Source organism: Schistocerca cancellata, chromosome 3 (genome assembly GCF_023864275.1).
Source record: "Schistocerca cancellata isolate TAMUIC-IGC-003103 chromosome 3, iqSchCanc2.1, whole genome shotgun sequence".
NCBI classification, from domain to species: Eukaryota; Metazoa; Arthropoda; class Insecta; order Orthoptera; family Acrididae; genus Schistocerca; species Schistocerca cancellata.
Genome location: NC_064628.1, coordinates 747,345,638 through 747,633,995, shown reverse-complemented (window position 1 = coordinate 747,633,995; position 288,358 = coordinate 747,345,638). Strand labels below are relative to the sequence as shown.

The 288,358-nt window shown below is 44.0% G+C and overlaps 1 protein-coding gene across 1 annotated transcript; it reads right to left on the bottom strand.

Annotated features, from left to right (window-relative positions):
* Positions 1 to 82,448: 82,448 nt before the first annotated feature.
* On the bottom strand, positions 82,449 to 234,390 carry LOC126175764 (serine/threonine-protein kinase meng-po). The gene is made up of 5 exons (XM_049922734.1): positions 234,337 to 234,390; positions 120,618 to 120,945; positions 110,723 to 110,902; positions 99,440 to 99,756; positions 82,449 to 86,913 (listed from the first exon to the last, which is right to left on the bottom strand). Exons 2-5 carry the CDS (start codon positions 120,942 to 120,944, stop codon positions 86,583 to 86,585), a joined length of 1,155 nt encoding a protein of 384 aa, XP_049778691.1. The 5' UTR covers position 120,945; positions 234,337 to 234,390; the 3' UTR covers positions 82,449 to 86,582.
* Positions 234,391 to 288,358: the final 53,968 nt, after the last annotated feature.

Sequence of the window (288,358 nt, the reverse complement as noted above, 5' to 3'; positions counted from 1 at the left end):
TAGATTCTTGTGCCTCTATGGGTTAACAGTGCTGCCAACGACAATTTTCAAGTTACGTTAGCCTTTCTGGAAGCTTCTGTCATGAATCCGCTGGATCACTACGCTGCAATGGAGATGACACTCCGAAGCAGCAATGCTTCATGAACATTGACGATCATGTTCACATGTGCTACTCATCTGTAGCAAAGAACATAAAATGAAATTCTTTTAGTCACGGACAGCACGAGGTCAAACAATAAGCAGCCCTCACAGATAATTTACTCTCCCAGTTTCTCTTTTCAATAATACTTTATTGACAATAGAAGGTATGCATTTTCAACAAAATATTATTAAAAAGTGACTGGTTGCGGATGTTATTTATAATTTTTATACACTGTCGCGGTACCTAAATACACTCCTGGAAATGGAAAAAAAAGAACACATTGACACCGGTGTGTCAGACCCACCATACTTGCTCCGGACACTGCGAGAGGGCTGTACAAGCAATGATCACACGCACGGCACAGCGGACACTCCAGGAACCGCGGTGTTGGCCGTCGAATGGCGCTAGCTGCGCAGCATTTGTGCACCGCCGCCGTCAGTGTCAGACAGTTTGCCGTGGCATACGGAGCTCCATCGCAGTCTTTAACACTGGTAGCATGCCGCGACAGCGTGGACGTGAACCGTATGTGCAGTTGACGGACTTTGAGCGAGGGCGTATAGTGGGCATGCGGGAGGCCGGTTGGACGTACCGCCGAATTGCTCAACACGTGGGGCGTGAGGTCTCCACAGTACATCGATGTTGTCGCCAGTGGTCGGCGGAAGGTGCACGTGCCCGTCGACCTGGGACCGGACCGCAGCGACGCACGGATGCACGCCAAGACCGTAGGATCCTACGCAGTGCCGTAGGGGACCGCACCGCCACTTCCCAGCAAATTAGGGACACTGTTGCTCCTGGGGTATCGGCGAGAACCATTCGCAACCGTCTCCATGAAGCTGGGCTACGGTCCCGCACACCGTTAGGCCGTCTTCCGCTCACGCCCCAACATCGTGCAGCCCGCCTCCAGTGGTGTCGCGACAGGCGTGAATGGAGGGACGAATGGAGACGTGTCGTCTTCAGCGATGAGAGTCGCTTCTGCCTTGGTGCCAATGATGGTCGTATGCGTGTTTGGCGCCGTGCAGGTGAGCGCCACAATCAGGACTGCATACGACCGAGGCACATAGGGCCAACACCCGGCATCATGGTGTGGGGAGCCATCTCCTACACTGGCCGTACACCACTGGTGATCGTCGAGGGGACACTGAATAGTGCACGGTACATCCAAACCGTCATCGAACCCATCGTTCTACCATTCCTAGACCGGCAAGGGAACTTGCTGTTCCAACAGGACAATGCACGTCCGCATGTATCCCGTGCCACCCAACGTGCTCTGGAAGGTGTAAGTCAACTACCCTGGCCAGCAAGATCTCCGGATCTGTCCCCCATTGAGCATGTTTGGGACTGGATGAAGCGTCGTCTCACGCGGTCTGCACGTCCAGCACGAACGCTGGTCCAACTGAGGCGCCAGGTGGAAATGGCATGGCAAGCCGTTCCACAGGACTACATCCAGCATCTCTACGATCGTCTCCATGGGAGAATAGCAGCCTGCATTGCTGCGAAAGGTGGATATACACTGTACTAGTGCCGACATTGTGCATGCTCTGATGCCTGTGTCTATGTGCCTGTGGTTCTGTCAGTGTGATCATGTGATGTATCTGACCCCAGAATGTGTCAATAAAGTTTCCCCTTCTTGGGACAATGAATTCACGGTGTTCTTATTTCAATTTCCAGGAGTGTAGATCATAATGGCCAATAATACACCACTGGCCATTAAAATTGCTACACCACGAAGATGACGTGCTACAGACGCGAAATTTAACCGACAGGAAGAAGATGCTGTGATACGCAAATGATTAGCTTTTCAGAGCATTCACGCAAGGTTGGCGCCGTTGGCGACACTTACAACGTGCTGCCAAGAGGAAAGTTTCGAACCGATTTCTCATACACAAACAGCAGGTCACCGGCGCTGCCTGGTGAAACGTTGTTGTGATGCCTCGTGTAAGGAAGAGAAATGCGTACCATCACTTTTCCGACTTTGATAAAGGTCGGATTGTAGCCTATCGCGATTGCGGTTTATCGTACCACGACATTGCTGCTCGCGTTAGTCGAGATACAATGACTGTTAGCAGATTATGGAATCGGTGGGTTCAGGAGGGTAATACGAAACGCCGTGCTGGATCCCAACGGCCTCGTATCACTAGCAGTCGATATGAGAGGCATCTTATCTGCATAGCTTAACGGATCGTGCAGCCCTAAGTCAGCAGATGGTGACGTTGGCACGACAACAACAATGTGCTCGAACAGTTCGACGACGTTTGCAGCAGCATGGACTATCAGCTCGGAGACCATGGCTGCGGTTACCCTTGACGCTGCATCACAGACAGGAGCGCCTGAGATGAAGTACTCAACGACGAACCTGGGTGCACGAATGGCAAAACTTCATTTTTGTCGGATGAATCCAGGTTCTGTTTACAGCATCATGATGGTCGCATCCGTGTTGGCGACATCGCGGTGAACGCATATTGGAATCGTGTAATCGTTATCGGCATACTGGCGTATCACCCGGCGTGATGGTATGGGGTGCCATTGGTTACACGTCTCGGTCACCTCTTGTTCGCATTGACGGTACCTTGAACAGTGGACGTTACATTTCAGACGTGTTACGATCCGTGGCTCTACCCTTCATTCGATCCCTGCGAAACCCTACATTTCAGCAGGATAATGCACTACCGCATGTTGCATGTCCTGTACGGGCCTTTCTGGATACAGAAAATGTTCGACTGCTGCCCTTGCCAGCACATTCTCCAGATCCCTCACCAATTGTAAACGTCTGGTCAATGGTGGCCGAGCAACTGGCTCGTCACAATAGGCCAGTCACTACTCTTGATGAACTGTGGTATCGTGTTGAAGCTGCATGGGCAGCTGTACCTGTACACGCCATCCAAGCTCTGTTTGACTCAATGCCCAGGAGTATCAAGGCCGTTATTACGGCCAGAGGTGGTTGTTCTGGGTACTGATTTCTCAGGATCTATGCACCCAAATTGCGTGAAAATGTAATTACATGTCAGTTCCAGTATAATACATTTTTCCAATGAATACCCGTTTATCATCTGCATTTCTTCTCGGTGTAGCAATTTTAATGACCAGTAGTGTAATAATATACAATACACTTCCTGCGCGCTGCTGCAGTGCCACTCATAGTTAGGTGGTACAGGTTCTCAATCATTGGGAACGACACGAAACCTTCCGAATCCTATGGACAAGTTGAGATCACGTGCTTAGCGCACATGGCTCAATTTCAGGATGGCTACCATCATAAAAGAAAAACGTCCAGAGGCAAATCAACTGCGAAACAAAAGCACGTCATGATCAGATAATATCCGTAAGAGTTTCCGTCGGAAAAATCCGTCGGTCGTCAAATTTTTTTTACTGTTTTCTCCGGATTCTGAACGTTTGGATCTGACCAGAAATCCATTAACGCTTGACAACACTGTGGATAAACTCAATGTTTATTTACGAACTTATTTAAAAACTACGGAAAGAAGGCACGGAACGAGGCGTACGAAAATAATTTGCACTGCACCTACAGGGCGAAGGGTGGTGAGAGAGGGGGGGGGGATGGTTAGGGAAATATCACGACCAGTGCTAGTCATCCAGAGATGCCTGTGCACATGGTGTCGACCAGCGACTAAGATAGTTAAATTTTATTCACGACAGTAAAAAGGGTTCACTAATAGCACATTATTTCTATCAAAAATTGTGAAATCAAGGCAAGGCTGTTGTAATGCAGTTCTAGTGCAAGGAGTTGAAGAAAATGGCATTTGAGGCATTTATTAATTATGAATGACCACGAAGCATTATGTTGTAAGTAACTTTCCGTCAATTACTGCGAACTGTGACCTCTCTGACAGGAAATCACAAATCCAGTCACATAACTGAGACGATATTCCATAGGCACGCAATTTCACTACAAGCCGCTTGTGTGATACAGTGTCAAAAGCCTTCCGGAAATCAAGAAATACTGAATCGATCTGAAATACCTTGTCAATAGCACTCAACACTTCGTGTGAATAAAGAGCTAGTTGTGTTTCACAGGGACGATGTTTTGTAAACCCACGTTGACTGTGTGTCAATAGACAGTTTTCTTCGAGGTAATTCATAATGTTTGAACACAGTATATGGTTCCAACATCCTGCTGCATATCGACGTTAACGATATGGGCCTGTAATTTAGTGGATTACTCTTGAATATTGGTGTGACCTGTGCAACTTTCCAGTCTTTGCGTACGGATCTTTCGTCGAGCGAACGGTTGTATATGATTGTTAGTATGGAGCTAATGCATCAGCATATTCCGAAAGGATCCTAATTGCTATAGAGTCTGGACCAGAAGACGCTTTTATTAAGTGATTTAAGTTGCTTCACTACTCCGAGGATATTTACTTCCACGTTACTCATGTTAGCAGCTGTTGTTGATTCGAATTCTGGAATATTTACTTCGTCTTCTTTTGTGAAGGCATTTCGGAAGGCTGTGTTTAGTAACTCTGCTTTGGCAGCACTGTCTTCGACAGTATCTCCATTGCTATCGCATAGAGAAGGCATTGACTGTTTCTTGCCGCTAAGATACTTCACATACGATCAGAATCTCAAGACTCTAACTTAAATCGTCTTCTTCTTTTTCTTCTTCTTCTTCTTCTGTATCTTTCATGTCCTCCAAATGATACTTAGTGATCTTTCAGGTGCTTAGAGATGATTGCAGTACAGTACGCGTTAATTACTATTAGTTTGGAGGTTCTCTCTAAAGAATGTCTTACACTATTACCGAAGATCGGAAATAGTTTCTTCAAGTAACCAAAGGCTCTCTCCACTATTGCTCTTTCCCTGGTACGGATCAAATTGATCGACGCTGATCAGTATTACTGGCTCCAGTGGAATCACTAACTGTAGAGATATTCCATACCCTGAATCACCAAATTAGCAAGCATCCCCGTTGTACCCTGAAATTAAATTTCTATTTTAGCACTTGCCCATTCTGCACTTATACTAGTAAACTTCTCACGATCATCTACGGTAATCTGCGTATTAATAGAGGTATAACATTTTCGATTGATGTGTTCATCATCATGCAGTGCTAGTTTTCTAATCTCTACTTATGTTCAGTCCAAAGCTCCTATAACAGTTGGTAGGCGGAATGGTTATTGCCGTAATAGCTTAGCTGTATTAGTTTCCTACATTTTAGACGGAAATCTAACTCAGTCGTGAGTTTTTAAAACTAATTGATCAAGAACGTCGTTCACTGTTTTACGTACTGTCGTCTGGTCTACTCCAACATCTCCCGTCACATCAGCCTGGAATCCACAATCGCCGTCGCAACGAAGAAGTATCACCATCCATTTTCGGGAAGTAAGAGTTCCTCCATGTGTGTATAATCACGTACTGGCATAAATTCCACAGTTAAAAGGTACACATTTTCTGTTTCAAATCGTCAAATCGTAACAGCTTTACCTCTACTAACATCCCTCCGAATCTAGTGAGTTCTGTAACAAGTTTCAGCTAGTTATAGCGAATACTCTGTTCAAGAATCACAAGAGGAAGAGGTATACTTGGAGAAGGCCGGGTGATACGGGAAGATTTCAGTTAGATTACATCATGGTCAGACAGAAATTCCGAAATCAGATACTGTATTGTAAGGCATACCCAGGAGCAGATATAGACTAAGATCACAATATAATAGTGATGAAGAATAGGCTGAAGTTTAAGACTTAAGTCAGGAAGAATCAATACGCAAAGAAGTGGGATACAGAAGTACTAAGGAATGACGAGGTACGCTTGAAGTTCTCTAAGGATATAGATACAGCAATAAGGAATATAAGGAATGGCTCAGTAGGCAGTACAGTTGAAGAGGAATGGACATCTCTAAAAAAGGCCATCTGAGAAGTATGGAAGGAAAATGTAGATACAAAAAAGGTAACTGCGAAGAAACCATGGGTAACAGAAGAAATACGTCATTTGATCGATGAAAGGAGGAAGTACAAAAATGTTCCGGGAAACTCAGGAATAGAGAAATACAAGTCGCTGACGAATGAAATAAATAGGAAATGCAGGGAAGCTAAGAAGAAATTGTTGCATGAAAAATGTGAAGAAATCGAAAAAGAAATGACAGCCGGAAGGGCAGTTTCAGTATGCAGAAAACTCAAAACAACATTCGGTGACATTAAAGGCAAGTGTGGTAAGATTAAGAGTGCGACGGGATCGCCGTCGCAACGAAGAAGTATCACCATCCATTTTCGGGAAGTCAGAATTCCTCCATGTGTGTATAATCAGGTACTTGCATAAATTCCACAGTTAAAAGGTACACATTTTCTGTTTCAAATCGTAACAGCTCTTTACCTCACCTTACATCGCAAGCTGAAGATGAAGAGATAGAGAAAGTGTATGAGGACATTGAAAGGTAATAGAGTTTGTAAAGGGAGACGAAAACCTAATAGTCATGGGAGACACGAATGCAGTTGTAGGGGAGTGGAAAAGAAGATTGTAGGAGAATATGGGAATGGTGTAAGGGAAGGAGTAGAAGAGAAGATTACAGGAGAATATGGGCTTGGGACAAGGAATGAGAGAATAAAAAGACTAATTGAGTTCTGTAACAAGTTTCAGCTAGTTACAGCGAATATTCTGTTCAAGAATCACAAGAGGAATGTCACCGAAGGTTGTTTTGAGTTTTGTGCATGCTGAATCTGTCCTTCCGACAATCATTTCTTTTTCGATTTCTTCACATTTTTCATGCAACAATTTCTTCTTAGCTTCACTGCAGTGTAGAAAACGCTGATGAGGAGAAGGGACAGGATGATAGGACACCTGTTAAGACATGAGAGAGAGCGGATAGGTGGAAAGATTACATTGAAAGTCTCTATGAGGGGGAAGATTTGAATGATGTGATAGAAAACAGGAGTCGATCTAGAAGCGATAGGGGACCCAGTATTAGAATCAGAGTTTAAAAGACCTTTGAAGGACTAAAGATCAAATAAGGCCGAAGGGATAGACAACATTCCATCAGAATTTCTAAAATCATTGGGGGAAGTGGCAATAAAACGACTATTCACGTTGGTGTGCAGAATGTATGAGTCTGGAGACATACCATCTGACTTTCGGAAAAATATCATCCACACAATTCCGAAAACGGCAGAGCTGACAAGTGCGAGAATTATTGCACAACCAACTTAACAGCTCATGCATCCAAGTTGCTGACAAGAATAATATACAGAAGAATGGAAAAGAAAATTGAGGATGCGCTGGATGACGATCAGTTTGGGTTTTGAAAAGGTAAAGGCACGAGAGAGGCAATTCTGACGTTCGGTTGATAATGGAAGCAAAACTAAAGAAAAATCAAGAAACGTTGATAGGATTTTTCGAGCTGGAAAATGTATTCGACAAAGTAAAATGGTGCAAGATGCTCGAAGTTCTGAGAAAAATTAGGGGTAAGCTATAGGGTAAGACGGGTAGTATACCATATGTACAAGAGGTAAGAGGGAATAATAAGAGTGGACGACCAAGAACGAAGTGCTCGGATTAAAAACGGTGTAAGACAGGGATGTAGTCTTTCCCCCCTACTGTTCTATCTGTACATTGAAGAAGCAATGATGGAAATAAAGGAAAGGTTCAGGAGTGCAATTAAAATTCAAGGTGAAAAGATATTAATGATAGCATTCGCCGATGACACTGCTATCCTGAGTGAAAGTGAAGAAGAATTACATGATCTGCTGAACGGAATGAACAATCTAACGAGCACTGAATATGAACTGAGAGTAAATCGAAGAGAAACGAAAGTAACGAGATGCAGCAGAAATGAGAACAGCGAGGAACTTAACATCAGGATTGATGGTCACGAAGTAGATGAAGTTAAGGAATTCATCTACCTAGGCAGTAAAATAACCAATGACGGACGGAGCAAGGAGGACACCAAAAGCAGACTAGTAATAGCAAAAAGGGCATTCCTGGCCAAGAGAAGTCTACTAGCATCAAACATAGATCTTAATTTGAGGAAGAAATTTCTAAGATCGTACGTCTGGAGTACAGCACTGTATGGTACTAAAACATGGACTGTGGGAAAATCAGAACAGAAGAGAATCGAAGCATTTGAGTTGTGGTGCTACAGACGAATGTTGAAAATTAGGTGGACCGATAAGGGAAGGAATGTGGAGGTTATGTGCAGAATCGGAGAGGAAAGGAATATGTGGAAAACACTGATAAGGAGAAGAGACAGGATGATAGGACATTTGTTAAGACATGAGGGAATGACTTCCATGGTACTAGAGGGAACTGTAGAGGACAAAAACTGTAGACAGAGATTGGAATACATTCACCAAATAATTGTGGACCTGGGTTGCAAGTGTTACTCTGAGATGAAGAGGTTGGCACAGGAGAGGAATTCGTGGCGGTCTCAGTTTAAATCTAGCCCGTCCAAAAAGTTAAGTACATATTGGCCTATTAGAATCTACAACGTTTATTCACATATAGCTTAGATAGAATAATAAAGCCGTGCAGCATTTAGCTGAATCTCACTTTTATTCATATCACTCAGTGTGACGCCATTCCCCAACAGTTCATGCTCACCAGTCTCGGCACCTCTCGAAACGCAACCGTTTGTGTTGTAGGTGTTAACGGCAGGCTGCACACTGCACATGGGACGGTAATCCCCTCGCCCGACTGCTGCTAGTCTCAGACCGATGGTGCGGGATGAGTCAGGATGTTGCAGGGAGTCCATTACGTGTTCTCAGAAGGCAGACACAGATGTGAAGCACACACAGTGCGCTTGGTGCACAATACGGCAACGCTCCCTTGTGGTGTTCGGACGTGGTCGACCGGAACCTTGAAGAGCATACTTGCCCTCACGTTTCCAAGCAGTCTAACATCGCGCCATTGTCACAGCCTAATTACCCACAAATTTGGATACACAGCGTCTCGACCAGGCGGCCGCATGGAGACCTACAATGAAGCCCCTTTCAAACACCGTCTGGTGCTTATAACGCTGTCTCTCGTGTGTACATGTCCATTATACACCGTACTATTCTTGGTAACAACACTAAATATGAACAACACCAATGTATTCCGATGTACAATGTGACACTGACATCCGACAGCGTATTCTGGCTGCTTCACTTTTTTGTCAGGTGGTGTATTTTCTTCACGTACATCCCCTACTTTCCCAGTTCTCCTTTACATCCATGCAATGCTACATTCCAAAAGAATTTTTCCACTGTTATTTACGTCTATAAGTAACATACGTCTTTTGTATAACTGAACCTCCTCTCCTACAGAGTCCGGCCCGATAGCTGACGGATTGCCGTCCTACGAGCCCGGATTCGATTCCCGGCTGGGTCGGAGATTTTCTCCGCTCAGGGACAGGATGTTGTGTTGTCTTCATCATCATTTCATCCCCAACCGGCCCGCAGATCGCCCAATGTGGCGTCGAATGTAGTAAGACCTGCACTAAGGCGGCCGGACTTGCCCCGTAAGAGGCCTCCCGGCCAATGACCTAAAACGCTCATCTCATTTCATTCTCCCACAGAAGGCACATCTGTAATTTTCATTGATTCAGTCGTATTTAATATTTTTTCTGCATCATCAATATTGCTTTGTTATCTTTTAGCGGCGTCTTGATTTTCATCTCTTTCCATACGATATTTTTACTGTCCAAAGGAGTCTGTATATAGCGTTTAATAATTTCCAGAAGCCTCCTTTCTGTCCGCTGTAATGATGAAATCATCAGGATTTCCTTTCAAATGTTTACTCCTACCTCTGTATGATACGTGGTACTTACTGGAATTAAGTAAAACGTGGAAGGGAGGACCCACCAATGTAACTTTCTTTTCACACAATCTGTTTATTTAACAGTATATAAACTGTGTTTTACAGATAATCGAAGCATTTAACCACAAAATTTTCTTTAACGAAATGAACAAATTTGCAAAATTCTTTTGACCTTCAACCTTAAGTTGAATAAGCTTTTAATCTTTTCAAAAGAAATCTGAAGTGCTGCAGTGCAAAACAGCAAACAATATGACAATGATTACAAGACGGCCGGAACTACAGCCAGCTCGTTATCGGTTGAAACAGCGGTGTTTACCACAGCGCTGGGAACAGTCTGTCTAATTATATGCCCTTTTGCAACTCATGAAAACTATATAAACACCATTGATGACAAGAGTGATTCAATTACTCAGAACAGAGGACTTAACTTTTAATTTGAAAGCTGTATGTCGAAAGGTTCGGGGTTAAGATGCGCACCTGTGCTTAAAGGTTAAACAGATTAGCAAACAATATGACTATGATAAGGCTTATTTCAAAGCAACCAAACTCTTAATCTGAATCGGCAACCAAGGTACGACTGGGTCCCAACCCGTCCCTTCCGACAGCCTTATTTTGACCAAATCCCTGGTGACAGTTGGCTGTTAATATTTCAAAATTAAACTGATTGTCAGTTATTAAGATCGCTCTGAAGGAACGTCTTAAAACTTTACTTGTGAACACTTATTACAAGAGAACTCACTCGGTGGCACCACAAGATCCAGCTAAAATACACCAATAATGACCCGGTCTTTCAAACACAGAATCGAACAGCTTACGAGGGAACCTCCCCATCGCACCCCCCTCAGATTTAGTTATAAGTTAGCACAGTGGATGGTCCTTGAAACACTGAACACAGATCACTCAAGAAAACAGGAAGAAGTTGTATGGAACTATGAAAAAAATAAGCAAAATATACAAACTGACTAGTCCATCCGCAAGATATGCAACATCAAGGAGAAGTGAGCCCAAAATCGCCGTGGTCCCGTGGTTAGCGTGGGCAGCTGCCGAACAAAAGGTTATTGGTTCAAGTCTTCCCTCGAGGGGAAATTTTATTTTCGCAAAGTTATGATCTGTCCGTTCGTTCATTGACGTCTCTGTTAACTATAATAAGTTTAGTGTCTGTGTTTTGCGACCGCACCGCAAAACCGTGCGATTAGTAGACGAAAGGACGTGCCCCTCCAATGGGAACCGAAAACATTTGATCGCAGGGTCATAGGTCAACCGATTCCTCCACAGGAAATCACGTCTGATATATTCTATACGACACTGGTGACGGCATGTGCGTCACATGACAAGAATATGTTGTCGACCCACCTAGCTTGTACACTTGACGAATGGGTAAAAAGATTCTTCTACCTTGCCCGATTTAGGTTTTCTTGTGGATGTGATAATCACTCCCAAAAAAGTGGTGAAAACATAAGAGTTTGTCACATAAACTGCAACAAATGAATGCAACAGTTTCACAGTCGCTCAGTTTTTCCTGTGCTCTGTCAAAACATATGTTTTTAACGTTTTCAAATTTTTCCGTGTGTAGACCGTCAAATCCTGCATATGTCCAAGCAAATCTGAACATGTCCTGGAATTTTGGAGAGTGACGTTGATTTTGTGTGAGTGCCTGCACTTTGATAATTGTCTGAAAATAAAAAATTAAAATTTTTACTCTAAGGAAGACTTGAATCAAGGACCTCTCGTTCCGCAGCTGCTCACGCTAACCACGGGACCATGGCGCTCCTGAGCTCAAATTAACCTCTATGCTGCCTATCTTGCGCATGGACTACTCAACTTGTATATTATGCTTATTTTTTTCCTAGTTCCACACAACTTCTTCCTGTTTCCTCCACTGATCTGTGTTCAGTTTTTCAAGGCCTATCCACTGTGCCAACTTATAACTAAATCTGAGGGGGGTGCGATGGGGAGATTCCCTTGTTAGTACAACAGGTTGTTCAGAATGTAACTAATGACTGAGAAATGCAATTGCAGTCAAAGAATTGAACCGGTTAACAGCTAAATCTAACCACAAGGTCCCTCTTTTGTTTAACGGCAACTTGTGCCTTGGTATAATTGTTCCGGCTGTATTTACGACCAAGAGCTGACTAATTAGAACATTAATGATCGGGTACAAACCAGAAAGGAAAGGCAATATAATAGCGGGACAAATTTTCAAACGACAACTAGTATCTTAGTACAACAATTACTGCCTATATTTACGACCGAACAGCCGACCGAGTAAAACTCTGAGGGTCGGGTACAAACCAGAAAATAATAAGGAGGGCAGGTAGACAATTAAACAAATCACCACGAGGATTAGAGAGTGTTACTTCCAAGCAGTTCCATGGACCCACGGTGCGTCCCAGCGGTTACTGAGTGGTGTTGATGAAATACAGGTAGAAGAGGGCAGCCAGGCCACGAGCTGTGGTCCGACACGAATGTTGCCAACCAATCGACGGAATGTCGACCTGCTGCTTATAGTCGACGCTGATTCCGGTGAAGTACTCCGGTATCTTCGGTCTGCACAGGCCTTCCTTGCGCAGCTTGTGGCTTCAGCCGCTCGGACCTCGTGAACACCTCTTGTTGCGACTAGAGTCCTGCATGACCGAGTAAGCGAGCACAAAATACGAGATGAGGCGAGCACACCCTAATTGGATAGGCTGCCCGCACTAGTTCTAGCGACCGAGCATAGATGCCGTGACCGAATACGTAGCACGTAACTTCAAACACATTACACGTGTCATTTATCCGTGTGAGACTGTAGCCAGTACGGTCTTCTCATTTGTGGTTTGTCTCTCTCTGTAATCATGCAGCGCGAGGAAGCCAGTGCAGTTAAGACGTAAGATTGAAACCAATGTTTACACATTGAAGAAAGGGAGGGTCTAAAAAGCCAAGTATGGAGTACATTTCTGTTAGTTGTAGACGAAAACAGTGCGTCTAATGGGTACGTATCGTGCATAAACTGCTCAACATTAGTGTGTTTCCAGTCGGAAACCACTCATTTAAAGAAACATAGTTGCAAGAAACCTGACAAAGATACAGCTCCTTCAGGGATACCGGCAGTAATAAAAAATAGTATTACAGTAAAGTGTGTTGCAATCTGTGCTAACGACGTGAGACCTTTTAATGCTGATTCCAGTGAAGGTTTCAGAGAACTAGGCAAAGAATTAATACAGCTAGGTGCGCATTATGGAGAAGTTAACGTGGCAGATGTCAGCCAGTTAAATCCGGAACGCGTTAGTGATTTACTGATCAACAATAACTATAATTTTGTTTCTGTTGCAAACAAGTGAAAAGTATGACAAGTTACGTCTGTAAATATTGGATGTTCTTTGTATGCTCTCTTTGTGAAGATGGTTGTCTTTTAGATTACAGGTACAGCACTTATTCAATGTTTCCTGTTAATGAAAGGAAAAATAGATCTTCTGTTTGGAAATGACGCTCGTCTTCTATCCGCGATTGTATTGAAATAGCATTTTATTTTCCAAATGCTTTATGAATTTAGCTGTGTCACGTACCCGTCCTTGGAAACATTACTTTTGTCTTAAAAGAGAGAGAGAGAGACAGAAGGAGATAAATACATTGTGTGTGTGTGTGTGTGTGTGTGAGAGAGAGAGAGAGAGAGAGAGAGAGAGAGAGAGATGGTTCAAATGGCTCTGAGCACTATGGCACTTAACAGCTGTGGTCATCAGTCCCCTAGAACTACTTAAACCTAACTAACCTAAGGACATCACACACATCCATGCCCGAGGCAGGATTCGAACCTGCGACCGTAGCAGTCGCACGGTTCCGGACTGCGCGCCTAGAACCGCGAGACCACCGCGGCCGGCCGAGAGAGAGAGAGAGAGAGAGAGAGAGAGGCGTTGGATTTGGACAGTAAAGTACAGAGCAGCGAGCCGGGGCGCGGCGAGGTGAGACGTCAGCGGTGACCGGTCATGCTCGGTTATCCGCGTGTCCGGAATCCGGACAACAGACATGGGGCGAGTACGTGACCGAGCCGAGTCATATGGGGCCGGACACGAGCGCCTCGGTCCCCCCGTCAACAGGCGAGCCGTGACCGGTCAAACATTGAGCGTTGCAGCACTCTAGTTCCGAACGCTGCCGCCATCCCCAATCTTCGTACCCTGTTCTCGGGGCAGCGTTTGTTGCATTGTAAAATGTTAATTACATCCGGAGATATTGTAACCTAAAGTTGACGCTTGAGTACCACTCCTACGCTGTTCGATCGTGTGTATCGGAGAGCACTGCAACATACATCGCGTTTCTACAGAATGATCTGCCAACGTTGCTCGAAAATGTCCCACTGGAAACGCGTTGACGTATGTGGTATCAGCATGATGGTGCACCTGCACATCCCGCAATTAACACTAGGCTGACCCTTGACAGGATGTTCGACGGGCGTTTCATAGGACGTGGAGGACGCATAAATTGGCCAGCCCGTTCTCCTGGTCTTACTCCTCTGGACTTCTTTCTGTGGGGTACGTTAAAGGAGAATGTGTACCGTGATGTGCCTACAACCCCAGAGGATATGAAACAACGTATTGTGGCAGCCTGCGGCGACATTACACCAGATGTACTGCGGCGTGTACGACATTCATTACGCCAGAGATTGCAATTGTGTGCAGCAAATGATGGCCACCACATTGAACATCTATTGGCCTGACATGTCGGGACACACTCTATTCCACTCCGTAATTGAAAACGGAAATCACGTGAGTACGTGTACCTCACCCCTCATGGTAACGTACATGTGCGCCAGTGAAAAAGACCAATAAAAAGGTGTTAGCATGTGGACGTAATGTGCTGTTCCAGTCTCTTCTGTACGTAAGGCCCATCACCGTTCCCTTTGGATCCCTACGTAATTCGGTGCTCTCCGATACACACGATCGAACAGCGGAGGAGTGGTACTCAAGCGTCAACTTTAGGTTACAATATCTCCGGATGTATCAACATTTTACAATGCAACAAACGGCACTGATTACGTATTTGTTTATATGTTCAGATGTGTTAACAAAACTAACGGGGTTCCATTTAAAAAAACGTAGGTTTGTGTTAAAAAACATACTTCCGTGCATTTTTGTACGGTTTGTATTAACCAATTACACTAGCCCCTCTCCTCACGTTCGGTCTGTGGAATCGGTTCGTCAGTATTTGATGTGTTTTACGAAATATATCCTGCGGTAACGTTAGGTGACTCACCCTGAATATCTCGGCAAAAAAGACTTTCTAAGGACACAACCCACAGATACCAACTTCTCCTCATAGATATTGGCAATGGAGCCACAATAGGGATAGTCGATACTACGCCTAAGCCGGTGGCGCCAGACAGAGCAGTCTACTAACTTAATGGCGCCACGGCTCACTGCAGAATCAGAAGAAAGTTCTCCAACACTGACGTCACCGCTTCAGAGTGCTTAATGTAGAAAATCACAACTTCATATCGCCCATCTTAATCAGCAGTTCAAGCTTCCCAGTCACGACACCACTCCAAACACAATCGTTTGCGTTGTGGTGTTAATGGTAGCCTACACATGGGGCGGTAATCCCCTAGCCCGACTGCTGTACACACATTTTAGACGGGAATCGAAACCAGTTGTGAGCTTTTAAAACTATCTGATACATATCCACGTTCACTGTTTTTTAAAATAAAAAAACTAAATTTAAAGATAAAAGTAGATATTTAAAATATACAGAGAAAGGATGGTGATGCTTATTAAACTGGAGCGCTGCTCTTTCACTAAAAAGTTTACCGTCCTGCACTGGTGAAAAATGGTTTTGGCGAGAGGAAACTTTAGGTGTTCTGTAGCTTTGAAGGGCCTGAGCATAAATATAGGTGCAGTTTAGCGGCTTCTGTGTTAATGATGGTAGGCATTGGGATTTTAATGGGAATACTTAAAGGGAGGAGTTTGGAGTTGGGTAGGACCTAATATGAAAAAGAGAAGGGACAGGGAAAGATGGAGAGGAAAGAGTTAAGGGGGCCACCTGATCTGGACTGGGACAGGTGGGAAGGAATTATAGTCGATAAGATGTATAAATATCTACTCAGATATCAATGTCTGGGAGAGAGAGGGTGATAAGAGAGGAAACAGTGGGGTTGTTAGAATCTAGTTTGCGGATGGCTTAGGATATATGGAAAGATTCAATGTGGGTGAGGTAGGGTGGGACCTTGATGGGATGGTAAAGGATCCATGTGGATAGATGTGGTGAGTAAGGCAGCGCACAAGGCACGTTAGGACTAGGAATGATAGAACTTGAGTGGAACAGAAAACCTATCAACGCTAGCAAGCGCATGGATATGGCGGACTAACGTTTTGTTGTTGAGAGTACGGTGGAGAGTTGCAGTCTTCATGTTCAGCACATTAGTACTTGTAGTCTGTTGTGGGCTTCCTGTTGGATTGTTGGTAGGTGAAGTTTCCATGTTAACTGCTGGCCGATTGTTAGTCCAAGATCTTTTAGTGTCTTAATTAAGTGTAAAATAAACAAAGATGGTTAGGTAAAAGTAATAGGTAATGTAGTTAAGTGTGGTTCGACCTACAATTATTGCCTGTGTTAGAGTGATGTGTCTCTAGGAAAACTAAGATGGGGCAGGAGGAACTGTTGGGAATCCAAAGTATTGTAATCCCTGTTCACGTCTTAGAGGATGGAGTAAAGAACCTACGAGCCTTCGATCAGCTTGAAAAGAAGAAAGTAATATTCAGATAAAACAAGGAAGTAAATTAAATGTCTTTCTTTCTTTCTTGAGGCCTTATTCCCGTGGCAGTGCGGAGTCGGCCTTGTTATTACGGATTTGGCAGTGTTAGTTGGATAGGGTGGCCGGGTGCCCTTCCTGCCGCCACCCCGAAACCCCTGGGACGGAATTAGTGTACGCCTGCTGTCTGCGTCTAGTGTAAGCTGTGGAATAGTGCGAACGTGTTTCAAATGTCTGTGAGTTGTGTGACTGAGGCGGAACGTGAGGACCAGCCCGGTATTCACCTAGAGTGATGTGGAAAACCGCCTAAAAACCACATCCAGGCTGGCTGGCATACCGGCCCTCGTCGTTAATTCGCCGGGTGGATTCGATCCGGGGCCGGCGCGCCTGCCCGAGTCCAGGAGGCAGCGCCTTAGCGCTCTCGGCTACCCTGGCGGGTCAAATGGGAATTACATGTCTATACAATAAAATTAGTCGTGTTGCACTGACTGTAACTGCGATGACGGGAATAAATTACAGTGAGAAGATCCGTCGTGGGTGAAGTACCAACAGATGTCGATAGATCTCGGGACGAGCGACAGCTCGGGAACTTGGCTGAATCGTGATTTCCCGCTTTTATTTTTACATGAAGAAAAGAAAGGAAGTTTTTTATTGAACTACAACTGCTTTCACGCCAATTTAGACTTATTCTCAGGTGACCTTAACAGGGAGTAGAAAGGAAGCATTTTACACTTTTTTTCTTTTTACAATGGCTTAGTAAATGTTGTTATATGGAGTCGAATAGTCCTGTACATTAGATACTTACATAAAATGTGTCTACAACATTATTTTACGCTTTCCTGAAGCCACTCATCATTCTTCACGTCACTGATAAATTAAAACTCGCTAGAAGCGGCTGTCAAATTGATAAAAGATTGTCTGTAAAACAAAATAGCACGCGTGTTTGGTGCTGAGGGAATAAAATAAGCCCTGAAAAGCGTACGAAAATGTACTTACGCACCAACAGAAATATTCCATATTATCAGCTGGAGTCAATACAGGCACTACCGTGAGGAACATTGAACTAAATGGCTCTGAGCACTATGGGACTTAACTTCTGAGGTCATCAGTCTCCTACAACTACTTGAACCTAACAAACCTAAGGACATCACACACATCCATGCCCGTGGCAGGATTCGAACCTGCGACCGTAGCGGTCGCGCGGTTCCAGACTGTAGCGCCTAGAACCGCTCGGCCAATCCGGCCGGCGAACATTGAACTAGACAGAGTTCTATGGAAGGTACAATGGGAAAAACTGCATTGGCTGCGGAATCAGAAAAACCAGCGAAATGGCGCTAGAGGAAAGGAGGGTAAGGGGGCTAGTGCGCCGAACGGCGAAGCGTGAAAGAGGGGGAAGTGCTGTATATAAAAATAAATTAAAATTTAAATAAGCGAGTAATATAAAAACATGGACCATGAGTGGACAGAAAATTCATATGCTAAATCCCGTATGATGCGGACTTCTAGTATTTGTAATGTATATTATTCCACACAATTTGAAAACCAATGGAGAATTTATAAACAGTGTAAGTTTTTACATGGAGCAAAATACGTCGTCGAAAAATAAGAGCAATGGGCTATCGGCTACACAGTCAAAATTTCCTAATATCTTCCTATATCTTAGTTCTGCTGGGTGTTTAAGTTGAGCTCAGGAATTTTTTATGACTCAGAAAATCGCTACCTCTTCTAAAAAGTCAAGGTTGTACCTCTTGTTCTCCAAATTTGTGATTTGCATACGCTCGTGCATGTCCGTGTCGCGTAAATTTCCACCTAACATTTCGTCTCTAGTACACCGGCTACAGTAGCCGGACGACCTCAGAAGATGTCTCCCGCAGATGGAGACGAAACGTTAGGTGGAAATTTAATACATCGACCACGGCCTCTCAGGCCGGAAGTTTCAACTGAAGAGAGGGATGTTTACTTCGCAGTTCACACTGAGTAAAAAAGTCTATCTTTAATGTAGTTTTTTGTATTTGTCTTACATTAAAAGACGGGAAGTTATAGATGCCTATTCGAGACTGTAGGGTTCCTTTCTTACAAGCAGGAGGAAAAATTCAGCAAGTTATCGATGTGAGACAGTTGGATGGGTCTTACGAAGTAGCAGATTCTGAAGCTATTTTATCATTCTCTAAGTTTTTAAATTTCAGTTCTTCCCTAATATTTGCTGGAACATCCTCTGCATCAGTATTTTGCACTTGTTTTCCAATCTTTAATTTATTTTTGTATGGTACAATTTTATGTACCTTCCTTTCCACAATTTAGCCCTTTTTTTTACTTCAACTAGTTTGAATCTGAGTAATTGTATCTCCCATATAACTTGAACTGGCCTTTTCATTTTCCACACTTGCTTCTAACAGGGGCACAGAGTCTTTATGAACGCTATTTTCATCTATTAATTCATTGTGTATGAAACGTTCTTCAGGTATTTGACATCATTTACTAAGTGCAAACTCAAATGGTTCAAATGGTTCCGAGCACTATGGGACTTAACATCTTAGGTCATCAGTCCCCTAGAACTTAGAAATACTTAAACCTAACTAACCTAAGGACAACACACATCCATGCCCGAGGCAGGATTTGAACCTGCGACCGTAGCAGTCCCGCGGTTCCGGACTGCAGCGCCTAGAACCGCGCGGCCACCGCGGCCGGCAAGTGCAAACTCACAGTTACCCTGTAATTGGCGGCTTCAACATGGGAATCCCACAATAGCGCCTATGATCGACCTAGTTGTTTTAGTGTGTGTGTGGGGCAGACTAAAAAAATGAGTATAAGCCAAGATTTCTCGAACTGCATCAGCCGTTCGTGTCACACTGAAATACAACACCACTATCTTTCGTTTGTATCGAGGTCAAATATTAATTTTCAGTATGTAATCGTCTAGCTACAATTCCACTTACTTTTCGAATCTGTTCATCAAAAATTTCAACAACGAAGTTCATACTTTTGCGTGCATTTTCCACATTAAAAATTGAACTAGAAATAGCAACTTTAAATTTATGTTGAGGTCAGGCCTGCAAAGTATATTTTGGAAGGGTACCTAATTAATATCGAACTTGATTTTCTATTTTATTGTCCATAAACGAAAAAAGTATCCTCATCTGTAATGGAACAATACTGATTCTACCCCAAAGTACCGTTATCCAAGATGGCGGCGATGACGTCATCCAAAAGGGCGCCCGTGACGTCATTCAAGATGGCGGATTTTCGCGGGAAGTTTGAATTTTAGCAGGAAAGTGCCACGCCCCCTCCCCCAGAAAAATGGCTGGAAGTTCAAATTCCAACAAGATAATGTGTCACACCTAGGAAAAATGGCGGAAAAAATGGACATGTCTTTATGATGTAACCACTTTCCAGCATGTGTGTTCTCCACGAGCTCTAGAGCGCAACTGGCTTAGTTGATATTGTTGCCACCAGAGAGCGCGCCTTGACATCATCCAAGATGGCACATTTTGGCGGGAAGTTTGAATTTTGTTGGGAAGAAGGTCAATTGGGCTACCTCCACTAATCTAACCCTCGCCCCTACCCCCGCCACCCCCCAGGAAATGGCGGGAAGTTCAAAATTCCAACATGATAATTCGTCACCCCTATGAAAATGGCGCCAAAATGCACTTTCCTTGATTATTTAACCAGTTTCAACCATGTGTGTTCGCCACTGGGTCTGGACTGCAACTGACTTAGTTCATATCCGTGCCATCAGAGGTCGCCACAGTGACGCGGCGCTAGAGAGAAAGCTGACGATCTTGAGTCATCTCCTGAGCGGCCGAGCGCTCCCTCCATACACGCTCTGGACATAGTGCAGGGTGATTCAAAAAGAATACCACAACTTTAAAAATGTGTATTTAATGAAAGAAACATAATATAACCTTCTGTTATACATCATCACAAAGAGTATTTAAAAAGGTTTTTTTTCACTCAAAAACAAGTTCAGAGATGTTCAATATGGCCCCCTCCAGGCACTCGAGCAATATCAACCCGATACTCCAACTCGTTCCACACTCTCTGTAACATATCAGGCGTAACAGTTTGGATAGCTGCTGTTATTTCTCGTTTCAAATCATCAATGGTGGCTGGGAGAGGTGGCCGAAACACCATATCCTTAACATACCCCCATAAGAAAAAATCGCAGGGGGTAAGATCAGGGCTTCTTGGAGGCCAGTGATGAAGTGCTCTGTCACGGGCTGCCTGGCGGCCGATCCATCGCCTCGGGTAGTTGACGTTCAGGTTTCATAACTAACCTTTCTCGTAGGACTCTCCATACAGTTGATTGTGGAATTTGCAGCTCTCTGCTAGCTCTGCGAGTCGATTTTCCTGGGCTGCGAACAAATGCTTGCTGGATGCGTGCTACATTTTCATCACTCGTTCTCGGCCGTCCAGAACTTTTCCCTTTGCACAAACACCCATTCTCTGTAAACTGTTTATACCAACGTTTAACACACCACCTATCAGGAGGTTTAACACCATACTTCGTTCGAAATGCACGCTGAACAACTGTCGTCGATTCACTTCTGCCATACTCAATAACACAAAAAGCTTTCTGTTGAGCGGTCGCCATCTTAGCATCAACTGACGCTGACGCCTAGTCAACAGCGCCTCAAGCGAACAAATGTACAACTAAATGAAACTTTATAGCTCCCTTAATTCGCCGACAGATAGTGCTTAGCTCTGCCTTTTGTCGTTGCAGAGCTTTAAATTCCTAAAGTTGTGGTATTCTTTTTGAATCACCCTGTATTTCGTAAATATTCTAACACTCACATCCCGCATCTAACGTATGAATTACCCAAATACTTAATCCCATTTCAATTTTAATGTACCACTTCGATATTCAATGAACAACTGACAAGTTTCACATTTTCCCACTTGAGGCACTGTGGTCCTTCATGACGTACCACCGCCACCCCTAGAATGCTGCTCTCCTATTCACTGCTGCACTAGTCAGTTGACTCTACGTCACAGACCCTATATAAACCAGACCACAACCCAACTAGCCCTCACTATGCTCCTATACTTTGTTCGATACGCGTGTTGACGTGCTTTTGCATTCATTCATTATTAAGCGATCAGGTAGCGCCAGTGGCAGCAGCAGCAGCAAACGATCCCGCTTAGAGGAAGTTCCATTACCTGGTAAGTAAATTTTCAGTGTTCCGATATCTGTACCCTTTAACTCTGTGTATGAGTGCTACATCTGTTTTAGACCACTCTATAAAAATTGTCCGTCCACGTCTTGCGTGCCTCTATGTTTAGTGTCTCTATGTTCGGTGTTATATCCGTTTTTGAACGCTGTCTATAAAGATTGCTGCGTATCTTAAAGGATTCTATGTTTGCGTGTCAATATGTTCAATGTCAGTGTGTTATATCTGTTTTGGACCGCAATATATACAGAATGCAGTGTCATTTAACAGATTCCATGTTTTATATCCGTTTTTAACCGCTCTCGATAAAGATTGTTCGGTATTTTAACGGATTGTGTGTGTTCTGCGTTATGCGTTATATACGTTTTTAGCGCTCTCTATAAAGATTGCTGGGTGTTTTAACGGATTGTGTGTTCTGTGTTGTGTGTTATATCCGTTTTTGACCGCTCTCTTATAAAGACTACTGGGTATTTTAACGGATTGTGTGTTCTGTGTTGTGTGTTGTATCCGTTTTTGACCGCTCTCAATAAAGATTGCTGTGTCATTTAACAGATTCTATGTTTGTGTGTCTCTGTGTTCTGTGTTGTATCTGTTTTGGACCGATTTCTGTACAAAACACTGTGTCATTTAACAGATTCTATGTTTGTGGTATGTGTTATATCTGTTTTGGACCGAATTCTATACCGAATGCCGTGTCGTTTAACAGATTCTATGTTTGTGTGTCTCTATGTTCTATGTTATATCTGTTTTGGACCGCAATCTATACAGAATGCTGTGTCATTTAACAGATTCTATGTTTGTGTGTCTCTATCTTATATCTGTTTTGTAGCGCATTCTACCCAGATTGATTTATCATTTAACAAATTTTTATCTTACCCGTTATATTTATTTTTTAGTGCTCCCTATAAATCTTTCATTTCTTTCGTTTTTTGCCTATATGTTCTGGTCTGCTGATTTCTGTTTTACGTCACTGCACATTTTCCTTTCCATACTCGATATTATACTCAGTCTTTTCCATCTTTCTAGATTTCATCCCTCAAATGCTTGCTGCTCTAGACCAGCAGCTCGAGATGGAGAGGGCGCAAGTGCAGGTCGAATGTAAGCACATTTCTAATAAAAACGTAGTTCTAGATCAAAATAATTTTATCTAATATATACGGGGTGAGTCACCAAACGTTACCGCTGGATATATTTCGTAAACCACATCAAATACTGACGAATCGATTCCACAGACCGAACGTGAGGAGAGGGGCTAGTGTAATTGGTTAATACAAACCATAAAAAAATGCACGAAAATGTGTTCTTTAACACAAACCTACGTTTTTTTAAAATGGAACCACGTTAGTTTTGTTAGCACATCTGAACATATAAACAAATACGTAATCAGTGCCGTTTGTTGCATTGTAAAATGTTAATTACATCCGGAGATATTGTAACCTATAGTTGACGCTTGAGTACCACTCCTCCGCTGTTCGATCGTGTGTATCGGAGAGCACCGAATTACGTAGGGATCCAAAGGGAACGGTGATGGACCTTAGGTACAGAAGAGACTGGAACAGCACATTACGTCCACATGCTAACACCTTTTTATTGGTCTTTTTCACATTTTTAATGGTTTTTATTAACGAATTACACTAGCCCCTCTCCTCACTTTCGGTCTGTGGAATCGGTTCGTCAGTATTTGATGTGGTTTACGAAATATATCCAGCGGTAATGTTAGGTGACTCACTCTGTATATCCGTTTTCCGTGTCTATACATACACTCTTCATATTCTTTTCTTTGTAGATGTTCCTAATTCCGCGCACAGGGAGAGGTGTACCGGCCAAAGCGTACAAGGCGACGGCGGTCAAACGACGTCCAGTCCAGGGGGCACCCAGTTTTTAGACGAGGAGGAAGAGGAGCTCGACGTGCCTGACTGGTTTGGCGGCCTAGTTGAATGGGGCAATGAGCTGCTCAAACCATGGAGCCAGAGCGGAGAAGGTGAATAGTTTTGAACATTAAAATTACTGCAAATAACTACCATTATACACTCTTATTACTATTTACCGCTTTTTAAAATCTATATCATTAAACTAATTTTTTTCTTATTTATGTTACAGGCATATCACGCGGCGTAGTCCGTGTACTTAGAGCAGCGGTTGCGGTGGTGGGAATCCAGGGCGAGCAGCCGCAAAGACACGCGATGGCTTGTATAGCCCCGATCAGGGCTGCGCGAGAAGCGGCGAAAGGCGTGCGAGCTCCGCCCCCAGCACCGCCGCAGCCCCTCTGGCGACAGTGGGCAACTCAACCGGTTGGCCGCGACCGAGAAGAAGATGAAGAAGCAGCAACGCACCCCGCTGGCCGTCACCGGATCCAGGCCCTTCAATTCGGCTGTCACCGCCTCCCCCCTCCCCCCGCCCGGAACAAGCTCGCCGCCGTCGTCAGCGCTAGGTACACGCTCCTAAACGTATACCGCTCCCTGCAAATGATGACGTCGCACCATCGCCGGCCCCTTCGTCTACCGGGTGGACCCCTAGCTGTAGTAGTAGCAGTAATAGTAATTATCCTGTGGCTAGCGGTAGTTCTCTACACCGTCCTATCGATAATGAATTCGATCAGATTAACGGCCTGATGACCCCCTTACAATTCTCAGCAGTAGCTATGGCTTTTGAGGGGCGAATCTCATTCACCAGAATTGAGAATTCTGGCGGGAGGTATCGGACCCTGTCGGGTTTTTACAAGCGTGCCTCCTCAAAGTCCTACAAGATCGGGGTTTTAACGCCATTAAATGCAGCGCAGTGTTATGCTGCGAATTGAGTCACCCACCTAAGCATCAAGGTGAGGCGGAGACAACGACTCTGCACTATACAGGGTGAGTCACCTAACGTTACCGCTGGATATATTTCGTAAACCACATCAAATACTGACGAACCGATTCCACAGACCGAACGTGAGGAGAGGGGCTAGTGCAATTGTTCAATACAAACCATACAAAAATTCACGGAAGTATGTTTTTTAACACAAACCTACGTTTTTTAAAATGGAACCACGTTAGTTTTGTTAGCACATCTGAACATGTAAACAAATACGTAATCAGTGTCGTTTGTTGCATTGTACAATGTTAATTACATCCGGAGATATTGTAACCTAAAGTTGACGCTTGAAACCTCCGACGTTCAGTTGCGTGTTGTAACAAACACGGGCCACGGGCGTTTCATAGGACGTGGAGGACGCATAAATTGGCCAGCCCGTTCTCCTGATCTTACACCTCTGGACTTCTTTCTGTGGGGTACGTTAAAGGAGAATGTGTACCGTGATGTGCCTACAACCCCAGAGGATATGAAACAACGTATTGTGGCAGCCTGCGGCGACATTACACCAGATGTACTGCGGCGTGTACGACATTCATTACGCCAGAGATTGCAGTTGTGTGCAGCAAATGATGGCCACCACATTGAACATCTATTGGCCTGACATGTCGGGACGCACTCTATTCCACTCCGTAATTGAAAACGGAAACCACGTGTGTACGTGTACCTCACCCCTCATGGTAATGTACATGTCCGTCAGTGAAAAAGACCAATAAAAAGGTATTAGCATGTGGACGTAAGGTGCTGTTCCAGTCTCTTCTGTATCTAAGGTCCATCACCGTTCCCTTTGGATCCCTACGTAATTCGGTGCTCTCCGATACACACGATCGAACAGCGGAGGAGTGGTACTCAAGCGTCAACTTTAGGTTACAATATCTCCGGATGTAATTAACATTTTACAATGCAACAAACGGCACTGATTACGTATTTGTTTATATGTTCAGATGTGCTAACAAAACTAACGGGGTTTCATTTAAAAAAAACGTAGATTTGTGTTAAAAAACATACTTCCCTGCATTTTTTTTATGGTTTGTATTAACCAGTTACACTAGCCCGTCTCCTCACGTTCGGTCTGTGGAATCGGTTCGTCAGTATTTGATGTGGTTTACGAAATATATCCAGCGGTAATGTTAGGTGACTCACCCTGTATATGGGATGATAATGGCGTTATTTCTCGGAGCACATCGATTGCTGAGTGGTACCGAGAATCCACCTTGAGCACTATTATGGCCCGATTTTCCGAGATGGAAGTACGTGGGTCCGCTAAAGCGCTCAGCAGTATACCACACCTCGACATCCATACACATGTCTATGATCCAATGAATGGAGGGTCCAGTTATATTAAACTCCCTCAGGATATTAAGAACAAACACGCATGTGTTAATGTTGAAAATAAGTATCATAATGCTTGTTTTGCATGGTCAGTCCTGGCTTGCGAGAGAAAGTGTGATTATAGAGATCATCCCGAGCGTCCCGTCAGCTACAAAGTCAAAGATATTAATAGACAGTATAACTTTGATGGAATAGAGATCCCTGTAAAGATCCAGGACATAAATAAGTTTGAGGCTCAGAATACCGGAATACCGGTTCACGTTTATGGCCTGGAGAAGAAAAGCAAGTCAGATGAGCAGGACAAGCATACAGTAGTAGGCCCCCTCCATTTCTCAAAGTCTGCAGGTGAGTGAGAGTTGCATGTAAACATGCTGCTCTTCTCTGAAGGTGATAATTACCACTACGTATGGATCAAAGACATGTCCCGACTCCTTTCCTCCCAACTAAATAAATATGGCCATAAACAGCATATTTGTTTAAGGGGTTTGAATTATTTTTCTTCTGAAGAGTTAGCGACACATCTATTAGATTGTGCTTCCAAGGACCCGGTACGTGTGATTGTGCCAAGTGAGAAAAATAATTTTATTAAATTTCAAAATGCTCACCACCAGTAGCGTTGTCCTTTTGTTGTGTACGCCGATTTTGAATGCTTTCTGGATCCTATTACTCCTTGTGAAGGGAACCCCCTAGCCTCACACACAAATTTCACACAAAAACACGTACCATATGCGGCAGCGTTCCAAGTTGTATGTGGATATGATTCTAAACCTAACCGCTGTCAGTCTTATGTAGGGAACGATCCAGCGGTTTGGCTTCTCACTGAGCTTGAAAAACTTTAATGGGAAGTTGACAGGCTCTACAGCACCACCATTCCCATGACCAAATCAAAGGAACATGATGAAATGTATGAAAAGGCGGTTAATTGTCATATTTGTGGGCTGGCCTGAGATAGAAAAGCGGAAACTCCTCGTAGAGACCACTGTCATCTTACGGGTAAGTTCCGCGGTGCAGCCCACAACGCATGCAACTTTAAGTACCAGTTACCTAAACACATACCCGTCTTTTTTTCATAATTTGAGCGAGTATGACGCCCACTTTCTCGTTGAGCACTTGGCTAAATTCGATAAGAAGAATGATCAGGTCAGTGTCCTCCCTGAAAGTGTTGAGAAGTACATTTCTTTTTCAAAACGAATGACTCCAAAAATTACGCTTCGCTTCCTTGACTCTTTACGCTGTATGCAGACTTCACTCCAGAAACTGGTTGAGACTTTACCTCGGAATGATATGCATATCACTCGATCTGCATTTCCTGATGAGGAAAAGTGTCAACTTGCTACTAGGAAAGGAATTTTCCCATACGAATATGTTGATAGTATGGCAAAACTGAGTGAAACCAGGCTTCCCGACGTATCTGCTTTTACCTCTCACAGGCGATGTCATAACCACTGCAGATTATGAGCATGCCGTAAATGTCTGGCGGGAATTCAACATCCCCAATTTGGAAGAATATGCAAGGTTATACATGGACACGGACGTACGTTTGCCTGCAGATGTTTTCGAAAAGTTCCGGAGTGTATGTATGACCACGTACTCTGTGGACCCCGCCTTTTATTACACGGCACCTGGGTTACCCTGGGACGCTATGCTCAAAAAAACAAGCCGCAGCAGAACTTTTAACTGATCCAGCAGTGCTTCTATTTTTTGAGTTAGGGATCCGTGGGGGACTTTGTCAATGTGTTCATAGGCACGCCACGGCAAATAACCCTCGGATGGGTGTCGAGTACAACGCATCCCTTGATTCTAGTTACATTTTGTACTTACAAGGGAACCTCCCCATCGCACCCCCCTCAGATTTAGTTATAAGTTGGCACAGGGATAGGCCTTGAAAAACTGAACACAGATCAATCGAGAAAACAGGAAGAAGTTGTGTGGAACTATGAAAAAAATAAGCAAAATATGCAAACTGAGTAGTCTATGCGCAAGGTACGCAACATCAAGGAGTATGTGAGCTAACGAGCACCGTGGTCCCGTGGTTAGCGTGAGCAGCTGCGGAACGAGAGGTCCGTGGTTCAAGTCTTTTCTCGAGTGAAAAGTTTAATTTTTTATTTTCAGGCAATTATCAAAGTTCAGGCACTCACGCATAATCAACGTCGCTCACCAAAATTCCAGGACATGTTCAGATTTGCTTGGACATATGCAGGATTTGACGGTCTACACACGAAAACATTTGAAAACAAAAAAAAAACAAAAAAAAAACGTATATTTTGACAGAGCACAGGGAAAACTGTGCGTCTGTGAAACTGTTGCATTCATTTGTTGCAATTTATGTGACAAACTCTTGCGCTTTCATCACTTTTTTGGGAATGATTATCACATCCACAAGAAAAACCTAAATCGGGCAAGGTTGAAGAATCTTTTTACCCGTTCGCCAGGTGTGCAAGTTAGGTGGTTCGACAACATATTCCTGTCATATGACGCACATGCCGTCACCAGTGTCGTATAGAATATATCAGACGTGATTTCCTGTGGAGGAATCGGTTGACCTATGATCTTGCGATGAAATGTTTTCGGTTCCTATTGGAGAGGCACGTCCTTTCGTCTACTAATGGCACGGTTTTGCGGTGCGGTCGCAAAACACTGACACTAAACTTATTACAGTGAACAGAGACGTCAATGAATGAACGGACAGATGGTAACTTTGCGAAAATAAAGAAAGTAAAACTTTCACTCGAGGGAAGACTCGAACTAAGGACCTCTCGTTTCGTAGCTGCTCACTCTAACCACGGGACCAAGGCGCTCCTCAGTTCGCATTGTCCTTGATGTTGCCTATGTTCGACATGGACTACTCAGTTTGTATATTTTGCTTATTTTTTCATAGTTCCACACAACTTCTTCCGGTTTTCTCGATTGATCTGTGTTCAGTTTTTCAAGGCCTATCCACTGTGTCAATTTATAACTAAATCTGAGGGGAATGCGATGGGGAGGTTCCCTTGTTAGATGTTAACAACTTATATGGGCACGCCATGCAGCAAACACTGCCGATTGGGGGGGTTTGCTGGCTGTCAGAAGACGAATTGAAGGGATTAGGTGGACAAATAATGGCTGATTCTGATGTAGGGTACGTGCTTGAGGCAGACATCGCATACCCTAATAATTTGCATGGGGAGGTAAGCGACTTGCCGTTATGTCTAGAGCAACAAATTCCGCGAGGAAGCACCATCCCTAAACTGCTATCTACTGTTGGGGATAAGCAGAGGTACATCATGTTAGAGTCACCCGGGCAATCTCCCTCAAGAAATCCCCATGGTTGAAGGAGTAGATTGAACTAAAAACCGAAAAGAGGGCGGTCGCGAGTAATGATTTGAAAAAGATTTTTATAAATTAATGAATAATTCCATTTTCGCGAAAACTATGCAGAATGTGCGAAATGAACGCGATATTGTGATTAGAACCGCATCTTCAGTGAAAACTTTGGTGCTGTGGAGGTGTCGAAGACTGTAGTAAAGTTTATGAAGCCCCATCTATTTGGGGATGTGCATACTGGATATCTCCAAATTCCACATGTACCGATTCCGCTATGAGTTTGCGAAACCTCATTTCGTAGAACCAAAGTTATTTTATATGGATACTGACAGCTTTATCTACTGGGTCAAGAACTGCGATTCATATGAAGTTATTAGGTGCAATGGTAAAGAATTCGATATGTCTTCTTATGAGGCCAATAATCCTTATAGTATTGTTCGACAGAACAAGAAGGTTATAGGTCTCATGAAAGATGAGACGAATGGTTTACCAATTGTAGAGTTTGTGGGATTGAGGTCCAAAATGTATCCATATCGCACAATAGACGGGGCACTCAGAGCAGGGCAAAGAGTGTTAGGCCGGCCGGAGTGGCCGTGCGGTTCTGGGCGCTACAGTCTGGAGCCGAGCGACCACTACGGTCGCAGGTTCGAATCCTGCCTCGGGCATGGATGTGTGTGATGTCCTTAGGTTAGTTAGGTTTAATTAGTTCTAAGTTCTAGGCGACTGGTGCCATCAGAAGTTAAGTCGCATAGTGCTCAGAGCCATTTTGAAAGAGTGTTAGACGCATGGCATCTCGTGTTCTTACGGTCGAGGACTATTTGCAACGCCTGTATGGTCGCACCATTGAAGGGCTCGTCCACATATGGTTCAACAAACTGAGCATTCGATCACGAGGTCACGAGGTGTACAATGTGCTACAGTCTAAAGTCGGATTGTCTCCTCATGATCATAAAAGAGTCATTTGTGAGGATGGGATAGAAACCCTCCCATACTCGCACTATTTACTTGAAACGAAAGTAGGGGTGGGGGACTCTGGTTGGTTGATAGAGAGGCAATGAGCGTGTGAATGCGGTGAATAGGGGTTATGCGTGGAAATAGTATGGCTCTTTTATCATAGTGTAAATATTGGATGAGAGTGTTGTGTGGTGTGTATCACTTTGCGTGCTTCTGTGTATGTCTGAGTGTGCGAATGAGTGTGGGAGCCTGTGTTATGTTTATGTGTGTGTGTGTGTGTGTGTGTGTGTGTGTGTGTGTGTGTGTGTGTGTGTGTGTGTGCGTGCGTGTAAATATATTAATTCTTTTTTGAAAGAAAGTGATAAAAATGAAAAAATTTAAAAACTCAAAAAAATTATATTTACGTAAATATTTTTTGAGCATTGTTAGTACGTAATATATGAAGAAAAGATAAATTTTACCGCTTGACTTGTACTTTCTATAAGAAGAAAAAAAATCTTTTCTCACTTAATGTGTGCTTCCAAAATGGTTCAAATGGCTCTGAGCACTATGCGACTTAACTTCTGAGGTCATCAGTCGCCTAGAACTTAGAACTAATTAAACCTAAATAACCTAAGTACATCACACACATCCATGCCCGAGGCAGGATTCGAACCTGCGACCGTAGCGGTTGCTCGGTTCCAGACTGTAGCGCCTAGAACCGCACGACCACTCCGGCCTGCTGTGTGCTTCCATGTGAGTGGTTATAGAGATTAGATTTTATTTTGTAAGTTTCAACTACCGCTAGCCATCCAGTCAGAACTAGTTTTAAGTATGTGAGTTGCACCAATTAAATTTTTTATATATCTTCACTTGCTTGTTGTAGTGGAAAAATGTTATATATATATATATATATATATATATATGTCTTTACCTCGTTCTTCTAGTGGAAAATGTGTAGAGCCACTTACTTCAGCGAAATATATTTTCAATTGTTTGTGGTAGTGGAAAATGTTTCAGAGCCACCCACTTAAAGTAATTACGTTCGACTATAGTTAAAAGTGTTTTCTTTTTTTTTGGGTGGAACTTCACTAACGATAGTATTTACCTAGTAAGATAGTGTAATTAGTTTGTACTACTTCTGCATTATTTGTAAAATTATATATATATATATATATATATATATATATATATATATATATATATATATATGTGAGGAGAATGCTTATATTTTTTCAATAATGTAAAATGTTAAATACTTATCATCAAAGAGCATAAGGTTGATATTTTTCGTCAAAAATAAATCATATATCTGTAAACTCATACATTAATGTGTAAAGTGAATGATGTTACTGTAAACTGATATTTGTCAAACACTGTTAAAAAAAATTCTGAATTCAATAATAAATTCACTTATTTTATCGTAAAAATGTGGAATTTTGTTATTATTTCACCCTTCAGTCATCATCATTCTTTTCCTTTAAAAAAATATTATAATTGTATTTTTCTGTGTCTACAAGACGTAGATACAGCCACATTGTACTGTACTGACCTATAAGGTTTGCTGCTTTAAAAACAAATCATTTCTGAATAATACGTGCTTGACTTCATCCGCCAATCATGAACAAGCAGCGCACCTCAGCACTTTCTTTCAGCCCCAGTCGCCGTCAGCTGCGCGGCTGGCATCTGACGCATCGCCACGCAGGTGAGCTGAAAGCTGGTCTGTTGTTGACTCAGGTAATGTTACTCAGCACATCAAGGCTGTGGTATGTATCTCAGACAGTTCCATTGGATTTCGCTTCATATACAATATCCCCCAATAAATTTACATTCTACGGACGTTGGGTGTCACGGAAAGAAAGAAAAAGAGCAAATTTTATAAATGGTTATTTATTTGTAATCTAAGTTAAAAGTAATTTTATATTCTCATATGCAGATACAAAAGCACTTTTTTTGTAAATGTTCTTGAGTCGATGGATAAATGGACATCCATGCAATTCCAGGTCTTGAATAGAAGCAATTTTAAATATTCGATGCAGCCAGGTAATCTTCGCATTACCTTTAACACAGATGATTGTCTCCTTGTGATCAAATACTAGGAGCACTCGCACCAAATCTTTATAAGAGACGCAAGGGTCATCCCAGTGAATTCCATGATATAAGTGTGTTAACCACATTCCACTTCTACATGTTTTAATGCACTTCACTTCCTTGAATGGTTTCGGCGATGCAACTCTTGATGCAAATGTTCCTATTATTCCATCACTTTGTGTGAATGCTATTAATGGACAGTCTTTAATTATGAATCGCCTGCTTACATCATAGTAAAACCCTTGTACGTCAGCTACGATCCTCACGCTTTGGGGTAACATCGTGATCTGCCTTAGAGCTAGCAGAGCGCCTATTAATTTATACAACTCGTTGCACTACACCAGTGAGCGGTCAGTAGTTAACAACACGATCATGCAGAACTAGAGAATACGCTGCAGTGTGATCTGGGAAGTTTGTTGAAGATTCAGATTCAATCTGTACATCTACAGGCCCTGTTTTAAGTATCTCATTCTGTTTTGAACAGCCAATCACTATTATTGGTGCTAGCTTCTTGAAAATCTGTGGACTCAGTAGGCATCTTTCATTTTCAATGCCTTCGTAATAAGATTCTCGGAATCTCGCATACATGTCAAATGCAAAACTGTATACATTGCTGTCCCACTGTAGATGTAGATGCTTGTATGGGTAGTATCCGGAATTCAGGTAGATTCTGGCGTTAGTTAACTTGCAGTGGTCAAATTCAATTGAGTCCTTTGATACATTCCCACGCCTTTGAGTTTGAAATGCGATTATGGTGAATCGAGGTGCTTCCAACTGCACTGTTTTAATAGCCCAAGTATGTGTGGATGCTGTAGTTAGGACTGGGTATTCAAAAAGCTCGCATGATTGGAAGGTTAGTGCTAGATAGGTGCTGACATTCAGAACTTTAAAGAGTTTCAAGCGTTCCTCGTCAGCAACAGTGATGTGAGGAATTTTCCATACTATACTACGCTCCTGGAAATTGAAATAAGAACACCGTGAAATCATTGTCCCAGGAAGGGGAAACTTTATTGACACATTCCTGGGGTCAGATACATCACATGATCACACTGACAGAACCACAGGCACATAGACACAGGCAACAGAGCATGCACAATGTCGGCACTAGTACAGTGTATATCCACCTTTCGCAGCAATGCAGGCTGCTATTCTCCCATGGAGACGATCGTAGAGATGCTGGATGTAGTCCTGTGGAACGGCTTGCCATGCCATTTCCACCTGGCGCCTCAGTTGGACCAGCGTTCGTGCTGGATGTGCAGACCGCGTGAGACGACGCTTCATCCAGTCCCAAACATGCTCAATGGGGGACAGATCCGGAGATCTTGCTGGCCAGGGTAGTTGACTTACACCTTCTAGAGCACGTTGGGTGGCACGGGATACATGCGGACGTGCATTGTCCTGTTGGAACAGCAAGTTCCCTTGCCGGTCTAGGAATGGTAGAACGATGGGTTCGATGACGGTTTGGATGTACCGTGCACTATTCAGTGTCCCCTCGACGATCACCAGTGGTGTACGGCCAGTGTAGAAGATCGCTCCCCACACCATGATGCTGGGTGTTGGCCCTGTGTGCCTCGGTCGTATGCAGTCCTGATTGTGGCGCTCACCTGCACGGCGCCAAACACGCATACGACCATCATTGGCACCAAGGCAGAAGCGACTCTCATCGCTGAAGACGACACGTCTCCATTCGTCCCTCCATTCACGCCTGTCGCGACACCACTGGAGGCGGGCTGCACGATGTTGTGGCGTGAGCGGAAGACGGCCTAACGGTGTGCGGGACCGTAGCCCAGCTTCATGGAGACGGTTGCGAATGGTCCTCGCCGATACCCCAGGAGCAACAGTGTCCCTAATTTGCTGGGAAGTGGCGGTGCGGTCCCCTACGGCACTGCGTAGGATCCTACGGTCTTGGCGTGCATCCGTGCGTCGCTGCGGTCCGGTCCCAGGTCGACGGGCACGTGCACCTTCCGCCGACCACTGGCGACAACATCGATGTACTGTGGAGACCTCACGCCCCACGTGTTGAGCAATTCGGCGATACGTCCACCCGGCCTCCCGCATGCCCACTATACGCCCTCGCTCAAAGTCCGTCAACTGCACATACGGTTCACGTCCACGCTGTCGCGGCATGCTACCAGTGTTAAAGACTGCGATGGAGCTCCGTATGCCACGGCAAACTGGCTGACACTGACGGCGGCGGTGCACAAATGCTGCGCAGCTAGCGCCATTCGACGGCCAACACCGCGGTTCCTGGTGTATCCGCTGTGCCGTGCGTGTGATCATTGCTTGTACAGCCCTCTCGCAGTGTCCGGAGCAAGTATGGTGGGTCTGACACACCGGTGTCAATGTGTTCTTTTTTCCATTTCCAGGAGTGTATTAATCTTTACTTGAACATTCTCTGCAGCTGTTTGAAAGTATGAATTCGCGTCACTTGCACTCTGCACCAAAATAAGTCCCTGTTTAGCGTTCATAATAATTCGCTGCATGTCCTCAAAATAACTCATAAGCATTTATAGTGGCATGCCCACGGTAAATCGGCTGTATCCCCCCTCACAATCAGGCGCATCTATGAACCATCCTGCATTTTCCAAACTTTTTGAATCAGAGGCTGAGGCTGAAACGTATGTCTTAAGGGTTGACGTTATACCAACATGGCGTGCGCGATCTATGTCAATACCGTTAAGTTCAGAACGTATCTCTTGAAACAGGAATTCTAGAGCATTTCGCGTGAGCTTCGATAGCGTTACCACAGTGCTGTCAGCTTTCTTAGATGTACAGTCCAGATACAGGAAGCTCTTGCAAGGCAATGTTACGGCGTCCTGATGCTGAATAACAATCCTAATTTCATCATTTTTGTTAAATGTAATTGAAGCGTAGGGTTTGTGTGAGTGGTATTCATGACGTATAATTCGATTATCATACTCTACTGACTGAGTTACGTTGAGCGACGTCATTTTGCGGTTTGAAACCTGCTTAAATAAAGAATTCGTAATTAAGGCGTGTTATCACCTTGTGCTTCCGCGATACATTGACGGATTGTGAGCTCGGTGTGCTAGCTTTATACCTTACTCCCATCTCGCCTTAGATGCAAGCGTACTATGATCTATTCTTCTCGAAAGTTAACAAGCTGATTATTCTGGTCCACAATACGCAGTTCTAGGTAGTCCAATGTCTGAACTGTCACCTGGAGATACATAGCGTTTGTGGGGGCTTGAACTATTTTATACCTAGTACCGACTGTAGGGAAGAATCCGTAAATTGAGTGAGGTATGAGTTTGTGGCAATATTGCACTCAACGTGGATTGCGCTGACTGGCAGTATATCTACACCTTCATCCGATGCGTAAAATTTACTCGCGTCTTTCACCAAAACACTTAGCAGTGGATCTATTGAATCTCTCTGTCTAAAGTCGATCGTAGCACTTTCTGTCCGTATTTCTGATTTAAGGGTATTAATGTTTGCGTGTAGTTCAATACCTTTTCCTGACTGTTTTAAGACTTCGTTTAAATCATCAATATCGTATGCATCAAGTTGTATTTGTAGAATCTCCTTCCGACCGTCAATTTCCAGGTACAGTTTATTGTTGCTCTTTGTGACATTTGGAATGCTGTTGCACGGCTCCAGACCAATCAGCGCAATACTCCAATCCCCTGCACTTAAGCCGGCCGGAGTGGCCGAGCGGTTCTAAGCGCTACAGTCTGGAACCGCGCGACCGCTACGGTCGCAGGTTCGAATCCTGCCTCGGGCATGGGTGTGTGTGATGTCCTTAGGTTAGTTAGGTTTAAGTAGTTCTAAGTTCTAGGGGACTGATGATCTGCCGGCCGCGGTGGTCTAGCGGTTCTGGCGCTGCAGTCCGGAACCGCGGGACTGCTACGGTCGCAGGTTCGAATCCTGCCTCGGGCATGGGTGTGTGTGATGTCCTTAGGTTAGTTAGGTTTAAGTAGTTCTAAGTCCTAGGGGACTTATGACCTAAGATGTTGAGTCCCATAGTGCTCAGAGCCATTTGAACCATTTTGAACTGATGATCTCAGATGTTAGGTCCCACAGTGCTCAGAGCCATTTGAGTCATTGTGAGCCCCTGCACTTAAATCAATCGGCGGAAAGTAATTTGCACGTAATACTGATCCTCGCTCTTTTAAAGTCAGAGTGTACGACATTGCATTTAAACCTCACATGATGGGTGTGCGTTCAGTGATGACTCTTTTATATGTGTGGATGTTCTCACAACGGCTCTGACGAGGAGAGGTGAAAGCGCCCTTTCCAGACTTCCCACCACTCGGTCTAAATATAGCGTGCCTGATGCAGGCGAAGGCTAATTTGTCATGGCTGTGATGAGGAACATAACACAGAGATGCCGGCACAGGTAAGTGTTAAACTCCTGATATCGCCGGAAATTGTAGAAAACACGTCTTTTGCTGGTGAAGTAGCGTTGTAATTCTTCAGGCGGCTGTAAGTCCCCAAATGAATCGAAATATTGTACTGTATTTGCACTTTTCTTAACATACGCCACCCAGTGGGTCCCTGGACTCCCAGTAACATCTAAATTTACAATTCCACACTCATTAGTCCGCCACATGGTCTTCGGTAATGTATCCCGCATAAAGACGCCACGGAATCCAGGAATGTGAAGTTTTTCTTTAACAATATTAACGAGATCTTTATTCGTGAGCGCTCGATCAGGTACGATAACTAACGGACTTTTTTTTATTTATGAAGAGACCTAGTCCTTTCCTGTATGGTTTCAAGTAGAGACCGTTTCCGATAGTTGCTGCTTCCATGGCCCGATTATGTCTTCTGGCTTCCTCTAGTTGCGCATGTGCACTCCGTGCGTTTTTGACCGTTTTGGCTACGGCTGCAGCCCCACCTGTAAGTGAACCTACCGCCGACAGAGCTGCAAGGGCTGGACGAGGAACGGAATAATTCCACCTGATGTGTTTGGTTGTGGTGAAAGGGTCCTGTAGCCACCTTTCATTAGTCCGGTAGCCCATTTTCACTATCATTTCTCTTTCTTTTCCTTGTTTCTCTTTTCTCTTTACTCTCATAGTGGTGTGATTGAATGAATGTGGTTGTGTGTCACTTTGCTAGACGGCGGCGTAGTCTGCTGCAGAAAGTGTGCGACAGTCATACAGATTCAGCAGCAGTTGTACAGAATAGCCAACTCTCGTAGCGGTCAAGTAGGCAAAGAGGTTTGCGCTACTTGTGAGAAATCCACCTGCGTTAGGTTGGTGGCGGAAATGGCATCTTTGGGTTTTCCGGGCCACGAGGAGCGTGGAAGAGGCTGGAGAAGAAAAAGGGGGCAGTATGCCGCCGGTACGGGAAGCGTCCACAGCTGTGCTCCAGTCGAAGAAGGGTGAGTTGGACTGACCGCGTGGCGCGTTGTTACTTGGCGAGAGGAAAGCTGTTAGCTTTTGGTCTCGCTTTTCAACTCTGAAAGATTGCTTTGCCTTGTCGCAGCAAGGAATGCAAAACTTTGGCAGATTTTTCTTTTAGTAAATTTCTGTAGCAGACTTGGATCCGCCGGAAGAGCGCCACACAAAGGTGTCGATAAGAAGTGAGCACTCGCTTCTGTATGAATGTCTGTTTGCCTTCAGTTGTGCCTGTATACGCTTTTATTTTTCTAAATATTAATAGCTTTGCCTTCTCGTAAATTTTCCTTGCTTTATGTGTCTTTCGTCAGTGGGGAGCCAACCACGTGGTAGACCATTAGAGTTTGTTGGGCTACCGTCATCACTAACCGTCCGATCTCATGTTTGTTTTAAAGAATGTTAACTGTTCATGATTGCGTGATGTGATATTGTTGCAATTTGGCCACAATATCTAGAAATTGCGTCTCCACTAACCACGTGGTCACGCGGGTGTACTGCAAAACGTGTACCGTTTCACGAGTTATTGCGATCAGTTGTCAGGTAACAGCAGTTGTATGAATGATTCACACCAGTGCTTTTAGGTGTAGATTATAACGGTGAATGTATCGATGATTTTCTTTAATGTTTTAGGAATTAATGTTATCCGGAATTGTGTGCATGCCTCACATCCATATCTTAGGAATAAATGATTTTAAGTACAATTTTCTCTTGTATTCCGAGGTTACGTTTTTGCACCTAAGACACTCACCTCGTAGCCTTCCCGTTAGCACATCCAACGCATTTCCTTACGCACAGGTCCAGTGATTAGTTTCCCCTTTTACTTTAAAACAAATGCTATAGATTAAGTCTTATTTTCAGGTGTGTTGCTGGGAGCAGATCTTATGCACAGTGTTCATGCATTTCCTATTTTATTTGAAATGTTTGATTCTCGTGAACAGTGCACGAGTAATACTATTAATTACATCGCATCCCCTATGAGCGATATCACGACGTATGCATTTTTATGAGATTTGGTCTGTGATCAGATTAATTTATTTTCCGACTCGGCCAAACCTTTGATTAGTTGTGTGGTTAGAGTCGATGGCGACCCGAATCTTAACGTAATAACCCGTAGAAACAGGTTAGATACAGTGGTAGGACCCTAGGTGGTTTACTTGCAGTCTTCTTCTTCTTGTTCTTCTTCCCCCCCCCCCCCCCCCTTTCAACACACGTTTCGCTGCTGCACACATCGAAGTGAGAATACAGTTTTTCATACAACCGGGTTTGTTCTTCTTCGCCCCCAAAGCTGTTTACGCTGCTTTCATAATTCGTTTGAAATTCATCACCCCCCAAGTCCAACTTAATTTTTCCATGCAGCGTTTTATCAACTACGAATGCAGCAACGCGCTGACCTATTCCGAGGTCTTTTCTTCGTCTTATATGCTTAGCTTTATCGGCTAATATTCGATCAGCAACGTGACGTGCTGGGAGTTCCTTATTTGCAGCGTATGCGAGGTCGTGCTCAAGGCAGGCTTCGTCTAGTAGGTTAATACCTTTATCACCGCGTGCCAGGTGTTTCTGAAGCTTTGTTCCATGCCCACAGAAGTTATATCCCGGAATGTGTAATTCAACAGGCAATTTGTCGAGAATACCGCCTCCGCCTCTTATTATGATGTGCCTCCTATCATGCATGGTACGCTAGTGATGAGGTAAAGGTCTTCGCTCCCTGTTATATACTAACTCGTCAGCGTCAATCTACCTGTTTTGTGATGATGGAAATCCTAACCATGTAACTAGCGCTCTATTCCCGCGACGTCTTATCACGCGCTCGATGAGAAATACATCTGGCTAAGAACACTTCTGCAATTCCTCCGTGTAAAAGCATCCTGCAATTTCTTCACCCTTGCCATCCTTTATGTCCTAGGGTCCGTTCTCTGCACTTTGTATACTGTGAATATCTCCGCCGACCAGTTTGGTAAGTACGATTTCTCGAACGCTCTCTTGTGTTTTGAAATACCTACTAAGTCGCCTACATTGAACCTCTGTTTGCGCGGGTCCAGCATTTTAATGCGGAAATAATACTGTGTCCATGAGTGAATTATCGCGAACATCGATCGGTCTCATTTTTATCGTACTGTGTTTGGTCCGATTATACTCCGCAATTATCTGTGGGATGATATCTAGCCACTTCTACGAATCGCGAAGATTAAAACGCATCCACACTTGAGCTATGACTATTCTGTTCAAACGCTCCACGATTTCAAGTGGGTAAACGTGGAGTAGTGGTGTACCCCGTACCGCTTACCGCTCCATTACAGTCTTGAAATGTTCATTGTAAAACTCACCACCATGATCGGTTTGAAGGTTGTCCGGGCATCGATTCGTTCCTGTCTGCAGCAAACGCTCAAACACTACAGCAACATCTCTACCGCTTTTAGTTTTGACAGGTAACGCCCATGCGAATTTAGAGTATGTATCAATAACCATTAAAATGTATTTGAATCCATTATTCTCATGTGAATATTGTCTCTTATCTACAAGATCGGCCTGCCCCAAGTCATCCAGCCCTTTAATCACAACATGCCTGCGAGGGTATGTTTTGCGTGCTGGCTTGTGCAATTCTCGAACTACCGTCTTCATACTTATTCGATGATACCTTGAAAGGTGGCTACACTGAGCCACAGCGCCAGAAATCGCGCCAGAGAGTATTGTTCCGCCGCCTCCACTGGCAGTGATTATTGAGACGTAGTGGTAAGCAGTTCTTGCCGAGAAGTTGTGGTGGACACTGCTTGTATCTGAAGTTAGAGTGAGATGTGGTAGTGGAGAGTGTTGTTCCATGTTTTATGCAGTGGTTTGATGGGAGAGATAGCAGATGTTGTTCTAATGGAGATATTGTAATGGTCAGAGTGCATTTCGTCAATATATATGGAGGTAATGAAAACTATTTTCTTTTATTCTTTTAGTGTCCTGAAAAGTGTGTCATGACAGGTTCAGTCAACAAAGCATCTGGCGTGTGTTCTTGTATTAGAGTGTAATTCTGGGTTTCTTGAGCAATTATTTTTTTTTCTATCACGTCAGTATAAATGGTATTTGAAATTTCTTGTCTTGTTGAAGAAGAACCGTGCCAGATATGTACGTTGAGTCACACTCCCACACACAGAACAGTTATACTTGTGCTTTGGTTTCGTAGGTTTTATAGTTGCTGGGGACTTAATTAATTAATTGTATTAACTGAAATTTTCTTTTCATTCTTTGTTGTCATTCTAAGCAGTCAGATTGCGTACTAATACTAGTCAGGGCCAGCCGTTTACGAGACTTGCGTAATCGGACTTACAGCTACTAAAATTATTTGCATTTGCATTTTATTATTTAAATAAGCCCCCATGCACGTGGCGACCCTGCCAGGATCGTCCCTTGGAATCTTCTGATTGTAAAAATAGTAGACAGTACTATTGTTGTAGTAAATTGTAGTTTAGTAATTGTAGTCTATATTGCATGTGTAGATTTGGTAATTGTCATTCTTCTAATGGTATTTTTCAAAATTTATTTTTTTTGTTGTCTTGTATACGCGTTTGACAATTTAGTGCAATTATTTCAATTGTTCGTCAATCGTGTTTGAGGGAAACATTTCGTGTGAATGATATTGTTGATGATAAAGTGTCATTGTGTGTAATTTTCATATAGTGAAGAGTTTTGTATATTTTGTAAATGATACGCGATCAATGAAAAAGGCAAAAATGATGAATAGTGAGAATGACGAAATTGTTGATATGGCGAACTCGCCAACACAGGAGAACAGTGTGATGAATAATGAAGTTGAAAACAATTTAATAAGTCGGGAAAATAGTCCGGAACCATTTCAAAATTTTTCTCATTCAGAAAATTCACAGAATACGAGATTGACGATAGAAGATTCTGGAATAGTATCGAACACAGATAGCTTTACAGCTATGCAGAAGGAAGTTAGTTTTGTGGGAAATGTTAGGGGCGAAAAGAATTTCGAACCGACTGATATGGAGCAGTTGATGAGTGCAATATTAAATTTGGGATCACAGTTACGATCTGAATTAAAAACAAATAGGGAAACAATGGAAACACGGTTAGACTCACTGGGATCTGAATTAAGAGCAATGATAAGAGGGTTAGGCTCACAAATAGGAACAAGTAAAACCGAGATGGAAACAATGGAAACACAGTTAGGCTCACGAACAGGGACATGTTTCAAAAACATGAAAGAGGAATTAAAGAAAGAAATCAGAGAAGAAGTACAACCGATTTTGAATTCTCACAATAATAGATTATTTGCAGTAGAGATTAGACAAGAGGAAGAGGATCGAGAACAGGAAGAAAAAGATCGCGTGATAGTATAGAAATTTTCAGAATCAAATTTACAACGTGCACACGATAAGGAAGAAATAATTGAAGGAATCGAGGAATCCGTACCAAATGACAGAATAAATAACTTAACGCAACAGTGTGAACTGTTAACTACTAAATGTAACAATACCGAAACGCGAGTCGCGACACTTACGGAAGACGTAAATAAACAGAAAGAACAAATAGGTGATTTATCGGAAAGAGTTGAGGAGATTTCAGACAAATTGACAAATCTTAGTCTAAATGGGGACAGAGATTCAGATGATACAACACCATTGCCATTTGCGGAAACCGAAGAGTACCAGAGCATAAATAAACATGTTGAAAATTACGGAAAATTTAATGAACGCGTTAAAAAGGAACCTGAGGCATTAGAAAAGCAAGTCAAACAAATTGAAAGCAAAATCGTAGGAAAGGACGGTAGAAGAAATTTGGAATCACCGATAGCAGCGGGTTTTGAAGAAAATAATTTGTTTCATTTACGGGATGCAACAAGAGAGCGCCAGGCGCGCGAACTTGACAATAATCGGCATTGGGACTGGGACAGACGCGGTAGGTCTTTGTCGCCACGAGGCGAAAACTTTGACTATAAACACTTTTTGACTGTTCGGAAATTTAAGATCTTCCGCAATTCTAAGAATGACATACATCCATGTTCATGGTTAGATCAATTTACGTACGCACTTCCACCAAATTTGCCACTAAGTCACAAACTGAAATTTATGTGCAGCTATTAAAGTCCTCAGGGGATTCACTACTCTTAAGTGAATATGTGCCGTAGCGAGCATAGGGCCCCGAGCTGTAGTGGTGCTATTTCTGTTTTAGTTTTCTGTACCGCTGCCTACTCTTTTACTATTCTTTGCATCTATCAAAACAACTCTTCGACTATCAATCTATCTAGAGAGACGCTAAAAAATAACCGGATATGACTATTTTACCCAAAAGTGACTTTGGAAATTACTGTTTGGACTTACTGTATTTTCAGCAGCATTCATTCGTAGTTTAAATGAAATTTTACCTGTTTATCTTCGTGACAATATTACTTCTTATGTCGACGACATTCTTATTGCTAAAAATTCTTGGAGTGAGCACAACAAAATTTTGGATTCATTGTTACGTATCTTTGCAAGAGTTGGCATTACAGTGAACTTAGAAAAATCTGAATTTGGTCGTTCTCAGGTGAGATTTCTCGGTCACATTATTTCTACAGAAGGTATTCTTCCTGATCCAGAAAAATTAGACGCTATTCGTAATTATGCTGTTCCTACCACAAAACGTGATGTTCGTAGTTTCCTTGGTGTCTGTAATTTTCTTAGACGCTTTGTTAGATTGGACAATTTGGCCACACCTCGTTTTTGCGATCTATCTGGAAAGTTCTTTTTAAACGAAAATCGGTCGACAACTCTGTTTGGTTAGTTTGTATTCCTGATGAGTGGGTTAATAAGCTGATTTGGTATACGCATTTCAGTTATGCACACTTTGGTCCCAGAAAATGCTTTCATAAATTGCGAGAGTATTGTTACTTCAGTAATATGGAAAAACGTATTCGATTTGTTCTTGCCAAATGCAAATTATGTCAAAAGGCTAAGCCGCCGACAGTTTCTCACAGAGCACCGTTGTTTCCTATCATTCCAGTAAAATTAAAGGACATGGCTGCAGTTGATTTGTTCGGTCCAGTGGTTCGATCTACTAATGGTTTTGCGTACATTTTCGTAGCAGTGGAGTTGACATCAAAATATGTGTGTTTTACACCGTTACGCAAAGCAACAGCTCGTTCAGTATCTAATGCTTTCATTAACCATTTTCTTAAAGAAGTGGGTCATGTTGATAAGGTTATATCAGATAATGGATCACAGTTTCGTTCTAAAATTTGGCTTCGTACTCTACGGCGTCGTAAAATTAAACCAATTTTCATTTCACTTTTTCACCCTTAATCTAACGCTTCAGAGAGATGGATGAAGGAACTCAAAAAATTGTGTCGTCTTTATTGTCATCAGAATCACAGAACGTGGGATCAGTATCTTCATATTTTTCAAAACATTCTGAATGAACTTCCTAACGACTCAACTTCTTTACCGCCTATACTGATATTAAAAAACAAAGCACCGACAAATCGCATTTCTGAAATCGTTCCTTTTCCGCCTTCACGGAAACTGCGGCATTCTGAAGTTGTCAACCTGGCTCTACAAAATATTGCATCTGCGGCTGCTAGAAGAGAGAAATCAGCTAAGCGTCCTGGTCGTTTAAAAATCTTGTCAGTTGGTCAGAAGGTGTTAATTAAGGCTCATCGTTTGTCTCACAAAGGAAAAGGCTTGTGTTGGAAATTTTTTCTGCTTTATAACGGTCCATATAGAATTCGCAAAATTATTCATGATAACACTGTCGAAGTAGAAACTCTTAAATCACGACGCTCTAAGGGAATACATCATATATCTAACGTTAAAATTTTTGTGGAATGATATACTTTTGAAAAATTTTTGTAGAATGACATAGTTGTGAGAAACTAATAGCTACATGTAAACATGCGGAGAGTACAAGGATACCGCGCTGTGTTTTGGCGGCGCGGCGGCACATACTCAAAGCAACAGTGAAGTCTGCGCGCCGCACAAGGCAGTCGTTGACCGCAAACAATCACTTCCTACGTCACGCGCCTACAGCTGATCGAGCGCTCAGTGCGAATGCACTGACAGCCGTAAATAAATACACAGTCTAATTTCTCCGACTAAATTCAGTATAAAGCTATAGTGACTTGATGAATTCTGTTATTAACATACAGTATTTTTCAGGATACGGTTCTATAAAATATTTAAGAACTTCAGGTAAATTCTGTGCGTGTCCGACGTTAAGACGACTTGCTATCGAGAAAATTTCAGGAAAAATGTCATTTCGAAGAAGAAAGTAATAAACTAAAAAGGTAATTATTAATTGAGTCTATTTTTCAGGTAACATATTCCCACTTAGGTACGTACTTTAGACGTAATTTGCTGCTCGCGATTACGTGATTCATACTTTGTGCTAATTACATGTTCAATGAAATTACTTGTGAAGCGACGTGCTTGCGTACGTTAACTGATTTTGACAATGATTATTAATGAACTGGATTGTTACTTGTGTATATTATGCATCGCTTGGCTGCACTGCTTTTTCACTGATGTCATATTTTTAATTATGTGTCTGCTGTGCCTATTTATTTAAATTATAATTGTCACCTGATTAATTGTGCTGATGTGGTTAGGTATGTAAGTTATACTTTGTGATTTATCTGCTTGCGCCTTCATGTTTACTTATTAAGATACGATGCTAATGACCTGTTTAGTACATAAGATATATGTTTACTGCTATGTGTATGGATTGCACATTTACACATTTCTGCTTGTTGTCATAACTATACTTTAATTTGGTATATAGCAATGCTGATGTACAGTGTACGGACATGGAGTGTGGGTTACGATGTGGTATGCGTTACGGATTGTTCGCTTGGCGAAGCCTCGTTATAGAAATTGTGCTGCATCCACTTGTTGACATTCTGTTCACTACTGGTATATTTACTCGCTGTTGCTTGTTTTGCTTACGCTCAGTGCCTTATATTTTAACATAAGAAAATGAACTGCAGTAATTCGACGAGCGACTTTAGTACAAGAAACGTCATAGAAGTCACATGAGCTGGAGGTTTTATGGAATCTGTATAAATTTGTGCTAATAGAAAGGAAGCTAACGACATGACATACCAACACAGTTATTACACTGCATTTTTCGTGAGCAATTGAAATAGGAAGTGACACTTGACACAAGAAATACTCCACATGTTTGCTTCTGTTTGCCATAATTCTTGAAGTGGTGTACACACAGTGAAATATTAGGATCATTCACACTCCGTAATCGTACTTAATTACTGAGAGTTATTCGAACTAAGTCTGTTAGAGGTCATGTATGCATTCTTTGTATATAATTCATAATGAGTGGAAGATTTGGTCAGATGGATTACACAGAGGTTGTGTGTTGACAGTGTGTCTTCGGATTGTATGGGATGAGGAGGTTTGCATTAGGATTTTATCTGCATTTGTTCGAGGAGACTGACTAGAGGAAAGTGTTGTTATGGAAGTGAAATGATACTGGCAATAAGGTTTATATGTATCGACGTATTGAAGAGGTATTATTGAGGTATTGAGATTATATGAAGTTGATTGGAGTTTTAGTGTATAAGAGGTAAAATAAGTGAGGTGCATATTTTTTTTTTTTTGTTGGTCTATATGGAACAAGGAGGATGAAGATAGTAGACTAGAACACTAAAATGGAAGGAAGATTGTCTACACACACTTTGTTAAATTACCAAGCAGTATGTACTTTTTTTTTTTTTTGGAGAGAGGAAGTTGCATATCTTGGCACACTGACAGTTGTTCAGCAACCGTACATTTTGATCTGGCTTGGCAAACATTGGTCTTCACATGATGACTATGACGTTGACTTAACTATTATTGACTGTTATACATTGCTGCCACTACCACTTGATACACATGATGAACATCAAATTTTGACAGAATTGCAATTACACATTTAACACTATTCAATTACACAGTAGTACTTAATGTGGATGAAAGATGAGTGAGTGTGTTTTCCTTTCCTAATCCTACCCACCTATCTCCTAAATATTATTTTATTTGTTTGTAGTGGCTTGCACTGACACCCATAAATATTATTGGTTTACTGATGTTTGTGTACTTGTAATAGTTAATATGACAATTATCTGACATCATTTGTGTGTTTGTTATGATTTGTATGTTTAGTGTAAGAGCATTGATAATAATTTTGTAAAAGCAATTGTGTGTGCATTCAAACTGTTGTTCACACCTGCACCTGTTCAAATTGATGTGTGACACTTAGAAATGTTTAATTTCTGCTGATGAACTGTCTGATTAGTGATAGTGAATATTATGGACTGTTACCTGCACTTGTTCAACATAATGGGTGCCACCTGGAAATGTTTAATTACTGCTGATGAACTGTGTAATTAGTGATAGTGAATATTATGGACTGTTACTTGCACTTTTTCTACGTGATTGGTGCCACTAGGACATGTTTCATTTCTGCTGATAAACTCTGATCAACAGTGTGATTAGCGATAGTGAATATTATGGACTGATGTCTGCACCTGCTCAACATTGCTGGGTGCCACTGAAGACTGCATCTATTGAAATAATGTCACTTGTTGCTGTAGCACCTGTTCAACATTGTTGGGTGCCACTGATGGACTGTTTCTACTGAGATGATGTCACTTGTTGGTGTCTGCACCTGTTCAACATTACTGGGTGCCACTGATGGACTGCATCTATTGAAATAATGTCACTTGTTGGTGTCTGCACCTGTTCAACATTGCTGGGTGCCACTGGTGGAACTGCTTCTACTGAAATGATGTCACCTGTTGGAGTCTGAACCTACTCCACAATGCTGGGTGCCACTGATGAACTGATTCTACTGAAATGGTGTCACTTGTTGCTGTAGCACCTGTTCAACATTGCTGGGTGCCACTGATGGACTGCTTCTACTGAAATGATGTCACTTGTTGCTGTCTGCACCTGTTCAACATTACTGGGTGCCACTGATGGAACTGCTTCTTCTGACATAATGTCACTTGATGGTGTCTGCACCTACTCAACATTGCTGGGTGCCATTGATGGACTGCTTCTACTGAAATGATGTCACCTGTTGGAGTCTGAACCTACTCCACAATGCTGGGTGCCACTGATGAACTTCTTCTACTGAAATGATGTCACCTGTTGGAGTCTGCACCTACTCAACATTACTGGGTGCCACTGATGGACTGCTTCTACTGAAATGATGTCACCTGTTGGAGTCTGCACCTGTTCCACAATGCTGGGTGCCACTGATGGACTGCTTCTACTGAAATGATGTCACCTGTTGGAGTCTGCACCTACTCAACATTGCTGGGTGCCATTGATGGACTGCTTCTACTGAAATGATGTCACCTGATGGTGTCTGCACCTACTCAACATTGCTGGGTGCCATTGATGGACTGCTTCTACTGAAATGATGTCACCTGTTGGAGTCTGCACCTGTTCCACAATGCTGGTTGCCACTGATGAACTGCTTCTACTGAGATGATGTCACTTGTTGCTGCAGCACCTATTCAACAGTGCTGGGTGCTACTGCTGGAACTGTCAACCACTTGTTATGAAAACATTTTATGTGAATATTTGTATAAACTGATTTTTTGTGTATTACTGTTTGTGAAAAGTTATAAGACTCTTACCTGCTCATATTCGTCATTGCTGACGCTATCGATTGAATTGTTTAACCACATGATATTTCTGTAAACTATTATGTAAAGTCATATGTATGAAAGAATTTGTATTCCTTACTGTATTTTATATATTAGGCTATTGTAAGGTCAGTGCAAAACCAAAATTTTATCTAGTTATATGATACTTACGTATTAATATTATCTTTTATTTTTGTCTGTATTTTTTTTGACGAATTTGGTGGTATTTTCACCACCAATGCTGGCAAAAATACCATCAAATTCTAGCCCGTGGAGGAAGGGCATATGAAAGGTGGCTACACTGAGCCACAGCGCCAGAAATCGCGCCAGAGAGTATTGTTCCGCCGCCTCCACTGGCAGTGATTATTGAGACGTAGTGGCAAGCAGTTCTTGCCGAGAAGTTGTGGTGGACACTGCTTGTATCTGAAGTTAGAGTGAGATGTGGTAGTGGAGAGTGTTGTTCCATGTTTTATGCAGTGGTTTGATGGGAGAGATAGCAGATGTTGTTCTAATGGAGATATTGTAATGGTCAGAGTGCATTTCGTCAATATATATGGAGGTAATGAAAACTATTTTCTTTTATTCTTTTAGTGTCCTGAAAAGTGTGTCATGACAGGTTCAGTCAACAAAGCATCTGGCGTGTGTTCTTGTATTAGAGTGTAATTCTGGGTTTCTTGAGCAATTATTTTTTTTTCTATCACGTCAGTATAAATGGTATTTGAAATTTCTTGTCTTGTTGAAGAAGAACCGTGCCAGATGTGTACGTTGAGTCACACTCCCACACACAGAACAGTTATACTTGTGCTTTGGTTTCGTAGGTTTTATAGTTGCTGGGGACTTAATTAATTAATTGTATTAACTGAAATTTTCTTTTCATTATTTGTTGTCATTCTAAGCAGTCAGATTGCGTACTAATACTAGTCAGGGCCAGCCGTTTACGAGACTTGCGTAATCGGACTTACAGCTACTAAAATTATTTGCATTTGCATTTTATTATTTAAATAAGCCCCCATGCAACCTCTCTCTCGAAGCTCAGAGATTATCGAAACAGCATCATTCGAATGAGCTGTATTGTCCGCAGCAGCAGAAGCCATCAACAGTCGTAGTCTGTCTATTAGTTCATCCGGCTCATCGTAATATATATACTGCGGGAGTTGATTGCTCACACCTTTATGCTGAAAGTCTACACCCTCACCAATGCTTTTAAGTTGTATAATGGTTGTGTATTTAGAGTTTTGCGGGTTTCTCAATGTTCCGTCAGGATTTTTATACAGCTCAGTCAATGGTATTTCGCCATACACTTTGGGATCATCGGTAGAGTGTTTAAAGATTTTGAGGGACTTAGGAAGATTAGATTCATTAAGCCAGGTGTTCTTTTAAACTCTGTATCCCCGATGCGTATTGTGCTATCGGGTAAACTTACTGTTTGAGAGCCTAGCATGTATGGTCTCTCCCAGCTGACACCAAATCTTCTATCTATCTTACCCTCCCCATACTAGTTGGTGAGTTCTGCGATTGGATCACTATCACGTGAAGCCATCTTACTGATAGATTCGGTAACAGGTTTAAAAGTTTCTCTTAGTGTTTGCTCGCGATCCATATGTCCCAACCTCAACAAACGTAATTTCTTTCGAACTACTTTGCGCGCCTGAATGACTTTATGCTTTGTCGACATCTCAGAGCATACTAATCACGTGTTTTTATTTATGCTTTGTTGTTGTTCTTCTTATTCTTGTTTCCTACACCTCCTTCTTCAATAACAACAACCTCAGCTTCTATCTTCCCCTCAATTGCGCTAATTCTATTCTCTAGCCGATTTTGGTTAAGCGCTAGAAGTTTCTGAATGTCCTTTAATTCCCTTACCGAGTCTTGCCTCAAGATTCTTAAATTTCATATCGATATACATGGGAGCATTCTGTCTATGCACAGCTAACCTCTCAGACTGAGCGTCCGCCAGGGGTGCGAATTTGTCCATGGTGTAGTATCTGTGGTGTCACCGCCAGACACCACACTTGCTAGGTGGTAGCTTTAAATCGGCCGCGGTCCATTAGTACATGTCGGACCCGCGTGTCGCCACAGTCAGTATTTGCAGACCGATCGCCACCACACGGCAGGTCTAGAGAGACGTACTAGCACTCGCCCCAGTTGTACGACGACTTTGCTAGCGACTACACTGACGAAGCCTTTCTCTCATTTGCCGAGAGACAGAATAGCCTTCAGCTAAGCCCATGGCTACGACCTAGCAAGGCGCCATTAACCATATTTAGAGAGTCTCACTTGTATTAACAATAGCGATGTACCACAAGGATGAATTAAAGTTAAGTATAACATCAGCTACGTACTTTTCTTTATAGCATTCATCACGGATCCTGTTTCAGACCTCACGCCAGCCGGCGTGAGTAAAGCGTGCATTTCGGTTACGCGTCACTGTGGACTGGCTGCCTTGTCAGTCCTCAACAGTATCTACTGACGCACTCAGCTATTTTGTACGTTTATATATGGGGAAACTCCTGAAAGTTCCGGCTATACCTACCGTCATTCAATTTCCGACTCTTATCAATAACTAGAAACCCGTATTGTGAGTGGTTCCAACAATCAGCACATATATTTACAAATTCATTGTATGACATGTCGGTCCCTACATGAGCCTGGTAAATGTGTTTTAAATTGATTGTCTTGTTTGAAGGCTACAATGAGGTTGGCATTATGGATCCTGGAATATGTCTGACTCAGATAAAACACGTCAACACCCATATGACGATCAAAGCAGAAATATCTATGAATTTGATCCTGCTTTTCAACAGTCACATCGTCAGATATGAAGACAGTGTTAGGCTTTCCCTCTTCAGGTCTGGGGATGTCGTCGCTTTCACTGAATGCTCTGTACGTTACACCATCTACCCCATCTAATATTTTCTGCAGTAACTGGTACTTAGGTTGAAAGAGTGTTTTGGAGAAGACGAAAAGGTGCTCGAAATGGACTCCGTCTATGTGCGTTAACAGAGTCATGAGGACATTTGTCTTACCACAGTTGGAAGGACCTACAATTATCGTTCGTATGCTGTCGGGAAGGAGTGCTCCATTCTCCTTATTGGTCTACAACAAAGTCTTTGCGGCGAGGGTGCTTCACCCAGCCTTCGATGATACTTACTGTGCTAGGTGCTGGCGTGCAAATAGGCTTTTGTATGATAAATAATATGTGTGTGTAGCCACTATAGCGCAGTCACCTTACCAACTGAGCTACAACGGCTACACGATAGAATGGACTCCAAGTCGTATATTTAAAGGGAAGAGTGCCACATACATTAACGTACGTAAACATATGCTAAAGTGCATTAAGGTATGTGACATTTTTGTCTGGAGAAATAAAAAAGACAAAGAGAAATTTAATATTATAAATATATTTATTTATTCAAGATATACAATTATGATCAGCATGGAAAACAATAAGTTCATTCTCTTTTAAATGGTGCAGCAGAAGTACAGTATTTCGAAAATAGCTGTTTCTTATAATCCTCAAATTCAGCACATATATCTCGTAATGTTATAGGCGCATTATAATAGTCTGGTATTCCATCAATAAATTTGAGTTCAACATTTTCAACACCTATTCGAGGAATAGCACAAGACTTCAGCACTGCAGTTATACAGGTACTAAAACAGTGATCTATATCTTCTATGTTAATGCTACGTGTGTGAAGCCAGTTAATGATGTCACTGTATACAGCTTCAACATATGGACGCCATCTGTTTAGTCTCTCTATTGTACTAGTTACTGCCATGCCTAGATTGAATAAGTTATCAATATTCGAGTACTACATAAAAATACTATGACCCTCAGCACTTTTAATTCTTAGTGTAGCATCGTCATACATTGATTGAATACTCACAGTTAGACTGCCGCAGTACATGACCTGCTAGGAGTGGGATGGAGCGTATTCGGTAGTCATATACTTCTTGATATATGTTTTTAGACGACAGAGTTTATCCCACTCGTAGTCAGAAAACCCAACTGTAATATTTTTGGGTACATTTTCGAGCACTAACACATTTTACAGGCTACCGTCTTGTGAAAATTCAAGTCCTACACGAAGATGCTTTGAACCACTAACTGTTAACACATAGCATGAGGCAAACAGTAAAGGCTGTGGTGCACTGGAGGTCGGTATCTTCTCAGCCACAACATCCACACTAGCGCAGTTAACCTGCTGTTCTTGCAGTGATGGTTGTATGTCTCTTGTGTGATGATCAATGGACAGTGCGTATGAAAGAGTTTAGTACTGTGAAGCCGCCTCAAACGCAGTCTCTGGCACTGACATTAGAACTTCGGTATCCTGCTCCAGCATGCTGAGAAGCTGTACTACAGGATGCTGCGTGGAAGAGTCCGAGGTCACCACGTGTGCGGGCCCTGACAGGTTGGAACCTGCTGATGCTGACGTCACGGGTGAAGCTAGCAGACAAAGAAGAATATTCATAAGCGTAATATGCTGCTGTTACAGAAATAATAATAATAATAATAATAGTAATTTTGCGAAGTAGTTACATACTTTTCTGCTGCTTCCTCCTCCTATTCTGCTGCTGCTGCTGCTGTGGTGACTGACATTTCAACTTGACAGACTGACTGACCTGAACAAAGATTGAGCAGCTGCTGAGCGCTCCTTATATACCACCCACCTACGTCATTATGATGCCGTGTTCATATTGGCTGAATCGTGTGATCACATGACCTATCGAAGCGCCCTCTAGCGGTGAGTTCGTGAACTAGATCAGTTCTTCAGTCTGCTGGATCGGAGGCAGTCCTCTCTTGTGGGCTGGGAGCTTATATGGTGCTTTTAAAAAAGGCAGACAGTTTCAACAATAGCAGGTGTTTCCATGATATGGGTAACGCATCTTTAAAGCATCTCACTGCAACTTATTTATTTGCAGGACCATATTCTTCCTTTCCATATGTTCGAGCACTAATGCACGTTTCCATACTGCATGCAGGAGGCTATGGCGGCAGTCCTCGACTGTATGCTTGCAAACAACATAGCTGTTAAACTCATCCCGCTCAAACACCAATAACTCATCGACTGAACACATTCGACACGGCCACGAGGGTAGGTGGGGGGAGGCGGGGGGGGGGGGGGGAGCAGCTGATCTTCAATAGTACACTCCTGGAAATTGAAATAAGAACACCGTGAATTCATTGTCCCAGGAAGGGGAAACTTTATTGACACATTCCTGGGGTCAGATACATCACATGATCACACTGACAGAACCACAGGCACATAGACACAGGCAACAGAGCATGCACAATGTCGGCACTAGTACAGTGTATATCCACCTTTCGCAGCAATGCAGGCTGCTATTCTCCCATGGAGACGATCGTAGAGAAGCTGGGTGTAGTCCTGTGGAACGGCTTGCCATGCCATTTCCACCTGGCGCCTCAGTTGGACCAGCGTTCGTGCTGGACGTGCAGACCGCGTGAGACGACGCTTCATCCAGTCCCAAACATGCTCAATGGGGGACAGATCCGGAGATCTTGCTGGCCAGGGTAGTTGACTTACACCTTATAGAGCACGTTGGGTGGCACGGGATACATGCGGACGTGCATTGTCCTGTTGAAACAGCAAGTTCCCTTGCCGGTCTAGGAATGGTAGAACGATGGGTTCGATGACGGTTTGGATGTACCGTGCACTATTCAGTGTCCCCTCGACGATCACCAGTGGTGTACGGCCAGTGTAGGAGATCGCTCCCCACACCATGATGAGGGGTGTTGGCCCTGTGTGCCTCGGTCGTATGCAGTCCTGATTGTGGCGCTCACCTGCACGGCGCCAAACACGCATACGACCATCATTGCCACCAAGGCAGAAGCGACTCTCATCGCTGAAGACGACACGTCTCCATTCGTCCCTCCATTCACGCCTGTCGCGACACCACTGGAGGCGGGCTGCACGATGTTGGGGCGTGAGCGGAAGACGGCCTAACGGTGTGCGGGACCGTAGCCCAGCTTCATGGAGACGGTTGCGAATGGTCCTCGCCGATACCCCAGGAGCAACAGTGTCCCTAATTTGCTGGGAAGTGACGGTGCGGTCCCCTACGGCACTGCGTAGGATCCTACGGTCTTGGCGTGCATCCGTGCGTCGCTGCGGTCCGGTCCCAGGTCGACGGGCACGTGCACCTTCCACCGACCACTGGCGACAACATCGATGTACTGTGGAGACCTCACGCCCCACGTGTTGAGCAATTCGGCGGTACGTCCACCCGGCCTCCCGCATGCCCACTATACGCCCTCGCTCAAAGTCCGTCAACTGCACATACGGTTCACGTCCACGCTGTCGCGGCATGCTACCAGTGTTAAAGACTGCGATGGAGCTCCGTATGCCACGGCAAACTGGCTGACACTGACGGCGGCGGTGCACAAATGCTGCGCAGCTAGCGCCATTCGACGGCCAACACCGCGGTTCCTGGTGTGTCCGCTGTGCCGTGCGTGTGATCATTGCTTGTACAGCCCTCTCGCAGCGTCCGGAGCAAGTATGGTGGGTCTGACACACCGGTGTCAATGTGTTCTTTTTTCCATTTCCAGGAGTGTATATACGGAGTATACGAATATGCTTAGACCGAAGTGAATTGACATCGCCGGCCGCGATGGTCTAGCGGTTCTAGGCGCTCAGTCCGGAACCGCGCGACTGCTACGGTCGCAAAAATGGTTCAAATGGCTCTGAGCACTATGGGACTTAACAGCTGTGGTCATCAGTTCCCTAGAACTTATAACTACTTAAACCTAACTAACCTAAGGACATCACACACATCCATGCCCGAGGCAGGATTCGAACCTGCGACCGTAGCAGTCGCACAGTTCCTGACTGCGCGCCTAGAACCGCGAGACCACCGCGGCCGGCGCTACGGTCGTAGGTACGAATCCTGCCTCGGGCATGGATGTGTGTGACGTCCTTAGGTTAGATAGGTTTAAGTAGTTCTAAGTTCTAGGGGACTGATGACCACAGATGTTTAGTCCCATAGTGCTCAGAGCCATTTGAACCATTTGAATTGACATCAGTTGGACGACTCTTCCGTTTTGGGAGAGTGAATGCTTCATGATGAATATTTCGGCAGTTTGCGCATGTGCTGGTTACGATATGCATCCTGGCTCCATCCCTCTGCATTGCCGAAATCTGCTGAACAGAATTCTTGTACTTATTCCTCCTACACTCCTCCACTATCATATTCTTCCAAACGTGGTGTAGTGAACTGTGGCTACAGTCTTCCCTCGAATGTCTACATGTAATGCAGCTATTGAAAGCTGCTCTATCCTTCACATTCATCTCGATGATCGAACATGGTTTGACAATGACAACTCAGCAAAGACTGAATGTGCACCGCCAATTCCGGACATCTTAGTGGCGAAAAAAAAAAAAAATTGTCGCCATCTTGGATAACGGTACTCAGCGACGTCAGGACAGTGTCCTCTGTGTACCAAGCCACGTGGTGGATACACTGGGTGCAGTCATCTTGAATAACGGCACTTGCATCATGATCTGAATCACGGTGGTGTTCTCTGGTGGCGACGATATCAACTAAGCCATTTGCAGTCCAGACTCAGTGGCGAACACATCTGCTTGAAATTGGTTAAATAATAAAGACAAGTGAATTTTTGCCACCATTTTTCATGCTGCGACGAATTATCATGTTGGAATTAGAACTTCCCACTATTTCCTGGGGGAGGGGTATTAGGTTAGTGGAGGTAGCCCAATTGACCTTGTTCCCGCCAAAATTCAAACTTCCCGTCAAAATGCGGCATCTTGGATGATGTCACGGTGGCGCTCTCTGGTGGCCTCGATATTAGCTAAGCCAGTTGGGCTCTAGAGCTCTGGAAATGACATAACAGGAAATCACAGATTTTGAAAATAAATTTTAAACTTCAAGACATTTCCGGGGGCACATGTGGACTCGCAATTTGTTTAGGTTTCAATCTGCAGTGCATAACCAATACATTAAGGTCAGAATACTAAGGAGATAGGACTCGGATATGTTGAAAGAACCAGAAGTTATTGAGAATTTCAGAGGGAGCATTATGCAACGATCGACTGCAGTTGGAGGAAGGCGAATGGGTAGCTTTGAAAGTGATATAGTAAAGGTAGCAGAGGATCAAACAGTTAAAAAGACGAGTCCTAATGGAAACCTTTGGGTGAGTCAGGTGAAATTGGATTTAATTATCGAAAGAAGAAAATATAATAATGTAGCATACGAAGCGGATGAAAGGGAATACAAACATGTAAAAAATGAGATTGACAGAAAATGCAAAATGGCTAAGCATGAATGAAAATAAAAGCAGAGCTCCGAGTTCTTTGTCAGACGAGTCAATCGGGACCGACCGGCCACCGTGACCCCCTCTGACAGCAGCGTCATTGAATGCATAGGGGAGGGGCCTGCGGTCAGCCCATGGCTCTCATGGCGCTTGTCGCTGTCTAGTCTCTGGAGCCGCTACTTCCCATTCAAGTGGCTCCTCAACTGGCGTCACGAATCTGAGTGCACTCCATTCCAGTCCTCCCTAGCAATACTCGGAGTCGAATCCGGGTTCTCCATATTGCTGTCAGAGACGCTAATCACTGAGCTACGGAGCGAGAGATAAGCAGGAGTGGCTAGAAGATAAACTCAAGGCATTTGAAAAATGCATGACTAGGAGAAAGAAAGATGTCACCTATAGGAAAATTGAATAGAAAAGTTAAACTGCACTATGAGTGTAAAGTATGAAATGAGCCATCTGCCCCCCCCCCCCCCCCCTGAGAAATTTATAGGAAAACGCATTAATTTCAAACACAACCATTGCACAACCATTGAGGAAACAACATTTAATTAAACAAACTGCCTGTTGGCTTCTGTCTCGCGTTCTTCGGCCGACGTTCATCTAATGATTTTACTGACGTTTCGCCAGCACGAGTGGCTGGCATTGTCAAAGCTTCACCCTCCATTACCGGTGGTGAACCGGAGCCGAGCTCGCAGCCGCATACTGTATGTACCTGGCGCGCCAACGTCCGAGGGCTTCTCCGCGGTCATTTCCGGTGCGGTTCTCCTCTTGCTACCTGCGACGGTCGTTCGCTGCAGTACGGGCAGCCAGGATCCGTTTACCTTAAGGCTTTCCTCTTTCTTGTTCAAACTGTTCGCGTGTTTTTGTATTTCTACAGCTTCTCTGAACAAGCGCGTGTGATAGTGCTTCTCTACAGCCAGAACTTGCCGGCCTGTGTGACCGAGCGGTTTTAGGCGCTTCAGTCTGGAACCGCACGACCTACGGTCGCAGGTTCGAATCCTGCCTCGGGCATGGATGTGTGTGATCTCCTTAGGTTAGTTAGGTTTAAGTAGTTCTAAGTTCTAGGGGACTGATGACCTTAGGTGTTAGGTCCCATTGTGCTCAGGGCCATTTGAAACCATTCAGCCAGAACTTCCGTGTCGGCGAATTTTATTACGTGGTCGGTCTCACTCAGTGCGTGCTCTGCCACGGCCGATTTCTCCACCTGCCCCAACTTGCAATGTCGCTTATGTTCTTTGCTCCTGGTGTTGATTGATCGTCCAGTCATTCCGACATAAACTTTTCCGCACGTGCATGGTATACGGTATATTCCCGACATTGCAAGTGGGGCCCTTTTCTCCTTTGCCGATCTAAGACACTCTTTGATCTTCCGTGTCGGTTTGAAAATCGTCTTTACGCCATGTTTGCGCAATATACGGCCGATTCTGACCTTCACTCTGGGAATGTATGGCAGAAGGGCCGTGCCCGACATTTCTTTTTCTGATTCCTTACTTCGCCGAGTGTTTATTTCTGTTACACTTCTAATATAATTTGTGGAGTACCCATTGCTCCTCAGAACACTTTCCAGGGGTTGCATTTCGCGTCTGAGGTGCTGCGGCTCACATATTCGTCCTGCTCGCGTTACGAGCAACAGGAGAACCGCACCGGAAATTATCGCGGAGAAGCCCTCGGACGTTGGCGAGCTAGGTACATATAGTCTGCGGCCGCGAGCTCGGCTCCAGTTCGCCACCGGCAATGGAGGGTGAAGATTTGACAATGCCAGCCACTCGTGCTGGCGATACGTCAGTAAAATCATTAGATGAACGTCGGCCGAAGAACCCGAGACAGAAGCCAATAGGCAGTTTGTCAACAAGTGGCCACGAAAGCCTTAACAATTTTAATTAAACAATTAATCAAGTTACAGAAGGTTATTTTAAACCATCAATTAACCCAGAATTCACTTTATTAATCTCAAGACTACGTAATATGACTCTAATTAATAACATCATAATCAAGGTTCACAGGTTGGCTTATGCTCAGAATAAAACTGTACATCAATTTTTTTTCATTTTACAAAAAACAAGTCAAATTCATTTACCACAGGGAACCAACCCCTTAAGCACGACTAATTGAAATAAAAATTGCAGGCTTTAAGAAAATTAACTCCATCAAAATTACAAGAATAATCAACATTTTATCAATAATATTGCCTTAGAGAAATAAAAGTCAGAACAATATATAATTAAGGAAAGACTGGGCACGTAAAACTATATATTGATCAACACAGTAACAGACCAGATACAAGAACATCAAACTGTACAGTAAACAACTTCTTGGGACATGCAAAACAAACCAGTTTCAGCTATTACATGAACCATTAAACGCCCAAGGCCAGTTTCAAACCATAACGAAAAATTTAACTCTGCCATTTAGTTGCGTATACTAGTTGCAACAGGTACAATATTTAGACGGAGTCACTCTGGAATGGAATCCGACGATTTTCCTAGACGATAAACGACAATACCACTTGCAAAAAATCTAAGATCCCTGCTGAGATGGTCTCCTAATCTCCTAGATTAAAAACAGCAGAGTTGCTACAGCACTTCCTTGGGGGGAAGCTAGATAGCAATTTTATTTTAGTCAGTGACCCTACGTCAGTTACTACGAACTGTGAGCTTTCTGACAGGAAATCACGAATCCAGTTGCATAACTGTGACGATGCTCCACAGGGACGCAATTTTGTTAGAAGCCACTCCTAAGGAACAATATGGAAAACCTATTAGAAATCTACAAATGTGGAACGAATCCCTGGTCCATAGCACTCATTACTTCTTGAGAATAAAGATCTAATTGTGTTTCACAATTTTCTGTATCCGTGCTACTGGTTGTCAAATGGTTCAAATGGCTCTGAGCACTATGGGACTCAACATCTTAGGTCATAAGTCCCCTAGAACTTAGGACTACTTACACCTAACTAACCTAAGGACATCACACACACCCATGCCCGAGGCAGGATTCGAACCTGCGACCGTAGCAGTCCCGCGGTTCCGGACTGCAGCGCCAGAACCGCTAGACCACCGCGGCCGGCTACTGGTTGTCGAGAGATCGTTTTCCTCGAAGTAATTCATAATATTCGAACGCAGTATATGTTCAAAAATGCTACTGCAAATCGACCTCAGTGATAAATGTCTCCAATTCAGGGGATTACTTCTATTTTCATAACAGGGTTTTGGTGTGACCTGTGGAAGGAAGGAACACGTACAGCACAAAAGCGCACGGGCCGACCCAGCATGTTGACTGACAGAGACTGCCGACAGTTGAAGCGGGTCGTAGTGTGTAATAGGGAGACATCTATCCAGACCATCACAAAGGAATTCCGGACTGCATCAGGATCCACTGCAAGTACTATGACAGTTAGGCGGGAGGTGAGAAACCTTGGATTTCATGGTCAAACAGCTGCTCATAAGCCACGCATCACGCCCGTAAATGCCAAACGACGCCTCGCTTGGTGTAAGAAGCGTAAACAATAGACGATTGAACACGTTGTGTGGAGTGACGAATCACGGTACACAATGTGGCGATACGATGGCAGGGTGTGGGTATGGCGAATGCCCGGTGAACGTCATCTGCCAGTGTGTGTAATGCCAACAGTAAATTTCGGAGGCGGTGGTGTTATGGTGTGGTCGTGTTTTTCATGGAGGGATTTGCATCACTTGTTGTTTTGCGTGGCACTATTACAGCACAGGCCTACATTGATGTTTTAAGCACCTTCTTGCTTCCCACTGTTGAAGAACAATTCGAGGATGGCGACTGCATCTTTCAACACGATCTAGCATCTGTTCATAACGCACTGCCTTTGACGGAGTGGTTACACGACAATAACATTGCTGTAATGGACTGTCTGCACAGTGTCCTGACCTGAATCCTATAGAACACCTTTGGGATGTTTTGGAATGCCGACTTCGTGCCAGGCCTCACCGACCGACATCGATACCTCTCCTCAGTGCAGCACATCGTGAAGAATGGGCAGCTATTTCCCAAGAAACCTTCCAGCACCTGCCGGCCGTTGTGGCCGAGCGGTTGTAGGCGCTTCAGTCCGGAACCGCGCTGCTGCTGCGGTCGCAGGTTCGAATTCTGCCTCGGGCATGGATGTGTGTGATGTCCTTAGGTTAGTTGGGTTTAAGTAGTTCTAAGTCTAGGGTACTGATGACCTAAGATGTTAAGTCCCATAGTGCTCAGAGCCATTTGAACTTCCAGCACCTGATTGAACGCATGCCTGCGAGAGTGGAAGCTGTCATCAAGGCTAAGGGTGGGCAAACACCATACTGAATTCCAGCGTTACCGATGGAGGGCGCCACGAACTAGTGAGTCATTTTCACCCAGGTGTCCGGATACTTTTGATCACATAGTGTACATTGAGGAAGCTTAGTTAGTAAGTTTCAAGAACCGACTTTAATTAATGAACCTAAGAATATAGAACAACCCCCATGTATCGGTCCCGTGGTGACCAAGAGGCCAAGTTTAGACTAATTAAAACGTCCACTGAGACGTTTAAGAAACAATGTTTCCCGCGCCCCATACGTGCATGGAACGGGAATAATCCTAATAACTTGTATAATAATAAGTACCCTCTGCTATGCACTTCTCAGTGGCTTGCACAGTAGGGATGGATATGTAGGATTATTGTTACAGAGAAAATTGATTTCGTGTTTTTAAGTCACACATAGAGGACGCGCACAGGTAGCGGTAGGAATGAGAGTAGAAGGAACGTACAACTCGTATTACCTACACAGGTGAGCCAGAACTCCACTAACAAAATTTCGAAGGTGGTTCATCGATATTGTCTGAGTATTTTGGTAGAAGGGATCCGTGACCTTCGGTGGCTCATTACAAATTAATAATGTAATTATGACATTCGGTTCTGTTACCAGAATTATCTTTGTTTCTGCAAAGATACATTCATAACGGCGAAAAACCGTGTAATATCTAATCAACAAAACGTAATAACACGGAAGGATCCGGTTATTCGTCGCCTATGTACAGATGCAAAACTACTGTTATGTTGTTGACGTGCTGCGGCAACAGCTGAGTATATCGTCGTTGTCCCGTCTTTCCATAGCATTCAGTGAACCGATAGGCAAGATGGATATCGCCAGATTGTTTATCAGTAAACCCATCTACACTGCTGTATATCACTGTTGACGTACAACCAACATTGCCGAAAAAACAAAACCGAGACCCAGCCGAGCAGTAATGAACGCAAACTTCTAGACGAAGAATAAAATGGGCCTTACTGTTGTCAGTAACAGATGCCGTGAGTTAAGGTTCAAATGGTTCAAATGGCTCTGAGCACTATGGGACTCAACTTCTTAGGTCATTAGTCCCCTAGAACTTAGATCTAGTTAAACCTAACTAACCTAAGGACATCACACACATCCATGCCCAAGACAGGATTCGAACCTGCGACCGGAGCGGTCTCGCGGTTCCAGACTGCAGCGCCTAGAACCGCACGGCCACTGCGGCCGGCGTGAGTTAAGGAAACAAGTTTGGTTCAAATGGCACTAAGAACTATGGGACTTGTAACGCCGCTTCCTTTGGACGAAGAATGAAGAATATAAAAATTGTACCCCAAAGCCGAAAAAATTTTCAAAAAAATTTTGGAATAATGTTGTTTGAATAGTAGCACGTAGATAGAAAAGAAGTTTAGTACCAAGTTGCTTAGTGTTTTGAAAAAGAAAGACATAAGAAATATAGAATCCCATTAGTTTCAAAATAAAATCATAGTATCCAGAATGAAATTTTCACTCTGCAGCAGAGTGTGCGCTGATATGAAACTTCCTGGCAGATTAAAACTATGTGCCCGACCGAGACTCGAACTCGGGACCTTTGCCTCTCGCGGGCAAGTGCTCTACCATCTTTTTTTTTTTTTTAGTCATAACATTCCACATTAGTACTGACATTTAAAAGTAATAAAACAAATTAAAATTAATTACAAGTTCCTTGGCATTTTCGAAAAAAATCCAAGTTCTAAACCAGATAGTGATGTTCGTCACTTGATCGTATTTGTTTTTCAAAGATCAAATTGTCTCTCGTTTCTTCATGTTCTGAATCGCATCATCGAAAATGGAGTTCACATGACTGTTCTTCTGAGGAAGTTGGCGTATGTATGAGCTACCGAAGCACGACTCACGTCCGGTACTCACAGCTTTACTTCTGCCAGTATCTCGTCTCCTACCTTCCAAACTTTACAGAAGCTCTCCTGCGAAACTTGCAGAACTAGCACTCCAGAAAGAAAGGATATTGCGGAGACATGGCTTAGCCACAGCCTGGGGGTTGTTTCCAGAATGAAGTTTTCACTCTGCAGTGGAGTATGCGCTGATATGAAACTTTCTGGCAGATTAAAACTGTGTGCCCGACCGAGACTCGAACTCGGGACCTTTGCCTTTCGCGGGCAAGTGCTCTGCAAGTTTCGCAGGAGAGCTTCTGTAAAGTTTGGAAGGTAGGAGACGAGATACTGGCAGAAGTAAAGTGAGTACCGGACGTGAGTCGTGCTTCGGTAGCTCAGATGGTAGAGCACTTGCCCGCGAAAGGCAAAGGTCCCGAGTTCGAGTCTCGGTCGGGCACACAGTTTTAATCTGCCAGGAAGTTTCAAAATCATAGTAGATCGGAAAGTACCGTAATTAGAAATCACGGAGTAGGACGAACGATCTCAAAGAATACTCCTTATGAGTACTCTTTGAGAATCGTGTGTAATACCTAAGAAATAGCCACTGTTACTGTGTTACGAGTGTTTGCCGAAGCAAGTCGTACCTCAACGTGTGCTCGTATACGTGGGTGCGACGAGATTGTTTCTTGAACGATAAAGATTTGTGATCTACTACTACACACTGAACTTGTCAGAAGTAAATCAGTAACGTCAAATAGGATATCACGTAGAATCCAGATAGTGAAAGATTCGAAATTGTCTTAAGTTTGAATATTTTCAATAAAAGACTGGACAGTACCAAAGTTAGAAACTATTAATGATGGACCGATATAGAGACTAAACTTTGAAACCGAATTATGAGAAAAGAATTAACTTTCGTAAAATCAATTAATGGACTCTGGAACTTGCATAATATCTTGGACTGAAGTATACGTCGTTAATTCCACCCAGATAGGAAAAGATACTTGCTTACAGCAATGTTAGGATGTGAAAATAGTGCAATAAACCAACATTCAGTTTTATTACTGCGTTAATAACTTCGTTCAATCCATTCAATATTGTGTACTCAGTAAATAATTATCTGTGCGACGACATTGATTGTCCTAGGAACGCGACGTGCATAAGTACTCTTTGCCGCATTTGGAAATTATCGCTCTGTTACGAACTATTAGGCTCTAGTAAACTGAAAAACTTTAGTGGAGATATTGGTGTTGTGCATGTAGTGAAGCTATGATTAATACCGGAGTAGCTGTGTTTAAATACGCCGGGAAGCACGTGATTGCTTGACCTGATCGAGACAAATAATACGCACTCAGTGGGATTTTGAGCGAAGCCCAAATAGATTTTTTTTTATATAACGTCAATATACAGGGTGAGTCACTTAACATTACCGCTGGATATATTTCGTAAACCACATCAAATACTGACGAATCGATTCCACAGACCGAAAGTGAAGAGAGGGGCTAGTGTAATTGGTTAATACAAACCATAAAAAAATGCACGGAAGTATGTTTTTTAACACAAACATACGTTTTTTTAAATGGAACCCCGTTAGTTTTGTTAGCACATCTGAACATATAAACAAATGCGTAATCAGTGCCGTTTGTTGCATTGTAAAATGTTAATTACATCCGGAGATATTGTAACCTAAAGTTGACGCTTGAGTACCACTCCTCCGCTGTTCGACCGTGTGTATCGGAGAGCACCGAATTACGTAGGGATCCAAAGGAAACGGTGATGGACCTTAGCTACAGAAGAGACTGGAACAACACATTACGTCCACATGCTAACACATTTTTATTGGTCTTTTTCACTAACGCACATGTACATTACCATGAGGGGTGAGGTACACGTACACACGTAGTTTCCGTTTTCAATTACGGAGTGGAATAGAGTGTGTCCCGACATGTCAGGCCAATAGATGTTCAATGTGGTGGCCATCATTTGCTGTACACAATTGCAATCTCTGGCGTAATGAATGTCGTACATGCCGCAGTACGTCTGGTGTAATGTCGCCGCAGGTTGCGACAATACGTTGTTTCATATCCTCTGGGGTTGTAGGCACATCACGGTACACATTCTCCTTTAACGTACCCCACAGAAAGAAGTCCAGAGGTGTAAGATCAGGAGAACGGGCTGGCCAATTTATGCGTCCTCCACGTCCTATGAAACGCCCGTCGAACATCCTGTCAAGGGTCAGCCTAGTGTTAATTGCGGAATGTGCAGGTGCACCATCATGCTGATACCACATACGTCGACGCGTTTCCAGTGGGACATTTTCGAGCAACGTTGGCAGATCATTCTGTAGAAACGCCATGTATGTTGCAGCTGTTTGGGCCCCTGAACGTCGGAGGTTTCAAGCGTCAACTTTAGGTTACAATATCTCCGGATGTAATTAACATTTTCAAATGCAACAAACGGCACTGATTACGTATTTGTTTATATGTTCAGATGTGCTAACAAAACTAACGTGGTTCCATTTTAAAAAAACGTAGGTTTGTGTTAAAAAACATACTTCCGTGCATTTTTGTATGGTTTGTATTAAACAATTACACTAGCCCCTCTCCTCACGTTCGGTCTGTGGAATCGGTTCGTCAGTATTTGATGTGGTTTACGAAATATATCCAGCGGTAACGTTAGGTGACTCACCCTGTATATAGCTCTACCGCTAGCTAGCCAGACTGCGACGCTATAGACTTAACATCTGAGGTCATCACTCCCCTAGATTTAGAACTACTTAAACCTAACTAACCTAAGGACATCATACACATCCATGCCCGAGGCAGGATTCGAACCTGCGACCGCAGCAGCAGCGTGGTTCCCGACTGAAGCGCCTAGAACCGCTCGGCCACTGAGACCGGCAAGCAAGTATGTTTTGGAACAAGTCAACAGGTTACACAATGCAGTACCGATAGAAGGGCTAAGAAATCAAATGATATGTAATTAGTCTGCAGCGAGTCACGGGAGACCGCGGATCGATTACACCAAAATGCTCGGAACATATCCATGTACAACCTGCAAATTTTGTCGGTGGCGTTCTGATTCACGCTGTATATATGCATAATGGCGTTTTTTCGTTAGAATGACAACATATCTCAAGTATATTAATGTACCATATGCTGATACACGTCTATTGGTCATATTTTATTCTAAAGTATACTTTGTCGAGTAGAAGACACACGATTTTTAAAATCCGTGTTTGTAATTCGGTTTTAATGTTTTCCGCTATATTTCCTTAAGATCTGATAGTAAGTAAAAAAAAAAGTTGTTATTGGGTCCGACAGAATATTGTCACTTCCGATTGTAAAATTAGGCATTACAGTTCCTGTTGCAGCATCTCTAGTCTTCTTCAAGAGCATACAGCGTAAGGGGAGACCAGGGCGGACCCTTGGCCCTTCTACCTGCCGGGCAAGTCGTCGAGTTGGGACGGGGGATTAGTGGAGCCTTCCTCAACCTTTTCTGGGTGAAAATTTCACTGACTGCAGATTTCAGTGGGTAGAGTTTACAGGACACCGGCCAGCACGACTCTTTCAGCGACCCAAGCGTGGACAATTAACGCAAGCAACGTAGCCCCACACAAACAAATACATTAACATCTAGGATGCAAGGCAGGGCTAGGACTACAGAAAAATTATTGGAGGAAAAACTCGCGTTATTGCACAGGGGGGAGGTAAAACTTGAAACACAGTATGAATATTAAATTTTCTTCAACAAAACTTTGCACCAGGCCACTATCTGGTACTGACACAGATTTAAGCAATCGCCCGAAATATGTGGGCCTTACTAGCTTGAACCCCATGGGAACGTTGATCAAGCAGTAAAGGAAACAAGGGGAAATTTGGGAAGGGAATTAATGAAACTTCCTGGCAGATTGAAACTGTGTGCCAGACCGAGAATTAAACTCGGGACCTTTCGGGGCAAGTGCTCTACCAACTTTATTTTTTTATTTATTTATTTTTTTTAATCTCATTTTGTTCGCTTTTGTTCGTCACAACTGCTCGGGGCGGACGTCGTAAGACACCCTTTTAAGTACGTTGTTGATCGATTAACTCAGCTTTTTTATTACAGAGGGCAGCTACTCCTCTGACCGAACACGCTCAGCTACCGTGCCGGCGCCAACTGAGCTACCCAAACCCGACTCACGCCCCGTCTTCACAGCTTTAATTCCGCCAGTACCTCGTCTCCTACCTTCCAAACTTCACAGAAGCTCTCCTGCGAACCTTGCAGAACTAGCACTCCTGGAAGAAAGGATATTGCGGAGACATGGCTCAGCCACAGCCTGGGGGATGTTTCTAGAATGAAATTTTCACTCTACAGCAGAGTGTACGCTGATATGAAACTTCCTGGCAGATTAAAACAGTGTGCCGGACCGAGACTCGAACTTGGGACCTTTGCCTATCGCGGGCAAGTGCTCTACCAACCAGTTTTAATCTGCCATAAAGTTTCATATCAGCGCACACTCCGCTGTAGAGTGAAAATTACATTCTAGAAACATCCCCCAGGCTGTGGCTAAGCCATGTCTCCGCAATATCCTTTCTACCAGGAGCGCTAGTTCTGCAAGTTTCGCAGGAGAGCTTCTGTAAAGTTTGGAAGGTAGGAGACGAGGTACTGGCAGAAGTGAAGCTGTGAGGAGGGGGCGTGAGTCGTGCTTGAGTAGCTCAGTTGGTAGAGCACTTGCCCGCGAAAGGCAAAGGTCTCGAGTTCGAGTCTCGGTCCGGCACACAGTTTTAATCTGCCAGGATGTTTCATTAATTCCCTTTCCAAATTTCATTCTAGAGGGGAATTAATATTCAGGAGACGGAAATTAAAACTTTGTGGTTTGTCGAAGATATTATAATTCTGTCAGAGATAGCGAAGAACTGGAAGGAACAACTGGAGGGAATGGGTATTGCCTTGAAAAGAGGTTATATGATGAACATCAACAAAAGTAAAACAATTCAACGGAACGTAGTCGAATTAAATCGGGTGACGCCGTAGGAATTAGATTAGGATATGAAACACTAAAACTAGTAATGAATTTTCCTGTTTCAGCAGCAGAATAACGGATGGTGGCCGGAGCAGAGATTGTATAAAACGCAGACTGGTTATTTTTGATGAAAAGCATTTCCGGAAAAGAGGAATTTGTTGACACGCAATATAAATTTGAGAGTAAGGAAGAATTTTCTGAAAGCTTCGTATGGTGAGTAGCCTTGTACGGAAGTGATAAGTAGTTCAGACAGAAAGAGAATAGTAGCTTTTGAACTGTGATGCTACAGAAGGATGTTATAGATTAAGTAGTTAGAATAACTAATGAGGAGAAACCACAGGCTGTTTCTAAAATGAATGTAAAAATGGGAGGGCTGGTAGACTGGTTGAAGTTTCTGTTTATTTGTTTGTTCTCTATTGACCTTGATATTAGTCAATAAATCTCTTTGTGATACTATAGGTCCTTGTTATTAATTTTTCAACGACACCCATTCGCATTCCCTACGATGTCATTTATTTTGTTGTGGGCTTGAAGGAATTAAATTAATTTTATGTCATGTTAGCCAAATAATTAGGTGTTCCACACAGGGGGCCACTATTTAATGAATCTCAGATGTCCTTGCGTTATTGACAAATGTGACATCTCTTGGGTGTGGTGGTTACGATTTTTTAGTCGTTTGGCAGACTACCTCCATCATAGGCTAGCATGCACAACCACTTTTACCTTCAGGAGAGCAACCACTTCACCACCTGATACTGTATTTTGCGACAGCGTGGCATTACCACCTTTTCCTTTTTTACATGAATGAATGAATGAATACACGATCCTGAGTACATATCCTGCTGATCAAATGGAAACTAAATGTTTGTGAGTTTAGAATTTAGGTTCACTATAGAGAAAGTGAGTCTGTGATTATTAGTGTAACATTTCAGATGCTAAAAGATATTCTGTAGCGTTTAAGTACGCATGTCTGTGACGAACCACACCCGAGAATAGTCAGATTGTATACTACTACTTTCTTTGGATCTTACACATTTTGAGAAATGGGAAAGTTTTCTGTGGAATCCAGCGACCAATGAAAGTAGGGGCATGGGTATACACTTACCGTATAAAAGCAGATATCTTACATGCTTCCTGGACTATCAGGATCTTGTTTCCGGAAACAGTCTTTTAAAAGGTAAAGTTCTGGGTCTAAATCCAAGTACAGAGCACAGTTTAAGTCTGCCACGTAGATTCAAAACAGCACACACTCCTTTGTAGAGTGAAGGACTCAGTCTGAAAATTATGATAATATGATGATAAATCGCTATTTTGTAATCGCGAGTAGGAGCGACTGCATTAAGATAGAAACACCTTACGAGCTATAGTTTTGGAGACAGAAAAATTTGTACCCATGATTCGATAGCTTTCCGATGTGTACCTCAAGTGTGCATTTGATACCTAAACGTAATGTCATAAAATGCAAAACCTATCCTACTCGCCGGCCGGAGTGGCCGAGCGGTTCTAGGCGCTACAATCTGAAACCGCGCACCACTACGGTCGCAGGTTCGAATCCTGCCTCGGGCATGGATGTGTGTGATGTCCTTAGGTTATTTAGGTTTAAGTAGTTCTAAGTTCTAGAGGACTGATGACCTCAGAAGTTAAGTCCGATAGTGCTCAGAGCCATTTTCTATCCTACTCGTTTTTAGATAGAAAGGTACTTGTATTTGACGTCATCAGGGGAAGAGGGAGGCAAGGGTAGAAAATAGATGCAATTTGTAGCAATATGAGGCTGTTGGAATGGAGCAAGTTAGCAGAGCTCCAGGAATTCGAGGATGCCGTCATATTTTCCGCGTATGCTTTTTATACATTGCCAATATTAGTTACCTTCTAGTGACGTGATGACGTCAGAGTTTTACCATGTCCAGCCATCTCCTTGGCAGGATTAATAAATCAGGTGAATCTAGGAGAAGGGAGAGGCTCTGTTTTCGTTGTCGTTTACACTAAATAGTTCCTGTTATGAGGTGTGGTGTCACCGCCAGACACCACACTTGCTACGTGGTAGCCTTTAAATCGGCCGCGGTCCGCTAGTATACGTCGGACCCGCGTGTCGCCACGTCAGTGATTGCAGACCGAGCGCCGCCACACGGCAGGTCTAGAGAGACGTCCTAGCACTCGCCCCAGTTGTACAGCCGACTTCGCTAGCGATGCTACACTGACAACTACGCTCTCATTTGCAGAGACGATAGTTAGCATAGCCTTCAGCTACGTCATTTGCTACGATCTAGCAAGGCGCCATTACCAGTTTATATTGAGATTATAAATCATGTATCAAGAAGAGCGATGTTCTCCAATTATGGATTAAAGTTAAGTATTACATGAACTACGTACTTTATTTGCTACTATACATTCCCTTAACTGTTCCAGACCTCACGCCAGTCTGCGTGAGCTTAAAAGCGTGCATTTCGGCCTCCTCTAGCAACACGGTGTTGGCTCTTCTGCCAACACAAAATGAGGTATATCAGAATGTATTAAATTTCAACAGCTTTCATTTTTTCTACCATGCATCAACTTTCAAAACATGTAGCTTCGTCAAGAGATTTGGAAATTACTGAGTATTTGGTTTGAAGAGGGAACATTCAAGATTTTGCACAAACATCCACCAGAGCGGTAAGAGCAAGTGTTATTTTGAGATGGAAATTTTCCTTACCTTTTTATTTATTTAATTTTTAATTTCGTTTACTTACATTATGTGAAATACGTAAATTTTAAATGTTGTGTATGTATATATTTTGTAATTCAAGTACTGTGTCCGGAGAATTCAATACCAGGCTTTCCCGGTGAATCAGTTATTTGTACTGTTGTAGGGTGCGCGGCCAGCTGCAGTCGTTTTCGTAACACGGTTATTTCAACAGCGTACCTTGCCGTCATCTTCAGTTGATAACTGTTACCTGTAGAATGAGCGCCTTTGCTACATCCCGCCTCCTTTATACTCTTATTGCCCTCCAGCCCCTTCCTCTACTGCCGATCGCACGCCGTGACTAATGAGTGTGTGTGTGTTTTGGGGGGGGGGGGGGGGGAGTGCGAAATCTGGTCGCTCAGTACTCCTGTGGCCCGCGTCGGGCGCGGAGGTCGCTCTCGGGCGACGCTGTGATTTTGGTTGGCTGATGTAGGGTCCCAAGCTTTGCTGATAGTGAACCCAGTGTCTGTGTTGATCAGCCCGTCAGTCACTCTTATTTCAATGCCCTCCCTCAGAGCACAGTCCTAGAACGACGAGTTCTGTTTTAGCACTTCCAGTTCTTCGTACTTCACAGAATTACCCGTGGCTACGCAGTGTTCTGCAACCGCAAATTCTGTTGGTTGCGCAAGTTGGGTATATGTCTTCCGTGTTCCTCGCATCTTCCTTCGATTGTCCGTGCAGTCTCCCCAATATGTGCCTTTCCGCATTTACATGGAACACTGTAAGCCATTGTAACCTCCCCACAAAAATAAAAAATAGTAAATAAATAATAATAGGAATATGATTCTAATTTTTGTGTAACCTCAGAACAAAACTGGTTCCCATTTATAACCTCCCTACAGAAATTCATTCACATTTAACCTCCACACAAAATTTGTTTCCCATTTAATGTACCCACAAAATTCTTTTCTCATGTAATGTAAGCTTGAAACAGAACAATTCCTAAACCTCGTAATAAAAAATAAATTCAGTAACCTGGTAAATTTTGGACGACAGCAGTGCTGCGTCATGGCCCTGTAAGATCATTTTGAATAAAAAAGGAAAAACTTCTTACCTCAATAAAATTGTCGAATATATCTGCTCTTACAATAAATTTTTCCGGCACAGCTCTGTGCAATGCTGGCCGATAGATTTGTCATTTATGAAAGGAAACAACTGATTTTTCTTTTGCAACAATCGGAATGATCATGGATTGGAGAAATTAGTAAATTCTTTAAATTGAAATGAATGCCTGTAAAAAAATTACTTTATATGACAAAGATTTTTTTAAAACATTTACATGGGAGTTCACATAACATTACTAGATATGCGCGAGGCTGCTTTTTACCTTATACAATAATACTCAGGCTCCGGCATCGCCGCACCGCGACCGGCCCAGCCAACATGAAACACCAGAGCAGACTGCAGACAAGCGCAGACTAGCAACTTACTGCTACAGCTACACAGTACCTACTGCAGTCAACACTGCTCTCTGGTCAGCGATTCTCTTATACCTTGCATATCGCAGGCAGCGCATGAGCAATACATCGAAATTACATCTGCTCGGACCTCTTACATAAAATTACATCTGCTCGGACCTCTTACACCATGGTTGACAGGAGAGTCCCAGGTCATCTTTTACTATATCTAAAAGGGCACTCGTATTCGTTGGTGGACGGTAAACGCATTTCGTGTTACATCGAGCCAGAATTTTGTTGATTTTGTTCGATACTTGGCTGGCCTACGGCAGATACGCCATTGTCTTCTCCTCCTCGTCGTTTTCTCTCTGCTGTGCTTGTACTGCTTTAAAGAACGTCGGATTTTTCTCACGTCGTATCTGTTCTTCTTGAAAAAAATTGCTTAAGGTGGTTAAGCTCCCCTGGTAGGCTTTCTCCGTCAGATATTACTCGGGCGTTGTGTACTGGTGTACGCAGCACACCCTCACGCTATGAAGATTGACTGCAGCTGGCAGCATGGAGATATAAATGTGAGTGACTTTCCTGTACGCACAGTGTTCTATGCTTGTACTTCTGTGCTTGGTTAAGACGTCCAAAAAGGGCATTCCGCTATTTTATTACACCTCCATGGTGAATTTGATAATACGGTGCAGAGAGTTCAGATGTTGAAGGAACTTCTGAAGTCCTTCTCTCCCATGCGGCCACATCACAAACGTGTCGTCAACATACCTGCTTTATTGCAGCTGAGTTCAGAGCTTTCTCTTCGAAGTCTTCCATAAACAAATTTCACCTGAGTGCCACTTGCTGATTCCCTCAAGTTGATCAGGGAGAAATTCTCTTCAGTGGCGCCTATTATGAACAAACGGATGGTGTCATCATGGGGTGCCCTGTCTCACCAGTTATTTATGGACGCTTTCAAAGAGGAAGCTTTGGAAACAGATGCACTGATTGGATTGGATTGTTTGGGGGAAGAGAGCAAACAGCGAGGGTTATCACTCTCATCGGATTAGGGAAGGACGGGGAAGGAAGTCGGCCGTGCCCTTTCAAAGGAACTATCCCAGCATTTGCCTGGAGTGATTTAGGGAAATCATGGAAAACCTAAATCAGGATGGCCGGACGCGGGTTTGAACCGTCGTCCTCCCGAATGCCAGTACAGTGTGCTAGCCACTGTGCCACCTCGCTCGGTGGATGCACTGAAGCCCACATGCTTTTTCAGGTACGTTGATGATACGTTTATGTTGTGGCCGCATGGGAGTGAAAGAATTTAGGAGTTCCTTGAACATCTGAACTCTCTCCATTCCACTATCAAATTCACCATGGATGTGCAAAAGAATGGCGAAATTCCCTTTTTGGACTTCTTGGTCAAGCACAGAACGGACGGGAATATGGAACACAGTGCGTACAGGAAAGCCATCCACAATGATTGGTATCTCCACGCTGCCAGCTACCGTCATCCTCCACGTACAATGGTGGACTGTGACCGCCCAATATCTCACGAAGAAAGCCTACCGAGGGAGCTTAACCAAGTGAAGCACCCTTTTTTCGAGAAGAACGGATGCGACGAGAGAAAAATCTGGAGTGCATTCAGGCAGAAAGTTCAAGCCCAGCAGGCAGAAAACTACGAGGAGGAAAAACCAATGGCGTATCTGCCTTACGCCAGAAAAGTATCGGACAAAATCGGCAGCATGCTGTCTCAATGTTACATAAAATGCGTTTTCCGTCCACCTTCGGAAACGCGTGCCCAGTTAGGTACTGTTGCGGCCACATGTAGTAAGCGTTGCTTCACGCAGTGGAGAATGGCAAAACAGAGGCAGCCGGCGACTAAAGTGTTGCGAAGTAAGCGCGGCACAGATAGCCTTGCTGACAGTTGCAGTCTGCCAATCAAGCTGACGCAAGGACGCAAACAGACCGAGCGCCAAGCGAAGCCTGGAGAGTGCTGAGTAAGGAGAAGTGAGGCCAGCACGCTAAGTTACGCTGCAATACACTGCGAGAGTAATAACAAGAAGCAGCCACCCAGGATAAAAAACGTCCTCCTGCCAGATATAAATAGTGGAGCGCAGGCAGCAACGGACAGAAGCCATTAGGAAGCAGTTCGGATCCGAGGACGGATGTGATCCGTGTCCGAATGTTCAATCTTCGTAGGTGACTATTCCGGAAGTCTGTTCCAGCTCGTAGGAGTCATCCGTTCGCCGCCAGATGTCAACTTCAGCTCAGGAGGTCGGCCCGAGTTCGGTCGGTACCATGGCTGACTACAGCGAGAACTTCCAGCAGGACTGGCCGCAGCGCGGTCTTGGTCACAGGCGCCGCCGGGGACTGACGCCCGGACTTCACGGCAACCCCGCCCCACGGCGCGTGGTCCGTCCATGACGGGACCTCGCGGACATCGCGACTGACGGCTTCCCAGCCGCCGGTGCAGCAGGCGTCGGCAGCTGACCTCACGGCGACGCGGCTCCGAGCGGCGACGAGTTCACCTTAACCACAGGGCATCCTGACTTCAGCGGAGCACTGGCGGCCTAGTGCGATCAGCGGCGCGCGTTGCGCGCATTGTCGGAAAATCAACACAGCAGCAGCCAGGGGGAGGGATCCGAAGGGCTGGGCAGCGACGACGAAGGAGAAATTGCAAAGAAAGTTCAATAAATAATTCTAAAACTCCACGCCGTCTGTCTTTGGCGCAGCCACTGTGTCTGCTGCTAACAAGTAGCCAGAAGCCGTAAAAAGTACTGAAGAAGTCGTAACAAGTGGATATCTGTCGTAACAGTACCATGAAAGACGACTTGGGGCTCTGTAAACCAAGTGTTTTCTGTACTCCGTAATTCCATGTAACTGCGGAAAGGGGTGTATTGGGGTGACTGCACAGAGAATCGAAGAAAGATGCAAGGAACAGAAGACACACCGAATTTAAGCAGCCAATAAAATCTGCGGTTGCAGGGGACTCCATGAAGTATGAAGAAAGGAAAGTGCTATGACAGACCTCGTCGTTTTGGGACTGTGTTCTGAAGGAGGCAGATGGGCTGATCAACAGAGACACTGGGTTCACTCCCAACAAAGCTTGGGACCCAGCGCTCAGACAACTAAAATCGCAGTGTCGGCCGGGAACGATTTTTTCATCCGACGCTGGCCACAGTAGTACTGAGGGACCAGAGCTTGCGCCCGGCATCCGGCGGCGCATCCAGCCCCCCCCCCCCCCCCCCCGCCCTTCCCCCTCCCTCCACCCTCTTCTACCCGTCACAGCGAGCAACCAGCAGAGGAGGAAGGGAGGGGTCGATAAGAATATAAAGGAGGCGGGAGTGTAGGAAAGAAGTTCTTTCTACAGGTATCACCTGATGATGACGGCAAGATACGCTGTCGAAATATCGTGTTACGAAAACGACGGCACCCCACTGGACACCCGACAGCAGCAGATACAAATTAACATCAGTCTAAAATTAGAGGAAGCGGGAGAAGTAGTGCTGTGCTTCAGCACGACGTACTTCTCTAAGCATTTACGTCACAGCGCGAGGAATCTCTATTCGAGCCTTAGACGGCTATGCAATCTGGCGACCCCTGTCGATACAATCTCGATAAGGTTTCTCAGCGTTATTGATGGAATACGAATTTTAATTACCAAAAATAACTGTGGATCAGGGACTACAGTATCTCCTATATTGCAGGTAAGGTGTGAAAACCACAACTACTAATTAAGTAAAAGATCGTAATCAATACGCAAACCAGTTCTCCAGCTTTCACCTTTCTTGCGGTCTAGGTATGTTTCCTGTTGCTATCTCTACCATGTAATTTATTATCCTGATGGCAGTTACAATCAGTTTATTATGATTTATTTCGTTTATTAGACATTTAATTCGTTCCTTGCTTCAACAGAATCTTACTAAATTGTTTTTAAGCTGATAAAAAATTGGTAACCTTCATTACCTGTTATTGTGATAAACGGATAGTGATGGAAAACTCGTTTGTATCTCAATTGTTGAATAATTATACCATCTAATACCAAACAAAATAGTGTATTCCTTTAGAGTCAAGTATTATTTTTCGATGGGCAACATTTTCGCCTTCGACTGTTAGCTTTACATAAAAATCACAATGTTTTTGAATTCGTACATACTGTATGACAACTCTTATTGCATATTTGTTTGCATACTGGAGTTCGCACGGAAGTAGGATTTAATTTTCGTACATACTGTATGACAACTCTTATTGCATATTTGTTTGCATACTGGAGTTCGCACGGAAGTAGGATTTAATTCTATTTACTCCTGCGTTTCATGAAACTGTCAGAATCTAAGCAGAGCTGTATGCTGTTGTTGTGGCTAGTTGGTACTTTCTCGCGGACTGTTTGCACTCGCACCGCGTGGATCAAATACATTGTTTGCCCATCCCTATGGAGAAGGGAACAGTTGAAGGACGGTTGAGTGGGGGGAAATGCGATGCTGTTTTTGGGCTAACGAGTGGTTTTATGCGTGAGAGGCGGATGAAGTTACAGGAAAGAAAACTAGAACTGACCATCAGCGTGGAATGTGCTTTTGAAGTAACTGCAGACAGTTGAATGACAGTGTTGCACGAGAGGTTAAGCCTAGTTTACACGACGACACTAGGTTGCAGGCAACTGCGATACCGGCCACTGCGGATGCGCGCAGCGCGTTTGCGCAACTTGTTGGTGAAACTTAACACTTTCGGTGTGTTCCAACTTCGGCGAGACTAGTTGCATGAGTTTTGAGGTTATGTGTGTTCGTAGAGTGTAGACAAACTGAAATGTGAAGTGGGGAATGGAGAATAATGTTTGCTTTTTGGATATATATGCTTTTCGTAGGTATTTGTGGGATTTCAGTGACACTGATTACAAAAATAAGCAACGTATTGCTGCCTCTGAGACCGTCATGTGCGATCATAACATAGATGGTTTGTTAATATCTGAGCTGCAGGGCAAAATTTATTGAGTTAGGAGCACATATACAACTGAATTAAGAAAAATACAAGCAAGTGCAATTCTATCGTGGCAATGTTCCCGTCTACGACTAAAATCCCATCGTTCGAGTTGGCCAACTCTTTGTTAAAGAATATTGTTGACAGGAGGGAAGGCTATACAAATTCAAGAAGCTGCATTCTTTATTCAATATTCATCCATTTAAAACGTCGCTGCAGTGCTCCCCATTCACATATGTTAAAATTTAAAAAAAATTTTGCCACTGTAAAGATCTCTCTTCAAGAGAGTAGTTTGCAAACCATTCTCTTCTTAATGCGACCTACTTCGAGTAATTATTGTTGCTAATGTTAATAATTATTACTGTTAATGCTAATAATTATTGGTGCTAATGAAATACCGTCATCACCACCTAAAACCGCATCTTATAGCATGCCGAGTGTTCTCGATTGTAATGCACGCAATATATGTAATTTCAGTTCTGGTGACAGTTCTTCATGCATTACAATACCTTTATTCCTTATCGCATAATTAACTCTATTTAGAAGAAACGTGAAAAGTTCTGGTGACGTTCTAAGACAATTAAAAGAATTTCTTGGATCTTCCGTTATAAATGATTTCAGCAAGGATGCTGAGCAACCGAGCTGACGTCTTTATTTCATCCAGTCACGAATCCAAACGCCTTTCTTATTTTTTTCTTATGCAGCGATTCCACGCAACTCCATCACAACTTGTCCGAGTGCAGCTGCCAAAACTTCCGTTTCAGACGCGACTCAGGGACCCACAAAACGACGAAACTGAAGTGTATACTGATGTCTTCGTGTCTACAGTCATATACGAAAGCACTTGCGTGCAACTCAATCCACGCAACGAGTGGCGCAAATCAATGTCGTCGTGTAAACTAGGCTTTAGCGATGGCCTTTGGAAGACTGCTTGTGGACGCGTTCAGCTAGAGATAAGTAATGTTACAATGAAAGACGTTATAAATTTGTCATGTGTATGGAATGCAATTTTAATTAGTGTACACTGTTGGAAATCGAATGATTATGTTTAAAAGCAACTGTTAAAGAGCGTGTGGATCTAGAGTATTTCATAAACAAGAAAGGACGTTGTATCAGAGGACAAGACACGTGCTACACGTTGAATTTTGAGGGTATAAAAGATCGAATTTATTGTAATTAGCAATTAATAAACGATCGCTCATTTGTACAAATAACAACAGAGTGACTGATATGTTCTAAAGAAGCCAGTGTCTGTGTATTTAGTATCAAGCCCGATTAAGCCTCCTTCTATATACTGTGCTACATAAGTTTGATTTTCACAAAATTGCCGAAGTACGGCTTTTGTTCACTCATTTACCAAACTTCAATAATTTAACGGCGAATTTGGTGATGTTCAAGGGGGAGGAGCGGCCATATTGGATACACCAGAGACAGCTGAACCAGAGATTAGGAGCAACCCTGTGTCGTACGTTCGCAAAGACCTTGTAAAAAATAACTAGACTCACTGATGGCGCTGCAGTCGCGGGATAATTTGAACCTTCGCCTGGACGCCATTATAGTGGTTGTAGTCTGATGTGTTGTGTAGTATTGTTACACTCCTGGAAATGGAAAAAAGAACACATTGACACCGGTGTGTCAGACCCACCATACTTGCTCCGGACACTGCGAGAGGGCTGTACAAGCAATGATCACACGCACGGCACAGCGGACACACCAGGAACCGCGGTGTTGGCCGTCGAATGGCGCTAGCTGCGCAGCATTTGTGCACCGCCGCCGTCAGTGTCAGCCAGTTTGCCGTGGCATACGGAGCTCCATCGCAGTCTTTAACACTGGTAGCATGCCGCGACAGCGTGGACGTGAACCGTATGTGCAGTCGACGGACTTTGAGCGAGGGCGTATAGTGGGCATGCGGGAGGCCGGGTGGACGTACCGCCGAATTGCTCAACACGTGGGGCGTGAGGTCTCCACAGTACATCGATGTTGTCGCCAGTGGTCGGCGGAAGGTGCACGTGCCCGTCGACCTGGGACCGGACCGCAGCGACGCACGGATGCACGCCAAGACCGTAGGATCCTACGCAGTGCCGTAGGGGACCGCACCGCCACTTCCCAGCAAATTAGGGACACTGTTGCTCCTGGGGTATCGGCGAGGACCATTCGCAACCGTCTCCATGAAGCTGGGCTACGGTCCCGCACACCGTTAGGCCGTCTTCCGCTCACGCCCCAACATCGTGCAGCCCACCTCCAGTGGTGTCGCGACAGGCGTGAATGGAGGGACGAATGGAGACGTGTCGTCTTCAGCGATGAGAGTCGCTTCTGCCTTGGTGCCAATGATGGTCGTATGCGTGTTTGGCGCCGTGCAGGTGAGCGCAACAATCAGGACTGCATACGACCGAGGCACACAGGGCCAACACCCGGCATCATGGTGTGGGGAGCGATCTCCTACACTGGCCGTACACCACTGGTGATCGTCGAGGGGACACTGAATAGTGCACGGTACATCCAAACCGTCATCGAACCCATCGTTCTACCATTCCTAGACCGGCAAGGGAACTTGCTGTTCCAACAGGACAATGCACGTCCGCATGTATCCCGTGCCACCCAACGTGCTCTAGAAGGTGTAAGCCAACTACTCTGGCCAGCAAGATCTCCGGATCTGTCCCCCATTGAGCATGTTTGGGACTGGATGAAGCGTCGTCTCACGCGGTCTGCACGTCCAGCACGAACGCTGGTCCAACTGAGGCGCCAGGTGGAAATGGCATGGCAAGCCGTTCCACAGGACTACATCCAGCATCTCTATGATCGTCTCCATGGGAGAATAGCAGCCTGCATTGCTGCGAAAGGTGGATATACACTGTACTAGTGCCGACATTGTGCATGCTCTGTTGCCTGTGTCTATGTGCCTGTGGTTCTGTCAGTGTGATCATGTGATGTATCTGACCCCAGGAATGTGTCAATAAAGTTTCCTCTTCCTGGGACAATGAATTCACGGTGTTCTTATTTCAATTTCAAGGAGTGTATTTATGAAGACCCTGATTCAACGTTGTATATTTGTTGGGCCGTACATACAGTATCTGTTACTCGTAATTCTACTGTCTGTACGTTCCAATCAAAAGAAGTACAATGGTGAAGAGTTGTGCAGCGGTTAATTGTACAAATAAATTCGAGAAAGGAACGACACGTTTCACATGTGTATGGATATTTTAACTTGTTTTGTATGTCAGGGCACTTGCTTAATATATATAATATATCTTTATAACACGGTATTAGCATAATGTCTGTGCATCTATTTGCAGGTTTCCTTTCTCAAAACCACAGCTGTTACAAAAATGGTTACACGCTGACAGGAGGCAAGATTTCCGACCGACAGAATACCATTTTATATGTTCTGATCATTTTGAAGAAAGTTGGCTGATTGGTAGTGTTTTCATGGTCTAGGTTAGATTGAAACTTGATAATTTGGCCGTGAGTTGCCGAAGGACTATGCCATATATAACGCAATTCTCGTCGTAAAATCTAAAGCAAGGTAGAGTCAGAAAATATCTATTAATATACTGGGCAAAACTTCGAGTATTTTGATGCATTTTGCGTACATCTATCGTAAATGAACTACGAAAAATGCTAGGGGTCCAGCGCATAACTTTCAGCTACGACAGATTCCATGTAGTAAGTGACATAAATTCGTGAACATTAACTAGTTGCTATTTGTTCATAAATTAAAAAGTATATTGTAGTAACGTATTTAAATGAGGCATTATGTTTGTGACCTAACTCAAGGGAAGGCATTTTATAACCAAAAGCGATGTATAAACATTGGAACTCCGCGCGTCAGTTTACCACTCTAATGGCCGCCGCCCAGGTATTCAATTTGTCCGCTCTTCACAGTCGACCACTCGTGCGGTTGTGGGGGCCTGTACGTTCGTCAGCTGATAGGATGTACATCTTTGGCTGCAGTGAAAGAAACAGCAACAAGCAGCAGAATGAAGTACCTGAACGGCAGCCTGTACCAGTTCAAAGTAAATATATCAATTCAATTGAACTTTTGAATCAACATTAAATTACAAAGGGAGCTCTCCTTAATACCACGAGGTAAAAAAAGTCCTTCATTATACTGAAGCCACCATAGCAGCATAAATAGTTATGTCAGCATTTTCATTTAGCAACGCTATTTCAAGAAGCCAAGGTGTCGAACAACGATCAAGCGTTTGTGGCCATTTCACTAACGGAGACGTTTTTTGTTCTTTTTGATTGTTATTTCATATGGGATGAAGATCAGTGCTACTGTAGAGTAATACGCAAATGCAAACGAATGGAGATAAAAGTTAGTGTGGATGCTTCTGTGTTGGGCAGCGCTGTATAGCGCTTTGCATTGGATCTCTGACTGCGCTTTCTTTGTAAGAGTGTCTGTGGCTGGTCGGACTCGTTGGAAGTTAATCGTCAGTAGTGTTGGGCAGTTGGAAGTTAGTCGCCAGCAGTGATGGAAGTACTGTTGGGCAGTTGGAGGTGAACAGCCAGCAGTGATGCATGTTAAATGTGAGAAGTTAGCATTGATGGAGGGTAGAGGTCTGAAGTGTTAGCGTAGGCTAAAGACCTGGAAATATCCGACTTGGAGATTGAACATTCTCTGTACTGGATGTCATTGACGATTTAGATTCGTGTCTGAACTGGAAGTCACATTATTAAGGTAAAAAATATATTACTTTGTTTGCAACAAAATCTTTCCTTTGCTAACCACTTGCCTATTAGTAGTCAGCGGCTTCAGTAGTTATAATCTTTTATTTAGCTGGCAGTACTGACGCTCGCTGTATTGCAGTAGTTCACGTAATGAACATTTGTGTGAGGTAAGTGCTTAATGAAATGTATAGGTTATTGTAAAGATTTCTTTTTAGTCAGGGCCATTCTTTTGAATTAATTATTTGAAGTCAGGTTGTAATTTTTCTGAGCACTCAGATTGCGTTGCGCTACAATATTGTGGGTCAGTGACATGATATAAAAAAAGTAAAGAGAAAGTAGGATCAGTACGTTCAGTTTTACTCAGCTGTTTCAGAATCAAATAACGTAGAAGTTTCATCTTCTCAGCTGTTCAGCAATTTAAATACAGACACACACATTTAAATAAAGAAGTTTCAAAATATACATATTTACATTTTGATCAACGCGTAACTGTTGATACAGCTGGATGACGAAATATCTTACTAATTTGTGTAATTTCGTGAGATTGACGTGCATTTTTCGCGCTACTAGTGTGGAACTGTTTCCGTGGAGCGAGAGGCAGGAGAGAGATAGTGTACCCACACCTTCAGACCAAGTAAATTTCTTCATTAACCGGTTGTGTGCGGAAATCTCCGGATACCGCTGGTAATACACTAACGATAAAGCTTTTTAACAAGCAATAGCATTACAATTCTACTGGCTGTAACTGTTTCCTCTTAAGTAAATTTTGTATGTGTGAAAGGTATGTATTTGGACGAATTTTGTATGTGTATTCTGAATTTCATTTCAAGTATAAAGATTATCTGTGGCAGAACAGATTCACCAAAAATAATTAAAGAAGAGGACGGTTATAATTTGATCGATTTACTATTTGGACAAAGGAGAAATGGTCGGTTGTTTTGTTGTAAGGTGTTACAATAATGAGGTTCATATTAAATGAAATCATTCACGCTTTATTTCACAAATGTACATTTCATTTTCACATCGCACAATACATATCTAGGAAGACGTGGGACAGAGGGCTGCTAATACATTTTTCTGTTCTTGTTCCTTCCAAGAGGTCTTACAAAAATACTATCAATCGTGGAGACGCTATGCAGCCTATAAATTATTCTAGTTTATTAACAGATCGCTGCTCTGACTATGGTGCTTAAACAGTTTTGTATCTAAAAATAACGTTGATGTCTATGTGCCATTGAACCACTTACCATACATCACACAAAAAATATTGCTACAACAATGATATTTTACCTACAGTATCCGTGATTCAATTCCGTTATGGAATTGCCATGGAGAATCACAGAAAATATTAACTATTTGAGATCAGCTTACTCTCATTCCTGTGCTTTCAAGTACCATACAGGATTTTTCGTCCAGAATAGTTTAGATGCGCAAATTTTCCTTGTTAAATAGTATACAAAATGGAAGGATAGAAACTTATATAAAAAGTATACATTTAAAGACAGTGAAGACACTGAAAGAACAGAGGCTACTGTTTAATATCAACCTCGCAGTCTGCATACTCAAAATTGACGCCTAGTTAGTCTCAACATTCATGAAACCTTCTCCTAAACCACTTTGAGAAAGAATGTTGGTGCAGGATGTGGCTTTATTTAGCTCAACTGAATAATTTACAGTAGTATTGTCGTTAGAGTAAATCTGTGTTCAGTCTGAACATTGTCGGCATATATGTGGCTGCAACACAATTCGCAGGAAGTAGCTGCTCGTATGGGCGCGAAACATTTGAAGACTCATTATGTAGGATGTGTAATGAGAGTTTGTGAACATATGACTGTCTGACTCAATTGAAGAGAAAGTTATTTCTGAAACTTATGAGCTGGTTATTCTTTTAAAATAATATTCTTTTCATTAAAACTAGAATCGTAAGCGTTTCTATACTAATCATTTTGTCGAAGGAGAACTGTAACATTTATCGAAATGAAATACTGATATTCATCCACAAGTCAGCCATCTGAATTATGTAGATATAGGGCTCTGGAGCAATGTATCTCATAGCAGACTGCGCTTGATCCCGTTGCAGCATTGATTTGCTTACAAATAATTATATTTGCACTACTTTAATGGTTTCCATTTATGATGAAATTAAACTACATCTTTTTTTCTCATTCAAACAGTCACAGAAATCCACAAGATTATAATCCTATCAGTTGTTATATTGCCTCATGGTGTAGACAAAACGTTCATCAGAATATAACCATCTACAGAAAAGTACATCAAAGATTTTAGGCGACTTCCGCAGATTACAACATACGTCTGAGTTCAACGAATGTCTCTATCTCAAAAACCATTAAAAGTTCTTGCTTTACAAAATAGCTATCGAAATATTGTCCCATCGTTTTTTCAGTACGAGCAAGTCGAAGTATAAGTAATCAATACATATTTAATATGAGCCTACAGTGTTTGTGAGCACGATGTTGAATGGGTGCTTGTATACATATTACATGGCATAAATTCCATTACAAAGTTCGTAACAAAGCTATAACGGTACAAATTTGTATAGAAATCTACTATAAACAGATCTGTATGAAACAGGTTCTGTTACAAATATACATCTTTCATGTGGACTGGATCTAATAGCGTGAGCAAGATTTTCTATTTACATTGTTCCATATATTATATAAAGTTTTTTCGCTAACACTTTATCAGTTGTTGTAAGTATACAGTGTATATGCAGAATTGCCAAGTTATATGAAGATGTCATAAAATGCATACTTGCATAAAATACAGCGAAAATATATACAGTGGTTCAGAGAATTTCTATTCTCTTGATCGTAAAAAGCAGGGAGTAATTAGAGCTCCCTTTCCTCATTAATGCCATAGTCAGTTCATTGAAATGTAAAATAAAATGAATGTATCTGATAAACGAACGTATTTTGATCAGATTCTCTTCTTCCAATCAGATATAGCATGGTTCCCAAATTAAAAAGAGAAAAATTCACTTTACATTCAGACAAAATGCCTTCTCGAAACTGTGATTAATTTCCCTAACTGGGCGGGAAAGCACAGCTCATTCGATGAAGGTATTCCAGTAACATAGGTTTTTTTCAAAGATTCGTCCCTATGAAAGCAGTGCCATCACACGAAATAACATATTAGTCTGTCTCTGTATGCGCCTTGCCAACCATTTTACATGCTTGTTCCAATTCCTGAAACTCTGCTTCTTTGCGGATAACGCAATTCAGACGTCAGACTATAAACTTTTAAAAACTGAATCCTTAATTGTGAATCAACACCAACTCGTGTCTTTTGCAGGTGATTCTTATATCTGCTAGCAATTAGAGTATCTTTCATGGCTCAACATACATTTTGCATGTTAAGCGCAATCGTTCATTCTCAAACAGCGATACACATTTCTAATTATACTCACGTCAGAGCTTTATTTAAATTTTTTACGATTTTCTAGCTACACCGGTTGGTCTAAGGCCTGTGAGGTTTCTTCGGGATTCTCATTGGCTATTCTCAACCTACGTGACAGCTGCGTGACGTGGCTGAAAATGTAGAGTCTCGAGACCATTTGAAGGAGCAAAAAACCGGAGGAAAGTTAATTGTACCCGACGTTCGCATGACGTGTTTGTAACTGACCGATCAGTAAACCAGTATTCCATTACGAAGATGGGGTTCGAAACCTAGTACCACTAAGAAACGTCGGCGATGAAGGAGGAGGGGGGGGGGGGGGCGAGAGAATCACTGAGACCAATCGCCCCCCTCGGAGCAGCTGACAGCTGAGTAGCTACGTCAAACAGATGTAACTGTTCGAGTTTCGAATGGTGATGTTAAGAACCACAGTAATGCATTGTACTAACACATTTGCCTCCAATACACAAAGGAATTAAAGACATTAGCTGCTAGTGGGCGGCAAGTTGAAAAATTGTGGCGGACTGGGATTCGAACCCAGGTTCCCTGTTTACTAGGCAGATGCGATGACTAGTACGCCATCCAGAGCACTGTGTGAGCACTGAACCGCACGGATTCCCTAGCACGCCTCCCGTCTGACCCAAATTCTCAACTTGTAGTATGCTCCTGCTCTTCAGCCTAATTACTCGCAGCATTTCGCCGATTCCCGTAAGAGTTCAAGCTTAGTGAGCATCTTTACTGAAGGGATGATTGGCTGTCATCGCCTTAATTATATGGTGTCTATTTTTTCGTACATAACACCCCCTGCCATACTCGTCACATGATGTTTTCCATCTCTCTCTCCCTTCTCACGCCATTCAGTTACTTTGCTAGCTGCCCTCGGTGTCGATTTATCATCCGAATTTGTTTGCACTCCAGTTACTATAAGAGAGTACCATACTACGAGTCACATCAGAAGGGAGCCCAGCTTTGAACCTCCTGCTAACACCTGGCCGCCAATGAGATTTAGTCTTCCCTGGGGCACCGTGGATGACAATTAACATTCCCCTCCTGACTGGACGACGTCACGCTTCAGAAGCGATGTGATTTTAGTCTTAACTGTCTGCAGCAACACTCTGTAAGGCCTTCCAACATGGAAGATGTGTGCGCCCAATCTAGCCCCCCACGGAAGTAAAACTCATCCCCTCCACGCTTCCCTAAAGGGTCTCTCTCTCCCTATCTCTCTGTCTCTCTATCTATGGACAGGCGCCTACTGACGTGACGTGAACGATACTTTCAGATGTCCCCGTAGAGTTCTGCTTTCAAGCGACGAATCATTTAAGCGAAACAATATTTGAAAGGACAGACATGAAGCCAATGGAATGTAATACAGATTCTCGCTCAGTGCAAAAATCTGTGGTCGTTTGCACTGTACGGTAAAGTTAAATATTGCATTTGACACAGACCAAACCCTCTCCCCACAGTATCACATTACACATCATATTGTTTCACAGCGCGTATATCACAGTTCAGGGGGTGTGAGGGATCACCAGACCATTCTACACACGGCACTGTAGCTGGCCCACCGTCGAACCGCTGCCTCACTCCGTTTAGCCACGCCACACGTTGCACCAGACCACCGAACGGTCTGCCCTGCGCCGATAGGGTGGCGCTCAGTCGTCGCTGCCCGAGGGCAGCGGGGCAGAGGGGTCTCCTAAACGGAGGAGCACCTGGTTCAGACCCCGTCGAGAGCCGTCTCTGCGGGCTCGCACGCGAGCACCCACTCCCAGACGCGGCGCGCCACCAGCCGCTGGTCGACGGTGGTCTCGAGCCCGTAGCTGGAGAGCAGCTTGCGCAGCCGGCCCTTGCCCTCGTCCTCCTCCATGAGGGCGCTGCTGGGCTGCTGGCCGCGGCCGTGCAGCGCCGCGCTCGACGACGTGTCCGCGCCGGACGCCGTCGCCACGTGGCCGCCGGCGCTGGCGCCGCCCACCAGCCACGTGTCCTTCAGGTACTTCTCCACCTCCGACACGGGCGCCCGCTTCTCCACCTTGTGCTCCAGCAGCCGCCTGCAAGCCACACCGCGCACCACCTTTAACTCTCGTTCTCGTCCTCACTTGTCCTTTGGTCATAGTTATTACCTTGGATCTGTCTAATTACAACTGAATAATACTACACTACTGGCCATTAAAACTGCTACACCAAGAAGAAATGCAGATGATAAACGGATAATCATTCGACAAATATATTATACTAGAACTGACATTTGATTACATTTTCACGAAATTTGGGTGCATAGATCCTGAGAAATCTGTACCCAGAACCACCACCTCTGGCCGTAATAACGGCCTTGATACGCCTGGGCATTAGGTCAAACAGAGCTTGGATGGCGTGTACAGGTACAGCTGCCAATGCAGCTTCAACACGATACCATAGTTCATCAAGAGTAGTGACTGGCGTATTGTGACGAGCCAGTTGCTCGGCCACCATTGACCAGACGTTTCGAATTGGTGACAGATCTGTAGAATCTGCTGGCCAGGGCAGCAGTCGAACATTTTCCGTATCCAGAAAGGCCCGTCCAGGACCTGCAACATGCGGTCGTGCATTATCCTGCTGAAATGTAGGGTTTCGCAGGGAACGAATGAAGGGTAGAGCCACGGGTCTTAACACATCTCAAATATAACGTCCACCGTTCAAAGTGCCGTCAATGCGAACAAGAGGTGACCGAGACGTGTAACCAATGGCACCACATACCATCACGCCGGCTGATACGCCAGTATGGCGATGACGAATACACGCTTCCAATGTGCGTTCACGGCGATGTCGCCAAACACGGATCCGACCATCATGATGCTGTAAACAGAACCTGGATTCATCCGAAAAAATGTTTTGCCGCTCGCCGTTGAGTACACCATCGCAGGCGCTCCTGTCTGTGATGCAGCGTCAAGGGTAGTCGCAGCCATGGTCTCCGAGCTGATAGTCCATGCTGCTTCAAACTTCATCGAACTGTTCGTGCAGATGGTTGCTGTCTTGAAAACGTCCCCATCTGTTGACTCAGGGATCGAGACGTGACTGTACGATCCGTTACAGCCATGCGGATAAGATGCGTGACATCTCGACTGCTAGTGATACGAGGCCGTTGGGATCCAGCACGACGTTCCGTATTACCCTCCTGAACCCACCGATTCCATATTATGCTAAGAGTTATTGGATCTCCACCAACGCGGCAGCAATGTCGCGATAGGACAAACCGCAATCGCGATAGGCTACAGTCCGACCTTTATCAAAGTCGGAAACGTGATGGTACGCATTTCTCCTCCTTTTACGAGGCATCACGACAACGTTTCACCAGGCAACGCCGGTGAACTGCTGTTAGTGTACGAGAAATCGGTTGGAAACTTTCCTCATGTCAGCACGTTGTAGGTGTCGCTACCGGCGCCAAACTTATGTGAATGCTCTGAAAAGCTAATCATTTGCATATCACAGCATCTTCTTCCTGTCGGTTAAATTTCGCGTCTGTAGCACGTCATCTTCGTGGTGTAGCAATTTTAATGGCCAGTAGAGTAATTTATCATGCCATACCCGCTTCGCCCTTATTATCTGCAAGGCATCTTCAGTAGCTCTAAATTCATGGGTTAGATAAAAAGTAGTGGCAACACGGTAATAATCCGTACAAGACTTTACTCACAGACGATCATCATATTACATGCTCTCAATATAATCGCCTAGCATGTCGATCACCTTCCCGAACAGAGATAGAAGGTATTGTACACTGTCCACCTGTGTCGATGTCTCTCAAGGATCGCTCTAGGGCACAGATGATGTCTTCACTTGTCTTGTCTTGGGAGAATTTTAAAAAAGAGTGATTCATCTGAAAAGGAGACCGCATATAGAATTCTTGCATTTCCTTAGGATCCTTCAAATGAATCTCAGTCTGGCATCTGCTTTACCGACGATCAACTTTATATGATCATTCCATTTTAAATCATTCCTAATGCGTACTCCCAGATAATTTATGGAATTAACTGCTTCCAGTTGCTGACCTGCTATATTGTAGCTAAATGATAAGGGATCTTTCTTTCTATGTATTTGCAGCACATTACACTTGTCTACATTGAGATTCAATTGCCATTCCCTGCACCATGCGTTAATTCGCTATAGATCCTCCTGCATTTCAGTACAATTTTCCACTGTTGCAACCTCTCGATATACCACAGCATCATCCGCAAAAATACTAAGTGAACTTCCGATGTCATCCACAAGGTCATTTATGTATATTGTGAATAGGAACGGTCCTACGACACTCCCCTGCGGCTCACCTGAAATCACTCTTACTTCGGAAGACTTCTCTCCATTGAGAATGACATGCTGCGTTCTGTTATCTAGGAACTCTTGAATCCAATCACACAATTGGTCTGATAGTCCATATGCTCTTACTTTGTTCGTTAAACGACTGTGGAGAATTGTATCGAATGCCTTGCGGAAGTCAAGAAACACGGCATCTACCTGGGAACCCGTGTCTATGGCCCTCTGAGTCTCGTGGACGAATTATGTAGGATGTTGATATGCAGTGCGAGAAAGAAACACTGTTGGGCGCTCACATCATGTGCCACTTCAGTCTTGATCTACGAACGTTGATCGTGTTTCCTAAACATACTGTTAGAGCGCTTGAACTGGCCTCCCGCACTTTCAGACAGTGGAGACAGCAACTGACTCAAACACAGCCGTTGCTGCTCACCACACTATTTCATCTGACCTTCTAATATCAGCTACAGACAGCGGGCATGCCACGGGTCGCACATTCCTCATGTTATGGCAGTGTTGCGACTACGTTTTATTCAACCCAAGGATATACAGATGCTTATTTTTACTATTTTGCTTTCTGTATCGGTCACTGACATTATAAACAGTTCTGGCACTTTCGCCTTTCTATGGCGTACTAACAGTTTAAATTTCTACTTATGAATTTCGTAGAATCTGCTGCACTTGATATTCTTTTCCGGGTTTACTGCTACTCTTCTTCTGCTCATGGCGATAGCATGGTTAAGTGTATAAACAGATACTTTTTTCATATTTATTGAAATAGTTAGTAACCAGTCGCAGAAAATAAACTGTTTCCTTTACAGATTTCAGGCACTTGATTATTTGCGGACCGCAAATAATGCAATAACTATAAAATTCCTAAGAAGGACACTAGGTGCTTGTACCGGTAAAGCGAATAAAATTTATTTTGTGCACCTGATTGCTGATTAAATCAACAAATAGAAATACAGTTGCTGGTGGTGGATAAAATACCTTTTTCATATCTTTTATTAAGTTTAGCAGAGCGCTTGTGTTGATATGTGCCTGGTCATTTATATCTGTTTCTTCTCACCAATGGCTTTCTGGATATGGTAGTTTTCCTGCATTGATATAAGGCATTTGTCGTGGTTATTTATCTTGACGATTTTCGTGTCTTGTTCTAAGCTGGTAGGTTGACAGTTTGAGTGCTTTAAGCACTCCGCAAAAGTAGAGTGGTTTGTTTTAAACTTCCAGTAACTGATGTGTTTACAGTTACAAAACACAGAAACAATGTACACTATAACTTCCACATATACACTAACACACAGAGTATCAAAGTACTAAAGAAATGGAGTCTCCATATGGCATGAAAAATATGCAAACTAGAAAAACCAACTTTAACTAATCATCGATCAGTAGAAAGAAATTTCAGGGATGGGTAATATACAAGTATGAATGTCAAAATTACCAATCAGTACACATAGGCACGAGATCAGTCATTTGAAAATATGTTACAAAGAACACATCAGCTGTTGGAAGTATGAAACAAACTTCTCCACATTTTCAGAGCGCTTAAAGTAGCACAATCATCTTCCTACAAACTTAAGAAAACTACGACAAATGCCTTATACTAATGCAGGAACACCACCATATCTAGAAACCCATTGCACAGAACAAACAGGCTATAAACAACCAGACACATATCAACACAGATCCTCTGATAAACGTAATACAAGAAATGAAAAAATAGTATTCATTCAGACACCTAATCGTACTACGGCAATAAGAAACAGAAAAACAGCAGCAAAATGGTAAAAAGAACACCTACGAAATTTATAAGTAGAAATTTAAACTATAAAACGTCACTGAAAAATAGAAATAACCAGAACTGTTTACAATCTCCACGTATAACGTCTAGTTCGTAAAACAAAATATTAGAAACACAGGTATGTATATATTTCAAGTGACTAAAGATTCCTTACAAATAATAAACGCGGAACGAGCATGGGATGTAACGTTCGGTACTTTGAGTGGTAATTAGACGGATCCAAAGTAATAATTATCAACATAAAACATCATTGTCATTAAGCACTTTACTAGTTAAATATAAATACAGGAAACTACACACCGTTTGAAATAGCTTTTTTAAGTCCTTAAACTAACTTTAGAACATTTTTAATCTCATCATTAGTGCATGAGTAGATATATATATATATATATATATATATATATATATATCAGAAGAAAACAGAAATACAGAAATATGACACCAAGAAGATTAAAGAATCTAAAGTAAAAGAAGAATGGGAGAAGGAAAAGGCAAACACATGGGAAGAATTTCATTCTAAAATCACGCGAATAGCTAAGGAAACTATTCCCTTGAAAAAGATATTCAAACACCCTTGGTGGGATTCAGACTGTGAAAATGCATTGGAAAGGAGAAAAAAGGCATTTCAAGAATATAACAGAAAAAAATCACAAGAAAGTCTACAGTTATTTAACGAGGTTAGAAAACAGGTTTCAAAATCTATTAGGCAAGCAAAAAGGAAGTACACAAAGGCACAACTGGATGCCATAGAAGAAAATTTCCAAAACTATAATACAAGAGACTTCTACAGAACTTTCGCAGATAAAATACGAGGATATATCCCTCAAAATTTATGTTTCAGAAAACCAGATGGTAAATTAGCCCTAACAAACCAGGAAAACTGTCAAGTATTGGCTCAATATTTTTCTAACCTACTAAATTGCCCAGAACCTAGTTTAAGGTTTCCCAAAGAAATCAGTGCCAACGCTCAACCGGATTCATTACCACCAACACAGGAAGAAATCAAATGTCACATTAAAAACTTAAAAAATAATAGAACATCTGGCGAAGATGGCATTGTTGCAGAGCTATTAAAAAACCTAGGACCAAAGACGTTGCAAGAGCTCACAAAAATAATAACAAAAATATGGGAAACAGAAAAATTACCAGAGGATTGGAAATGTGCCCTTATTCACCCGTTACATAAAAAAGGAGACAGAACAAATGTCAATAACTACAGGGGAATCTCACTTTTACAAGTCACCTACAAAATTCTCTCAACATGCCTGCTGAAAAGAACACAAGAGCAGCTGGAACGCCAAATTGGTGATTATCAAGCAGGCTTCCGCCCCGGTCGCTCATGCATAGAACAAATATTTAATTTAAAGACAATATTAAAACACAAAGCAATTAGAAATGCCCCCATAATTTGTACATTTGTAGATTTTAAGAAAGCCTATGACTCAATAGACCGGCAATCTTTGTTTAACATTTTAGAGGAACTTGGACTTGACTCCAAAACACTAAGGCTTATCAAAGAATCACTGACAGACACTGTATCTAAAGTTAAATTCAGGGGAGAAATCTCTGAACCTTTTCTCGTAAAAACTGGAGTACGTCAAGGTGACGGGCTATCTGCACTTCTGTTTAATATAGTCCTGGATAAAGTCATTAAGGAATGGGAAAAAGAATTAAAAAATCAATCCTACTGGAAACCAATCCATCTTGGTAGAACCAAAGACAACGTGGAGATATCTTGTTTAGCATTCGCGGACGACTTGGCCATACTTGCAGATGATGAAGAAATCGCCACCAAACAAATAGAGATCCTTAAGGAATGCGCGGATAAAGTAGGTTTACAAATTTCGTTTCAAAAGACAGAATTTTTCTGTACAAAATTACATATACACAGTTTGAACACAAAATATGGAAAAATAAATAGAGTAAAACATTTTAAATACCTAGGTGAAATTTTGGAGCCAACCGGAGGAGAGAAAGTTGCACAGAAGATCAGACAACAGAAAATGAAGAGAGCATATGGTATGACACATGAAATATACAATAAAAAATGCATCTCCTCGAACACAAAAATCAGACACTACTGCGCAGTAATTAAGCCAGCAGCACTATATGCTAGTGAAACGCTCACACTCCACACAAAATGTGATTTAGAAAAAATACTAAAAGAAGAACGCAAAATTATGAGAAAGATTTTAGGTCCAAAATTAACAGAAGAAGGATATCGGATACAATCAAGAAGAACCACAGAAACTATATCAAACCTGGCAGCAGACATAAGAAGGCGAAGATTAAAATTTTATGGACATGTCACTAGACTTCCCCCCACACGACTCACCAACAGAATTCTCACTTACATAGAAAAAGTCAAATCAACAACACCATGGATTAGCCAAGTAAAATTAGATTTACAAAAAGCAAATATTGAACTTAAAGATGTCAAAGACAGAAAAACTTTTAGAAATAAGGTGGAAAAGTGGATTGTATTGTCGGAGAAGGAAGCACTAAAGAGACCAGGAACAAAATGGACAGAAGAAAGAAAAAGAAAACATGGAGAACGGATGAAAGAAGTATGGAAGAAACGACGTCAGAAAGCTTTGCGTGATCCTTCTGGGTCCATTCGCGATAAGTAAGTAAGTAAGTAAGTAGTATATATATATATATATATATATATATATATATATATATGTGTGTGTGTGTGTGTGTGTGTGTGTGTGTGTGTGTGTTATGATGGGTACTGGCTTGCGACAGTATGGGTTGTATGTGGTAGTATGCGGTTAATGCAGACTGTGTCAATAGGTATGTTACAAGGGTTGGGTGTTGGCAGATGGGTACCGTGTGAGGATATTTTGTTAATAAACTTCAGGACAGTCACATATTTTCCCAAAACATCTAATATGATGAACTAAATTATGTTGAGTAATCGCCATGGAGGACGCAGAAATAGCACGTGAGACAACGTTATCAGTACCTGAAGGAATTTGAAAGGGTCTCAGTGGGGATCTTCATTTTCGTGGGGCACTTGGATGTGTCAATAGCTCCATTTTGGACAGCGTGGGAACGTGGAGGAAGGCACATTCGCCGTCAAGATTCCGGTCGACAACGGCTACGCCTGCCATCTGAGAAGAAGTAATGGGCTCCCTACAACATTTTGTGCCGCAATGCATGGTAGTTCGTGCCATGCACACACTGTTGCGTTTGGAGCGGTGCCGCGACAGGGAAGCACGGACTGCTGAAGAATCGCGCCGTATTGTGTTCAGTGATGAATTGCGGTTCTACGTTATCTCGGATGACCATCGTCAGTGACTATGAAGGCTGTTTGGGCAGAGGTCCCATTCCTCCAATGTTTTGGCGAGGCGTAGTGGTGTTACTACTCACGTCATGGTGTGCCAGCCACGGGGTATGACTTGAGGTCACGGCCGGTAGTGTTTGAGGGCAATCTGATGGCATAATAGTAAGTCACAAACATCCTCCGTTCTTGTATTTTGCTTCTCATTGGACAGTATTGTGGAGCATTTTTCGACACGACAATGCTTGTCCATACATGCCACATATCTCTATAAACTTGAGAGGAGTCTACTGGGATACACTTGTATGTGGCACCCGAATATGATCATAATATTAATGTAAACTAAAATGAAACTATTATAATAATTTTTAACATTGTGCAGCCTCGTCAGCAAATGTGATAACTGAACATGTAACACGTCAGCCTCAGTTGCAAATAGAAACCAAACTTTACCCAGGTTTCAGGAGGGACTGACACTATACTACTGCATGCCAAAGTTTAGCCATGTCAAGTATAAAACTACAGCACCGTAATAACTAGTCATAATCTACATTACTTGGGCTGAAGAGAAGCAGCAGGCCCCACTGCGCCGACAAGGTCGGTTGGCCGCGAGAGATGCAGCTGTTTCTCTTCAGCCTAAGTAATGTAGATTAATGTAGATTATGACTACTTACTACGGTGCTGTACTTTTATACTTGACATGGCCAAACTTTGGCATGCAGTAGTATAGTGTCAGTCCCTCCTGAAGAAGGCCAAATTATTTTGGCTGAAACCTGGGTAAAGCTTGGTTTCTATTTGCAACTGAGACTGACGTGTTGCATGTGAAACTATTATACACTCCTGGAAATTGAAATAAGAACACCGTGAATTCATTGTCCCAGGAAGGGGAAACTGTATTGACACATTCCTGGGGTCAGATACATCACATGATCACACTGACAGAACCACAGGCACATAGACACAGGCAACAGAGCATGCACAATGTCGGCACTAGTACATTGTATATCCACCTTTCACAGCAATGCAGGCTGCTATTCTCCCATGGAGACGATCGTAGAGATGCTGGATGTAGTCCTGTGGAACGGCTTGCCATGCCATTTCCACCTGGCGCCTCAGTTGGACCAGCGTTCGTGCTGGACGTGCAGACCGCGTGAGACGACGCTTCATCCAGTCCCAAACATGCTCAATGGGGGACAGATCCGGAGACCTTGCTGGCCAGGGTAGTTGACTTACACCTTCTAGAGCACGTTGGGTGGCACGGGATACATGCGGACGTGCATTGTCCTGTTGGAACAGCAAGTTCCCTTGCCGGTCTAGGAATGGTAGAACGATGGGTTCGATGACGGTTTGGATGTACCGTGCACTATTCAGTGTCCCCTCGACGATCACCAGTGGTGTACGGCCAGTGTAGGAGATCGCTCCCCACACCATGATGCCGGGTGTTGGCCCTGTGTGCCTCGGTCGTATGCAGTCCTGATTGTGGCGCTCACCTGCACAGCGCCAAACACGCATACGACCATCATTGGCACCAAGGCAGAAGCGACTCTCATCGCTGAAGACGACACGTCTCCATTCGTCCCTCCATTCACGCCTGTCGCGACACCACTGGAGGTGGGCTGCACGATGTTGGGGCGTGAGCGGAAGACGGCCTAACGGTGTGCGGGACCGTAGCCCAGCTTCATGGAGACGGTTGCGAATGGTGCTCGCCGATACCCCAGGAGCAACAGTGTCCCTAATTTGCTGGGAAGTGGCGGTGCGGTCCCCTACGGCACTGCGTAGGATCCTAGGGTCTTGGCGTGCATCCGTGCGTCGCTGCGGTCCGGTCCCAGGTCGACGGGCACGTGCACCTTCCGCCGACCACTGGCGACAACATCGATGTACTGTGGAGACCTCACGCCCCACTTGTTGAGCAATTCGGCGGTACGTCCACCCGGCCTCCCGCATGCCCACTATACGCCCTCGCTCAAAGTCCGTCAACTGCACATACGGTTCACGTCCACGCTGTCGCGGCATGCTACCAGTGTTAAAGACTGCGATGGAGCTCCGTATGCCACGGCAAACTGGCTGACACTGACGGCGGCGGTGCACAAATGCTGCGCAGCTAGCGCCATTCGACGGCCAACACCGCGGTTCCTGGTGTGTCCGCTGTGCCGTGCGTGTGATCATTGCTTGTACAGCCCTCTCGCAATGTCCGGAGCAAGTATGGTGGGTCTGACACACCGGTGTCAATGTGTTCTTTTTTTCCATTTCCAGGAGTGTATTATAAGCTATGTGGGTCTCTGACAGGCTTTATAAAGCGGATCGCTGACTGTGCACGGTCGCAGAGCCAAAGATACTGCTTCTGGTCTGAGATGGTAGTGTTGGAGTAAAAGAGCGCACAGTAGTGGGCAGCAGTTTGTGAGCGAAAGAGGACGGATTAGTTTTTGTGGTGTGCTCTTTGAAGGCACCAAGTGTTAGATTATACTGCAGGAATTATGAATACATGTATTATAGGAAATAGAAACGTGGAAGCAGAAGCCCTCACGCAAGCAAGGTAAAGATGTTAAATATTAATGACTCTCGTTTTGCCAGCGTGTTAGTGTAGATGACATGGCTGGTAATTTGTAATTGTTGAGTAGCCCCGGAATGTACGTAAACTGATTTGATGTAAAGGTTACTTAGATATCTCCCATTTGTAATGTTTCTAAGATTTGTTAACACAAGGTATATGTAATCTGATGATTTGTATTTATGCTTCTTTAGTGAGGTTAGATAGTATTTGCTGTATAAATCTCATGGTTTGTGAGGCAGTTAGTGAAAAGGACGTAATTTTTCTGAGTAACGTGATTTCGATATTGTCAGATGTTTTGAAAAGCCAAACCTAACTTGGAACACAGTTCCACTAAAAAGTCAGTGTTAGTAATTCCCCACAGTCAGTACCAACTCCCTGTCCATGTCATATGTTTTTCAATGACGGTTCTTAAATGTTTTCATTTATCAACCAAAAGAATTTCATGTACATTTGACACCGCTGGGCCTGTAGCTGGCATATTTTTATTTTATTTTTTCATAAGAGACGAGAATATATCGCGTTCCACAGTTGCTGCTTTAGAGGTAAGACAATTTAATTTATTTGTTATGTGCACAGGAACCAAAGTTATCACTTTTGAATATGGCTAGAGGATTAGTGCCTAAGGGGTTGAATGCGTTTTGCAGTGACTACACTTCTTTACTGGTATTGGAAGTTGCATTGCCAATCAATTCGTATAAAGTTTTTGCTAACAATAACACAGCTTAAGTACACCAGTTGCAGTTACAACACAGTACACGATAACACCAGTTATGTATCCGTTCCTCAGTGTTGCATTCATTCAATAATATCTAAAGAACGTCACACACTGTCTGTGTGTTTTCGAGGTATTCCTATTGCCTGTAGGATGCCTAGTTCTGTCCCCAATATAGCATTCGTTACACCAGCTCAGATATCAACTCCGCCCCGGAGCCAGTCTCCAGGATCCCAACGACCAGTTACAGCAGTTGTGGGATAACTTGCTTCAGGAGAGTATACAACGCCTTTATGACACTCTTCCTAACCGAATCAGTGCATGCACGCGGGCCAGAGGTAGATGCAACGTCATAGTGATAAATTGGCTCACACTACGAAGTTCTTTTTCATTTGACTATTTTGTAATCGCTGCAATAACATGACATACTGTCACAGGACGTAAGATGCAGTGAAATTACGCGAGCCGTTAGTACACTACTGGCCATTAAAATTGCTACACCAAGAAGAAATGCAGATAATAAACGGGTATTCATTGGACAAATATACTAGAACTGACATGTGATTACATTTTCACGCAGTTTCGGTGCATAGAGCCTGAGAAATCTGTACCCAGAACAACCACCTCTGGCCGTAATAACGGCCTTGATACCCCTGGGCATTGAGTCAAACAGAGCTTGGATGGCGTGTACAGGTACAGCTGCCCATGCAGCTTCAACACGATACCGCAGTTCATCAAGAGTAGTGACTGGCGTATTGTGACGAGCCAGTTGCTCGGCCACTATTGACCAGACGTTTTCAATTGGTGAGAGATCTGGAGAATGTGCTGGCCAGGGCAGCAGTCGAACATTTTCTGTATCCAGAAAGGCCCGTACAGGACCTGCAGCATGCGGTCGTGCGTTATCCTGCTGAAATGTAGGGTTTCGCAGGGATCGAATGAAGGGTAGAGCCATGGGTCGTAACACATCTGAAATGTAACGTCCACTGTTCAAAGTGCCGTCAGTGCGAACAAGAGGTGACCGAGACGTGTAACCAATGGCACCCCTTACCATCACGCTGGGTGATACGCCAGTATGGCGATGACGAATACACGCTTCCAATGTGCATTCAACGCGATGTCGCCAAACACGGATGCGACCATCATATTGCTGTAAACAGAATCTGGGTTCATCCGAAAAAATGACGTTTTGCCATTCGTGCTCCCAGGTTCGTCGTTGAGTACACCATCGCAGGCACTCCTGTCTGTGATGCAGCGTCAAGCGTTGCCACAGCCATGTTCTCCGAGCTGATAGTCCATGCTGCTACAAACGTCATCGAACTGTTCGTGCAGATGGTTGTTGTCTTGCAAACGTCCCCATCTGTTGAGTCAGGGATCGAGACGTGGCGGCACGATCCGTTACAGCCATGCGGATAAGATGCCTGTCATCTCGACTGCTAGTGATACGAGGCCGTTGGGATCCAGCAAGGCGTTCCGTATTACCCTCCTGAACCCACCGATTCCATATTCTGCTAACAATCATTGGATCTCGACCAACGCGAGCAGCAATTTCGCGATACGATAAACCGTAATCGCGATAGGCTACAATCCGACCTTTATCAAAGTCGGAAACGTGATGGTACGCATTTCTCCTCCTTAGACGAGGCATCACAACAACGTTTCACCAGGCAACGCCGGTGACCTGCTGTTTGTGTACGAGAAATTGGTTGGAAACTTTCCTCATGTCAGCACGTTGTAGGTGTCGCCACCGGCGCCAACCTTGTGTGAATGCTCTGAAAAGCTAATCATTTGCATATCACAGCATCTTCTTCCTGTCGGTTATATTTCGCGTCTGTAGCACGTCATCTTCGTGGAGTGGCAATTTTAATGACCAGTAGTGTAGTTTGCTCCTGACGCTGCCGATGATAGCGGAGGAAGATTAGTGGAGTTATTTATCGTACCTGAGCAGCCTGAGGAACCGCGGCGTGAAGCGGCGGAAGAGCGGCGGCAGGCGCGTCGAGCGGCGGCGCTGCCAGCGCGAGAAGGCGGCGTAGTCGGCGTCCGAGATGTGGTCGGCCGCCTGCCAGGGAGGCGACGCGGCCAGGCATACCACCACCAGCACGGCCAGCTGCCACGCGTCGCCCGCCGTGCGGCAGTGGTAGCGCTCGCGGCTCAGCACCGCGCACACCTCGGGCGGTTGGCACCACTGCCACGTGCAGCGCGCCCGCGACACCAGCGAGCCCTCGCGCCGCGCGGACCCGAAGTCGCACAGCTTCACCTGCGGCACAGGCGGCAGCTTCAGTGTACCGAACGTGCTGGCATTTCTGGTGCTTACTGCGATAGAGTCTGCAGTAAACGAGGCAACTGACAAGACTTCACGAGGGAGCTGATGTGTGGATCAGGGATGAAGGGAAGAAGAGCATCAGATTTAATATTTCGAGATTTCCATAAAGGGTCTGACACGGTGCCTCACTGCCGGCTGTTAACATACACTGAAGAGCCAAAGAAACTGGTACACCTGGCTAATAATACCTTTTGACTCTGTCGTAAGCCAGATATGGCACTATTTCTATAAGCTGCGACATGGTCGCGAGTGGCCCAGTGACCCGAAAATGTTCACTCATGCTCATAAATTAAGGATAATTGCAGAATGTGGTGCCACACAACGTGGCACTACACAAAACTGGCGCTAATGGCATAGGCACATAGGGAACACACACGACACAGATCTGTAAGTCCACGGTATTGGTGATAAGTTGAGAAAACCGTCCCGAAACACATGTGCTACAAAACGCCACTGTTTCCTGCACATGTATCCCGACATCAATATGGGACATGGTCACCATGCACATGTACACAGGCCGCACAACAGGTGGTCGAGCAGTTGCTGGGGTATAGCCTCCCATTCCAGTGCCTGTCGGAGCTCCTGAAGTGTCCTAGGGGAAGACGTGCAGCGATATGTCGACCGAGAGCATTCCAGACGTGCTCGATGGGGTTTAGGTCTAGAGAACAGGCAGGCCACTCCACTTGCCTGATATCTTCTGTTTCAAGGTACTCTGAGGGCAGCTCGGTGGGGCCGTGCATTATCATCCAGCAGGAGGAAGGTGGGACCCACTGCACCCCTGAAATGGCGGACATACTGGTGCAAAATGACGTCCCGATACACCGACCTGTTACAGGGGTGTACGTGCACCAATCATAATCCCACCCTACACCATCAAGCCACGACCTCCATGCAGGTCCCTTTCAAGGGCATTAAGGGGTTGGTATCTGGTTCCTGGTTCACGCCAGATGAAAACCCGGCGAGAATCACTGTTCAGACTATACCTGGACTCGTCCGTGAACATAACATGGGACAACTGTTGCAATGACCAGGTACTGTGTTCTTGACACCAGGTTTTACGGGCTCTCCTGTGACCAGGGTTCAGTGGAATGCACCTTTCAGGTCTCCGGGCGAATAAACCATGTTTGTTCAGTCGTCTGTAGATTGTGTGTCTGGAGACAACCGTTCCAGTGGTTGCGGTAAGGACCTGAGCAAGGCTACCTGCAGTACTCCGTGGTCGTCTGCGGGCACTGACGGCGAGGTATCGGTCTTCTTGTGGTGTTGCACACTGTGGACGTGTCGTATTGTAGCGCCTGGACACGTTTCCTATCTGCTGGAATCGTTGCCATAATCTTGAGAACACTCTTCGTGGCGCACGGAGCGCCCGTGCTACGATCTGCTGTGTTTGACCAGCCTCCAGTCGCTCTAGTATTCTACCCCTCATAACGTCATCAATATGTGTTCTTTGAGCTATCTTCAATACACAGTCACCATTAGCACGTCTGAAAACATTTGCACACTTACTCGCTGCACCGTACTGTGACATGCACCAGCACGCCTCTGCGTGTGTGGACTGCTCCAGCGCCACCGTGCGACGACCGCAGGTCAAATACACCGCATGGTCATACCGCGAGGTGATTAAAGCACGCAAACCGTCCAACAGAGCGTTGTTTCAGCATGTATCAGCATTATCCTTAATTTATGAGCATGAATGTAGACTAAACTTATTTTATTTCACCTCTGCGGTCACAAACTTGATGGCCTTCAGACCATCGGTTTCGGTCAGCAGTGATCATCTTCAGATCTCGGTACTGATTCGTTGCTTCAGTTTAAGGAGCCTTTGACTCTGTCTTAAGCCAGACATGGCACTTGTGACCATAGACGTGAAATAAAAGAAATTTATTCTACATTTACGGGTCACTGTTCCATTCGCGACCAGGTCGCAGCTTGGAAGTCGAATGTGATGAGACCGACCGCTAAATCTGTAAAACCGGTTCGGTTGTGGAAATTAAATCGTTGGAGTGTCCTCGTGTCAGTCGTTGTGCGGAAATTATCGTCATTGCGACTGATAATGTTTCTGTAAGTCCGATAGAATCTGTTCGCCGACATTGACGATTGGGTATTCTCAGAACCAGCGTGAAACAAATTCTGAAAGACGATCTTCACCTTTGTGCCTATAAAATCCAACTTACTCAAGAGCTGAAGCGAAAATTTATCACGAAAAACGCCGAGCACGTGCCCATTTGGTGCTTGCGAAACAATGAACGAGCAACAGTTTCATCAAAACTGTAAATAGTCACTGATACGACGCATTTTCCTCTTGAATGACGTGGAGAAGAAGCAAAATTGCGAGATTTAGGGCACAGAAACCCCTCGAGTAGTAAAGGAGAAGTCACTACATCCACAATGATGGACTGTGTGGTGTGGCTTTAGGGTTGTGGACGTAATTTGGCCGTACTTCTTCGAAGATGATGTCGGAAACGCATTAACAATGGACGGGGAATGCTACGGCAATGTTAATAGAGTTTTTGTGGTCTGAACTATATGTGTAAATGCCGAAGAGCTTTTCTTTCAACAAGAGAGTGCAACTTGTCACACATCGATTGCAAAATCTCTGCGCACCCTCAACGTACGCACAAGGAGGCCTGCGAAAGTTTCGCATGCGACTGATGTCCGCCTTACCGGGTGATTTCTTGCAACGGTGACGTGATTTGCCCACCTAGATCTCGTGATATGAAACCATGTGATATCTGGCTTCAGAGCTCAATGCCGAGAGCTAGAAGTCGAAGTAAGCCGAAAAGTTGTGGAAAACGTCATCGAAATAAGGAGATTGTGCTTGCAGGATCGTGGAGGGTATTTGCGTCACACCATAAAAAAGTAAAAGGCATAATTCTGCGTTCTGATCCTATACGGGGCACTAAGGACCGACCGAGCACAGCGTAATCATCTGACAGTGGCTTCATTGGACGCGGTATGGAGCTAGATGGTGGTGTGTGGAACGAGATGTGGTCTTCACGGGGCTCTCCCGGCCGTTGTCGGTTTTATTGAGCTTGAATCCGCTACTACTCGGTCGAGATGCTCCTCAGTTGACCTCACGAGGCTGAGTGCACTACGGCTGTTGATAAAATATCGTATCGATATATCGACATTTCTGCCAAAAATGCTGATATGTACCGATGATATTCCTTCTCCCGATATATCAATGTATCGACACTGAAATGGCAATATCGAGTGCCGATATTTTTATTTTAAATTATGTTTTTTCGCAGTTTTCGGTGAATGTTTGAAATTGCTATTTTGAAATTGTCGTAGAACATAAATTTACTTTCACTGTGTGAAGGAGTCTTACTACGTTTTAGCATTCATCATGTCCGATCTTTCTGTTTGAGTGTGTGAAGCAAGTGTAGGTGGCATAAAGTAGAAGTCCGATTGCACTACGGGTGACTGTGTGAATGGAATGACAAGATTTTCAATGCAAAGAAATAGCACACCAGTTGCGTGAAGCAATAGAACAATTTTTAACGTTACTATTGAGCTGCTTCTTCACATCGGAATTCTTCAGAAACAGTTGCTGAAAATGATGAACAAAACTCTAAATGACAAGACTGGTCTTTGCCTTGGGCGGAGACGTCTGAGGGAAAACAGTGACGTAATCTGCGCTTGGCGCTACTAACAGAAACTGCAACGTTTAACTTCACCACGTTATTTTGAAACCACAGCCGCTAGTTCGCTAGCGTTTGCAGAAATGGAAGAATAGAGAAGTCGACGTTAAGTGTTTCGGACAAATCCGATATTTGAAGAAACCTAAGGACGGATCCATGGGACACCTTTTATTGTGCCATTTACATGCAGTTACCATTGTTAGCAAAGTGGCTATCGCCAAGCGTGAACTTGCATCGCCTTCACCCCAATTCTTCCTCTAGGGAGGATAAGCAGGCTACCAGCTTTTTGACGTACAGAATATCTAATAATAAATCAATACTTAAAAATACAGCTCTAAAATCGGCAGTATATTTACAATGTGCAGCCGATATTTTTATTAGACGGTCCGTCGATATTTTATCCGTAGATATATCGTTACTTTTTGGTATATCGAGTGCAGAAAATGGTGATTTTTGAAATATCGATATATTGGACTCCCAATATTTTTAAAAATATCAACAGTCCCTGAGTGCGCCCCTTACCAATGCTGCCACCGACGGCCATGTGACCGAGCCGTTCTAGGCGCTTGAGTCTGGAACCGCGCGACCGCTACGGTCGCAGGTTCGAAACCTGCCTCGGGTATGGATGTGTGTGATGTCCTTAGGCTAGTTAGGTTTAAGTAGTTATGACCTCAGATATTAAGTCCCATAGTGCTCAGAGCCATTTGCTGCCACCAGTAACTGGAATCGAGCCCGCGCTGACTATTCAGCTACAGTGGTTGTTAGTAATATGATATTTCGTACATAATCACAGATATGCACTGCAGTAATACGTAAATTACTTAATTCCATCAATAAAGTTGTTTGTTATTACGCGCTGAAAAGTTGCGTGCTTTATGGGACACCCTTTATTTCACTGTTCGCCTTTTATGACAACTTTATTTTTTATCTAAAGCACCGTCTGCCTCCGTAGCGCAGCGGTAGCGTTACCGCCTACCACGCAAAGGGGCCCGGGTTCCATTCCCGGCAGGGGACTGGGTGTTGTGTGTCTTTCATCACCATCTCCATCATCATTGACACGCAAGTCGCCGAATTGGCATCAATTAAGGAGACTTGTGATGATGATGATGATGATGATGTTTGGTTTGTGGGGCGCTCAACTGCGTGGTTATCAGCGCCCGTTCAATTACCCAATCTTTGCTCAGTCCAATTTCGCCACTTTCCTGGTTGATGATGAAAGGACGAGGACAACACAAACACCCAGTCATCTCGAGGCAGAAGAAAATCCCTGACCCCGCCGGGAATCGAACACGGGACCCCGTGCTCGGGAAGCGAGAACGCTACCACGAGACCACGAGCGGCGGACAAGGAGACTTGCAATACGGCGGCTGACCCCTAGTGGGATATACCGGCCAATAAATGCCATACGATCATTTCATCTAAAGCACCAGTGCCAAAGCGGAAAATTGTGTTAAAATGTAAAACGTATATGTAGGCATCACATCTGTATCAAAAACAATAATCGGACGAATTACTCCTGCCTTTGGCGATGATTTAACTGAATGAAACGAAATGTATACCCCATCTAAAACACACATTTCGGTAGCTGCTTGCACAGTACGAGTATTAATGTTGTGTACACACAAGTGGAGAATTTGAGCGATATTATTTCGGATATATCAGTGCAGTGCAGCGGCTAAACGATCCAGTATGTTTACGTCGCTCGAACCTCTTCTTGTTGAAAATGGTTTTAGAACAGCGTTTATTGTTCTGTCTGGGCCACGTCACACACTCGCAATCGAATTTTCTGGCGCGTACATGCTTCTCAGTTGTTGAGTGCACTTGTGGTAACCTTCTGGAAACGATCTTTCAGCTGAAGAATTATCAGAACCGTTTTGTTTCCTCAAATTTTATAAGCAATCCGGAGAAAATAAATCAATTATTCGTAGGAATTATCATCCCAAAACGGTGTAACAGTACCGATGTCTTAATAATGGACTCATTTCGGCGAAGAGAAAGAGTCTACAAGATATTTGGGGTATGCCATATCCCGATGACGCCACACATTCAGTGAAGCTACTAAAGTGAAAGCAACTTGACTGTTGTTCCGCTCACTGTTTCAAACAGTCCCAGGCATTTCAGATTGGGTATAACACGGTGACGAGGTGCAAGAGGACGACTGTGTTCCGTCAACAAGGAATATATGTGTCAACACGGCATGAATATGTAGGAGAGGGGTCAAAACTTCGTGACTTGAATGTTAAAAAAAAACGCCCCGGTTCTGTTCACAGTAACCTGAACGAGTGGGTCCAGGTAATGGACGGAAAACCCATTCTATGAGACTGTCGATAGCCTGTTGTGATCTACGCTCTGTGCGGCTGGTCCCAGCGGAGGTTCGAGTCCTCCCTCGGGCAGGGGTGTGTGTGTTTGTCCTTAAGATAATTTAGGTTAAGTAGTGTGTAAGCTGAGGGACTGATGACCTTAGCAGTTAAAGATTTCACACACATTTGAACATTTGATCTACGCTGGAAGATGTGTGAGGGTCGACTGTTTGAGTATAAAACCATGTCGTCTACATATATTGACAGTTCGACTTTTACTGTGCGCGGCAGATTCGATTACAGGATGTACAAGATCAGGGTCAAAAGTGATCCTTGCGACTGATTCAAACCATGAAGCGGCTGCCCTTTTATACGCCATAGAAGGCGAACAGCTCGTGCGTCGGAGATCGTCGTTGCTGCCCGTCAGCGCAAGTGAACGTACAGCACCATCAGTGGTAAAAGCAGAAAAACTGTTGAATCGCTTTCGAGTACCAGTGACGATACTTTCTGTAGCACGAGTCAACAATCATTATTTTTTACCGGATAAAACATGACTGCAAGTTTTAGCCTACTTAACAGGTAGACCCGGTCTCTGATTATAATGGAGTCTGCTAATCTAATTTCAAAGCATTCTTTTAAAACATTGTTGCAGTAGCGAGACGAAGGGGCATCCATTTGCTTTTTTATAACATTTTGTGCCCCTCGGTAAGATAGTGGTACGCCACTGCAGATTTCTGAGGCTGCAACAGTCGTTTGTGGCGCTGGTGCTCAGTACGTCTATTACGAATAGTGCGAATAGTTTGACCAATATACTTTTTCCCACAAAACAGTACTTCTTCATTCCGAGGTCATCTTTTAACGTGCCAAGAAGACCCCCGTGTGTCGCACCTGCGGATTTTGCAAAGAGGCTTTACACCATCTCAGACCCAGATAGGTCGACACCAGATCTGAAACACCTTACTGTCGTGTTGAGGCAGAAAGGCTTCTCAGACAGACACATCCGTCGCGCCTTTGAGTAGGGACCTTCGCCGAAATCAGTGGAAGATGCTTGTAGATCATTTAGTTTCCTTCCATATTTTGGGGGCATATCTACAAAAGTACGACGGATTTTTAAAGATATGAAAAGTCTGCGATCGCAGGCTTTCTCGGCGTATTTCAGCTATGAAATCTTCACGGGTTATCAGCCGAGTGGCGTCGTCTTCTAGTCGCAACGTTTCAATGGATTGCGTATCCATCATCTTCGCCTGAAGATGATGGATACGCAATCCATTGAAACGTTGCTACGAGAAGACAACGCCACTCGGCTTCTAACCCGTGAGATTTCAAAGCTGATTTGAAAAGAGTTGCCCATGAGGCAAGATTGAGCGCTTCTTGGTACGGTAAAAGTAGATCTAGATTTTAGGAAACCTGGTTTTTACCAGATCGCTTACCATTCTAGGGAAAACTATATTGGACACACTATTCGCACCATTCACGATAGATTTACTGAGCACCAACACCACGCACGACTGTTGCAGCCAGAGAAATGTGTGGTGGCAGAGTATTGTGTTAACGAGGAAAGTCTACGTAGTCCGAGCCGTGCTGCGGCTCGCGTTGGTGCTGTTTGTACGTTTCCGCCCTCTGTTGGAGGCCAGACCGTATCGTTTAGTTGGCATGGTTACGGTTGTTTCTCTTCGTCTCGTGTTGACTGGCGCCATTCCGCTTCGCAAGCGTTGCCTGTCCGCTAGTGGCAGCAGCGGCGGTTATCGATATGTAGTAACTGTTGACGTATCTTTGTGACGACGTCGTGGTTCTTCCGGGTCCCGTGAGTCGGCAGTTCGGATGGTGACTCAGGAGGAGCCAGGTCCGCTCAGTGCGCGAACATACCGGGACTGCTGGCGGCACGCATGGACTGTCGGATGGAAGGGCTGTGGTCATGGGGGTGCACGACCTCGTCGTAAAACGGATCCTGCAAGCTTTAAGATGAGTGCACTTGAATTCAAGTAGAGAAACCTCCACACCATTGTGGTGTCTCGCGATTTTTCAGTGACTTGTGTCGTGTTGCTGCTCGTAGTGTCGCCGGGGTGAAGAGCAGCGAGTGGAGTGCTTGGGGAAGGCGGATCTGATTAGCTTTCCCCGACTTCTTATTACTTTTTACTACGAGGTGCATTCGAGTTCTAAGGCCTCCGATTTTTTTTCTAATTAACTACTCACCCGAAATCGATGAAACTGGCGTTACTTCTCGACGTAATCGCCCTGCAGACGTACACATTTTTCACAACGCTGACGCCATGATTCCATGGCAGCGGCGAAGGCTTCTTTAGGAGTCTGTTTTGACCACTGGAAAATCGCTGAGGCAATAGCAGCACGGCTGGTGAATGTTCGGCCACGGAGAGTGTCTTTCATTGTTGGTAAAAGCCAAAAGTCGCTAGGAACCAGGTCAGGTGAGTAGGGAACATGAGGAATCACTTCAAAGTTGTTATCACGAAGAAACTGTTGCGTAACGTTAGCTCGATGTGCGGGTGCGTTGTCTTGATGAAACAGCACACGCGCAGCCCTTCTTGGACGTTTTTGTTGCAGTGCAGGAAGGAATTTGTTCTTCAAAACATTTTCGTAGGATGCACCTGTTACCGTAGTGCCCTTTGGAACGCAATGGGTAAGGAATACGCCCTCGCTGTCCCAGAACATGGACGCCATCATTTTTTCAGCACTGGCGGTTACCCGAAATTTTTTTGGTGGCGATGAATCTGTGTGCTTCCATTGAGCTGACTGGCGCTCTGTTTCGGGATTGAAAAATGGCATCCACGTCTCATCCATTGTCACAACCGATGAAAAGAAAGTCCCATTCATGCTGTCATTGAGCGTCAACATTGCTTGGCAACATGCCACACGGGCAGCCGTGTGGTCATTCGTCAGCATTCGTGGCACCCACCTGGTTGACACTTTTCGTATTTTCAGGTCGTCATGCAAGACTGTGTGCACAGAACCCACAGAAATGCCAACTCTGGAGGCGATCTGTTCAACAGTCATTTGGCGATCCCGCAAAACAATTCTCTCCACTTTCTCGATCATGTCGTCAGACCGGCTTGTGCGAGCCCGAGGTTGTTTCGGTTTGTTGTCACACGATGTTCTGCCTTCATTAAACTGTCGCACCCACGAACGCACTTTCGACACATCCATAACTCCATCACCACATGTCTCCTTCAACTGTCGATGAATTTCAATTGGTTTCACACCACGCAAATTCAGAAAACGAATGATTGCACGCTGTTCAAGTAAGGAAAACGTCGCCATTTTAAGTATTTAAAACAGTTCTCATTCTCGCCGCTGGCGGTAGAATGCCGTCTGCCGTATGGTGCTGCCATCTCTGGGACATATTGACAATGAACGCGGCCGCATTTTAAAACAATGCGCATGTTTCTATCTCTTTCCAGTCCAGAGAAAAAAAATCAGAGGCCTTAGAACTTGAATGCACCTCATACTTTCAGCTTGTTACAATTTGTTAACTTCAACCAGCGGTATTTTTCCTGCCTGGTGGCCGCTAACGCCCCTGTTACCTGCCCTGGGGGTTGGTGTATGTAACGGCAGTGTACGTTTCCTGCCGCTGCTGTCCGGTAAGGCGTGTAGTTTTGACAGCTTTCTTGATTGTAGGCCGGTTGGTGGTTTTTTCTACTCTGGTGGTAGTGATTCCTTTCCCGTTCCGGCCGCTCTAAATACTGTATTCTGGGTGCGCAGTGCAGACCGCCGGTTCCGGCTTTGGCGTATTGTTCCATCGTTGTATTTGGTTTGTCGGACGTCAGGTAGTTTCAGCGATTTATCATTAGTCATTCGTTAGACTGCCACTAGTCTGAGTCACCATCTTGTGAAGTGATACAACTCTTGGCTGACTGTCTCATCTCTCGCGAAAGTGTTTGTTCTCAGAGGTCGATTCCTGGAGCACCGTCAGTGATTGGTCCTTGTGTTTTATTATTGTATTATTTATTATAATATTTTTTAATGGCTACATTGAAGGTTATGATGCCTTCTGCTGTGTTTATGGATATTTACCCGTAATATTTTAATATATGTAAGTTGTAAACTGCAGCGAGTTCTTAAACATTCTTAATTTATTGCCATTCTTGGCGTATAAGGCCTTCAGCCGTGATCACAGTGGCTCGTTTTTAAAACATTATCTGTTGTATCTGTATTTTAAGTGTAAGGGTTGTCTTACAAGATTTACCATCATTTTATTTCACCCTTTGGTGATCAGTTGCTTGTTCTTTTCTTTTTTAAATTAACCTTTGCTTTTGTATTTGCTGTTTTACGACAGGTTTCTAAATTCTTTAGTATAATTGCCGTTCCTGGCGTGTAAGGCCTTCAGCCTTAATTGTGGCTATTTGCCTTAAAATTTTAATATGGTATCGGTGTTTTCAGCAGTAAGCCTTAAAACCTTATTTACTGCCATGTCTGGCGTCTGATGCCTTCTGCTGTGTTTATGGCTGTTTAACAGTAATATTTTAATATTTGTAGGTTGTTAATTGCAGCGAGTCCTTAAACATTCTTAATTTATTGCCACTCTTGGGGGATAAGGCCGTCAGCCGTGATCACAGCGGCTTGTTTTTAAGACATTGTCCGTATTATCTGTATTTTATGGTCATTTCTAAATTGTAACGCTCTGAAAACACTATTATTTTACACAGTTGTTCATTCCTTAATTAATAACACGTGGTTTCTTTTATTTATTATTGACTCTGAAATTTCTGTTTGGAAAAAAATGTGTGTAACTATAAACGGCACCCCGTAGTAACTGACTACGGCCCCGTCCACAGTCGTAACCGAATCCTGTCTTCCCCTGATTACCAGGTCACATAGTGAGAGCCAGAAGCCTGATAAAAGTAAAAGAAATAGATAACGATTAAAAGACAGTACACTGAAACGCTCACCATGGCCGTGTGTTGTACACAGTGGTCGTAACGAATGGCAGTGCGAGGAGCCGCTTACCTTGGTCATGTCGGCGGTGAAAACGAGCACGTTCTCCAGCTTGACGTCGCGGTGCACGATCTGCTTGGAGTGCAGGAAGTCGAGCGCCGAGCCGATCTGCGAGGCGACCCGCTTCACCTGCTCCTCGGGCAGACCGCCCGCCTTCACCGCCCCGGACAGGTCCCCCAGGGGCGCGTATTCCTGCCAGCAAACGTCACACAGGTCATACACTGTGTCCTCATCACAGCTGCCAGGCCAATACTGCTCAGAGACATAAAAGTGAGTGCTAGGACCGTGCTGCAGAGTTACTGTGTCTCGAACGACATAACACAGATGTCATTCAACTACAGTTTTCAGTTCCATCTCCCATCCTCTCCCACCACATATACAACATGAGTTTGTCATCTCCCTCGTTCCTCATTTCCAAATTGTGCCGTACATGGTGACACACAAATGGTTCAAATGGCTCTGAGGACTATGGGACTTAACATCTGAGGTCATCAGTCCCATAGACTTTTTTTTTTTGGTCATTAATCTACTGACTGGTTTGATGCGGCCCGCCACGAATTCCTTTCCTGTGCTAACCTCTTCATCTCAGAGTAGCACTTGCAACCTACGTCCTCAATTATTTGCTTGACGTATTCCAATCTCTGTCTTCCTCTACAGTTTTTGCCCTCCACAGCTCCCTCTAGTACCATGGAAGTCATTCCCTCATGTCTTAGCAGATGTCCTATCATCCTGTCCCTTCTCCTTATCAGCGTTTTCCACATATTCCTTTCCTCTCTGATTCTGCGTAGAACCTCCTCATTCCTTACCTTATCAGTCCCCTTAATTTTCAACATTCGTCTATAGCACCACATCTCAAATGCTTCGATTCTCTTCTGTTCCGGTTTTCCCACAGTCCATGTTTCACTAGCATACAATGCTGTACTCCAGACGTACATCCTCAGAAATTTCTTCCTCAAATTAAGGCCGGTATTTGATATTAGTAGACTTCTCTTGGCCAGAAATGCCTTTTTTGCCATAGCGAGTCTGCTTTTGATGTCCTCCTTGCTCCGTCCGTCATTGGTTATTTTACTGCCTAGATAGCAGAATTCCTTAACTTCACTGACTTCGTGACCATCAATCCTGATGTTAAGTTTCTCGCTGTTCTCATTTCTACTACTTCTCATTACCTTCGTCTTTCTCCGATTTACTCTCAAACCATACTGTGTACTCATTAGACTGTTCATTCCGTTCAGCCCCTACACTTAGAACTACTTAAATCTAACTAACCTAAGGACATCACACATATCCATGCCCGAGACAGGATTCGAACCTGCGACCGTAGCAGCAGCGTGGTTCCGGACTGAAACGCCTGGAACCGCTCGGCCACAGCGGCCGGCGGTGACAGACGGGCGCGTTTTTAAATAGAGAATACTTGGTCAATTTTAAAATTAATGTATGGTTATTCACATTAAATCAAAGCTCATTATTTGGCATTTAATGCAGGCCGATTTGTAACAAATAATGTCGTCGTGGTGATGTACATAATTTCGAATGCACGATCCAAGTCTCTTCTCCAAATCCCCCATCATATGAACCGATGTCTCTGCGGGGATGGCAGCAGTTTCTCGAATGATCGCATCCTTCAGCACGATCCAAATCTCTTCTCGAAATCCCCTATCATATGAACCGATGTCTCTGCGGGGATGACAGCAGTTTCTTGAATGATCCCATCCTTCAGCTGGTACATATTTCGCGATTTCTTCTTATACACACAGCTTTTGAGGTACCCCGCAGAAAAGAGGCACACGCTGAAGTCTGGAGATCTGGGAGGCCTAGGGACATTGCCAGAACGTGAGGTAAGCTGTCCACAAAACATACGCCGAAGATCTGCCACTGAAGCGTTCGCGGTGTGTGATGTAGCGCCATCCTGCTTGAACTAAACATCTTTTAAAGGGATTCTTCATCTTCTGGTTTCAAGAACTTTCATAGGGTATGAATGTATCGAACCGAATTAAAAGTGACTGTGGCCCCTTTTTCCTTGAAAAATTAGCAGTCACATAATACCGAATCACACGAGAGTATAACAGACTATAACCTTTTGGGAGTGTATAAGGTGTGCATGCTCAGGAGGCCAGGAACGCAAATTTTTTATTGACGGTCCCGTTTAAATGAAAATGAGCTTCATCGCTCATCTATAAAATCACATTATCAATCAAAATCGCTTTCATTCTGCAGGCAAAGTCTTCGTGTACAGCGAAACAAGTTGGCTTTAGTTGTTGCACAATAAGATGTTCGTAGAGATGAAATTTTAATGTATGCAAATGTCGTCCAACCGATTCACAACTGATTGTTGCTCACTCACATGACATCTAACTCGCCGTTCTGGGCTTCTGACTATCGCTTCCCTTACCCTAGCGATATTATCCTCGTCACTACAGTGCGTGTCGGGCCTGTACGCTTGTTATCCATTACCTTCCCAGCTGATCTGAAATGCTCCATTCACCTGAGGATTGTATTACGACTCGGAATAACTCCATGTCGAGCGAGACTGAATTGTACACGAAACATTCGCTGCGTAGCCTTAACGACTCATCACTTCTAACGAAAGTGTCAGGCAAACAAACGGTGTTGCAAGTCCCTCTGCTCCGTTGTAACTGAAATGGCGCGTTGTGTGCAGAAGAACAACCCTCACTACGATCTTCTCCCACCACCGCGTTCTCAGTACTAGCGAATCAGAACCGTCAGTCTTCCGTGTGTCACTCTGGGCACCGTGGCCAGGAGCTCCCTTTACACCTGAACTAAATACTTGTAACAGTCTAAGGTGCAAATATATTTAAGATTTAAAGCTGTCATACAGATCATTGATATGCCTATAATGCTCCTCACGAGAACTGCAACGTGACTGCCGCATAACTGCCAACTGACTGCCGATGGAGGACAACACAGCCCGTTGTTTGATCACTTTGTCGTTTGCCTTTTCGTGTTTTTGGTGGCAGATACCAGCGACTTCACTTTGGAGGAGCGCTTAGTGACTAGTGTGTCGATCCGTGAACCGAAGCACAACGAAAGCCTTCCCATGTTTCGTAATGTAGGAAGAAAGCTTTTCGCCTGTAAAGTGTTTTGGATGCACCCTTTTCCTCCCCCCCCCCCCCCCTTCTGAAGGGAAACGTGTGCTGAAGCTAGTGCGTCAGCGTTGCGCGCACCCTGTAAGTCAAGCAGAAGGCCACCAAAAACACGAAAAGGCAAACGACAAAGTGATCAAACAACGGGCTGTGTTGTCCTCCATCGGCAGTCAGTTGGCAGTTACGCGGCAGTCACGTTGCAGTTCTCGTGAGGAGCACTATAGGCATATCAATGATCTGTATGGGAGCTTCAAATCTTAAATATATTAGCATGGTGGTGTACATATGGACGTTTTGGACAAATAGTCGTAAGTGTTAATAAAGTTGCAAAGAAATAATTACACTTTTCGGCCACCCCACATTGGTGACCATTAAAATTGCAACACCCCGAAGGATAACAAATAACAAAATTTTGATATATGCAATAAAAACAACCACCAGTTACGGAAGGAAGCAGTCAAAAGCTCTTGATCTAGGTTTCAAACACATATAAACAGGCCTTCTTCAAAAATCTTATTACGTTTTACATGCAGATCCTAATGTGCTGCCAAAAGGCTTAGTGATAATTAAAACAGAAAATCGTAAAAACAGCCATCTTGTCAGTTTTAATTATGACTAAGCCTATTGGTAGAACATCAGGATCAGCATGTAAAACGTAATAAGACTTCTGAAGAAGGCCCATTTATGTCGGTTGAAACGTAGGTCAAGTGCTTTTGACTACTACCTTCCGTAACTGGCGGCTGTTTTTGTTCCATATATTACATTTGCACAGTTGCTGCTGCAACTTTGCTTAACATTCTAACGAAATTTTGTTTGTTGTTCATATACTAAAGTAGCAAGAATACATTGATTTGGGGCTATACAAGGTGTTAAACTTAGTATACAGAGCTGGCATCCGGGTACACACGACTTCCCTTCCTTGACGAAGGACATTCGGCTGCGAAGTTAAATCATTAAATAAACCTTGCCAAATCATGAAAAGCGAACCCAGTGCTACGAGAGATAAATGGTTAGGAAAAGAAGACATGGGAAGAATAAAACTAATGACCCACCCCTCATCGCACGGACGTAGTTAGATATTCATGGATAAAGAAATTGGGAAGAATATTGCTTTTCCAGAAAAAAACAGATTCCATTCCTATGAGTCTTTCTGTAGACACAGCTACTTTGCACTGAGATGGCAAAAGCCGTGGTATAGCTCCTCATGTCGTGTCGGCTCTGCTTTTACCGGTGTAGTGAAGTAGGTCGACGGGATATGGACCCAAGTCGCTGGAAGTCCCCTGAGGAACTACTGAGCCGCGCTACCTCCACAGCTGTCCACAACTGCGAAAGTGTTGCCGCTGCAGGATTTTGTGCACCTCTCAAATATGTCCCATAAATGCCAGATGGGATTCGTGTCGACCGAACTGGGTAGCCTAATCATTCGCTCGAATTGTCCAGAATGTTCTTCAAACCAATCGCGAACAGTTGGGGCCTGGTGACATGGGGCATCATCGTTTGAGAACATGAAGTCCATGAATGGCTTCAAACGGTCTCTATTAGCCGAACATAACCATTTCCAGTCAATGATTGGTTCAGTTGGAAGAGAGAGCCCAGTACGTCCCATGTAAACACAGATCACAACGTCATTGCTAATTACCTTGTAGTCGTTTCCGTTAACGTGGTTCGTGGACACGTTCCTCACGCGAGAGAGGAGTAACAAAACACTACAAAAGCCACTACCAGGTTGCAAAGCGCCTTGTTGACATCTTTGGTCCATGGCTTCGTGCAGTCAGTGTCACACTAGAACCTTGCCACCAGTGCTTATCAACCGAAACGGGGACTCATCTGACCAGGTGATGATTTTCCAGTCGTATCGGTTCCAACCGATATGGTCACGAGCCCAGAGAGGTGCTGAGGCGATGTCGTGCTGTTACCAAAGGCACTCGCGTCGCTCTTCTGCTGCCATAGTCCCTCGGAATACCGAATTTCCTAACTATTTCCGTAACAGAATGTCACATGCGTCTGGTACCAAATACCATTCCGCGTTCGGAGTCTGTTAATTCCAGTCGTGCAGCTATAATCGCATCGGAAACCTTATCACACGAATTACCTGAGAGCGAATGACAGCTCCACCAATGCACTGCCCTTTTCCATTTTGTGTACATGGTACTCCGCCACCTGTACATGTGCATATCGCTATCCCGTGATTTTGGTCATCTCGGTGTAGAGCACCAAAGAACAAAGAATGTTCCGTATGTTTCGTTAGGATCCCATACGAAGAACTGAAATATTATAGCTGATACACGGCCTTGCCTCATCACTACATCAGAAAAAGTGTAAGCCAACAGTTTTGTACCGAGCGAGGTGGCGCAGTGGCTAGCACACTGGACTCGCATTCGGGAGGACGACGGTTCAATCCCGCGTCCGGCCATCCTGATTTAGGTTTTCCGTGATTTCCCTAAATCGCTCCAGGCAAATGCCGGGATGGTTCCTTTGAAAGGGCACGGCCGACCTCTTTCCCCGTCCATCCATAATCCGATGAGACCGATGACCTCGCTGTCTGGTCTCCTCCCCCCAAAAACAACAACAGTTTTGTAACGCACGAAAATATGCTAGCTGTTTGCTAGAGGATATGTACTGAACGACTTCCAAAGAAAACGCAATGCTCTAGACGGGAAGAAGAAAGTCAGATTTGCTTCGTAACCTACTGCCAGCAACCAGGTCATCAGAGACGGAACACAGTCTCGTAACAGACAAGGATGGGCAAGGAATTCGGTCGTGCCCTTTTCAAAGCAAGCATCACGCCACTCGCCTTAATTAATTTAGGAAATCCAGGGAAACTACAATATTGATGGTCGGACGGGTATTCGAACATTACTAATATTCAACGTAAGTCTACGTACTAAACACGTCACCTCTTCGGTGTTACCCGCTGGGGAACGGAAAACCGAGGAAGGGGTGGGAGGCGGTGGGGGAGGGGGAGGAGGGGGGAAGGAGGATGAGGGAAGAAACAGTAGAAGGTGCTCGCTCGTCGTCCCTCCTTTCAGGAAAACCAGGGAGCCGCGAATGCTCGCTGGGAACAATGTCGTGGCAGGGAGTGGAGCGAAATGCACCGGGGCCCTGGCGACGACGGTGGGGCATTAGCAGCAACGGCCGTAGTCGAGAAGACGTCTCTGGTAGAACTCTGCTGCGCTAATGGACCTGCCGGCATGAGACATGTATAATGACTGCGTGGACAAGAGAGGGATACTAAATTTTTCACTGGATGACAGCACCACGGAGAGTGCCAGACAGTCTATAATAACTTTGTCAGTCGCAATCGCATATTATTTATACGGTAAGCGGTAAACTTAACATCGTAAATCGGGACTATCAAGCAGACGAAATGAAGAAATTTTGCTACCTTAGAAGCAAAGTACCACATGACGAGCGAAGCAAAGAAGTCATAAAAAAGCAGATTAACACAGACAAAAAGAGCATTCTTGGGCGAGAGAAATTTGGTAATGTCAAATATAGGTCTTCAGCTGAGGAAGAAACTGCTGAGAACGTACGTTTTGAGCATAATATTGAATGGTAGTGAATCATGGGTGTGGGATAACTGGAAAAGATAACAGTCGAAGCATTTGGGATGTGTTGCTATAGAAGTATACCGAGAATGAGGTGGACTGGTAACGTAAGGAATGAGGAGGTTGTCTGCAGAAGTGGCGAACATATGGAGATCACTGACAAGGAGAAGGGATCGGATGATAGGACATACGTTACGTCATCAGGAAATTACAGCTATGGTACCACAGAGGGAAAAACTGTAGAGGAAGACAGAGACTCGAACACATCCAACAAATAATTGACGATATTGCTGCCAATGTAAAATCCATGCAAGGAGCGCGAAGGCAAGATAAGATAAATTAGGGATCGTGCAGGGGCATGTAGAGACTCGTTTTTCTCTCCCTCCATTTGCGAGTGGAACGAGAAGGGAATGACTAGTTGTGCTCCGAGGTACCCTCTGCCGTGCACCATATGGTGGCTTCTGGAGTATGTATGTAGATGTAGATAATTGTCAGAGGTATCGCGTCAGTGGGCTCTTCCATCTCAGATGCCGGCTACGTCCTCTGGGGGACTCAGTGTCAAATCGATATCTACAGAGGCCTAACGATTTCTGACAGCACACATCTATCGATACGCGGGCTGGGTGGGAGTCTGAATGACTGTCAGATACTAAAGGATCCTTTTCCAATTTGATACTGGAACATTAAGCTGCAAACAAAATATGAACACCTTATGTGCGTATTCCTTCGCGGGCGTGCTGAAAAGTAATACCTCCGAATTTTTTATGTGCAAACTATTAAAGCTCTGTAAAACGTGTACTGTTTGAGTCTTTCTCGGCGCTGCATCTGCTTGATAGGTTCCCGGGAATTACGCCGGATAATATTGTAAAAACCGCAGAATATTTCAGCGAGACAACTGCCCCCCATCTTCAGGTGCTACTGTCGCGTCGCTGAGGAGCTCGCCAATTTATATGTTAGCTTTCTAGAACAGCGCAGGCGCCAGCGGGGGCATAACGTCATCGCAGACCAATCGTAGACGGCGTCGAATACCAGAGCCCTCTGCTGGAGAAACGGGTCGCGGTCTGCGGAAGCGCGCCGCAGCGCGGGAAAATGCGGCCGGGAGCGACGAACTCCGTTCGCGGGCGCGAGGTGTTGGCGCGCGATTTAAGCATCTGCGCAAGGGTTTCCTATCTGCGTTGACCCGGTGCAGTTGCTAATCTTTGGCTGACGATTCCTTAGTGCCGCCAAGGCTGGCTCCCAGGTTTTGCTTTTACAGTATTATCCGGCGTAATTCCCGAGAACCTATCAAGCGCTCTGTAATATGTCTTTATCCTGCATGTCTACATATTTATTTATAAACATAGTCAACCTGGCGACGAACACAGATGATGTTCAGATGTGTGTGAAATTTTATGGGACTTTAACTGCTAAGGTCATCAGTCCCTAAGCTTACACACTACTTAACCTAAATTATCCTAAGGACAAACACACACACCCATGCCCGAGGGAGGACTCGAACCTCCGCCAGGATCAGCCGCACAGTCCATGACTGCAGCGCCTTAGACCGCTCGGCTAATCGCGCGCGGCAAGAGCATATGGACTATCAGACCAATTGTGTGATTGGATTGAAGAGTTCCTTGATAACAGAACGCAGCATGTCATTCTCAATGGAGAGAAGTCTTCCGAAGTAAGAGTGATTTCAGGTGTGCCGCAGGGGAGTGTCGTAGGACCGTTACTGTTCACAATATACATAAATGACCTTGTGGATAACATCTAAAGTTCACTGAGGCTTTTTGCGGATGATGCTGTAGTATATCGAGAGGTTGTAAAAATGGAAAATTGTACTAAAATGCAGGAGGATCTGCAACGAATTGACGCATGGTGCAGGGAATGGCAATTGAATCTCAATGTAGACAAGCGTAATGTGCTGCGAATACATAGCAAGAAAGATACTTTATCATTTAGCTACAATATAGCAGGTCAGCAACTGGAAGCAGTTAATACCATAAATTATCTGGGAGTACGCATTAGGAGTGATTTAAAATGGAATAATCATATAAAGTTGATCGTCGGTAAAGCAGATGCCAGACTGAGATTCATTCGAAGAATCCTAAGGAAATGCAATCCGAAAACAAAGGAAGTAGGTTACAGTACACTTGTTCGCCCACTGCTTGAATACTGTTCACCGGTGTGGGATCCGTACCAGATACGGTTGATAGAAGAGATAGAGAGGATCCAACGGAGAGCAGCGCGCTTCGTTACAGGATCATTTAGTAATCGCGAAAGCGTTACGGAGATGATAGATAAACTCCAATGGAAGACTTTGCAGGAGAGACGTTCAGTAGCTTGGTACGGGCTTTGTTGAAGCTTCGAGAACATACCTTCACCGAGGAGTCAAGCAGTATACTGCTCCCTGCTACGTATATCTCGCGAAGAGACCATGAGGATAAAATCAGAGAGATTAGAGCCCACACAGAGGCATACCGACAATCCTTCTTTTCACGAACGAGACTGGAATAGAAGGGAGAACCGATAGAGGCACTCAAAGTACCCACCGCCACGCACCGTCGGGTGGCTTGCGGAGTATGGATGTAGATGTAGATGTAGAAGAATTTGGTAAAACACCGAAAAACACCGAACCTGGCAAAAAGCAAAACAACACCAAACTTGGCAAAAACACAGATAACACGGAATTTGAAAAAGAAAACACCGAATCTGGCAAAAACCAAACAGCACGGAATATGGCCCAAACCACCAAACTCTGATAAACCAAACGATCATCACGGATTAAAGCAAAGAACCACGGAATTTGACAAGAAACAACACCAAGTTTAGCAGGAAAAAATACATTAAATTTGGCAAAAAACATAATCGAATTTGCCAAAAAATAACACCGAACTTGGCAAACAAAAATCCTATTTGGCAAAAGATAACACCGAATTTGTAAACGCCTACAGCCGTCCTTATCATGTCATTTATTGTGTAGTTTAACCCCTTTAGCATTAACTGAGACCTGTAGTGGTTCGTTGAAACGCCGAAACTGGTAGCTACACAATAAATGACAGAATGTGGACAGCTGAAGACGTTTCGTTTTCTTACAGTAGAGGACGGCCGTAGTCCCGCAGACCTCCAGTCAAAAGGATGGACGAACAAAAATAGCGAATTTTGTCATGGAATAAAACGATTTTTTTTCTGTCCCTACTTACAGGACATGTGCTGCACACCAGGAGCAGTAGCATCAGTATGTCGAGTATGCAGTAATAAGGTGGATCGACGTACCTGGGCGAAGACGTAGCAGCCGTCTGCGCGGAAGGCGACGGGGTAGACGGAGAGCACGGCGGGGTGCGGGCTGACGCGGTAGCTGTAGTGGAACTCGCGCTGGAAGTCCGCGACGCTGGTGAGCTCCGCGTGGACGGCCTTGAGCACGACGGTGGTGCCGGTGCGGCGGTGCGTGGCGAGCAGGATGCGCGCGAAGCAGCCCTCGGCCAGCGTGCGCGACACCGAGTACTCGGCGGACAGCGACAGCTCGGGCAGCGCCACCTCCTGCACGCGGTGCATCGACTCGGCCGCCGCCTGCTGCGCCTGCGACCGCGGACCGCCGCGCATCCTAGCGGTGAAGTACACACGGGGCTATTACAAATGATTGAAGCGATTTCATAAATTCACTGTAGCTCCATTCATTGACATATGGTCAAGACACACTACAGATACGTAGAAAAACTCATAAAGTTTTGTTCGGCTGAAGCCGCACTTCAGGTTTCTGCCGCCAGAGCGCTCGAGAGCGCAGTGAGACAAAATGGCGACAGGAGCCGAGAAAGCGTATGTCGTGCTTGAAATGCACTCACATCAGTCAGACATAACAGTGCAACGACACTTCAGGACGAAGTTCAACAAACATCCACCAACTGCTAACTCCATTCGGCGATGGTATGCGCAGTTTAAAGCTTCTGGATGCCTCTGTAAGGGGAAGTCAACGGGTCGGCCTGCAGTGAGCGAAGAAACGGTTGAACGCGTGCGGGCAAGTTTCACGCGTAGCCCGCGGAAGTCGACGAATAAAGCAAGCAGGGAGCTAAACGTACCACAGCCGACGGTTTGGAAAATCTTACGGAAGGGTTAAGGCTAAAGCAGAAGCCTTACCGTTTGCAATTGCTACAAGCCCTGACACCCGATGACAAAGTCAAACGCTTTGAATTTTCGGCGCGGTTGCAACAGCTCATGGAAGAGGATGCGTTCAGTGCGAAACTTATTTTCAGTGATGAAGCAACATTTTTTCTTAATGTTGAAGTGAACAGACACAATGTGCGGATCTGGGCGGTAGAGAATCCTCACGCATTCATGCAGCAAATTCGCAATTCACCAAAAGTTAACGTGTTTTGTGCAATCTCACGGTTTAAAGTTTACGGCCCCTTTTTCTTCTGAGAAAAAAACGTTACAGGACACGTGTATCTGGTCATGCTGGAAAATTGGCTCATGCCACAACTGGAGGCCGACAGCGACGACTTTATCTTTCAACAGGATGGTGCTCCACCGCACTTGCATCATGATGTTCGGCATTTCTTAAACAGGAGATTGGAAAACCGATGGATCGGTCGTGGTGGAGATCATGATTAGCAATTCATGTCATGGCCTCCACGCTCTCCCGACTTAACCCCATGCGATTTCTTTCTGTGGGGTTATGTGAAAGATTCAGTGTTTAAACCTCCTCTACCAAGAAACGTGCCAGAACTGCGAGCTCGCATCAACGATGCTTTCGAACTCATTGATGGGGACATGCTGCGCCGAGTGTGGGAGGAACTTGATTATAGGCTTGATGTCTGCCGAATCACTAAAGGGGCACATATCGAACATTTGTGAATGCCTAAAAAAACTTTTTGAGTTTTTGTATGTGTGTGCAAAGCATTGCAGCTACCCTCTCTTGCCTTCCTTCTCTCCCCCAAGTCCGTTTGCGTTTTCCCTCCTTTGCCTTTCCCCATTCCCTCTCGCGTCTGCCTTGCCCCCCACCCCCCCCCCCCCGCCCCCTTATGACTCCTCTCCCTCCGTCGGATCCCCCTCCCCCTTTCGTTTTTCCTCTCCTCCCCCCTTTTTTCCCCTCATCTGTCCAGGTTCCCCCCCCCCCCCCCTACTGACCTTGGCTGTGGTGTGTCATCTTCGTGCCGACTTTTTAGTGCGGTGTTTCCAGTGATTGTTAAGTGTTGCGAACAGACATCATGCTGTCGCTGGGTGTAATTTTTTATCTCTTGCGAACAGAAACCAGACTGTCACCGTGTTTTTTAAATTGCCTGTCTACTATTTTACCTGCCTGCTTCCTGTGTATTTTATTAGAATTCGTCCGCCCTTTGCTTTCCACAATTTTATGCCGTGTTACAATACACGTCACCGTTTTATCGCTTGCTTTTATTGTTTCTTATCTTCTTGTGTTTTACAAATTCTGTACGCTGAAGAGCAGCGTACTAAGCTGCTGCCAGCCCGCCCACTTCAGGGGGAATCGAAATTCAATACAGGAAAAAAAAACACCACAGCCAATATGTTGAATGCAAGCATGTAGACGTGCTTGCATTGTGCTGTACGGGTGCCGGGTGTCAGTTCGTGTGAGTGTGTTGAGTTCCACACTGTTGCACTTGGTCCGTCACTACAGCGACGGTTAATTCTGGTAGTGGGGTGACGCTGGAGTTGTCATCCGATGATGTCCCGTATGACAGATCCGGTGATCGAGCAGGCCGATGCAACATATCGACGCTCTGTAAGGCATGCTAGGTTATAGTAGTGGTGTGAGGGCGAGCGTTATCCTGTTGGAAAACACCCCCTGGAATGCTGTCAAAAATGGCTCAAATGGCTCTGAGCACTATGGGACTTAACTCCTGAGGTCATCAGTCCCCTAGAACTTAGAACTACTTAAACCTAACTAACCTAAGGACATTACACACATCCATGCCCGAGGCAGGATTCGAACCTGCGACCGTAGCGGTCGCACGGTTCCAGACTGTAGCGCCACTCCGGCTGGCCTGGAATGCTGTCCATGAATGTCAACACAACACGTCGAATCACCAGATTGACGTACAGATCTGCAGAGAGGTTGAGTCGAATAACCGTGAGAGTGCTCCTGCTCTCATAGAAATTGCACTCCAGACCATAACTTTGGTGGTAGGGTCAGTGTGTCTAGCAAGCAGGTAGGTTCGTTGTAGGTCCGCTGTTGGCTTCCTTCTAACCCACACATGACCATTACTGGCACCGAGGCAGAACCAGCTTTCATCATAAAATGCAACAGTCCTCCACCCTGCCCTCCAATGAGCCCTCTCTCGTTTGACGCCACAAAAGTCGTAAATGGCAGTGGTTTGGGGTCGGTGGAATGCACTCTACAGGGCGTCTGCCTTAGAGTTGTTCTTCAAATAACCGATTTGTAACGGTTCGTTGTATCACTGTGGTGCCAGCGGCTGTTCACATTTCTGCTGCAGATGTAGTATGACGCGCCAGAGCCACACGCCCTACACGATGGTCTTTCCTCTCGGTAGCGCCACCCGGTGACCGGTCTTCTTGCGACCATACATCATCATGATCATGTTCACCGCTGCCAGAGATTACACACATCAAATAAAGTTTTGCATCACCTCGGTTCCGAGAGTTCGGGAACCTGTACACACAGGTGCTCATGAAAACCACACATTGCATGTTGTACCACCGTACAGCGAGACCTTCAGAGGTGGTGGTCCAGACTGCTGTACACACAGGTACCTCTAATACCCAGTAGCACGTCCTCTTGCATTTATGCGTGTGTGTATTCGTCGTGGCATACTATCCACAAGTTCATCAAGGCACTGTTGGTCCAGATTGCCCCATTCCTCAACGGCGATTCAGCGTTGATCCCTCAGAGTTGTTGGTGGGTCACGTCGCCCATAAACAGCCCTTTTCAGTCTACCCCGCATGTTCTATAGGGTTCATGTGTGGAGAACATGCTGACCACTATAGTCGAGTGATGTCGTTATCCTGAAGAAAGCCACTCACAAGATGTGCACGATGAGGGTGCGAATTGTTATCCATGAAGACGAATTCCTCGCCAATATGCTGCCGATATGGTTGCACTATCGGTCGGAGGATGGCATTCACGTATCGTGCTGCCGTTATAGCGCCTTCCTTGACCACCAGCGGCGTACGTCGGTCCCACGTAATGCCATCCCGGAACATTAGAAAACCTTCACCTTGCTGTACTCGCTGGACAGTGTGTCTAAGGCTTTGAGCCTGACCGGGTTGCCTCCTAACACGTCTCCAACGATTTTCTGGTTGAAAAGAGAACATGATGCCAGTCCTGATCGGTCCTTTCGGCACGTTGTTGGGCCCATCTGTACCGAGCTGCATGGTGTCGTAGCTGCAAAAATGGAGCTCGCCATGGACGTTGGGAGCGTAGTTGCGCATCATGCAGCCTATTGCGCACAGTTTGAGTCGTAACACGACCTTCTGTGGCTGCTCGAAAAACATATTCAACATGCCTTGCTGTCACGGTCCCTCCGAGCAATAATCCGTAGGTAGCGGTCATCCACTGCAGTAGTAGCACTTGGGCGGCCTCAGCGAGGCACGTCATCGACACTTCCTGTCTCTCTGTATCTCCTCCATGTCAGAATATTATCGCTTTGGTTCACTCCGGACGCCTGAACACTTCCCTTGTTGACAGCCCATCCTCGCGCAAAGTGAGAATGCGGACGCGATCGAACCGCGGTCTTGACCGTCTAGGCGTGGTTGAACTACAGACAACACGAGCCATGTACCTCCTTCCTGGTGGAATGACTGGAATTGATCGGCTGTCGCACCTTCTCCGTCTAATAAGCGCTGCTCGTGCATAGTTGTTTACATCTTTGGGCGGGTTTAGTGGCTGGCTCTGAGCACTATGGGACTCAACTGCTGAGGTCATTAGTCCCCTAGAACTTAGAACTAGTTAAACCTAACTAACCTAAGGACATCACAAACATCCATGCCCGAGGCAGGATTCGAACCTGCGACCGTAGCGGCCTTGCGGTTCCAGACTGCAGCGCCTTTAACCGCACGGCCACTTCGGCCGGCGGCGGGTTTAGTGACATCTCTGAAAGGGGCTGTGTCTTTGACACAATTTCCACAGTCAACGTCTGTCTTCTGGAGTTCTGGGAACCGATGTGAAGCAAAACTTTTTTTTATGTGTGTATATACAGTAATTACTATCCTGCCAAGTCTTTCTCCAATATCGCAGAAGGAACATCTAGCATCTCGTAGCCTTATTACATGGCCTCGTTCAAACTCAGTGGCGTAAATAATGGTGTCTGTCACCTTAAAGGCATTCTTGACTAACAGCAACTCACCACGCCCAATGTCAAAGCTACGAGAGTTACAGCGTGTGTTTAAAGCAAACGTGACATGCATGCTCGTAGAGGCACTACTGCGCCACCATTATGCGACTGACGCCAAATTTAAATAGACATCATCCTTCAGATGTAGAAATAAGCCTAGCATCTTTCGTTTATCTCGCACAACTACTTCTTGGTGTTAGAATTTTTTTCCGTCAGTGTCTAGTGATATCGTTGTATATTTGCATCCATTTTCCGCAATTATTCTACGATAAATATAAGAAAACTTCCGATTTTTCCACCTGAAATTTATTCTTACGCGTATTCATGTTAAGCATCTTCAGTGATATTAATTTTTGTGTCCTGTTCATGCAGCTATTTGATAATCTGTGTGTGCTACAAGTACGGAGGGTAAGTTTCTTCCAGTAAATATTTCTTTGTGCTTGACTTATATTGTAGTAAAATGCACATACTTGCACTTCTCTTGGAACAACTGGAAGAAATAACCAGCAAATTAAAGAAAGAGGCAGAAAACGTCCTTCCTCGCTTTTCTGTGGGTGTCACGGGAACATCGTGTTTAACGACATCAAAGAACTATCTTGAATACGTGGCACCTCTAGTACCCCATCTCAAATACATTCCAACCAGCAAGGCGAGGTCGCGAACTGTGTCCTCGTCTCCTTTTTCTTCTTCCTCCAATATTTAGGCACTATACCTGTCCCGATTTCACATTTGTAATACCATTTTTCCGTCCTCTATTATTTCTTTTATCTCGGCGCTTTTTAAAAAAATGGTTCAAAAGGCTCTGAGCACTATGGGATTTAACATCTGTGGTCATCAGTCCCCTAGAACTTAGAACTACTTAAACCTAACTAACCTAAGGACATCACACACATCCATGCCCGAGGCAGGATTCGAACCTGCGACCGTAGCGGTCACGCGGTTCCGGACTGAGCACCTAGAACCGCTAGACCACCGCGGCCGGCTCGGCGCTTTTACTTGTATACAAACACGTTTAAGTTGTTGTCTCCATTTCTCCCTATATTTTTCAACTTTGTCGTTTAAGCTATATATTTGTAACTGTCCTCGAATATTCTTGTGTTTTATAAGATCCCTCCTCGAGCAGCTTTTCACATATCTTAAAGAAACTCTCTTCAGCTGCTTATACGTTGTTTTTGTTTTTCCTTTTTTCAGTCCAAGATTCACTGCCATAGCCCAAGAGAGGCACAGCCACTATTTTGTAAAAACTTAATCTTGTTCTTTACGGTTTTATTTTTACTTCCACATATGTGCCGAAATTTATTGATTTTATTCTGTACGCCATTGTCGTTAGTCAAACTTATTATCGCACGCTAAATATCTAAAACCTGACAGATGTTCCAGTACCTTGTCTTCAATAACAATTTCTGATCGGATTGGGTGTTTTCCACAGTGAGCCGTAACTTTAGTTTTAGTGCTGCATATTTTCAGTTTATAGCATTGTCTTCCTAGTTGATATAATCCATACACCAAATGTAAGTTTACTTCATTCTTTTATTAAGACTACATTATCTGCAGAGAAATGGTTCAAATGGCTCTGAGCGCTATGGGACTTAACTTACGAGGTCATCAGTCCCCTAGAACTTAGAGCTACTGAAACCTAACTAACCTAAGGACATCACACACATCCATGTCCGAGGCACGATTCGAACCTGCGATCGTAGCGGTCGCGCGGTTCCAGACTGTAGCGCCTAGAACCGCTCGGATCTGCACAGAGCATAGTGTTTAGAAGACAGTTTCTTTCCACTTTTGTGCCTCCATTTACTTTATTCTTTCATTTTTTATAACATCCTGATTACAGGTGTAAAAGATTGTCGGTGCCAAGCGGCATACTTGCCTGACGCCTTGTTTATTATTCTTTCTTCTGTTACTTGAGCTACCTGTGTTTATGATTATTTTATAATATTCATATAAGTTTTTGATTGTCGCTATAAGATGCATGGGATATGATCTTTCTTCCATTGTGTTACATATTACCGCGCGACCGCTACGGTCGCAGTTTCGAATCCTGCCTCGGGCATGGATGTGTGTGATGTCCTTAGGTTAGTTAGGTTTAAGTAGTTCTAAGCTCTAGTGGACTGATGACCTCAGATGTTAAGTCCCATACTGCTCAGAGCCATTTGAACTATTTTTTTGTTACATATTATGTTTGTTGCGAGCGAGTGAAATGCTTTCCCGAAGTCAATAAAAGCAATCCGTGTTTGTAGAATGACTTTGCGTCGTTTACGTAGAATTCTTTTAATGAGGAACCTTGTTACCCGTATCAGGCACGTCCCTCGAGTAGCGGATGAGGGATCCCATCAGACATGATGGGCTGAACCGAATACATAATAAGGCGTGTGGATCAACAAGCAGTCAATTTTCTGGTTTGCTTAACAATACTGGAACAACCTCTCTCCAGAGGACATAAATATGGAAGGCCCAGACGAGAGTAACAGCGTCAAGACATCCGCGATGAATCACAAGGACGGTGGAGACCCAGTCCTCCAATTAGGAATAGTATAATTACGATTCTGCAGTGCATCTTTTGTTAAGAAGAACGCTGCGGTGGATACAGCCGTTACGAAATACACGAAACGTATTCGCAGTAGTGAATACGAACAACCATCAGTTGTACAAGGGAATGACGACAGTGAAAATTCGTTCCGGACCTGGTCACGAACCCGGATTTTCCGCTTTGTGCGAACGGTCGCCATAATCGATTTCGCTATCCATGCACTTCTCCCAGGCAGACCCAAATTTCCATATGTCGTCGTTCAAGCATCACAACATACTCACGTACACATTATGTAATTCCCGTACAGGAGAGGACATTTTAACTGAAAGTCGCTGCCTGGTATCGACGTCTCCTGTACGGGAATTACATAATGTGTGTACGAGTGCAGGTTGTGACGCATCAACAACGGCATATGGAAGTTAGCCGGCACGGTAGCTCAGCGTGTTCGGACAGAGGGTTAGCAGCCCTCTGTATAAAAAAAATAAAAAAAAATAACTGGTTTAATAGATGAGGGACGAACTTAAACGGGTGTCTTACGACGTCCGCCGCTAGCACATGCAACGAACGAAAGCGAACAAAATGACATAAAAAGAAGGCGATCGCTAGCGTAAAGCGGAAAATCAGTGTTCGTGTCCCTGTCTGGCCCAAATTTTCACTGTCGTTATTCCCATATACAGCTGAATGTTTTTCGTATTCGAAACTACGAATGCGTTTCAAGGTAGTATGTGTAACTGGCAGCATTTCTCAAGGCTGTGAAGAGGCATCCCCTCTAATGGACGGCGACAGACTGGGGTCTTATTCTGGGGAGAAATCACTCGAAGTCTTCATAGTTAGACAAATTAAGTGACAAGAATAATAAAGTAATAAATTGGCAACTAATGAGATATTTTGTGACCTACAAGACAGAGGTGACCTCAAGTGCTCACGTCGTTGTGTCAGAAAGCAACACTTGTCCGCGGTTCACTGTCTCTACTCCATGTGAATGCCGTCATAGTCATGTTGGGACTGAGGGCTACTTAAACACCGCTTCACTCTCGTTGTGACTATGTTGGTAATTATAAAAAAATCATATTTCAATACTACCAGCAGCTGCTGATGATCAAATCTTTTCTCACCACGGCTTTCGATTGATTGATCATCACGAGGCAACATATATGGTACCTCTTATTGTTTGATCAGCAACTCTTTGTCGTTCTGAAATATGAAAATTTTCAAATATTTACGAGCTGTGGGATTCCACTAGCATAAAATATATTGTCTTGGTACCGTAATTTTCGACCGAGATATTGCTCGGTTGTATTCTAAAGTGAAGCCAATGTATTTACATCTGCATCTGTCTGTAGTCTTTTAACGAACTACGAAGTTGAAACTTGATTTTATCGAACATTCTACTCTATTTGCTATTTTCATTAAAATTTCATTCCAGCATAATACCACTGTTTTGGCCTTTCGATAAAATAATATTGAGTTTACAAAGGAGGTTACTGCAATACGATGTGTCAACAAAGACTTCACGAAAGGAAATTGACGTGATGTGTGCTACACGCAGCTACATTGTTTAGAGTCCAGAATGCATAGAAGTGGTCCACCTTGAAAATAAACAGAATTTTGCGAATAATACTGTGTAGTTTCTTAAAATTGTTTTTTTTTTCTGTTTGTTACATTGTTTCATCATCAGATCCCATCTCGGAACTAGTGGAACAAAGTTCAGTATCGGTTGTAATAAAACCTAAGCGCCACTTTGGCATAGTTGTCACATAACTCCAGGAGGCTGATCGCAAACGATGCTGTTGTCTTTTGGAAGATTTCAATACAGAAGGCCTCAGGGAAACGTAGGGAGATCTGAGTAGGACTGGTGATGGACGTCGAGTCTTGCAGTTGACTTATTGTCCATAAATAGGCAAAAATATCCATTAATGTTTGATTAAGCTCATGGCGAAAAGTTGACTGCAAATAGTAATAACTCTAAGATAGCTAGAAACAACCACGTGGGGCGACTTAAAGTGGAATGACTACATAAAATAAATTGTAGGAAATGACAGAGTGAGATTCATCGGAAGAGTGTTAAGCAAGAGTAGTTCATCCACAAAATATGTGGCTTGTAAAACACATGTTCGTCTGGTTATTGAGTACTGCTAAGCAAACTCTACTGGATGACAAGGAAAGTTTTGTGTATCACAGAGAGGTTTTCAGTTCTGAGACTGTAAGTTCCGAGAAGAGACCGGTGCCATATTATTTCCTCCTACATATGACTCGTGAAAAGCCTACGACCAGAAAATGAGAGAGATTAGAGCTCATACGGAAGTTTTTGCACGCTCGTCCTTCCCATGGACTGTTCACGAGTAGAAGAGGGAAAGGACGAAATGGCAGCGGTATCAGAAGTGCCCTCTGCCATACACCTTAAGGTAGCTTATTCAGTACAGATTTAGGTAACGTCACCGACTGATTCCAAGAAGTTGTTTCTTTTGTTAATAAGAAGCAGAGTTGTTTGCGGGCTTGTCTCAGTGTTTTGGACAAACTTATGTAAACTGCTACGATAATAGAGCCACCAAAATAATGCACCAATCTCCAGGGCCAATAGCCACGTCAGCACACTTGCGAAGCCGTGAAGTATCGCGCCACGCGTCGCCAGCTGCCCAATGAAGTGTGCCAGTGATAGTGTATCCAGTCTGCTGCATTCCCGGCGGCGCATGGAGCGGGTCCGCGGGCCGTGAAATTGCAACAGAGACAGGGCAGCCGTGCGGCGCAACTCACCCCCTCGCTCGCCTCCCTCCACCCCTGGCAATTCATGCGCTAAATATAGCGGCCATCGCACGTCACCCCTGACCTTAGGGGGGCTGTCGCTGCCCGTTGCTGCCGATTAGCGCGAGAGCCGTGATGGAGGCTCCTTTGTATCTCCTTTCTGTAGCCGCCGCACAAGTGCCTGTCCTGGCACGGTCGCCACTCTTCAGCGAAGATAGTTGGCGAGTGCTGCCAATTCTGAGTCTACACAAGGGAGTGACCAGCTGAAAGGAGAGAAGCAAATTATCTGGTGCTATTAATGCCACAGTTATTCCTACTCAGATATTAGCCGACAGCACTATCTAACGTTATCTTCCTGTCATGGTTGTCACTCCTCAGTGAAGAGAGTGCTGGAAATTTTGTCTGTGTAAGGATGTGACCTGCTAGACCGTGCGAAAACAAATTATCTAGCACCAGCAATAGACCATTTCTCCCTATTGAGACATCAGACCAAAAGGGTAAGGTACAGCAAGCACCATCTACAGTAATTTTTCTGTCTCAGTTGCCACTCCTCAGCCAGAAAATACAGCGAGTGCTTCAAATTCTGTGTAAGGTTGGTTGGTTGGTTGTTTGGGGAGGGAGACCAGACAGCGAGGTCATCGGTCTCATCGGATTAGGGAAGGACGGGGAAGGAAGTCGGCCGTGCGCTTTGAAAGGAACCATCCCGGCATTTGCCTGGAGCGATTTAGGGAAATCACGGAAAACCTAAATCAGGATGGCCGGACGCGGGATTGAACCGTCGTCCTCCCGAATGCGAGTCCAGTGTCTAACCACTGCACCACCTCGCTCGGTCTCTGTGTAAGGAACTGACCTTCTAGACAGAGGAGAATAAAATTATATGGCACCCGTAACAGAGCAGTTCTCCCTAATGAGACCTCGGAGTACTAATGCACAGGAAAGCGAAAGGAGCGGCACTATTCAAAGCTATTTTTCTGGCAGGGTCGCCACTCCTCAGTGAAGAAATTCAGAAAGTTCATCAAATTCAGAGTCTGTACGAGGGAGTTGCCGGTTAGATTGAGGTAAGAAAATGATCTGGTACTCTAAACAGAACAGTTCTCCCTACTCGGCATCAGACAACATGCATACAGGACAGGACTCTCTAAAGTTACATTCCTGTTGCTGTTGCCACTCGTTATCAAAGAAAGCTACTGAGTTCTTAAAATTATTGGTGTGATTGACCTGCTAGACAGAAGGAGAAAAACTTATCTGGCACAATCAATAGAACAGTTCTCGCAAACGAGATAGACGACAATTGAAACACAGACTGAGTCTGTGGGAAGTCAGGGAATACACTACCAGCCTACGTACCAGCGCCCAAATGACGCAGTGTTCCTTGACTTCTGGAAGGCATTTCGCATTGTTCCGAGATGAACATAAGTACGAAACATCAGATCAGCTTTGTGGTTGGAGTTCAAATGGTTCAAATGGCTCTGAGCACTATGGGACTTAACACCTATGGTCATCAGTCCCCTAGAACTTAGAACTACTTAAACCTAACTAACCTAAAGACATCACACAACACCCAGTCATCACGAGGCAGAGAAAATCCCTGACCCCGCCGGGCGTTACAACTCTATATGTAAATGAACTGGTAGGTAAGACTGGAAGCTTCATGATGCTGTATGTGGATGATGGTGTTGTATACTGCAATGTTGCTACGGTACAAATGTTTAGCGAAACTCAGGAAGATCTGGAGACCATCAGTGCTTCGTGGGCGGATTAGCCTTTGACACTCGTCATAAACAAAGATGTTGTATCGCACATAAGCAAGCGGTAAGACCTGTTATAGCGTGTTTACCCGATTGTAGATCAGGTAAATATGCATATGGAGCCATTTAAAGGCGAAAGACCACATAAAACAAATTTTAGTACAGGAAGATGCGAGACTAAGATTCGTTGGGAGAATCTGCAGAAAGCGTAGTAAACCCACGGACGATGTAGCTTACAACACTCTTGTTCGACCGATACCTGAATATTGATCGTCAGCTTCAGACCTGTACCAGGAAAGCTTGATGGAGGAAGCAGAGAAGATCCAAGGAAGATTATTGTGTTTCGTCACAGATTCGTTTAGTAAACACGAACGCGTTACGACGATGCTCTTCCAGTTCCAGTTGCAGACGTTATAAAAGCGTCACGCCATCGTTCACTGCTAAAATTCAGTGAACGTATTTTGTAAAAGAGTCAACCAATATATTGCTTCCTAAAAGGTCATGAAGATAAAATGATACTGATTAGATCTCACATGGAGGTTTACCAGCCCCGTTCATCCCCCTAACATTCGCGAATGGAACAGGAAATGATGGAAGTGAAAATGGCACACTAGATAACCTCCACCAGGGGCTCGCATACTGTGAACGCAGATATATACAGCACTATCCAAAGCTGTTATCCTCTCGTAATCCCCATTACTCACAGTAACGCTCTAGATCTCGAAATATAATGTATTTGTAATATTGACAGTTTCTTTTCTTTTTTCTCATTTCTATTCTTCTTTAACTTCCCTGTTTGTACTTCGGCTCCACTATTAGCTATTTTGATTTCTATCCAACATTATGAACAAAAATTGTGAATAAACTACAGATTTCAGTATCACCCGTGCGACCCATTCTAGAATATTGCTCAAGCATGTTGGAACAGTACCAAATAAGACGAACAGAGGATAGTGGACGTAGACAAAAACGGCAGCACGAATCCTCCCTGGTCTGTCTGACCAACGGAAGACCGTCACGGAAATGCTGTAAAACGTCGTCTGCCAGACTGCTGAAACAGTCCACAACCACTCGCCAAAGCTGCAGGAACCAGTATTAAATGCAGACTCTACGAATGTAGAACAATTCCCTTACTTATCACACACGTAGGGGCCACGAAGACAAGATTAGACTGAATGCAGTGAGCACAGAGTCAGGTAAACACTCATTCTACTCGCACTCTTTATGCTATTGGCTCTGGAAGTATTTCTAGTACGCGGTACAGTGGGAAGTGGTTGAAGTTACCACAAGGTCGCTCATACTTACGACCATTGTACTGTCCGATTATGTAAGCACTCTCTTTCAGTTCGCTAAATAGCAAGACTCCACTTCCAGAATGAATATTCACTGCCACGCGGAGTGGCCGCGCGGTTTGAGGCGTCATGTCACGGACTGCGTGGCCCCTCCCGCCGGAGGTTCGAGTTCTCCCTCGGGCGTGGGTGGGTGTGTTGTTCTTAGCATAAGTTAGTTTAAGTAGTGTATAAGTCTAGGGACCGATGACCTCAGCAGTTTGGTCCCTTAGGAATTCACACACATTTGAACATTTATTTTTTTTTTTTTTTTTTTGAATATTTACTCTTCAGTGGAGAGCGCGGTGATACGAAACTTCCCGTCTGTGATCGGCAGATTTAACGTCTGTGACGGACCGGGATCAGCCAGGAAATTTTATATCGCCGCACACTCTGATGCAAAGTGAATATTCGTTCTAGAAACAATCCCACCCATGCGGCTGTGGGTAAGCCATGTCCCCACAATATACTTTTAGCAGGGACTGCTGTACCCACAAGTCGCGGAGGAGAACTCCTGTCACGTATAGAATGTGGGAGTCGAAGCCCTGGCGGATTTAAATCTGTGAGGAGGGATCTGTTGACTACAGTGGCTTGGACAGTATAGACGTAGATGAAAATTCGAGGGGCATTCAATAAGGAAGGCAACACATTTTTTATCTGACTGCAGGTTGGTTTTATTCAGGATTCCAACACACCGTATTATTCCGTAATCTTGGCTACAAAACCCTATTTTTGAACATAATCTCCGCTCAGTGCGAGGGCCTTACGCCACCTTAGTCAGAGGGCTAAATGCCCGCATGCTGCCACTCTATTGGCCGACGTCGAAGCCAACGTCTTAAATGCGTCAATAACCTGTCGTATTGCTCCCCTCGGAGTGGGTCCTTCAATGGGCCAGGAAGAAGCCGGAAAGTGCGACGAGGACTGGGGTGTACCATAGATGAGGGAGAACAGTCCAACGAAGTTTTGTGAGCCGCTGTCGAGTGCGCGTGGAGAACAGGAAGTTCATTAGCATTTTTGTGGCGACGAACACGCTAAATTCGTTTATTCAGTTTCCTGAGGGTAGCACAATACACTTCAGAACTGATCATTGCCCCATGAGGGAGGACGTCAAACAAAATAACCCCTTCACTGTCTGAGGCGACCATCGCTGTGACTTTACCAGCTGAGGGTTTTGAACTGTTTTCTTCGGAGGAGAAGTGGTGTGACGCCACTCCATGGATTGCCGTTTCGTTTCTGGTTCGATGTGATAAACACACATTTCAGTGCCTGTGGCGATGTTCGTCAACAAACTGTCACGATCAGCCACGTAACGCTGAAACAATTCCGCACAGACGTTCCTTCGTGGTCTGTTAGCCGATACAGACCTCTGAGTACCCCAACTGGTGGACGAATGTGTCAGCACTACCAACAGAGACGTCAAGTTGTGCTACCAGGAGTTTGATTGTGATCCGTCGATCGCCTCAAATGAGAGTTTGCATTGCACGCGGGAGAGTGGACAGGTTTGCACGACCTTGTGCGATGATGACAGACGCCACGCCCAACGACTCACCGTGCTTTTGTTCACTGCTAGGTCTTCGTAGACCTTCTGCAAGCGCCTATGAATAACTGGATGATTTTTACCAAAAAAAAAAAGAACTCAATGGCCGCTCTCCGTTTCTAAGGCATAAGACGCCATTTTAAAGGCTACATATAGCGCCGCCACCTACTGCAACTTCGTGAAACTATAGTGGCTGAAGCGTATATATTCCACGATGTTACAAAATAAATTCCGCATTTTTTCAATAGAAATTGGCCGAGAAAAGAAGCTGTTCTACTTAAATAACGCCCCGCGCACAAAGAATAATGTGCAAGGTATGCCGCAACGTAATTGCGACATGTTTGTCAGTAGCGCATGTCCGGAACTGTCGCGTGTTGAGGCTTCCGTTAGCGAGGCGAGCTAACCGTCGAGGGCACTCTAGCGTGGCGCGATGTCTTGTCGCTGCGCGATGTACGTAACGGTACACTACAGGGTAGACTACGGTATAGCGGAGGCGGGCGCCTCTCTAGGCCGGCTCTCTGGCTTATTACGGCCCGCCGGCCCCCGCTGTGTACACAGGTCGATTGGCCTCTCGCAGGGCGCGGCCCGCCTCCTTGTGATTACCGACCCCCACCCTCTCGCTGCACCCCGTCGCTGCGTCTACACACGTCTCTTCCTGTTCTGCCCACTCGCCTTTTCCTCTCTCGTCTTTCTCGGCGCTGCAAAAACTTAAGGGGAACTTCACAAGGCTTTTAGAACGCTTTCAGGCGTACAGATCTGTAATCAGGACTCTCACCTATTGCTATGTAAAAAAAAAAAGAACCCGGGTGAAAGTCCTGTTATAACAAAACTAAAAGGAATTTCCTTCGCATTTGTCCCCTTTTTTCGCTCCTCTGTCGCATATGAGAATATTACAAATGTTCAAATGTGTGTGAATACCTAAGGGACCAAGCTGCTGAGGTCATCGGTCCCTAGACTTACACACTACTTAAACTAACTTAAACAAACTTATGCTAACAACAACACACACACCCATACCCGGCGGGAGGGGCCGCGCAGTCCGTGACATAAAATATTACAATTCCACCAGATTAATATCTCAGGGCTGTAAAATATTTACACGGATACTTACAGGAGAATGCAAATACCGGTAGAGGCCAACTCCGGGGAGAATCAGGTTGGGTTACCGAGGAATGTAGGCACAGGGAACGCAATACTGACCCTGTGAGGCAAAACTGTGTTAATACCATTTACGGAATACCAAAAAGCTTTTGATAATGTTGAGTGGAATACACAATTTTAATTTTGAAATGTCAACAGTACTGAGCTCCCATCTTAACCATGCATCACCAAGTGCGTTAACTGAGGTGAAAAAAGTCATGGGATATATCTTAACATCTAACATAGTGTCGGACCTCCTTTCGTCTGGCGCAGTGCAGAAACTCGACGTGACATGGAATCAACAAGCCGTAGGAAGTCCACACAAAAATATTGAGCCACGCTGCCTCTAAAGCCGTCCATAATTGCGAAGGTGTTACCGGTGCAGGACTTTATGCACGAAATGACCTCTCGAATATGTCTCGTAAATGTTCGTTGGCATTGCTATCAGGCAATCAGGTGGGTGACCAAATCATTCGATTCTCAGTTGTCCAGAATGTAATGTCCACGAATGGCTGCAAGTCGTCTCCAGGTAGTCGAACGTAACCATTTCCAGTGTATGATCGGTTCAGCTGGACTACAGGAACCAGTTTACTCCACGTAAACATAGCTCACACCGTTATGGAGCTACCAGATTGGTTCAAATGGCCCTGAGCACTATGGGACTTAACATCTGAGGTCATCAGTTCCCTAGACGTAGAAATACTTAAACCTAACCTAAGGACATCACACACATTCATGCCCGAGGCAGGATTCGAACCTGCGACCGTAGCAGCAGCGCGGTTCCGGACTGAAGCACCTAGAACCACTCGGCCACAGCGGCCCGCATGGAGCCACCGTCAGCTTGCACAGTGGCTTGTCGACAACTTGGGTTCATGGCTTCGTGAGGTCTGAGCCACACTCGAACCTTCCGTCAGCTCTTACGAACTGAAATCGGGACGCGTATGACCAGGCCATGGTTTTCGTGTCGTCTAGGGTCCGACCGATATGGTACTAGCTCAGGGGAGGCGCTGCGGTGAACGTCGTGTTCTTAGCAAAGGCATTCGCATGGATCATCTGCTCCCGTAGCCCATTAACGCCAAATTCCACCGAACTATCCTACTGTATAAGATCGTCGTACCTCGCAAATTGATTTTTGCTGTCATTTCACACTTTATTGCTTGTCTGTTAATACTGACAACTCTACATAAACGCCACAGCACTCGGTCGCTAACTGCAGGCCATCGGCAACTGCATTGTCCCTGGTGAGAGGCAATGCCTGAAATTTGGTGTTCTCGGCACGCTTTTGACACTGTGAATGTCGAAATATTGAATTTCCTAACGACTTTCCGTCTCCAATGACCTCGATGTCGACGGGACGTTAAACCCAATCTTGCTTGCTTGCTTGCTCCTAACGACTTTCCCATGCGTCTGGCTCCAACTACTATTCCGCGTTCAAATTCTGTAAATTCCCGTCGGGCGGACATAATCACAACGGAAACCTTTTGCATGAATCACTTGAGCAAAAATAACAGCTCCGTCAATGCATTGCCCTTTCATACCTTATGTACGCGACACTACCTCCATCTGTGTTAGTCCATGTCGCCATCCTGTGACTTATCATCTCAGTGTATGTGAAACGGAATCCGCCATGATGCTCTGAAGCCAATCACCAGCTGTAATTCATCGCTTGTCGAGACCTCGACTGTGGATCGGGAGTGGGATTCAATGGAGCCAAAGAGACGACTGAACGACACTCAATTCACCGATGAAGAACAGCCTCCTGATCGGCGGCTGACGGTAAGACAGTGTGTTGATGGATTCTAGAACAACGCCTGCCATATCCTAAGAACACTATCACCCTAGAGAAAAATCGTCACTGCCATTGCACGTGGTCTGTCAATTTACAAGTCCAATATTCGGCCCGTCATGCACTATGCCTACTTCTCTAGTGTGCAGCCCCAAACATTCTCATCGTAAAACTACAACGGCTTTCAAAACAAGGCATTGCTGTCAATATTTTACGTACCAAGTAACTTCGGAGCCTGTTTCCTGGAATGCGTCCAAATCCTGTAAAAGCGACTACCTCCCGCAAACCCCCAAAATCCCGCCTCGGAGGGTGAAATTAATACGCAGACCGCTACAAGCGACCAGTGGCTCTACTGAAGGCAAACATAATTTTATAAATGCTATCAAGAAGATAAAACTGATAATCAAGATCTCAATTCTAAAAACCACTTAAGTGCAGCAGCATATATCCAAAATGTAGTAAACTGCATGAGACCGCTAAGAATTGAGCCCCTTCAGAGAAGTAGCTTCGGGTCAACATTCTCAGACCTCCATTTCCGTAATTAGCAGTTCTAGCATTCTGTCCACTACAAGCCCTTTCCCAGACCTCTTCTGTGTACGCACCAGTAATATCACGCACTAAACCCTCGACAACACGTAACACCGATGGCCCTTTTACCCGACGATATTCCTTGGGCATAAGGTGCATAATCTCTAACGTGCATCCCTCCAGCATTCTTCGCACCTAAAACGCACTGGTCCCACCCATCCTGCCCCACGAATGTCGTTTGGCTATTCCAGCTTCTATCGGTCTTTCCTCCTCATCCAAAATGAACATATCTGTTTAGTCCTGCAAGATGACTTCAACTATCCTATCGTTTCTCTGACAGTTACCTAGTACAGATGGTACGGGCTGCTACCCGTGCTAGAAATGCACCAGGGTTGTAGCAACAGACACATCCTGGGGACAGGGATCAGTGATCACGATGTTGACTGGAATACACTATTTTAATTCTAAAATGTCTACAGTACTTTTACACGATTTCTTGTAGTAACAATCAGCAGCGCTATAAAAAGACCTAGAATAGTGAGCGTGAAAGTCTACACGTTCAGTAAAATGAGAAGAGACTATTTCATTTTTCAGCTGTGATTTTTTACCTAAATGACGGTACAATAAACGTGCAGTTGTCCTGTCCTTCCTAATGGCAAAGTTCAAGAATTCTGAGACCGAATAGTGCATATGAAATAACTTTTTCGAGGAATTTATGTGTATGAAATTTTTTCTCGTTTTAGAGTCATAAGACATCCACCACAGTTTGAGAAAAATAGTGATATCCATACCTAAGATAATAGAGGAAAAAATTACCTTTGTCATCAATTGTTGAAGCTGTCAGTGGCTTAGAAAGAAGTTCATTATGCTCAACAAAAACTTTTTGTTATTTGCGCAATAACCGAAAATGCTGTTAGGTAGCAAAGCAAGTTACAAATGCAATTTAAAATTATTTCTCCAGTATAAATCCTTCTACTCCAAGGACGAATTTTCATTTAAAGCCTGCTAGTGTGAAAACGAAGAAACATCACCTACTTTTAAGTGTAGCTGCAAGAGTGCACGACTAAGACAAAAAATGGTATGTTCATTAACGTTAAGAGTATTCGTGTGCATACATCCTGTAAACTGACTCGTTCCATTTTGTTTCGATAAGAGAACCGTTCGTATGACCTATGGAAGTTGTAGCTAAGTCAGATTACCTGCAAGGCAGGAAGCGCTTCTCGCAGTTCACAAGCGTAGCATTCATTCTCTGGCCGCCTGCCTTCTCTCGTCTGTCCAGCCGCTATTCTACTTTCACTCGTCGTGGAAGCCCTTAAACTTTTTAATCAGTGCTTTTGTCTTTGATCGGTCAGAGATGTCTTCATGCTTCAGTACAGTTCTGCTGAGGTACTTTCTTACCTACTTGAGGCATTTGTCGGAGACATTAGATCCATTGTCCTTTACACTAAAAAAAAAATCTCTGCTTCGGTAGTGGGGTTGCACACACTCAGAACAGGTGTCCGTAGAACTTTAGTCGGCGTTTTATTGGCTCCACCAGCTGTTCGATATCACTTCTTCTTAGCCTGTGTGGTGAGTCTATTATCTTGGGAACCATTATTTTCAGAAGGATCTTGCGCTCAAACTTCCCGGTTTCTCTCCGCCCAGTCTTTCTTATAATACATATAATTGTGTGTAGACATTAGATTTTTATCACGATGCTATACTTCCTGAGATTAGCTTTTCTTGAAATTACCTTTGTCTTCGTTTTCGCTTGTTTTCTTCTGTACTATTCGACCTAGGTATCTGAAACTATCCACTTTTTTCTGTTTTACCATAGGACCTACTACTCTTTCGTTCGGACCGTGGTTATGATATATGAAAGAAAAAAGCACGCTGATGGTGACTGTATTCACCTGAGATACGTCAGAAACAGTCCCGCTGACCTGCGGTCGAGTTGCGGCCAGGGCTTAATATGAGTTCAGATTAAGCGGCTCAGGAATCTGGTTTTGGCGTACTATCCGGAACTTGTGCTGGACAGGTGCGAAGGGCGCGGCAGGGCCTGCGAATTGGCACTCCGCGGTCCCCGTCTAAATATAGCCGTCCGGTGAACCCCCGGCCGGCGCTGCCAACACACTCCGCGATCGATACAAGGATGACGTCACAGTCTGACGTCATACCTCCGAGCCCCGGTCCTACACCCCTCCCATATTGTGACGTGTGACGTCAGCGCGGCCGGTCCGACAGCGCAGAAAGCAGGTCAGCAAGCGAAGCAGCTGATACGTGATTAAAAACCATACGTGAAAGTTAGCTTACCTAAGTTTAGTTTCATGAAAAATGTGATATATATTAATGTTTGATGCTCACTACTGCAATCTTAAATGAATTCTGTGTGTTATTTGTAATATCTGTTCTGCTACGTGTTCAGAAAAACGACAATGACCGTGATAAACAAATGAAATCTGACATTGTCAAACTGGAGCACGCCATCTGTTCTGAAACACCCCTTTGTATACACAATTGTCTTGATCGCACTGAATGGACTTCATAACAGTTAACCGATTTCGACTTTTACACCATCAGAACCAGATAAGTGAATCATCACAATCATAACTAGAATATAGACAATGAAATCTGACGCTGTCAGATTGGAGCAGCCAACTATTTTTAAACATCCCTTTGTTTTTACAATTGTCTCGGTCGCACTGAATAGACTTTACAACAGTTTATCGATTTCGACTCTTTAAATCATCACAAAACTAACTCGCCGAAGAATGAGCTAACGCTCATCTTAATCACCGAATGTGTCAATTGAGTTAGAGACTCTTGCAATCAAATTTTTTATCAGTTAGGTTTCCAGACACATCATGTCACCACAGCTATCCAGTAAAGAAGCCAGACGATTTGGAGCATTATAACGATAGACTTCAAGCAACTGTATTCATGCTTCGCGATATCAACAATGCTATTGATATTGTTTATATTGTTAAAATAACGTCAAAAGGAACTTCGGCCGCTCCACTCACAGCCATTAATTGCGTGAATCGTACACTACAGGTCGTAATACGGGTACACCAGCAACGACCATGTCTGAGACTGATATCGGAGGATTTGGGAAAGGGAGGAGAATTAATGTTTGATGCCCAATCGAAGGCCGGGTTATTAGGGGTAATGAACAAGCTCAAATAGGTTGCTTCTCAGAGAAATCTCGGTATTCGACTTAATCAACTTCGAGAAGCCACAAGAAACACAAATGCAATACGATTTGCTGAGGAAATGATTCCTCTCCTCCCGTATGCGAGCCGATATGCAAATCACTGCGCTATTTTATTTTGTAATTTGGGGACCAACAAGGATAGTATTAACAATTTGACTCACAAAGATTAGCGCGGAAATACTCCCAATTAATGCCGGAAAAACTGACTGGCGAGAAGAAAGCTAAATGAGTAGGAACTGTGGTGACTTCATCGTCGCCTTAGACTGAGATCCATGTTTTCAACGACTCGTCATCGCAATGGGTAAGATCTCGTGATGCAAACTCTACTTGGAGAGGACGGGCAAACATCATGGTTGCAGATTGCAGCTGTATGCACAGCATTTCGGCTGTCATCCTGATAAATGTGAGAGCATTGTTTCAGCCGCTTACAAAGCACATTTTGTCAACAGTTTCAATCAGCTCTTATAAACTTTGTTAATGTTAATTGGGACTAATGGAGAGTAGTTTGCAGACGAATATCCATCTTGTATTTTCATTATGTTATACCATATACAGATGCGATTTGTATTTAAATCTGTTGTAATGATAATAAACGAAGATCGCAGCGGAAAAAGGGAATAAGTCCACTTTTTCGTCGAATCTATTTAATTCTCCATTCGTTGCAGCGGAAGTAATTTATATCAGGTTCACATATGATTTGGGGAAGAACGAATCCAGCCACAGACGCTACGGTCGCAGGTTCGAATCCTACCTCGGACATGTTTGTGTGTGATGTCCTTAGGCTCAAAATGGTTCAAATGGCTCTGAGCACTAAGCGACTTTACTTCTGAGGTCATCAGTCGCCTAGAACTTAGAACTAATTAAACCTAACTAACCTAAGGACACCACACACATCCATGCCCGAGGCAGGATTCGAACCTGCGACCGTAGCGGTCGCTCGACTCCAGACTGCAGCGCATAGAACCGCACGGCCACTCCGGCCAGCATGTCCTTAGGTTACTTAGGTTTAAGTAGTTCTAAGTTCTAGGGGACTGATGACCTCAGATGTTAAGTCCCATAGTGCTCAGAGCCATTTTTGAATCCAGTCACAGAAATACACGGCCGACTTCCTTCCCCATCCTTCCCTAATTCTATGGGACTGGGACCTCGCTGTTCGGTCCCCTTCCCCAAATCAATCAATCAACCAACCAACTAGTTTATATGTCAGTCACAGTGGGAGTGCAAAGTTCTAATTAAATGTAATGAAGAATTCGTCGAAAGTATGGGTGGCTGCTCAGCTGTTAAGTGCACTAACCACTGAAAAAATGGTTTTCACGTTTACATATCCAAGCCACATCGAACGAAGAAAAAGATGGACCATAAATTGCCACAGTGACTAAACAGAATTGTGTATTTTAATTATATATCAATAAAAGTAGTTATAAACATGAAACCAATTGTATACAATTGCGTTTCTTCCTCCAGCCGAAAACTGTATTGATACAGTCCATCTCAAAACTTTTCGATGCCTGAAATAGTTTCGCAATTGGCATAGTGGAGGGGAATATTTATCATGGCGTATTTATAGGTCATCCGCCCCCGGTAGCTGAGTGGTCAGCGCAACAGGATGTCAATCCTAAGGGCCTGCCGGCACGGTAGCTCAGTGTGTTCGGTCAGAGGGTTGCGTGCTCTCTGTAATAAAAAATCTGAGTGAAGGAATCAACGACCAACCTGAACGGATGTCCTGTGACGTCCGCCCAGACCAAATGCAACGATCAATTCCGAGCAAAGTGAATAGACGTAAAAAAATGGCCATGGTTCGATTCCCGGCTGGGTCGGAGATTTTATCCGCTCAGGGACTAGGTGTTGTGTTGTCCTAATCTTCTTCATTTCATCCCTATCGACGCTCAAGTCGTCGAAGTGGCGTCAAATCGAAAGACTTGCATCCGACGAACGGTCTACCCGACGGGAGGCCCTAGTCACACGACATTTATAATTCGTTATCATAATCATCCATACACAAACTGAATAATAGTTTACTATGTTTTTATACAGGTGCGGTAGGACGAGAGGTAATTAAGATATTTTTATAGAGGATTGGTCACTGGAAGGGAATCTACACAAGTAACATAACCTTCAAACGAATAAAATTTTGATTATAGCTCAACAGGTAACAAATTATGTTGTTTATTTTTACAGTAATGATAAAGACGTTTAATAACAGCGTGAATGCCAGATACAAAAAATTTACAGTTGGTGTATTGACAAACTACCGCACAATTTCCGAGCCTACATTTCTACAGCGGTGTACTATTACCTTTCAGTTTTTCTGTTACATGAAAAGGTCATTATAAATACCTCTATACAAATTAATTACTGTTAGGTACACTTCTTACATGCAATATCAAATATTTTATAAGAACCATTGTAAAAAGTTTCGTGAATAGGTTAATCAGCCACAAGGTAAACAGTACCGAATCCTGAGAATTGGAGCAAACATGCCGGACTAGGACTATGCAGCCTGTCATACAGGAGTTATAGCACCGTGGCTTGCATAACAGCACATGATACCACAGGTCCTTGCGAGTTGCAGCAACCTCTCAGGCGGGGAACTAGCTACCCGCAGTGGCCCGTGCTACCAGAGGGTGCCCAACTCGCCTTCGTGCGCTTGCGCATTTCGGCCCTCCTCTCGAAGGTTCTCGACGCTGTTGCCGCGCCTACGGAAACCGAACACCGTACCAGCCCGTGCGGTCTGCACGTTTTTCGTCTGATGGCGATTATAGAGACGGCTTTCGGATTTTATTAGAAATGGCGCGGCCTGAAAACGGAGAAGATTTTATTTAGCGTCGGACTAAACTGGAATATAATCTATAGCGATACATTCCATTCAAACACATATACCATGCATGGTTAAATAAACCGAAGTCCAAAGAAGAAATAAAAAAAGAAGAGACTGTATTTCTTCTAGCAACAGGAATCTGGCATCTAGTGGAGATGGGATACAACTCGGCACATAATTGAAAGAAACACTGTTCAGGAATCCCGAGAACTATCTGCAGACGACATTTAAATCCCTCTAGGTCTACTGCCACATTGTCGAATAAAATACTTAGAATGGGTGCTTCTGTGAGTACGCAGAAGTGCCGAAACAAGACGTGGCATGGATTCGACTAATATCTGAAGTAGTGCTGGAGGGAATTGACACCATGAATCCTGCGGGGCTGTCCATAGATCCGTAAGGGTATGAGAAGGTTGAGCACAGCACGTTGCAAAGCATGTCAGATAAGCGCAATAATGTTCACGTCTGTGGAGTTTGGTGGCCAGTGGAAGTGTTTAAACTCAGAAGAGTGTTCCTGGAGCCACTCTGTGGCAATTCAGGACGCGTGGGGTGTCGCATTGTCCTGCTGGAACTGACCAAGTCCATCGGAATGCACAATGGGCATGAATGTATGCAGGTAATCAGACAGAATGCGTAAGTACGTCAGAGTCGTATCTAGACGAATCCGGTGTCCCATATCACTCCAACTGCACACGCCTCACATCATCACAGAGCCTCCACCAGCCTGAACAGTCCCCTGCTGACTTGCAGGGTCTATGGATTCATGAGGTTGTCTCCATACCCGTACGCGACCATACGCTCGATACAATTTGAAACAAGACTCGTCCGATCAGACAACGGGTTTCCAGCCATCAGCAGTTCAATGTCGGTGTTGACGGGCCTACGCTAGGTATAAAGCTTTGTGTCGTGCAGTCATCAAGGGTACACAATATGGCTTTCGGCTCCGAAAGCCCATATCGGTTATGTTTCGTTGAACACTGTTGACACTTGTTGATGGCCCAGCACTGAAATCTGCAGCAACGTGTCTTCTGTCACGTTAAACGATTTCGTCGTTTGTCCCGTTCTTGTAGGATCTTTCTCCGGCCGCAGCGATGTGGGAGATCCGATGTTTTACCGAATTCCTGATATTCACGGTACAGTCAAAAGGTCGTACGGAAAAATCCCCACTTCATTGCTACCTCTGAGATGCTGTGTCCTATCGCTCGTGCACCGATTATAAAACTAAGTTCAAACTCATTTCAATCTTGATAATCTACTATTGTAGCAGCAGTAACCGATTTAACAACTGCGCCAGACAGGTGTTGTCTTACATAGGCGTTGTCGACAACAGCGCCGTATTCTGACTGTTTACATATCTCTGTATTTGTATACACATGCCTATACCAGTTTCTTTGGCGCTTCAGTGAATAATATACCATTACATAGCTTTGGTACTGTTGTATTCCCCCCTCAGGCGTCGATTACGTTAATATTGCAGCATTTCAAGCGCTTTACACGGATACATACACTAAAGAATTTTACTGACAGTGAAGCTACACTCAGAAGCCTACATATCTATTTTCTATACTTTTGTTTGCAAATACGTAATGGCCTCTCGTCTGAGTCTCATATTTAAAGCGTAGACCGATGTAATAGTATTTCATTTCTGTAATCACTAGACATTTTCCAACAGATAGCCTCATAGCTTTTTCATTTATAGAATGTTGGAAGAATTTAGATACGAGGTAGTTTAATCTGCAGCAAATAATATCCATGCCGATGGTCTGTTATTGCTGAGAGCTCAATTTCAACGCAACGCTTCAGTATTTTCCGCACATCATAGAATTATCTGTCAAGTTATTTGTAACTCGGACGATGAAGCGGAGTGTTATCTTGAATACGCTGTTTGTCAGCGCTGGAAATGCTTCAATGACCTACATTTACACTACATTCAACAAAACTGTTGAAGACGCGTCTCATTAACGCAACTAACGCTAAGTGCGAATAAATTATTCTGTTGAACTCTGAACGTAGTTTGGACTCGGTACCACAGGTGTTGCGTTATTTGTTACACCGTAGGATCAGGTACAGCGTAGAGGCTAACTTGGTTAACCTGTACGTTCCTCGAACATAACATTGACACATCGTGAGGTACCTCCTTCGATGCCGTTTCATGTGTGTCTTTCTGTGGTCTCTGGCAAAATGAAAAGTGAGGGAATATAAAAATGAGTAGCTTTTTGAGTGGAACGTATACTAAACAGACTGATTATTCCATGTGTGATATGTCAGTAATGCTTGAATTGAGAGAGTTAACGGTCGGTTAAATAATGATGGTTCACTTGCTGTGACGATACTATGGGTGATCGGTTTCTAGTTATTTATTTTACGTCATAACAGTCACTCATTTAACATCTGACACAAAATCGCTTAGCTTTAAATGTCGTCCTTAAAGTACTTGTCAGTACCATCGTATAAACGTAATTTTACGGGTAGCGCAGCAGTTAGATTAGTATCTCGACATTCAGACTCGCATCTGCAATTATTTAGGACTTCTGCACAAACGAGTCCAAATCCATAATGCCATTAGCTGGGGTACTCATCGAATGGCGTTTACTTAGGCTGCGTCCCAATCATCCTAGAGCGCCATTTTCTAGTGGCAGCTTGATGAATTTGGTACACTTGCCCTTTGAATTTTTATGGCTGCCCTTTTTAAGACGTCCCTGGCAAACTTATTTTTCTTCTGAACCGCAACATCCTGTGAAATTCTTGAAATTTTATACAAAAAATATCATTGTTGCTGTTGTGACTAACTACTAATTAACTTAACTTTCCAATGGTGATTGACAGAACAAGACAAAAATATTATATTGGGAGCACTGTTTTGATGTTCTGCAAAATATAATTTATTTAAAAACGAGCCAACTTTCGAATTCTTAGGCCATCGTCAGATGACAACTGAACGTTGAAACCACAGACGAGAGGAAGTGCAACTTAAACAGCAATCACAGATAGCTACAGACATAGTAATGAAATCAGTAAATATATGACAAGGAATGCCAGCTTGGTTTTTAAATAACCAAACACAATTTTCTTTTTCCCTTCTATTAAACTACGTTTCAGATATAAAAGTGTTAGATTACAATAGGTAACTCAACTTTAATTTTCAGCTATTGTTAACTGTAACATATCCATAAAATGTTGTTTTTAATTTTTTGTTCATTGTAACAATCTGCGCAACATAAAAATGTAATATTTTCTTTTGTAAACACCCTGTACTACACCTCAGAGTAGAAACACTTCCTGAGAGAGCATTGTGCTCTGCGCATATGACAGAATTAAGCTCGAATTGTCATGTGATCTCATGACGAAGTTGTTTGTTTACCGCCATTTCACAATGGCCGTCACGCACGTCAATTCATGTCACGTCGAAATATTTCACAATGCGTTTCAAATGGCAGCATTCACACAGGCCGTCAACTGACCGTCACTTCACAACACGGCACGTCGAGGTCTCTCTGGTAGAAAGTTTTGACGGCATCGTCGTCTGCAAACATCGTTAAGTTAACCTGTTCTCGCCGCAGTCACTCATATTACGTGAATGGATTTCGTGATTTTGTGTTTTCTTAATTTTTATTTTTATTATTATCCTTTGTTTTCGTGACAATTGCAAATGTTCCACGTCGTCGTGGATATTTTTTCCATTCAGTATTCTCGCATAAGCGAAGTCGGATATTTCCAAGCGAAAAATTATTTAGGTTTTACAATAACAGAACACAGCTCACGCTTATAATTTAAACAAATATAAAAAATACAAAAAAACTCCGAAGACCCCTTAAAATGGTTATTTTGCTTGGACATGTATGTGAGTAACATTTTAGTAATGACAGCCTATTTGCTTCTTTTCCCGGAATATTTCTCGCCAATAACTCTGTCAGATTTTCGAGAGCAACCAAATAGAGCACGATTGGAACGCACGTCTACTTTGATCATCTGTTTGATTTTACTTTTGAATTTCATTTTGAGGTTTCCAAAGTATATAAGTCTATAACATGCTTCGTAATATACCAACAGATAGTTATTTAGTTTCATATTCCATGTATTATTTGCACTATAATTCGTAATGATATGGAACGAATCACTATATATTGACATCATTTTTTTTTTTTTTTTTTTTTTTTTTGTAAATATGCATCCATGCTGATCATTTATTAGTTTTTACGTTTATTAATTAAAGACACACAGATGTTAGTAATTCCGACCAATCACTATTTACACATTACAGTAACAGGTAATCTACTGCGGAATAGGAGGAGTTACCAAAAAGAAACGTTTTCAGCTTAGTTTGAAACTTTACTTCGCTGTGTGTCGGGACTTTTATATCAGTAGGAAAGCCATAAGTACTTTTGTTTGCAGCATTGTGAACCCCTGTTTGTGCTACAACCTTAATGTGGTGTAATGAGCATAATTTTTTTCTTCTGGTATTTTAATTATGTACGTCATTCTTCCTGTTGAAGTGCAGTGGATTATTTAGAACAAAATCCATGATGGAAAAACTGTACTGTGAAAACGATGTCTCGATACTCACACGCCGAGTACAAGGCAGGCACAACAAAAAGAGTGTTCACATAAATTTTCAGCCAATGCCTTTGTGGTGTCACCGCCAGACACCACACTTGCTAGGTGGTAGCCTCTAAATCGGCCGCGGTCCGTTAGTATACGTCGGACCCGCGTGTCGCCAGTATCAGTGATTGCAGACCGAGCGCCGCCACAATCGGTCTAGAGAGACTTCCTAGCACTCGCCCAGTTGTACAGCCGACTTTTCTAGAGATGGTTCACTGACAAATTACGCTCTCATTTGCCGAGACGATAGTTAGCATAGCCTTCAGCTACGTCATTTGCTACGACCTAGCAAGGCGCCATTATCATTTGCTATTTATCTTGTGATGCATGTACCATCAGACCGATGTTCACCAATTATGGATTAAAGTTAAGTATTCCAACAGCTAAGACCTTTTTTTGCTAAAGTCTAACTTCCTTAAATGTTCCAGACCTCACGCCAGCCTGCGTGAGCTAAAACGCGTGCCTTTCGGCTACCAATCATAGTGTCTTGGCTGTCTTGCCAAGTCACAACAGCCTTCTTCAGAAAGGAATCACAGCACTCATACACATTCATACAGTATGTGTACACAAAACTCACGCACACATGACCGCTGTCTCCAGCTATTCTAGCCAGAATCTTTTTTAAAGGGTGAGGAGATGTGAACAATGAATAATAATTATCGGCGAGAGGAATTTGGGACATCAGATGCCAACAGTCGGCGCTGTTTCATAGCCGTGTGTGGAGCTGGGACGGGGCCGCTGGCACAGCGTGTCTTGTATGTCGGAGCGTTTGCGATTTACAAGCAATGAAAAACACAGGAAAGAAGAGAAAGAACGGACACTGAGTGAATTATTGCAAATTGGAAGTCAAATGACAGAAATGAAGCCATTACAATAAAACTGAAGAGTGCAACAATAATTCACGCATGCAAAAGGAAGTATTACTTAAATTGCTACACTTGCGAATGAAACGTGATTCCTTTAAACTTAAGATTATGGCCGGATCGATTAGTACAGCCGCAAACAACGCAAACTGGCATTTTTGATGAAACAACTACGTCTCCACACAATCGAAGCACCCAACACGGTCGAAACTGCGCACGGGTCGTCAGTGTTACGTCACGGGGAAGTATCACCGTGGTGAACCACGGAGGTGCGAATGCGGTGAACCTAATGTTTGGGCTAGTGAAGATGGCGGACATCGGCTTCAAGTTTGTGACATAATGACACCTCGCTTCTTTTCCTACCTGCATGGTGATGTGTTGGCAGAAGAGCCAACACCGTATAGCTAGAGGAGGCCGAAATGCACGCGTTAAAGCTCACGCAGGCTGGCGTGAGGTCTGGAACAGGTCAGAGAAATAAGACTAGCCAAACAAGAGTAACTGGTAGAATACTTAACTTTAATCCACAATTGGTGAACATCGCTCTTGTTGATACATTATATAATCTCAATATAAACTGGTCATGGCGCCTTGCTAGGTCGTAGCGAATGACGTAGCTGAGGGCTATGCTAACTATCGTCTCGGCAAATGAGAGCGTATTTGTCAGTGTAGCATCGCTAGCAAAGTCGGCTGTACAACTGGGGCGAGTGCTAGGAGGTCTCTCTAGACCTGCCGTGTGGCGGCGCTCGGTCTGCAATCACTGACAGTGGTGACACGCGGGTCCGACGTATACTAATGGACCGCGGCCGATTTAAAGGCTACCACCTAGCAAGTGTAGTGTCTGGCGGTGACACCACACGTGGTGATATCCATTGGCCATAGACAACAATCTCTGCCGCGTTGACGTTTGAAACCAACATGTAAGTCACGTGACTCGTTGCAGCAAGCCGAATCTCTGTCATTATGCGCTATGCGCAGTGGAGCTGACAATTTTCTCATTTATACCTAGAATAAAGCATCCACTTTAACAATAAAATGACCTGTCGTACTGTTATTATGCCGAGTACTAGTACAATTAACTTAATTTTTCCGCAATTCCTAATATTAATGCGACGGTTATCGTTATTACACGTGGTCATTTGGAAAGTATTGACAGTTCTTTTTCATAAACGAGAGAATTAGTGCTGTTTAGTGAATGCCTGTTTTCGTTGCACTATCAGTCATAATTCATCGCTTCCACAGGAACACAGGAATAGGAGACGAATTATTGGTTTGGCAGGCAGCATTAATTTTCTGAAGATTGCTCAGCAATATGTATGAAATGCTTCATTACGCTTTCATAAGAAATGAAATCTGTTTACATCTTTAATAAGCATTTGTATTTTGTGACTTTTGCTTAATCCAGTACAGATTCCAAAACAATGGACATAATACATTAAAAACTATTGTAGAGAATTCCTGTAGCGAGTTACATATTAACGTTCTGTCATTTTATAACATTAGTCTTTTATCGAGTTTTACATCTAAGGACCGAGCGAGGTGGCGCAGTGGTTAGCACACTGGACTCGCGTTCGGGAGGACGACGGTTCAATCCCGTCTCCGGCCATCCTGATTTAGGTTTTCCGTGATTTCCCTAAATCGCTTCAGGCAAATGCCGGGATGGTTCCTTTGAAAGGGCACGGCCGATTTCCTTCCCCATCCTTCCCTAATCCGAGCTTGCGCTCCGTCTCTAATGACCTCGTTGTCGACGGGACGTTAAACACTAATATCCTCCTCCTCCTACATCTAAGGATCAACATACGTTCTAACTTTCAAATCATGAAATCATCTCTGCTAGTATTTTAAAGTAGTTACTTTCACAACTGAGATTTTAGTCAGTTTACCTAATCAGCAGGATACAAAACAAGACTTATCTGAAGGTCATTACTTTCGCTTCTAGTACAAAGCACAATAGTTGAACGGTAAAAAGTATATAAAAAACTGTGCACTAAAAATTCGTAATTGCATACTCGGCTTCGTGCCCCGAGTCACGTGACTTAGATGTTGATCTCAGTAAAATGACGTCATGCGCAGTCTATGTTACCTGTGGTTCAAAAATGGCTCTGAGCACTATGGGACTCAACTGCTGAGGTCATTAGTCCTCTAGAACTTATAACTAGTTAAACCTAACTAACCTAAGGACATCACAAACATCCATGCCCGAGGCAGGATTCGAACCTGCGACCGTAGCGGTCTTGCGGTTCCAGACTGCAGCGCCTTTAACCGCACGGCCACTTCGGCCGGCTTACCTGTGGTCTATGGTAATATCTGTGTACGCCACACATCGCTTTATCTCTGTTTGCGACATTCACCTGTTTCCTGAGGATACCCCAAAACGCCGAATGTTGGCTCGTGATCAAATAAAAAAATTTCGTAGAATATCAGAAAATATTGATAGACTTTACATTATTTTCGAAATAATGTCCTAGTTTTAAAGTAAGAGTTCATTTCCGATTGTCAAGAAATTTGTGTATTACCTACAATGATTTTTATGAAGTGCGATACGGGAAATAAGTGTCTAACCAAACGGATATTTTGACCGAGCTGTGACGTAATAGCCTCGTTTTATGAGTCACGACTGAGATTTCGCAGGTTTTTGACAATCAACGCTTTGGAAGTGATTATTACTTCCATTACCTCTGATAAACATGGGTGACACGCAGTACGACGTCGAAAACAAAGACGAGCCACACCAAAACGGTTCTAATTGGACCCTCAGGGTGAACGACGGACTGTGTAGTATTCTCAGGTCGTTCTACGCAAGAACCAGAAAGGTGATTACGTCACTGCAGACGTTCGAGCAAGCACTGGCTGAGACGTAGACTCGCTCTTGTTATCTATAGCAGCCGCCTGTTTCTCTTCCAATGCCAATGGCGAGGACGCGGACGTAAACGAGCACGTCTTTTTCCGGCAGAGGGGAAACAAACACTCCTGCGTGTCTGTGTGTGTGTGTGTGTTTTCGCGCATGACTTTGATCAGCCGCCCACGCGCGAACCCCGGCGAGTTGCGCGGAGCGCATCGACAGACGATTTTCCCGGGAATTGACATTTGTTGCAGTAACTCGGCGCGCGAACTACCCAACAGCACCGGCCCGCTGCTGAGGCAATAAACGTGGTTGCTACCGAACAGACTGCTCTGCGGGAAGCAGACTGAATTCTGCCTGGCAGCCCGTTCCGTAACGGTAAATACCCAGCTGACCGGTAATCGATGGATTTGATTTAGACAGCAGTGTTGTTTCCTCCTTATTCAAAAATCCTGGTGCGCTGCCGCGCCATCACCAGCACATCCCAGCGTCCCTACACCCACAAACACTTGTTACCGTATCGCAAAACAACTCCAACCGGTTCCTCCTCCCAGACAGGGAAATCCGCCCCAATATTTATCCATCCTATCTAATATATAAAATGAATATTTGATTGTTCGTCTTCTATACATACCTGTAACATTCATACAACTGTGATGAAACTTTGGTGAACAGCACGCACGCACGTGCAGATTTTTGGAGGGTAAGAACTGCCTACTCTCATAGTCTTGGGGGTGGGGGTGGGGGTGGAAAGGCAGTGACACAGCTGTGTAACCCAGGAACGTCTACAGCAGTTTCAGCCAAATTTTGTAACTATACATTTACACACAAAAGGAATACCATAAGCCGGCCGGTGTGGCCGTGCGGTTATAGGCGCTTCAGTCTGGAACCGCGTGACCGCTACGGTCGCAGGTTCGAATCCTGCCTCGGGCATGGATGTGTGTGATGTCCTTAGGTTAGTTATGTTTAAGTAGTTCTAAGTTCTAGGGGACTGATGACCTCAGATGTTAAGTCCCATAGTGCTCAGAGCCATTTGAACCATTTGAATACCATAAAAAAGTCAACATCACAGCTAAGAAGCGCACAGTAAAAACACACACGTGCACACACACATGCACACACACACACACACACACACACACACACACACACAGACAGACAAACAAAGATAAAATGCAAACAAAATTCAATCTTGGCGCGGAACTCCCTGGTGAACAAATGAACACTGACTGGGCTGGGGCACATAACAAACCACAATCACACTGTGTTCTGGTGAAGTGAAAAGTGTTTTACTACGTTATTTGTGAAAAATACTTGTTATAGTTACGTGTGCTTCACAACACCTCAGCATTATGCGGAGAATATAAGTACTTGCCAGACGAAAACGTACATAAAAACTAATAAAGGCGCGAAAACATCGCGAAAAACTGAATTACATTCTAGAAGATAGGTTAACTCCCAGAAAAAAATAATCTCATCAACATCGTTTGGTTGCAGATGACAAGCTACCTGTAGTAATTCACATAAGTGATCCAGAAAATTCATGCACACCAAATGTAAAGGTATTTACAAAAAGAAACAATCTGTTGTTTGAACTAAAAATGCACATAATTTTATAATCATTTAAAAAAATGTTCACATTGCAGAATAAATAAAAAAGAAAACCCACTGATGATGGCACAGTGGTGCCGAAACATGTTTGGGTACTGAGAAAAACGGTGTTTTGCATAACTGGCGGACCACACATCCAACAATTTTAACTGCAAACGCGGCCAATACAAGGAGCTGCTAATCAAGATGATGGATGTAACTAAACGGGCTGATTCTTATTAACGTTTAAAAACAGCCGAAGCGTCGTAGACGCCGTTGCGACTAGTAACTTAATATAAACACATGGGGCCGCAAATGTCGGCAAATACCCCAAAAGTAACAAATGTTGAACATGTGATGTCACCAGATGACGTATCTTGTCGAATATCGGGACCCACGAAAAATACGGATCCCGTAACGGACGTGTGACGTCATACTAGTCGGCTTGTCCACCATACTTTGCGGAAACTCGGGTCTGTGTTGGGCCCATGGGAAATCGATGAACCAATATGTACTCCAACAGGTACACGCTAAAGGTCTTAACTTCGTCGTGTGCTGTCAAGAGCTTGCATACATTTATACACGCAGTCAAGAATTACTAAACTCGTCTAAAATAATCGTCTTTCCCCACTGGAGACGGCTGCTGGGACTCGCAAGACCTACAGTGTCACGTGCAATGACGCACGTGCCACGGCCTGTTTTCTATTGGGCATCGCCGCACGTGCAGGGGTTGGTTTGTCGATCCTCCTACACTCGCCGCTAGGGGGCAGTGCTACATATTGCTGCACAACGGTGCAAATTTCGAACGCTCTTTGTAAATATGATCTGTTGTAAACGAAGAAGTTGCAAAGTTACTGCCCTCTCTGCAACCAAGCCAAAGCTGCACTTATTTTGTGTTTATTTCCTTTTGACCCTTCTGTTTTGCTCCTGTCGCTCCTTTCTCGTTTACAGTCATTATTTAGCAAGGAAAACGTAGGTCATTTTCTGGAAGAAGAAATTGGGAAGCTTACACTCATTTACTAGTGACCCAATACGGTACGTTTCTGTTGCATTCTATTTTGCAATAAACCAGAGGGGACCGCGAGATCAGCGAATAAAATAAAATAAAATAAAATAAACACATAACTGTCCAACGCAATAAAAAAAATACTGGCTGCCAGAGGCAATACTCGAACCTGGAGCTTCACGCGCGCAGAGGCCCAGAGCTACACCGACGTGAATGAGTCACTTCGTTTGGGATGATCAGGTGCGATAGACAGAAAGTTTCAGCACGTGTACAAGGTGGGTCATCTGGCGACATAAGATGCTCAACATTTGTCATCCACTTTCAGGGTATTTCCTGACATTTGCGGCCCCATGTATCTTGTATTACATTACTTGTCAGAGCGTTATATACGTAGCTTCGGGTGTTTTTAAACGTTAATAAGAACCATTCTATTTACGTAACTCATTATTTTTGTAATTATTTGGAGTACTATACTCCTGCCCCCTCTGGGGGTGAATGTGGGGATGAGTAGCCGTGACATATAAAAATGTTCCTTAACGCCCGACATATACATTGAAACCATAGCTTTAGGAGTGGATTGGCTCACTGGTAACAGTCCCGATAAATTTCCACTCCTAGAAGTAGTAGTGGGTGTGTTGGGAGGGGGGGCGGGTGCAAGACAGTGACATATCAACGTACGTCTGGGGCGACTGAAGCAATTTCCTCCAAAACTGGTACGCATAAAACAGGGAAAAATTAGTGTCGCAGCAAGACACCTGTAGCATTCATATGGCTGAGTGGAGGTGAAAAGGGTTGACACTAAAAGCGTAATTCAGGAACGCCTGGGACAGTTTCAACCGAATGTGATGTATACACAATTAATTACTTGTTTAATGCAACGCATAACTGGCATACAATTTGAGAGAAGCAACAGCCCCCATACCTTTTATATTATTCGGATCGCTGTCGTTTCGGAAGCAAGAGGAGTTCTAAGAGACTTTTTTGGTTTTGCACGTCTTTTCGTTTTTGCACTTCTGAGGTCATCAGTCCCCTAGAACTTAGAACTACTTAAACTTAACTAACCTAAGGACACCACACACATCCACGCCCGCGGCAGGATTCGAAACTGCCACCGTAGCGGTCGCGCGGTTCCAGAGTATAGCGCCTAGAACCGCTCGGCCACCCTGGCCGGCGAACAAGTTGAGGAACAACTGGCAGTAGTCGGTGAAGCAAATAACGTGATCGTGACGGTCCTCCTTTCGATCGCAGAAATGTTAAAACATACTTTTTTACGCTGCTCCGAACAGGACACTGTCCTCTGACGTAAGGATTTCTCCTCAGTTGAGGGGACTCACAAGACTGTGTACTTGAGGTGTACCGGGATCTGTACACGAGTGAACACCACATGTTACAGCATTTATACCACGGTATGATGACTACACCTGGCTTGTGAACTGATTTGCCCTGTGTTTTAGCACACAATGAAACAAATGTCGTCTGTGTTTCAAGATGCTGTGTAGCGAGTGACCTACATAGGTTACTAGGTCGATGTGTTACTGTCTTTTTAAGGGTGGCTGGACCATACTATTCTTTTCCAACTGATCAGATAGCCATAGTTCCGGATCACATTATTCTACCTATTGTGTAGTTTAGCGAAGGATTTTACATGTTGACTGTTGAATGAGTCATTCAGTTTATGCTCCCTCGTGAGAGCGTGTGCGCAAGTGAGTGGGAGTGGAGTAGAGTGGATGAAATTTCCTTTTTCATTTTATCTTCTAAACCGTAATTTTAATCATTTAAGTCACATTCGTCTCAAATTACTTTAGTAAGGGTACTAATGACCACGGTGTTGACGGCCGTAGATACACTACCGACTATCTTCAGATACGGAATGAAGGAAGGCTGGAATTAACGAGGTCATCACCGACATAGCGCAACCTCGACTTGAGTAACGACGTGGCAGAAAATTGGCACTGACCTTTTGAAAGGCAACAATGCTACACCTAATCATTTAGAGCAACGACGGAAAACTTTTTTCTGTGTTGCTGAAAGGGGATTCGAAACTGCTGCGAGGTCAGTGTCCTAACAACCTGCTGAGTAGTCCCTCTTTCGTCAACCTCTTTTGTTCGTCCCTTCAAGAAATGGTCTTTTATCTTATACTTCTGTGCAGGTTTCCCATGCACTTTTGATAAGACTAAGATTCGTTAACTTTGGAAGTTCTTCCCTGTCGGGCCAAACTTCCGTTCGTAGCTACCCAAAAGTGAAGCCTAAAACAGTTAGTTAATCTGTTCTTTACATAGACACATTATGTATCTCCGAGGTATTACGGATTATTAAATGTCCTGTGACATATTAAGATAGAACACTGAGTTTGTGATAGTTCAAATGCATTAATAATAAAAGTTGAATCATAGTGCCGACGTTATAACTGAACTTCGGCAAATGCTTCACGAGTTAAGATGTAAAGAAGTACTTTGAGAACCCTTTCCTCCTGTAAGAGGAAAATTACGAAATATTTTGTCCTGTATACATTTCTTTCGTTTGTGGTATTACTATGAAAACGCAAACGAAATTTCTGTCGAAAGAATGGTTTCTTCCCCGCAAAAGTAGTAAGACTTCTCCACTCAGTTTGCCTGTAATATTTGAGCCAAACCCCACAGTAGCCTCCACAATAGCTGCTGTATCAGAAGAAATGTATTCGCAATTGTGAATACGACGAGACTACACCTGTAGAATTATTTGGCAACCTATACAAATTTGTCCCGGGCCGGGACTCGAGTTCGGGTTTTCCACTCTACACGAGCGGTCGCCTTAACGAATTCGGCTATCTGAGCACGCTTCAGGACCGATCCAAACTTCCATATGTCACCGTGTGTCCACGTCCAACACTCGCTTTTCCTATACAATCACCTTCCGATACTTAAATCTTAATGATTGAGAATAGTCTCTCCAGCTACTCCAGTCACACGTTGCAGCCTCATTATGCACTGTGCACTTTGTTTTTGTTGACAAGTTCCCTACAAGCATGCTACTGACCCCGCTACAGCTGTTTGTGGAGATTACTTTCCAAATTTCCCATCTATAGCGCCGCTTATTGTCGGTATTAACTTATTTGACTTATCGTTAGTTGTTTTTTTACATTATTTACTACGCTGCTTGTATCCACTTACAATTTTGTCTATGCCTTATGACAACTATATAAAAAAACTGCAATCACCGAAACAAAAGATGTACTGTAAACACGGCAAGGCGTGTGACCACAGCGCTGCTGTCGAGGGGTGTACAAGGCAGGGGCGTCAGAAATTAAAAAATGAAAGTCCAGTTTTTTATAATTTGGCACCTGAACATGATAAAGTGATCCGAGAACTACCTTCCTACACCTTTTCTTTACATTACATTAAAATTTGTCACTGAAAAAGAGAGATATTTAACCTTTCAGGAAAAGTTGTTTTTTCGCGTTACTCTATATTTATCACGCCATATCTCCTAAACTGTGTGTGGCACAGCAACATAATTATATAATTGCCTTCAGTACTATATGTTGATGATGAAAGTCCGGTTTTTTATAAATTGGCACCTGAACATGATAAAGTGATCCGAGAACTACATTCCGACACCTTTTTTTTACATTACATTAAAATTTATTGTCACTGAAAAAGAGAAATATTTAACCTTTCAGGAAAAGTTGTTTTTTCGCGTTACTCTATATTTATCACGCCATATCTCCTAAACTGTGTGTCGCACTGCAAAATAATTATATAATTGCCTTCAGTACTATATGTTGATGACGTCTGAAAATTTTCTGCCCAATAGAGTCAGTAATAGTGAAGTAATAAATTAAAATCTGACGTCTGATGCAGAACTTTTACCAAATCATCATCCGAAATATAGTAAGCGACAAACTTTTTCCCTTTAATTTTTTTGTGGGGGTGTAAGCGAGAAAAGTTTCAGAATTTAATTTTGTAGTATGTTCGAATGCGATGGGTGCAACCGTTTGTCCTTTATGAGCGATGCATTGTGCGGTTCGCAGGCGCGGCGCTCAGTCAGTGTGGCCGTTTCAGTTGCAGGTGTGAGCTCTTTAATGGGTGTTGTACAGCGGTGGTTTCAGGATATCTTAAGTTCATCTGTAAAGACGCTTGAAAGACTACTTGTTGATTATTAGAGTATGTATATGTGTTTGTAGTCACGCTGTTTATGTGCGTATCCTGTAGCATCGCATGGTTTCTTATTTTATATATTCACTTATTTCATTAGCATCACATACGGCTATCCTCATTATGTCATCCACGGATTCAGCGAGCGAGGTCGACTTGTCAGTTCTGAGTCCACCAAAGAAGCGAGCAAAGAAGAAATCATTAATTTCTTCTGAGAAGCACATTGTGGTTATTGTGTATAAAACGGAACTGTTACATGCAGAGCAGTCGATGAGTGATATTGTTTCGAAAACAGCTGCAGCTTACAGGTGTTGGACGTTCTTCAGTGTATCGTGTTATAAGTGAGTACAAGGCCACACACTCTTTGAAGTCGCCCAAGAAAGGAAAATTACGACAGAAACTTTCTGAAAGTGTTGATGACTTCGATAGAAAAGCGATACGAAGAAAAGTACACGAATTTTTTTTCGTAACGAATTGCCAACAATTGACAAAGTGCTTACAGTCGTGAACGAAGATGCAGATCTGGGCAGTTTTCGGAGAACTACATTTTATAAGTTATTGAGAGAAATGAATTTCAAATATGTCCGGCGTGGGCGCGATAGCATGCTAATAGACAGGGATGACATCATTTTATGGAGGCGGCGTTATCTTCGAACCATTAAACGGTTGAGAGATGAAGGCAGACCCATTTACTATTTGGACAAGACATGGGTGAACGCAGGACATACCAGAAGTTACGTCTGGGTAGATGTCACTATAAATTCCTCAAAACAAGCGTTTCTGTCCGGATTATCCACCGGAAGCAAGGGCCCATCAGGTAAAGGGAAACGTCTGATTATCGCACACATTGTCAGCAAAGCAGGGTTCGTTGAAGGATGTTTGTGGACTTTCGAATCCAAGAAAAGTGGAGATTATCATGAGGAGATGTGCGCCGAAACCTTCGAGAAGTGGTTTCAACATGTTCTTCCTCGGCTTCAGGAAAATGCAGTTATTGTTCTTGATAACGCGCCGTACCATTCTCGGAGAAAAGAAAAAGTTCCCAATGCGAATTCCAATAAGCACGAAATATCAGAGTGGCTAAAATCTAAAAACATCGATTTCGAAGACGGTATGTTGAAGAAAGAAATTTTAGATATAGTTAAAAATGACAGAACAGCGCACAACGAATACGCAATAGATGAAATGGCGAAGAATGCAGGGAAAACTGTTCTCAGAATTCCTTCGTACTACTGTGAATTAAACGCCATAGAGTTAGTGTGGGCCAGAATCGAAAAACAAAACATACAAAATGCCGGAAGTTAAAGTACTGCTAGAAGAAGCAGTAAGAACAGTGACTACAGAGGATTGGAACAAGTGCGTCCTCCATGTCGTAGAAAAAGTGGAAACTCAAATGTGGAAATTAGACTGCATTATAGAGGAGAGAGAGGAGAGAGGTTTGTTATAAACCTCAATGAAAACAGATCAAGTTCGACAGAGTGACCCTTGTTTCGTCCTTTATCGTTATTATTACTGGTATTGTTATTAAAATTAACAATTAATTGTGTTTGAATGGAGCGTTTTGTTAGCAACCTGAATGAAAATAAATCTGCTTGGACAGAATGAACTCAGTTTAACATTATTTTAACATTATTGTTAAATTTATTTCGTACATTGTTGCCCAGGTTTCTCAAGGTCCGCTGTGATAGCTCGGCAGCCAGCCGAACGCCGCCAGCTGCAAAGCGTGCGCCAAGGATTTTCCACACCCCTACGTATCACGTGAACACCGAATGCTTTCCCTGGAAACGAGCGTAGTCGCTCACGTGACACTGTTTATGTTTCGTCCCAGGTCTCGGTGAATAGACTTTAGTTACTTTGTTTTATTATTTTATCGTACTTTCACCCCCACTCTGAGACCAACTTCAAGACATGCATGTCACTGGCTGATTGGATCATGTTCTGGCGCCATGTCTGCACATTTTGTTTCGCTTCTTTGTTCTAGTTTTAAGCAGACACTGTGAACTGTATGTACGCATCTAAGAGCTGTTATTGTATTAACCGATCCAGTATTGCATTACTTATTGCTCGTGCATTTTGACATTTTGCTGTATGAAATTTATTATTGACGCTCTCAAATAATGCGATAGGCATAAATAAGAATGTAACATTTTTTACCTTTTAATTTTTTAATTTTTTAAAAATTTTCGTTCCTAATTTTAGTATTCTTATTGACTTCTAATTATTTCTGGTGTATTTGCTGAACAGCCTTCTGCAGATGGGCACTACGTGCCCGAAAACAATAAAGTAATTAAATTTCTTTTATGCAAATGGAGGCTAATTATTTCATTATATACGACTACAGTTGCTGAAGACGGATACTATGCTGAACTCGCACAATCGCTGTGATTCACGCACAGGAAGAGACTTACTTATTACTGTTGTGGTCTTTTCCTAGGCACGTAAATCCTGTTTGCACACTGGTTTAACGGTCCACCATGCACTGTGCTTCAAAGACGCATGCACGTCTCAAGGACATTGCATAGTAGATCGTTAAACACATACAATGTAAATAGTATGGAGTTTTACTATTTACGAGCATTCGAATGGTTCAAATGGTTCCAAGCACTATTGTACTTAACACCTGAGGTCATCAGTCCCTTAGACTTAGAACTACTTAAACATAACTAACGTAAGGACATCACCCACATCCATGCCCGAGACAGGATTCGAACGTGCGACTGTAACAGCCGCGTAGTTCCGGTTAAGCATTAATAAAGTCTTTACACTCTAAGATAAGATGCAAAATACTGATACGAATTATTTACAGAAGTCTAGAAAGACTTGTAGAAGCCGACATCGAGGCAGAACAGCTTGGGTTACGGAGTCATTTGGACACCCGCGAAGCGATAGTGGCCCAGCGATTTAGCTTAGAAAAGACACTGAAGCAAGGTAAACCTACGTTTAAAGAGAAAGATTTTGACAATGTTGACTGGAATAAATTCTCGGAAATTCTGAAGGTAGTAGGTATAAAACACAAGGAACTAACAGTTATACAAAAATTGTACAGCAACCAGACTGCAATGATAAGAGCCGAAGAGCATGACAGAGAAGAAATAGGTGTAAAGGAAGTGAGAGAGGGTTGTAGCCTGTACCCGATATTACTCAATCTGTACATTGAGCAAACAGGAGAGAAAACAAAGGATAAACCTGGGAAATGAGTTAAAATTCAAGGAGAACAATGCACTCAAAGGTTTGGAAATGTAATTCTGTGAGAGATAGTGAAAGATTTGGAAAATCACTTGGATAGAATTGATAGTGTTTTGAAAACTGGTTATAAGACGAGTATAAACCAAAGTAAATCAAAGGTAATGAAATTTAGTCTAGTCGAATCAGATGAATGTGAGCAAATCGGATTAGAACATGTCACTGGAAATACGTGTAGTAGATCAGTTGCGCTATTTGGGCAACAAAGTAACTGACGATGGTCTAAGTAGAGAATATATACAATTCAGACGCTGTAGGAAGAAAAGACATATCTGGAGAAGAAAAAGTTGTAAAAGTTGAATATGAAATTGTATGTTATGAAGTCTTTCTGAAGGTATTTTTGTAGAGTGTAGCCTTATAACGGGAGTGAAACGTGGACAATAAACAATTCATACAAGAAGTGAATAGAATCTTTTGAAATGTGGTGCTGCAGAAGAATGCTGAAGATTAGATGGGAAGATCGCATAACTAATAGCTGAGGGAGGGGGGGGGGGATAATTTATCGAAATGAAGAGAAAATAAATTTGTGACACAACTATAGCAGAAGAAAGGATCGGTTGACAGGACACATTGTGAGGCGTCAAGGAATGGTCAGCCTGATAATCGAGTGCTGTATGGGAGAGCTGTGGAGTTGGGGCAGATGGGCGGGGGAGGGAGGGGGGGGGGCGACAGAGCAGGTGCAGATGGATGTAGGTTGAAGGTTGAGGTAGTCATCCAGAGATAAAGAACTTGCACGGAGTAGGCTAACGCGAAGAGCTGCACCAAACCAGTCTTCGCACTGAAACTACCAAAACGAAAAGGCTAATATTGAATGCATTGTCTGAAATTGAATTCTCAGGAACTCGAAATTTGCAGCGACGACATGAGTCAAACGAAACGTTTTCTTGAACGTCTTAGCTGTCAAACAAATTAATACTTGGCTGAACTTGCGGTGTGTATCGTGTACAATAGATATCTGGCTGCAAGCAGGGAAACGAGACTGAAGAGAAATGGGTAAACGTAACTTTGTTTACTGCGCGGACGTATTGAAAGACGTGTCGCTGTTAGAGGGTACTGCTGCGCCGCAGTTAAGTGAGGGGAACAGCACGGTGCTGGCATCGTCTAACAGCGACGGAGCTCAAAGGGGCTTTTGTGCGCCGCGCGATTGCGTTACATTATGCTCCGCCACGAGGCTCGCAACGCACTTGCTCACACGCAAAAACGACCACTGTGACTTCGGAGAGAGAAATGCGATGCCTCTAAGTGAACATGAACTGTTAACTGTGTTCTGTGCTCCCATAACTTCAAACGTACACCTAACAAGATGTGGTTTTGGAACACTGCTCTGCCAGACCTTACATGGGTCGAGACTGAACGTGCAACGATATGTATATATTGATCAGCCAGAACATTATGACCACCTACCTAGTTGCCGGTATGTCCACTTTGGTACGGATGACAGCGGCGATGCGTCTTGCCATCGAAGCAATGAGGCCTTGGTAGGTCGCTGGAGGGAATAGGTACCACATCTGCACAAACAAGTCAACTAATTCCCTGTGGTGTGCGTACTGTAAGACCTTCGGTACACACACCATCAGATTATTTGACTTGTCGCTCAAGCTAAGTAGGCGAGTGTCAGCAATATGTCTCGTGGTCTTATCGTGGCGTGTTTATCTTCTGACGTTAGGTCAGACGATAGAAATGCCACTTGCATGCTTAGAGTAGCAGATTGACGGTGACCAACTTTAAACAGAACTTGATTAATTTTCACACACATTTATTAAAATAATAATAAGCATAAACATTACTTAACTTGATTCTGGATGCTATTTACAATTGACAATCTGAAGTTCCTTTGGTCTTGGTACGTTAATCTTATTCTCGCATATCTCTGATACTTGACAAAGTGTCTATTCATTTATCTTCATGGCTATGTACAGGAATATGATAATCTTATTAGGCGCAGACTGAAACTTGACTATAGACTGGTACAGACTAATGCAGACTGGTACAGGCTGGTGCAGACAAATGCAGGCTGACTAATCGGAGGTCTGTACACTCATTATAATACCTCGCACATTCATGTATCACTACGTGAGTGTGATCCGTGAGGAGAAAAGGTTCTATGTTAGCAGCAATCTCATTGGCTGCGTTACATATTAATACGCAGATTGGGGGAAGCAGAATTTGGTCCGTCTCTAAGGCAGCACCATCTCGTAGTGCGGAGACAGACGAGCGCTGCGCCTGCGCTGTTGTGCTTAGCGGGGCGCGCTATAGTGGGAAAGTTGTGTACGCGCTGATTACGCAGAACTATGTACACAACATTCCCGTAAATTTCAAGTGTGGGGTGGGTGGGGGGGGGGGGGGGAGACAGCAATGAGCTCTGACGCCACGTTCAGTCACATCCCAGATGTGTTCCATTGGGTTCAAATCTGGGGGGCCAGCACATCAACTGGAACCTGCCGCTGTCTTCCTCGAACCATTCCATCTCATTCTTGGCCTTGTGACATGGGGCATAATCTTGCTGAAAAAAAAAAGCCACTGCCGTCGTAAAACATCGTTGTCCTGAAGAGGTGTACGTTGTCCGCGATCAGTGTATGTCATGGTGCCTTGCGCGAGCTCCACTGGACCCATGGATACCCAGGTGAATGTTCCCCAGAGCATAATGTAGCTGCGCCAGCTTGCCTCCGCCCCGAAGTACAGGTGTCAAGGAGCTGTGCCCCACGAAGAGGACTGATTCGTGCCCTCCCATCAGCATGACGAAGAAGGTATAGGGATTCATTAGACCACGGAACGCTCTGCCATTGCACCAATGTCCAGTGCCGCTACAGTGGCCTATTTCAGTAGTAGTAGCCGATGCTATGGTGTTAACATTGGCGTATGCATTGGTCGTCGGCAGCGGAGGCCCATCGTTAGGAGTATTGGTTGCGCTGTGTGTTCAGACACACTTGTACCCTGCCCAGCATTGAAGTCTGATGTCAGTTGCGCCACAGTTCCCCGCCTGTCATGTTTTTACGTCTGCCCAGTCTACGATGTCCATCTGTAATGAGATATGAGGGCCCAACACAACGTCTGGACGTTGTTTCATCTTGGTTTCGCCATGTGTTGAAGACACTCGCCACAGCACTCCTCGAACACCCGACAAGTCGTGCAGTTTCCAAAATGTTCGTGCCAAGCCTCCGAGCCACTACAACCTGCCTTCGGTTAAACTCAGATAGATCGCGTCTTCCCCATTCTACACACGGACAGCACCCTCGCTGATACTACATGCACCGTGCGTGTGTCTGACTAGCAGTCATTCCTCGCCAGGTGACGTGCTATCTCCTGGACGGGTTTATATCGATAGTAGGCCAGTGGTCATAATGTTCTTGCTGATCATTATAAGTTATCCGATGTCACGACAGTATTTCGACAAGCGATGGAGTGTTACGAGGAGGATGTTTTGCTGCTTGGTTAACACTCGTAAATTTTTTTATTCAGAAAGGTACTAAAGCACTAGTGTCCCACAAAAAAAATTACTTCCGAGAGAATTTAAAAAGAGAAGTGTAAACAGATGACTTTTCGAAAATTTCACTGCTAATCGTTTTGCAAAGAAGAAATTTAGTAAAAGTGATCCGTCCTACATGTTTTGCTTCCGTTGGCGTGTCTAACTTGACATAAACTGCTCTCTGTCGTTAATCCTGGCCTTCATAATTAATGATTGTCCTATCTTTTTTTTTTGCGAAACGTTTCTTCGTAAAGTTTGCCATCTTCCACCTCACTGTCCTTCCCTTTTTAAGATATACTGAGTAACACTTTTCAAAATAAATAAATAAAAACGTTGCTTCAATGGATGAAAATGTTAGAAGTGTTAACAAGAGCGAACCCAGGACCAGAGCTAGGTGGGCGGTAGACAATCCTGCTTCGCGGTGAATGGCGAAGTAATTTTGAGACAAGTGAGTCTGGCTACAGTGCTACTAGTCAGTATCCATAACATGCGCTGGTTTCCTTCAAACGGTTAGTCAACTGGTAAGGTTGTGTGCTTATTTGGTTCAAATGGTTCAAATGGCTCTGAGCACTATGGGACTCAACTGCTGAGGTCATTAGTCCCCTAGAACTTAGAACTAGTTAAACCTAACTAACCTAAGGACATCACAAACATCCATGCCCGAGGCAGGATTCGAACCTGCGACCGTAGCGGTCTTGCGGTTCCAGACTGCAGCGCCTTTAACCGCACGGCCGCTTATTTGGACAAGATGCGAGTACAGCTTGGAAATATTTTTACTTGCGGCTTTTGGGGGCACGATTGGGCGAGGGTGAGGGGTGAGGGCGGGGGACTTTCGTAGTCACCTTCCCCTACTCCCCGTTCAGTATGGCCCTGTGTATTAACGTCACAACATTAGTTGCTTCTTTACATGGTGTCAGAATCCATCTTCCGAGGACTTGGATCTAATACCTTCGCATAAAACAAGAGACTGCTCCTATTATAAGAACCTTACACGTATTGTAAACAAGGAGCAACGAATGTATACTTATATTCTTGGTAGCCTGTTCTTTTCACCATTCTGCCCTTTGCTGGCCGGAAGTAAGACTTCGATGATATAAAGGGCAGTCAAATGAAAACGAGATAGATGAAAAAAAGTAAGTAGACTGTTTGTTATTTAAAAAGTAATCGCCATAACTATTAATACATTTATGCCACTGCGAGACAAGATAGGGTACTGCAAAAATTTCGCTGGGACGCCCTTTCAGATTCTCCATTCAATCCCGATCACTCCCCATGCGATTTCCACATTTTGGGAGCCGCCAAGGGAGACATTCGTGATCGTCGATTTGCTTCGGGCGAAGAGGTGCACTTTCGAGAACAGTTGTGGTTCCCAGTCTGACAAACGTATTAAAAGGTGTGGCGATAATTTCTGGAATAATAAACAGTTTGCTTACTTTTTTCCAGCAGTCTCGTTTTAATTTGACTATCCTTTATACATACGACATTATTAACATATACTGATGAACAGGAGGTGAGGTCATGTAACTTTACAAAGGAAGTACTGTGGATTCTGACAAATATTATGGTCAGTAATTCAGATTATTTAGCTTGTTGGGCTTAGTCGATATCTAAAGAAGAAATGATTAACACGAGATAGAGATGGTGACGCCAAGTGTGAAAACTGCAATTCTAAAATTTCGAAGAGAATATGCACTGATGTGTGATATGTATATCTGAATTGCTCCCCCTATCCCATGACCAGAAAAGAGGAAACACGCATTTTGACGAGATAAACTGTAAGTAGCAAAAACTATGTATGAACTGTTTCGCCGGCCGCGGTGGCCGTGCGGTTCTGGCGCTGCAGTCCGGAACCGCGGGACTGCTACGGTCGTAGGTTCGAATCCTGCCTCGGGCATGGGTGTGTGTGATGTCTTTAGGTTAGTTAGGTTTAAGTAGTTCTAGGTTCTAGGGGACTTATGACCTAAGATGTTGAGTCCCATAGTGCTCAGAGCCATTTGAACCATTTGAACTGTTTCGGATCTGTATCATATGTAAAAACAAAATTGTAGTTTCCAGAATAAATAGAATGAATATGCCTTTATTATAACAGGTGAAACACGTGATGGACGTAAATAAATATCGTACTGCCGGCCGGAGTGGCCAAGCGGTTCTAGGCACTTCAGTCCGGAACCGCGCTGCTGCCTTGGGTATGGATGTGTGTGATGTCCTTAGGTTAGTTAGGTTTAAGTAGTTCTAAGTTCTAAGGGACTGATGACCTCAGATTTTAAGTCCCATAGTGCTCAGAGCCATTTTAAATATCGTATTGCAGCAAGAAAACTGCGTCTTGAAACTCTAAAACAAATATTTCTATACCTGCTGTGCAAAATGGCGTCATTAATAGGCTTTTGAGTAAACTTCTTTGATACTGTAACATAACGGCAAGCACTGTCTACCCTCCCGGGACGGAAAGGTGCGCCGACCCTAAATGGAATCCGCCCGGCGGATAAACGACGATGGCCGGTGTGCTGGCGAGCCTACACGTGGTTTTTAGGCGGTTTCACTCATCCCACTAAGGGAATACTGGGTTGGCACCAAAGAGTCGGCTTAGTTACAGTTGTCGCAAACATTTAGAAAACCTGTCGCTCACATTCACTTGAATCATACTACACGCCGACAGCTGGGGGACATTCATTCTCTTCCAGGAATATAATGGGGGACGACATGAAGGACATCCGGCTATGTCTTGGGTTAACCGTGTAAAATCCGCTAACAGCCATGCCGACTTTGCTTAGATGCGGGACACAGGCACTAGAAAAAGGAGAACAGAACGCGCTAGCTGTTCCATTACACGCCCACCAATCTTTGGAAGTACTTCGATGTTATAAAATCTAAGGTGACAATTTGGAGCATAGGAGTAGTATTCAGTGACTGTTTTGTCAGACAGAACTAACTGATGTCAGGTAGCTAGGAGAGGTAGCGGAGGAGACTGGCCTCATATCCAGCTTGGACTGTTGGGACAGGGGGCGTGGTGACTCGACTACGGCTGAGCGCCCGCCGGCGATCGATTGCCCCACTGGGTATCGGAGTTTTAAGAGCACTTAACCCGAGCGCCCTCTTCGTCAGGAGCAGCGCAGTGTGTGTGTGTGTTTTGAGAGCGTCACGGACTCACTGTGCCAAAGTCTATACTCCCAATAGCGGGTAGATTCATTCTCGCCACTCTTGTGACGACCGAGATATTAAAAAAGGGCATAGGCAGCAATTTAAGAGGTGTGTAAGGCTTGTCCACTATAAGCTGATTCTTTTTACTGGTGCTAACAGTAGCGGGGAAAATCGACACTGGTTGGAAGATATTCATTTGTCTGCGAGCGCTGCCAGTACTTCCGCGTGTGTGACATCTACTTCCGTATAAGCACATAACACGGGAAAGAGTCTGTGCTGCCTTCGCTTCACCGCTTCTCTGCCGCTGGCTATCGTAATGTAGGGTTAAGTTCCGATTCTTACTGTTGAGTCTCACTGTTTAGAGGCACAAAACGCGTGGGTGTTTTCAACTCGTTACTAAATGTAAATAAGTAGGAGGCCGAGTTGATAGGAGCTGAAGGAGTCCAGGTTGCAATAATATGCGGTACGGCACACTGTTAGAGAGAAGGATTATTATTCAAGAAACACATAGTACAATGAAATTACTTATCTTCAGTAGTTTGTAGGGCTGCAGCTGCGGCTATGAACTGACAATCTCGTAACATGGAATACCATGAACTAATACAACATATTCAAAAATGGTTCAAATGGCTCTGAGCACTATGGGACTTAACTTCTGTGGTCATCAGTCCCCTAGAACTTAGAACTACTTAAACCTAACTAACCTAAGGACATCACACACATCCATGCCCGAGGCAGGATTCGAACCTGCGACCGTAGTAGAATACAACATATTCTCAGGGACTAAGCGTAATGGGCCCTTCTCAGAGAATCAATGCAAACATTACAGAACTGGCTGAGGGCCGATTATGAAAGTGCGTCTCCCTAGGTTGAAATGTAGCTAAGAAGTGCACGAGGCACACTCCACTTCCGTCGAGCTGCACAGCCCGTTAGAGTACGCTGTGCTCGGTAGGCGAGAGGTTGCCAACCTTGGGTTGGCGCGGCGTTGTTGTAGTACCTGTGGCAATGATACTACACTTACCGTTCCGATCAGCCACCGCGCGAAGGGTCGTTTTACCGAGGCAAAATGTACTGTATCATTCTGCAAGTGCTTGGGTCATTGTAACTGATGAGCTGCATAGGATCGACGCTTGCTGCAGGGATAGGCAGTTGACCCTTAACATAAACGAATATAACACACTGAGCATACAGGGTGACAATTATTGAACTACATGAAAAAAAGTTAGTTACAAATTACGGCGTGCATACAATTTATTCAACATGTAAACGTCACTACAGATATTCGGATATTAGGTTATGACTTGTTCGATATAACTGTCATCTTTGGCGGTGATGTGGCGTAGACGATTAGCGAAATTCTGCATGACGCGCTGAAATGTCACAACATCGATGCTGTCGACGACCTCCGGAATGGCTGTTTTCAGCTCAGCAATGGTTTTTGGGCTATTGCTGTACAACTTGTCTTTAATATAGCCCCGCAAAAAGAAGTCATGTGTGTTGAGATCTGGAGAATATGGTGGCCAATCGAGACCCATGCCAGTGGCCTCTGGGTACCCCAGAGCCAGAAGGCTGTCCCCAAAGTGCTCCTCCAGAACATCACTCTCCTGCTTCGATGGGATTGAGATGCGTCTTGCGTGAACCACTTCTTGTCGAAATCAGGGTCACTTTGGATAATAGGCACGGAATCATTTCCGAAAACCTTCACGTACCGTTCGGCAGTCACCGCGCCATCAAGAAATATCGCATTGAATATTCTGTGACTGGACATCGAACACCACACAATCATCCGCTGTGGGTGAAGAGACTTCTCGATCGCGAAATGCACCAGTTTTACGTACTGACGAACCCATCCAAATGAAAGTGGGCTTCGTCGCTAAGCGACATACGAGGTGCGACAAGTAATGAGACTGATGTGAAAAAAATGTTGCTTACTGTTTTAGTCAAGGTTAGTGTTGTCTCCTTCAAAGTATTCCCTTCTGATTGCACACACTTTTCCCAGTGCTTCTGCCATTGATGGTAACATTTCTGGAACTCATCTTCTGTAATATCCTCGAAGACCATCGTCACAGCTTCTTGGACATCTTGTGTTGTTTGAAAATGGTGACCCTAGACCGCCGTTTTGAGTCTTGGAAAGAAAAAAGTCGCGCGGAGCTATATCTGGTGAATGAGGTGGCTGTGGTAGTACTGAAATTTGTTTTGAGGTTATGAATTGCTGTACTGACACAGCAGTATCGGATGGCGCATTATCGTGATGCAGAATCCAATATCATCAATGTTGGTATGGACACGAAGAAATCTTTTACGAAGTCTTTCTAAAATTCCTTTGTAGTAATATTGGTTAACTGTTTGTTCAGGAGGCACCCACTTTCAAGAACAATTCCCTTGGAATCAAAGAAGTACACAAGCATGCATTTCACTTTTGACTTTGAAATGAGAGCTTTCTTCCGTCTGGGTGATCCCTTTGAGCACCATTGCGAACTTTGGCGTTTTGTCTCTGGATCGTACTGAATAAACCAACTTTCATCACCAGTGATAACATGGCTCAACAATTCTGGATTGATTTCCATTTGCTCTAACAGATCGGCTGGCACATTTTTCTGAGTTTCTCGCTGTTGTGGTGTCAGATTTGCGTGGACCATTTTTACACGAATCTTTCTCATACCAAGATCTGCAGTTATTATTAGACGAACCATTTCTCGATTGATGTTCAGTTCTTCTGCAATCATTTTCATGGATAATCTTCGATCAGATCGTACGAGTTAACGCACACTGGCCAAGTTGACATCTGTCCGTGAGGTTGATGGTCGTCAACTGCGGTCTTCACCTTCAACATTCGTTCTGCCTTCACTAAACATTTTATGCCGACGAAAAACTTGAGCTCTTGACATAACCTCCTCTCCAAAAGCCTTCTGAAGCTTACCGTAAGTTTTCGTGGCGTTTTCACTCAATTGAACGCAAAACGAAATGGCATAATGTTGCGCAATATAATGCGGTTCCATTTCAGTGACGAGAGACACAAACACGTGTTAACTTAATACAGCACAACTCACGACTGAGCAGGTGCATCGATGTGCTGATTGGACTGGATGCAGATTATAGATCAACGTCAGAGATATTGTGCCTACGCAAGCCTGCAGGGTTGTCACATCTTGCAAATTAAAATCAGTCTCATTACTTTATTGTCGCACTCGTACTAATTCTCGTCATGCCCTGCAGCCAACCATGCAGTTTGAACGTCCTAACGCAAACCATTCAGAAGTTATGACGATTTTACTTCATGTAGCTCAATAATTGTCACCCTGTAAATGAACACAAAGACCCTTTATTGTATGGTTACATGATTGCAAACTAGAAGCAGTCACATCGGTAAAATATGCGGGGGTGCTCATGCAGAGCAGTTAGAATTGGAACGGCAACGTAAAACAAATCGCAGGTGAGGCAGATGCCAGCCAGATTCTTTGGAAGAATTCCCAGGGAATGCACTCCTCCCACGAACAATGTAGTTAAGCAGTACTTGAATATTGCTTGTCATCCTGGGATCTGTATCAGAAAGGATTAACAGAGCGCATAGAAAAGATTCATTCAAAGAAGAATCAGCTGTTTTTGTTGAAAGTTCATTTAGTAAGAGCGAAAGCTAAATACCGAAATAAAATGGTAATTTAAAAATAAAACGTAAGCAGGAAAATGACTTCCATCAAGGTAATAATTTAGGGTAGTGTTTTTGTTTTTATGTGACGTGAATCTATTGAAGGTGATCATCTCCTTCTGCCTGAGTTCTCAGAACTGAAGACCCTTGGGTGACTTGGTCAAATGCTGCTAAATAGCCCAAAATTAAGCTACTCTGAAGCTGACACGTTTACACGAGGTAACACACTCCGCCTTTGTCTTACCGGCACGCAGGCGATATTAGTCACGCTGCGGAAGGGAAACAACCGCCAGTGAAAGTCGTTGTACAGTTGTAGCAGTGCACTCAGCACATTCGTTCACCCTCACAGTGAAGTCCCGTGTTTATACACAAATCCTTTTCACTGGATCATTTGGGTTTACATGACAATCCATGTGCAGTAGACAAAATCACCACTTATTAGCATGAAAGCCTGGAACGTTATTTGATGAATGGAAGAGCAACGACTGAAGCACCATGCAAACTCAGATGACTGAATAAAAACTTGTGATTCCCACGTCTTCTATGAAAGTCGTTAACTCGAAAGAAGCCCCAACGCTGGCCACGTGAAATGCAGCTACGAAGTGTCGAGCTAAAGACATACGAGGGTAATCCCAAAATAAGGTCTCCTATTTTTTTAATAAGTACATAGACCTGTTTATTTCTACAGTGGTTTACATTAGTTTACAGCTTGAACATTTAACTATTTTTCGACATAATCACCATTTCTGTCGATGCATTTTTGTAGACGCTGTGGCAGTTTTTGTATGCCTATGTCATACGACCGCGCCGCCATGTTGTTCAAAAAGTTATGAACCTCTTTTTTCACCTCGTCGTCAGAGCTGAATCGCTTTCCGACCAAATGTTCTTTTAAGCTAGGGAACAGGTGATAGTTACTGGGAGCCAAGTCAGGACTGTAGGGTGGGTGGGTGATTCTGTTCAACTGAAACTGTTGCAGCAGAGCAACAGTTTGCCGAGCGATGTGTGGACGAGCGTTGTCATGGAGACTGTGTACGCCCTTGCTCAACATTCCTCTTCTCCGGTTCTGAATTGCCCGTTTGAGTTTTTTCAGAGTCTCACAGTACCTCTCAGCGTTAATTGTGGTCCCAGTGGACATAAAGTCGACCAACAATGCCCCTTTCCTATCCCAAAAAACGGTTGTCATGACTTTACTGGCAGACTGTGTTTGTTTGAATTTCCGCGGTTTTGGCGAAGAAGGATGCCGCCACTGGCGTGATTGTTGCTTGGTCTCAGGTGTGCAGTGGTATGCCCAGGTTTCGTCACCTGTGACAATTGAGTCCAGAAAGTTGTCCTGTTCGGCTGCAAGGCGGTGAAGAAATGCGCGGGAAGCATCAACTCGATGCCGCATGTGGTCCTCAGTCAGCATGTGTGGCACCCATCTTGCGCACACCTACCGGTAGTTCAACGTTTCCGTTAAAATTCTGTGAGCGGTGCTTCGGGAAACCTCAGGAACCAACGTACAGAGATGATCCAGGGCGATCCGCCGATCTTCACGCATGCTTTGCTCAACCTTCAACACTGTCTCCTCAGAAACTGACTGTCTCCCGCTTCTTTGTTCGTAGTGAATTTCTTTCCGACCAGTTGCAAAGTCTCTTCGCCACTTACGAACATTTTTGATATCCATGCACGACTCACCACACACTTCCGTCAATTGACGATGGATCTCAATCGGCGCAGTGCCCTTTACGTTCAAAAACCGCACTTGGCGGTAACATCCAACGAGAGCTCTATTCTCAACGGCTGCCAAGCGGCGTGCGCATGTTTACACACAGCGCGTGAAGCACTCTTCATGACAGTGTGACCAACTGCCACACAGAATTCTGTACTTATAAAAAAAAATTGGAGACCTTACTTTTTGGATTACCCTCGTATAATGTTCCATAATTTAAAGAACCACATAACGTAACTTCCGTAGATGTAACGCTAACGTGCGAGACCGCAACCATTTCACTCTAATCCACAAGAAGTGGGTACCATATGCCAGTTTTATTGCCAAAGGCAAAGCATCTATGCTAAACAGATCGTCATATCGCAGCAGCAAGCGGAAGAAGAGTGTGTCCAGTGGAAGACACACTTTATCTGCCGACCATGCGGCCTTCAAGTTTCCCTACTGACTGACTAACGTCAAAGCTCAGACGACATGTTGAGACTTAACTAACAGTTTCCGCCGAGCGATGTAGATAGCACTCCAGCAGACAACTTGGTGACTACAGATTCTTTGAGGCACGCACTTGAGTATGCAGCATGAAATGTAGGAGACGATTTTCATATGATTTTTGGACAGTGAAAATTTGTACCAAGGCCGGCCGGTGTGGCCGTGCGGTTAAAGGCGCTTCAGTCTGGAACCGCGTGACCGCTACGGTCGCAGGTTCGAATCCTGCCTCGGGCATGGATGTGTGTGATGTCCTTAGGTTAGTTAGGTTTAATTAGTTCTAAGTTCTAGGCGACTGATGACCTCAGAAGTTAAGTCGCATAGTGCTCAGAGCCATTTTTTTTGTACCAAGACCAGGAATCGAACGAGGGTCTCCTTTCTAGGCAGATGCTTTAGCCACTAAGACATCTTGGCACGGTTGTTCACACAACTGCACGGCTGCCCTGGCACCCCTTCATTCTCCAAAATAATTCTCTAACGCACCTGCCTAGTAATCCGGAGACTTTGGTTTGATTCCCGGCCTTGGTACAAATTTACATTGGCTGCTGCAATCTATATACATAAAATCATATCTGTATGAGACTAATAAAGTCTCTGAAATTGTGTCGTTTGATTTTCGTATGTTTTCGTAAATGACAGATTATTTAAAAATTAATTATCCAAACAGGTCACATCCCCAATCATATTTATCATTTCTCACGTCTACATCTACATCTACGTGATTACTCTGTTATTCACAATAAAGTGCCTGGCAGAGGGTTCAATGAACCACCTTCAAGCTGTCTCTCTACCGTTCCACTCTCGAATGGCACACGGAAAAAACGAGCACTTAAATTTTTCTGCGCGATCCCTGATTTCTCATATTTTATCGTGATGATCATTTCTCCCTATGCAGGTGGGTGCCAACAGAATGTTTTCGCAATCGGAGGAGAAAACTGGTGATTGAAATTTCACGAGAAGATCCCGTCGCAACGAAAAACGCCTTTGTTTTAATCATTGCCACTCCAATTCACATATCATGTCTGTGACACTATCTCCCCTATTTCACGATAATATAAAACGAGCTGCCCTTCTTTGTATTTTTTCGATGTCATCCGTCAGTCCCACCTGATGCGGATCCCACACCTCACAGCAATACTCCAGAATAGGGCGGACAAGCGTGGTGTAAGGAGTCTCCTTAGTAAACCTGTTGCACCTTCTAAGTGTTCTGTCAATGAATCGCAGTCTTCAGTTTGCTCTACCCTCAATATTAGCTATGTGATCGTTCCAATTTAGGTTATTTGTAATTGTGATCCCTAAGTATTTAGCTGAATTTACGGCCTTCAGATTTGTGTGACTTATCGCGTAATCGAAATTTAGCTGATTTCTTTTAGTACTCATGTGAATAACTTTACACTTTTCTTTATTCAGGGTCAACTGCCACTTACCGCACCATACAGGTATCTTATCTAAATCATTTTGCAAGTCGTTTTGATCATCTGATGACTTTACAAGACACTAAATGACAGCATCATCTGCAAACAATCTAAGACGGCTACTTAGATTGTCTCCTACAATCTAAGACGGCTACTTAGATTGTCTCCTATGTCGTTAATATAGACCAGGAACAATAGAGTCAACATCCCTTTTCCTCAACTACTAGCCCGCATCTCGTTGTCGTGCGGTAGCGTTCTCGCTTCCCACGCCCGGGTTCCCAGGTTCGATTCCCGGCGGGGTCAGGGATTTTCTCTGCCTCGTGATGGCCGGGTGTTGTGTGCTGTCCTTAGGTTAGTTAGGTTTAAGTAGTTCTAAGTTCTAGGGGACTGATGACCATAGCTGTTAAGTCCCATAGTGCTCAGAGCCATTTGAACCATTTTGATCCTCAACTAATCGTACAGGTGTCGTTAGAAAGGTTTGTTAACTGGTTTCGTGATTACGTACAGATTTGGCGATAAAACTTACTGTTTCTGGAAAATTTAAACATAAAAGGAACTTTTAACTGTCAGAAGCAAAACGACATCATGGATGACCAACTTCAAACCTGTATTTTACGAAGCTAGCTTATTAATCACGAATAAGAGACTTCCTTTTCAAATTAGAAGTACCATTTTATTTTTTAAAGAACGCATTAACTGGGTAATTTGCATACCCATTGTCATAGATAATAACCGTCACCACTGCGGTAGACATTATCTCTGCCCGTCACCCAAGCTCACTTTTCTAAATGAATATAATTTCCGAAACGACAAACATATTTGTCTATGTCGCCACAAAATGCGAGCGTACAAGTTCACTTTTCTAAATGAATATAATGTGTCAATATCGCCATGAATTGTGATTTGCTTATTACTACTACGGCCTAACGCTCTTACTGTAACTGAAGATGTTTGTCGAGTTAAAGTTAATGTTCAAATTTGTGTGAAATATTATGAGACTTAACTGCTAAGGTCATCAGTCCCTAAGATTACACACTGGCTCTGAGAACTATGCAACTTATGAGGTCATCAGTCGCCTAGAACTTAGAATTAATTAAACCTAACTAACCTAAGGACATCACACTCATCAATGCCCAATGCAGGATTCGAACCTGCGACCGTAGCGGTCGCTCTGTTCCATACTGTAGCGCCTAGAACCGCACTGCCCTTCCGGCCGGCGCTTACACACTAATTAACCTAAATTATCCTAAGGACGAACACACACACACACACACACACACACACACACACACACACACATGCTCGAGGGAGGACTTGAACCGCACAGTCCATGACTGCAGCACTTCAGACCGCTCGGCTAATCCCGCGCGGCAAAGTTATAGTTACCTGCGTCGTATTTGCATGAGGCAGACAGGTGCGTGGGTTTAGAAAATGAGCGCTAGGGGAAGCAGGGGAGTTGGAATTGAAGGTGGAGGTCCACTGCATAAGTTATAGAGGAAGGGGCATGAGGGAGGGGAGAGGAGGGGTCGTCGAAAAGACGCTGGGACCCATAATTAGTCTGGCGAAGCTTCAAACAGTCAGACACGTCCGGGTTGCCTACTTTCTGGTGGACTGCTAGTACAACTCTCGTCGCAATCGTGTCGCGACTTCAGTGCTCTGCTGCTACCACCGCTGGCCGCCGTAACTGCTTGGTTACTTGTCTGTCAAGCAGCTGACGTGCAGAGGGCGCCTTACGCGATGTAGCGGCGTAGACGCCCATGTTAATGCACGCCCAGGGCCGCTTCAGCGTGACGTCAGTAGGAATTACTGCGCCACGCAGTAATTTCGCCAGTGGCAAGGGAGAGCGCCATGTATATGTGATGAAGTCATGGCGCTGATATTGCGCTTCGCAAGTTCCTGACAAACTTATGATTAATTTTCTGTTGGCTTCAAGATAAACTCTGGCTGAACTGCTGCCCGAATGTTTTATGCTTGACATCCGGGTATATCGTAGGCGGTGGTAGCTGACAGATGATACTGACAACGCTCTTAAAACTTGCAGTCACATATTCGTCGTTTTAACTACTTAATTTCGTCTATCAGGTATTGCGTCTGTCATTGTAGCGGTCCAACTACACACGCACATGTGCTTTTTTATTCACAGGCGAAGTGGTAGAAAAATGTGGTAATAAAAGGCTGCATTAAGGATGATTGCTGAGAGAGGGAATTATCGGTGCAAGAGGGGGTATTCAAGCTAGTACTTGTTCTTGAAAATCTGTCGTATATGATTTTACGAGCCGTAGCGCAATATTTCAGGTCAGGAGTAGGGGTTGGGAAAAAACCGATCGGTTAAAACCCATACCGGTGTTTTAGTTCTGAATAACCAGTATTTTTCGGTATTTGCTCGGTTTCAGTTAAACCAGGAATTTTTAAAATTTCTTACTAATAACCACGTAAACAAACGAAATATCGGATAGCCAGAGCAGAAATATAAAAATTTGTCGTTATAATATAATGCTGTTTTAAAGAGCGAATAATTTTTGTTAGTAAAATTTGCATTGCTTTGAAATCTTCTGTTTTTACGGAAAATGGAGAAAGCGATCAGTCCTATTTTAATAACAATGCCGGCACAAGCGAGCAACACAAAGAATTGGTACAGCATTGTTGAGACAATAATGTACCTAAAATTTTAGAAAGAATTCTTGATTGGAGCGCAGCGATCGATATAAAATGCACAAAATCAATAAAAACAGTCTCTATCGCGTTTTCAGATTTTTCTTTTATTAGCAACCGGTTTCGGTCCTTTCCTCAGACCATCTTCAGGCTTATAACCGCCATTATGGCTACTGGTGGCGCAGACGCAGCGAGATCCGTACAAGTCTGATTGTCACTGCTCAGTGTCTCATTCGCATGCGATATGAAGGGGCATGGTGTCAACACACTGCTCTCCCGGCCATTTCGGCTTCCTAGACCTGGGAGCTGCTATTCCTCATCCAAGTAGCTCCGTTTGTATCACATGGCTGAGGGCATCCCTTTCCATCCACTCACTTCGTTGACTGTGCCCGGTACAATCACAGCCAGCAGTACTTGCCGGTTACAAAACAACATGCACCTTCGCGTGCTGCGAGGTCAGAAAGGAATTTTTTTTTAATGGAACACAACAATTGCATATCTTATTGCACTCTCGGCCAACTGTCGACCACCTGAAATCAGATGGCGCTACATTAGACATCTCATGATTCCATGGAACTTGTGTTTATTTCAACTTGGCAGTGACATTTCTCATTGCATTGTTAACCTGTACATGAATCTTGCTCATATGACTGCTCACAGCACTCACACGAGCGCAATATTCGAGGTCGTGTAATACTGTATATGTTGAATGTCTGCTTGCACATCTCAGCTCCTGCCAGCCATGTTTCTGGTTATGTTTGTTTCCAGCTCCTTTTCTCAGTTTTTTCAAGATATTACCTATATGTTAGAGAGCGAGCAAATATTACGCCTAGATATTTAGGGTACACGTTGCAGTTTAAGGGTATTCCAAAGAAGTCGATTATAAGTCTTATGTCGGTGAGCTTGTTGCTTTGGTGGAATACTGTGGTTGAGAAAGACTCCACCTTTTATATAAACGAGACTTTTCGCCTGAGAAACCTCACAGGATAAACGGTGCGCAAGAAATGTGAGATTTCATCGTAGCTTCGTACACTTAAAGAATGTGTTTAGCGCCAAAATGAAAAATAACAGCTCTGCAACAGGCATACGTAAAACTTAATATTGCGTACATCATTGGAAGAAATTTTATGGCGTCAATAAGTCTTACGACTAGAAGACACTGGAAGCTGTGACAACTTGGTGGTTTGCTATTTTCACAGACAATATATAGCGAATAACATTTTCAGCCGTGCAGGTAGAGTCTGTCTTCCTAGATTTGCGAGAGGCATTCAACGCTATGGCACTCTTCAGATTTACAGTGAAAGTACGATAATATTGCTTGGCAGCTTTCAGCATACGTAGCTGTCCTTAGCTTCGCAGCATCGTTTCTGCGAATTTGTTTGTTTTTTATTTTTTATGTAATTTTTTTCGCGTAAAGAAGGATGCGTCTTTTCATTTCAGCTACTATTCATTGACGGAGCGCGGAATTTCGTTACTACTTGCGCAGGGCTTGGTTTTCTAAAAGGAGAAAGTCATAATATTACTTTGTTTAGGAAAAAACTTACGCCACATTCTTTCGTAGCACACAGTTTCGATTCGGAGAGCAAAAGATGAGGGATGTACACAATAAGAAGGCACACCAGGCGCTACAGACCTGCCGACACAGCTGTTCCACGCTAAAAATGAAATGGCGGATTCTCGTGCAAGAGCTCTCGGTGTAGAATTTACGTCCTGTTGGCTGCGTTACAAATTGAGTGATTTATCCGTGACCATTTCGGATCCATTAAAACCCGGACTGAAATACATCGTGTCTCATTTCAATACGCTGAACTTTGTAAGAAAGGTTGTGTGCTGTCGTTCAGTTACAACAAGACGTAGTCCGCTGCGTGCATAAAAAATAAGACGATTCTTAACGAGGTACAGTAAGCAGTACTGATGCGCACGGTTTTTCTACTTTATACGTTTGATTTAGCTCATTCAAAAAGTCGTTGCGTTCTTGGAGACGCTAGAATTTTCTTCGCTAGGAGCGGAGTTGTTTATCTGTCGAACCATCTTCATTTAGATTTACTGTTCTTTTGACAAATAAGTTGAACATAACAAAGCGATGGTTCTTCCACAAATGTCACGGCCGATTTCCTCCTCCCAAGCAACCCATTTGACATGTTTCCTCACCTAATTAAGAGGGCCGTAAGGGCCTAATCTGCTTAGGCTAAATAAAAAATTAACAAATTATTGAACTAGTGTTTGTAATTTACACATCTACATTCTACGAATCGTTGAAAATTTAATTCAGAAGATATTTTCATATTAAGTTTTCTTCTCGTTTCATTCAGAAATTGATCGTGTGCAGAATGATCGCATATAGAGAGGGTAAGAAGAAAGTGCTGCCAATATTTCAGGGCACACTTGTTTCAGATTCTGGTATTTGTTAAGTGGAGATGGAGTCTGCCTCTGTTGTTTTGTGGCCAGCGTGACTGTTTGCTATGCGGAGGTATTTACCAATACTAGTATTTAGCATAGAGAAAAACTTAAGTGTCAAAATTTGTACAGAGAAGACGGAAATTACAGCTTGCAACCACCAAAACATTGCAGTAGATATTAAAATTAATAATATGCCACGTAGACAAGTAAATACCTTTAAGTAGTTAGGAAGTGAAATCATTGCAGATGGTAAAAGTTAAGTCGACATAAAATGCAGAACTGAGTTGGCAAAGGCAGGCTTTTGCAATAAATAGGCGCTACTTTCATCAGGAACTTAACTGTAAGGACTAAACAGAAATTCATGAAAAGCTTTGCCTGAAGCGTGGTGTTGTAAGATTCAAATGGTTCAAATGGCTCTCAGCGCTATAGGACTGAGAGCGGTCGCGCGGTCCCAGACTGAAGCGCCTAGAACCGCTCGGCCACACCGGCTGGCAGAATCACTACAAATCGCCTATGTAAATATGTACAGCTAAATAATTTTCTTTATATTTTAGACCACTGAAGATGCCTAGCATGAAGAGGCGAAACATGTTTCCTAGACACAAATAAAACATCCAGTCGCAAAAGACGACTTTCTTCTTATCTCCATGAAAATGCTAACTGAAGCGGCAACTGAAGAAAAATGGCTTCAAGTGCTAAGAATATCACTCAGAAAAATTTTACAGTCGAAAACAAGGCTTATGATTCACAGCGACTGGACACACACAGAACAGAACAGCTGTTTTATTTTCTTCCCTACAGTTGCTACCAGAGGGGTTTTTCACCCTTTTTTTTTAGAATTTCTTTTCTGTCTATCCTCCTCCAGCATCACGATTCAAATATATTCAGACGTCTGTTGGGTGCAACAGTATTTCACTTTTCTGAATCTTACAACACCTCCAGCCGTAGTAGCCGAGTGGTTCTAGGCGCTTCAGTCCGGAACCGCGCTGCTGCTACGGTCGCAGGTTCGAATCCTGCCTCGGGCATGGATGTGTGTGATGTCCTTAGGTTAGTTAGGTTTAAGTGGTTCTAAGTTCTAGGGGACTGATGACTTCAGATGTTAAGTCCCATAGTGCTCAGAGCCATTTGAACCAATTTTGTAGTGATTCTTGGCATCTCACTTAAACTTACTTTCATTTTTATCTCCTTTTTATGTATCCATATGTTATTCTGTATGTATTAGATGCACATAGTAGAGGTATCCAACTGACAGGTTACATACAAACATTTCACTTCACATAATCCTGTAGTGCACTGCACATGCTCTAACTTACGTGGAGGAGGGCTGAGTGAAAGATCGTGGCAGCTACACAGTGGGGCGTTGGGTGGGGGCCGAAGGAGGGACGGTAAAGGGCCACTGTGTGTGTGTGTGTGTGTGTTGAAACACCCCCCTTAGAAAATTTTTATAAAAGACAGTGATGGAAAACCTCCACGTTATTTGATTTTCAAACAGCTGAGCAAAACTGTACGTACTCGGACATTCACTAAATTGGCATACAATATTTTTAGCGCAACGCAATCTGACTTTCAAAAATCCCTACAAAAGAATGGAGAATGGTCCTGACTAACAATAACCTATACCTTTCATGAATCACTTACCTCACAAAAATCTTCGTTACTCAAATTACTGCAATACAACGAGCGCCAATACTGCCAGCTAAATAACAGATTCTAACTATATATATATATATATATATATATATATATCAGTCAATGAGATCTAGTCTTACTAATTTACTGTTTCTGATGGACACACGTCCACACCATCCGTTCTGAAAACTGCGCCATCTCTCTCCCCACATCCACCTCTGCTGGCGGCTCACCTCCAACTGCGCAACGCTACGCGCTTTTCACATCCAACTGCCCAAAACTACAATAGCAAATATTCCAACAATGCAAACCATCCACAGACTGCACACAGCCCAGTGATTTTCATACAGAGCGCTATGTGGCGTTACCAACATAAAAACCTAAACAGCCTACTTACAGTGTGTGTGTGTGTGTGTGTGTGTGTATGTGTGTGTGTGTGTGTGAGTGTGTGTGGCTGGTCGTCTCGCTTTTTTCAAAATGTTAAGTTATGAACTAAAGAGAATGTTATTGTTCTTCTAGTATGTATTTTTTTGTCATTTAGCAGCGTTACATTTTTATTTATGGCCTTCTGTGTGAAATATTCTTCCTGTAGTGTGAGTATTATCTTTGTGACTGTGCTTTACCATATCACATTATACGTGCACTGTCCAGGTATATTAATGTTACTGGACTGGCTGTTGACGGTCTTGTACGGATTGGTCACAATTAATGGTGGACAAAAAGTTAAGGGAGAAGAATGGGGGTTAGGATTCAGCGTTCTTTTGACTGCGAGATTATTTACAGACGAGTACGATGATGTGAAATCCGACAGAGAACAGGCAGCAAATCGGCCTCCGCCATTTGGAAGTACGCGTCACGTGGAATATGCGTGTGAAAAGCCGGGTGCTGCAAACGGCACGTGGCAGCATTCTCTTCCAGTACATACGCGGATCTACAGCAGCCGCAGCTGTGTCAGACAGGCTAGACTGGAGCCTCCAGCGGTGGACAGGGCTGGAGAGGTGCGGCGCCAGCAGGCGGTGCCCTCCTGGAGGGCGTCCCTGGCGCGTCCCGGGCCAGCCCGGCATCGATCTCGGGACTCCCTGCTGCCGCCGTGCCGCCCGCCGCCCACGCAGCGACCTGTCGCCGCCACCGCCGCCTCCCTCGCCACCACCTTGGCCGATTGCCACTGGATCTGTTCGCTCTCGGCAACACGTCAGCCAAAACGTACTCGTGCGCTGGTGCAGTGGTAGCGTGGATAGGTGCCTCACGTACTAGCCAGCTCCGAGCCATTTGCTCAGTGCTCGACGGTATCATCCTTCCGAGAGCTACACGAAAGGAAATCGGTGGGGTACTTTTGATTATATACAATACTGGCCATTAAAATTGCTACACCACGAAGATGACGTGCTACAGACGCGAAATTTAACCGTCAGGAAGAAGATGCTGTGATATGCAAATGATTAGCTTTTCAGAGCATTCACACAAGGTTGGCGCCGGTGGCGACACCTACAACGTGCTCACATGAGGAAAGTTTCCAAACGATTTCTCATACACAAACAGCCTGGTGGAACGTTGTTGTGATGTCTCGTGTAAGGAGGAGAAATGCGTACCATCACGTTTCCGACTTTGATAAAGGTCGGATTGTAGCCTATCGCTATTGCGGTTTATCGTATCGCGACAATGCTGTTTACGTTCGTCGAGATCCAATGACTGTTGGCAGAATATGGAATCGGTGGGTTCAGGAGGGTAATACGGAACGCCGTGCTGGATCCCAACGGCCTCGTATCACTAGCAGTTGAGATGACAGGCGTCTTACCCGCATGGCTGTAACGGATCGTGCAGCCACGTCTCGATTACTGAGTCAACAGATCGGAACGTTTGCAAGACAACAAGCATCTGCACGAACAGTTCGACTACGTTTGTAGCAGCATGGACTATCAGCTCGGAGACCGTGGTTGCGGTTACCCTTGACACTGCATCATAGACAGGAGCGCCTGTGATGGTGCACTCAACGACGAACCTGGGTGCACGAATGGCAAAACGTCATTTTTTCGGATGAATCCAGGTTCTCTTTACAGCATCATGGTGGTCGCATCCGTGTTTGGCGACATCGCGGTGAACGCACATTAGAAGCGTGTATTCGTCATCGCCATACTGGCTATCACCTGGCGTGATGGTATGAGGTGCCACTGGTTACACGTCTCGGTCACCTCTTGTTCGCATTGACGGCAGTTTGAACAGTGGATGTTACATATCAGATGTGTTACGACCTGTGGCTCTACCCTTTATTCGATGCCTCCGAAACCCTACATTTCAGCACGATAATGCACGACCGCTTGTTATAGGTCCTGTACGGGCCTTTCTGGACACAGAAAATGTTCGACTGCTGCTCTGTCCAGCACATTCTCCGGACCTCTCACCAATTGAAAACGTCTGGTCAATGTTGGCCGAGCAACTGGCTCGTCACAATACGCCAGTCACTACTCTTGAACTGTGGTATCGTGTTGAAGCTGCATGGGCAGCTGTACCTGTACACGCCGTCCAAGCTCTGTTTGACTCAATCCCCAGGCGTATCAAGGCCGTTATTACGGCCAGAGGTGGTTTTTCTGGGTACTGATTTCTCAGGATCTATGCACCCAAATTGGGTGAAAATGTAATCACATGTCAGTTCTAGTATAATATATTTGTCCAATGAATACCCGTTTATCATCTGCATTTCTTCTTGGTGTAGCAATTTTAATGGCCAGTAGTGTAGGAGCAAAAGACGGTACCTTCAAAGCACCTTAGTCCTCTACCATTCTTGGCGGGACTTTCTCGATATCTACGTTAACATCTGCACTCCGCAAGCCACCTTTCCGTCTATGATGGAGATTACCGCTGTTGCTTCCCCCATTTATCTGTTCCAGTCACTAATAGTTCGCTGGTGGAACGATTGCTGGTAAATCTCTGTCTAAGTTCTAATCTCTCTTATTTTACCTTCATGCACTTTTCGCGAGGTGTATGCCAGAGATAGTTATCCAATTTGTTTCTGTAAGAGGGTGCAAAAATGTAAGAGGACATAGAGAATGCTTCACTGGACAATTTGAGGTAGGGAACGTGGTGGCGGAGAAGCCTGCTTAGGGAGATGTGAAAGTAAACTTGTCTAGCATTCCTGCTAGACTTTTTTTTTTAGCTTATTTTCAACTAACATGCATACATGTTTACACGAACTGTGCTGTTTATTTACATGTACATTCATTATTTCGTGGAAGGAAACAACGAGGACGAGCTTGATTACTAGGAAGTTCTACTTGAGGTTCGTGCAAAGAATTGTTCCTGAGATGTTGGAGAACATACCCTTGGCTGTTCGTAAGATAATTTGGATAGAACATGCCGGTGCACCGCCTCTCTTCAAAATGGATGTCCGCAACCATCTCAGTGCTGTATTTGTCCGCAGCTCGTGGTCGTGGTGTAGCGTACTCGTTTCCCACGCCCGGGTTCCCGGGTTCGATTCCCGGCGGGGTCAGGGATTTTCTCTGCCTCGTGATGACTGTGTGTTGTGTTATGTCCTTAGTTAGGTTTAAGTAGTTCTAAGTTCTAGGGGACTGATGACCATAGATGTTAAGTCCCATAGTGCTCAGAGCCATTTGAACCATTTAGTGCTGTATTTCCTGGTCCCTGAACTGGAAAGAGAGATCCTATTCCATGACCTGCGAGATCACCTGACCTAAATCCCCCTCATCGTTTTGTGGATACGGAGATGGAATTAGTAGCCAGAATTGTAGCTGTCTGTGATGCGATTCGAAACACACCAAATAAATTTGTCAGGGTGCGTCAGGATCTTGTTTGCCGATGTTATACTTGCACTGATGTCGACGGTCATCAGTTACAGCACATTTTGTAAGATACACTACTAATGGCGCGTTTACTGTATCAGTGTTGGTATTTGAAGTTAACTGTAACTAATGTAAGTAAAAAAGTACACAGTAATGTGGTTTTAGTCCTATTATCTCCTTAAGCTGGCTTGTCCGAAACAGGTTCCCTATCTCAAATTGTTCAGTGGAGCATTCTCTATGTCCTGTTAAACTTTTACACGCTCTTATAGAAGCACCCTGTGTATTGGTTGACTCTTCTAGGAACGTACTCTCTCGGAACTTTATCAGTATACCATGCCGTGAGACGGAACGCCCCCCTTGCAAAAAATGGTTCAAATGGCTCTGAGCACTGTGGGACTTCTGAGGTCATCAGTCCCCTGGAACTTAGAACTACTTAAACCTAACTAACCTAAGGACATCACACACATCCATGCCCGAGGCAGGATTCGAACCTGCGAACGTAGCAGCAGCGCGGTTCCAGACTAAAGCGCCTAGAACCGCTTGACCACTCCGACCGGCGCCCCATTGCAGCGCCTGCCTCTGGCCTTGGTTGAAGACTTCGTGACGCTCGCGCGCTTGCTAAATGAACGGGTATCGAAACGCGCTGCTTTGGATCTCCTGTATTCTCCTAAATGAATAGACATCATCTTTCAGATGTAGAAATACGCCAACCAACTTCCGCCTGTGTCGCACAGCACTGGTGTGTGACGTCAGAAAGTGTCTTCCGTGAAACTACTCGATGTTGTTGTGGTCTTCAGTCCAGAGACTGGTTTGATGCAGCTCTCCATACTACTCTATCCTGTGCAAGCTTCTTCATCTCCCAGTACCTACTGCAACCTACATCCTTCTGAATCTGTTTAGTGTATTCATCTCTTGGTCTCCCTTTACGATTTTTACCTATCACTCTGCCCTCCGATACTAAATTGGTGATCCCTTGATGCCTCAGAACATTTCCCACCAACCGATCCCTTCTTCTTGTCAAGTTGTGCCACAAACTCCTCGTATCTCCAATTCTATTCAGTACCTCCTCATTAGTTATGTGATCTACCCATCTAATCTTCAGCATTCTTCTGTAGCACCACATTTCGAAAGCTTCTATTTTCTTCTTGTCTAAACTATTTATCGTCCACGTTTCACTTCCATACATGGCTACACTCCATACACATACTTTCAGAAACGACTTCCGGACACTTAAATCTATTATCGATGTTAACAAATTTCTCTTCTTCAGAACTTTCCATTGCCAGTCTACATTTTATATCCTCTCTACTTCGACCATCATCAGTTATTTTGCTCCCCAAATAGCAGAACTCCTTTACTACTTTAAGCGTCTCATTTCCTAATCTAATTCCTGCAGCATCGCCCGATTTAATTCGACTACATTCCATTATCCTCGTTTTGATTTTGTCGATGTTCATGTTATACCCTCCTTTCAACACATTCTCCATTCCGTTCACCTGCTCTTCCAAGTCATTTGCTGTCTCTGACAGAACTAAAATGTCATCGGCGAACCTCAAAGTTTTTATTTCTTCTCCACGGATTTTAATTTCTATTCCGAATTTTTCTGCGACTACAAATTTCGGAAGCAGTCTTCAAATGAAGAAATCTGGAGACACGATATTGCATTTCATCGTATTTACTTACTTCCTATGAATGTAGATATAGGAGTAAAAAAAATATTTGAATATGGCAGGAGTACGAAACCTCATTCCTTTGTCTGCTACGGTGGGATGAACTCAAACAGCTTCTTATCATCTCCTGAAGGCTTTTGCTACAGGTACGCTGCTTAATTGTAAGCTTCAAGTGACTTTTGGTTGTGCCGTAGAAAATGTTCCCTACGAGCTGGCAGTGTTTCAACACGGTCGCAGTGCCTTTAGCGTTAGAATGGAGTCCTCGCCACTACCTAGTCAGCTTCGAGCAAAACCCGACTCCCCCTCTCCACCCCCTTCAAACAACCTGAAGCCCCCCACTTCACACACCTTACTTCCACAAATGTCGATGCGTCCACGGAACTCTATGGCAGTGCAGAAGTATGCTGGACAAGCGCACTTTCCAGTAAGCTTCGGGTGAAACTTAGCTTCTCCCTGGTGCGCACCAAGGCCCACAACAGCGGGCAGTGGCCGCGCGCTGCATTGTGGGTCCGGGGTTTACGAGAGGCGCTAATGGCCGCCCTCCAAGCGGCGCTCGAGCCTTAAAGAGCGCAGCCTTCTCCCGGGAGCGCAGTACTCTCTGCCTCTAAAACGACCGTAATTGCGAGGCGCGAGTCCGTTCCCAAAGCTGCAGCTCTGCGTCGACAGCTGCTAAACGCTTCTCACTCCGTTGACGTCAAAGCTACTGGGGCCTCTACATTATCAATAGCCCGAGACAGAGTGTATAGAATACGGCACTTCAAAATGGTTCAAATGGCTCTGAGCACTATGGGACTTAACTTCTGAGGTTATCAGTCCCCTAGAACTTAGAACTACTTAAACCTAACTAACCTAAGGACATCACACATATCCATGCCCGAGGCAGGATTCGAACCTGCGACCGTAGCGGTCGCGCGGTTCCCGACTGTAGCGCCTAGAACCGCTCGGCCACTCCGGCCGGCCAATAGGGCACTGATGATAACCGATGTGAAGAGTCTATGCGTAATTTGTGGAATTAAAGCGAGCACGTGCAAGTCGGGTGGTGATGACGCACAAAAATTAATGATAGGCCGTTAGATTTTAAATTGCCGTCGAAGCCTAGATTCACAGAACACTAGCTCATATCAGACGATTATGCGGTACGGCGTTGCTATCTCGTAATATGAAACTCGTGGATGTACGTACCTCTTGGAGTGTTAATCTCACCGGACAAAATATTACTCACTCCTATTAAAATAGCACACTAGTCGCTTTGGAGCATTGAAAATAGTGTACAACTGGTACCAGCTCCCTATGCCTGTGATCCTCTACTGCTGTCATGACAATAAAATTGTTAGTGTTAGACAGTCGAGTGGCAAACAGCACTGTGAGATGGTTCGATGTGGAGACGTGACAAAATGGCAGAAAGGAGAAGCACGTCTGGACGTGAACGTATCCACAGAATGGTTCAAATGGTTCAAATGGCTCTGAGCACTATGGGACTTAACATCTTAGGACATCAGTCCCCTAGAACTTAGAACTACTTAAACCTAACTAACCTAAGGACATCACACACATCCATGTCCTAGGCAGGATTCGAACCTGCGACCGTAGCAGTCCCGCGGTTCCGGACTGAAGCGCCTAGAACCGCACGGCCACCGCGGCCGGCTATCCACCGAATGAATTAGGCTGACCATTACTTGGTCATTTTAACAGTGTCCAACGTTTTTGCGAGGGAACGTGTACCATCAGCAGCCGTGTAACACGGCGTAAGAACAATGGTCGTAAAGAGACCATAAACGACAGGGATATGAGCCGAGTATCAAATCTTGTCACTGAGAATCTGTTTCAAATCTTACATGACTTACTACTGCCAGTGAATGCAGGTCTATCTCACCCATTTCCGGCAGAACTTTGCGAAGGGAACTGAATGCAATGTTCATCTGGAGCTGCACGCCTCGTAAAACGTCATTGGTCAGAGTGTGACATAAAACTGCCCGTCTCCAATGGTTGAAACGATACAGAAACTGCTGCCCTTTCTTCTATAAAGCGTAGTCGAATGAAAATCTAACACCCATCACAACGGGACAATGGAAATGTTCCATTCGAAACTAATCACAACATGCGTTAAGAAGATTATCCCTGTGAGAGCCGGAACGATTAATTCCTGTTTCGTAGAAAGCGGTCGCCGGTCGGAGTGGCCGAGCGGCTCTAGACGCTACAGTCTGGAACCGCGAGACCGCTACGGTCGCAGGTTCGAATCCGGCCTCGGGCATGGATGTGTGTGATGTCCTTAGGTTAGCTGGGTTTAAGTAGTTCTAACTTCTAGGGGACTGATGACCACAGCAGTTAAGTCCCACAGTGCTCAGAGCCATCTGAACCAATTTTTAGAAAGCGGTCGGTCGCTGACGGATTCAGAATCGCGTCCACTTCTTTGTCCGACTGAAACCGACGTCAACGTCCATCTTTCTTAAGGTCGCCAAAGATGCGAAAATCACAGGATGGAAACACTGGCTGTACAAAGGATGTAGCAGTGTTTCCCATCCAAATCGCTGACGCCCAGACTTCGTCCGATTGGCAGTGTTGGGGCGGGCATTACCGTGCAACAGGATGCTTCCTCTGCTCTTCGAGTTTCTCGAGCATGGAACCACAATCGAAGCGCAGCGCTTTGAAGACACTTTGCGGAAACAGCGACGCGCCATAAAGTCAAAAAGTCCGGGAAAACTGTCGAACGGAACCATCCTGTTGTACGGTAACTCCTGCCCCCGCACTGCCAATCGGACGAAGACTGAGCTTCAGCGATTTATTTGGGAAACACTACAACATCCTCCGTACAATATGGAACTTCCACAACGTGATTTTCACATCTTTGGCGACCTGAGGAAAGACGTGCGTGGTCGTCGGTTTCAGTCGGACGAGGAAATGCATGCGGATCTTTCAGCGGCTGACTGCGTTCTAAGACACAGGAATTGATTGTCTCGTCTCCCAGTGAGATAAGCATCTTAATGCGTGTGATGACCGCTTTTGAAGCTGGCTACTGTGGCCGTGCGGTTCTAGGTGCTTCAGTCCGGAACCGCGCTGCTGCTACGGTCGCAGGTTCGAATCCTGCCTCGAACATGGATGTGTGTGATGTCCTTAGGTTAGTTAGGTTTGACTAGTTCTAAGTCTAGGGGACTGACGACTTCAGATGTTATGTCCCATAGTGCTTAGAGGCATTTGAACCATTCTGAACCACTTTTGAGTGGAACTATTCAATGGTCTCTTTGTGGCGGGTGTTCTATTTTCATTTGACTGCTCTTCATAGATCCTTCCAAGATGACAACAGCCGAGCTCGCAGGGCTGTACACACGTGTTCCTGCTTTGACGAACACTCAGCCAGGGTATCGCTACTCTACTGTCCCGTTAAATACGCGTCTCTTACAGAAAGTGTCTAGGACTATTTGGAACAGCTCGTGATACGGAGTCACCATCCCCGCACTTTTGCAGCTCTGTGGGATCAAATGGTCAACGAGTGGCTTCAGTTGAATATTATATGCCTGTATAAACTCGTGGACTCTCTTCCTGTTCCTGCTTTTTTACATCAATCAGCGTTGTCTCGGTATTTAGCTCCTATTTCTCTCTTCATTATCATAGTCTTCTATTAAAGGCTATAATTTGACTCTGGAAGCATTCTCCCTCTTTTGTCCTTGATCATGTCGTCCCTTTGTGATTTCCTATCGATCTTGTACTATTTCCTTCCTTAGTCTTCCTGTGATTTTCTTTCGAAAATTTTTTTCTTTCGTTATGTTTGTCAAGCGTTTCTGAAGAAGAGAAATTTGTCAATATTGAGTATAGATTTAAGTGTCAGGAAGTCTTTACAGAAAGTATTTGTATGGAGTGTAGCCATGTATGGCAGTGAAACACGGACGATAAACAGTTTAGACAAGAAGAGAATAGAAGCTTTTGAAATGTGGAGCTACAGGAGAATGCTGTAGACTGATGGGTAGATCACGTAACTAATAAGGAAGCTCTGAGTGAAAATTGGGCAGAAAAGAAATTTGTGGCACAAGCTGACTAGGAGAAGGGATACATTGGTAGGATACATTCTGAGACCTCAAGGGATCACCAATTTAAAAATGGAGGGAAGTGTGGGGTGTAAAAATGGTAGAGGGAGAAAAATGGTTCAAATGGCTCTGAGCACTATGGGACAACATCTGAGGTCATCAGTCCCCTAGAACTTAGAACTACTTAAACCTAAGGACATCACACACATCCATACCCGAGGGAGGATTCGAACCTGCGACCGTAGCGGTCGCGCGGTTCCAGACTGAAGCGCCTAGAACCGCTTGGCCACACCGGCCGGCGTAGAGGGAGACCAATGGATGAATACAGTAAGCAGATTCAGAAGGATGTAGGTTGCAGTAGTTACACAGACGTGAAAAGGCTTACGCAGGATAGAGTAGCATGCAGAGTTGCATCAAACCAGTCTTCGGACTGGAGACCACAACAACATGTCTGTCAATAATTATTGTGTCTCGATAAATGCTGAAAAGTTTTGTTCTTCGTTTTGGGACAGCTTCTACGAGATTTCTCTGCTCATTTGTCTTTTCAGAACTCCTAAATCAGTTTCTATCCAGCAGGGGCTCGTTAATCTTCTCCAGCTCCGCACTCACATCACTTCCACGCTTTTATGTCTGTCTTCAACAGTGTCCAGCTTTCACAGCCATACAAGAACTCGTACCGACAACATCTCGATGACATTTTTTCGTACATCAAACTGATTGGCTGTGTTCACTGAAGCATGTTTACTCGCTGTAATCCTTTCTGACTGCCATACTGCATCTGTTGTGATAAAGGGGCCTAAATAACAAAATTTATCAGAAATTTCTACTTTATTTCGTTCAGTTTTGATGCCAGATGTCCCTCTAATTTTTTATCTGCTTACTATCAGAATTTCGGTTTTTTGTCCATTAATTTTATTTTTAAAACTTTTCATAATTTCTGAAAATTTAGAAAGTATACTACGCATGTATTTTTCACTCTCAGATTTTAAGGAATATTATGTGCGTATCATTTTCAGTAAATGGAAATTCCTTTACTGTAGTACCAGATGCTTTTAGTTTGAAGAGCCTCATAGGTTTTTCGATGAAAGGCCCAGACACTAATTTCTACCCTTATACTTCGGTTTCAATATAACGGTACTTTTAATGTTGTTATTCTGTCTTAACAGTATAAGTGCGTACTTATAGTCTGCCCTGTCGGTGTAACTTCCGAGAAGGCGCACAAGGGGTTACTTTATAGTTATCAGTTGCACAGGATGGACGGTGGTTTTGCGAAGTATAACATCAATGCTAAGGGGGATATTAAAAATGCAAAAGGCTGGTATGGAATGGTTCCACAGGTTTCATGTAATTACTGAGCATGGTCGTTTCTACTTATGGCTGTCAAGCATGATTCTGTTCATTACGGCAGCGATTCCAAGTATTACTCAACTACCTAAAGGTGAGTAGCATTCGAAACTGAAGTCGCAATAACTAAATTCCATTGACAGACCGGAGATACGTTTTCAGAAGAGTTCAGTTTACTTCGAGAAATTCCTTTCACTCTTGTATCATGTTACGAAGTTTAGCACACTTCGCTGCGTGTGTATTATTTGCTCCTCCATGTTTGCATATCGGCCGTAGCAGTACGTATTTCGCAGCTGTCTTTTACAGTGCCGTTGGTATCTGTATCAGACGTCGGTGAAGTGCAACCGTAGTTTCACAAAACAAACTTCCGGCAACATGAGCCGGGATTCTCATCACGTAATGGACGAGCAACAGTAGCTCCTCCCTCGTTCGCTGGAGGTGGTATCATTTACATTGCTCGTGCCTGATGTTTTTATTCCAGTATACTCGAAGGGGTGGGACCCGATGCTGACTGAATGCTGTTGTTTCAAGCCAAATACCGGTCGGTATGCACCGTATATTGCACTGCGCTACATTACTCGAGGATGCAATACGTCTCTTAACTGACAGATAGTCACACACTGAGTCTATTCACGTCGACAGTCGTTTCTTTCAGTATTCAAAACCTGGATGTGCTAAGCTCTGCAGCTCTTCCCTTGTTACCTACCAACGGGGCGCAAGAACACATCTGTGGCAAACTAGTTGTTCACTGCGGGTGAGTTTATTGTTGCAGCGTAAGGACACTGTGTAAGGTCAAATAAACTGTGTGCAAATACCTTATGACAAATAATTTATAATTTTGTTTTTGTCGAATTTTATTCATGGGTTTCAAAAAGAATAACCCTGTTCCACAAGAGTATCTTCTCAACACGAATGAAGGTAGAGAGTTGGTGAATTTTATCCTACGCATCGAAACTGTAAGTTTATTTTGTCGCCGGCAGAGGCCTACATGGTGGAGCTAGTTCCCCACCGGCTCGTCGATTAGCCAGTGTGTGATGTTTTGGATTATCCGTTTCAACAGGTGGAATTCTGTGACACCTGTGCGGCGTGCCTTTGTAACCAATGAGCCACCGAACGAGGTGGCATAGTGGTTAGCACACTGGACCGCATTCGAAAGAACAACGGTTCAAACCAGCGTCCGACCATCCAGATTTAGTTTTTTCGTTATTTCCCAAATTCACTCCAGGTAAATGCTGGGACGGTTCCACTGAAAGAGCACGGCCGATATCCTTCCCCATCCTTGACACAATCCGAACTTGAGCTCCGTCTCTGATGACCTCGATGACGACGGGACATTAAACCCAGCTTTCCTTCCTTTTTACTGGCGAGCGGCCGTTAAGGATGTACGTGTCTCGCATTGTACCATTAACCTCCGAGTCTCCTGACCCCAAGGTATGTGGCTTTTTTGTGAGGTTAATGAAACACTCCGTCTAAGTATCATCTCTTTGGGTGAACTGCGGTGCCTCACAGCAACAACAGTGAATGCACAGATTCCAGACATATTGGCCAAAATATGAAACTAATTTGGCTATCATCTGGATGAATGTATTGTGTCCGGTGGCATACACATTGAACACCTGTCAAAGATAAATGAATATTTCTGACCAGAACGGAACTGTAAAATGCACCTCAAGGTTGTGCGTGCACGCTTTCGGAAGGTACATCCTTGTAAATCGAACGATTTGTAAGTGAAAAGAATGGGATCAAGACGACTTTGCGACACTAACGGTCGATTTTGGCCAATGATGTAATGGAAATGGCAGGTGTGACGTTACTTATTGATGCGCATTTCGAATTTCATTTCATTACAGCGTATTATCATACTAACTGAGTACCCAGCGTTGCGTAGGTATGTATGTATTCCACTCTTCTGTTACTTCATTTCCTCCTTCTCCCTCAATTTTTGTTCTCCTTCACTGCCTCTGTCCGTCTTCTCCACCACTTTCACTGTAATTATTTTATTACTTAATTATTCCAGGTTGTCATCCGCAGCGTAGACTGCTAATTGTACTGTAACTTTACTTCTACATATTTTTTATTATTTTTGTCGTAGTTTTAAAAATTTTACAATTATGGCTGCAGTTTTTGATAAATTACAAAATATTATCATATAGAAATTTATTGACTTGTATATCAGTTTGTGGAAATTGCACAAACCTGTGAAGCAGCTTCTACATATGTGCACTTGTGCAAGTGAACGTAATGAGAGTAATTTTTAGTTTCAGTAGTCGTTACTATTGTACAACAAAAAAGGGTGTTTAGGAATCTTTTATCGACACGTAACAGGAATCATGCTGTAATTAAAATACATAAATAATTTAACTGAAAAGCACATGGATACACTAGTTTACCCGTCGGTCAACTTTCCAGCTAGTATCTTCCACCCTCTGGTCAGTCCAGCGGTGCCCTGTCTGCAATTAAGTTAAAAATGGTTCAAATGGCTCTGAGCACTATGGGACTTAACATCTGAGGTCATCAGTTCCCTAGACTTAGAACTACTTAAACCTAACTAACCTAAGGACATCACACACATCCATGCCCGAGGCAGGACTCGAACCTACGACAGTAGCAGCAAGGCAGTTCCGGACTGAAGCGCCTAGAACCGCTCGGCCACAGCGGCCGGCGCAGGTACAAAAGTCATCATTTCAGGACACTGAATAGGTATGTTCTTTCCACTCCAGTCGGAAGTCACACATAGATCTGAAAGCCTAATTTTTCAACTGTCGAACAGCTCTCGCGTCGCTGTCCGCTATGCTCCACTATAGCTGGTGTCACGAACGATGGGGGTCGAGTTAAGTCTTGTTCTGCGTACCTACGTCATGTGTTCTCCAATAGCCAGTGGGCTTTCAGTAGTGTTCTGGGAGCTGTGCCGCGAATGTTGTACGCAATACCAGCATTATACTTGATCGTAGCGAGTTATTTAGTGAATTTTTATTCCATTTGTGGAGGGTTGTCATGGCTGATAGTGGTGGTAAGCATCAAAATCTACACAAGCAAGCGAGAGACATAATTTGCAGGATACGCGCTTTCTTCAGCTGCAAAGCACGTTTATGCGCGTACCGCAGCTGACGTTTGGAACCGGCAATAATGCAATCCACGTCCATATCTCGACCTGCTCGAACCGCCGTCGTTCGTCAATCGGACTAGTAGAAATACTACCCAATCTTTGTCAACAGCGAGAATTAATTCAAGCTTCATAATAGCTAACATTTAATAGTTGTAATGTGAACTATTTTTTCCTGCAGTAGCTGTTCTTCCTTAATGAAAACTGTGTGTTGTTTGTCTTTCAAAATGTCGCCAATGGTATGACGTTATAGTCGTCATGTTGTTTACTTCATTTTCCTCGTGTTCAATACGTCACTGGTAGAAGCGGACTGCTGGTATCGCAAATCCATCTTTATCCAAAATTTGTGCTTTAACTCGAAATTTAAAATTCACTTTAAGTTACCACCTTTATTCATGTGGAAGACTTAGTCTTGTGGAATGAGACGAATCTTTTTCAAACACCATGTACAACGAACCTGACCTTCTAAAGTAGTACAAGAAACAAGTTCAGTTGGTTCTGTGACTGCTCAGCCAATGGCGTTAAAAGAAGAATGTATACATGCCTTAAGACTAAAGGTGAGGTACAGTAATACTAGCTGCAGCTTTGAGAATAAGTGTTCAGATCGAGGAAAGTCGGTATTTACTAACATATACTGTATATCCGTCATCACAGTCCAAGAAATTTAATGAACAAGATGTCCTCTGCGAGCGTAGCATTTTGCAGCCGTGGTGATCTAGCAGTGGCGTGAACTCACCCGCAGATCCGTTAGTCCTACATCGCCTCCAGAAAAATAGACCGTGTCGCTGGACCGATATTCACCGTTCAGCTAATTTAAGGTGCTCGAAATCAGCGGAAATTGTGAAATACTAGCGGGCGTAGCCACCCGAGCGCAAATGTTTCGGCCTATTTCTCTCTCAGGAGAGAGACAGCAGGAAGTGAAGGAGAGAGAAATAGAAGCGGACGAAAGAGGGAAGATGGGTTAATCAAGTCGGCTGAGAGAGTCACAACCAGCGTTCAGCTCCGATACGCAAAATATGCTCTAGGTATAGGATCAGAGATCATGGTGGAGTGAATATATGAAACTGGGCTCATGGGAAGACAGCGGAAATTCATTATTAAATAGCTTCCATCTGTTTTTGAAGGAACAGGTGATAGTAAAAAGAGTTATTACGTAATACTTTCGACTGCTGCAACAGACTGGTGCTACAGGGACGTTTTCTGAAGACACTGTAGGAATATTTGCCACCGATTGTGGCTTACAATAACAAAATATCTTGATTGAATAACTTCGCTATACACACACGTGGTGAGTGAAATGAAGAATAACGTTCCGAGAATTGGTTGTTGAGCCGGCCGAAGTGGCCGTGCGGTTAAAGGCGCTGCAGTCTGGAACCGCAAGACCGCTACGGTCGCAGGTTCGAATCCTGCCTCGGGCATGGATGTTTGTGATGTCCTTAGGTTAGTTAGGTTTAACTAGTTCTAAGTTCTAGGGGACTAATGACCTCAGCAGTTGAGTCCCATAGTGCTCAGAGCCATTTGAGCCAATTGGTTGTTGTTATGCACAACAGGTCAGATCCTGCACTTATTTTTTACAAAATATAGAAAAATAGTCATTATTTAACGAGGTACTAGAGAGCCTCAAGATCTGGACGTATTATTGTCTCGCACATAAACTGCATGACACACCAGAGTCCTAATTTGTATCATTTTGCGCTGAGTAACTGTGGGAAAGGCCCATCTCGACATGGAGAACGAGCAATCGTATACGAAGCTATAAACCATCCATTGCCGACAGTGGTACTGCTCTTCCCATCTCACTTAAGCAGGCACATAGGAACGCTCCCTTGACGTTTTGGAATTCGGTGACAGTGTGACTTATTGGCATAGGAGCATGAAAAAAAGCTGCTTATAGTTCAGTGGGTGAAAATGTGCTCCTCATTTACGACGCACTTAGTTTGGCATACACTGTGTTTTTGTTGAAGTGATATACAGGTTATGGTATTTTTTCTTAACAGGAAGCAATCGAAGGCAGAAAAGAGTATTTTTAATATGTTTTGCAGCTGGGAACTTACATCAGTTTTACCGCAGATGTGATTCTTTGTTGAGAGCTACCAGGTGTATAACATTTTGTTGGATCAATGGGTTCGAATCAAGATCGACTGACAAGTCACAATTCTGCATGAAGACAAAGCTTTGCAGAGCATCTTCAGAAGGACCAGATACTGCATTCATTAAGCGAGGCCAAATTTGATTTGGAATTCACTCATTTGGGAGGGGGCAAGTGAGAGTGGGGGGGGGGGGGGGGAGAATTGTGGTAATGTAGCGACAGTTCAGTTTTGTACTGAATAATCTAACAAATTACGTAGCAAATGGAAAAAGTGGACATACAATTGCGAAAATTACGTAATGAAGATGGAGAATTGCTGTAAAAAATGTGTGAAAGTTGGTTAAAAGCGCAACGCACAATCTACTGTAGCTTGGTAGCGTAAAGCAACAAAGGGAATAATTTTGCAGATGAGAGAAGTGATCCCCTAGTACCTAAGCTATACTTCATTCTCGTTTCCTGTCGTTCGTAGTAAGCCACCATGTATTTACAACGTGACACCACAATGAGCCAATGTACCGAGACGAGTTCGTTGACAAATCATGTGATTTAGACACACTATCACAAGGCACAACTAAAAATAACAACAAACAATGTGACACAGCTTCCTCACACAACATTCAAAAACTCACGTACATAACGTTACCATATTTATGTGTCATATCAGACAAAATATCCAAACTGTTTAAAAAATACATCAGGATCACCTTTGCCACCACCAACAACTTAAAAAGCTGATACATTACATCTCACATCCAACGTAGAAACTTTACAAATCAGGAATTTATAAAATTACATGCAGTCATCGCAACAAATATTACATTGGCCAAATGGGAAGACATTTTAAAACCCGCTTTAAAGAACACATTGACTGTCTGAGACTTGGCAAACCGAATAAATCAGCTACAGCGAAAATAAAAATGAAACAGGGCACAGTGTTACAATAGACAACGATCTCAAAGTACTACATAATTTAGAAAAGAGCTGGAAAATGGACATCTTGGAAGAAATGGAAATATTCATCCATGGCCACATGGGGGATAACGAGGTCCTGAATGAAATGACAGACTTCAAAAATTCACATGTCTTTTCCAATTTCACTACAGTACTCTTAGAATAAAAGATACATAACATAACAGTCTGACTCCAGCCCCAGCAATAGCTTAGAACTATGCAAAATAAATAGTTTATATCATGATGTGTACAATAGTATTGTAACAGGTGCTAAATTTGTAATGTATTTCGCCAACCTACTTCTGTAATACGATAACAAGACGTGCAGAAGACATGTAAACATCTGACAAATCGATAGTCAAATCGAAACCAGCTGTATTTCGACCGCCATCTTGTCCACTGCACTACAGATTTGTTTTTGTGATAGTGTTTCCAAGTTACTGTTACGTCAGTGAAAATTTATGAACAGTGACCAAGAAAGCCAAGAGGGCCACGGAAATGGAAACACATCAGCGCATCACAACAAGACTGACACGCCAGAAGAATAAAGTGAGTGACGGTTACAAAACATTTTCATGCAAACTTCAGTCCAGCATCCAAAGTGAGATCGCCTCTTACTAAGATTTCTCTTCTTCCCCAGGACAACCACAGCATTTATGTAAAGACTATGTAACATCAGTTGACCTTATTATAAAATTGGTTTTGTAAGGCCATTTAGCCTTAAGATGAGGTATTCCCTCGAAACATGTCGCTAAATAAATAAGTAATGCAATAGTTAATAAAGTTTGTGACTGGTAGCGGTAATTTAAAAAACCTTTACACAGTTAAGTTGTTGCTATTCTGGATTTTGTTAGCTTCAGACTGTCCGGTCTATTGGCGGCACCATCGGTACATTGTCAAATGCCACTAGCTGCAGAAACGAGCAATCACTGACGAAGTTACTCAAGAAGACAGATGCATCACAGAAAGAAAGACAATTAATCACACGCTATCGCAGAAAAATCTGAGTTAAGCGTAAATGAACGATTTTGATGGAAAAATGTTTGTGCTGGCAGGAAAAACGTTTGTGATGGTTTTCGACGTTCCTGTGGGTACTGCGCTTTCACTGATCCATTACGTGTGATGTTTCATTGCGATCCAGAGTGTAGAAGTCAGTCGATGGCTAGTTTTGGGCCGAGACCCATTTTCAAATCATCGTCATACAGGCATTCAGGGTCACCGCGTGAAGAGAATTCGTGACTGGCCAGGTTACGCAACAGATAGATGGCTACAGGGATTCCTGAGGCGGCTAGGTTTTATAGACCAAAAAAGCCATATTTTCAGTCTTAGAACCAGCTTACGGACGAAGGTTCTCGGCGAATTTCCAGCATAGTGGAGTAGCTGTGGGTCAGCAACTTCTGTTAATAAGTGCAACGAAAAACTAGTCCAAAGTCGCAAATTTTACTTTTTTTATTCGCTCGATGACCTATTTTGAAACCATCATAACATAGTAAAAATTGGTATTTCCGAAGATGTGGAAACTGTGTAAAAATTGTGCAACGAACACTTACAGCTCATACATAAAACTGTATGCACGGTAACTGTTCGTTACCTATTTTTGACATGGTTTCCACGTCTCAGGAAATACCATTTCTGATTATATTTAGATGATTTTAAAATGATTCTCGGCCTGAAGATAGGCACCAAGTGAATAAAAAACCTAAAATTTGCGACTTCAGACTGATTTTTCGTTGTACTGAAAGAGTCTCGAGTTTAACTTTAAGGGACATCAAAATATCAAGTTGTATACTTCAGATAATTGGCCAATGGAGATTGACGCTGCTAGTACAACTCCATACAGTCATGATGAAACGCCATCAAACTTTTACTTATGTAGATGAATGGCCATCTGCGTGGGAGAACATTCCGAGATGACAATGTTCTCTGCGAGTATGAAAAATACTGGTTACTGAGAGACCTCAAGAGCCGAAGAAAGTGTATTTGTGGCGTGGGAGTGAATAGATTTTATCGTATACTGAGTTGTATTTACAAGTGACAAAACGATCAGTTTTTTCATCTACAACATTTAATTTCCTTAGTGTTTACCAATGTCTAACCACGTTGCGTCGTGCATTATTTTTAGCTATCCTTTCCTTCAGGAAATAACGACGTTGATAACAAAGCATGAAATTCCAGCATAGAATGAAGCGTTCATTTTTAGTTTAATCACACAGTAGAACTTATGTAAAAAATCCACCAGCAAAGTCTTGTTATTTCAGTAGGGGAAGCGCTAATTGTGTGTAATGCAGTCAGCTGCGTTGCTAAAACAACAGATTTGGTCCACCGTATTCAGTACATTTCCCTCCGCATTTCCCAACGAACGAGTGTTTTGACAGAACATCACGTGCATTAAAGCGAGATCTCCGCTCTCTGGAATCTTTTGTGAGCTTCTGCAGGTCATATCGCATTCTAGAAACGTCAAATAACTGCATAGAATGAAGAATGAAAGCAGGAGGTTTTATGCTCGCTTTGAGAGATAACAAGCTGCCTGTTCGCTGTGAAATTAAAAGTTAGCTCGAACCTAAGAGGATTTTGCTGGATTAAATTAGAAAAGGAGATTCGAAAGTCGGAGAAGAAACGCAAATTTTTTCGGCGGCGATTATTTAAATGTGTTGTGCGCGTGGAAAGCAAAAATAGTCTGCGATACCATATCGACAAGAGACTTGCCAGTTGGAACATTAGTAGTCAGCATCTATTTGCCATAGTATCACCAGATGAAGAGTCCTCGACAGTCTTGCTAATTGCAACAGTATTAATATTTCCTCCACGCTACTAGCAAAATAGTCTCAGGAGAAAGTAGCTCCAGTTTGATTTGTCCCAAGAATTGCGAATTAACATTCAGTATATTTTCAGAGATACGAGAGGCTTTCAATAAGTAATGCAACACTTTTTTTCACTGCCAGTTTCTGTTGGCAAGATGCGAAATTTTCTGTGTGACATAGCGGAATATTCCCGCTTCAGCCCATGTACACTACGGGCCATTAAAATCGCTACACCACGACGCGAAATTTAACCGACAGGAAGAAGATGCTGTGATATGCAAATGATTAGATTTTCAGAGCATTCACACAATGTTGGTGACGGTGGCGACACCTACAACGTGCTGACATGAGGAAAGTTTCCAAACGATTTATCAAACACAAACAGCTGTTGACCGGCGTAGCCTGCTGAAACGTTGTTGTGATGCCTCGTGTAAGGAGGAGAAATGCGTACCATCACGTTTCCGACTTTGATAAAGGTCGGATTGTAGCCTATCCCGATTGCGGTTTATCGTATCACGACATTGCTGCTCGCGTTGGTCGAGATCCAATGAGTATTAGCAGAATATGGAATCGGTGGGTTCAGGAGGGTAATACGGAACACCGTGCTGGATCCCAACGGTCTCGTGTCACTAGCAGTCGAGATGACAGGCATCTTCCTGCATGGCTGTAACGGATCGTGCAGCCACGTCCCGATCCCTGAGTCAACAGATCGAAACGTTTGCAAGACAACAACCAACTGCACCAACAGTTCGACGACGTTTGCTGCAGCATGGACTATCAGCTCGGAGACCATAACTGCGGTTACCCTTGACGCTGCATCACAGACAGGAGCACTTGCGATGGTGTAGTCAACGACGAACCTGGGTGCACGAATGGCAAAACGTTATTTTTTCGGATGAATCCAGGTTCTGTTTACAGCATCATGATGGTCGCATACACCATCCGTGTTTGGTGACATCGCGGTGAACGCACATTGGAAGCGTGTATTCGTCATCGCCATACTGGCGTATCACCCAGCGTGATGGTATGGAGTGCCATTTGTTACACGTCTCGGTCACCTCTTGTTCGCATTGACGTCACTTTGAACAGTTGATTTCAGATGTGTTACGACCCGTGGCGCTACCCTTCATTCGATCCCTGCGAAACCCTACATTTCAGCAGTGTAATGCACGACCACATGTTACAGGTCCAGTATGGGCCTTTCTGGATACAGAAAATGTTCGACTGCTGCCCTGGCCAGCACATTCTCCAGATCTCTTACCAATTGAAAACGTCTGGTCAATGGTGGCCGAGCAACTGGTTCGTAACAATACGCCTGTCACTACTCTTAATGAACTGTGGTATCGTGTTGAAGATGCATGGGGAGCTGCACCTGTACACGCCATCCAAGCTCTGTTCGACTCAATGCCCAGGCGTATCAAGACCGTTACTACGGCCGGAGGTGGTTGTTCTGGGTACTGATTTCTCAGGATTTATGCACCCAAATTTCGTGAAAATGTAATCACATGTCAGTTCTAGCATAATATATTTGTCCAACGAATGCCCGTTTATCATCTGCATTTCTTCTTGGTGTAGCAATTTTAATGGCCAGTAGTGTACCTGGGAATTACAATATCAAGAAATAGAACTTCCGAACTAGGAGTAAGAAACAGAGTAAGAATGTGGTGTAATTTTTTTCAAGTGCGGAACCTTTTTTGAGACAAGGCAGTTCCTGTGAGAGCAAACGTATCTCCTGGTGACTACGACATACAGCTAGGAGTGTTGAGTAAATAACAAGGCAGATCTGAGCAAGTTACAAGCATGCAAAATGAACACTCTGCTTTCAGCCTTGCAGAAGAAAGGAAGATATAAAATTAGGAACGGAGACACCAGAGCAGAGATGCAAGTGGATCTATCAGTGGCTGGGAGACCGAGTACTGCACAGCTCAGGTGGTCTTGACATGTGAAGAATATGAAGGATAACTGCTTGCCAAAACAATAGTTGGACAGAAATGTACACGGAAAAAGACCCAAAAAAAGATGGCTGAATCAGATTAAGGAAAATCTTAGACTGTAGGAGAAATCTGGGAAAGAATAACAAGACAAAATGCACTATTTTCGGCTGGTGGCCGAATTCCAGACTGGTGGATATTTTCTCCCTGGACAGTGTTGCCCATTCGAAATCTGGCTGAATTCTTTGTGCTTCTGCCATTTTAGCGTTCCGCTAACCACCGAGCGCATCAGTCTCGTTTCGTGCTTGCAGCTGATTTTTTTTTTTCTTAAGAACTTACACTTGAATGTAATACTTAGTAGACATTGCTTAAGCATCAGAGTTGCATTGTAAGTAGTTTGATTTTTTAGTCTTGTTTACCACCGATATGTAATATTTAATGACAGTTGTGAGCAGCATTTAAATGAAAAAATTCGTTACATGTTTCGGTAGCTCAATCTTGTTTTTCAAGTGGTACCTGTGCCTAATTTCGGATATTGCTAAGGTTCCTAACTTCGATTGCAATTAGTTCGATATTTTAGTCTCGTTTATTAGTGATATATTTATTGAAGGTCGTGAGTAGCTTTTAATTGCAATAATTCATTACATGTTTCGCTAATTCAAACTTGTTTGTCAAGTGGTACCGGTGCCTAATTTACGATATTGCTAACGTGTCTAATATCGACCATCCGAGAAATGGGCCCCCTTACAAATTTAGCTTTTTATTTCCTTTCAGGAGAACACTGGGAAGAAAAGAAAGTGTTGGGCAGCGGAAAACTTGAGGATAAGGTGTTTAGGATGTTTCCTTTGGGTACATGAACTGTCTGCTGGGACTGAGAAACCTGGCTAGAAGGTGTACAAATGTGAAAGCTGCAGATGTTATCCTAGTTATAGTTATTAAGTGCGTCGTTATTGTAAACGTATTGGAATATCCCAACATTACTTTTTGTAATAAAACAGTATTCCTATCGGTATGCAGTCTTGAATTTTCCTTACGAAATAACGCTCTCCGAAATTAGGAACCACACTACCTGAAACTGCGCAGACTTTTAATACGCTCTCCAAAATGCACAAGTTTCTTTCACAAATTATGAAACGTAATCTGTTGGTTTTTGCTATAAAAGGCTATATATACCGAAAATCTATTATGTGGTACATACGTCAGTCATTTTTATGAGCTTTTTAACCAACTGTGTCCTTAGCTTTCTTCACGTAGCCGAAAATGGGGCACCTTACCCTGTATCATGTTAGAGTAAAATGGAAGCAAATTTTTCACAGACACGCCACTCGGCTCGCTGGAAGGTTAGGAAGAGGATGATGATATTGCGTATCCCCTACAGCCGTCCGCGTTTGATATATTCCTCGGCAGCGATGGCATGTTCCAGCAGTATAATTGTTTGAGGAGGTTGCCAGTGAACTCACGTCGATGTCTTGGCCACCTAATTCGCCTGATCTGAACCCGATGGGACACATCTGGCACGACATCAGGCAACAGCTCTGCTCTCACAAATCACCGGCCGCACTATACGGGAATTGCGTGTACTATGCGTAGACCGCTGGCGCCACTTACCTCGCGAGACCTACCAAGGACTCGCTGATATATGTAAGTAGGCTGTTTATGTTTTCTTATTGGCAACGTTACGTAGCGCTCTGTATGAAAATCACTGGCTGTGCTGTGTGCAGTCTGTGGCTAGTTTGCATTGTTGTCTGCCATTGTAGTGTTGGGCAGCTGGATGTGAACAGCGCGTAGCGTTGCGCAGTTGGAGGTGAGCCGCCAGCAGTGGTGGATGTGAGGAGAGAGATGGCGGAGTTTTGAAATTTGCAATACTGGATATCATGAACTGCTATATACATTATGACTTTTGAACACTATTGAGGTAAATACATTGTTTGTTCTCTATTAAAGTCTTTCATTTGCTAACTATGCCTATCAGTAGATAGTGCCTTCCGTAGTTTGAATCTTTTATTTAGCTGGCAGTAGTGGCGCTCGCTGTATTGCAGTAGTTCGAGTAACGAAGATTTTTGGTGAGGTAAGTGATTTGTGAAACGTATAGGTTAATGTTAGTCAGGGCCATTCTTTTGTAGGGATTTTCGAAAGTCAGATTGTGTTGCGCTAAAAATATTGTGTGTCACTTTATTGAATGTTTGAGTACGTTCAGTTTTGCTAAGCTGTTTGAAAAGCAAATAGTGTAAGAGGTTTATCAGCACAGTAATTCAGAAATTGTTCCAAGGGGACGTTTCATATACTGCGTTCCGAAGGGACACCAACACGCTGTTAAACAGATGGTCATAATGTTGTGGATCATTAGTGTATGTAATCAGAAGATAAAAAAGCTCTTTGAAGGAAACTTCACGAAAATTTAATGTTAGCTTTCAGGAAAATGCTGCATCTGGTGAGTGCTATTTTTAGTCTAGCTTGCGCACATCTCTTGTGTAATCCAAGTAATCGCAATACGAATAACGCAACCAGACTTCAGCAGTTATGCTTTACAAAGGGAACCACACACGCGGTAATCAACAGCGAGTCGACCAAAGTTTTTGTACCCGAGATTGTTCGTGGATAGAACCAAGCCATTCTCCTTCTTCGATGTCAGTTTTACGCGACAGGCAATGTTTTTCCATTGATGTCACATATCGTCAGCATAACAGCAACAAGGTCTTTATCATCGCGAATATCACCTGTGTCATGCTTTCAAGGTTTAGACGCTTCACGTCAACGTGATAGAGCGAAAATAACACCAGACACTAATTTTAAAAAATATTTACATTCGTGACAGTAGACAGACTATCTACCCGGGTTACACGAAATGCGCGTCTGTTAGCTTACTTAAGGAATATGACGTGTGTGTTTCAGTGGTTGCCTTTGATCTTCTTTCTGTATACAATCAGAATTACTCAAACGCTTTGACGCATTAGTTATATAAACAGGAACATATTTTAGACGCATCATGAAAACAATCCATTTATCTAAAAGTTATAAAATACAAATGATCTAGGACCACGTGGCTTGGTCAGCAGTGTTTATCGTCGCTACGTGGCGGGCTGCCCCTCGTCAATCCCTTAAGCCGTTATCATGGGCAAATACGGAATAGTACCTTAAACTCATTACATTATTAATGTCGTACCTCACTCTTGTCGTCTGAAATTTTGTATTACTCTTTTCACAGAGTTTTAATACTGTCGTGGTAATAGTACCAAGATCGAAACCGGTCACCTGATTTTAACAGCTTACATGCGATGCTAGACTGTGTTTAAAAACTTTCATTCTAATTGAAACTTCCTGGCAGTTAAAACTGTGTGCCGGACCGAGACTCGAACTCGGGACCTAATTCTGGAAACATCCCCTAGGCTGTGGCTAAGCCATGTCTCCGCAATATCCTTTCTTCAGGAGTGCTAGTTCTACAAGGTTCGCAGGAGAACTTCCGTAAAGTTTGGAAGGTGGGAGACGAGGTACTAGCAGAAGTAAAGCTGTGAGGAGGGGGCGTGAGTCGTGCTTGGTTAGCTTAGTTGGTAGAGCACTTGCCCGCGAAAGGCAAAGGTCCCGAGTTCGAGTCTCGGTTCGGTACGCAGTTTTAATCTGCCAGGAAGTTTCATAGCAGGGCACACTCCGCTGCAGAGTGAAAATCTCATTCTGGATTCATTCTAATTGTTTGATCGCTGTTTCCCAGGAACAGTGTTGCAACTGGTGCTTAATCTATTTAACGTCTTCACATCACAAGAGTATTGTCGTCATACGTGAATTTAAACTACAGTACTGCAATTAATAACTGTGCAAGTTTTCTTTTGTCACTGAGTACGTTTCTATGGTTTCGGATCGGGATTTCCATGGCAGCTAATTTCTGGTCCAACAATCCAGGAAAAGACTGAAGAATTCGTCAGGTTTGTTTCTCGGAGCTCGGCCTATTCATAGACTTCAGAAGCAATATCATCTTCCTGTCGCACTCTGTTAAGTGGAAATTTTTTTATTCAAAAGTCCTTATCGCTTAAATATCAGGTAACACCGATTTTCTGTATTTGCTATTATCTTTATACAGATTAACTGCAACTGCAATACTTCCAGAGTTTAAGCTGAGGAATCCTAAGTACCAATAACACAAATTACAGAAATACAATGTGAGACTTAGCTCCAGAAGTGTCTATTGAGTTCCATAAAAAGTATCAGTAATAAATATACCTTTGTCGGCCTTTCATTTCAGTATATCACTGCCGAAACGAGTGTTTTGACTCTTTGTCATAATCGTTTGCACTTTATAAGTCATTGTACTATGTTGATAATACCAAACATTCGATAGTAAGATTCGTCATAAATAATCAACTGCTAATTGAGAAGAACAATAACGTCTAGACTGGCAACACTAGAGAAATAATAACGTTACTTGCCAATGACTAAAGCTGTCAGTGGTTCCACAAAGAGTTCAACACATTTATGCACTAATATAAAACAAATGAGAGCTACAAAAGCACATTTTAAATCTAATTTGAAATTATTTCTTCTAGAAAAGTAAGTCACAGAGGAATATTTAATTAAACACTTTTAGCATACGTAGTATACAAGAAAAATAAGTTTAATGGCTATTTAAATACGAATTCCAATGTAAGATACACAATTTGTAAATGGCCAGCATACAGCCGTAAATACAAACAAATAATGTAAACTAACTCGTTCCACATCTTGTCGATAGAAATCGTCCACACGATCTAGAGAGCATACAACTAATATTTTCCTGTCAAAATTATTTATGTTTTTACTGCAGTGTATATATAATTTTAATAACATGGTACAGATCTGTGATTTTTTGCCCGACCTATATACTAACGATTTCCTGTCTAATGGCTTGTACCAGTGATCAGTGTTATAGAAAAGTAGTGAGCTTATAATAACAACTGCCTTGGTTACTACGAGTATCGTTCAATAAAGAATGCTCCAATTTCTTTTACAGTCGCTAATACACTGAGAACGTTATACCGTCGCGACATTGGATGCCGCCTGCTGGTGTTGTAGGCACGTGACGCGGTATCAGAACTATGGAAGCTGATCAGACACGGACGGGGGACCACCCTAGCGAAGATATGGGTCGTAAATGGGGAAATCCATTGAGATAAGCGACTTTGACAAAGGGCAGATTATTATTACACAAGGCTTGTGAACAAGTATCTCGAAAACGGCGAAGCTGATCGAATGCTCATGTGGTACTGTTATGAGCATCTATGGAAAGAGCTAGAAGGACAGCAAAACCACCATTAGGCGCTAAATGGATGGACGCCATCGCTTCTTCACAGAACGTCGGGTTCGGAGGCTTGTCTGCTGTGTAAAGTAGGATAGATTGACGGGTGGCATCTCTGCCGAAAGAGCACAATGCTGGTGCACGCACAAGTGTTTGGGAGCACACCGTACATCGTACGTTGTTGAACATGGAGCTACGCAGCAGACCGCCCCTACGTGTTCACATGTTGACCCAACGACATCGTCAATTACGTTTGCAGTGGGCACAGGGCAATCGGGATTCGACCGACGATCAATGGAAGCGTGTCGGCTCTTGGGGCGAATCACATTTTTGTTACACTAGGTCGCCGGGCGTCTTCACAAAGAGCGTCATCGACGTGAACGGTGGCTCAAAACGTGTAGCATGCCACGGACGCAGGGTGGTGGGAGCAGTATTATGTTATGGAAGACATTCTCCTGCTCTTGCATTGGACATGCGTACAGCTGCGGACCACCTCCATCCTTTCATGCTTGTTATTCTCCCCGATGGCGATGTCATCTCTCAGCAGTATAACCGTCCATGTCTCGGAGCCAGAACCGTGCTACAGTGGTTTGAGGATCATTATAGTGAACTCACGTTGATGTCTCGGCGACCGAAATCGCCTGATGTAAATTCTTTCGCCCCTACTCTTCAATCTGTACATCGAGGAAGCAATGATGGAAATAAAAGAAAGGTTCAGGAGTGGAATTAAAATACAAGGTGAAAGAATATCAATGATACGATTCGCTGATGACATTGCTATCCTGAGTGAAAGTGAAGAAGAATTAAATGATCTGCTGAACGGAATGAACAGTCTAATGAGTACACAGTATGGTTTGAGAGTAAATCGGAGAAAGACGAAGGTAATGAGAAGTAGTAGAAATGCGAACAGCGAGAAACTTAACATCAGGATTGATGGTCACGAAGTCAATGAAGTTAAGGAATTCTGCTACCTAGGCAGTAAAATAACCAATGACGGACGGAGCAAGGAGGACATCAAAAGCAGACATCAAAAGCAGGCATTTCTGGCCAAGAGAAGTCTACTAATATCAAATACCGGCCTTAATTTGAGGAAGAAATTTCTGAGGATGTACGTCTGGAGTACAGCATTGTATGGTAGTGAAACATGGACTGTGGAAAAACCGGAACAGAAGAGAATCGAAGCATTTGAGATGTGGTGCTACAGACGAATGTTGAAAATTAGGTGGACTGATAAGGTAAGGAATGAGGAGGTTCTACGCAGAATCGGAGAGGAAAGGAATATGTGGAAAACACTGATAAGGAGACGGGACAGGATGATGGGACATCTGCTAAGACATGAGGGAATGACTTCCATGGTACTAGAGGGAGCTGTAGAGGGCAAAAACTGTAGCGGAAGGCAGAGATTGGAATACGTCAAGCAAATAATTGAGGACGTAGGTTGCAAGTGCTACTCTGAGATGAAGAGGTTAGCACAGGAAAGGAATTTGTGGCGGGCCGCATCAAGCCAGTCAGTATACTGATGACAAAAAAAAAAAAAAAAAAAAAAATTCTATGGAACCCATCTGGTTCGCTATTGGCCACCATCAGTGCGTACGGAAATCAGCGGTCCGTTATTTACGGGAATTACACGACCCGTGCGTACACATCTAATGCCACATACCTCCGCAAACCTACCAACAAACTATCGGATATGCATAATCTGTGATGTTTTTCGTCCCAAGCACGGACAGACAAGCTATTAAGCAGGTGGTCCTAATGTTTTGGCTCATCAGTGTTTATTTAGGTAAACGTCCATGTAGGTGCTTCAAATTTCTTGTTTGCTCTGGACGTGTACTTACTTTCGAACTATTCCGACAGATGGCAGAACCATAGGGACCCTCAAAAATTTCATCTACGCTAGACACTTGTTAGAAGCAACGTAATGTAATTGAATTCTTGGTTTCGGAGACAGAAGATCTATAAACATTTGAATGTCGTGTATGGTTTTGATGCAATTGACTGGAGTACGGTTGGGCAATGGCTGGAGAGAGACTTTAAGCGTCAGGAAGTGCAGAAACTGAGCTGCAAGATTAGTCACCTTCGGGTCGTCCTGTCACAGCTGCTCCTCCCGACATGCTGAATCGTGCGGATGCCGTTATTCGTGCTCACAGTCGCGTTACAACTCGACATACGACTTTACAGCTATCGGTGAGCATTGTAAGTACGTGTGCAATGATTGAGGCCCTTGGGTATTCAAAGGTGTGCTCAAGATGGGTTCCACGAATGCTCAGGACAGACCGCAAGATTTAAAGGAAATCCATTTCATCTGAACTGTTGGGGCAGTTTGAGGTCAATGTACAGGCCATTCTGACAAGGATTGTTACAGGTGACGAGACCTGAGTGCATCACTAAGACTCGGAAACAAAAAGGCAGTCACTGGAGTGGCGTCACCCGCAATCATCGGAAAGGAAGAAATTCTAGGCAGCTGCTGCTGCTGGCTAAGCGATAATGGCAGTCACTTGAGACACTGGAAGTGTCATTCTCGTGGATGTGTTGCCAAAAGGGTCAAACGGTGATTCAGGGGCATATGTGAAACCACTGAACAAAATCAGAAACCGTTCCTGGCGTAAAAGAAAATAATAAAAAAATCAAAAAAATTAAAAGAAAACTTGCTCTAACACGACAAAGCACGCCAGGACAGAAATCTCACAATCCGTTGCAATCCGTAAAGAGATCGCCAAGTTTTATTGCACATCATTGCTGCCTTATCCACCCTACACGCAGGACCTGGCGCCTTCCAATTTCCAGCAGTTGGGACCACTTAAAGATTCATTACGCGGCACACGCTTTGAAGATGATGAGTTCGTAATTCACGCAGTGAAAACGTGGCTTCGAGCAGAGGTCAACGGCTTTTACCAACGGAGAATACATGCTGTTACACAATGCAGCTGTTACATCATAGACTGTGGCAGACACTACGTACAAAAGCAGTACATGTAAAAGAAATGTCAACTGTGTCAATGAGTGTATTCTGAGAAAAAAATTGTGGAGCATTGATTATAGAACAACCCTCGTATGTTACCTTGTGAACTCTGTAATAGGACCGCTGGCTTAAACCTGCTAATATGATCAGCTGAAAATATAAATCTCAATAGTTGTTCCATGGCTTATCTTATGTCTATGCGATTATTAGCTGTAACCACAATTTCTATAACTAAAGAAATCGTTAGTGTTTGGACCCATAATAACTGAGTCATTGTCTATCAGCAGTGCAGCATTTTTGCAGGAAGTGGAACACGGAAGGAGCTTTTAGGCTTATTTGAGGACCAAATGAGACGCGTGATTAAGAAGACTCATTAACGAGCGCTTAGCAGAGAATCGTAGCGGAAATTCAAGCGAGCTACTGCATTTAATTGCAGGAAAGGAATTCCATTGGGAGTTAGATACAAAAGAATTGACAACGGACACGAATTTATTGTTCCTTCCCTCTGAAACATCCACGGCACTAAAATATATTACAGGAATTTTATTAGAATGTAGATAAGGGAGAAGAAGCACAGCACGTTTAAATTCGATCACCCACTTCTTCTTGGTTGAAAAAGAAAGGACGTGGTCTTTGCAAGCCATAGCCAACTTTTGATGTATTTCTGGCCTCAATAAACCATTCAGGACGAAGTGTGTCAATATGCACAGTATTGCAGTTTATCCAGTTCAGCAACGGTAAAACAAATACATTAAAAGCCCACAAAAAAATAAATGATTTTGCAAATTAAGTGGGCGCTTCGTTTGAGTAACTGAGCAGCAAGTACAAACATGGCACAAACTATCCGATTTATATAATAGAATATCCTATCTATTCTGTGCCCGGCTGACTCTTTTCCATCATGGCTTCAGCAGCGGTGGATCAACCTGAGGTGATGTTTTCTGCGTGCACACAAACAGTTGGATAAATCAGTTTTCAACATGTAACAAAGATTCAGAACCTTGTTTAGGTTCTGTTAGAAACCAGTGTAATCGACTATTCAGTATCGGGGAGAAAAGGATCTTACTTTTGGGCGAAGGTGTTTGAGCACTGCTTATTGTTAATAAATGACTTTAATTATGGCCACAGTTAGTGGAAACGTAGATTCGGATTAAGATTGGTGTGTATGGTAAATTTCACAGGAGAGTTACTATTTTTGGGAGAGTTTTTCAGAAAATATACTGAATCATTTTTCTTGATTGGAGATTCTCGACGTCACGTTCAATGCCAGGCAAGCAGTAATAAACGAATCACATCAGCACGTAAATTACATAAAAGCGTAAGACATGTCAATAACAATCATAACTGTAATAGATGAAAAGTTAAGTTGTACGTAAATGAATACGAAAATGATCTGAATGTGAAACGTGCTTAGTGGTTATTTAGATCTGACCAGTTGAAAAAAAATTCACCCACGCCACGTGAAGATTAAAAAGCTGAATGCAAATTCTGGACGAAAGTTCACAAAATAAAGGAGGCGTTTGTTGTATTTGTGACTCACTTCACGTCAGCTGTCTAGTTTCTGCGAGATTGGGAAAGAAAAAACCCTACAGAGAATGTTTGCGAAGAGTACTTCCGATTTGTGACATTTCCCCTACAGTTAAGAAAAAATCCATGAAATTTTGTTCGAGGTATTGTGTTGGCTCTTTTTCAATTCATTTACTGAGAGAAGTATCTGAGCATGGCGTATGTGCGTACAGCTGTAGATTTGTGTGAAAACAGTAACGTTGATTACTTATGCGACCTGCACTGAAGTGTATCTCAGTGCGTTCCACCGTATTTTTTTCTTCGTGCTGTTCGTTGACAAGCCAGTTTGGCAAGGCGGATTGTAGACTTTACTGCCAGATTCCAGGGAACTAGGAGAAGGCCAAAGGGCTTCCGACTGGTGAATAAATGTCAGAAGATATCTAGTTCCGATATTCACCTCCTAAACAAGGGTGCATCATTGAAAAAAGTAGATTTTTACCTGAAACTATACTTTAACTAACAATAATCTCATCCCGTCAGACAGAAATATGAAAGACGAGGGCATGATGAAAAGTGATGCTTCTGAATGTTTTATGTGAAAACTGTGGTGTCACCGCTAGACACCACACTTGCTAGGTGGTAGCCTTTAAATCGGCCGCGGTCCGTTAGTATACGTCGGACCCGCGTGTCGCCACTATCAGTGATTGCAGACCGAGCGCCAACACACGGCAGGTATAGTCTAGAGAGACTCCCTAGCACTCGCCCCAGTTGTACAGCCGACTTTGCTAGCGATGGTTCACTGCCTACATACGCTCTCAATTGCAGAGACGACAGTTTAGCATAGCCTTCAGCTATGTCATTTGCTACGACCTAGCAAGGCGCCATATTCAGTTAGTATAACTACTTCAAGAATGTATTCTGAACAGATAATATTATGAATCATGTACCGTCAAGAGCGACGTTCATCATTAATGGATTAAAGTTAAGTATGAAACAAATTAGGTCCGCTTTCTGAATTCTCATTCCTTGTCATGTTCCAGACCTCATGTCAGTATAGTTCTTCCCTCCTCACGCCAGCCTGCGTGAACTAAAACGCGTACATTTCGGCCTCCACTCGTAACACGGTGTTGGCTCTTCTGCTAACACAAAAAAACAAAACAAACGTTGTTAACATTCTACGTCTTTATACTGCTTGCTACGTATTTATTTTTCAACGTAGTCACCCTGGCGATGAATACATTTCTCCGAACGAGAGACCAGTTTGTTGATGTCACTGTAGATGTTTTACTTCGTTGACGCAGCTACAGCCTCACCTCTGCTTGCAACGCTTCATCACTATCAAAATGAAGTTCTCGAAGGTGCTCTTCAAGCTTTGGAAACAGATGAAAATCGGACTGAGCCAAGTCGGGACCGTTTGGCGGATATTCGACGACAGTGAATCCATGGCATCGGATTGTCGCAGCGCTTGTGTGAAATCTTGCATTGTCATGCTGAAGAAGAGAGTGCTCCACGTGCGGCCGAAACCTTCGCATTCGAAACTCGATTACGACATGCCGTTTCTCACACATCGGCGTAGTTACGTTGCACACCACCATGGTACACGCTACAATTCAAAACCGTCTAATGGTAGAGAACTGCAAATATCTAGACATGAAGAATAAAGATGTAGAATATGAATAACGTTTGTTTTATTACAGTACTGGCCATTAAAATTGCTACACGACGAAGATGACGTTCTACAGACGCGAAAGTTAACCGACAGGAAGAAGATGCTGTGATATGCAAATGATTAGCTTTTCAGACCATTCACACAAGGTTGGCGCCGGTGGCGACACCTAAAACGTGCTGACATGAGCAAAGTTTCCAACAGATTTCTCATACATAAACAGCAGATGACCGGCGTTGCCTGGTGAAACGTTGTTGTGATGCCTCGTGTAAGGAGGAGAAATGCGTACCATCACATTCCAAAGTTTGATAAAGGTCGGATTGTAGCCCATGGCGATTGCGGTTTATTGTATCGCGACATTGGTGCTCGCGTTGGTCGAGATCCAACGACTGTTAGCAGAATATGGAATCGGTGGGTTCCGGAGAATAATACGGAACGCCGTGCTGGATCCCAACGGCTTCGTATCACTAGCAGTCAAGATGACAGGCATCTTATCCGCATGACTGTAACGGATCGTGCAGCCACGTCTCGATCCCTGAGTCAACAGAGGGGGGGGGGGGGGACCTTTGCAAGACAGCAACAATTCGACGACGTTTGCTGCAGCATGGACTATCAGCTCGGAGACCATGCCTGCGGTTACCCTTGACGCTGCATCACAGACAGGAGCGCCTGCGATGGTGTACTCAACGACGAACCTGGGTGCACGAATGGCAAAACGTCATATTTTCGGACGAATTAAGGTTCTGTTTACAGCATCATGATGGTCGCATCCGTGTTTGGCGACATCGCGATGAACGCAGATTGGAAGCGTGTTTTCGTCATCGCCATACTGGCGTATCACCTGGCGTGATGGTATGGGGTGCCATCGGTTACACGTCTCGGTCACCTCTTGTTCGCATTGACGGCACTTTGAACAGTGGACGTTACATTTAAGATGTGTTACGACCCGTGGCTCTACCCTTCATTCGATCCCTGCGCAACCATACATTCCAGCAGGATAATGCACGATCGCATGTTGCAGAAAATGTTCGTCTGCTGCCCTGGTCAGCACATTCTCCAGATCTCTCACCAATTTAAAACGTCTGGTCAATGGTGGCGGAGCAACTTTCTCATCACTACTCTTGATGAACTGTATAACGTGTTGAAGCTGCATGGGCAGCTGTACCTCTGCACGCCATTCAAGATGTTTGACTCATTGCCCAGGCGTATCAAGGCCGTTATTACGGCCAGAGGTGTTTGTTCTGGGTACTAATTTCTTAGGATCTATGCACCCAAATTGCGAGAAAATGTAATCACATATCAGTTCTCTGCATTTCTTCTTGGTATAGCAATTTTAATGGCCAGTAGTGTAAAAAGCTTAAACAGTGTTAACATAAAAAATTCCGAGGCATTAGTTTTCAGCATGTACTCGTGTATCAGACTGTAGCTTTATTTTATAATTGTAACCGAGGTGGATGTTATTATACTCCTAGTGTAGATGCATAAGCCCAATGCGTAACTCTACTTATTTCACATTTTCTTAACGTACACTAGTCATTTAATCACTACTCTGATGTCAGAGCAGTTCGCCTAGGGGAATCATCGACTGCACAACTACTCCTTCGCGTAGTGGAAAACGTAACGGACAGCAACGATACAAAAAAAGGCAACAGTGGTAGTATTACGCAGCATATTCTGAAGTCAGGGCAGCCACTACATGGATATATCATTTTGAAATGATAGGAGCGCTTTAGCAGCAAGCCTTTTATTTATAAGCACGACCAGTTTCGCATTTCAGCTGCATCATCAGGCGAAATAAAATCGTGTTCAGATCGAGAAAAGAGAATGGCGTGACCTTGCGCTCATAATCAGCAAAGTTTCGGTAAGTAGCGTTTCTCGATCTGCAAATGACTTGATTTTATTGCACCTGACAATGCAGCTAAATTGCTGCAAAACGGGCCACGCCTATGAATAGAGGACTTACAGCTAATCCGGTCGTATCTTCCCAAAAATGGTCTGTATTACTAGACACTGAAAGAGTTTTCTACTAGTTGTGACATAACGGTCTTGTTTGTTTCCCCGACGGGCTCTTTTGTTTCAGACAATCGTGACTCACAGAACTTCCAACACTTAATGTTTAAGGGAAACAGATGACATGTCACATTATTAAGGCTGTAGTATCCTAAGGTAGCATTTTTGGCTGCTGTTTAGCCTCTACATTATCGATGTCCCACAACAGATAATTCGTTGGTAGCCATCTATGCTGACAACACACCTACCCTGGCTCAGGACTGGAAATTATCAAAAATTAAATAACAATTACAGACTGCACACAGAACTGTGGAGCCTTGACTGGAAAAATGGCGTATTTATCATAAATGTCGTCAAGTGCGAAGCAGTTCTGTTCACACACAGGCCGAAACATAAAAAATGTAGGAAAAAAAGAACACTACACACACAACCGGTATGCTTCCGTGAGGAAGTCAGGTCTGTCGGTGTCTGGCTGGACCGAAAACTTACTTGAAGGACCACATTCGATGCGTCACCAACCGAGCACACGCGAGGCGCAAACAGCTCTATACAATGCTTAACAGCAAAGCGCTCTGGAAAGAAGGGTTACTAATTCCATGTGCATGGCACTCATTAGTCGGCTGACGATCAACGCAGTTCCAATCTGGAGATACGTAGCTCAAAATGAAATGAACACATTTGCGCCGCTTCCAAATTATTTACTGTGACCAGGCACAGACCGATGTGAGACGTGCAGGAAGAGAGTGAGTGACGTTGCGAAAGGTAACAACAGGGATGTGGAGCCATGCCAACCCCAGGGCCGTGGTTGGCTGCGCTAGATTTCTCGGTTGAGAGTCCATGGCGCGAATAGTCCTATCGAACTGATCCCACAGATTCTCGATTAGGTTTAAATCCAGGGAGTTTGGTGGCCAGGGGGTACGGTAAACTCATGCTGGTGCACTTCGAAAAACGCACGTACATTACGAGCTGTATGACACGGTGAATTGTCCTGCTCAAAGATGCCATCGTGAGAAGAAACAAACTGCATGTAGGGGTGGACATGGTCCCCAATAATAGATGCATACTTGTGTTGATCCCTTGTGCCTTCCAGAATGACGAGATCATCCAGGGAATGTCACGAAAACATTCCTCTGACTACGATGCTCCATCCTTGTTTTCTTCCAGACGGCAACTGCTATCTGTCTGATGGGGCATAAAACTGGATTCATCTGAGAAGGCCACCTGTCGTCACTCAGTCAAAGTATGATACTGGCTTGCCAAATCCAGCTTTCGTCGCGGATGAGCAGCAGTCAGCACAGGAGCATAACCAGGCGCCTGCTGAACAGTCGTTGAGGAGATACTTTTGATAGTCTCTGGGTTGATCTGTTGGCGGGGATGGGGGAGGGGGGGGAGGGGGGCAGCTCCTCACCAACTGTACGTCTATTCACGCGTACTCTTCTCCGCATCCGTCGCTTACCCCTGTCGTCTAAGGCCCGTTTTTCAGCAAGGTTGCCCAGCGCCGGATTTACATTGTGCCACTTTGCCATGCACTGTATACCTTAACAACCGCGGCACGCCGCTCCGTTTCCACATTATGACAACGTCTCCACTGTTTTATCCCGACCCCTAACAAGCTGTTGGTGCTGTCACTTTCCACCTGAGTGTGGTTATTGCATGACGACTTCGAACGTAGGCTGTCGTCACATTAAAATGATCGGATAGTGCATATAGAACAAGGTACTATGAACTTAAGTAACGTTCCACAGCATACACGGACCGTTCACATACAAGATGAATTCCACAATTCCACCTTGAGATGCTCGGGGGGATATTCGATGAACTCGCCACGCAAGTGTACAGAAACTCGAGACTTCGGGATTACCCCTTCACTGTGAACCAAGGGATCTACGATCACGACCACAGGTGAAAACATGAGAAACCAAAAACCACTCTGTTGTAGGGCAAACGCAAATAACATGTCGTCGGCGTGCTCCTGCCTTTCAGCAACAACTGATTGGCTCCACCATCTACAGTTATACAACCCACTATGAGGCTGTCGCAGGGAAACTGACAGCACGCAAATCACAAAGAGAATTCACACGATAGTTTTCACTGAGGGGCCGATTTTATAATCAGATTGAACCTTCTGATGACGACCTTGACTTTTTACAGGATCGAGGCCGCTGCGGTTGACCCTACAAACATCATACGTGCCCAGCAACAACGCTAGCTTACCCCCAACTAATAGTCCTTGCACCTTCGAATAAAGTAAAGCAGTATGGCATGAATGGCTGGGAGACCGCGAAGGGCAGATACCTTCGTGCCCACAGGCACGTTTCCTTCGCGAAGTACGAGAGCTGTGTGCATAAGGTGACTGTAATGGACTAGGGTGTAGTGTAATGTCAGGTTCATATTGGAGACGATGAGAAAAAGGAGAGGGAGAAATCCCGTGCCAGCACATAGTCCACTCCTCTCGAAGATCACAGAGTTTGTCGCCGAGCCTAACGTCCTCATCCGATGGACGGATCACCGTCAACAGTGTAGCATGCACTCACTTCATGAGACACTGCCGAGCGGTTCGGAACTGTTTACATTATCGTAGAGTTCGATGATCAGGAATTGCACGCCAACCCGTCTCCTGTCCCCTCTGCCGTAAAGGCAAATGGAAATATGCTAACAATGCACGGCGTACCGAAATGGTTACCCATCTACATACTGGCCACGCCCGGGACTGCTTGATTTCGGTGATATGACGGGAACCAGGGTATCCTCCCAGCCTCGCATGACTACCGCTTCCAGTAACACATTCCACCAACAGCCCTACTATCAGTCTACACTGCAGCTGAGGATTGTCTCCCACGGATTACCCTGGAACGTTTCTCCCTTTGTCCTTCAAACCTCCTGCGCACTTAATCCCAAATGGGGCCATTCTGTTGGGTAACCAGAGTTATGGGCAACATCGAAGACTCGTATCCTGTGAATCCCATGATAGCAAACTACCACATTCGCAAATATGGGTGCACAACATTTTGTGACTGTCATCTTGCAAGTACAAACATGAAGAAGCTCCAGATTATTTTTAAAAAAATATTTTCAACCTTTCACAATAACAGAAGAGCAAGCGGGCCTTCAAATAGACGAATACCAACGAGGAAAGGAATACCTATGAGCCTAACAGATTTTATTTCTGAACAGCATCCTCAAAATAGAAGCAATAAGAGGTAGAAATGATGTTTTTGCGTCGGTTGACTTTACACAAGCATATGACTAGACTGACGGCAGGGCTTTTCAGTATTTCGGAAGTGTTCGAAGTAGATGAAAAAAACTGTTGTTGTGGTCTTCATTCCTGAGACTGGTTTGATGCAGCTCTCCATGCTACTCTATCCTGTGCAAACTTCTTCATCTCCCAGTACCTACTGCAGCCTACGTCCTTCTGAATCTGCTTAGTGTATTCATCTCTTGGTCTCCCTCTGAGATTTTTACCCTCTGCACTGCCCTCCAATACTAAATTGGTGATCTCTTGATGCCTCAGAACTTGAACTATCAACCGACCCCTTCTTCTAGAAAAGCTGCGCCACAAACTCCCCCACTCCCCAATTCTATTCAGTATCCTCTCATTAGTTACGTGACCTACCCATCTAACCTGCAGCATTCTTCTGTAGCACCACATTTCGAAAGCTTCTATTCTCTTCTTGTCTAAACTATTTATCGTCCACGTTTCACTTCCATACATGGCTCCACTCCATACAAATACTTTCAGAAACGACTTCCTGACATTTAAATCTATACTGGATGTTAACAAATTTTTCTCCTTCAGAAACGCTTTCCTTGCCATTTTATATCCTCACTACTTCGACCATCATCAGTTATTTTGGTCCCCAAATAGCAAAATTCCTTTACTACTTTAAGTGTCTCATTTCCTAATCTAATTCCCTCAGCATCACCCGACTTAATTCGACTACATTCCATTATCCTCGTTTTGCTTTTGTTGATGTTCATCTTATACCCTCCTTTCAAGACACTGTCCATTCCGTTCAACTGCTCTTCCAAGTCCTTTGCTGTCTCTGACAGAATTACAATGTCATCGGCAAACCTCAAATTTTTTATTTCTTCTCCATTTTAATACCTACTCCGAACTTTTCTTTTGTTTCTTTTATTGCTTGCTCAATATACAGATTCAATAGCATTGGAGAGAGGCTACAACCCTGTCTCACTCCCTTTCCAACCACTGCTTCCCTTTCATACCCCTCGACTCTTATAACTGCCATCTGCTTTCTGTACAAATTGTAAATAGCCTTTCGCTCGCTGTATTTTACCCCTGCCACCTTCAGAATTTGAAAGAGAGTATTCCAGTCAACATTGTCAAAAGCTTTCTCTAAGTCTACAAATGCTAGAAACGTAGGTTTGCCTTTCCTTAATCTTTCTTCTAAGATAAGTCGTAAGGTCAGTATTGCCTCACGTGTTCCAGTATTTCTACGGAATCCAAACTGATCTTCTCCGAGGTCGGCTTCTATCAGTTTTTCGATTCGTCTGTAAAGACTTCACGTTAGTATTTTGCAGCTGTGACTTGTCAAACTGATAGTTCGGTAATTTTCACATCTGTCAACACCTGCTTTCTTTGGGATTGGAATTATTATATTCTTCTTGAAGTCTGAGGGTATTTCGCCCTTCTCATACATCTTGCTCACCAGATGGTAGAGTTTTGTCAGGACTGGCTCTCCCAAGGCAGTCAGTAGTTCTACTGGAATGTTGGCTACTCCGGGGGCCTTGTTTCGACTCAGGTCTTTCAGTGCTTGTGAAACTCTTCACGCAGTATCATATCTTCCATTTCATCTTCATCTACATCCTCTTCCATTTCCATGATATTGTCCTCAAGAACATCGCGCTTGTATAGACCCTCTGTATACTCCTTCCACCTTTCTGCTTTCCCTTCTTTGCTTAGAACTGGGTTCCCATCTGAGCTCTTGATATTCATGCAAGTAATTCTCTTTTCTCCAAAGGTCTCTTTAACTTTCCTGTAGGCAGTATCTATCTTACCCCTAGTGAGATAAGCCTCTACATCCTTACATTTGTCTTCTAGCCATCCCTGCTTAGCCATTTTGCACTTTCTGTCGATCTCATTTTTGAGACGTTTGTATTCCTTTTTGCCTGCTCCATTTACTGCATTTTTATATTTTCTCCTTTCATCAATTAAATTCAATATTTCTTCTGCTACCAAAGGGTTTCCACTAGATCTCGTCTTTGTACCTATTTGATCCTCTGCTGCCTTCACTACTTCATCCCTCAAAGCTACCCATTCTTCTTCTACTGTATTTCTTTCCCCCATTCCTGTCAATTGTTCCCTTATGTTCTCCCTGAAACTATGTACAACCTCTGGTTTAGTCAGTTTATCCAGGTCCCATCTCCTTAAATTCCCACCTTTTTGCAGTTTCTTCAGTTTTTAATCTACAGTTCACAACCAATAGATTGTGGTCAGAGTCCACATCTGCCCCTGGAAATGTCTTACAATTTAAAACCTGGTTCCTAAATCTCTGGACCGATGACCTCGCTGTCTGGTCTCCTTCCCCAAAAACCAACCAACCTAAATCTCTGTCTTACCATTATATAATGTATCTGATACCTTTTAGTATCTCCAGGGTTCTTCCATGTATACAACCTTCTTTCATGATTCTTGAACCAAGTATTAGCTATGATTAAGTTATGCTCTGCGCAAAATTCTACCAGGCGGCTTTCTCTTTCATTTCTTAGCCCCAATCCATATTCACCCAATATGTTTCCTTCTCTCCCTTTTCCTACTCTCAAATTCCAGTCACCCATGACTACTAAATTTTCTTCTCCCTTCACTACCTGAATAACTTCTTTTATCTCATCATACATTTCATCAATTTCTTCGTCATCTGCAGAGCTAGTTGGCATAGAAACTTGTACTACTGTAGTAGGCGTGGGCTTCGTGTCTATCATGGCAACAATAATGCGTTCACTATGCTGTTTGTAGTAGCTTACCCGTACTCCTATTTTTTTTATTCATTATGATACCTACTCCTGCATTACCCCTATTTGATTTTGTATTTATTACCCTGTATTCACCTGACCAAATGTCTTGTTCCTCCTGCCACCGAACTTCACTAATTCCCACTATATCTAACTTTAACCTATCCATTTCCCTTTTTAAATTTTCTAACCTACCTGCCCGATTAAGGGATCTGACATTCCACGCTCCGATCCGTAGAACGCCAGTTTTCTTTCTCCTGATAACGACGTCCTCTTGAGTAGTCCCCGCCCGGAGATCCGAATGGAGGACTATTTTACCTCCGGAATATTTTACCCAAGAGGACGCCATCATCATTTAACCATACAGTAAAGCTGCATGCCCTCGGGAAAAATTACGGCTGTAGTTTCCCCTTGCTTTTAGCCGTTCGCAGTACCAGAACAGCAAGGCAATTTTGGTTAGTGTTACAAGGCCAGATCAGTCAATCATCCAGACTGTTGCCCCTGCAACTACTGAAATTGCTGCTGCCCCTTTTCAGGAACCACACGTTTGTTTGGCCTCTCAACAGATACCCCCCCCCCCCCCCCCCCCCGTTGTGGTTGCACCTACGGTACGGCTATCTGTATCGTTGAGGCACCCAAGCCTCCCCACCAACGGCAAGGTCCATGGTTCATGGGGGGGGGGGGGGGGGGGGGGGATAAACGAACTATGGTAATCTCAATGGCCTGTCACACTTCTCCATGGCAGTTTCCTATGGAGATGGTTTCCATTAGCGTTTGATTTATAACTGAAAAAACTATGGCAATTATAAACCAAACGCTAATGGAAACCATCTCCATACGAAACTGCCCTGGAGAAGTGTGACAGCCCATTGAGATTGAGACAGAAGCTGGACAGGGAGATGAACTGATACAAATTTTGTTTTTACATCGTCCTGGAAATAATAACGAGAACATGCTCGGAAGCTACGAAAGAAAATGGAGCAGAAGGAATTTGTTTAGATCCAAAGAAGCAGGGTCCGAAAGCGTAGTACCTGACTTTCGATAACGATCTGGTACTGTTAGCCAACAATGAAGCAGAATCTCTAATAAAAACTATACGAGATACCACAAGAAGACATTATCTTCGGCGAAGAAACGGAATACATGGAGTACGAACATGATGTAGAAACTCGCCGGAATACAATAGTCTGGCAGAATCAAGAGGACAGATAAATTTAAGTGTCTTGGTTGCTGCATTTGATCGAATGCGCTTGATAAAGAAGAAAACAAAAGACGATCCAGAATATGAGAAACAAGAATTCCTGACAATGTGGATGTTCTCTCGTGGAGGTGAATCTGAAAAAAAACTCCGATCATGTATCTGTTTACGATGGAAATGGAAATGTCGTTTGGTTAGGGTCTCCCGTCGGGTAGACCGTTCGCCTAGTGCAAGCCTTTCGAGTTGACGCCACGTTGGCGACTTGCGTGTCGATGTGGATGAAATTATAGTGATAACGACAACACAACACCCAGTCCCTGAGCGGAGAAAATCTCCGACCCAGCCAGGAATCGACCCCCGGCCGTTTGGTTTGACATTCCGTCGCGCTGATCACTGAGCTACCAGGGGTGGACATTTGTTTACGATGCTTCGTACAGTTAGTGTAGTTTTTAAGCTCCTTTCAATAAATCATTCGAAATGGTCTTAGAATACCGTGGGTCAATTTTCAGCATTGTCGTCAATGGCATCTGGAAATTATAAAATGCAGGAGAACTCGCTAATGCTGAACAAGATTAATACTTATTAAGACCGTATCTGTAATAAAAAAGTTAACAAACATACAGAATTAAACATTTTATGAAAACTGAGTGGTTAAACAGTATTTTACCGACAAAAACTGTTATTGTGCCACAACTACAAAAAAGAAGGTGTTATGTACTCTCTACTGAAACAGTGAAAAAGGGGGAAACATACACACTTTTCTCTGGGTTTTAATGAAACTGAAATACATAGAAAGATTTGGATCACACTTATATATATATTCGTGCAGAATAACCTGGAATGAGCTCTTTTGACTGCAGAATCTTTTAGAAGGTAGCACTTACATAGGTTTGTCAAAACAGACATTTTTGAACTTACATAGGTTTTCGTAGCGCTTATTTGTACTATGAAGTTGCATAGTGAACAGTCTCAACGTTCACTTGTATTGCATAGAGATTTGACAATGATACCTTAACAACTCAATAATTAAATGAGGGTAAATTATAAGTAGATTCACGTTGAAACAGTACTTTGCAAAGGACTATCTTTTATGCAATTATCGAGCTCTCCACTAACATAAAACAATAACTGTAGTATCGCGTCCTAGGTAGAATGAGGTAATCTGACCGCAGTTAGAGGCGAGAGGTCTGTTTCCCACAGGTAAATCGATTATCGCGATTGAAATCGATTCGCCGGAACCTCCAATTAGTCCCGTGGTATCCAGATTAGACCGTGAAATGATCCGACGCTGGGAGATAACAGGATTTCGTGAACCACGTTTCTCCAGATTGTTGGGACAATGGTTGCACATAGCCAAACGCAAGTGCGAATTTACTACTTTGTGAAGAGAGGCTAAGTACATGTAGCTCATTTATGGGCACTACTGACATTCTATATCGTATAACGACAATGTGAACAAAACGTTTCATTTGTAGATTGCAAAATGTTCAAATGTGTGTGAAAGCTTATGGGACTTAATTGCTAAGGTCATCAGTCCCTAATCTTACACAGTACTTAACCTAAATTATCCTAAGGACACACACACACCCATGCCAGAGGGAGGACTCGTTTCTCCGCCGGGACCAGCCGCAGTGTCTATGACTGCAGCGCCTGAGACATCTCGGCTAATCCCGCGCGGCTGTAGATTGCAAATCATAATCACTTTGATTTCTATGGGAAAACCAATATTAGCTCGTAAGTTCGCCCTGAAACACTTATCCATTCTCTGGAACGGGACTACTGAGTTGCTTTTTTAAAATTTTTTTATGGCACGTTTTCTCTCCCTGATACTGAGACTACTCGTAATACCGATACCTTTATCAATACTGATATTAAGTTAGTCGATCTTCGATGACATGACAAATGCATTTACACAAATCTGCACAAGAATTCCAGTCCTTGGTGGCTATTCGATACCTGACAGAAATTCAGAATTTCCTAAAATTTTGCAGTACAAAATTTAGGAACCAATTGCAACCGGATATGAGATAAACTATACGAAACAACTATTAACAATGACTGAAATAGACGCGGTTTAAAAGTTCATAAAACGGGGCTGTCCATCAGTGAAATTCAGTCACTGGACAGTCACAAGTATATACTATTACACTGGCTTCCATACAAAGTGGAAAACTGTAATACGGAGACACGTTCATAGAGTTATAGACAAATCGCCACTGACGATCTTGTGCCGGTACCTGCGGAGCAGTGTGACAACGTGGTACACCATACAAGAGACGTCATATTGAAGAGAGAGTGATGGTAGCTGATACATTGCTAGAGCAAATGTGCTTATTGACATGGTGAATCGTACTCAACACAGATGTGTATGTATATCTACTTATTTTAATTTAGGGCCTTATTGGAGGTTGAAAGACCCCATAAATGCAGCTAATGTTCCCATAGCAGCTGTTACGACCGAGAGTTTTCGGACAACATAGTCATATACACGTATATTATCCTCATCATACTCGCAGGTGCATATTTCAGCAAGGCAACGCTCCATCACATGCTGCCAGCTGTGTGGAGGGGTTCATCACAACACAGTAGTAGAGTGCAATTTCTTACGCTGCAGTACGCACGCCTTACAAAATAACCTTGACGTAGGTGAAGGTGAAACTTGATTTGAAAAACAAGGTAAAAACAAAAAGAACACTAAATGGAGAGAGTGAAGAGATATAGATAAAAGTCTGTAATTTCATTCGAAACAATGAACCATGTGTTGAGGCGAGCACCCAGATCCAAAATCATAATTTAGATTTGATGTAGTTCGCCGCTTACTATTAATTAGCTGTATATCACAAGAGAGTGGTTCTAGTCATTTTTTTCTCTGTTCATCCGTATTATTAGCAAGTCTTTCGGTCCAGACTGTATACCAATTAGGTAGTATGCTGATGCAATTGCTCCGTATTCAGCAGTCATGCCGGCCGGTGTGGCCATGCGGTTCTAGGCGCTTCAGACTGGAACCGCGTGACCGCTACGGTCGCAGGTTAGAATCCTGCCTCGGGCATGGATGTGTGTGAGGTCCTTAGGTTAGTTAGGTTTAAGTAGTTCTAAGCTCTAGGGGACTGATGACAGAAGTTAAGTCCCATAGTGCTCAGAGCTATTTGAACCATCAGCTGTCATATACAACCGACTGATGACCATAGATGTTAAAGCCCATAGTGCTCAGAGCCATTTTCATATACAACCGTTCGCTCGACGAAAGATCCATACCCAAAGACTGGAAAGTTGCACACGTCATATCATTATTCAAGAAGGGCAGTAGGCATAATCTGTTGAATTACAGGCCCATATAATAATGGTCGATATGCAGCAGGATTTTGGAACATATATTTTGTTCGAAAGTTATGTATAACGCGAAGAGAACGTTTTTAGTCACACGAAGTTCTGAGTGCTGTTGACAAGGGATTTCGAATTGGTTCCGTATTTCTAGTTTTCCAAAAGGCTTTTGACACTGTACTACAAACGGCTTTTAGTGAAATTGCGTGCGTACGGAATATCGTCTCAGTTATGTGACTGGATTCGTGATTTCCTGTCAGAGGGGTCACAGTTCATAGTAACTGAAAGAAAGTCATCAAGAAAAAGTGATTACTGGCGTTCCACAAGGTAATGTTATAGTCTCTCTGCTGTACCTTATCTACATAAACGATTTAGGAGACAATCTGAGCAGCCGTCTTAGGTATTTTGAAGACCATGCTGTCGTTTATCGGCTAATAAAGTCATTAGAAGATCAAAACAAATTGCAAAACGGTTTAGAAAAGAAGTCTGAATCGTGCGAAAATTGGCAGTTGACATTAAATAACGAAAAGTGTGAGATCATCCACATGAGTGCTAAAAGGAATCCCTTAACTTCGGTTACACCATAAATCAGTCTAATCTAAAAGCCATTTCAGCTAAATACATTGGAATTACAATTACGAACAACTTAAACTGGAAGGAACACATAGAAAATGTTGAGTGGAAGGCTAACCAAAGACTGCGTTTTATTGGCAGGATACTTAGAAAATGTAACAGATCTACTAAGGAGACTGCCTACAGTACGCTTGTCTGTCCTCTTTTAGAATACTGCTGCGCGGTGTGGTATCCTTGCCAGATAGGACTGACGGAGTACATCGAAAAAGTTCAAAGAAGGGCAGCACGTTTCGTATTATCGCGAAATAGGGGAGAGAGTATCATTGACATGATACAGGATTTGGGGTAGACATCGTTAAAAGAGAGGCGTTTGTTGCGGCGGAGTCTTCTCACGAAATTTCAATCACCAACTTCCTCCTCCGAATGCAAAAACGTTTTGTTGGCGCCACCTTCATAGGGAGAAAATATCATCATAATAAAATAAGGGAAATCAGAGCTCGAACGGAAAGCAATAGGTTTTCGTCTTTTCCGCGCGCCATACGAGATAGAAATTATAGTGAATTACTGTGAAGGCGGTTTGATGAACTCTCTGCCAAGCACTTACGTGTGAGTTGCAGAGTATCAGTGTAGATGTATATCTTTCATATTCTTCGTAGTGAAACATTTGTTACCCGGAATCATTAAATTAGGATAAAGAATTCAAGCAATCTAAGGCTTGCGCTAAATATCTTAAATCTGTAGTATAGTGACTTGGTATTACTTCAGTACCCGACTAAGGGGACTAACTGACGGGAAATCAAAATGTTCGTTGGCTATAAAGGAAGAAAAAGCTGCAGGTGAAATCCCAGTAAATTACAAGTGATTATTTCCCAAATGACACTAACTACTGTTGTGCAATTAGCTGAAAATTTACACGGGTCTGAGCAGCGGTCAAACACATGATAAATTATACTATTCTTGCCTATTAAGTCCAGGTCTTTTCTACGGTTCATCGTTGATTCATCATCGATAGTCCTACTTTTGGCTAAACTATTGTTTAGTATTGTCGGAAACTCTTCAATTCTATTCTGACAAAGTACTAACAGGTCTGTTCCCACGACTAGCATGCATGAGCATAACAATATTTCTGAGCGCATATGAATGTTTGTTGGCTCTTAAAACGTATTTGTTAAACCCCTACTATTTTGAGGATGTAAGAAACTTTGAGAAGTGTTGCACTGGCTAAACAGTTGCACTCGTATGCCACGTGAGCGTGGTCTAAATATTCGACGGGATAGCGGCTTATGAAGGAAATCGGCCGTTTCGGTATGAAAGGACACCTCGTGGTATTTTTTTAAAATCGCTTTAGAAAAGTCACAGAAAACCTAAGTCGGGATGATCGGCGATGGATTAGGACTTCGCTTCTGCAATACAAATTTATTTTCTTAACCACGATGTTTTCACAGATACGTCAACGATAGTTGAGTCCCGTTTAGTATAAGGCTACGCTCGGTCTTACTCTATTTTTTGTTCAGCTGATGCAGTACATGCAGTACTTCAGTGATGGGATTGACATTTGTAGCCATACGCCTTTTCTTCCGATATTAATTCTAAAATAGCTCAAACCTGATGTGCGATGAAACAACGGATTTTCGCACTGACATCCAAGTCTGAATATAAATGTTTAAGCAGGTATATTTTGTTTGAGGGAATCAACCAAGTGCGACAAACACTACAGCAAAAAAAAGTCGTTCAGAAAGAATCGGTGGCACTACTCATTATATTAACCTTCAGGCATACTTTGTGAGCTGTGTGAACGCACCACGTGCGTTTCACTTTTTTTGTCATAGCATCTACACTCTGAAAACAAGTGAGACGTGTGTGAAAGATGGTATTTACCATCATCGACTGTGTTTTGGTCAATAAATTTGAAACGTCACTGCCGATGCTTTAATAAAAAGTGAAACGCTTCCGTAGCCTATAAAAAGTTGATAAGCAGCTAGAGCCTGCAGGTGTTCCTAACCTCACCATTGCATGGGCAATAATATGACATAGTTGTGAAAGTTGCAGATAAAAAGGTTCCAACAACTTTGTTGAAATTACATGTACTTCTGTGGGGTTAGGGGACCTTATGATCTGATCCTTGGGGAACCTTTTGACTACAATGTTGCTTTTAACACAGCCTAAGAGGCTTTACGAGGATTAAAGTTTCATAAATTGTCAAATAGCTGATTATTAATGGGATAGCAATATTTTAACTAAGCCACATGACAAACAATATAATGATGCATTACGCACAGAGCGATAAAAAGTAAAGTGATACAGAGAACACACAGCCAAAATGCCTGCTACTGTCAAGCAAAGTAAATATCTTTCCCCAAACGAAAGTTCTATTAAATTCAATTGTTTGTCAGTATCTACAGAACTGCGGAGACAGCAGCGTTATGAACCAAAGTTCAGTCGAAGATGTAAGTTACTTGAAATACTAACTACAGTGCAGTGGTTATTAATAATGTTCCACGTGTAAAAAACACATAAAATTCACTATTTGAGACTTGCATAGTTGCAAATGCATGAGAAAATTTCGAGAACAGTATGGAATAAGCGTAAAGAGAACTGCAAGAACTTAGGATAAAGATATTGATCGAAAGACGTCACATGGACTAACTCGCCTTTAAAGCCATAATAATTCTAATAACGTACATTAATCAAGCAGAATGGCATATTTTATTGCAGCTGTATAAATATTTAGCTCTTCTTTAGTTATTTACTACTGGGAACAGGGCAGAAAGTAAGGGTAGAAATAATAGTCTCCTTAACGAGTCTCAGACAATCACACGAGGGTTTTACAAAACGCTTTTGCTTGAAAGTAAGTTGAAAATTACTGAAAAAAACAACGAATTAAAATTAAAATGATTATAATGCGAAATGCACCATAATCATAGAAAGAAGGATTCCAATCAGAAGATAAAAAGTTCACGAGACGTTCCAACGAATTTTTAAAAAGAACTATCAGCCTCGTGGTGTATTTTGATTTTTTAGTTTCTGAGGTGCACTTGTAAAGTTCTACTAGTAGATAATTTTCGTATGTCTGTGGTTATCGTCATGTCAACGCTTGGTTGGCAGGGGGTATAACGTCAGACTCTTGAATTATTCGAGCATGACCTAGGTTAACAGGCGATAGGTTCGTATTAATCCACACATTACACACTAGAAACCAAATTCAAAAATAAATTTGAGTTACGGACTTGGAGTCTAACGAATTTTAATTTGCTACACAATTATTTCCTGTCACACAGTTTAGTCTGTAACATTAGTTTGTGATAACGCATTAAGGTTTCCATCCAAGGGACGAACGGGTAATACTTTTATTACGAATCGTTGCTACGTTTGTTAACATGACAAGCAATACACATGTTTTTTCCTACTTTACTACGTGAAATGCTAAATTCTCAGCTAAGGAACACTAAAAGTGCAAAAATGGTAACTCATAACTAAACGATATCCATTTAGAATTTTTGCGGTTACTTGGACCAAAGCGGAGGGCTAATTTCGAGCTTATGACATTGTACAAAGTGTTGCCGATTTGTGACACGTTTAGCAGCACACGTACTTCTGACTAGCGTAGTACAATATTTACACTGACAATAGAAACGAGATTTCTAAGCAGTATTCGAAGAGTTCATAAAAATAACAGTCAAATTAAGAAGAATTGTTTAACATTGCCCTTAGTGATCGATAATATTACATTAAAATTATTTCAAGCTCTAGATTGCATGTGCTTGGTGACCAGTTTCGGTCTCTTGTAACACCGTTATCAGACGATTCTTTTTTATTCTGTAAACAAGAGTAGATGAAAAAAGGTGATATCATGATGGTCTTATAAGATACCAACACCAGTCATCAGTTCTACAACTTACATGAGATCTAGACTGTTTTATTGAAACAATTTTAACAAATGAAAAGGGGTACTGAAACCGGTTTAAAGGTAACAGCACATTTTGTAGTGTCTGAACGTCGGGAGATTTGAGTAAGAGATTACCGACATCATGGTAAAGGATACACAGAGGAAGATAGGCCAGAGTTTATCTCTCGTCGCCATCAGTAAGGACACAAAACCGTTTAAATGTATAAGGATAACGCGCATTGAAGAACCAGGGAAATTGTAAGCCTTCCCTTCCCGAATACGAGTCCACTGTCTTCACCATTGCCGCCAGCTTCCATGGTATAAAAGACCTATAGTGCGTATTGTGCACTAGATAGCACGTCGTACCACGCCTAAGTAGCACAGAGAGTCAGATGGACCAGAAAAGACACCGTGAAACGCGCTGAAGACGAGTGGCGGGCGAAGACGCAGCAGGGCTCGCGAGCGCACCAACCTTGCGGTGCTCCCGGAGAGCTGTCGTGCAGTGGTTGTCGGCGTCGCCGTCGCCGGCGTGGCGGAGCTGGCGTCTGCTGCTGCTGCTGCTGCTGCCGTCCCGCGTGCAGCGCTACGGCCGGTGCGTCGCGGCGCCCGCCGTCCGCCTTTATATAGCGGAGCCCGCGACCAGAGCGCCGGCGCCGACCACGGAGGGGGACCCAGGCGGTGGACGCTGCTGGCCCGGACACGCCGTCGCGCCTGTCAAGCCAGTCCTCCAAATGTAATGGTACTGTGGACTGATAACTCTGGTCAGAAATTTAAAATCTTCAAGGGTGTCTCAATAAAAAACATATTACTGACCATAAGTTTCGATCTCAGAGATCGTCATCACCTCCATAATCCAGCCAATGTAGAGGAGAAGGCATAAACATCGGCACACTCTTTTGTTTTTGATTTAAAAGTACTTGAGACATCCTGATACACCCTGTAATGGTACTTGAATTACGTAACCACTATGGCACCTCACCTCAACCTCTCGATACCAGCAATATTCTACTGTGTTTCTGTAAAATAGTTAACATATTTCTGTGACAACATTCAGATTTGATTTCATTGATGTAGAGGTGCTTCGATACATCGATATGTATATATTGCAATGATACTATTCTTATGTGTATTCCTTCTTTTGTCACTATGATCTTTGACGTACTTGTAACTCCGATTTTTGGGCTCGTAAGCGGTTACTGGAGAGTCAATCTTTGGTCGTCATGTTAAAAAGACGCAAATTGTAGTCAGTTTATGAAATGTGAACTTTAACAGTGAGGAAGATATTTTCAAAAAATTGGTTCAAATGGCTCTGAGCATTATGCGACTTAACTTCTGAGGTCATCAGTCGCCTAGAACTTAGAACTAATTAAACCTAACTAACCTAAGGACATCACACACATCCATGCCCGAGGCAGGATTCGAACCTGCGACCGTAACGGTCGCTCGGTCGCTCGGTTCCAGACTGTAGCGCCTAGAACCGCACGGCCACTACGGCCGGCAGATATTTTCAAGTATGTTTTATATTGTGAAGTGATGTTTTGGCACGAGTTACGTGATATTGCAACAAAAGTAATAAAAAAGAAGTGTAACTTAAATTCGGAGTGCTGATTACTTTTTTACATCACCATTGTCCTAACTTGCAAAAGCTTCATCTTCAAGAATGGTTTATGAAACACATCTATAAAACTTTTGAATATCGCAGAATATCACCTAGGCCTCTTTGCATCCGAGCTTGGAATCGTCACTACTTAGATTTTCGACGATTGAGCCATGAGTTCACAACGAGACCGGCGTGGGAAACACGAAAAGGTGAGTGCCTAGTTTATCCATTATTCCAAGAAACGACTTTATTAACTGTGCTCTAATGATACCTGCCACATAATATAAAATTTGTTGTTGCCCGAAAATGCAATATTTAGCAGCGTGAGCAACACTACAATCAGAATTAATTTTTGACCTTTGTTGTGGTAGGGTTGTTAGAACCCTCACGACAGGACAGGTAGTTTAAATTGTGGAAAGAGGCCAAAATAAGCGGCTGCTAGTTACATTCGAACATACAACTTTATTTATTTGACCAAACATTACAAGAGCCAAGAAAAATAAAAAAACACAGCATTAGTTTTTAGAACTTAATAACCGGCTGAATACGCCCTACAATCTCATGCCTTAAGGGCCACTTTAATTAAAAATCGGCTGAAAGCCAATAACTTAAAACTCGGACCAAAATCAGAAATTTGAAAGGCAGAAGGCCTTACCTAAAATCAGTTCTTTAATTAGGCTCAAGGCCGAAACAATCTGACACCTTAAGAGCAAAATAACTTTAATTCAAAATCGGCTGAAGGCCCATCACATAAAACTAAACAAAAATAAATTTTTAAAAATGCCAAAGGCCTTATCTTAAAACCGTTCTTAAATTAGGCTGAAGGCCCAAACAGTCTGACACTTTAAGAGCAAAACAACTTTAATTCAAAATCGACTGAAGGCCCATCACTTAAGACTTAACAAAATAAAATTTTGTGATTGGTGTAAAGAATGGCAGCTAACTCTAAATATAGATAAATGTAAATTAATGCAGATGAATAGGAAAAAGAATCCTGTAATGTTTGAATACTCCATTAGTAGTGTAGCGCTTGACACAGTCACGTCGATTAATTATTTGGGCCCAACATTGGAGAGCGATATGAAGTGGGACAAGCATGTAATGGCAGTTGTGGGGAAGCGGATAGTCGTCTTCGTTTCATTGGTAGAATTATGGGAAGATGTGGTTCATCTGTAAAGAAGACACTAATACGACCTATTCTTGAGTACTGCTCGAGCGTTTGGGATCCCTATCAGGTCGGATTGAGAGAGGACATAGAAGCAATTCAGAGGCGGGCTGCTAGATTTGTTACTGGTAGGTTTGATCATCACGCGAGTGTTACGAAAATGCTTCTGGAACTCGGGATGGGAGTCTCTAGAGGAAAGGAGGAGTTCTTTTCGTGAATCGCCACTGAAGAAATTTAGAGAACCAGCATTTGAGGCTGACTGCAGTGCAATTTTACTGCCGCCAACTTACATTTCGCGGAAAGACCACAAAGGTAAGAGAGATTAGGTCTCGTACAGAGGCATATAGGCAATCATTTTTCCCTCGTTCTGTTTGGAAGTGGAACAGGGAGAGAAGATGCTAGTTGTGGTACGACGTACCCTCCGCCACGCACCTTATGGTGGATTGCGGAGTATGTATGTAGATGTAGATGTAGATTTTTGAAAAGGCCAAAGGCTTCACTTAAAGCAGTTCTTTAAATTAGGCTGAAGACCCAAACAATCTTACGCCTTTGCGGGAACACAACCTTAATTTAAAAATCGGCTAAAAGCAATACAAATACAAACAATAAGAACAAATAAAAAAAGACAATACACGCAACGGCGCTCAGAAGTTTCCGAGGGTCAGCCTGTAATTCAAAAACTAATGCCTGCTTGGCTGAGACAGGCAGTCGGCCCAACCATTCTCGATCCGACGACAACCCAACCAACAGACAGTTAACGGACCCACCGATAACATCTGCTCCAGCCGACCAGCACAAAACAGGTGTGGTGTCACCGCCAGACACCACACTTGCTAGGTGGTAGCCTTTAAATCGGCCGCGGTCCGTTAGTATACGTCGGACCCGCGTGTCGCCACTATCAGTGATTGCAGACCGAGCACCGCCACACGGCAGGTCTAGAGAGACTTCCTAGCACTCGCCCCAGTTGTACAACCGACTTTGCTAGCGATGGTTCACTGACAAAATACGCTCTCATTTGCCGAGACGATAGTTAGCATAGCCTTCAGCTACGTCATTTGCTACGACCTAGCAATGCGCCATTACCAGTTGCTATTGATACTGTAAATAATGTACGGTCAAGAGCGACGTTCGCCATTAGTGGATTGAAGTTAAGTATTCCACCATCTACGTCCGTTTTTTTCTAAATTCTAAATTCCTTGTCCTGTTCCAGACCTCACGCCAGCCTGCGTGAGCTAAAACGCGTGCCTTTCGGCTTCCTCTAGTAACACGGTGTTGGCTCTCCTGCCAACCACAACAACAGGAGTTCAATGAAACAACGGAGAAAGTTTTGGCGCCCACAACCAATGATACATTGAGCTGTCAAACCACACACCATGCTAGACAGCAACAACACGATGAGGAAATACACTTCCTGGATTTACGTCAACGGCCAGGGCAGGTAACTGGAGCATTAACGGCCACAAGGCAGAAAATTCCGCTGGTGCACTTCAGTTCAAAATTACCAAGTACAGTTAAACTCCACCGGAGGGTGGCTAAAATTTTCCAATTTGAAAACATACGTTGTTGCTCGAGGGAATGTCCCAACAGCCGACAACGAAATTCAAACGACACAATGTGAACAGTCGTGACTTGCTGGTAGATTAAGTCAGAACTCAACTTTCGTGTCCAGGATCGGTGAGCCACGGACCTCGTGGCAATGGGAACAGCACCACACACTCTGACCGCGCGTGGACGCCTCTAGCGGGCTCTGCCAAACTACGCACCACGGAGATTTCTTCGCTGCTCCACGCCAACAGACCAGCTGTCCAAGCCCGTAAACGGTGAAAGGACCAAATATACGGCGGCCGATGACACAACCAACCGAACGACCGCCAACGGTCGTCCCGCCCCAATCTCCTTCCGTTGGACAGTTCATGTGCGTCGCCAGCGGTCGGCGAGCACTGGCGCCTCACCGGCGCTCCGGCCCCGACTTCACTGCTGCTGCGTCGCGGCGACTGCACTGCTGGTCCGTCCCGAACTGACTGCCAGACACACGACGACCCGGAAATTCTATCGGTCGCTTCAAAGATTGTACGACAGTGCACTTATCGATACGCGCTGCTGCTGCCGCTCAGGGGCAAGTAAGGCAGGAAGTTTGTGACGCCAGTAAATGGAATAAGAAAATGAGGAGGCAGTACTGTAATAGAAGATGACAAACAATAAATGGCATGAACACGAGTCGTGCAGGGCTCAGTACTCTCTCTTGGAAAAATCCTACCGTTTTTACCTTCATTAAGTTTGTGTAATGATACGAGGACTGTTCGGAAAGTAAGGCTCGATAAGTCACGAAATGGAAACGATAGTGAAAATCCGATGAAGCTTTGCACATATATATGTGTTGGGCAGTGTCGCTAGTGTACCCGTAGATTGCATCACGTCGCTCTTTAAATTACTGAGCACTCAGCGTACACGTAAAGATGTCTAGAACAATAGCGTCTCCCACCAAGTTTGGGTGCCCACTGCTAAGTTTCGACTGATTTAATGCAACCTCACATAACCCACCTGTCATGAATTATTTCTTCATGACAAGTTCTCAGCCGCACACTACAGGGGCAGTGAGAATTCCGCTGCAGCGTTTTCGATGGGAAGTGTTTGAAATTTGGAAATTTGTGGTAAGTCCCTATGGGAGCAAACTGCTGAGGTTATCGGTCCCTAGGCTTACACACTGCTTAACCTAACTTAAAAAACTATTGCTACGGACAACACACACACCCATGCCTCAGTGAGGACTTGAACCTCCGACGGGGTAAGCCGCGCGAACCATGGCAAGGCACCAGAGACCGCGCGGCTACACGGCGCGGCTGGAAGTGTTTGATAACCCACTATGCAGCACGGACTCGGCACCTCCTGATGTTCGTCTCTGTTCACACAAACCACTGGCTATGAAGATAACATTTTACCCACAGACAACGAGCTGCACCAGCGTAGAGAAATGCCCTTCTATGACGAGCGTATTGGAAAGTCGGCACAATGCTGGAAGGTGATGTAGCTGGAAGGTGTAACAAACTCTTCCAAAAAAACATTTTTTGTTTTCACTGTGGTTTCCAATTCGTGGCCGATCGGACCTTACTTTCCGAGCAGCGCTCGTAGGATGTGAAACAATGACTGATGTCATTTATATTCGGAAACGAAGATTCACAAAAAGTTTGTGAAATACTTACTAGGCTGGCAACACAAACCCCATTAGGTCTTTGGCCTAGCTAATCAGCCTGCGTTATATTTTCCAGTCCATGTATCTTCTCCAGCTATTCCCATCAAATCCTCTCTGATGCCGTGAGAGGTGTTCCCCTTGGTCTGTTACCTCTGATGTCGTCTTTGACCACCTGGTGATCTGGACCTCTCGACGAATTACGTGTCCATATCAACTTCAGTCTGCTCCCGACAATCACGGCCACAACATCCAGTGATTTGTACAGCACCTGCAGTTCACAGTTTTTCCTTATTCTCCAGTCGCCTCCATCCTTGGATTGGTCCAAAATACACTCTGTGACAAGAATAAATAAATTAATTGAAGTAAATAAATAAAAATAAATAACGATGCACCACGAAGGATTTATCTGAATGCGACGGAAATCGGTATACGTGATGAACATGTACAGACAAACGAATGATTAAAATTGGTTGAGATATTCAAAAGAAATATTGAGAAAGTCAATAACTCCGGCCGGCCATTGTGGCCGAGCGGTTCTAGGCGCTTCAGTCTGGAACCGCGCGGCCATTACGGTTGCAGGTTCGAATCCTGCCTCCGGCATGGATGTGTGTGATGTTCTTAGGTTAGTTAGGTTTAAGTAGTTCTAAGTTCTAGGGCACTGATGATCTCACATGTCAAGTCCCATAGCGCTCAGAGCCATTAGAACCATTTGAACCAATAACTCGTTGGTACACCACTAGCCCTTACGCAAGCACTTACTCGGCTTGGCATTAATTGGTAGAGCTGTTGTATATGCCCCTGAGGGATATAGTGACAAATTCTATCGAACTGGCGCATTAGATCGTCAAAACCCGAGCTGGTTGGAGGCCCCTGTCCGTAATACTCTAAATTTGGCCAAGGTGGGGTCTGGCAAAGAGAAAGACAAGAAGCAGAAACTCTCGCCGCGTGCGGGTGGGCATTATCTTGCTGAAACGTAGGCCTAGTATCTCTTGCCACGTAGGGCAACAAACGCGGAACGTAGAAAATCCAAGTACCGCTGTGCTGTAAGGGTGTCGCGGACTCAGCATTTCGCCTTCCACTGTGGCACAGCGATTGCATTGTGGTCTCTGTTAATCATACCTGGTAAGCGTTACTGACAGACGAGCAATAATCACGAGTAAGTCAAATAAGGATATTGTAAACTAGCATTTCGTGAATGAATTAAATTTCCTTACGATTCCTCAAATGAATCACACTCTGACATTCGCTATTCCTTCAAGTAATTTATACACGGGACGTCCATAAAAAAATATATATGCACTCTTTTACAACCCAGAAGTACAATTTCTTTATTTTTTCAGGTGTGATGGCTTGAAAAATGGATGAAGGCAGGCCGAACCTAGGGTGAACACAGTTCTCGATGTTTCTGAGCAACAGTCATACAATAATTTTTAAATGAAAACCATTTGACTGTATTAACGTTTATTTACTTACGACTCACGTTCCGGCGTCTTATTCCATTTTCAAGTGATTGAGTTTGTGTCATTAACATATATTGCAGGACATCAACTCGAAACTGGCCATAAAGTAAGAAAAATAATGGCTCCCTACGAAATGCCAGATGTACAATCACCATCTTGTAACAAGATCAATAAATAACACGAGTTTTAGGAGCACGTCATATTTAGTTAAAACAGGTTTATGTTGGTATATAAAAGATGAGCACTTATTCTTTGTGTTGTAATAATAGTGAAATCAAAGAGTATGAGTAATTACTCATACGCTTTGAGCCGGCCGAAGTGGCCGTGCGGTTAAAGGCGCTGCAGTCTGGAACCGCAAGACCGCTACGGTCGCAGGTTCGAATCCTACCTCGGGCATGGATGTTTGTGATGTCCTTAGGTTAGTTACGTTTAACTAGTTCTACGTTCTAGGGGACTAATGACCTCAGAAGTTGAGTCCCATAGTGCTCAGAGCCATTTGAACCATTTGAGCCATAAGCTTTGATTTCACTGCTATGAGTACAAGTAATATATTTACTCATCTTCTATGTATCAACATAAACCTATTTCTACTAAATATCACGTGCTCCCAATATTATTTACTGATATTATTACAAGATGGTCATATTACATCTGGTATTTCGTGGAGAGCTAATATTTTTCTTAATTCATGGCCAATTTTGAGCTTGATGTCCTGCAATATGTGTTAATGACATAGACTCAATTACTTGAAATCTGGGTCGTAATTAAATAAACAATTAACAAAGTTCATCCAAAAGTGCTAATGGAAGACTGAGAATGTAAGTGAAGTGCAAAGACAGATCAGAAATACGTTTTAACGAGATGCACCACCACGACTCACAATTACTCGTCTGCGAGATAAGTCTGGGGATGAAGTAACTGTCCAGAACCCCAACATTCAGGAAGATCACGACCATCTAACCATCCCACAAGAGAAAAAGAAATCATCGAAAAATTTCAGCAACCTCCTAGAATGTCTGTGCGGCAAGCGGCTCGTGAGACAATTCAAAAACGAGCGTCCATTGCGTTTTGAAGGTTGTCCAATGGAAAGTTTTATTCCTAGATTATTCCATGCTCTGAATGAGGATGATAAAGACCGGAGAATTGAATTTTTTGAGTGGTATCAGTCAAGAAGGGCATAGGATAAACAGTTCCCATACAAGGTTCTTTGGGGTTATGACGCCACTTTTAAGTTAAATGCTTCAATGGAACACCGTGTGAACCTCCAATGAGTTTCATTGTGGCGTGGTTTATCAGCACGTGGTTTTGACTGGACTTTTCTCTTTTGAGCATGCAGTGACTGGTGAGAATTACCTGAACCTACAACAGGAATACTCCATGTCACGCACTTAATAAATGTCTCGGGATGGAGAACGGTATTTCCAGCAGGATGAATCACCTGAGGACGAAAAGGCAGTACCGAGTACTCTCCACGCTCACCAAATTTTAATCCTATGGTTTTTATCTGTGGTGTCCAGAGAAGCACAGTGTTTATCGCACAAGACCAGCTACAATCAATGAGTTGAAAGCAACCATTGAAAACGTATGTGAGAAAACACCAACTGCAACAATTAGGAACGTGTTGGATTCCCCCGATCTGCGTTGTCAACTTTGTCTCGACCACAATGGTCAACAATATGAACACTTTTGGTAAATGGTTCGTTTCTGCATTTACTCACATTATTTTAAATTAAAAATTTTTCTCGTATCTTAAAACTTTGCCGTCCTCACGTATCGTACAAATTAATTGGCTTAGCGCCGGCAGCGCTAATTCGGATTACTTGGCTTGTCGCCGGCCGCTTGTCACCTTTCCGTTGATGACAAGCTTCAGACACATTGACTTCTGGGCGCTTTAATTTTTCCGGAAATCCTTTAATTTGCCGTATCGTTCCACAAACTCGAATTTTCTTTTCAAGTAACTTCTCTGCAAGTTCTACGCTGTTATAATAATTATCCATGTAGAGGCGATGCCACTTTTCATAAGAAGGAGTCAATAGTTCCATAACTGTTTTTGCTAAAGGTTGTCAAGCTCCGGAATATATCTTTAATGAGAAAATGTATCCCGTACTCGAATCACACACCATTCTAATGGGTATGCCATTTCGTAATTTTCGACGAACTGTAAACTTTAAAATTTAACTGTCCAGGCCACGGTATCATTCCTTCGTCAATTGAGATGTTTTGACTTAGATTAAACGTTTCTTTAAACTTTTTGGAAAAGTAATAAATTACGAATTGCGCTTTGAAAAGCCGATCGGCATTATCCGGTTTATTATTGTTGTCGGAAAAATGTAAAAATTGTAATATTTGTCTGAATCGGTTGCGGGACATCGTTTTGCGAAATTTCTGTGTGTCTATCAACGGATTCATTGACCAGTAATCATCGATACTTTTTTTTTCTTTTTTTTGCAATTCCCCCAAGGATGGAAAGCCAAAACCATTTTCTTCTAAGTTCTGGTCCCGTAACGTCGACAAATCTGGCATGTTTTTAATCCAGTTTCCTTCTATTGCAATTCTGACTGTAATAACACTTTCGGCATCGTTGCTAATATATTCAAATAGATCGTTCCCAATATATAATTCTGCGATATCCACGACGCTCTGTGTATCTTTGGGAAATATGTGGTGACCCGGAGATCCTAAATTTATTATTGGTCCTCAGTAAATTATAGTCTGTCTTCTTCGTCTGATTCATCCGAATCCGCTGGCAACCGTAGCGTTCGCCGAATTCTTCTTGGACGTATTTCACTATCTTCCGACGATTCTGCTTCATTTTTTTATATCCAATGTCTTCTTCCCAATCGGCCAAGTCGTTCGGAACGTCAGACAAGACGTCCGCGCATTCATCGTAAATAATCGTTTCGTCTCTTTCGTGTTCCATGATGAAAGTACATAAGTACTTATAAAAACAAAAAACTTGTTGAGATGTGTAACTTATTGTTACCTAAAATAACACCAAAACATACTAAAGTGCTGTCACCTGCCATTGCGCGACACTATGCACACGACACACACTGTGGTGTCGCCGGCTGTTGGCCGCTATTTCGCTCACGACACCACTGTGGTGTCGCCGGACGGCAGAGTGTTAATTAATGTTAGTGTTACGGTCGTAAGAAGCGTGTGTAGATTTATGAGACACCTTGTAGCCGTTCCGGTTCAAAAAAGGTTGCTTTGTCGCGAGCTCCTCTCATACATCGCGCGCTTGTGCTACGTGTAAGTCACTTAACAACTTAAAGACGATTAGTCAGGAGTCGGTGACGTCTGCGGGAGCGACACTTCTTCGCCAGGCAGGAAAGAGCAGGTGTGTCTTCTAGCAATGCTGGATCTTTGATCAGTGCAACCAGTTCAGAGCGCTGGGAGAGAGTAGTGCGGTTGGTCGACTCCCGTAGTCTGAAGCAAAAAATCACTTTCATCTTGTTTCTCGACGTGGGCAGCACACAGGAGCAGAAGTTTTGTGACTTTTGTCGTGTGTATTTGATGTGGGCGCATTCGGGCAACAGCTGTCAACAGAACGGCGACATTGCGACAACTGCGAGTATTCACATGATTGAAAACCGTGATAGTGTTGAAGTTACCTAAAATAGTGTCTACGGCGTTGCGTTTCGAATGTGGAATTGCCGTGCATAACGTTGTGTTTTTGTTCTGGCTTTCAATTGCTACGGCGCACTTGGTGCATGGTATCTGTCTCTTTGTTAAGCATTTGTAAGTTTAAGTGACTTACAAATAGATTCTCTCACACACTCTAATTCTAAACAGTCTGTAAAATTATAATTACGTAATTTCGTGCCATAATGTTCTGAAGGGATGTTAAATGTTCTGATTCGACGTTTGTCCTTAACCATAATTTGTAAGGTATGTTCGCATAGGCCTATTATACTGTATTTTATATCCATCTGGACTTCACGGATTCATTATATTACACCTTTCCTTTGGTCACAGTTTCTACAACGTCTGCCTTACCTCCACGTTTTAATATTTAATGTCTGTTTCGTACAAAATGTGTACCATTCACTTGTAATGCAATTTGCTCAAGGGTTACGCTACGTATGCTTGCATTTATTTTCCGCAAGATACACTATAAGATAAAAAAAAAGAAAACAAAACAAGGCACCATGACGGAACTGCCCAAATGGAACAGAAATCAGTAGAAAGTGATGTAGATGTACAGACAAACTAATTATTACAGTTTCAGAAGAATTGGATGGCTTGTTGAAGACAAAGAGCTTCACAAATTGAGCAACTCAATAACGCTTTTGTCCACCTGTGACCCTTATGAAAGCAGTTATTCGGAATTCATTGGGAAAGTTGTTAATTGTCCTCCTGAGGAATATCGTGACAAATTCTGTCTAATTGTGAGTCCACTTCTACGTGGAGCCGGATTTTGTAATATAATTCAAGAAAAATGGCCTGAAACGGTTGTCATACGTAGGAGAGATTGTGTCTTTGACACGACTGAACCAAAGATGTTGTCTGAGTGGCAGAGTCGACTGGAAGTAGGAGCGCGCGGAGCGCACTAGCAGTTTCCTTTGCACTCTGATATAGGTAGGATGAAACACTTAAAGCTATTGGCTAGTTGGAAGAATTTAGTTGTTGATCTATGGACGCAGCATAACACAGTTTTTATAAAATGAAGTGACGGATGATATTGTTTATGCTCACACAGAGCCAGTAAATGTTAGGTTCTAGTTATTTCTATAAAAACGTGTGTATTATTAATTTCTGAGGCTGTGAGATTATCAAGAATTGAAGTGATACTAATCTTTAACAAATATAGAAGAGTAATGCATTTATACTGTAACTCAAAGGGAAAGCAGCTTCAACAAATTTGTAAGGTAATAAAATTTTGTATATCTAGTTTTAAGTATGCAGCAACGTGATATGTGGATTTGGCTGAATTTTACAATACTGACCCTTGAATGTAGGAAACAAGTATTTTTCATCATATCTAATGTGTAGGTTGATTAGGTGCATCCGATTTGTAATATTTTGTATGTTTTGTGATTGTGATACAGAGATGTTAAATTTTGGAATCTAGTTTGTCAAACGATCTCAGACTTTTTCTCATGGAGCAATCCAAGTGCTTTTAATTACGAAAGTAAGTGCGAATTGTAGAACATTTGAGAAGTTCACTAATTTTGAAGTTAATGTAAAATGATTCCTATCAGATTTTTGTGAAGGTGAAACTTTCTTTTGAATACAGTTTTCAAACTGAAGCATTAGGTCTCGGCATATCCCCTTATGAGTACCTCATCCTCCTCCGTGTCTTTTTTATTTAAATCCAATTAATAGTTTTCTAAAAGAAATCGTGTTTCAATCAGAATCAGAAAAAATATTAATGTGCAAGAATCAGAAAATATTAATGTTTGTAACAGTTTCAATGCGGGCAGCATTGCACAGCGCTGAGCCAATATCCAGTATTTTCACTAAACATTTTCAGGCTTACTCATTTATCAGCCAATCTACTGATAATATTTGTATGAAGGTATTTTATGGCCGGCATTGCACTTCGCTGTGCCAAGACTGAATATTTTCTATGCCTATGTTGGAGAGAACAGAATACCAAGATTACTAATCTAGACCTAAGGAAAATTTATTTCATTGTTTATTTGACAGTAAGTTTTGTCACTTTGTTGTATAGGTCCATAGACCTCGGTGATCACGAGACTGAGTGAATTTCAGAGGGATGGATTGGTGGAGGGCACAATTTGAGCCAGAGTCATATTCCCCCCTCCCTCCCCCCCTCCCCCCTCTGTACCACTCTCGGATCGTGCGAGGGAAAAACGACTGTCTCAACGCCTCAGTACGAGCTCTTATTTCCCTTATCTTTGAATGGTGATCATTGCGCGATGTGAAAGTTGGTGGTAATAATATATGCTCTACATCCTCGGCGAAGATCGCATTTCGGAATTTAGTGAGCAGCCCCTTCTGTTCAGCATGTCGTCTATCTACAAGTGTGTCCCACTTCAAACTTTCAATGAGATTTGTAACGCTCTCGCGATGGCTAAATGTACCAGTCGCGAAACTTGGCGCTCTTCTTTGGGCCTTCTCAATCTCTTGAATCACACCCAACTGGTAAGGGTCTCATACAAACGAACAATACTCTAAAACTGAACGAACTAACGTATTGTTAGATATTTCCTTTGTTGAAGGACTGCATCGCTTCAGGATTCTACCAATAAACCACGTGCTCGCCTTGCCCGTTACTTGAGTAATCTGATCATTCCATTTAAGATCATTTGGAATAGTCACACCCAGATACTTGACGGATGTTACCGCTTCCAAAGACTGGGCATTTATTTTGTACTCGTACATTGATGGGGATTTTCGCCTTGTTATACGCAGTAGGTCACACTTACTAATATTGAGAGATAACTGCCCGTCATTACCCCACGCATTTATTTTCTGCAAATCCTCATTGATTTGTTCACAACTTTCGTGTGATACTACTTTCCTGTAGACTACAGCATCATCGCCAAACAGTCTAATGCCGCTGTCAATACCATCAACCACATCGTTACGTAAATAGTAAAAAGCAGCGGACCTATTACGCTGCCCTGGGGCACACCTAAAGTTACGCTTGTTTCTGTTGAAGTCACCCCATTCAGGACGCCATTCTGCTCTATGTAGATTACAAAACTTTATATCCAACCGCATATGTCATCGGATAGACATTAAGCACACACTTTTTGGAGCAAGCGACAGTGTGGAACTGAGTCGAACGCCTTACGAAAGTCGAGAAATACTGGCATTGCGTATTGGTGTTCCAGATTAAGTTGTTTAATTTTTTTGGATTACGATAAAACTGATGTAAGCACACCATTTGCTCAACAACATATCACACAGTAAATTTGCATAACACAAACATTACGCATTTCACTTTCATTGGCAAACAAACACACAAATTTTTTAAAGAACTTTTACACAATTGGCGCATTAGATAGTCAAAATCCCGAGCTGGTTGGAGGGCCTGCCCATAATGTTCCAAACATTCTCAACAGAGGAGAGATCCGTCGAATTTGTTAGTCAAGACTGGATTTGACAGGCATGAAGACAAGCAGTAGAAACTCTCGCCACGTGCGGGCGGGCTGATCTTGTTTATATGTAAACACAGGATGGCTTGTCATGAAGGGCAACAAAACGGGGCGTAGAATATAGCCGACGTACTGCTGTATTGTAAGTGTGCCGCGGATTACAACCAAAGGGATCCTGCAATGAAAAGGAATGGCACGCCAGACCACGATCCCCTGTTGTTGGGCCGTATGGTGGGGGACAGTCAGGCTGGTTTGCCACCGTTGTTCAGGGCGTCTCCAGACTCGTCTTTGGCCTGGAATCTCGTTGACTGGTGTAGACTTGCCGTCACTGACGAGTTTCCCTTCGAACTGAGCCACGATGACCAGCGAAGAGAGTATATTTCAGCAATCCAAGCAGCTCAAGGCAGATGCAGTTCTTCGAGTTATAGTGCGGTGGAGACGGCGTCATCATAAATTATTGCTTGCACCACACAAGTTCTCTGCTTTCAGGCTGTTGGGTAGTGCATGCAACAGATGATAAACACACTGTCCTGCACAAGTCAAATTATATGTCGCGATTTTAATATACAGGGTGGTCCATTGATAGTGACCGGACCAAATATCTCACGAAATAAGCGTCAAACGAAAAAACTACAAAGAACGAAACTCGTCTACCTTTAAGGGGGAAACCAGATGGCGCTATGGTTGGCCTGCTGGATGGCTGCCACAGGTCAAACGGATACCAAATGCATTTTTTTAAATAGGAACCCCCATTTTTATTTACATATTCGTGTAGTACGTAAAGAAATATGAATGTTTTAGTTGGACCTTTTTTTCGCTTTGTGATAGATGGCGCTGTAATAGTCGCAAACATATGGCTCACAATTTTTTACGAACAGTTCGTAACAGGTAGGTTTTTTAAATTAAAATACAGAACGTAGGTACGTTTGAATATTTTATTTCGGTTGTTCCAATGTGATACATGTACCTTTCTGTACTTATCATTTCGCAGAACGCATGCTGTTACAGCATGATTACCTGTAAATACCACATCAATGCAATAAATGCTCAAAATGATGTCAGTCAACCTCAATGCATTTGGCAATAGGTGTAACGACATTCCTCTCAACAGCGAGTAGTTCGCCTTCCGTAATGTTCGCACATGCATTGTCAATGCGCTGACGCATGTTGTCAGGCGTTGTGCATATTGTGCCGGTTTACGTTACCGCTGTTGGTGAACGACGCTTTGTCGCTAAATAGTACGCGTGCAAAAAATCTGTCATCGTCCCGTAATTTCTCTTGTGCCCAGTGGCAGAACAGTACAAGACGTTCAGAGTCGTCGCCATGCAATTCCTGGTGCATAGAAATATGGTACGGGTGCAATCGATGTTGATGTAGCATTCTCAACACCGACGTTTTTGAGATTCTTGATTCTCGCGCAATTTGTCTGCTACTGATGTGCGGATTATCCGCGACAGCAACTAAAACACATACTTGGGCATCATTTGTTTGCAGGTCGTGGTTGACGTTCCATATGTGGCTGAACACTTCCTGTTTCCTTAAATAACGTAACCATCTGGCGAACGGTCCGGACACTTGGATGATGTCGTCCAGAATACCCAGCAGCATACATAGCACACGCCCGTTGGGCATTTTGATCACAGTAGCCATACATCAACACGATATCGACCTTTTTCGCAATTGGTAAACGGTCCATGTTAACACGGGTAATGTGTCACGAAGCAAATACTATCCGCACTGGCGGAATGTTACGTGATACCACGTACTTAATACGTTTGTGACTATTACAGCGCCATCTATCACAAAGCGAAAAAAGTAGTCCAACTAAAACATTCATTTCCAGAATGAGATTTTCACTCTGCAGGGGAGTGTGCGCTGATATGAAACTTCCTGGCAGATTAAAACTGTGTGCCGGGCAGAGATTCGAACTCGGGACCATTGCCTTTCGCGGGCAAGTGCTCTACCAACTTTTTTTTTTTTTGTTCGCTTTCGTTTGTTGCATCTGCTCGGGGCGGACGTGGTAAGACAACCGTTTAAGTTCTTTGTTGATCGATTTACTCAGTTTCTTTATTACAGAAGGCAGCTAACCCTCTGACCAAACACGCTGAGCTACCGTGCCGGCTACTAACTGAGCTCCCCAACCACGACTCACGCCCCGTCCTCAGAGCTTTACTTCTGCCAGTGCCTTGTCTCCTAGTAGAGCACTTGCCCGCGAAAGGCAACGGTCCCGAGTTCGAGTCTCGGCCCGGCACACAGTTTTAATCTCCCAGGAAGTTTTTTAAAACATTCATATTTCTTTATGTACTACACGAATATGTAATAAAAAATGGGAGTTCCTGTTTTAAAAAACGCAATTTATATCCGTTTGACCTATGGCACCACCATCTAGCGGGCCAACCATAGCGCCATCTGGTTTCCCCCTTCAAACTAGACAAGTTTCGTTCTTTGTAGTTCTTTCGTTTGACGCTTATTTCGTGAGATGTTATGACTGGTCACGATCAATGGACCACCCTGTATTTCAAGGTTACGTCGCAATTTACAGTCGATGTTTTGCTTGAATACACAATTTTATTACTTCCTTCGAAGTAAGACTGCGTTATTAATGGGTCACATTCAGTGTCTTGGTATACTTCAGGGTATAAAAGCAGGTTCGTAATCTTGTATGAAGATTCGAGAGTTGGATTCCCTCGCTTCTTCATCGAGGACTCGCACTGCCTGGGCTACTCTCAGGGTGTATCTTCGACGTAGAAGAGCCCCACCGTTTCCTTGCCGTGCCGTCTGCTCGCCGTCACTACTGCTCGCCGTCCGGTCCTTCTCCTCCTCCTCGCCGCCGCCGCCGCCGCAGTTCGGTCGCTGCCTGCTGCGCCGCCTGGTCGTCGCCTGCCGGTGCTCGCCGCCGCCGCCGCCGCCGCCGCCGCCCCTCTCGCGCGCCGCCACCATGTCCCAACCCACCACCACTATCATTTTCACCTCTCCCTCCGCTGCTCCAACCACCATCACATGGAGCTCATCCTCCAGCCCTCTTCCCATCCTTCCTTTTCTTCCTGTTCACCCCACCTCTGCGCCACTTTCGGCTGTAACCACCCCCAACTCCCCCTCCCCTATCACTGTCGCCCCATCGACAGCTACTGACTGTCCGCCGCTCCGTGCACCGCCTCCGACGGGCTCCAAGCCAGCACGGATTTCGGCTCGACGTTCCACAGTCTCTGTGACACCCACGCCCCTCCCGTCTGCGTCATCTGCTGCTCAGGGTGGTCCTGCCCCCCGCCATCTCCCCCTGCAACCCGTCCCCCAGCCCGCTCTCCACCCGGTCGTGACCACGAAACCTTCGAAGTGCCCGAATGTTGACCCTTCCCCCGAAATCTCCTCCAAAAAAACCCCCAATCCCCGTGACCCACCCACCCCCATGGACGCGACCCCAAACCCCGCCCCCGCCACGCCTGCCACCCACACCTCTGTCCTCTCCAATCCTGACCCTCAATTCCTTAATGCCCGCTCCCTCACCCTCACCATCCGGAAATACTACCCCAGTGCCCCCATCTCCCTTCTGCAAGGACTTGGTCCTCATTAAATCCCCCAATGCTTCCTTCCACAATGATCTCCTCTCCCGCATCCCCTGTATCCAATTTGGCCAACGTGCAACCCTCACCCCCTACCACACGCCGTCCTCTCCCCGTCAGCCTCAACTTCCCCGACGTCCGCCAACCTTCACCGCTGTGATCACGAAGCTTAGCCCCGTGATCACGGAGGCTGAGGTGTTGGCGGAACTCAACTCCCGCCCCGACATTGAAATCCGTTCCGCCCGTCACATCTTCAATGATGCTGGGCCGACTTTTCTCGTGTGGATATTCACCGAATCCTCCTCCTCCATTGACCGCCTCCTCACCGAGGGAGCCCTCATCTATAATCGCCGTCATAAAGTGGACCCCTCCCGTTCCCCAGTCCAATCCTACCGCTGCCTGCAAGAACACCCCTACTTGTCCCCACTGCAGAGCTTCACACTTCCTCAAGAATTGCCCCAATCTCACCTCTCCCCCCTCCTGCAACACTTGCAACAAACCACATCCTACCTACTCCGCGAAGTGTAAAGCGAAACCTCCTCCAGTCACCCCTGAGCTCACTGTCCCTGTCCGTCCTGTTGATGACCCCATCCACCCCATCAACTTGCTCCGCCCTCCACCTACTGCCGAGGACATCATCCCTTTCATCACCATTCTGCTCCAAAACATCCACCCCTTCCAGCGCTCCCACACCCTTTCCCAAATCGCCCTCGCTGCCCGTTCCATCTTCCATCTTACCACCTATGCCACATACTCCCACAACCAGGCCCACTTCACCTTCCCCCCCTCACCACCCTCATCTAACTCTCCCCTCCCATGGTACTACAACCCTACCGTATCCTGTACCACAACATTCGCTCCCTGCCCACCCACAAACTCCTCTTCCTCCACACCTTCATACTAAATGAAACCTTCCTTCAACCCCATGTCTCCATCTCCATGGCTCCTTACACCCTTCACCGCACCGATAACCTGTACCCTCTGGCTCATGGCGGAGTTGCTATAGGCCACCTCAAGCACCTCCCTGTCCGGCCCCAACCTCTCCTTAACAATCGTGCCGAGCTTCTCACCCTCAGCCTCTTCTTCCCCACCCTTACCATCACCTGTGCCACCATTTATGTCCGCCCTCACACCCCCATCCCGTACGATTTCCTGGCCCACATTGACCGCACCTTCTCCACCTACGTGATTGCCGCTGACCTGAATATCCACAGCCGTGATCCTGCCGACCTCCAGCGGTGGCATCAGTTTCTCACCACCCTCCAGGGAGACATGGTTCCCCTGCCTCAGCACACCCGACCCAAATCCAACACCACTCCTGATGTGGTCCTTGCCTCTCCCAACCTCCTTGGGCGCTTCACCGCAGATGTCCTTGACCTCATTGGTAGTGACCATGCTCCTGTTCTCCTCACTATCTCTACTGGTCGCCATCCCCGCAATGCTCCTCGCCCTGATGTCCCTCCTAAACTTGTCCATGATTACTCCCGTGCCAACTGGGATGCCTACCGGGACTCCATTCCCACCCATGTTGACGGCCACGACCTTACCCTCCAATCTCCTGATGATATCTCTCGCACTGCTGCCTTCCTGCACCAGACCTTGTCTGACGCCGTCGCCACCCATATCCCCACCAAAGCCATCCACCCTCACCGCCCCGCCCTGCCTCCACAGGCCGTCCTTCTCCTTCGAGAGTCCCGCCGCCTCTACCGCTCTTTTCTCCGCACTCGTGACCAGGATACACTTACCCGCCACCGGCAATTACAACGACAAATCCGCAACCTGCTTACTGCAAAGAAATGCCGTGCCTGGCGCCAGACATGTACACAACTCAACACCACGCTCCTCATAAACTCTTCCAAGTATTGGTCTGCTTTCCACCGCCTTACTGGGAACTGCCCCACCCCCAGTACCCTCTCCTCCTTAATGACTGTCCCTTTCCTGACAACCTCAGTAAGGCCAACCACTTTGCCTCTCACCTCTCTGATGTTTTTTCCATCCCAGATGATCCCCACTTTGATTATTCCCTCTTGCCTGACGTCATGGACCGTACGAATACCTCTGTTCCTCCCCTTGCTCCTAGCTTCCAGTACTTGGGCCACACACCACCATCTGAACTTAACACTCCCATCACTACACAGGACATCAGCCTCACACTCTGCACTAAACGCAACACTGCTCCCGGCCATGACTGCATTACCTACCGCCACCTCAAACACTGCCCTCCCTCCTTCCTTTCAATCCTTGCCACCCTTTACAATGTCATCCTTGCCACTGGCTTCTATCCCGACCTGTGGAAAACCTCCCGTCTCCTGATGTTCTCCAAACCCAACAAGCCTTCATCTGATGCATCTTCCTATCATCCTTTCTGTCTCACATCGGTGTTCAGCAAGCTCTTGGAATCCATCCTTTCCCAGCGCATCCATCACCACCTCCGCCAAAACCACTTCCTCCCCAACACCCAATGTGGCTTTCGACCTTCCTTCTCTGCTGATGACCTCACTCATCTCCTCTCCCTCCAGCTTAACTTCCATCGCTCCGCCACTTTTATCTCCCTTGACCTCCAAAAGGCCTACAACCGTGTCTGGCATCCCGGTCTCCTGTTTAAACTCCAAACCTACGCCCTTTCTATCATCCATCTGATGGCCTCCTTCCTCTCCCACCACCCCTCCTATGTTACCATCCATAATGCCAATTCCCACACCTTTGACCCCTCTGCAGGTGTGCACCAGGGCTCTGTCCTCTCCCCTCTCCTCTACCTCCTGTACATGGCAGATATGCCCCAACCCCCCCCCCCCCTCCAGTACACCTCTTGCAATATGCTGATGACACCGCATTCCTCGCCCTCGCTCCTACCCTCCAATGGTCCCAACGCCTTCTCCAGAATCACCTTGACCTTTTTCTGTATGGTGTAACCAGTGGCTCCTGAAAATCAATCCTTCCAAGACCCAGGCAATCATCGTAGGTCGTACCACTCGCTCCTTCCGGCTCCTGGATTTCTCCCTTACTGTCTGCGCCTGTCCTGTCCACCTCACACCCACCCTCACCTACCTTGGCCTCACCATTGACCGTCACCTCACCTGGATCCCTCATCTCCGCTCCATCCAATCCAAAGCCCACAATCGCCTCCTATTCCTCAAACTCCTCTCTGGCCGGACATGGGGGTTGCACCCCTCTACCATCCTCCACACCTACAAATCCTTAATCCGTCCCATCCTCTGTTATGCCAGTCCTGCCTGGATATCTGCCCCCCCCCCACCCCAAATAAGTCCCTCCAGATCCTTGAGCGTCATGCACTCCGCCTCGCCTTCCGTATACGCCTTCCGTCCCCCATGCGGATCCTCTATGATCTCATTCCTTTCCCCCATCTGCTCCTATTCCTCGAACATATCCGCACCCTCTACACCTCCCGCCGTCTTGAATCCCCTCACCCCCTGGTTGCTCCTCTCCTCTCCCATCCCCGCCCCCTGCTACGTCTTCACTGTTGTGGCCCCTCTCTCCCTCCATTTATCCCTCCTATCATCTCTGATCCTCAATCCCCCTCCTTTCCTCTGTCCTTTTCCCGGGCTCCCTCTCCCCCCCTTCCATCCTCTTTCTTCCCCACCTCCCCTCTCTTGGGCCCCTTCTCTCCCCCGAGTCCTTTTACATTTCCCTCCTCTGCCTCCTCTCATTCCCTCTCGCGTCTGCCCTTCTCCCCCTTTATTAGTCCTCTCCCTCCTTGGTTCCCCCACCCCTTTTTCGTTTCTTTTCTTCCTCGCTCCTTGTCCTTCCCCCTCCTCCAGGTCCCCCCCCCCCATCTGCCTTTGGCTTGGGAGTGTTATCTTTGTGCCGCCACTTTCGTGCAGTGTTCTACAGTGAGTGTTCTACAATGAGTGTTTTACAGTGAGTGTTCCGTGTTGTGTTTTTTGGGAAGTGTTGCGAATGGCCATATACTGTCGCTGGGTGTGCCTTTTATCTCTTGCGAACAGAAACCAGACTGTCGCCGTGTTTTTTTTAATTGTGTGTGTACTATGTTACTTGTCTGATTCCTGTGTCTTTTATTAACGTTGCCAACCCCTTTTGCTTTCTGTTTTAACTTTCCGCATTTTGCCGCCATTTTACACTTGACGTCACCATTTTATCGCCTGTTTTTCTTGTTTCTTTTCTTCTTCCGTTTTTTTAAAAATAAAAGTCTGTAGGCTGTAGAGCAGCGTACTAAGCTGATGCCAGCCCGGGGAATTGAAAATCAATAAAGGAAAAAAAAAAACCTTGTATGAACACTGCGGTATAGCTTTAAAAGGAGTGGCACGGTTAAACAGGATAGGTTGCATCGCGCAAACACCCGTACATATTTTGTGATTGTTATTGCTTCTAGCGACCGTTCACCATTAGTGTAATGGAACAGTAACGGCCCTGTTTATGCAAAATACCTTTTAAATTGGACAAAAATGCAGTATTGAACGCTCCGCATCTGTGTCGTTACAATCAAATTGACGGCAACAAATGCTCCGTTATGGGGGGGGGGGGGGGGGCATTAGAAGCCCCGCTATATCACCGACGGCGTTATCTCGCATCGCATTTCATGCCAAAACGTAGCCAGTTTATGAGATAATAGGTTATGCAGAATACACGGATGGTGGCAATCGACTGTTTTACCGGACGCTATTGGATGAACAAACAAATGCCGACATATGTTCTAGATTATTTTGAAATAAAACTTCAGCGCAAAGTGACTTGCACCACGTGTTCCGGCAATTATTGCCATATACATTTCGCAGAAATCAAAGTAGACAATCTACGAGGGTCACTCCAAAAGAAAAGCACACTGTTTTTGTAGAAATAAAGTTTTCATTCCGCATGTGTGAAAGTTTTACAGTGTGTAGATACATCCTTCCTGGCCATGCGGTTCTAGGCGCTTCAGTCTGGAACCGCGCGACCGCTACGGTCGCAGGTTCGAATCCTGCCTCGGGCATGGATGTGTGTGATGTCCTTAGGTTAGGTAGGTTTAATGAGTTCTAAGTTCTAGGGGACTGATGACCACAGATGTTCAGTCCCATAGTGCTCAGAGCCATTTGAACCATACATCCTTCCTGCTTGTTTTCAGACTTAGTTCAACCTGCTCCCGTGATTGGTGCCGTCACAGCATGTCTTCAAGATGGCTGCTACACTTGACGCTCGTCAGAAGCAACATGGTGTCATAGGATTCCTGTGTTGTGAAAACGAGACAGTGGAAAACATCAACAAAAGGTTGAAAAAGGTGTATAGAGATGCTGCTGTCGATCGCAGTACAGTTAGTCGGTGGGCAAGCAGGTTACGTGATGAAAGCGGGCACGGCAATATTGAGGATTTTCCTCGCAGCGGCAGGCCTCGTACTGCACACACTCCAGACATTGTGCAGAGAGTTAATGAATTGCTGACTGCTGACAGACGCATCACAGTGAACGAATTGTCACGCTACGTTGGGATAGGGGAAGAAAGTGTTTGCAGAATACTGAAAGTGTTGGCGTTAAAAAAGGTTTGTGCCAGGTCGGTTCCCAGAATGTTGACAGTGGCTCACAAAGAAACAACAAAAAACGGTATGCAGCAAACTTTTGGAACAGCACGAGAACGGTGGAGATGAATTTCTTGGAAAAATTGTGACAGGTGATGAAACATGGCTCCATCATTTTTCACCAGAGGCAATCAATGGATTGGCGCCATGCAAATTCACCCAAGAAAAAAAAATCAAAACCACACCTTCTGCTGGAAAAGTTATGGCTACGGTGTTTTTCGATTCAGAAGGACTCTTGTTTGTGGAAAACATGCCAAGTGGAACCACCATAAATTCTGATGCATATGTGACGACACTGAAGAAACTTCAAGCTCGACTGAGTCGTGTTGGATCACATCAGAAAAATCAGTCCTTACCTTGCTCCATGTGACTATCATCTCTTTGGGAAACTGAAAGACTCTCTTCGTGGAACAAGGTTTGAAGATGATGACTCCCTTGTGCACGCTGCCAAACAGTGGCTCCAACAGGTTGGTCCAGAATTTTACGGTGCGGGTATACAGGCGCTGGTTCCAAGATGGCGTAAGGCAGTTGAGAGGGATGGAAATTATGTGGAGAAATGAAAGTATTGTTCCTAAAGGATGTATCTACACACTGTAAAACTTTCAAACATGTAGAATAAAAGATGGATTAAGAAAATTGTGTGCATTTCTTTTGGAGTGACCCTCGTAAATGATAGCTACGATAGCCCTTGAGAGCATGTGACAATTCTTAGGACAAATAGCGGACGCCAAAATAGTATTCTGATATGCAAAACTTAGTTATGAAAGGAATTTAGCTTGATGTGTCACCGCCAAACAACACAGCTCGATGAAACCTGAACCATAGATGGAAACAACATAGTATAGATTATAAATGACAGGAATACGCAATGAGACAAACAGGATTGACACTTTTATTCAGTGATGATAATTAAATTGAAGTCACCGCGATATTTGATGATCCTGTGGGGATTACAAAATGGTCCGTGATCACCACGTACAGTAACGCATGAGCTGCAACGTGCTCAATTCTGGCTACAAGGTTTGTAAGGAACTGTTGAGGTACGGCGATCCATTCCTTAAGCAGAGCGTTTGATAGTTACTGGATGGTCGTTGTCCCATGTGGACGTTCTCTGACACGTCTCTACAACGCATCCCACTCGTGATCGATAGGATTTAAGTCGGGAGAAAGGGCAAGCCAGTTCATTCGCCGAACATCCTCTCGTTCCAATAGCTGTTTCACTTGCCCTCTTCGATGCGTTCTCTTATTGTCAGCTTAAAAATGAAGTCAACACCGAATGAAACCCTGCAAAAACGCACATGGTGAAGAAGTAGTACTGTATCATGATAACCTTGACTGATCAGTGTACAGCTTTCAAAGGTAAGTACGACCATGCAACATTATTTCTCCCCATGCCACCTCTTGCCATACGAGGGTACGTCCAGCGGTGTTAAATATAACCTTTTCGCTGACTCAGTTATCGTGTTGTGTGGCGCCATAATACTGCCAGGGTATATACCCGTCCAAATCTTTGAACACGGCACGTTTACCGGTCATCGTTATAGTGGAACAGTACCCCTTTTTCATGTGCGTCTTTTCAGAGTGCATTCGGTGGTGACTTCAGTTTGACAATTTGCGACCGCGTCGAGCTGCACAGGTGGAGGGGCTCTTGGGAGGAAAAGATATTTGATGACTGGATTTGAGAGTCGGCTCCTCTGACTTAAATCGCATCCACAAAGTGTGACATGCGTTGGTGAGACGAACCGCAGCGTGCCCTGATGATCGCACATCCTATTAAGAACCATGTTTCGCCCTCTATAATGTCAATAGAAACCGTCATGAATCGCGATGATTTCTGTATAGTTAATGTTTTTGGACAAAAGCGTCATATCTGTATGTCTTATTGTGTATTTTTTTCAGTTTCCTCATGTACTATACTGTAGAATTTGTTTCCATGTATGGTAAAAGTTTTATCGAGCTATGTTTGTGGCAGTGAAACATCATGCGAAAATTACTTTCATCTTTAAGTTTTGCACACCAGTCTATTTCTTCATTGAAAAATGGTTCAAATGGCTCTGAGCTGTATGAAACTTAACATCTGTGGTCATCAGTCCCCTAGATCTGTTCTTACTTAAAACTAACTAACCTAAGGACATCACACACATCCACGCCCGAGGCAGGATTCGAACCTGCGACCGTAGCGGTCACGCGTTTCCAGACTGAAGCGCCTAGAACCGCACAATTATTTCTTCATTCCACACATACATGTGTGTGTGAAATTTTATGGGACTTAACTGCTAAGGTCATCAGTCCGTAAGCTTACACACTACTTAACCTAAATTATCCTAAGGACAAACACACACACCCATGCCCAAGGGAGGACTCGAACCTACACACATACACGATGGGTAAATAAAACTGGTCCGAAAAATATTTACAAAACTCATCAGATTACCCTCTATTCAGAGGCTGTTGCACGCAGCGACTGTTGTATTGACTTGAAAATAATAGATTTCAGCTGTCAGTCGTCCTTTTGAAATTTTATTGGCAGATCTAGATTCCAGCTAGAAAGTAGCCATTCTCAATGCTAACAATACAACAGGTACATAGTTAGATGATGTCATAAAAAAGTTGCAATTAGTGGCTTAACTCATATGGTTTGTATATTACATACCACTATCATTTTTGATCAATTCATGTAGTGCCTGTTGGTCGGGCTTCATCCACAGTTCATTGAATACTAATGTTTGCGGAAGGCGGGCTGTGTGGAGAACACATCGGTTGGTTACATGGCGCCATCTATGTGAACTACATATAAACCTCAATGGAAGTAAACCACTTCAAATTTAGTTACATAAAATGGCACATAAGTAAAATTCTTACATTGTCGTTCGACTTATTTGATATTTATCATCAAGTAATAAAATTTCCACGTTCACTCCTTGTGTGTCCGTTATTAATATTAAAATATTTAAATTACGGCAGGTGGTAAAACTTTTTTAATTTTAAAAACATTTTTTTAATTTATAAAATACTGGAAGACAATTGCTGCATACATCTATTGGTTGATAAGGCTTAAATATATTTATTTTTATATTATATCTCCCTCTATTAAAACATAATAAGTATATTGTTCGTCATATTTACTAAATAGTTCATAGATGGCGCCAAACATCAGTCAGATGCATGGTTATTACAAAAAAAAAAAGTACAGAACTGATGCGGAACAGACACTTGTTAATGAACGTAAGAACTGCCCACGACACGAAGCTCCTGTAAACTGTGATTTCGGTGCCTCCATCGGTTGCTGTCACGTGTCTGCATATAAGCATCTCCCACATGCTCCGTTCCTAATATTTTTGCTGTATCTTTACGTTTGAGCGAGTGAGTGAAGCAAAGTTGTTTATTGATATGTTGAATCCAGCACAAAATGATACTTCCCAGCAAGACGAGCAAAATCGTACACCGCCTTGACAACCTTGTCACGAGTGTGTGAGATGTTCGATGAGGAGAGAGTAGTTAGCAGTGCCATCCCTTGGCCATCTCGATCGCCTGATGTCTCTCCCTGTGATGTCCGCCCCCGTTAGATGAGTTGTCAGCGAGGCGGAATGTCACGCCAAGGGGACCGGCTTCGATTCCCGGCTGGGGCAGGAGATTTTCTCCGCTCAGGGACTGGGTGTTGTCCTCATCATCATTTCATCCCCATCTCCGACGTGCAAGTTGCCCAATGTGGCGTCGAATACAATAAGTACTTGTCCTCGGCAGCCGAACTTCCCAAAATGAGGGACTCGCGGCCCACAACGCCATACGCTCATTTCCATTTCTCACTGTGATTTTAACCTGTGGATCGAATTGAAGGGCCAGGTGTACTCAAATAGCCCTCACACAGGACGTTGGAAGAGCTACAGCAGAACACTGAAAACGGTATTGCTGCTAGCCCTCGGGCAGAGATTCTACGCGTGTTTCACAGTTTGATAAACCGAGTACAGCACCTCATCGACGTGAACGGTGGCCATTTCCAGCATGTTCTGTGTTTTCATTAAAAAGAGTCAGTTCCGCGACAGCCTTATTGTAAATAATTTTGGATGCCCATCTTATTGTATGGACGAGGAACTTCAGCTGATAGTACATATTACGTATTATCGTAAACAGTTTACGGCTTCGCTTTATTTTACTTGCCCGAAACATCTCCGGAAACCATGGCGGTAACATTAGATAAACTCCCAATGGTAAAAATTTGGGAATTTGTGGTAAGGTCTTATGGGACCAAACTGCTGAGGTCATCGGTCTCTAAACTTACACACTACTTAATCTAACTTAAACCAACTTATGCTAAGGACGACACACACACACACACACACCCATGCCCGAGGGAGGACTCGAACTCCCGACGGGGAGAGCCGCGCGGGCCGTGGCAAGACGCCCTAGACCGCGTGACTACCCCGCGCGGCAGTTCTATGGTGATCTCCTAAAAATAGCTTCTACTCGACCACCGTTCACAAATGAAACAGATGCAAATGAACGGTGCCCTGTAATATGGCTGGTGTGACATAGAGAAATTTGAATACAGTGAGTGTAAACAGAAATAACTATTTAATGCTTAGACATATAGAGAAGAATTACGGAGAATATTAAAGAGAGTTCAGACTTATATATATATATATATATATATATATATATATATATATATATATATATATATCCCCCATGAACCATGGACCTTGCCGTTGGGGGGGAGGCTTGCGTGCCTCAGCGATACAGATGGCCGTACCGTAGGTGCAACCACAACGAAGGGGTATCTGTTGAGAGGCCAGACAAACATGTGGTTCCTGAAGAGGGGCAGTAGCCTTTTCAGTAGTTGCAGGGGCAACAGTCTGGATGATTGACTGATCTGGCCTTGTAACATTAACCAAAACGGCCTTGCTGTGCTGGTACTGCGAACGGCTGAAAGCAAGGGGAAACTACAGCCGTAATTTTTCCCGAGGACATGCAGCTCTACTGTATGATTAAATGATGATGGCGTCCTCTTGGGTAAAATATTCCGGAGGTAAAATAGTCCCCCATTCGGATCTCCGGGCGGGGACTACTCAGGAGGACGTCGTTATCAGGAGAAAGAAAACTGGCGTTCTACGGATCGGAGCGTGGAATGTCAGATCCCTTAATCGGGCAGGTAGGTTAGAAAATTTAAAAAGGGAAATGGATAGGTTAAAGTTATATATAGTGGGAATTAGTGAAGTTCGGTGGCAGGAGGAACAAGACTTTTGGTCAGGTGATTACAGGGTTATAAATACAAAATCAAATAGGGGTAATGCAGGAGTATGTTCAATAATGAATAAAAAAATAGGAGTGCGGGTTAGCTACTACAAACAGCATAGCGAACGCATTATTGTGGCCAAGATAGACACAAAGCCCATGCCTACTACATTAGTACAAGTTTATATGCCAACTAACTCTGCAGATGATGAAGAAATAGATGAAATGTATGACGAGATAAAATAAATTATTCAAGTTGGTGAAGGGAGACGAAAATTTAATAGTCATGGGTGACTGGAATTCGTCAGTAGGAAAAGGGAGAGAAGGAAACATAGTAGGTGAATATGGATTGGGGGGAAGGAATGAAAGAGGAAGCCGCCTTGTAGAATTTTGCACAGAGCATAACTTAATCATAGCCAACACTTGGTTCAAGAATCATAAAAGAAGGTTGTATACCTGGAAGAATCCTGGAGATACTAAAAGGTATCAGATAGATTATATAATGGTAAGACAGAGATTTAGGAACCAGGTTTTAAATTGTAAGACATTTCCTGGGGCAGATGTGGATTCTGACCACAATCTATTGGTAATGAACTGCAGATTGAAACTGAAGAAACTGCAAAAAGGTGGGAATTTAAGGAGATGGGACCTGGATAAACTTAAAGAACCAGAGGTTGTACAGAGTTTCAGGGAGAGCATAAGGGAACAATTGACAGGAATGGGGGAAAGAAATACAGTAGAAGAAGAATGGGTAGCTCTGAGGGATGAAGTAGTGAAGGCAGCAGAGGATCAAGTAGGTAAAAAGACGAGGGCTAATAGAAATCCTTGGGTAACAGAAGAAATATTGAATTTAATTGATGAAAGGAGAAAATATAAAAATGCAGTAAATGAAGCAGGCAAAAAGGAATACAAACGTCTCAAAAATGATATCGACAGGAAGTGCAAAATGGCTAAGCAGGGATGGCTAGAGGACAAATGTAAGGATGTAGAGGCTTGTCTCACTAGGGGTAAGATAGATACTGCCTACAGGAAAATTAAAGAGACCTTTGGAGAGAAGAGAACCACTTGCATGAATATCAAGAGCTCAGATGGCAACCCAGTTCTAAGCAAAGAAGGGAAGGCAGAAAGGTGGAAGGAGTATATAGAGGGTTTATACAAGGGCGATGTACTTGAGGACAATATTATGGAAATGGAAGAGGATGTAGATGAAGACGAAATGGGAGATAAGATACTGCGTGAAGAGTTTGACAGAGCACTGATAGACCTGAGTCGAAACAAGGCCCCGGGAGTAGACAACATTCCATTTGAACTACTGATGGCCTCGGGAGAGCCAGTCATGACAAAACTCTACCATCTGGTGAGCACGATGTATGAGACAGGCGAAATACCCTCAGACTTCAGGAAGAATATAATAAATCCAATCCCAAAGAAAGCAGGTGTTGACAGTTGTGAAAATTACCGAACTATCAGTTTAATAAGTCACAGCTGCAAAATACTAACGAGAATTCTTTATAGACGAATGGAAAAACTGGTAGTAGCCGACCTCGGGGAAGATCAGTTTGGATTCCGTAGAAATGTTGGAACACGTGAGGCAATACTGACCTTACGACTTATCTTAGAAGAAAGATTAAGGAAAGGCAAACCTACGTTTCTAGCATTTGTAGACTTAGAGAAAGCTTTTGACAATGTTAACTGGAATACTCTCTTTCAAATTCTGAAGGTGGCAGGGGTAAAATACAGGGAGCGAAAGGCTATTTACAATTTGTACAGAAAGCAGACGGCAGTTATAAGAGTCGAGGGGCATGAAAGGGAAGCAGTGGTTGGGAAAGGAGTAAGACAGGGTTGTAGCCTCTCCCAGATGTTATTCAATCTGTATATTGAGCAAGCAGTAAAGGAAACAAAAGAAAAATTCGGAGTAGGTATTAAAATTCATGGAGAAGAAATAAAAACTTTGAGGACTTGGAAGAGCAGTTGAACGGAATGGACAGTGTCTTGAAAGGAGGATATAAGATGAACATCAACAAAAGCAAAACGAGGATAATGGAATGTAGTCAAACTAAGTCGGGTGATGCTGAGGGAATTAGATTAGGAAATGAGACACTTAAAGTAGTAAAGGAGATTTGCTATTTAGGGAGTAAAACAAACCGATGATGGTCGAAGTAAACAGGATATAAAATGTAGACTGGCAATGGCAAGGAAAGCGTTTCTCAAGAAGAAAAATTTGTTAACATCGAGTATAGATTTAAGTGTCAGAAAGTCGTTTCTGAAAGTATTTGTATGGAGTGTAGCCATGTATGGAAGTGAAACATGGACGATAACTAGTTTGGACAAGAAGAGAATAGAAGCTTTCGAAATGTGGTGCTACAGAAGAATGCTGAAGATAAGGTGGGTAGATCACGTAACTAATGAGGAGGTATTGAATAGGATTGGGGAGAAGAGAAGTTTGTGGCACAACTTGACTAGAAGAAGGGATCGGTTGGTAGGACATGTTTTGAGGCATCAAGGGATCACAAATTTAGCATTGGAGGGCAGTGTGGAGGGTAAAAATCGTAGAGGGAGACCAAGAGATGAATACACTAAGCAGATTCAGAAGGATGTAGGTTTCAGTAGGTACTGGGAGATGAAGAAGCTTGCACAGGATAGAGTAGCATGGAGAGCTGCATCAAACCAGTCTCAGGACTGAAGACCACAACAACAACAACAACAATATATATATATATGTCCGACAAAACGGACACCATGCATCTATATGTATACATATGAAAGAGAAAGTCACTAGGTACTCCCAGTGCAGATGCACCATGTTTTGGCCGGCCGGGGTGGTCGTGCGGTTGTAGGCGCTTCAGTCCGTAACCGGGCTGCTGCTACGGTCGCAGGTTCGAATCCTGCCTCGAGCATGGATGTATGTGATGTCCTTACGTTAGTTCGGTTTAAGTAGTTCTAAGTCTGTGGAACTGCTGGCATCAGATGCTAAGTCCCATAGTGCTCAGAGCCATTTGAACCATTTGAGCACCATGTCTTCCGAAACCCGGCGGAACTCAGCGAATGCTACAAGTAGTGCGGCTAATGGATGAGGCCGTTACTTGCGTTCGACAGGTTCAGAATTCGAAGCGGCCGGAAGCATGTTTAGGTAAACAGGCATTCTGTTTCGTGTCGTGTTCCGACACTGATTTTCAACCTTCACCGCTGATTTGGTCGGTTGGCTGGGTTATTGGAGGGGACCCAACATCGAGGTCATCAGTCCCATCGGATTTGGAAAGGCTGGGGAAGGAAATTGGCCGTGCCCTTTCAAAGGAACCATTCCGGCAATTGCATGAAGCGATTTAGGGGAATCAGGATGGTTGGACGCGGGTTTGAACCGTCGTTCTCCCGAATGCGAGTCCAGTGCGCTAACCACTCCGCCATCTCGCCCGCTCACTATCGATTTATTTGAATGGCTGTAGGCGGCTGAAATCCTGATTTCTCTCAAAAGTTTTTTTTTACGTACGTTGTAGGTGTACTGTATGACACTCTAGCATCACACGGTCAACGTCTAAGCGACAGTCCATTTCACGAGATACATTCTGTAGCATACGTGAAGTTACCGACGCAAGCACATGCGAAAATATGCGTTTTGAGTTCTGGAAATGTTTTTGGGAAAGAGGCCTCATACTTAAGATCTTTCACTTACCTCCGTATAAAGAAATCCATATGTGTAAAGTCTATTCGACTGAACCAACAGTTTGGAAGACATTGATTTAAAAATATGCAGACTTCCACATCACAATTTAGGGAGTGGTTTTCCGTCGTATCTAAGGATATTATCTATTAATTTATATCAAACTGTGGCATCAACCATTTCTCATACATGCCCAGGTATATATTTGTTGAAACACTGAGTTTTCGGAGCTGACCTTACACACAACACATTAAGTTTCGGTGAGCCACACTGATGTTTGTGTACCTTATATTCTAATGCTTGGCAGGTATTCCAGACCACTAGTATGGAAGGCTGCCTAATTTGATGTGCAGCGAATGTTCCTTCCTTCATGGCTTCCAGCATTTCTGTAGCATAATATGTATGACCTAGTCTTCCTGTTTCCATTTCTATCACATCTGAGTTACATGCTGTTTCATTTTCAGCTTTGTTTTGAGGAGATGCCAGCTATTTGTTTATGTCATTTGTAGCGCAATACTGCCTTCGTAGGTCGATTTCTATGAATTACATTCAAACAAAAGACGAATTCTTCCAATGTTTTGTGCCGATACATGTGACCGGCAAGTACATTTCCCTTTCCATAAACATCCTGTTTCATTAAGCTTCCGGTGCCATTTGCGAACCTTATTGGTATTTGTAGGTACACTACTGGCCATAAAACTGCTACACCATAAGAAATGCAGATGATAAACAGGTATTCATGGGACAAATATGCTATACTAGAACTGACATGTGATTACATATTCACGCAATTTGGGTGCATAGATCCTGAGTAATCAGTACCCAGAACAACCACCTATGGCCGTAATAACGGCCTTGATAGGCCTGGGCATTGAGTCAAACAGAGCTTGGATGGCGTGTACAGGTACAGCTGCCCATGCAGCTTCAACACGATACCACAGTGACTGGCGTATTGTGACGAACCAGTTGCTCAGCCACCATTGACCAGACGTTTCCAATCGGTGAGAGATCTGGAGAATGTGCTGGCCAGGGCAGCAGTCGAACATTTTCTGTATTCAGAAAGGCCCATACAGAACCTGAAACATGCAGTCGTGCATTATCCTGCTGAAATGTAGGGTTTCGCAGGGATCGAATGAAGGGTAGAGCCACGGGTCGTAACACATCTGAAATGTAACGTCCACTGTTCATAGTGCCGTCAATGCAAACGAGAGGTGGCCGAGATGAGCTGATAGTCCATGCTGCTGCAAACGTCGTCGAACTGTTCGTGCAGATGGTTGTCTTCCAAACGTCCCCATCTGTTGACTCAGGAATCGCGACGTGGCTGCACGATCCGTTAGAGCCATGCGGATAAGATGCCTGTCATCTCGACTGCTAGTGATACGAGGCCGTTGGGATCCAGCACGGCGTTCCGTATTACCCTCCTGAACGCAACGATTCCATATTCTGCTAACAGTCATTGGATCTCGACCAACGCGAGCAGCAATGTCGCGATACGATAAACCGCAATCGCGATCGGCTACAATCCGACCTTTATCAAAGTCGGAAACGTGATGGTACGCATTTCTCCTCCTTACACGAGGCATCACAACAACGTTTCACCAGGCAACGCCGGTCAACTGCTGTTTGTGTATGAGAAATCGGTTGGAAACTTCCCTCATGTCAGCATGAGGTAGGTGTCGCCACCGGCGCCAACCTTTTGTAAATGCTCTGAAAAGCTAATCATTTGCATATCACAGCATCTTCTTCCTGTCGGTTATATTTCGCGTCTGTAGCACGTCATCTTCGTGGTGTATCAATTTTAATGGGCAGTAGTGTACTTGACTGTAGCGCTGACGAAATCTTCCCCTCGCTATGATGATAGAACTACGGTTGTTAAATTCAAACACGGAGAATGCCTTCTGTACGGGATTATCAGTTTCACTTACGACACAGAATAGTACACTTAAACATTACTGCGCATCTGCTGACTTCCTACTCACTGGGCTTACCCAAAGATTGAAATTTTGAACTTCCTTTCGATTTTCTGTATTTATTATCGATGTACCACTATTCATAAAACAGCTGTAGCTGTCAGTGACCTGTAAGTTCGTTTAGGATTGTCCAGTTTGATATTTGTAGAGGTAAACATCTTCCAGAATGCATTATCCAGTGTAATATCCATCGAACAACTGGCTTGATAATTTGAGGTACAATTACGTATTATGGACGATATAAACTACTCCAAACTGCAGATACTAATGAAAATTTACGTGAAAAAATATTTGTGACCAGAAGCGTAGTACGCTTTTACAAACGACTTAGTGTCAAATTAGCGGTATTTCTTATCGTACCAGGCGATCTGTTGCTACAAATGACGTAGGAATAAGGTAAGAAGTAAAGTCGTATCGCGTGAATGGCTGGAAGGCCCCGAAAGACATGTTCAGCCGCTTTATTGGCAGGGTTTTCCCTATCCTTCACGCCTGCAGGTGAACGTAAACATGGAATCGAATGTTTATACTGTGAGCCGTTGCCACATCAGCGACGCAATATGTTGCGGGAGCGTATACCTGCACGGGAAGGAATACCAAACAAACAGGTAGGTCCAGCGAACTGCGACTATTTCAGGCGTGGGGCCTTCAGAAGCTGTTGCGAACAGTTCTCTCTATGAACGTCTCCCGTACGCCAGAGGCAACACAGCTTGTTTCGTTTGACATTCCTCATGTAGAAAGTAATGTCATTGCTTAGCTAAAACTGTCAATGTAACGAAGAGATAACAAATACGCAGGGAAATAAAGAAACGAGACCTGGACACACTGAAAGAACCAGAAACAGTTGAGAGTTTCAGAGAAGACGAATGGGTAGCATTCAAATATGAAATAGAGAAGGCAGAGGAGAAAATAGGCGAAAAGACGAGACCTAGTAGAAAGCCTTGCATAACACAAGAGCTACTGAATTAATATAAAAACGCAACAATGAAGCAGATGAAGGGGAATATGCCAATCAGGAAACTGAGTGTGACAGAAAGTGTAGGCCGGCCGGAGTGGCCGAGCGGTTAAAGGCGCTACAGTCTGGAACCGCACGACCGCTACGGTCGCAGGTTCGAATCCTGCCTCGGGCATGGATGTGTGTGATGTCCGTAGGTTAGTTAGGTTTAAGTAGTTCTAAGTTCTAGGGGACTTATGACCACAGCAGTTGAGTCCCATAGTGCTCAGAGCCATTTGAACCATTTTTGAACAGAAAGTGTAAAGCGGCTGAAAAGGGGACTGTGCGAACTTCCCCTCGCCGATTTGATTCATATTGACAGGGTGTGAAAGGCATGACTGGGACCTCATCATACGTAAACAGGAAGACGCAACTCTAAATCGTTTCAAAGGAATTCGAGTTCGAAAAATTTATGCAAGCCTTTAAACTTTTTACGGTTGATAGTATTTAAGGACTCCGCAACCGAGCGAGTAAGCGCTTGGTTTCATTAGCATGAGGTCTTTGCATCGAATCTTGCTGCCGGTTTCTTTCTTCTTTTTCCCATTCCGATGTTATTCAAAAAATGTTCAAATGTGTGTGAAATCTTATGGGACTTAACTGCTGAGGTCGTCAGTCCCTAAGCTTACACACTACTTAACCTAAAGTATCCTAAGGAGAAACACACACACCCATGCCCGAAGGAGGACTCGAATTTCCGCGAGGACCAGCCGCACAGTCCATGACTGCAGCGCGTGAGACCGCTCGGCTAATCCCGCGCGGCCTCCGATGTAATTCTGACAACAGATGTGCGTTGTACGTTACAAAATTTCGGGAACATAAACCAAGTTTGTTTTGCAATAGATACATTGAAAAAAAAACCAACATGCACAGCCAATTTTGGCGTTCATTGCAAGTGCAATCTGTCGCAATAGTTATTTTTTCCCATGTTTCTATGATCAATATCACTCTGACTTGTGCAGTATTCCATAGGTTACATACTATACTTGTCCAAATGTAGGTCCGATAATATAAATGAAATGACTGTACTGATCTCATGAAAAGTTGTTGCATCCTTTTTTTTTATTCCCAATGTCCATACGAAAATTTCTTTCTCCCTTCAGGGTCAAGGTTATGAAAATAATAAATGAATACTGTACTTAAATACTGATAATGTGCACAGTTCTAACAAATCTGTTGTTGGAATTACGTGGTAATGAAAAAAAAAGGAAGTGCCTGCAGGCAGATTCGACACAAAGATCTAGCGCTTTTGAAACATTTTATAGGTATAATAACAGTAGCTGTGAGTTGGGGGGAGGGGGAGAGTGGACAGGGGTCGGATGTCAAGGCCTGGCCACAGTGTTCCCCGGACCCACAACTACAGTGACTGACTTTGGGAATGAAGGAAGGATATTTTTTATTTATGTATTTTTCATTGATTTTTAATCGTTTTATTGTTATATTGTAATTTTTATTTTACGACGAAAAGGAAAGAACAAGAAATAAACAAGGAAGACAGTCCCTCCGGGGGTGTTAAGCTTCCAGCGGCTTCGACTTCGCCACACCTGCTAGCGGTGGAGGGCGACAGCGCTTACGTAGGCGGTATGGTCCGTAAAGGTAGTTGGCCACAGCTCTACATGTCGCAACGAGAGAGTAAGTGGACGAGAGACATACATCCTGTGTACCTAACTTAATGAATAGTTCGTGTAGTGGGTCAACCCGGGACGATCTCCTTAGATGGTCCCAACTATCCACCTCTCCAAGGCCCTGGATAAAGAGTCCCTAGTACGGCACGTGAAGAATGTAATGGTACCTGGTCTTTTGGCGCTAGGACGCTATGAAAGTCGCCACCATGATCGATCTCGTCATGTCTGTCCCGATAAAGTGGAGCAACTTCTTCCGTAAAAACAGTTGCTCACTGTCTCGTCGGCGTGTAGAACCAGGTGGAGTGTAGACATTGACAAGTCTTACCCCTAGCACAGTGTGTGCCACTTCTCTGTCGTTACGGAGGTAGAACACATTATCTACCTGTAGTCCCTCCTTGACGAATGTCGTGATGTCGCTGTAGTGGGTGAAGCGTGGGATGTAAGTGTATTGTAATCGTGTATATGTAGAAGAATGCTGTGCAGACCTCTTAGATGAAGGTTATATCGATGAAAGCTGCGTGTAACATGTCTGTGACAGATGACAGGTACATGTGTTGTTGAGTCTGATGCTCGCAATTATGTGTACCAGAATTCCGTCTCCTCTGTGAAAGGTCTCCACGAGGTACTAAGGTGCGAAGGTGACCTGTGAGCTGTGGCGCTTCCTACTGCTGCGGTCTTTGTCACTATGTAGCATGGGGTGCGCCCTCGTGCCTGTCATTGTCGGCGATCGATATTTCGGCCTCTTCGGCGTCGTCAGACCATGACGTATCGGCGGGCAATGGTGGGGTGGAGACATGACTGGGAGTAGAATATAGGGTGCTGTGGCCTCTAGGCCCACAGAGTGTTGTGCAGCCTCGGCTTGCACATTGCTCTCGGTGACCACAAAAGTTTCATCTTCCATGGTTGATGTTTACAGGAAAAAATCATCAGAGGATGTCCGACGTCGCTTTTTCTGCTTCCTCGGCTCGTGTTGCTTTGGACATGTGACTCACAAGGGAACCTCCCCATCGCACCCCCCTCAGATGTAGTTATAAATTGACACAGTGGATAGGCCTTGAAAAACTGAACACAGATCAATCGAGAAAACAGGAAGAAGTTGTGTGGAACTATGAAAAAATAAGCAAAATATACAAACTGAGTAGTCCATGCCAAACATAGGCAACATCAAGGACTGCCTGAGCTGAGGAGCGCCGTGGTCCTGTGGTTAGAGTGAGCAGCTGCGGAACGAGAGGTCCTTGGATTGAGTCTTCCCTCGAGTGAAAATTTTACTTTCTTTATTTTCGCAAAGTTACCATCTGTCCGTTCATTCATTGACGTCTCTGTTCACTGTAATAAGTTTAGTGTCTGTGTTTTGCGACCGCACCGCAAAACCCTGCGATTAGTAGACGAAAGGACGTGCCTCTCCAATAGGAACCGAAAACATTTGATCGCAAGATCATAGGTCAACCGATTTCTCCACAGGAAAACACGTCTGATATATTCCATACGACACTGGTGACGGCATGTGCGTCACATGACAGGAATATGTTGTCGACCCACCTAACTTGCACACTTGGCGAACGGGTAAAAAGATTCTTCTACCTTGCCCGATTTAGGTTTTCTTGTGGATGTGATAATCACTCCCAAAAAAGTGATGAAAACATAAGAGTTTGTCACATAAACTGCAACAAATGAATGCAACAGTTTCACAGTCGCACAGTTTTCTCTGTATTCTGTCAAAACATATGATTTTTACGTTTTCAAATGTTTCCGTATGTAGACCGTCAAATCCTGCATATGTCCAAGCAAATCTGAACATGTCCTGGAATTTTGGAGAGCGAAGTTGATTATGTGTGAGTGCCTGAACTTTGATAATTGTCCGAAAATAAAAAAATTAAACTTTTCACTCGAGAAAAGACTTGAACCAAGGACCTCTCGTTCCGCAGCTGCTCACGCTAACCGCGGCTCTCGTAAGCTCACATTGTCCTTGATGTTGCCTACCTTGCGCGTGGACTACTCAGTTTGTATATTTTGCTTATTTTTTTCATAGTTCCACACAACTTCTTCCTGTTTTCTCGATTGATCTGTGTTCAGTTTTTCAAGGCCTATCCCTGTGCCAACTTATAACTAAATCTGAGGGGGGTGCGATGGGGAGGTTCCCTTGTCAGAATCAGAATTCGGATGGTGGGTTAGCGTCGCACTTGCCTCCGAAAGGAAAGCAGATGTCAGCACAATCTTAGCTTCTACGTCCATAGCATCAAAATCTGGGTCGAGAAATGACTGCTTTCAGCGGCGTCTGGCTGTTTCTCTGACTCCAGCATGTCATTGTTCAAATCTGTCCTTGGTCTGACGTCGGAAGGTGACTTCTCAGGCGAGAATGGGAATAGGAGTGGTAGTGGGAGTCGCGTAAGGCGTCGGCAGAGACGTGCTGGCCTGACGTAACCTTCATGGCTGCATCCGGAACACTTTGTGGCTGTCCGTCACACATTATTATTGTTCGGCAGCCACCAGTGTTGATATATGATGGCACGCGTTTATTGCCTGACTCCGTTAAGGACTGGATATGTTGTGAACGTATTCCATTTTTTGGCTACATGGTCGAGCACTTTGACGTATGGTTGCAAGGCAGCAACGACAACGTCAGGTGGCACTTCGGAGGGAAGCTCGAAGACTCACAGATGGCATAACCCGAGCCTAGCGTGATCGACGGTGACTGCTCCAATGTGTCCGTCGGTGTATTTGAACTCGAGGCCGCTAGCATATCTACACACGACGTCATGACAAGTGGCGTCTCTTATTTTGACGTAAACGACGCTACTGGTGATAGACACGTGAATGCCTGCTATGTCCTCGTGATCACAGGGAACTTCGTTGCGAAGGAAGCACTCAGTTTCAAAGGCCCTGGAAAGTGCATAGACCGACTAAAAACTGAACTTGATCGTGGATTTTCGATATGCATGGGCAATGGCACGTCGATGAACGCTCGTAGTACTAAGCGGCGGCGAAGATATGAACAGAACGCACGCGATCACTTACCTGCGGATGAGGCGCAAACAAGACGTCCTTCCCGTACCCTGCAGAAGGCAGACTGCTACTAAGTGATTAATCGCGCGGTTGCGAACTCCTTGAATACTAGTGACCATACAGTGTACCCACTATGCGTGCATAAAATTTCCAAATTTCTTCTCGAAAACGGTTGACAGCTAGGTCTTTCTGTTTTCGTATGTTGAAGTCCTAGTCATCCTCTACACATCCTGCCAATATGAATCAAATATTTTTTATTCCAGTCTCTGATCACGGTATCAGTTCTTTAGACGATGACCGGTTTCAGTCTGTAATTACCATCCTCAGATCTAAAATATATAAATATATACATTTAGTGAGCGGTGTGTCTTTCGACATAAAACAGCAATATGTATCACAACACACTGTCATACAACCAGGGAAATATACAGATAAAATATGGTATAACATACCTTTTTTAACCATGTACTAAAGTGATAAGGCGATAATGGCATCGTCAAAACATATAAATATAATCAGCACAGCATCGTCACATGGATCTAAAATAAGGTGTAGAATAGGCCACATCGTCCACATAGTGATTATTGCAACTGGCTACTGAAGTACAGTAGCAACCAGAAACCTGTTTGCCTACGTCCTCCCTAGATGTCGCTACTGTGGGCTTACTTAGATGTAGTCATCATAAACGCAAAAAACATAATCTGGTAAAAACACATTAGGTAAAATGCATGTAGCAGACTTATTAAAACTGATAACTATCATAGAAACCAATTGTGATACATTAAGAGATGAATGCAGCTACCCATATAAAATTATTGAAAGAAAATATATGAAGAAAATAGGTTCGACCCTTTTTTATGGTGAATTTACGGTCAACAATTAACATATGTAATACATTGCCTGTGGCAACCTATAAATTGCTTACGAAAGATAATTTTGTGTCCAACGCCTACTTTGCTTTATTTGATAACCAAATTTTTTTTCTTTACTGAATTTCAATTCCCCCCGAAGGGGGCGGGCTGGCAGCAGCTTAGTATGCCGCTCTTCAGCCTACAGACTTTGTGAGAAAGATGAAGAGAATAAATAATAAAAACAGGCGATAAAATCGGAGACTTAAAGAGTAACATGGCGAAAAGAAATCGTGGAACTTAAAACAAAGAACAGAGGGATGATGATGCTAATAAAATACATACGAAGCAGACAGGTAAAACAATAGACAGACAATTAAAAAACACGGCGACAGTCTTTATTCTGTTCGCAAAAGACATAAAATTCACAGCTAGCGACAGCATGGTTTCTGTTCGCAACACGAGGAAGACGAACAACACTGAATAGTCACTGGAACACTGCACTAAAAAGTTGGCAAATGTGACATACCACAGCCGAGAGCAGGTGGGGGGAAACTGGACAGATGATGGGAAAACAAAAAAGGGGGGAAAGGAGAGTAAAAGCGAAGGGGGTAACCGGGGAAGGAGCTGATGGAGGATGAGGACCCATAAGAGGGGTGGGGGGCAGACGCGACAGGGAGTGGGGTAGGCGGAGGAGGGGAATACAAAAGGACTTGTGGGGGGAGAAGGGAGGTAGGGAGAGGTTTAGTGGGGAGAAAACAGGACGGAAGGGGGGAAGAGGGAGCCCAGGGAAAGGACAGAGGAAAGGAGGGGGAGTGAGGATCAGAGTTGATAGGAGGGATAAATGGAGGGAGAGAGGGCATCGTCCGAGAGGGGGAGTTGATGGAAGCCACCTTGGGAAAGGAGATGTAGGGTGTAGAGATGGAGGGTAGGGGGGACACAACGGTGAAGACGTGGCAGGGGGCGGGGATGGGAGAAGAGAGGAGCAACCAGGGGGTGAGGGGGTTCAAGACGGCGGGAGGTGTAGAGGATGTGGATATGTTCGAGGAATAGGAGCAGATGGGGGAAAGGAATGAGATCATAGAAGATCCGCGTGGGGGACAGGAGGTGTATACGGAAGTCGAGGCGGAGTGCATGACGCTCAAGGATCTGGAGGGACTTATAGAATTTGGGGGGGGGGCAGATATCCAGGCAGGACTGGCATAACAGAGGATGGGACGGATTAAGGATTTGTAGGTGTGGGATAACCAAATAATGCCTCGCGTATTTATACCTAGCCTTACTTGATGAGTTATGTTGAGAACAGTAGGCATTTGCCTTACTTTCGTATATTAGTCGCTCTAATCCTGTAACTAATTATCTCCTACCCATTCATGAAATGTATAGCCAGACTATATAATTTTTATTTATTGACTGCTTATATGTTGTTTAAACGTTTTCTGTGGGAGACATGTCACGATGTATATAAAGCCCTTTAGTGGTTAAGTGATTACGATCGGTGAGTGCCTAGATAACATCCTGGCGGCCGACCTAACAGAGGGCTCTGGTCATTGATCTGTCCTTCTTTCAGCTGTCATATAGACATTTTATCTTTCATAAGCAATTTATAGGTTGCCACAGGCAATGTATTATGTATATTAATTGTTGACCGTAAATTCACCATAAAAAAAGGGTCGAACCTATTTTCACAATTGGTTTCTATGATAGTCATCAGTTTTAATAAATCTGCTACATGCATTTTACCTAATGTATTTTTAGCAGATTATGTTTTTTGCGTTTATGATGACTACATCTAAGTAAGCCCACAGTAGCGACGTCTAGGGAGGATATAGGAAAAACAGGTTTCTGGTTGCTACTGTACTTCAGTTGCCAGTTGCAATAATCACTATGTGGACGATGTGGCCTGTTCTACACCTTGAGGGTAGGAGTGAGGTGGATAGGATGGCCATAAATGGTGAGGTAGAAATCATGGAGGCGGAAGGAGCGGGTGGTGCGGCCTATGATGATCGCCTGGGTCTTGGAGGGATTAACACGGAGGAACCACTGGTTGCACCAAGCGGTGAATTGGTCAAGGTGGGTTTGGAGGGTACGTTGGGACCGTTGAAGGGTAGGATAAAGGGCTAGGAAGGCGGTGTCATCAGCGAACTGGAGAAGATGAACAGGAGGGGGAGGTTTGGGCATATCAGCAGTGTACAGGAGATAGAGGAGAGGGGAAAGGACAGAACCTTGGGGCACGCCGGCAGAGGGGTAGAAAGTATGGGAGTTGGAATTGTGGATAGTCACATAGGAGGGACGATGGGAGAGGAAGGAAGCAACGAGACGAACAAAGTTGATGGGGAGAGCATAGGTCTGGAGTTTGAAAAGGAGCCTGGGATGCCAGGCACGGTCATAGGCGTTCTGGAGATCAAGGGAAACAAAGATAGCAGAGCGACGGGAGTTAAGTTGGAGGGAAAGATGATGGGTAAGGTTAAGGAGCTGGTCGTCAGCAGAGAAGGGAGGCCGGAAGCCACATTCGGTAAGAGGAAGGAGGCGGTGCTGGTTAAGGTGGCGGTGGATACGGCGAGAGAGAAGGGCCTCAAAGACCTTACTGAACACGGTGGTGAGGCAGATGGGACGATAGGAAGAGGTAGCAGAGGGGGGTTTGTTAGGCTTAGGGAACAGCAGGACACGGGAAGTCTTCCACAGGTCAGGGTAAAATCCAGTGGAGAGGAGGACATTGTACAGGGTAGCAAGGACAGACAGGAAGGATGGAGGGGATTCCTTGAGGTGACGGTAGGTGACGCCATCATGACCAGGGGCGGTGTTGCGTTTGGAGCGGAGGACGAGTGTGATGTCTTGCGTGGTGATGGGAGTGTTGATGTCGGAGGGGGGTAACCGATCCAAGTACTGGAAGCTAGGAGCGAGTGGGGGGACAGAGGTGTCAGTGTGGTCAAGGACGGTGGGGAAGAGGGAGTAATCAAAATGGGGATCGTCAGGAATGGAGAAGACCTCGGATAGGTGGGAAGCAAAATGGTTAGCCTTACTGAGGTTGTCAGGAAAGGGTCGATCGTCATGGAGGATGGGGTAATGCGGGGTGGGATGGCTACCAGTAAGGCGGTGGAAGGCTGACCAGTACTTGGAGGAGTTGACTGGGAGGGTGGGGTTGAGGTGTGTGCATGTCTGACGCCAGTCCCGGCGTTTCTTTGCTGTAAGGAGGTTCCGGATATGTCGCTGTAATTGCCGGTGGCGGGTGAGAGTATCCCGGTCACAAGTGCGAGGAAGGAGCGGTAGAGCCTGCGGGATTCACGCAGAAGAAGGATGGCCTGTGGAGGAAACGTAGGGCGGTGAGGGTGGAAGAGTTTGGTAGGGACATGAGCCTCCACAGCGTCAGTGATGGTCTTCTGAAGGAAGGAAGGGGCATGGGTGATGTCATCAGGGTGGCGGAAAGTGAGGGGGTGGTGTTCGACCTGTAAGGCAATGGATTCCCGGTAGGCATCCCAATTGGCACGGTGGTAGTCATGGAAAGACTTTGGAGGGGCAGTTGGGGGGGTGGCTGCAGTGGCGGGACGGGTAGAGGAGATGGTGAGAAGGACAGGGAGATGGTCACTACCAACGGGATCGAGGACATCAACGGCAATGCGACCAAGAAGGTAGGGGGAAGCGAGGATAACATCGGGGTTGGAGTTACTTTCAGGACGGGTGTGCTGTGGGAGAGGAACAAGGTCACCATGGAGGGTGGCAAGGAACTGATGCCACCGCCGAAGGGTGGCAGGGTCACGGCTGTGGATGTTGAGGTCAGCGGCGATCACATAGGTGGAGAAGGTACGGTCAACATGGGAAATGAAGTCAAAGGGGAGAGGAGCTGCGGGGCGAATGTAGATAGTGGCACAGGTGACGGTGAGGGAGGGAAAAAAGAGGCTGAGGAGAAGGTTGGATCATTAAGGAGGGGTTGTGGCCGGACAGGAAGATGCCTGAGGTGGCCTATAGCGACCCTGCCTCGAACTAGGGGAAGGGGATTGTCAGTGCGGTGAAGGAGATAAGGGGAGATGCGGACCACATGGTGGGGTTGGAGGAAGGTTTCATTAAGGATGAAGGAGTCAACCTGGTGCTGGGAGAGGGTATGCATGAAGAGGTATTTGTTTGCAGGGAGGGAGCGAATGTTGAGGTAGAGGAGACGATACTGTTGACGAGCCATGAGGTTGGGTGTGGGAAGGGTGCAGGAAGAGGAGAGAGGGGCTTAAACGAGGGTGTCTAGGCGGGTGAAGATAAAGTGGGCCTGGTTGTGGGAGTATGTGGCGTAGGTGTTTAAGTTGAAAACAGAGCGGGCAGCGAGGGAAATCTGCTGGAGTGTGTGGGGGCGCTGGAAGGGGTGGATGTTCTGCAGGACGACGGTGAGGAACCGGATGATGTCTTCTGCTGTAGGGGGAGGGCGGAGGGAATTGTTAGGGTGGATGGGTGGGTCAATGGGGCGAACGGGGACAGTGAGTTCAGGGTTGGTGGGAGGGGGCTTGGCTTTGCATTTGGAGGAATAGGTGCAGTGAGGTTCATTGCAGGTGTTGCAGGATGGGGCGGAGGCGAGGTTGGGACACTGTTTGAGGAAGTGGGAGGCTTTACAATGGGGGCAGGTGGGTGGGTTCTTGCAGTTTTGGGTGAGGTGGTCATTGTACAAAAGACAATGCTGGCAGCGGTAGGATTGAGGAGGGGAACGGGACGTGTCAACAGGGTGGCGGTGGTTGAAAATCAGGGCTCCCTGCGTGAGGAGGTGGTCGATGGAGGAGGCGGACTCTGTAAAGATACGCATGAGGAAAGTAGGGCCAGAGGAGTTGTAAATACGGCGGGCAGAGCGGACTTCCAGGGAGGGGTGGGCATTCAGTTCCTCGAACACCTCAGCCTCCGTGACTGAGGTTTGTGATGATGGCAGTGAGGGTTGGCGGACGACGAGGCGGTTGGGGTTGACGAGGAGAGGAGGATGTAAGGAATGGGGTGAGGGATGCGTGGGGCCCAAAGGTGATGCGGGGAAGGCGCCAGAGGAGATCAGTATGGAAGGACGGAAAGGGAGACTTGATGAGAACAGAGTCTCTGCGAGGGATAAGTTGGGTGATGGGTGCACTGGGGATGTACTTCCGGATTTCAAGGGTGAGGGTGCGGGCATCCAGGAATTTCGGATCAGGGTTGGCTAGGACAAAGGTATACAGGGAGGGGGCTGGTATCCATAGCGGGGTCAGTGGGAGGTGGGGCGGGCAGTGGCTTTTTGGATGAAGGAGCAGAGGAGAGGTCGCCACTGGGCCGTTTGGAAGATTTTTGGCGGGTGTTGCCTGGGAGGAGGGATGAGGGACTGGATGGATGGGGAGGTGGTGGGAGGCAGGGCCCTCCTGTGAGGAAGTAGCATCGGATGGGAGGGTAGGGCGCTCTGTGGCGGCGACTGTGGCGCGGCGGGCGGAGACTCTGGCAGGTGAAGCAGCGGTAGTCGCAGGGGGGAGAGGGGGAAAGTCGTCGCGGCGGGCGACAGGGGGGTTGGGAGCAGGGACAGAGGCAGGAGCGGGAGCAGCAGCAGGGGCAGTAGCAGGGGTAGGAGCAGGAGTGACGTACAGGTGGCGATACAGCGATGGAGAGGAGATAGATGGGGAGGAGACTGTGAGTAGGAGAGGTGCGTGAGACGGGTGAATCCCAGAGGAAGCACTCCATGACGTTACAGTGGGGGCATGTGAAGGAGAGGTGTAGATGATGGTGGTAGTTGGGGCGTCCATGATTGCAGGCGGCAGCGAAAACCGAGAGACGGCGGCAGAAGAAGCGGCGAGCACCAAGAGACGGCGACAGCGGCGGCGGCGGTGGCGGCAGAAGAAGCGCCGACCAGGCGGCGGCGGCAGAAGAGGAAGCGGTGAGCACCGACAGACGGCGACCAGGCGGCGGCGGCGGCGGGGGGCAGGTGAAGGAGAGGTGTAGATGATGGTGGTAGTTGGGGCGTCCATGATTGCAGGCGGCAGCGAACACCGAGAGACGGCGGCAGAAGAAGCGGCGAGCACCAAGAGACGGTGACAGCGGCGGCGGCGGTGGCGGCAGAAGAAGCGCCGACCAGGCGGCGGCGGCAGAAGAGGAAGCGGTGAGCACCGACAGACGGCGACCAGGCGGCGGCGGCGGCGGCGGCGGCGAGCACCGGGCGGCGGCGAACAGACGACGCCGGCGGCGGCGGTGGCGGCGGGCAGCACTGACGGCGTGCAGACGGGCAACAACGCCACAAGCACGGTTGGGGCTCTTCCACGTCGAAGATACACCCTGAGAGTAGCCCAGGCAGTGCAAGTCCTCGATGAGGAAGTGAGGGAATCCAACCCTCGAATGTGGGGGAAATCGTAAGTTGCCCCTTTTCTTTTAATGTGTGTGTATGAGTGTATCTAGCTAGGAATATTCAGATGGTAACGGATAACGACTTTACTTAAAATAGCGTGGATGAGACACACTGTTTTCTTTTAGAAAGAATTCTCGATAAATTTTCTGTACAGGGTTGTCCATTGATAGTGACCGGGCCAAATATCTCACTAAATAAGCGTCAAACAAAAACTACAAAGAACGAAACTCGTCTAGCTTGAAGGGGGAAACCAGATGGCGCTATGGTTGGCTCGCTAGATAGCGCTGCCATAGGTCAAACGGATATCAACTGCGGTTTTTTAAATAGGGACCCCCATTTTTTTATTACATATTCGTGTAGTATGAAATATGAATGTTTTAGTTGGACCACTTTTTTCGTTTTGTGATAGATGGCGCTGTAATAGTCACAAACGTATAAGTACATGGTATCACATAACATTCCGCCAGTGCGGACGGTATTTGCTTCGTGATACATTACCCGTGTTAAAATGGACCGTTTACCAACTGCGGAAAAGGTCGATATCGTGTTGATGTATGGCTATTTTGATCAAAATGCCTAACGGGCGTGTGCTGTGTATGCTGCTCGGTATCCTGGACGACATCATCCAAGTGTCCGGACCGTTCGCCGGATAGTTGCGTTATTTAAGGAAACGGGAAGTGTTCTGCCACATGTGAAACGTCAACCACGATCTGCAACAAATGATGATGCCCTAGTAGGCGTTTTAGCTGCTGTCGCTGCTAATCCGCTGCTAATCGGGAATCTCAAAAACGTCGGTGTTGAGAGTGCTACATCAACATCGATTGCACCCGTGTCATATTTCTATACACCAGGAATTGCCAGTGACGACTTTGAACGTCGTCTACAGTTCTGCCACTGGGCACAATAGAAATTACCGGACGATGACAGATGTTCACCAACAGCGGTAACATAAACCGATATAATATGCACTATTGGGCAACGGAAAATCCACGATGGCTGCGACAAGTGGAACATCAGCGACCTTTGCGGGTTAATGTATGGTGCGGCATTATGGGAGGAAGGATAATTGGCCTGCATTTTATCGATGGCAATCTAAATGGTGTAATGTATGCTGATTTCCTACGTAATGTTCTACCGATGTTACTACAAGATGTTTCACTGCATGGCAGAATGGCGATATACTTCCAACATGACGGATGTCCGGCACATAGCTCGCGTGCGGTTGAAGCGGTATTGAATAGCATAGCCGGCAAGGGTGGCTGAGCGGTTCTAGGCGCTTCAGTTAGGAACCGCGCGACCGCTACGGTCTCAGGTTCGAATCGGGCGTGGGTGTGTGTGATGTCCTTAGGTTAGTTAGGTTTAAGTAGTTCTAACTTCTATGGGACTGATGACCTCAGAATTTAAGTCCCATAGTGCTCAGAGTTATTTGAATAGCATATTTCATGACAGGTGGATTGGTCGTCGAAGCACCATGGCCCGCACATTCACCGGGTCTGACGTCCCCGGATATCTTTCTGTGGGGAAAGTTGAAGGATATTTGACATCGTGATCCACCGACAACGCCTGACAATGCATGTGCGAACATTATGGAAGGCGAACTACTCGCTGTTGAGAGCAATGTCGTTACACGTATTGCCAAATGCAATGAGGTTGACGGACATCATTTTGAGCATTTATTGCATTAATGTGGTATTTACAGGTAATCACACTGTAACAGCATGCGTTCTCAGAAATGATAAGTTCACAAAGGTACATGTATCATATTGGAACAACCGAAATAAAATGTTCAAACGTACCTACGTTCTATATTTTAATTTAAAAAATCTACCTGTTACCAAATGTTCGTATAAAATTGTGAGCCATATGTTTGTGACTATTACAGCGCCATCTATCACAAAGCGAAAAAAGTGGTCCAACTAAAACATTCATATTTATTTACGTACTACACGAATATGTAATAAAAATAGGGGTTCCTATTTAAAAAAACCGCAGTTGATATCCGTTTGACCTATGGCAGCGCCACCTAGCGGGCCAATCGTAGCGCCATCTGGTTTCCCCCCTTCAAGCTAGACAAGCTTCGTTCTTTGTAGTTTTTTCGTTTGACGTTTCTGGAGTATTTGGCACGGTCACGATCAATGGACCACCCTGTATATTTTATCAGACCAAAGAAGGGAACAACTTTCTCTACTTGAGGCCCCAAATCGTGGTTCCACTTTATCAGTTCCTCATACTTTCAAGGAAAGTATATTGACAAGCATACTTACATGAGCCTGATGAACATTAAAAGCTTGGTCTATAAGAGACTTGAATTTGGTAGCATTTGTGACCTGTACATATAATTTGGCTTGTCATTTGGCGTACTGAATGATACTGAGTAAGATGAAATCCATCCTATGGCGCTACTGCTCGTAAAGGTAATTGAATAAATGTACCCATGATTCCATGTGCATCGAATGCTGAGATGCAGTCCGATATACGGAACTCTGTGCATTATAGGGTTCTCTAATTTCACAGTTATGCTTCGACACTCATATACTCCCATCACATGAGAGCATGATTTCAGTGACAGTATGGGACAAAATATTCTAAACACTGGAGGAGTAATCGCAAAGTGTGTTTAGGCAATTGGCATCACGAGACCAGATAAACTGCATGCGAAAGTATCACGTTACTAGGGACCTACTCCGGATTGGCAATAGGTAAATGAAGACTCGTCCTATGACTTGGTGATTATTATAGCTTATTCTTAGGGAATCATAACATGAGTTCCTGTCCAAGCATGTCGCTGCACTACACACAAAGAATTAATCCCCAAAATAAATAATTATAACTTCGCACGATTACCACTTCTCTCTCTGTTTTGCAGATTTTAGGTGACTTACCGTCTGTAAGATGTACCACACTACCTACCTAGTGGCAAGAGGGCACGCAAGATACCAGATCTTGATCTGGACGGCAGTTTGATTTACTCCACCCATGCTATAGTAATCTCCCCACTTTTTATACTGCCTCATTACATATTTTATTCAACATCATTGTGTGGTAGGGAGACCCATTCTTGTCATCTACACACGTGGTGGCCGATCGAAGTGATCTCCAGATAAAGAATATTGATTCCAAGAGAATTTAACGTAATTTCAGACACGGCGGGTGCATCTCAATATTCTATAGACTGAATTGCAAACCACCCAACAGAGATGTACCCGCTCATTACAGACTACACACTTGATGGTAATGAACCACCGATTTCATGAATTCCATCTTAGATTATCTGTATGAAAGTATGCTATAAATTAACTCACGCTTCTTTAAGGTATTAATTAAAGCTGGAACTTAAAAAAGCCAACATTATTGAAATAGCTCTATAGGAAGAACAGAACCCACATGGTTCAACGGTCAGCCCAGAACAAAGTCAGTAAATAAGGCCCTCTGAAATTTACTTAAGATAACGAATGAAATTCAAAGTAAGTATTCGAATAAAATTACCGATCCTATTATTTGGGATATTTGTTGATAGTAACGACTCCCATGTTTTCGGAAAAAATTGAAAGTAAACTCGCGAGAACTGTACATCGTCCTAGAGAGTTTTCACGGAAGAAACTGTATGTGTGGTGCTAGTTATGTTGAGAAAACTGCGTGGCAAGTGGTGAGATTATTTTGCTGTTTTGTTACGAGCAATTAACTTTGATGATTAGAATTCAGGGTGATAGACCATTTTACTTGGAACTTACCGCAGAGGTCGCCTCTGAACTGCTACTAGTGCTGTTTCCTATAGGGCGATTATTATTACTATTATTATCTGGAACACTGATTGCTTTGTACGTTTGAACTTTTACTGAATATATTAATCAGTTGCAACTCACTCCTTTTATTTATAGTCATAGCTCCTGATCCCACTGAGTAAATAGCAAGTAAGAATATTTTCTTTGAATAAGTACATGAATAACGTGGACTTTCAGCCTGGAAATTATGGTCAGTGTGTTCTCCACCACTTTTTGGCTGAACACAAAAATAATTTTCAGGCTCTTGTAAAAGCATCACCCACCGCCTCACACTACCTGTGGACTTAATATTTTAAAATTTTATTGAAGTAATAATTGTAGTTATTAGTTTCATAGTAACTGGATATGCAGTTTTGTCACGTACTGGGAACATCAGCGACAAGGTGCTTTCGATACTGGGGGTGGAGACCATACAGAATGTACGGCACGTCATCCACGTCATCGGCCACAGAGAAACTTTTTCGAGAACGAGCTGCGGGCGAGAGAATATAGTGTAGGTGTGAAACGTACGTCATTTGGTGTTAAGCGATGGGAGGGCAACGACCGCTACTTTAGCGCGGACGGGCGTTATGCATCAGCCAGCGAGGTTCACTGAATTCGGAACTGTAATATATTCAAACAAATAAACGCAGCCAATGTACCGTAACACTAATGGAGCATTTATGTGCTGTCTATGTTCTTTTGTTTTTCATTTAATATCATAAATCGCCTTCATCGCATATTAATGAGAACAGTGGCAACAACACTGGTATTTTTTCATCCACTGGCAATCGAACGGCTTCAAAAATTTCAATATTTGAATTCTGAACGTACTATTCACAAGAAAAATTAGGATGCCCCAACTAGAGACATTAAAATATCGCAGTTCATGTAATCCCGTTGACAAGACAGAGAGTTAATAAAACGGACTGTCATGAATATTTTCAAGACCACGAGTAAAGTTCGAGTAGGGGGAGATCAATCATGCTGGAAACTCAACAGGTGTTTATAGTAGCGTTGCATGAAGTGCAGCAATTATTTCTAGAACTGCTATATGATGATAAGTTTGTCACTGCTTTTATTTCTGTGCAGCTTTGCAATAGCTAGATGGAAGATAGTTGGAGTTTCTTGTAGTTTAAAATAGGAGTAGCTACAGATCGTTCAGATGAGAATGATTATTGTCTTTCGGGCGTACGACATTAAGATCATTAGCGCTCATACCATTTTTGGTATGTCACTAGCACAGCAGCAAGATATGAAATGATAAATAAATGTATTACACTACATCCACATGCTAAATTAGTACGCAGATAATTTTTTTGTAATCCTTATCTAGAAACGAAAATGAATGAAGACAGAAGTTTAAAACAATTTCTTAAACAACATTGGCTTGTACACGTTCAACAAGTGAGCAAAATAAGAGAGATGGCGTTGGATGAGGGGTAGAGGGAGGGAAAGAAAATAAGATCACCTAAAATGAAAGAAAAAAAAGAGTTGCCCATCATACCAGTTTGGCAGTAACCCATTGGAATGGCACATTTAATCAAATGTTCCTCTTTTACTTCCATGAACTCATTCTCCTATGCAACATAAGAGAAGTGGGATTATTCTAGAGAGAGTAACTCCATATCTCTGCATATCTCTTGAACTGACAATGATTTGGTTCAAATGGCTCTGAGCACTATGGGACTTAACATCTGTGGTCATCAGTCCCCTAGAACGTAGAACTACTTAAACCTAACTAACGTAAGAACATCACACACATCCATGCCCGAGGCAGGATTCGAACCTGCGACCGTCGCGGTCACGCGGTTCCGGACTGAAGCGCCTAGAACCGCGCGGCCACACTGGCCGGCCGACAATGATTTTCTGCAATTAAATGAAAAAGTATACTAAGAGACATTCACAGACGTAAAACTGAGGGTTCAGTGCATATTGAATTTCCGATATCTTTTAATTCAGTAACGCACCGATGATTAGTAAAAAAAACTTGTGTTGATATTAAGACACATTTATGTTTGGACTGAGAATTTTTTTAAGTAACACAGTACATTACTGTGCACGGAAAATCATACAAAATGACACAAATGCACATGTGTCTGAGAGAAGTGTGATGGTAGCGTTAATATTCATGTTATATATCAATGATGTAGTAAATGGTAATAGCTGCAGTCTCAGATATTTTTCCGTTTCTATGATGAATTCATTGTGACAAAAATCAGTACGATTCAAACATTCACAGCTAACTCTCAAGAAGTTATACAATAACCAGCGACCTTCGCAAAGGTAAGTATTTATAGCTAGTTGACTTGCCTGCTGTAACAGCAATAAATTATATACACAAACCTTCCTTGTAAATCAGTCCATCTATTAATGAAAACCGTATCGAAATCCCTACAGTAGTTCCTGAGATTAAAAGGTAGAAAAACGCTACGGGGAATTTTAAATTGCATACAGGTATAGGTATGATATATTTACGACGCAGAAAAAAATTTGAGGTTTGATAATGAAATTGTAATTCTGTCAGAGATAGCAAAGAACTTTGAGAAGCAGCTGAAAGGAATGGACAGTGTCTTGAAAGGAGGAAATGAGATTAATATCAACAAAAGCAAAAGAAGGATAATGGAACGGAGTGTAATTAAATCAGACGATGCTCAGAGCATAGATTATGAAATTAGATTCTGAAAGTAGTAGATGAATTTTGCTATTTTGGCAAACAATAACTGACTGATGGGCGAAGTAGAGAGGGTACAAATTGTGGACTGGTAATAGTTAAGAAAGCGTTTCTGAAGAAGAGGAATTTGTTGACATCTAATATTGATGTAAGTCTTTTCCAGAAATATTTGTATGGAGTGAGCCGTGTATGAAAGTGAAACATGGGTGATAACCAGTTTAGTCAAGAAGACAAGAAAAGCTTCTGAAATGTGGTGCTACAGAAGATGCTGAAGATTAGATGGATAGACCACATAACTAATAAGCAGGTACTGTATAGAACTGGAAAGAAAAGTAATTTGTGGCACAACCTGAACAGAAGAAGTGTCTCGTTGATAGGACACATTCCGAGACTTCAAGGGATCACCAGTGTAGGATTGGGGGAAAGTGTTGGGGGGAAAAATCGTAGAGGGAAACCAAGAGATGAATAGAGTAAACAGATTAAAAAAGACGTAAGTTGCAGTAGTTATTTGGAGAGGAAGAGGCTTACAGAGGGCAGAGTAGCATGGAGAGCTACATCAAACCAGTCTTCGGACTGAAGACCACAACAAAACATAGGTGTACATGATATCATTGATTAAGCCGCAAATGGAGTATCCACTGTCCAAGAAAGGTCGTCCGACAGATGCGCGTAATTCTATGTCTAAATTGATGACGTCAATGTGTTCCAAAGCTATGGAACGCTTTTCATGCTCTCGTGTAAATCTCCTTGGAGAATTAAAATATCATTTACAAAAAGCTAGATGGTTTCTGCAGAGATCCTGCAGAAATCAACTAGTTCTTTTCGTTCACGAGACGCCGTA

What these genes read in the sequence shown, in the direction of transcription:
- LOC126175764 (XM_049922734.1), bottom strand. Translation starts at nt 120,944, where the DNA reads ATGCGCGGCGGTCCGCGGTCGCAGGCGCAGCAGGCGGCGGCCGAGTCG. An exon ending in GCTGCTACGTCTTCGCCCAG is followed by an intron (nt 110,903 to 120,617) that starts GTACGTCGATCC and finishes GTTTGCTGGCAG; the next exon opens with GAATACGCGCCCCTGGGGGA. An exon ending in CGGTTCCTCAGGCTGCTCAG is followed by an intron (nt 86,914 to 99,439) that starts GTACGATAAATA and finishes TGTGGCTTGCAG; the next exon opens with GCGGCTGCTGGAGCACAAGG.